General features: G+C 41.0%; 13 protein-coding genes across 24 annotated transcripts; 9 read left to right on the top strand and 4 right to left on the bottom strand.

Moving 5' to 3' along the window:
* Positions 1 to 12,466: 12,466 nt before the first annotated feature.
* Positions 12,467 to 14,947, bottom strand: htr1aa (5-hydroxytryptamine (serotonin) receptor 1A a). The gene has a single exon (XM_054774707.1). The coding sequence runs from the start codon at positions 14,664 to 14,666 to the stop codon at positions 13,431 to 13,433; it is 1,236 nt and encodes a 411-aa protein (XP_054630682.1). The 5' UTR covers positions 14,667 to 14,947; the 3' UTR covers positions 12,467 to 13,430.
* rnf180a (ring finger protein 180a) lies at positions 14,152 to 34,372 on the top strand. 2 transcript variants are annotated; one of them, XM_054774709.1, is made up of 5 exons: positions 14,152 to 14,803; positions 15,907 to 16,601; positions 25,782 to 26,028; positions 28,009 to 28,134; positions 33,553 to 34,372. In XM_054774709.1, the coding sequence occupies exons 2-5, from the start codon at positions 15,981 to 15,983 to the stop codon at positions 33,756 to 33,758; spliced, it is 1,200 nt and encodes a 399-aa protein (XP_054630684.1). In that variant the 5' UTR covers positions 14,152 to 14,803; positions 15,907 to 15,980; the 3' UTR covers positions 33,759 to 34,372. The 2 variants fall into 2 exon arrangements, with proteins under 2 accessions (XP_054630684.1, XP_054630683.1); XM_054774708.1 differs by lacking the exon at positions 14,152 to 14,803 and having other exon boundaries at positions 15,790 to 16,601.
* A 577-nt stretch (positions 34,373 to 34,949) lies between these two features.
* Positions 34,950 to 41,249, top strand: rgs7bpa (regulator of G protein signaling 7 binding protein a). The gene is made up of 6 exons (XM_054773595.1): positions 34,950 to 35,259; positions 36,225 to 36,391; positions 38,603 to 38,733; positions 39,188 to 39,335; positions 40,150 to 40,220; positions 40,333 to 41,249. The coding sequence occupies exons 1-6, from the start codon at positions 35,110 to 35,112 to the stop codon at positions 40,422 to 40,424; spliced, it is 759 nt and encodes a 252-aa protein (XP_054629570.1). The 5' UTR covers positions 34,950 to 35,109; the 3' UTR covers positions 40,425 to 41,249.
* An 8,770-nt stretch (positions 41,250 to 50,019) lies between these two features.
* On the bottom strand, positions 50,020 to 72,979 carry plcxd3 (phosphatidylinositol-specific phospholipase C, X domain containing 3). Its single transcript, XM_054773017.1, has 6 exons — positions 72,758 to 72,979; positions 60,575 to 60,831; positions 58,111 to 58,284; positions 57,861 to 58,036; positions 56,225 to 56,326; positions 50,020 to 53,358 (listed from the first exon to the last, which is right to left on the bottom strand). The coding sequence occupies exons 1-6, from the start codon at positions 72,966 to 72,968 to the stop codon at positions 53,199 to 53,201; spliced, it is 1,080 nt and encodes a 359-aa protein (XP_054628992.1). The 5' UTR covers positions 72,969 to 72,979; the 3' UTR covers positions 50,020 to 53,198.
* A 3,980-nt stretch (positions 72,980 to 76,959) lies between these two features.
* oxct1a (3-oxoacid CoA transferase 1a) lies at positions 76,960 to 133,579 on the bottom strand. Its single transcript, XM_054773015.1, has 17 exons — positions 133,190 to 133,579; positions 132,341 to 132,449; positions 129,557 to 129,647; positions 127,039 to 127,174; positions 126,444 to 126,593; positions 125,063 to 125,169; positions 124,160 to 124,220; positions 106,955 to 107,062; positions 106,735 to 106,846; positions 106,290 to 106,384; positions 105,785 to 105,833; positions 105,500 to 105,572; positions 102,675 to 102,750; positions 88,874 to 88,963; positions 88,148 to 88,228; positions 79,391 to 79,492; positions 76,960 to 77,653 (listed from the first exon to the last, which is right to left on the bottom strand). The coding sequence occupies exons 1-17, from the start codon at positions 133,286 to 133,288 to the stop codon at positions 77,618 to 77,620; spliced, it is 1,575 nt and encodes a 524-aa protein (XP_054628990.1). The 5' UTR covers positions 133,289 to 133,579; the 3' UTR covers positions 76,960 to 77,617.
* Positions 133,580 to 134,761: 1,182 nt separating this feature from the next.
* Positions 134,762 to 137,684, top strand: rimoc1 (rab7a interacting mon1-ccz1 complex subunit 1). 2 transcript variants are annotated; one of them, XM_054772066.1, is made up of 6 exons: positions 134,762 to 134,890; positions 135,389 to 135,498; positions 135,585 to 135,731; positions 135,947 to 136,078; positions 136,525 to 136,639; positions 136,726 to 137,684. In XM_054772066.1, exons 1-6 carry the CDS (start codon positions 134,797 to 134,799, stop codon positions 136,959 to 136,961), a joined length of 834 nt encoding a protein of 277 aa, XP_054628041.1. In that variant the 5' UTR covers positions 134,762 to 134,796; the 3' UTR covers positions 136,962 to 137,684. The 2 variants fall into 2 exon arrangements, with proteins under 2 accessions (XP_054628041.1, XP_054628042.1); XM_054772067.1 differs by having other exon boundaries at positions 135,953 to 136,078.
* A 39-nt stretch (positions 137,685 to 137,723) lies between these two features.
* fbxo4 (F-box protein 4) lies at positions 137,724 to 142,396 on the top strand. Its single transcript, XM_054772062.1, has 7 exons — positions 137,724 to 137,988; positions 138,192 to 138,439; positions 138,510 to 138,730; positions 139,755 to 139,830; positions 139,898 to 140,067; positions 140,148 to 140,341; positions 140,432 to 142,396. The coding sequence occupies exons 1-7, from the start codon at positions 137,845 to 137,847 to the stop codon at positions 140,525 to 140,527; spliced, it is 1,149 nt and encodes a 382-aa protein (XP_054628037.1). The 5' UTR covers positions 137,724 to 137,844; the 3' UTR covers positions 140,528 to 142,396.
* ghra (growth hormone receptor a) lies at positions 140,439 to 188,809 on the top strand. Of its 6 annotated transcripts, none has more exons than XM_054772056.1 (13): positions 140,439 to 140,516; positions 146,997 to 147,085; positions 149,177 to 149,264; positions 149,512 to 149,537; positions 160,318 to 160,439; positions 179,672 to 179,801; positions 179,883 to 180,055; positions 180,231 to 180,409; positions 181,409 to 181,562; positions 181,655 to 181,745; positions 181,846 to 181,915; positions 182,556 to 182,785; positions 185,051 to 188,809. In XM_054772056.1, exons 1-13 carry the CDS (start codon positions 140,514 to 140,516, stop codon positions 185,754 to 185,756), a joined length of 2,061 nt encoding a protein of 686 aa, XP_054628031.1. In that variant the 5' UTR covers positions 140,439 to 140,513; the 3' UTR covers positions 185,757 to 188,809. The 6 variants fall into 6 exon arrangements, with proteins under 6 accessions (XP_054628031.1, XP_054628032.1, XP_054628036.1 ...); XM_054772057.1 differs by having other exon boundaries at positions 185,072 to 188,809; XM_054772061.1 differs by lacking the exons at positions 140,439 to 140,516; positions 146,997 to 147,085; positions 149,177 to 149,264 and adding an exon at positions 149,275 to 149,384.
* Positions 188,810 to 194,596: 5,787 nt separating this feature from the next.
* selenop (selenoprotein P) lies at positions 194,597 to 198,956 on the bottom strand. Of its 2 annotated transcripts, none has more exons than XM_054772064.1 (5): positions 198,802 to 198,956; positions 198,301 to 198,531; positions 196,738 to 196,950; positions 195,305 to 195,422; positions 194,597 to 195,025 (listed from the first exon to the last, which is right to left on the bottom strand). In XM_054772064.1, the coding sequence occupies exons 2-5, from the start codon at positions 198,501 to 198,503 to the stop codon at positions 194,597 to 194,599; spliced, it is 963 nt and encodes a 320-aa protein (XP_054628039.1). In that variant the 5' UTR covers positions 198,504 to 198,531; positions 198,802 to 198,956. The 2 variants fall into 2 exon arrangements, with proteins under 2 accessions (XP_054628039.1, XP_054628040.1); XM_054772065.1 differs by having other exon boundaries at positions 194,768 to 195,025.
* A 2,842-nt stretch (positions 198,957 to 201,798) lies between these two features.
* Positions 201,799 to 205,371, top strand: znf131 (zinc finger protein 131). 3 transcript variants are annotated; one of them, XM_054774851.1, is made up of 9 exons: positions 201,799 to 201,900; positions 202,517 to 202,652; positions 202,728 to 202,829; positions 202,991 to 203,135; positions 203,374 to 203,479; positions 203,548 to 203,733; positions 203,839 to 204,214; positions 204,291 to 204,421; positions 204,853 to 205,371. In XM_054774851.1, exons 2-9 carry the CDS (start codon positions 202,535 to 202,537, stop codon positions 205,363 to 205,365), a joined length of 1,677 nt encoding a protein of 558 aa, XP_054630826.1. In that variant the 5' UTR covers positions 201,799 to 201,900; positions 202,517 to 202,534; the 3' UTR covers positions 205,366 to 205,371. The 3 variants fall into 3 exon arrangements, with proteins under 3 accessions (XP_054630826.1, XP_054630823.1, XP_054630824.1); XM_054774848.1 differs by having other exon boundaries at positions 201,828 to 201,938; XM_054774849.1 differs by lacking the exon at positions 201,799 to 201,900 and adding an exon at positions 202,041 to 202,178.
* A 7,017-nt stretch (positions 205,372 to 212,388) lies between these two features.
* nim1ka (NIM1 serine/threonine protein kinase a) lies at positions 212,389 to 218,086 on the top strand. The gene is made up of 6 exons (XM_054774852.1): positions 212,389 to 212,729; positions 212,932 to 213,291; positions 213,370 to 213,482; positions 215,514 to 215,635; positions 215,747 to 215,893; positions 216,862 to 218,086. The coding sequence occupies exons 2-6, from the start codon at positions 213,002 to 213,004 to the stop codon at positions 217,615 to 217,617; spliced, it is 1,428 nt and encodes a 475-aa protein (XP_054630827.1). The 5' UTR covers positions 212,389 to 212,729; positions 212,932 to 213,001; the 3' UTR covers positions 217,618 to 218,086.
* Positions 218,087 to 218,332: 246 nt separating this feature from the next.
* creb3l3l (cAMP responsive element binding protein 3-like 3 like) lies at positions 218,333 to 227,383 on the top strand. 2 transcript variants are annotated; one of them, XM_054774945.1, is made up of 10 exons: positions 218,333 to 218,476; positions 219,255 to 219,395; positions 219,486 to 219,885; positions 220,413 to 220,534; positions 220,619 to 220,711; positions 222,852 to 222,958; positions 223,224 to 223,292; positions 223,378 to 223,462; positions 223,533 to 223,626; positions 226,148 to 227,383. In XM_054774945.1, exons 2-10 carry the CDS (start codon positions 219,255 to 219,257, stop codon positions 226,558 to 226,560), a joined length of 1,524 nt encoding a protein of 507 aa, XP_054630920.1. In that variant the 5' UTR covers positions 218,333 to 218,476; the 3' UTR covers positions 226,561 to 227,383. The 2 variants fall into 2 exon arrangements, with proteins under 2 accessions (XP_054630920.1, XP_054630921.1); XM_054774946.1 differs by having other exon boundaries at positions 218,369 to 218,495.
* Positions 227,384 to 229,864: 2,481 nt separating this feature from the next.
* gadd45ga (growth arrest and DNA-damage-inducible, gamma a) lies at positions 229,865 to 231,571 on the top strand. The gene is made up of 4 exons (XM_054773335.1): positions 229,865 to 230,032; positions 230,119 to 230,220; positions 230,302 to 230,512; positions 230,799 to 231,571. Exons 1-4 carry the CDS (start codon positions 229,980 to 229,982, stop codon positions 230,910 to 230,912), a joined length of 480 nt encoding a protein of 159 aa, XP_054629310.1. The 5' UTR covers positions 229,865 to 229,979; the 3' UTR covers positions 230,913 to 231,571.
* Positions 231,572 to 288,358: the final 56,787 nt, after the last annotated feature.

Consider the following 288,358-nt stretch of genomic DNA (forward strand, 5'->3'; position numbering starts at 1 on the left):
AAACAGTCAAAATCAATACACACAACTGAAAGTAATTCAGTAAAGTCATTAATAAAACAAATCTGTGGTGGTTTGTAAATGGTGATATAAAGTATGGAAGATTGGTTTATCTCCATTTTGAATGGCACACACTGAAAAGATGCAAAAAAACACCAAATGAAAATTTGTGGGTGAGTATATTCCCCCAGAATATGACAGAAACACCCGTACCCCTCTGGTTTTGTCGCGTTTCAGCCACAAAGCTGAAATGACTCAATTAGGACAGCATTATCTGCGTTTTTGTCAAGCCACGTCTCAGTTAAAAACCTAAAATAAAAATTGTAAAAGGAAATAACATTATTCAACAAAAACAATTTGTTACTTAAAGATCTGACATTGAGTACAGCATGTTTGAGATTAGCTAGAGTTGAAGGGGGCGCTCTGTTCTTGAAAGGGAGCCAGCGGGATAACATTCCCAACCACGTTATGCCACATTTCATCACATCATGTCGTCTTCATGAATAACGAAGATGAGCGTGTCTGTTGTTATTTAAAATATGCTCTTCCACATGTGACCTTCATGTAATCCTCTACGGCTGCGTGCGACACACATGCACAAACTGCCATGCGTCACTACTCACAGCATTGTACACTACCACACACTGTCCTATTTCACCCCCCTCCCTGCTAAATGGTGTGGTCAGAGGATCATAAGATAACCCCTCTAGCTGTTTGCATTGCTCGGATCTAATTGGCCTCCTTTAGAGGCTGCACTCGCACATGATGAAGTGTCAGGCTGCTCTCAGCGTCTGTGACAGAGACTAATGAAGAGTCTTTGCCACGGGGACCGCTGCTCAAGACCATTATAGCATCAGCCTCATCACAGAAATAGACACTTGTACACAAATATACTGTACATTACTATACTACAGGTCAGTACAAAAGCAACTTAAATAAATGTGCAATTACAAAATGTTAAAGGCACACAAAAACACCAAAGTCCCGTAGTTACTTTCCACCTCTGAAAACATCCTGCACAGTACGATACATTCCATTCTATACATCTTATACTGTCTTGCAAACACCCTCATATGTGCAGTATCTATGTAAATATATGCAGCAGGCTAGCTGTGAATAGGACTTTATATATTTATTTCTTTATTTTGCGCTCAAAAGGGGATCAACAAGACACAGTCACACACAGAGGAAGCCAGCATCTTCATCTCCCGCAGCTTAGCCTTGAGCCTGTACTCTCATTATGCACACTCAGGAGTTCTCTCGTTGGTGACCAGTGAAAGTGCATTTTATTATTACTTTCAAACGTTGTCTTCTAATGTTGACAAATTGTGGTGCACTTGTATTCCAACCCCAAATTATTTATTTCTACAACCTGGCCAGTTCGTATCCATATCGAATGAATCAACAATACACTCAGTATTACAACACTGGTTCTGTGGCTGCTGTGTTGTGCAATATACTAATGTTGCAATCTCCCCCGATCCCGATCCCGTTGCAATGCCATGATCGCTCCGTCCTCTTGACAGCTTTCACAGTATATTGAAGTCTGTGATCATTCGTTCATTCAGAATTATTCTTAGACGCTACAATAGACCAATCAAAAGTACTGCCTCTTCAATAATGAAAGGTAAGGAAATATGTTGGACCATTATCCCCTATTAGCTCCCTTCTTAAAATGTTAATGTTTATAGCAATTTTATTTCATTTATCGTGGAGCAGATGGCTCCGCCTTTAAACTGAATTCTCTCCCTCCATAATTCTTCTGCTGGATAAGACGCTACAAATTCATCAGTGCATACTTCCTTGTCAAAGTTCTGCAGGACACACTTTACAACCAATTGTCTTCAAACATGCTATAAATTAAAGCGAGAGTCCCATTGATCCTACTGGTTTTGAATTATTACCAGCACAAGTAAGACACAATACAGTAGCGGCAATCACAGGTAGATCTCAGTATGTTCTCATCACATTTTATTATTGATCTTCTTAATACACTTCTGATCAATACCTTAAGACCAGTTGAAAAATTGCAAGAATTTACATTTTGCACGGTTGGATTTTAAAGAGGTCCTAAATAGAGATTCAAAATGCAAAAACAAGAAAGACAAAAAAAATGTTGAATAAGCAATTTATTGCAAACAACCACTACACTGAAATAGGCTGTTCATCAACTCATCGCAAGTTTAAGGCGGTGTCACACATGGCAACAAACTAAATAGAGAAAACTTTTGAAGAAATTACGAGTGCCAAACTCAAAGCACAAAAATAAAAACAACAGTATTGCAGAGACTCTCTTTCCTGGTCATGTTTGCGCTGTCGCTAGAATTCATAGGGCTTAAACATAACTAGCCTGTAAACCACATGCAAGTTTAACATAATGTAAGTACGTGACTCTAAGGGTTTATTAATATAGTGTACGATGGATTCATCTTGTAATGAAGGCAGGCCTTCGTATTGAAATACATATTAGATGACTTACATTACACAGTACATGGTGTTGTGCTGTTTGCCTCTCATTGAAATGCATTGACGTCACTTTGTGCTGCTGTGCCAGTGTCTTGTTGGCAGCCCGAACAACATGACTGAAGGCAAAGACCATTCAGAGGACACACACACACACACACACACACACACACAGCAGACATAAAAAATGATGTTATGCATTAAGCAACGGCGCCAGGCTTGACCGCTAAAAGCATTGATTTCTAGATTTTAGCTGAAATAAGTGACAGGAAGGAAACGACACATCTAGTTGCCCCTAAAGCCAAAAGCTGAAAAAGTGAACCTATTTACAGGACAACGGGAAAAAAAAGCACTGCAAGAGTTGGCAGCGGATGACAGCAGAGTTCATTTAAAGGCAATAAATCTTCAGTCTTGGCAACACTCTTTGCATGGTGACGAGCGATGGACATGATGAAATAAGCCGAGCGATGTTTCCTCAGCAACATCTTTTTGTCTTTCATCTTCGCAACAACAACAAAAAAAACAAGTTGCCTGAGGCGATAAAAAGTACAAACTGACTTGCTTTGGAGTTCATCATGTTTGAGGAGCATCACTTTGGACTGTCACTGGGGAAAAACACTCACCGAGAAGACCAGAATGCATACAAATATACAATCTATACGCACATGCAACTCCAGGGAATATTTAGATCACGCTCTGTATTATAGTAATACATTCTGACAAACAAATGTACTTAAAAAATAAAACATACATACATCCATCTCCAATGCCGCTTATCCTCACTAGGGTCACGGGGGTACGCTTGAACCTGTCCCAGCTGACTTTGGGCAAGAGGCGGGGTACACCCTGGACTGGTCGCCAGCCAATCACAGGGCACATATAGACAATCATTCACGCTCACATTCATACCTATGGACAATTTAACTTAACATGCATGTTTTTGGAATGTGAGAAAACTGGAGTACCCGGAGAAAACCCACGCACGCACGGGGGGAACATGCGAACTCCACACAGAGATGACTGTGTGGCCAACACTAAACCATCTTTTATATTAGAATAACTTTTATTTCCACTGAAACTTAATTTGTATATTTAGTAAAGAGGCAAAACTTGGAAATAATTCCAGACTGTGAACGTACTGAGCTTGTTGCTCCGTGGAGCATGGTGTAGTATGATGTGGTCTCACTCACACTCTGATTTCCTTATTAGAAAAAAACGATATGATCCGATATCTCATTTTCATGCCATTATCAGCAAGTCCCTAATTTTTAGCGATATCAATTTATAAACAGATTCATCAGTTGAAAGAATAAAACTGAATTTTTTGTATTTTTGGATAAAAAGTTACTGAATCGATTTAAAGTTACTGAATCGTTTCGCATCGTATCGTTCCAAATGAACCAATATTGTCCTCGAATTGTATCGGCAACCACAAATCCTGATACGAATCGAATCATTATTAAAACGAATCGTTACACCCCTATGCCCTACGATTGGCTGGCGACCAGTCCAGGGTGTACCCCGCCTGTCGCCCAAAGTCAGCTGGGATAGGCTCCAGCATACCCCCGCGACCCGAATGAGGAGAAGTGGCATAGAAAATGGATGGATGGGTTACACCTCTAGTATATAGTATAGTAGTTTATTATTATTTTATATATTCTTTTAATATTTCATATTTGATATGTTATTATATATTATGTTGTATATTATGTTTTATATATATACAGTATATATATATATATATATATATATATATATATATTTTATAGTAAGAGGTGGATCATGTTGACTTATAGCTTGCATGCTGAAAAGGTGCATGCACCCTGATATACAGTACATGTACAATGTATACTCATGTTCATCAAGACAGTAAATATATATTTTCTATATTTTTAGAAGGAGGTAGATCTTTGGGACTTGGTCGCTTTAAAAGTAGCTTGCAGGCTGAAAAAGTGTGAGCACCCCTGGGGTAGAGGGAGTGAGAATTGACCCACCAACCTTCCAGTTTCTGGTCGACCTTCTTTATCTGCTGAGCAATTGCTGCCCCCAGTGTTGTAGAGAACTTAACAGAGTTCAGATATAAGTTGTAACAGTGCAGCTGTTATGTGTGGCATTTCTTTGGTTAGTTTATTTCCACTTGTTTTCTATTTTCAGATCTTCTTTGGTGTTGGTGACGAGGAGGAGCCAGGAGACGCACCTGATGGCTTCTTTAGCTCGTCTTTTGTTCTTTCCATTGTGGGTTTGCTTTGTTGTGCAGGCCTCGCACGTCGCACCTTGTAACTTTCGACCCTTGTTTCATAGTTCTTAGTTTGTTTTTTCATTTCGTCTCCTGATGTCATTTCCTCAGCCACCTTGATTAGTGATCAGGCCTTACATCTCGCCTTCATTTGTATTTTGCCCTATTTAGTTTTAAATCCATTTTTCCAAGCCGTGTGCTTCTCCTTTCATTGCTTCCTTCTTGTCTTTGTTTTTTGCCCTGCTTTGGAGTGCATCTTAAGACTGTGCTGCATGCATCTGCCTCGCCTTTTGGGTTCCAATTACTCAATCGTAACACCAACTTTGAGAAGAATTTTAGTGTAAAATAGAGTTTGAACCGAAATTGTAAAATTCCAACTTTTACCAGAATGTTTGGCTGTGAACATTCTCACTCATCCAGGTGATTGTATTATATAAGGCATATCGGGTATTGAATCGATCGCAACTGGACTGTTCCCATTGTCTTAGAAGACGTTTCACCTCTCTTCATCAGTTCATGCTCAATGACTAGGTGGGAAAGAGCAGAAGAACCTGAGGGACGCCCTCAACCCTGTGGTTACCCCAGCTGGTTGTTTGTTAAAAGTGCATCTCGTTCCAGAAAGGAAGATAAGAAAAGAGTAGCAGATGCAATAACATTGTTGTATGAAACATATATTTTTTATTCAAATGTTGCAGATGTTGATTATCACTACAGTGCTGTGAAGTGTAGTCCGTCGGTCAAAACCGAACCGTGATGCTATCATTGCTGAAATAATTGAGTGTCTGGCAAATTGTCCTTGTATAATTGCCTCCACGAGAGTAGTTATGCAGCACAAGACAGGCATATATAGTAGGGAAGCTTTCAATGTGCAGCTCAGTCAAACCCAATCACAATGTCCTCGCCATGCAAACATCTTTCAAAATAACGACATGCTTGTCAAAGTAGTCCCACCAGCTAAATGTCTGATCGGATCTTGTCCCAAACCGCTGTCATTGGTGGGCGTGTCTTAGCCGTTTTAGAGAGCAAAACAGCAGCAGCAGTGTCCTCCAAAGCCCATCGTGACGCCTCTGTTCGTCAATGTAAAGCAAAAATAGTCGTAGGTTTACTCTTCGACACCCAAAAAGCCATTTCAGTGTGCTTAAAACCAGCAATGTAATGTTTGCCATTGAACACATTAAATTATACTTGTCTAACGTGGAAAAGACGTCACATAATTGTTGCATCATCTGCCGGAGTTTTGCAAAAGCTCCATTTTTAAGGACAAAAACTGTCTATGTTTGTGTGTGGACGGGAGGCCAAAACGTATAGAAAAATAAGTCTTTTTAAAAAATCTGTATTTGTGTGGGCATAGCCTGATAAACTCAGAAGGAATTTTAACAAACACAACATAGACAGAGACAAAGGTTGGTCCACCCCAAAGACAGGACACTTATAGCCAATAAAACAATCTGGCGTATGCTGCCCAGTGCAGTGAGGAATACACCCATTATTACATTGGGGAAACCAAGTAGCCACTGAGCAGTCGTATCTCACAACACAGACAGGCTAACTCTTCAGGTCAAGACTGCGCTGTCTACCAGCACCTCAAAGAGACAGAGCACTATTTTAAGGACAAACGTGTACACATTCTGGACAGAGAAGACAGATGGTTTGAAAGAGGAGTGAGGGAAGCCGTCTACGTTAAAGTTGAGAAACCATCTCTGAACAGCGGCGGAGGTCTGCGGCTCCATCTTTTCCCAACACACAACGCCGTCCTTTCATCACTTCCTAGAAGATTCAATCATTTGGCCTCTAACAAACGAACAAGGAACAGCCACCTTGATTTCAGGCATGTCCATGACAATCATTACATCTGAATGGAACGCTAACGAAAGTGATACCACCCTAACGACCATTGTTGGCGAGCAGAGGCCCCACTCCATTGTATCTTAACGACTGTCATTTGACACCACAAAAGAGTGAAATCATTCTTGTCTGGACTTGATTCCTCCTTTAGACACTTTGGATCTTGCAGCACTTTCTCAGACTAGAGCTGTCCTATCTAGTCAGACTAGTGTTTGTCCCACCGAGTCATTGAGCAGAAACTGATGAAGCCTGCTTTGATGACAGGCAAAACGTCTTCTAAGACAATCTGAGCTGAATGTTTGGTGGAAAATATGGCCCAAAACGTCAAAGTATGAATTTACTGTAAGTCTTAAAATTCTGAATTTTCGGGACCAAATACACTCTTGAATTTAGGCAAAATTTCAGAGTTTCGAACTGAAATTGTAAAATTCTGATTTTTACCTGAATCTGTGGGGAACATATGCCCCTGAAGTTCGTGCAAAACTTTGAACCGAAGTTGTAACATTTCAAATTAGACCAATATATTTTGGGGAAAAATGCAACCTTAACCCGTAGAACAGAGTTGTACAAGTTAAAAAAAAATAGGTGCTGAAGTCATGCAAAACTTTTAAAAGTAAAATGTGACCAAGATTTTGGGGAAGAGTTCAAACTACAGTCCTAAAATTCATCATTTCCCCTGAATTTGTGAGGAAAATACATCCCTGGAGAAAAAAATACACATGAGGTTTCTTTCCAAAGAGTTAGACTCCAGTGCCACCATAGGCACGTCGTCACTGGTTATCAAAGTTGAAGTGGTTAACTTTGTTGTTTTTATGTTTTGAATGTTTGCTCTGTGCTGCAAGGAGAAGCGGAGGATGTTGGGCTACGTACGTGCTTGTAAATGCTGATAAAGTAGCGACACCCCTCATCTCTGCTCGCCGGGCTTTGGAATGTTTGGCACGCAGGCAGGCCGCATTAAACATTGTTTATTCTGTTTGTTGTCCTTGAACGCACCGTGCCTGTCCTCTATCACCATTATGAGTGTGCAGAGGCAATGACGCGCCTTCTTTTATGCTAGTAAAAAAACAAAAACAAAACAAGGCACTAACTGAAAACCACCCTGACTGTCATCCCTCCGCATCAGAAGGAGGTCTGGCGCTCTTTGCTCCTCTTAATACCTCCCCCACAGCGTGTCAGGCTTGGACCATGAGACCAAGAATGCTAAAAACACAACAAACGAGAGGCCCTGAAGCAGGAGCAAGTACTACTATTGTACTGACTCGTCCGTCTCATTTTTTACTCTATTAAACATAAAACATGGATTGTGACCACTGGCCTGTCTGTATTAATGCACATAAGTGGCAGAAATTAAATCTTTATCCACAAGAAAATAAAATACGTTTGCAGGCACATGCCAAAGTACCAGATGTGGGGGGAAAACCTCCGGAAAAGGTGCAGTAACAAGAGTTGTGACTTGACAACAATAGAGTTTGTGAGGTGGAATTAATTTAGGACTAAATATATGAGACTTGAATACGGAATTATACATAATACAAACAATAAACAAAAGAAAAACCAGAAAAAATATATAACAGAGATGAGCCACAATATAATAATGCAATGACAAACTAAATATTTTACTGCAATTCATTTATTTTTTGGTTATTATTTAATGTTATCCCACATGGTGGTGTAAGGGTACATGCTTTGGCCTTTCAGGGCAGAGGCTATGGGTCCAATTCCCGGCCAGGGCGTTGCGCCAGTAAGGGCATCCGGTGTCAAAACTAAGCCAAAACCGTTCGTTCGATTAACTTGCTGTGGTGACCCCTGACAGGAAAAAAGAAAAAAAATCAATATACGCTTATCTCCACTGCTTTTTTACTATGTTGTTGTTTTATTTAATTTAAATTAGCTGGGCCTAAGTGGAAGAAGCAGTTCCATGTCTAATATTCTGCCCAAGGCTTAAAATATAGTCATAAAAGTATTAGTATTGCAAATTATAACTTTTATAATGACATCCTTATTATATGCTGGGAGGGGGTCGTGCAAGGCAAATAAAGCCCACTTTATGGAATGTTTGAAATGAATGGCAGGCTCCTACATCAGCCACCTACGCACTTTACATTGAAAAATCCCCCTGTGGATGGGATTAAATGCAGTCCTATATAATAAACCCCCACAGTTAATCTGTTTAATAATAATAATCCTTCACCAAGACCCAAATGCGATGGTCTGAATGGTCTTTCTTTGCGCTGGTAAATGAGAAATACGCCTTACCATGCACGACTACTCTCTGAGGCCATGATCATTTTAGCTACAGGTCACAAGTTTCCGATGAGTTTTCCCCGAGAGCACTCTGGCACTGCTGGTATCAGTGACGCCACACCGTGAATGTCAATGAGGGAAAGAAAGAGAAGCTAAAAACATGACTTTCATCTTCTCGAAACACTAGTCAAACTTATTTTGACCTGTTATTGGCCTGACCATTCATGTCTTGTCTGCAGTTAGGAAAAGACAATTACTGTAGGGGGCGACCTTTTCGAGTGAAAAAGCCTTTTCTTCCTGTTTCTGTAGTACAGGATTTCATTAAATAGGGGGATCAGTTCAAATAGACACCAAGCTTCAATTAACTGAAATATGTGCCGCCCACTTCGCCTCAAATAAACGACCCTGACGTCATGCTTAATATGAAAAAGTATTATTTTACTATACAGTGTTCCCTCGTTTATCGCGGGGGACAGGTTCCCAAAATAGCCCACAATAAGTGAAATTCACAAAGTAGCCAATTTCCTTTTTTTTGTTTAAAGGCTGTAAAACCCCTCATTATACACTTTATACACTTTCCTCAGACAGGCATTAAAATGTTATCATATTTCTCTCTTGTTTAAACACGCTCAGAGAAGTTCAAACCTTCGTTTGAATTTTAATGATCCACCTACAGGTACGACACAAGAAATTATTAAGTCGCTCACGTGTATTTTTCTCCTGTGACTGTGCCTTTTCGCCCTGGCGCCGTTCCACTGTACTGTAGCATTTTTGTATCCTTGTTAAAACATATTGCTGCAGTCCTCCTCCTTCGAACCGAAGATTCATTTACAATCTAGCAAGCGAGCAGGCTAACGGTGACACAGGAGACGCGCAGGGCGGCACGAAGAAGATTGATTGATTGACAATGGTCTACGGCCAGCCAGGACGCAGAAAACAATGGGCGGTGCAGAGGGAAGGGAGACACTCAACTTCCCACAATGCAATTCTTCTTAAAGGGCCAGGCTCGGCCTGTAACAGCGTTCATAGGCTGTAGTAAAAAAAAAAAGAAGCACTAAAAAAATGTGACCCGCGATAGAGCGAGGTAACACTGTATTATGAAATTATATTTATTATATGCTATAATGCAGGGGTCACCAACACAGTGCCCGCGGTCACCAGGTAGCCCCCACGACCACATGAGGTGCCAGCAGGCAAGCTTTTCATTCAGGTTTTCAGTTAATAATGTGAGAACACTAGAAAGAAAAGTATTCTGAAACATAAAATGTGAGTTGTGGATGCCAGCATTTTGTGAATGTTTGGGTAAAACAAGCATATTTGCTTTGTTTGGGTTGAAATAAGGTATGAAAATCATTTCTACAAAAATGAGTAGCTGGTGGCCATTTTCATTTTCTAAAAGTAGCTCTCACAAAATAAAACGTTGGTGACCCCTGCTATAATGTATCTATATATAACTATATTGTATATAAATGAAATAGTAATAAATATTGATCGAAAATGCATTTGTGCTCAGAAACACCATGCCTCTAATAAGTAAATGCCCGGTACTCTCTGCAGTTGAGCAAATAAGCAACCTCAACCATGTTATGAGGAAATACGGGCCCTCTAAATTTTGTGGGTTGTTTTTTTCCCAAACAGAGCAAAACAGATCATATTTGGAGACAGTACATACTTCACACTGAGCAACATTATTTATTTACTTTTCTTTTTTTCCAGACTTTGCGTATTAAGGATTATGTGAGGACTTAAGTATGCAAATTAGTCACAACATTCAGTCTGGCCTGAGATGTGCACACTGTATCTAATCGTGTTTGTGTAGCTAAAGAAGATATGCTGTCACTATGATGCAGCGCAATCTACCGCCACATGAATAAAGATATTGTGTGTGTGTCAATTGGAAGTGGGCATTGTCAAGTATTGGAGTGTTATGTAAGATAGCATTGGTGCCACCAGTGCATCACTCCATGTTTGTATGCCACAGGTGTCGCCTCTACATTGTGATGCTGTCTGGTGTTCCCGACTGTCCCCGCCTCTCTCCACCTCTCTCTGACCCCTGATGCCTTGGCTTTGATAAGTTGCCATGACGACGAGCCAAGGAGCCACCTGTCTTAAGAGGCGTGCAGCTCTCAGTGGGGGCTTCTTCCTCAGACTCGTATTTCCTCCTCCGTTTTCGTGTTAATCTTCTCATCCTCTCTAAGTAGATTTATGCTGAGGATGGCGTGAAAGGTTTGCTGCACATGTTGTGACTTCATGATTGACTTGTGATGCCACACTGGCAGAGCACAACATTAGGAACACCCTAGGAAAACATGCAGCCGTTACAAAGGTAATAATGCTCAGGGTTAATTCACACTGTCACTGAGGTATTCATTTACCGTAGCAGTGTGTTTTTTAATGTGCTTGTAGTTTGCACTGCAGTACGCTGAGAGCTGTTCTTTATCCCACATGTATATTCATACACTATTTTGTCCGACTCATGCTGCTAGATAGTGGAACCAAAATATTAAACATCTGTCAGTATGATGGACTGCAGTTCTACACACCTGCAAAGATAATATGCAGTAGACATTGCAAACCTTCTTAAATGAATTCACAATTTCAATCCCAGAAAAGTATTGCAAATTCAAAATTTTTGTCATTTTTCCCCACATTTTAATCATTCTTGCATTTATTCAAGTATATTTTTTCATTATGCCTGTTCTTACGGTAATTACTTTTAAAAATGTTTTCATTTTTTTATTTTAAAATGTTTGACTATTTTTGTATTTCTGACATACCAGCATATTTTATTTAAGTTGATTTTTCATATATTTGAATTAACTTTTAAACTATTTTTAACTATTATTATTGTAAGTAATTTGAGTAATTTGCCTTTTTTCTATTTTTAAAATAATTATTACATTTCTGTTATATGAATATATGATTACATTATTGTTTTTTTTTATCATTATTATTATTATTATTATTACCCTGCACTAGAATATGTATTTTTTTGTTTCTATTTAAGTTATTGCTTGGCTGTTATTGCTGTACATTAGTGAACTAGAATCATCATCGCTGCATATAAGACTATTTCACCAGTTTATTGTAATTCCCTTTCATTATACATAAGTATAACTTTTACTTTATTATCATTATTTACCTTTAATTTCTGATTGTATGCATGCAGATGAATTTACCAAAGTTCCTTGTCCTATAGGCTACATTTATACCTCTTTGACAGTGTCAAAAATGAGCATTATTGTCTTGTAATGTTTGCCACAGCTCTTGTATTAGCACTCAACAGACTGTGCAGGTGTACCTAATGTTGAGGCATATTTCTGCACGCTCTCCCTCCATCATGATGTAAACAAAAAAACATGCAAATCCCCCCGCATCTTTGTGTGTGTTGCAAACAAGCGCACGCAGCTGAGGCTGTGCTTTGCTTGTGTCCATTTGCAGTTAGGCCTCAGACACACTGATAACCTGATCATGAGCGTGATAAGTTGCTTTCTCTCCCCCTCTTCCCAAGCAATACTGTACAAGATGAATGCCCTGTAATGCACATGAAGATATATGACGTTGACAACCAGCCCTGCATTTCTTCTTCTGCCTCATTCCTCCTTGTTTTTCGAACAAAGAATTAGCTTAAAGACTGACTTGGATTGCTTTTTATTGTTGTTTCAGTGCTACAAAGCTCATGATGTTACCACCCGCCACACACACACACACACACACACACCTTCATGTGTCTCATGACAAAAAAAATGTATGGATTAAGCACACAACGCTGACTGCTGTTGCACACAGGCAACAAACACAGTGGGCACGACACTGGATAAACGATGAGCTGGTACGTTTTTGTTAGCGGCACCAGAGGCCTCATAGACACACAGCACATAGACTGAGCCTGAATTCAAGTCTGTGCATTATTTTGCTCTCCATACAGTCAGTTAACGTGTCCTCTTGTCCTTTTAGGAACTGCAAAATGTGACTCACTATGAAAGCTCAGTGGACACTTTATTAGGCACACCTGCACACTAATGAGATCCAGGGATGTATCAGAACATTTTAATTAAAAAAAACATATAAAATATTGATCTTATTAAATACAGAAAAATATGTATTATTGGGTTTTTTTACATAAACATTTTTTGTTGGTACATTTCATTTTTTACCCATGCACCTCTATAATATACATTATGCTTTTGTTTATTTAATATTGCTTTAAATAATATAACTATGTAGATAATTATACAAATAATACAGTAAAAAATACGACTGGCAAGTATTGTATATAAACATAAATAATATTAAATGGAAAATATATGGTCCAAAGTAAAGCTACTTTGCTTTTCTTGACTTTTAAACATAAAAAAAAACATTTAAATTGTGAAATGAATACACCTGTCAATCAAATGGGAGCCCCTTTGTGCTGCAAGTTCAACTTCACACCTGTAGGGGGAGCTGCGCTACAAAAACATTTTACCTCGTCAATACGCACAATGTGACGCGATGCACAGCAAGCATGATGATAATCATATTTTTCACTTCAGGTTAAACTCATCACAAACTCATTACAATGTTTGTTGATAATGCAACTCTCGATTTGGATCTCGCTAAATGTTGCAGGTGTACCTAATGTTGTGGCTGTGTAATGTCACGTTCACGGCCTGTGGAATTTGCACTTGAGGATCTTCTTGAAAGCATTTTGGAAGTCCTTGTTGAAGTAGGCGTAGATGATGGGGTTGAGCAGGGAGTTGGAGTAGCCCAGCCAGTTGATGACGGCGCCCAGCCACTCGGGCATGTAACAGCTCTCGGCGCAGAAAGGCAGCACCAGGGCCACGATGAAGAAGGGCAGCCAGCAGAAGATGAAGGTGCCCATGATGATGCCCAGCGTCTTCACCGTCTTTCGCTCCCGGGCCAGGGCCAGCTTCCTCTTGGCGCCACAGTTCTTCTCGTTGAGGTTTTCGTGCGAGGACGACTGCGGGGTGTTGGGCAGGGCCAGGTGGCTCTTTGAGCTGCTCACCTCCATCACCTCCAGGGACTCGCCCTCGTCGCCGAACTGCACGGCGCCGTTGACCCACGGCCTCCCCCCGGCCTCTCCGTTGCTCTTTTTGTGGAGCACCGCCGGGGACAAAGTCAAGCACCTGTCAGCTTTTACTTTCTCTTTCTTCACTGTCTTTCGAATCCGGAAGCGAGCCGCCTTGAAGATCCGCCCGTAGAGGACCAGCATGAGGATGAGGGGGATGTAGAACGCCCCAAAGGTGGAGTAGATGGTGTAGCCCGGATCCTGGCTGATGATGCAGGCGTATGGGTCGGCTCGGTCCTCGGCGCTTCTCCATCCCAACATGGGCGGGATGGAGATGGAGAAGCCCACCAGCCAGGTGACGCTAATGAGGAGCGCGGCTCTCCTCGGGGTGCGCTTGTTGACATAGTCTATGGGGTCCGTGATGGCCCAGTAGCGGTCCAAAGCGATGGCACACAGGTGCAGGATGGAGGACGTGCAGCACAACACGTCCAGAGAGATAAACAAGTCGCAGATCCCCTGGCCGAGAGTCCACTTGTTCAAAACCTGGTACAGAGCCGCCATGGGCAGCACCAGCACCGACACCATGAGGTCCGTCACGGCCAGGGATCCGATCAGGTAGTTGGCCACATTCTGGAGGGACCTCTCCAGGGCGATGGCAGCCACCACGCACGCGTTGCCAAATATGGAGCACAGGATGAGGGCCCCCAAGAGCAGGGATGTGACAACCTGGTAGCCCAGCTCCACGTAGGGGAGGGAACCTGCAGAACCGGTGCCGTTGTCAGATCCGAGCCAGTCCGCGACCACCTCCACCGATGGAGGGTAGCCCCTGGTGGCGTTGCTGTGGTTGCCTTTGGCAGTGAGGTAATCCATAGTTGGAGTGCAACTTTCCCGGGGCGGTGCGGGGAGGGCATGCAGCCGGGCCAGGTGAGCAGGGAGACGGGCTATCAGCCCTCAGCCGCTGCCGCCGATGGAGCTCATCGTGTGCGTCTTGACGCGCTCCAGCCGAGGTACGGAGTTACTCTCAGGACGCATGACGCACGCCGTGTGTATGTGTGTGCGCGCGTTTGTGTTTGTTTGTGTGTGTGCGTGAGTGTGCACGCTGTACATGTGTGTAAGTGATCATGTGAGAGTTGACAGTCGTGCGCGATCACTGGTGCTTGGAGTCATCTGAGCTTGGTGACGACGTGGATGATTTTATAGCAGCAGTCTCACACGTCAGACTGCGAGGAGGTCGCTCCCCCACTTTAAGAAGCGCGCCGCACCCCCTTGCTTCCCTTTTTTCACTTCACATCTCCATCGACGTGCGCCTCTCATCTCCAACTCTGTATTTCTTTATAGTGGTTACTTATTTATTGTGGATATATATATATATATTTTAAACAAATGATCTACGCGGGCTAGAATGTAAGGTGAAAATTATTTTAATTGATGGTAGTTTTACAATTAATAATGTAATATTTAAAGGTGACAGAGTGAAATTGGACAATGTTGGATGGAAGTGAAACGGAGTTCATTAGAGGGCAGGCAGTGCAAAAAGGTAGTTTCAGGACCGCGGACAGCGTCAATGGAAGGGAGTAAGGGCAGCTGCTGCCATCTGCTGCTCTCAGACAGTATTGCATCCAATTCCAATTTCAATTTCAATTTCAATCCTACATAATTATTTAAATGTGTTATAGATATTGTTTTTAAAAAACTAGAATTATGTTATAAATATCCAAATACTTTCCATAATATCTTTAAATCCCAAGTCAAAATTAGTTTGTACTAATATTTTGTTTGATTGTTTTCTGTTCCAAAAGCCAAGCACAGTTTGTGCTATCCCGGGAGGAAAAAAAGCTGAATTCATGTGAGAGAATGAGGTGCAGCATCTGGTTTATTCATCTTATTTGGCTGCACCGTGTTTTGACACAAAGGACCATGGCCGGGCCTCACGCTATTGTCATCTATTGTAACCGGGTGGGGTGGGTGGACCATTTCTTTTTTGTTTCACAGTGTGGAATGTCCCAGGGGGCTCACTGGGTGGTTGGAGGGGCGATTGCAGGGTTCACCTCCTGCACACTGGAACAGTCCCTCTATGCTCAATTATCACCTGAAATCATTACATCCACAGGAAGAAGTGGAAGTGAGGATGGAGAGGGAGAGAGGAGGCTAGCTAGCTAGTTGGCCGGGCCTAAAGGTGCAGCCATGAGCTCCCAGGTGGGGGCCAGCGGGGATTTGAAGCTGGTGAGACCCCAACTTTCACAAAGGAAAGTCCACAGAGTCACAAGACCAGATGAGCGTGACGAAGAAAGATATACAAGCGGACAAGAAGAAAGAGGGACACGCATCGGGAAGACCATCAGCATTGTGACTATTGGGAATGCCTCAGGAGAAAGTATGGAGAGTCTGTCCAGCTCTGATGCAGAGGGATCGAACAACGTGCCAAGAGGAAGCTCCACCATCAGTGTGAACCCACAAGCAACCACCTCCATCCAAGCCAGATCCACTCCAGCATCCCCTCAGAGACCTTCATCATCCAGTGCACCTGCAGTGGAGCCACGCAGCTGGCCCAGCAGAGACCCTGATCCATTATGTGTGAGGACAGGACGATCATGTGAGCAGGAAGAGGAGGACGAGGACGAAGAAGAGGAAGAGGAGAAGGAGGGGCCCAGTGGAGTGATTGACATGATAAGCCCACCTTTGACCCCGATTCCGCAGCTGCCGTCAGTTGGAGAGAGGAGGATGAGCAAAAGGGAGAGGAAGAGGATAAAATGTCTGAGGAGGAGGCAGAGGAGGAAGGAGCGATGGCGACAGAGTCAGCTGCAGGTGAAGCACACACGGCACAATGAGACACTTGTATTATCGTTACAGGCCCTCGATATACATTATATAACATATAGCAGATTATGTAGACTGCGTTTTGCTTAAATGTACACTTTTTTTAATCTCTTAACACTGAGCAACTTCCTATTTACGTTTTCGGAAATATGAAATATAGATTCACTTTTTTTATGACTAGATATTCTTTAAAAAAGTCATTTTTTATGATGACTGGATATTCTTCTGTGATTGGCTGGCGACCAGTCCAGGGTGTATCCCGCTTCTCGCCCGAAGTTAGCTGAAATGGGCTCCAGCATACCCCCGCAACCCCAGTGAGGATTAGAAAATGGATGGATGGCTGTATGGATGGATATTCTTCTCTATATTCCATTTCATTTAGGTAAGAATCCCCACATTGGTCATGCCATAAGTACTTAACTGGTAAAAGTACTTAAAATTCATACAAATACAAGGCAGATCTCACAAGGGATTTTTTTCTGTTCTTGCTACTCCCGGATTCTGCATGCAGTGTTTGATGACAACCATATTGTGGGGCGAACATCTTGGACATCTTTAAGGGCAGTCTCAATGCATATACAGTACATATTTAGATGAGATTCTGACAAACTGGAAAACGTATATTTCCGCAGTCTGGGCCCGAACTCCATCGCTATGATGTTCAACCCCCAATGTGGTGGTCATCAAACATTTCATGCAGAATTTGGGAGTGGAAAGAACAACAAATGAATGAATGATAGAGTGACCAACACAACCTCAACGTGGTTGGTTGAGGAGTGGAATGCCATCCCACAGTAGTGTGTGACCAGCATGAGGAAACTGCCTTGGTTCTTCCACATGCTACTAAAGCTCCTTGCCATTAAAAAAATAATAATGGTAAAATTCCCAGTAAAATAAAAATGTCTTTTCATCCTATCCACAAAAAACAACAGCAAAACAAGCTGTTTGACATAGACAGTAAAGATTTTGGTACATTTTAGAGGGGCACACCTCATGCCATAAATGCATGTTTCTTACAAAAACGGCATCTTTTAAAAGAGTAAAGATTTATAATAATAATAATGGATTAGATTTTACATAGTGTTTTCAAGGTACGCAAAGCGCTTCACAGTGAAGTGAACCTATTATTCACTCACTCCTCAGTCACACACCAGTGGTGGTTATCTACATCTGTATCCACAGCAGCCCTTGGGGTAGTCTGACGGAAACATGGCTGCCAATTTGCTCCTACGGCCTCTCCAACCACCACCAAACATTCATTCACATTCATACACCAGTGTGGGCTGCACTGGATTTGTCACATTTTACAAGGGCCCACAAATGTATGGTCCATGGAGGGAAAGGCTTCTTGAGACGTCATCTGTACTTCTGTGAAGTACAGAGGTACAGATGACGTCTCAAGAAGCCTTTCCCTCCATGGACAACTCCTGTACGACTGAGAGCCTACGCAGACGCATGTATGGTCCATGGTACAAAATGTGCAAATGGTCAAGTCTTGTCTACATGCTGTGTGTTGTATATGAGCTTGTTGGGTCAAACGCTCGGGTCGTCCACAGCCTTGTCAGCATGCAGCTCATCTCAATAGACATTGTCAGTGCTGCCTGAAGTGGGCTTGTGTCTGAATTAGCTTGCATGATGAGGCTTGGCTGCAGAGAGCCCTTCACTAGCACTCGGACAAAAGAACAAGTTGTGTTTTGATTGCCTGCCGTACATCTTCTGTTTCTGTCTGACCGCAGAACATTTTATATATATTAGCACATTTACGTGCCCTCATATACTATATATAGTGTATGGACACAAGTATTAGGAATTAATTAATTAATTAATCAACATAAAGACCTTTGTTCACCTTGCATCTTGGGAATTTGGAGGAAGGATCTTTCTGGTTCCACCTCAACAAGGTGTGTTTGTATAATGTTTGGGTTAAAACTATGGCAGCTACGGTTCAGGATGGGAATACACCACCACGACTAGAAACAAACTGCAATGACTTGCTCCGTTCACCTAAAAACCTCCTCCTTTCACAGCCTTTCTCTCTTCAGTTGCGTGTTTGCGTTGCACCTTTTACTGTTCATGTGCAAATGAAGACATTCAGAATGCTGTTTTCTTCTGCAGGAATATAAAATATCAGGTATATAGACTCATTAAACAGGTATTTTTTGTCCTCCATGGTCACCGACACCAGTCCAACAGCATTGAATGTCTTTTTTGGTTGTTTTTCCAGACGAAAAAGGAGGAAAAAAAGATGACATTTGCAGATCGATGGTTGTCATTGGACAGTCTAAATTTGCAGGCTTTCTGGCACAAGCTAAAGAAAAAGCCATCATAATAACAATGATGAATCACAGAAAAAGTGTGTGAACTGAAGTAGATTCACACTGTAATAATAAAAAATTAAAAAAGCAAGAAATAATATCTTTAAAAATGTAACATTGGCCAAAAAATTGTGTTTTGCCATTTGAATGCTGAGAAGTGAGTTTTGGAAGGTTTAGTGAAATTTGGAGTCTATTAGACGTAATAAAATGAGAAAATACAGTAAAAGAGTAAATACTGTATATATTCAAGGCATGTCCAGCTTGGGGGACGTAGGATCTCGTCTCTGCTATCTGCAGATGATGATGAAGCTCTAACCTTCAACATTTACTGGGCCGGTTCGCAGCTGAGTGTGAAGCTTCTGGGATGAAACCCATCTCCAAATCTGAGGCGGAAAAGGGTGGATTGCACCCTTCAGATTGGGAGTGAGGTCTTGCCCCAGCTGGAGGAGTTCAAGTATCTCGGGGTCTTGTTCACGAGTGAGGGAAGGTTGAACCGCGAGATTGACAAGTGAATCGGGGCAGCGTCTTCAGTCACGCAGTCGCTGGTCGAGAGGAGCCAGTTCAGGTGGCTTGGGCATCTAGTCCTCCTGGATGCCTCCCTGGTGAGGTGTTCCGGGAATGCCTAGCCGGAAGGAGGCCCCGGGGCAGACCTTTTATTTCCAAAAACACATATCTCCAGTTTTATGCTGTTTTTTTAATCCAAATCTTTTCTGAAAATATAGGCTTTATTTTAAATAATAAATAAAGATACAACAGCAGCAAAGATACACCTGCACCACCTGAACCATGTTGTAGTCACTATGCATTCTTTACACTGTACTCCTTACTTGCGTATCTTGCTTGCTTGTTGCTGTAACAAGTAAATTTCCCCGCTGTGGGATAAATAAAGTACATACATACATACATACATAACAGGAAATATCTGCTTTTGCCAAAATAAGCTCGTCATACAGAACCAAATCCATTACACATCAAATATAAATTAAAAATATAATAATATAAAAATATTTTAAAATCACTTTCCATGATAATCTACAGTAATTTCTAGGAATTAACATACATAAACCGAGATTAAAGCTAAAACTGCAACAGCGGAATTTCAATATTATGAAAGTATTCCATTCAAAATTGATGTTTTTTTTGTTCAAAGAAGAAGGTAATTAAAGTACTATAGTCCCAAATAAACCAAAAAATATCTAAATTCCCACAGAAAGGGTCCAGTTTTAAATATTTCTATACAGTACCAGCCAAAAGCTTGGACACACTTTGAAATGAGAAGGTGTGCCTTTTTTTGTCCTGCCCAGCCATTGGGGCAAACAGTATTGTTGATCTGGACGTCCTTACATGCTAATCAGATTTGTTCTGCCAGGGAAAAGTGTACTGTTCTCCTAGATTTTATTGTGTATTGTTATGCAAATCTGATGAGGTAGGACCGGAGCAGGAGGGGATAGAGAAGAAGACAGAGGGGGGAGTGTGGGGACAAGAGGGGGGGCAATGCAGAGAGAGACAACAATAAAGGCAACAACAATAACAGAGCAAAAGAAGCAAACAAACAACCACATCAGCAAATGTCTATGACAGCCATAAAGTCCACAATGGAAATAACAAAATAATATCAACAGCCACAGGTGTGTCTTTTAACTGATGCTGTATGTTATAGAGTTCCTGAAAATTCAACAGAACCTGTTCACAACTTGGGAACAACCAGTACAAAACCTCCCCCAGGAAAAACTTCAAACAATATTTCCGTTTGTTTTAAAAAAAAGTGAGCCTTTCGACTACAAAGAGCTGCTTTGAAACTAGACACGACACTTTGCTGACTTCACTGAAACCATTTGACATCGTCGAAACAACAGAGCCCCATTCCAGCAGGTCACGAAGGTTAGAGTAGGTACTTGTAGTTGGAGGTATTTGGCTTTTCCCACAGGAGGATGTTCCACAGCACGTTGCCAAGGATTGCATTGTTGCTGTGTGTTAATGACACACCTTCGCTACTGGGAAGTCCCTTGAGTTCCACGCGGGTGACAGTGTGGTAATTACTCGGGAAGCCCCCCCCCCCCCCCCCCCCCCCCCACCTCCACCCTTCCACACTCCACCCAGGTGTGAGGAGTCAAGAAGCGTCACCTGTAGTTATGTGGCGTATTTCAAGGGGAAGGGGGGGACTGCAGGGGGTAATGTTGTCTGCATCCTCCCAGACGACTTCATCTCTGAGACTCGGAAAATGTGTATGTGGGCTCTTGGGATGGAGGCCTGGGGAGATGAGTGACATGTGATGAGGAATATATCAAAACAAGCAGCGTAGAAAATGAATGAATATTATAGAATACAAAATAAGCCGGGCGTGTATAAAGTCCGGCCTGGGAACTATTTATGACCTGCAAGTCGCTTTTTAGCATATTCTGGACATGAATGAAGCACATATAATAATTTCAACATTAATTACAATACTTTGCTTTGTCACCTGCAGCACAAAGCTGAGATTCTTCACCGATAATTAACTATTTAGCAAAGGGGCGTCCAAACGTCCAGCGAGGACCACATAGTGAAAAATGAAAGGATGCAACCAACACATGTAGACATGCGCACAAGTTACATGTATTTCAAGAAAAAACTGCATTTCAGCTTTGTAATATATGCTACTAAAGTGACATTTTTGCGCATAGTATTACAAGTTTATTATCGTAAAATTGCAACCTTTTTTCTTATTCGATTACAATTTTTTAATCTTAATATTTTGGCTTTATTCTCGTGAAATTACAGCAGTTCTTTCAATTTTCTTCTTGTATTATGAATTTATTCCCATAATATTCTGACTTTCTCCTCGTAATCTTGGAACTCCCCCCCCCCCCCCCAACATTAATTAACATTAATTATTTTTTTGTTTTGTTTGTTTCTCATAATAATGTCTTTTTTTTTGTTACTAAAATTGCATTATTTTTCCTCCTAATATTATGGTTTAGAGTTTATTCTGGTAAAATTGTGACTTTTTTGTCAGTATATGACTTTTTCCTCTTAAAAAGTCTTAAAAAGTATATTAAATAATACTTTTATACAAATATTTCAACTTTCGTCTTGTAAATTTTCTTCTCATAATGTTATGACTTTATTCCTGTAATATTTAAACTTTTTTCCCAAACTAATTTTCCAATAATTTCAACTTCACTTTTTGTTTTGTTGCTTCTCATGTCTTTTAAAAAAAAGATATTTTTTTCTTTAATATTTATCTATGCTACTATAACGACATTATTTTTACAAGTTTTTTCTTGTAAAATTGCGACTTTTTCTTGTTAGAATACAAGTTTTTCCTTTTAATATTTTGACTTTATTCTCATAAGATGACAGCTGTTTTTTTCTATTTGTGCTGTTGCTTTTTTCAAAATACTTTTATACAAATATTTCAACTTTCGTCTCGTAATTTTTTTCATCATAATATTATGACATTATTCCCGTAATATAACATTTTTCCCAACCTAATTTTCGAAAAAATTACAACTTCACTTTTTGTTTTGTTTGTTTCTCATGCCTTTAAAAAAAAACAATGACATTATTTAGTTTATTCTTGTAAAATTGGAACTTTCTTTTGTTAGAATACGACTTTTTCCTCTTAATATTTTGACTTTTTTCTCGTAAAATTGCAGCTGTTTTTTTCTATTTGTGCTATGCATTCTTTTTTAGCATTAGCATTTAGTAAACAAAAGGTGAAGAATGTCATATAAGTGGTCCCCGCAGCCTTCAATTTTTATTTTTTTTTTTTTGCATTTGGCCCTTGGTGATTACATTTGGACCCCCTCCCCCGCCATAAGCAAGAATGGCCTATAAATGTACATTCTACCCAACACTCCCTGGATTGCTGTAGGTGTCTAATACAGTGCAGGATGTGAGAAAACAAAAGCGACAGACGTCTCATTCTGCTGAAATCTCACTTGACCGACACTTTTTCACGCAACACATTATTTCGTGCATGTGGGCGTCAAATAATAGAGACAAAAAGTACATCAACCTCGACACTAGTGGCGATGATGTATCTCTTCAAATCCCATCTGTGCAGTCGTTGATGGGGTTGTGGTGACAAATGTATGCGGGAGAAAAACAAACAGAAGAGGAGAAATGTCAAGTTGTCTTTGCTCAAGATTCGAAGGCGTTTTAAAGCTGCCGTATGGGAAAAATGGGGTTGTATTTTGTTGAGGACTAGGGCTGCCCCTCACAGTTAAGATGCTTCATTTTAAAATGTATTCATGAAATACTTCGCAATACGTCCCTGGAGCCCAATTGGTGCCGCGCATGCACGAGGACTACGTCACTTCCTCCTTTCGCAATTTTTTACGACAGGGCTTCTGCAACGTCACGTGCTGTGGTAGTTATTATTTTTTAAATGTATGAATATAAATGGTCAGTAACCATACTTCATATACGTAAATGTCATATCTGGTTACGTATAACATAAATAAATAGAATAAAATACATACAATGCAGTGATATTTCAATGTAAACAACCATAAGCAGAGTGCAATGATGGGTGAATGTAGAGGGCTCAGCTAGAGTTTTTTTGTTTTCCAAACGGAGAAATGCCATCCATCCAAACAGATCTTGCCAGCAAATGCTTTTGTGTGTCTTTTTTCAGTGGCGAAAAAAAGCATAAAATAATTTATGGAACAAAGAAAAAACGGCTTATAAATTGTCCACTCGCACCGTGGATATGATAAAATTAAAAAAAGATGGATTATGTTGTGATTTCTCAAATTACTATCTATCTTAATAACGTTTTTGGGCGTGGAGGGGCGGGGGAAGTATATTGCTTGCTGCCGTAAAATAGATCGACTGATGGCGTACATTACACATGCCTAACATGTGGCTGCTGAAAAATAGGCGGATAGGATGTAGAACCCGGTTGAACCTTCTGGGTACAAATTGCGTAGTGACAGTGACAAAGACATCAGAAGCTAAACAAGTTAGCATTGCCGCTAGTGCTAATACGTCACGACCATCGTCCTGGCTGACCCGCCTCATTATGGACATGTATTGTTACGTTATGTCTTCAAACAAACATTGTCAAACCTTTCAGCACTGAACACTGAACTCTGGACAGTAGCATCCTTAGCACTGATGCTAATGCCGCAAGACATAGCAGGTGTCCTGCCTGGTCCGCCAACATAATCTCGACAGAATGCCTGATTTTAGTTTTCAACAAAATTTTTACAAGCACCGTACACAACTTTGAACACTAATGTTAGCATTGACACTGATGCTAGCATAACTTGAGAGGTGTCCTGGCTTTTCCTGGCAACATCCATCCATCCATTTTTTGTACCGCTCAAACAACAACCATTCACATCTATGGACAATTTAGGGTCTTCACTTAACCTAGCATGCTAGGCTACTGTGCAGCCCGTATTGTAACACCACGTTTTGGAAAACTGTTGACAATACTGCACAAAACCCTGATCAATAACTAACTGACACTAACTGACAGTTGTCCTGGCTGGTAGTCTGCCATTATGCAAAATTATTGCCAGCAACTGTGAACGGTAACATTGGCACTAACGCTAATGCTACAGCAACATCACAGGTGTCCTGGCTGGTCCACCAGTACATTGATGGTAACACTTTACAATAAGGTACACAACATGACAGTAGTTAATGAGGAACGACCCTACTTAACCCTAACCACTACTCATTAGTTCCTCACAGTTCCTCAGTAACTACTCAACATTTATGTGCATTAGTTCCTCTGTAACTACTCTACTCATTAGTTCCTCATTAGTTCCTCAGTAACTATTCAGCATTTATGTGCCTTAGTTCCTCCATAACTACTCTTCTCATTAGTTCCTCATTAGTTCCTCAGTAACTACTCAGCATTTATGTGCCTTAGTTCCTCCGTAACTACTCTACTCATTAGTTCCTCATTAGTTCCTCCGTAACTACTCTACTCATTAGTTCCTCACAGTTCCTCAGTAACTACTCAACATCTATGTGCCTTAGTTCCTCTGTAACTACTCTACTCATTAGTTCCTCATTAATTCCTCAGTAACTATTCAGCATTTATGTGCCTTAGTTCCTCCATAACTACTCTTCTCATTAGTTCCTCATTAGTTCCTCAGTAACTACTCAGCATTTATGTGCCTTAGTTCCTCCGTAACTACTCTACTCATTAGTTCCTCATTAGTTCCTCCGTAACTACTCTACTCATTAGTTCCTCACAGTTCCTCAGTAACTACTCAACATCTATGTGCCTTAGTTCCTCTGTAACTACTCTACTCATTAGTTCCTCATTAATTCCTCAGTAACTACTCAGCATTTATGTGCCTTAGTTCCTCCATAACTACTCTTCTCATTAGTTCCTCATTAGTTCCTCAGTAACTACTCAGCATTTATGTGCCTTAGTTCCTCTGTAACTACTCTACTCATTAGTTCCTCATTAGTTCCTCAGTAACTCCTCAGCATTTATGTGCCTTAGTTCCTCCGTAACTACTCTACTCATTAGTTCCTCATTAGTTCCTCAGAAACTACTCAGCATTTATGTGCCTTAGTTCCTCCGTAAATACTCTGCTCATTAGTTCCTCATTAGTTCATCAGTAACTACTCAGCATTTATGTGCCTTAGTTCCTCAGTAACTACTCTACTCATTAGTTCCTCATTAGTTCCTCATTAGTTCCTCAGTAACTACTCAGCATTTATGTGCCTTAGTTCCTCAGTAACTACTCTACTCATTAGTTCCTCATTAGTTCCTCAGTAACTACTCAGCATTTACTTGACTTAGTTCCTCCGTAACTACTCTACTCATTAGTTCCCCATTTGCTCTTCATTAGTTCCTCAGTAACTATTCTAAATGTCTAATTGTCTTTCCTTCCCTCAGAATTCCACAGGTAATATTAGCAGCAGCAGCAGCAGCGACGATGATGATGATGACGAAGAAGTGGTCGGCGACAAAGAGCGTTACATCTGCGCCGTGTGTCTGGACGTCTACTTCAGCCCGTACACGTGTCAGCCCTGCGGGCACATCTTCTGTGAGCCTTGCCTGAGGACACTGGCCAAGAACTGTCCTGCCAACACCCCCTGTCCCCTCTGCAGGACCACCATCACGCACGTCTTCTTCCAGAAGGGTGAGTCCATAGTCCATCCATGATGATGGTTGCATGACGTCAAGTGGGGGCAGCAGCAGGCTGGGACAAAGTCCACAGCAGATGAGACAACAATCCTCATTTTGTGCTTTTAATTTTCACCATGACTTCACTGCGCTGAGAGTCAATACAAGAGCTATGTCGAAAAGTACCGAAATGATTCCGTTAATGCAGTTCCACTCCGGTCCAGTAGCCAAAGCGTAAAGGAATTTGCTGGATCTGGTGGATCGTTGACCCCACTTGGCCCCCAACGCAATCAGACCTGTGATGATCCTGAGAGGGTTTGGACGCCAGATGCAGGGGCAGAGAGCTCGTGGAGCAGTTCAAGACTTTTAATAGGGCGGTGTGCAAACAAACGGTCCAAAAAACAGAAAGCGACGGTGGGAAGCAGTTTAAAGAAAGGAAAAAGCTGGCTGGATAGCTGGGAAGCAGCTGGGCTAACCTGGCTAAAAACCTAGAAACTAGCAGTAGCTATCTGAGAGCAGAGTAGGAGTCCACGTGTGGGCAGACGCCAGGAGCCAGCAGCATCCAGCTGCAAGCAGTCAGCCTAAATGGGGGACGAGCAATCAGCCACAGGTGTGCCCAGCTTTCCCGCCTCCAGCCCGCTCCAGGGTATCTGCAAAAGAAAACACAGGCCAGACGAAGGCAGGGACTAGAACAAAACTGACAGAAAGAGAAGGCCACCGATGAATGTGACACAGACCGCTGCTCCAAAAAGTGAAAATAAATTCCTCTGTCCTGGGGACTCAACGTTTCTGAAATACTAAAAAATCATTCGGACACCTTTATCCAGACGCTGTAGGTTCTTCATTGGCCCATGCGCAACCCGTTGACAACATTCAATGGTTTTGCATGAGTCCACTATGGTCTATTCAGCCTATAGACTGTAGTGGACCACAGGGCTGCATGCAAGATGAAAGAATACAGCGGCCATTTCTCTTTTTTGTTTATGAAACCTACAGAATGTAGGTCAAAATATGGCAAGTTATACGTATATACTACTCACAAAACGTTCGGGATATGCACAACTGTTATGTTAGAGAACAGCAAGTTGTGCGTTAAGTTCTGAAACATTGAACATGTTGGACATGTGCATTAGAAATGAGAGAAGCTCCAGTTAAGTTCACCTGTAAAGTGTATACTGTAGTTAGTACATTTTAGATTCATCATGAAATGTATCTGAAATATCCCTAACTTCTTGTGAGTAGTATACACTGTATCTAGAAATATCCATCCATCCATCTTCTTTGCCGCTTATCCTCACTAGGGTGGCGGGGGTGTGCTGGAGCCTTGGACTGGTCGCCGATCAAGAGAAACAATCATTCACACTCGCATTCTATGGATAATTAAGAGTCGCCAATTAACCTAACCTTTTTGTAATGTGGGAGGAAAACGGAGAAAACCCACACATGCACACTCCACACAGAGATTTGAACCCAAATCTTCCAGACCTCCTGACTGTGTGGCCACCGTGCGGCCCCGAGATAGGTAATATTGACCACAATAAGGGCCCCAATATGGTTACATATTGTACAATCCATGCTTAATTTGGAGTATTTCTGCCAGCTAGTTATTAATTTGCCAAACCCACTGCAAACTACTCAATACGTCAACCAAACTGAGCCTTATCTTTGATCTCATTATGTGCAGGTGTACCTAATATTGTGATTGTATGATGTCGCCCGATTTGACCCCATATATGCATAATTGATTCGATGACCCGCACTGGTCTTAGTGGTAAATGTATGCGGAAGAAAGTGAGCCATAAAGTGAAGAGCGGAATGCGGTCATGGCGACAGACAAGGAACTAGATGAGAGCTCTCGCTGGTGATTATGACGATGGTAATTTGCTCCTTGTGTTGATTAGCTGAGCCAAGGTCATGCCGACGCAACAGGATGAGAGTCTCATCGTGCATCGTGTATAAATCCAACCCAATCATCTTTTTGTGTTTTTCCTCACAGAGTTAAACCAAATGGTAAGGACGTTCTTCCCAAAGGAATACCTGTGTCGGAAGCAGAACTTCCAGAAGGCAAGTTGTGCAAGATGGCCTCTTCCAAGCTGCCGGAAGCTCTTCAGAATATTTGGAGGTAAATTGTTCAACTTAAAAATAAATAAATAAATAAATAAAACAGCATTAAAAATAGTAAAGAACAAACCTCCGCAAAGGTTCTCAATAATACTGCAAAACCACAGTAAACAGTCATGTGAAACCCAGCAATGTGAGACTCGGCGGTTAGAGGTGCGCATTTACGATACACTCCTGATCACAACTGTTAAGACCAGTTGAAAAATTGCAAGAATTTACATTTTGCACTGTTGGATCTTAAGGAGGTTCTAAATCAAGCTTCAAAATGCAAAAAGAAGAAATGGGAGTGAGACAACAAAAATTGGTGTAAGCAATTCATTGCAAACAAGCATTAAAGTGAAATAGGCTGTTCATCAGCTGATCCAGTTAAGACCACAGCCTTTAAAAACCAAAATCTGCTAAAATGTGGATTCAATGTCATTTTCTGTCTGGTATCCACACTGTCATGATCTCTTCATGGCAAAGGCAAACAAGCTTTCTCTCAGATTGTTGACAGCATGAGCAAGGCCTCTCGCAGCGTGGCATCGCTGCTGAGTTTTTAACGTGGCAAGACAGTCATTTTAAACTTCTTAAAAGATCCTGAGGGTTTTTGCACAAAAGAGTCAAGGGGTAGACCCAAAAAAAAAGTCACCAGCTGGTGGATCCGATTGGCTGTCCGTCAAGAAACGGGCTGATCCACGGCCCAAATGAAGGTTGTTGCTGGTGCCGAGTGCAGAACAATAACCATCACACAGCATCTGTGAGAGAAGGGTTTTAAGAACAAAAACATCTTCAAAGGACTTGTCTCCTTCAACACCCCAAAGTTGCCCGCTTGGAATTTGCACAAGAGCACCAAACATGGGACATTGAAAGGTGGAAGAAAGTTTTCTTCTCTGATGAGAAAAAATGTAACCTTGACGGTCCTGATGGTTTCCAACGTTACTGGCATGACAAGGACATCCCACCTGAGATGTTTTCCACACGGCACAGTGGAGGGGGCGCCGTCATGATCCGGGGTGCTTTTTCCTTCAATGAAACAATGGAGCTTCAGATTGTGCAGGGGTGTCAAGCGGCAGCTGGGTATGTGGAGGTGTTGCAGGGGGTACCCCTCATGACTGAAGGCCGTCATCTGTGCGGTAATGACTGGCTTTTTCAACAAGACAACACTGCAGTTCACAATGCCCGCCTGACAAAGGACTTCTTCCAGAGGAATAAAGATTCAAGATTCAAGAGAGTTTTATTGTCATGTGCATAGTACAACAGCAGTTATACCATGCAATGAAAATCTTATTCTGTTCATTCTCCCAAGAAAAGAAAGAAAACAAATGAAAGAATAAGAACATAAGAAACATAAACACATAAACATATATACCAATAAATTAAGCAACAACAACAGAAGAGACATTAATACAAGTAAATAATACAAATAAATAAATAAATAAAGTGCTATGAGTGTGTGCGTGTGTTGCGTGCGGCGTGTGCGAGTGCTTCGTTGAGGAGCCTGATGGCCTGTGGGTAAAAGCTGTTTGCCAGCCTTGTGGTCCTGGACTTCAAACTCCTGTAGCGCCTGCCTGACGGTAGGAGTGTGAATAATGAGTGTTGTGGATGTGTGCTGTCCTTGATGAGGTTGTGTGTTCTGCGTAGGACTCTAGATGTATAAATGTCTTGCAGTGAGGGGAGGGCTGCCCCAACAATGTTCTGTGAGGTCTTGATCACCCGCTGGAGTGCCTTCCTATCACGTGTTGTACAGTTACCGTACCAAACAGTGATGGAGGCGGTAAGGACACTTTCGATAGTGCATCTGTAGAAGCAACTCAGGATTGTGGTGGACATGCCAAATTTCCTCAGTCTTCTCAGGAAGTACAGTCTCCTTTGGGACTTCTTCAGAATTTGTTGGGTGTTGTGAGACCAGGTGAGGTCCTCGCTGATGTGTGTGCCAAGGAACTTGAAGGTTTTCACCCTCTCCACCTCAGTCTCATCAATAAACAGGGGTCTATGCGGCTCCTTTTCCCTTGTTCTTGGGTCGATGATCATCTCTTTAGTCTTATCTGTATTGAGAAGGAGATTGTTATCACGACACCAAGCTATGAGGTCCGCCACCTCTCTTCTGTATGATGTTTCAACACCACCAGTGATCAGTCCGATGACTGTAGTGTCATCTGCAAATTTAATGATGCTGGTGTTGTTCTGGGAGGCCACGCAATCGTAGGTGAAGAGCGTGTAGAGGAGTGGACTCAGCACACACCCCTGTGGGGTCCCAGTGCTCACAATTCTTGAGCTGGATGTGCGGTTGTGGACTCTGACTGACTGGGGCCTGCCTGTGAGAAAGTTAAACACCCAGTTACAGAGGGAGGGAGACAGGCCAAGTGTGAGGAGCTTATCTGTGAGTTTGTGGGGGCTGACTGTATTAAAAGCAGAGCTATAGTCTATAAATAGCATTCTGACGTATGTGTCCTGGCCCTGTAGGTGAGAAAGGGCTGTGTGGATGGCAGTGTTGACTGCATCATCCGTGGACCGGTTCTGGCGATATGCAAACTGTAGAGGGTCCACGGTTGCCGCCGGGATGCTCTTTTTGATGTGGGTCATGACTAATCTTTCAAAGCACTTCATAACAATAGGAGTGAGTGCTATAGGGCGATAGTCATTCAAGCAGGTCACGTTGCTCTTCTTGGGTACGGGCACTATGGTGGTGGACTTAAAGCAGGTCGGTACAGATGCTTGTGCAAGCGACAGGTTAAATATGTCAGCAAGCACATAAGCTAGCTCTGATGAGCAAACCCGAAGTGCACGTCCTGAGATGTTGTCTGGCCCTGCTGCTTTTCGTGGGTTTGTTTTGTTTAGAACCCTGCGCACATCAGCTGATGTCAGACAGACAGAAGCTGGAGGGCTACTATTCCACCTCAGACCCTCGGCGCATGTGGGCGGGGCTCCAGCACATCACAGACTATCGACAGCAGAGTAGCGTAGCCACGTCCAGCCAAACCACAGGTAACAGTCTCTATACATGTGCTAATGTAGCCAGTAACAGCAGAAGCATATTCATCCAAGTCAACAGTACAATCTTCCCTCCCCGCTGCAGTTTTAAACACATCCCAGTTTGTGCAGCCAAAGCAGTCCTGAAGTACTTGATCAGTTTCTTCATTCCACACTTTAACTGCTGTACTTACAGGGGGAGCTTTTTTAAGAAGTTGTCTGTATGTTGGATAAAGGAATATAGAGATGTGGTCGGCCTTTCCAAAGTGGGGTCTTGGAACAGCCTTCAAAGCACCTTTCATGTTGCAGTAGACTTGGTCCAGGATGTTATTTTCCCTTGTGGGAAAGCTCACATGCTGGTAATATTTGGGGAGGACAGTCTTGAGGTTACAGTGGTTGAAATCGCCAGATATAATAAATACAGCGTCTGGGTGTTTGGTCTCGTGTTTATCAATGATGTCATGCAGGAGGCCTAGTGCATTAGCAGTGTTAGCTCGTGGTGGGATGTAAACAGCAGTTAAATACACAGCGCTAAACTCACGAGGTAAATAAAAAGGTCTGCATTTCACCATCAGCAGCTCAATGTCCTGCGAGCAGTACTTTTCCATCGTCTGTACGTCTGTGCACCACCGTTTGTTTACGTAAACACAGACGCCGCCACCTCTGTGTTTACCAGACGCTAAAGTCCGATCTCCCCGGTAAGCAGCAAATGATTCCAACTGGATCGCCGAGTCCGGTATATCCTCCGTCAGCCAGGTTTCTGTGAAGGTGAGGACACAGCATTCCCTGATCTCACGTTGAGCTGTAATCCTTGCTCGTAGTTCGTCCATCTTGTTTTCAAGAGAGCGGACGTTGGCTAGCAGCAGGCTTGGTAGCGGTGGCCTCGTCGCTCTAGCTTTTAGCCTAGCATGCAGGCCGGCTCGCTTGCCTCGTTTACGCCTCGGATGCTTTGCTCGCCGGGTATTCAGCTCACCAGGTCCGCAGGCTGCTGCGTTCTCCCGGCGCAGAAGAAAGGCAAAGTCTGAGAGGCTAAATGAAGGTTCATGGTGAACCCTGCCGATGTTCAAAAGTGTCTCTCTGTTGTAATGTACTGCGTGAGTGTGTTGAATGTCCAAAATGAACAATAAAATAGCAAAAAATAGAAAAACACGGGAGAGTGTCACAGAGACGTCTGCCACGGAGGGCGCCATCTTTGATCTGATCTCTCTCTTAATAATAAACTCTCTCTCTTAATAAACTCACTCTTTTGGAGCATCCTGCATGTTCCCCTGATCTAAAGTCAATTGAGAACATTTGGGGATGGATGGCAAGGGAAGTTTACAAAAATGGACATCAGTTCCAGACAGTGGATGCCCTCCGTGAAGCCATCTTCACCACCTGGAGCAACATTCCCACTAGCCTCCTGGAAACACTGGCATCAAACATGCCCAAACCAGTTTTTGAGGTGATTAACAAGAATTGTGCAGTTACTCATTACTGAGTAATTTTTTGAAAATTGTATTTCTATTTTAGGGGAGTTTCCTGTTTTTTTTTAGCTATGCTCTTAAACTTTTGATCATTTGATGAACAGCCAGTTTAACGATTGTTGTAATAAAATGTTTGTTTTGTCTCACTCCCATTTCCTCGTTTTGCTTGAAGCTCTACTTAGAACCTCATTAGAATCCAACAGTGCAAAATGTACATTTTTTCAATGTTTCAACTGAAAGTCTAACATTGTATTATTATTATTATTAAGTTGAAATGTTGATCAGGAGTGTACAGTATGTTAAAGGAAACACTAGTTTTGGAATTTTACCCATCATCCACAATCCTTATGTGAGACATGAACACATATGTCTTTCTCTTTTCTGTGCGTTTTAAAGACATAAAAACAGCTAAAAAAAAAAAAGAAGCAGCTAAGAATCCACGTAATGGGAATCACCCATTCCGCTTATAAAGCCTCCTGAAAAAACCTCCAAAAAGTGCCAAAAATGCTGCATTTACGTAATGGGACCTGCGTATTAACCAAGGTACAGCGACACTGTTATTATTATTATTATTATTATTAACATTGTTACGCAGAAGAACTACGTTACTGGCGTAGTGACACCTCGCCACACCACAACGGCTAGCTACTAGCAGGCTAGCGAATAGCTTCACTACCGGTAATGCTTAAAATGACCAAAATACGGCAAAATACTGTGAGTGTTAAATGTTATCATCAATAGGTGTGTCCCATTACGTGCATTTATTACCTGCCTCTTTTAAGCTGTTTTTATATCTTCAAAGTGCACAGAAAAGAGAAAGATGTCTGTTCATGTCTCATAAGGATTGCGGATATTGGGCTTTTTTTTTTTAAGTGCAGTTTTCCTTTGATCTTTACTGACAAAACGCCATAGTGGCCAAAAGTGAACATGTGAGTGTGAGGATCTTCACAATAGGATCGTGTTGTTTGTCCGTGTATGATACATAAAAGTGTCTCATCCAGGTTTCAGGAGGCCCTCCAGTCCCAGGGCTCGGCATCAGTTGCCCCGCGGAGGAGCCTACCATCTGGACGCTTTGGACTTTGACGACGACACCCAAGGGTGGCACTTTGACATGGACATGGTCATCATATACATCTACTCGGTCAACTGGATTGTTGGCTTCTTCATCTTCTGCATCCTCTGTTACCTCTTTTTCCCCTCTTTTTGACAACATGCTTATGATGATGATGATGACAGAGGGTGGCGAGTGGAGGGTAAACAGCAACAGTGTCAGCCATTAAAGATAGATGGGAACGATACCTCTGTGATCATGAGAACCATCAGTGTAATGAAATAGGACAAAGGGACACCACACGTTAGGCACACCTGCACAATTAAAATATACAATACAAAAGTGGTATCAAAAATTCTGCCTTTGCAAAAACAATAATGCTGTTAATTAAAAAAAAATACTTGTGGATTATGAGAAATGTCCTGCCTGGTCCATCACTATAGCAGCATGTTATTATTGTCAACTTTTTTCTTTTTTTTTTTATAAATATGATTATGTGTAAAAAAAAATAGATATTTTAAAATGGGATTTAATAATTTTAATATTTGTATTTATATAATTTATATATTTATCTGATTTTAATGCTTTTATTATTATGATAATTTACTGCATTTTTTAAATCATTATTATTCACTTATTATTGATTGCAGTGGTGTAAAACTGCACTGTATTACACTGAGAGCCGTTTCTAATATTTACAGCGTGCAGGGGTACCTAAGGATGTGTCCATCGCATGAAGAGACTATAGATAAACTTGCCATTAAACACATTTAAAGCAGTGATGAATTTGCATATTCCTGTGTATCATTGTGGTTTAAGCACATGCTTCATTGTAGTATTCCAGCCATTTGGGGTGTGCACATGTTGTCCTGCAGCAAAGTGCTCCTCCAAGGTTACAAGAGCAGGTGGAACCGAACCGACACCCAAAGGAGGAGGTAGAGAAAGGTGTGGGAGGGGTAGGGGGAGTTGTGAATGAATGTGCATATTTGCTCCCAAAGACATGCATGCAAGATAAAGTGTGAAAAAAATAGTGAGGCGGTGACGTTTGCAACCTTCTTCTTGCGTGTGGAAGCACAGCAGATGGTCATCAGCCGCCTAGCTGGTGCTTGGTGGAAAGCACACAAGACATGGATGCATTGTGCGGGATGCTGAGGCTGCGTGAGGAGGAGAAAGGAGGACGCTGCACCGAGCTGCAGGAGTGAAGGTGACTTGATGCGGAGAAGAGGCGTGCATCCTCTTCCTCCTCCTGCTGCTGCTGCGACTGCCGCTGTTCATCTTTTCTCATCTAGGAGCACATCTGGCCCCACTCTGGGGAGGTGGAGGGAGGGTGGACGTGGGGGGGAGACAGCCACAAAGCCATAAGCGAGGTTCGGGTCCGGGTGAGTCGAGGGGAGGACGGTGTGAAGTGGAGTTGTGTGAGGAGAGGAGGAAGGTGGTGGTGCCGGTGGAGGGGGGAGCAAGAGCCATCCTTCTCTATTAGGACTGTTCTGTTAGTGTGTGTGTATGCATGAGTTCTGCATCGAATGGGCGCAAAAACCGCCCCAAATCGGCCGGGAACATCTTCCAGATCGGTAAGCCTCTCTACCGAGACCCCCAGCGGAGGGAGAGCACGGAGAGTAGCCGCAGAGCCCAGCGCGCCGTGGCCGACTGCAGGATGGTAGGTGGCTGATATATACATCCGTGCCGTGCACGATGCTCCTCTGTGCATGCACATATGACGACAGGATCATATCTTCATGCCAGAGTGTATATGTGATGTGCATCTAGCAGGGCGCTGCAGTGGATATATGCATTTTTGGGATGGTGCATGAATGAGGGACCAGTGCTGACGGACATACAGTATGAGAACCATGTCAACGTCATATATAGGCTGCAGCTGCTCAACGAAAGCAGCTTGTTTGGGCTCTGAGGTGGTGCAAAGTCAACACAGCATGACCCATCAACAGTAATTAAAGCATTCTCTGGCAAGTTCCTTGTTTTTTTTATTAGTCTTGACTTGACTTTTTTGCCATCTGTATGATCAAAAGTATTATATTGTTTTGGCAGCTCTACATTTTATATTATGTGTTGTTTTATTGCACTGGTTGTGTATTTACACACACACACACACACACACACACACCCATATGTATATATTTACATATATACAGTATATATATACACACCCCATGCATTTGTTGTCATCATTATTATCATTCTTACTACAACTATTATTATTATTATTGTATTATATATTTTTAATTTGTTATTGTTATATTAATATTTATGTTATTTATATATCAGTGTGAAGACAGCAAGTCACACTTCTATGGTACAGTTAATTTTTTTAATTGTTACACCTTTTTGGTTATTATCATTACTACTACTACTACTAATAATAATAATAATATAATTATTTGATTTACTTGTTTTCTGTTACTTATACATATTTGTATAAACGAACCAAGTCACAGTATTTTATGTTCACATTTGCTATTCAGAACTGTAATGTACCTTTTTCCCCACATGGTGGAGAGGCTCTAATTGCGCAATCCAGAATATGCTCGAAACAGCAAATCCGTGAAAGGTGAGCCGCGTTAGAGTGAGGGAACACGGTATATGATTTCTATGTCTTACATACAGATCGTCCAAGAGTTCAACACGCTGGTGGCTCTGTATCGTGAGCTGGTCATCTCCATCGGCGAAATCACAGTGGACTGTCCTACCTTACGGGCTGAGATGCTGAGGACTAGAACCAAAGGCTGTGAGATGGCCAGGGCCGCGCACCACAATCTGTCTTTGATATCAGGGTGAGTGCTGAGAGTCATTGTGTATACAGTAGCTGTGTAGATTTAAAACCACAAAGTATGTACAGGATGTGGTGGCTGGAATTGTTATATACTTGAAGGGATGAGCTTAAAACATCAGTAAGAAATAATAGCTTTTTGCTCTTGGGCTCCACCCTGCGACAGAGAAGCTATTGTCTTTATTACAAGCCAGTGCGGCATCAACGTGGTTTTGAAGCTGTTAGTTCAATGCACATTTTTGTTACGATTACGCTGGAATTTGGACCCAAAAACACAGGCAGTGAAGGCAGGTGGTTTAAGAAAATTCCATTTAAAAAAAAAAGGGAACTAAGTGTGCACTAACAGGAAGTGGAAAGTATCAACATAAAGCACCTGTGACAGAAGGTCACTGGGAAACGAACAAAGTGCAACAAAAATAATAGAAAAGTACCAACAAAGCATAAATGGCTACACCACAAGGCACTCAGGAGATTGAAGGCAAAGAGAAAAAGCAGAAAAACTAATCACAAGCTGGAAAGGCATGACCTTGAGGACATGCCGGACACTGGTGAACATGGGAAACAATCTGGTGTGGAGCAAATCCCGTGAACGCATGGCTTAAGAGTGGCGTAAATTGCTGATGAGAGGCAGGTGGAGATGGATGGAGGAGGCACCACCAGGACTGGTGGAGAGTGGCTTGAGGCCGAAGACGTGGAATACCAGATTGACCTTGAGAGAAGGAGGCAACTGGATCTTGTCAGCAGTGGGGTTGATGATGGCGTCGATCCTGTTGGGCCCACAAACCTTGGCGCTTGCTTTCTGGAAACACCAGCAAGACCTAAGTCACGGAATGACAGCCGTACCTCTTGGCTGGATTGGTAATCCGGAGCAGGAATCCTATGGTGATCCGTCAGCTGGCGTTTACAGTCAGTAGTCTGGGACAGGGCAGCACAAGTGTCCCGACAAACACGATGGGCCCATCGGAAGTGGAGATGGATGGAAGAGACAGATAGGTCTGACTCTTGGGAGAAAAAGAAAGGAGATTGGAAATCATAGGCAATCTTGAAAGCGGATGTACCGGTGGCCGAGCAGACGAGGGTGTTGTGGGTGTACTCAACACCCACAACGCTTTACAAGGGGCTCTTCACACTCTTCACACTTGCAAAATGAACTGCAGACCCCTGTCAGACACCAACAGGATCCCATGTCTGACCAATAGCTGGGCTGTCTCCAGGGAAGAAGGGAGCTTGGACAGGGCAATGAATTGGGCCATGTCTGGTAAGAACCATCGTATTTCCCTGGGAACGAGGGAGACCAGTGGCGAAGTCCAGCGCAGTGTGGGACCATGGCCAGGGCAGGATGGATAGAGGCTGCAGCAGACCATCAGGAAGGCGATGGGATGACAGCGACAAATTCCTTGATATCAGAGTTCATAGAGGGCCACCAGAATCTTTGGGAAATGACAAACTGGGTCCGGCTAGTACCCTGATAGCAGGTGATCTTTTACTCGTGGCCTCACCGCAACACCTCTGTCCTCAGTTCCGCAAGAACAAGCAGCTTACCAGGAGGATCAGACACTTGAAGTCTCTTTTGTTGTGTCTGGGAAGCGTTGTTAGAGCTAGTGTGCTCACAGGATGTTCGTGAACTTGAAGGAGTGGGAACAGACCCATGAGGGAATCTGCTGGAAGGTGAGCTGGAGCACCGCAGTAGAGGCAAAGAAAAAGTCTTTTCCGCTGAGGTGTGACAACCTCCTCCAAGCTGCATAGGAACCTCAGCTGAGACGAGGGGTGGAGAAGCAGGTGCAACAAATCAATGCCAGGTGTTGAGGATATCACCTCCGGCTGCCTGGGCATGATGTTTCGGCTGAAGTTGGAGGTCAGGCGTCCAGGTTGAGTACATTTGGACATGAAAAGTAGCTGTAAAATCTACAAAATGTTTATGAAAAATGTCCACTATGTGTTTTCAGCTCAGTTATGGTTCGCTTTAAATGTAATCATGTGTGCTGCTGCAGCAGAATGTCACAATAGCTAGTGATGAGGCAACTGCAGGTAAATAAAACATACTCTGATGGACATTTTATGTTCACGCATGCAGGATTCTCTGTAATTATGTATGTTTCAAGTAAAATGGAGGAGGCGACTCTATCACTCCGCTGCTTAGTTGTCGTATTTATTATTGCGTCATGTTTGCTGACTGAAGATATGCTCGATTATGATGCATTTTTTTGTGCTTCAGGCCAGAGGACGGTGAGATCCACCCTGAGATCTGCAGGCTTTTCATCCAGCTGCAGTGCTGCCTGGAAATGTACATCACTGAGATGCTCAAATCTTTCTGCTTGCTGGGCTCCCTGCAGCTCCACAGGAAAGGTTGGCCCATTAAATACACACAGACAATTCTGATTCATGGTTGAGCCATCGACAGTCAGGGAAAAAACGATTAGACCACCCTTGTTTCTTCAGTTTCTGGTTCATTTTAATGCCTGATACAACTAAAGGTATCTTTGTTTGGACAAATATAACAATGACAACAAAAATAGCTCATAAGAGTTAAATATTTTGGCAGTACAATGTTATAGCTATTCATTTAACAACTTAAGTGATTTGGTTTTTTATCAAGAAAACCATGGAAGTTGCTAGATGTCAGTTCTTAAATTCAACTCTTATAAGCTATATTTGTTATCACCATTATATTTGTCCAAACAAATGTACCTTTAGTTGTACCAGGCATTACAATGGAGCAATAAACTGAACAAACAAGGGTCTAATCATTTGTTCCATGACTGTATTTCTCTGTGGCGCCCCCTACTGGATGTTGCTCCAGGTAAAGACATCTGCAGCCCCTCCACAGTGCAGGACAGGAAGGCTGAGGAGAGCTCAGACATCCCCATCCTGGAGGACACCTCTTCCTCGCCCACTGACTGTCCTCAACTCTCTTGGCTGGTGGCCACAGACATAGAAAACATAGAAAAGCAAGTAAAACACTTTCTACACTTGGGTGAACACTGTTATTTTGTGTTGTCAATACGAACAGATGACAAAGTGGTGAACTCCAATGACAATAAATATAAATGTATGCACTTGATGTTAATAACTGAATATATACTGTATTGGCAAGGGCTGTTAGATTGCATTATAATAATTGTGATAGTATACAGTAATATATTCATTAAATTGTAACAATTCTACACAAATCATTTAAATTTCAGGTTCTTATCCTTTTCTTGGTAAAGCGGAGGATGTTATTGTGAATAAGATATTATTCTAAAGAATGATCACAATTTTAATTACACGTGCAAGAAAAAAAAATGTCCCCAAAAGTTCTAAAATATTTGTAATCTTTTCACTTTTTATTATGACGGATTGCACGAAAAGATGCCTGTTATATCGTAAGGGTGTCTTTATCCCGTAGCACCTGAGGACCTGAACTAAAGAAAGACAAGGGTTAAAACAAAAGACTAAATTAGGTAGGAAAATGCAAAGCATAAGAGGCTAAAAAATTTGGATATTTGGATGAAAAAATTGTTTTTTGAAAATATTTTACAATATAATATCTGAATCTATAATATAACATTCCGTTCCAAATATTTCAGTTCAGTTTTAAAAATCACATTTTGTGTTTCTATGACATGACTGGAAATGTGCACTGATTATTATTATTATGAATATCTTAAGTTATTTTTATATTTTTTTTATATGACTTTACTGACTTGATGGTGTGGATACACAATATCAACATCAAACGCACAAGCCAGAGCTTATTTGTATTGTATGAATGTGTTGCAGGGACATGCGGGACATGAAGAACCTTCTCAGTAAACTCAGGGAGACAATGCCTTTACCACTGAAGAACCAAGGTAACTCGTCTCAATTCATGAAACTTTCAAAACATTTTCCAGCTATATGCTGGATCAAGAACAATGTCAAAATATATCATTGTTACTGTACTTCCTCCGTTGTTGTGCTTAGACGACAGCAGTTTGCTCAACCTGTCTCCCTACCCGCTGGTCCGACAGAGGAAGAGACGCTTCTTTGGCCTCTGTTGCTTGGTAACCAGCTGAGGCCCCGCCCTCTTGGCATCAACAAAACATTGCCCACAGTCCTCCATCATGTGTGTCTCCCACCACTCTATACTACAGTACTGCCATTTTTAAACAAAACAAAAAAGAAGGCTTTTTTTTGTAATACAAGGAAGACCTCACATTCCAGGATAAACTTGACCTGGCAACAGATTCTCACATTTATTGGGGGTAAAAAAGGTGTCCAGTGTTTCATGTAAAAGAGAAAATGTTTGGAAAAGACTGTATTCCCTTTTGCAAAACAAAAGAAAGAAGAGTGTAATTGTCTGTTTTGTCAGAATATGTGAAGTAAAAGCCACCTGAATGTGAAAGGATGGCAAAGACTAGGAAGTCATTTATAATGTGTAGTCCACCAGTCTGTTCCCCCCCCCCCGCCCGTAGTCTTCCATTAAAGATAAACCTGTACCCAACTTTAACTTTCCAGCTTTCAAAGTGCAATACACTGTATGATACAGTGGAGAACTCGTTTGCACACACTATACAAATATACAACTTTAGACTTGTGTAATTACACCTATTGTGTCTGCCCTATGAATTGTTAGGTTGTTGGTCGGTGCCCAGTATGGCGCCTTCTTGTGGATGATGCTTGTTATTAGGGTTTAGGGCCAGGTGAATTTAGATCATTTTGCATTCTTAATAAAACTTTTGTTATTGAAATTATTGGACGAGTGAGGGTTTTTTTATGTCATGCAGTACCGTCAAAATCCACTAGGAGGAGACACGTCGTCACTAAAGATGTTGTCGTTTGGGCACGTGGCTTTGCTACATTACGGTTTATGATGATAAAGTGATGCAACTCATGGCAAAACTGATCTGTCGAATTTATTCTGTTTCTAGAAGGTTGAAATAGACAATATGGATGGATAATATTTAATTTTGCTATCCTTTATGTAAAAAAAAAAGCAAAAGGGTCAAGAGGCTTTTTTTTGTTTGTTTGTTTTGCATATTTTAGGAGCGGCCATACAGTCATGAGATGGAATATGTGGGTTTGTCTCCATTTGGGGGTCTTTGTGTGGAATTTGCATGTTCTCCACGTGCGTGGGTTTTCTCCAGGTACTCCTGTTACCTCCCACATTCCAAAAACATGCATGTTGGGTTGACTGGTCACTCTAAATTGTCCACAGGTATGAATGCGAGTGTGAATGGTTGTTTGTCTATACGTGCCCTGTGACTGGCTGGAGACCCCGCCTCTTGCCAAAAGTCTGCTGGGATAGGCTCCAGCATACCCCAAGCGGCATAGAAAATGCATGGATGGGTATTTTAGGAGCTTCATTTAAAAGATAACCCTAATTCTGACCCTGACACTAGCTCTGATCTTAACTTTAGTGCCAAACTGATTGCCAACCCTAACCTAATTGAAAACCTGGGCTTAAAGTAAACTGAAACCCTAGTTCAAACCCTAATCCAAGGCCTAAAATCAACCCTATTCTAAACCTAAATGATTGCCCCTCATATCCTCCCAGACCTAACTGCTTTAAAATTATGGCAAAATATCACATTTTTACCCAGTCAGACATATTTTTGGAGTGTGCGTACACTAATATTCATGTATTTTCTATGTATTCTGTATTTGTTAACGGACATTTCCTTTAACAATGCTGGGGGCGGGTTTTGATGCACAATTAACATGCGCACTTCCTGTTTGACCCTCGGCCCACACCGTAGTTTGAGGAAACGCAGGAGTGGATGTGGAGCCACAAGCGAGAACAAATATTGAGCAGACTTGGACAAAGACAAGGGTATTTTGAATAGTAAGTTTAACTTGAAGGACCTGGCAGATGGGTCCCACAACAAGACCAAAGTTATTTGTATCTACTGTCGCTATGAGTTGAGTTGTCACGGAGTACATCGATTTGCCAGAGACAAGCGATAAGGTACTGTAACACTGCCGGTGTTAATACAGTGTAATACAGTGGGCCGCATGGTGGCCTAGTGGTTAGCATGTTGGCCACACAGTCAGGAGATCGGGAAGATCTGGGTTTGAATCGCCTTTGGGCATCCCTGTTTGGAGCTTGCATGTTCTCCCCGTGCGTTCGTAGGTTTTCTCCGGGTAGCTATTCCGGTTTCCTCCCACATTCCAAAAACATGCACGTTAGGTTATTTGACGACTCTAAATTGTCCATAGGTATGAATATGAGAGTGAATGGTTGATTGTCTATATGTGCCCCACTATGAGCTGCTAGTTCTCGGCAGGCATAGCAGACGACCGCTATTTGGGGGCTTGTGTCAATGTGACCATGACTGAAGATGAGAATGGGTCTAAATAGCATTAGCAGCGCTTGCATTAGCAGCATGCTAGCAAGTCACCAGGAAAGATTTTCAACACATCAGCAATATGAACATTAAAGCAATGTAATTGATCTTATTTACTATGTGTTGTGTAAAACTATGACAGAAACAACCTCAAATTAAAAGCATCAAATGAATACAGACCCACCATCCACCAGTACAAACCTGGAGTTTGTTTTTCAGAGCACAAATATGCACATTAACCCAGAAAAAATACAGTATAGTGGGAGATAGTTAGATGGTGTGTTCAAGGACCATCGAACAAAGTGGGACAAGTTTACGCTCACATTAAACATGCAAAAACTGTGGTATTTCTACCTGTATATTATTTTATGATATAATACTATAATATAATATAATAATGACCCATATTTCCCTTTACATGGATTTAAAACCACAAAATGAAAACAATAATAGACACAAATTACAATGACTGCTTAGAATTTTTTCACCTGCTTACTTATTAGACATACAACATCAATACAACATATACAATTACCACAGCAGTACTGTTAAACATGACAATAAAATATCACATGAAAAAGGAAGAATCCAAATGCAAATATGCACAAATGGAGGAAAACATGGTCAACAAACTGCCGTAGGTTAAAAAAAAATTAAATATTATTGCCCATTCTCCTTGCGTCTCTGGCAAAAGTCACAAGTGAATGTGCGTGCACTGGCTAGTTTCAGTTACGTCAACAACCGCTTTGTGAGTCACCCAGTCCGAGGAGCGTTCACATAAACGTACAAGCATCTTGTAGCAATTACCATATTATCACACATGCAAGGTTAAGAGGTGCATCCCAAGACCTTTTGTTCATAAAGTGTCCCTTCATTGGTGCCAAGGTGTGATTTACCGTAGCAAACACTGGAGGGCAACAGAGACGTAGCAAAAATTCCCTCTTTATGGAAGATATTGCCTGAAAGGGCATTGCTGGAAATCCATCCATCCAATCATCCATTTCCCGCTTGTCCTAACTAGGGTCGGGGGAGGTATGCTGGAGCCTATCCCAGCTGACTTTTGATGAGAGGCGGGGTACACCCTCTACTGGTCGCCAGCCAATCGCAGGGCCATTCACACTCACATTCATACCTATGGACAATTTAAAGTCGCCAATTAACCGAACATGCATGTGTTTGGAATGTGGGAGGATACCGGAGTACCCGGAGAAAACCCACGCATGCAAGGGGAGAACTAACTCCGCATAGAGATGCATTGCTGGAAATGAGTTTTAATAATAAAACATTGTGATTTCCCTTCAATTAGAGGGAGAAACACCACTGTCAGCTTAATGTGCCTCTGTCCTTGTAGTATGTCTTCCATCCCAATGCTGCTGTCATTGCGGTGGACTCATGCAATTCACAGCCATTACAAGCTGTCAGCTCAAGAGCCAAAGAGCCAGAGGGCAGCTTAGGTTTTTTTTTCCATAAATAAACAATTTGCTATACCTGCAGATTGAGGATGTAAAAATAATCAATTTAGAAGAGGCTGCAAATGGAAGCAGGGATGGGTTTTTTTAAATAGGGCAGCAATGTGGAGGGGGAGAAATAAATTTTTCCGCTGATAGTGCTGGCATATAATAGAGCCAATTAGGACACAGCAGCTCATATGAACACAGTCACAGCCACTCAGAGTGGGGGAAATTGAACATCCTTCACGGTGAGCATCTTGTCGGAGAGACATTGTGGAGCCACGCACAACTTGTCATCCATGATGATGAGGGAGCAAGGACTTTTCCATCTTACCATATTTCCATCTATTTATACATACTGCAGTGTTGCTATTGTGAACAGGTATCACTGTGCAGAGTCCAAATCCAAATCAAAGGCAGTAATAAAATATGCAGACACTTCATGGGGCACTTCATTAGGTACCTCTGCATGGTGTAATGACATACAACAATTCCGCCTTCACAAAGGTAACGGTGCTCAGTTTTGACTGGCAGGGTTTGATAGTAATTCATCCATGTGTCAGATTGTAAACACCAGGGGGCAGAAGACATCCGAATTGCTATGATATGCACACTTTACAATAAGGTAAACAAAATTACAGTAGTTAATGAGGAATCGCTACCTAACCCTAAACACTACTCATTAGTTACTCATTAGTTCTTCATTAGTTCCTCAGTTACTACTCTAAATTGATGTGCCTTAGTTCCTCAGTAACTACTCTACTCATTAGTTCCTGATTAGTTCTTCATTAGTTCCTCAGTAACTAGTGTAAATTTATGTGCCTTAGTCATTACTTCCTCATTAGTTCTTCATTAGTTCCTCAGTAACTACTCCAAATTTATGTGCCTTAGTTCCTCAGGAGCTACTCTACTCATTAGTTCCTCATTGGTTCTTCATTAGTTCCTCAGTAACTAGTGTAAATGTATGTGCTTTAGTCATTAGTTCCTCATTAGGTCTTCATTATTTCCTCAGTAACTACTGTAAATTGATGTGCCTCAGTCATTAGTTCTCATTAGTTCTTCATTAGTTCCTCAATAACCACTCTAAATGTATGTGCCTTAGTTCCTCAGTAACTACTCTACTCATTAATTCCTCATTAGTTCTATATTAGTTCCTCAGTAACTAGTGTAAATGTATGTCCCTTACAGTAGTGATTAGTTACTCATTAGTTCCTCAGTAATTACTCTACTTATTAGTTTGCCATTAGTTCTTCATTAGTTCCTCGGTAACTAGTGTAAATGTATGTGCCTTAGTCAATAGTTCCTCAGTAACTAGTGTAAATTGATGTGCTTTAGTCATTAGTTCCTCATTCGTTCTTCATTAGTTCCTCAGTAACTACTATATTTTTGTGTACCCGATGATGTACTAAACATTTTTTCAATGCTTCATTTTGAAACAAACAAACAAAAAATACTGTGGTTGCAGTCTGTGTAGAAGTGTAGCCTAAGGAGAGGTATTCATTTTTAAGATAATGCTTTATGATTATTATAATGATTATTATTATTAGTTGTAGTAGAAGTATTTTTTTAATTATTTTTTTTATTTTAGTACTTATTATGGGGATTTTTGAATACCTATATATTACATGTCATTTCTATAAATGAATTACTATATCTAACTTATTAGGTACATGATTATTTTGTTTTTATTCTGAATTATTATATACAATACAATAAATTTGAATATTATGGAAAAGTTCATTTGTTTCAGTTTTTTCAATTCAAAAAAGGATCTCTTCATTAATTAGGTAGATTGTAAATTATACAATTGATATAATAAAAGATTTGCTACTAAGAGGGAAATATTTGTATTAATTTTAAATAAATGTTTAAAAGAAATTATTAATTCCTTTACCATTTTGATGCTTACTGCATCAAGTCAAAAATGTTAATATTGTCTTAAAGTTCAATATTAAAGTACAGATGTCACACTCTTAACGGGAAACTAACTGCAAAGACTTCCTGATCTTAAATGGTCTCTTAGTCTCAACGGAACCCCAAAGTCTCCTTTGCACAATATGCAAATTTATGGAGATGCGCCTTTTTTATCTTCCCCAAATAGCCAAACAAATAAGTTAAAATATTCTAACTAAGGCCGCACGGTGGCCTAGTGGTTAGCATGTTGGCCACTCAGTCAGGAGATCGGGAAGATCTGGGTTTGAATCTCTGTTGGGAATCTCTGTGTTCAGACTTGGAGTTTGCATGTGCGTGCGTGCGTGGGTTTTCTCCGGGTTTCCTCCCACATTCCAAAAACATGCATGTTAGGTTAATTGGTGACTCTAAATTGTCCATAAGAATGAATGTGAGTGTGAATGGTTGTTTGTCTATATGTGCCCTGCGGTTGGCTGGCGACCCGTCCAGGGTGTACCCCGCCTCTCGCACAAAGTCAGCTGGGATAGGCTCCAGCATACCCGCAACCCTAGTGAGGATAAGCGGCATAGAAGATGGATGGATGGATTCTAAGTAACTCTTAGTTGTACACTAGTACAAACTACAACCAGAATTACTGCTAAATCAATAATGTATTATCTTTGTGTTGGACGCAGGTAAAGATGGAGGGCGTCATTATGTGTATCATCCTATCATCGGCAGTCATCTGTCAGTGAGTCCATTACTGTACAGCAGCAACAAAGCCAAGTCTCATCACCTCAGGCCACAATAACAGTTGGCTCAGACAACAGGCCACCAGACCGTGCCCTCCATTAGTGCCGCCACATGATGGTCACATGTCCTCGTTTGACTGCCATCTGTGCCCCAAAGTTGGGTGTGCCAGCGAGCAGGCTTCAACTGTATTCGTCCTTTGTTGATTCAATAAAAGAGATGAGTCAGCTTGTGAAGCTTGTGAAAGGTCAAGTGCTTACAAATTATCCAAAGAGTATTCGAAGCTCACAGTCCTTCCCTAATATTTCCTTTTCGATGACCTAAAATGATGTAGTCTCAAACACATCATGGTTTGAATATAATGTCACTGCATGGCACTGAACTACAATACAATAGTTACAGTACACTCACAATCGGAATTTTAATAATAACTAATAATAACAAATTTTGTCAAATAATTTAAAAAAATACAATTTGTTAAAATTAAACTGTATTACTATTTTGTGTGTCAATGACAAATAATCAAGTTAATTTAATCAAATTCCGACTTTGAATTAAACTGAGTTATTGTTATTACTATTTTAAAAATATTTGTACTATTTATTTATTATTATATTATTATGGTAGTATAACATTTGTTATTTATAACATTACATTTTATATTTATGATATATTTCAATCTATTTATTATTCTATTGACATTTCTATTTTTTTGTGCATCATACAGAGATTGTCTCTGATTCATTTGGGTCATTTTCTATGCCTGCCTATCCTCACTATGCTGGAGCCTATCCCAGCTGACTTCAGGGGAGAGGCGGGGTACACCCTGGACTGGTCGCCAGCCAATCACAGGGCACATATAGACAAACAACCATTCACACTCACATTCATACCTATGGACAATTTAGAGTCACCAATTAACCTAACATGCATGTTTTTTGGAATGTGGGAGGAAACCGGAGTACCCGGAGAAAACCCACACACGCACGGGGAGAACATGAAAACTCCACACAGAAACGAAGATTCGAACCCAGATCTTCCAAATCTCCTGACTGTGTGGCCAACATGCTAACCATTCGGCTACTGTGCGGCCGCCAATCGATTCAATGTCTTGAAAATCATGCGGAGAGGTGTTTCTAATATTTTGGTGAGGATTGCATTTCTCCAAATTCACCATATGCAGATTTCATGTGTGAGCCAGCATAAGAATCCTTCCCATTCCCACCATGACCCCCATGGCTGCAATAATTCCAACTTAATCCTGGTTAATTTAGGCATTAAACGTCTACCCGGAGCTCCGATTGAAGTTTAATGGCGCCTCCCTGCTGTAATATTGCACCTTTGTGTTCTGTAATTGATACTCGTAATGAGATGTATCCTTCTGTCTGCTACAATAATGCAAGCGTCGATCAACAAAGGTCTCCAGTCATTTTAATTAACCCAAAGAGATGCGGTGTATCACTAAATGTTTCTTTCCTGTTTTGCTTTGTTCCAGCGTCCTGGCCACGGCCACACACCAGTACAGCGTCAACAATGTGGAGGAGATATTAAGAATTGTTAATTTAGTAAAAGTTGGATCAGTCTGTGAGCTTTTTCCACTTTAACTATGAGCCAGTCCTCATTGGGTTCTTGATTTCCCGTAAATGCTAAGCCGCAAAGAGGATGGGACGTTATTGGACACAAGCAATGATTAGAGAGAAACTCATAACATAACAAGTTCATTCATTAATCTTTAGTGATGCTTTTGGAGGGCATGAGAAAGTGGAATAGAAATTGTATCTTTCTTTGACCACGTGGTCATTCATTAACAAGTACTGTTAACACAGCAGCAACAAAACCAATGTTGTAATAGCAATAAGGCGCAAACCGCTCAGCCAGCCTTAATATGGCTGATGGGTTCATTGTAAAAACAGTATGGCAAGTGGAAGAAGAATTTCACACCAACAGTTAAGTAGAGGAATCAACATTTTGAAGCGTGTGCAGAGGTAGATAAAGCTGCTGCTGCCACCTTGTGGAGTTATTTAAAAAAAAAAACATCAGGAGGTTGCGTACAGCCACAGCTGTTAATGCCAGTGTTTTCTGACCTGGCGCTAATTAGAAACGCAAACGGTTATTTGCTTTTGTAGAACATGCACGCGGCGATGATAAGAGAAACTGTGGTTAATTGATTATCCATCCATCCATCCATTTTTCGCTCATCCGAGGTTGGGTTGCGGGCGCAAGTCCAAACTTCCCTCTCCCCGGCTACTTCGTCCAGCTCCTCCCAGCTGATTTCGAGGCGGACCCAGGACACATTGGAGAGACGAATACATTCATTAGACTGTATGCCTTCCCCGAGGCCTCCTACCGGTTGGACGTACCCTGAACACCTCCCCAGGAAGGCGTCCGGGAGGCATCCTGACCAGATACCCGAGCCGCCTCATCTGGCCCCTTTCAATGCGGAGGAGCAGCGGTTGTGCCCCCGCATGACTGCGCTTCTCACCTTATCCCTAAGGGAGAGCCCAGCCACCCTACGGAGAAAACTCATTTTGACCGCTTGTACCCGCGATCTTGTCCTTTAGGCCACCACCCAAAGCTCATGACCATAGGTGAGGGCAGGAACGTAGATCGAGCTCCAGCTCATGTTCCATCCTGTCCTCACTCATGAACACCCCGAGGAATCGGATGGCATCCATGACCCAGAGATGGCACTCCGCCCTTTTCTGGGCAGACTTGGACTTGGTTAATTGACTATAGTGTTAATTGGAGTATTTACTGTAGATTCCCATTGAATGTTCTTAACAGATAACACTGCAGTCTAGCAGTGTGCACAGCAGAGTGAAGCCTGACTGCCACCTGCAGCTTCAGTCTTGTTTGTTTACATTTTGACCTCACCGTGTACTGTAAGCAGGAAAGCAAGCAGAGCCAATCCAGATCCACATCATGTCGGTTTACACAAGTGTGATCAACACCTGGCTGCTCAGTGGCACATTACATAGTGAATTATGAAACACAGTCTGAGCAAGGTCACCCCGTGTGCCGCCGCCCACCCGCTCCATTCTCATCACCGTGGTAACCGGATTTTTTTTTTTTTGGGATGCTACTCAGCACGGAGCAGGAATCCAAGCCAAAAAGCTGTGACTGTCTACCCCAGATTAAGAAGCCGCTTGTCACTTGATTAGTATTGAATACCTTGAAATGACTCTCATGATGCAAGCCAGACACAAGACGTGAAGTGAGGGAAAGACACCACATGGCGTTGGAGGCTTTATTTATCTGCCACTTTTAGTTTTACAACAGCAAATGGACTCTTTTTGTTGGATTTTTGCTTGTTTTTGTACACCAGAAGATAAAGGCAATGACAACAGCTTTGACCAGGGGATACAATAATGACCTCACAACACAATTTGAACGCCCTTTTCAAGTCATTGGCTCACCATTGACTGCAATGGGGAGGATCCAGTGCAAGAAAATAATAAAACGGGTGCACAAACGATGTGCATCCAAGTGGTGTTTTAAAAAAAAAACTCATGCACATCACTACCAAGTTTGTATTAAAAAAAGAACTGAGTCATAATATTTAAGAAAGTGTCATGAGCCTTCGCCGTAAATTCAATACTTTACAATTTCTTGGCAATATATTATTTGCAATTACAGTATGTACAAACGCAGCACAATAGAAAACATACAGAAAGCACACAGGGGGCCGAAAAGAGTTGATTTTCCAAACAAAAAACCTTTAAGGCTGTGTTCACGCTTGTGATTCCGTACAAACATGGAAAAAAGATCATTAGTAAACACTTTGGTGCGGTTTACTTTGCGTTCACACTGGTTCTTCTGTCATGGGTCCAAAGACTGTGCAGCAATGAACATATGCATAAAGTAAGCACTTGATTGGGCAGCTTTTGTGACATATATCTGAGATATTCCAAACCAAAATGTTGTCTACACGGTTGAATACGGTGGTGATTTTTATATTCTGCTATATTTGCCATCTTAGAGTTCATGAAAAGCTTCTAAAATATACTTTTAAAGCCTGACAGCCTGGCATCTGTAGCAGAGCAAAGGACACTGAGGCGGCTCCTTCCATCATGGACAACCAGCATCATCTCCCAACAGAGGAGCAGTTTCAGTGGCCGATTACTATCACTGTCCTGCTACACCGAAAGACTGAGCAGATGTATTATTTTTGTATTGTGCATTATTGTACTACAAATTTGACATGATCTGTTCCATATTTATTTGTTTATTTATTCTTATTCTATTTTCTTATTTTGTTGTCTCTCATATCTTGCCTTGGTTGTTTTATTTTATTTTGTGATTAAGTTCATGATGACATTTTTGCAGAGCTGCTGGAAATGTGAATTTCTCTTGGAGCTAAATAAAGTATCTCTGTATCTATAGAGCGTTTAAAATGCTCCCAACGCATTTCCTCTTATGCATTTGTCATTTCTGCCTGCTTTTTTCGGTCATTTTGTCATTTGTAACGTTCACATTTGAGCCGAAGCGAACCGAACCGCACCAGAGTTCACTAACAAGGACCAAGACCGCTTGAGAGATGGGTGTCACACTTGAATTTACTGATCTATCTTGCAAGAGGTGGAATGAAAGGATAGTGGATCAGGAACTGAAATTCCAAGACATTTCAAGACATCTGATAAAGACACCAATGTTCTACTGCTAGGGCTTATCTAAACAGTTACTGCGCTATTTTGCTAAAGTTGAAGCAGAGCTGCAAAATAACAAACATCCTCAACCCCTGATTTTGGCAGTCCTCTGGCCTCTGACTTGAAACAAAGACCACCTCCAAGGTATGCGTTAGAAGAAACACAACAAAACACTGACGGTGACTCATGTACACTGCGCTTACAGCAGTAAATACAGACGTACAAGGAGGGGGGGCAAGTACTGAGAGGATAAACAGACAGTGGATGGACTCTTGTGAGCAGTATTTTTAAACATCACGACTCAGCACCCACCATGAATTCACATGGAGACACTTTTTCCTCCACAAACCTTTGCAGCAATACCGTTTTAATAAAAAAATTACAAGTAAAATAAACAGTGAAATCTTCTAAGGTGATGTTCCACGTTATAAATGGTATGAAGCATGTTTAATCTAAATATATATTTTTAAATAATAAATGTATGACAAATACATTAACAAAATAAAAAAAAAAAATCTGTCAAATCTTTGAATGATTAATTTTGATGATTAATGCTTAATCATTTATATTTGACATACAATACGTATTAATAATATTTTAATGGTTGAAAATCACTAATCTAATCATTTCATTAGAAATAAATAAGAAAATAACAGGAATTTTGCTGTTGAATGTATTTTTTTCTATATACTCTTAGTACTACTCTTAAAGCACATAAATTCATGAAAAATAAATAACAGTGATATGTTATTGTTCAAGTGACTATTTTGGAGGTTTTTGAACATATTCTCAGTGGTACGAGGGGTTTTTAATCGATCAATAAATAATAAAATGAAAATGCATTTATTAAAACGACATACAAAATAAAAACTGGGAAATCTTTTTGCTTAATTGACTATTTTGGAGTTTCCACGTACTCTCAAAGATATGGAGGAAGGTTTAATCAATAAATAAACAATACAAGTTTTAAAAAAATGTAAAAAAAAAATAAATAAATACAAATCAATACAAAATAAATTAAACTATTGTTTTGTTTTTTTCTATATTCTCTCAGTTGTAGGAGGGGTTTGAACAATAAATATAATTTTTTTTTTATCCTAAAATTTCAACTGAATAAGAAATTAACTGAAATCTTACTGGTTAAATGACTTTTTGGCCCGTATACTCTCAATGGTATGGATGGTAAAACACATAATAAAAGCAAAATAAAAATGTAGAAGATACACGTATGCAAGTGGGCCTGAATGTGTTGAATGAATGTGTTGTGAAAAACTGCGAAACAGCTGCATTTTATTCGAACGTACGTATGCCTGCTGACGATGGCCTACATAGAAATGATTACACAGAGATCGGCATCATGTCACACAGTACACGTTAGCAGAAATGCACACACTGTGCGTGGTGATGAACCCAAAAGCTTGACATTTGTATGGCAAAAGCAGTCATTTTTACAGCGCGGAAGGTAAAGGAAATGTACAACTCACTTGAAAAGGGGAGGGGCTTGTTGAACCCCAAATTAGGAGGCAGACATCGTCATCCACATAGCATTCTGACTAACTCATCCTCGCATCGTTGCCCTCTCTCACCGTGTGGTGGATCACTCCACTAGAGCCCTAAATAAAGTGAAAGGAGCAGCGCATCTCCTCCTTTCAAACAAATGGCAAGGAGAAAAGAGGTGGAGCACAAAGCCACCCCCCACCACCACCAACAGCAGCAGAGGATGGAGGGGCGACAGTGCTCCCCGACGGCCCCCAAGCGGACAGCTCTCAGGTGGCGTCGTCGTCATCTTCGTCGTCCAGGTGGTAGTTGAGGGTGATGACGGCGCTGATGAACTCTCCCAGCTCCACAAAGTCTGCAGTGATGATGTTGATGCCGCTCTCACCGGGTCTCTGGGACCGGATCCACTGCATCATTCCTGGCAAAGCTCTGCAAAATAAATGGACAATTCTGTTGGGACCAGTTTTATCCAAGAGGAGACTGAGGGCAGCTAGAAATAGTCAATAATACATGGTACAGAACTGATTTTTTATTTAATCAATGATCACACGTTTTAATTAAAGTTATACATTTATTTAATGTATTTATTTTTATTCAAATAATAACTTGTAATATTACGAAAATAAAGTCGTAAATGTACGTGAAAAAACTAGTAACTTTATGTTACAGGCTTTGCCTGAGACAGCTATGAAAAGGGGACCTTATGTTACCTTTGGCCTTGGGCATGTGGAGGGGGCGGGGTAAGGAGGGCGGAAGTGTGAGCGCCGCATGTGGGAGAAGGGCTTGACATGCTCATCTGTTTGTGCTCAACTGCTCTGTTGTGCTGCCACGTTATAAATACAAGCTTGCCTTTTCTTGTAAATTTACGACTTTATTCTCATAATATTACGACTTTATTCTAGTAATATTACGGCTTTATTCTCATAATATTACGACTTTATTCTCATAATATTACGACTTTATTCTCATAAATTTACGACTTTATTCTCAGAATATTATGCCTTTAGTCTCGTAAATTTGATTTATTCTCATAATATTACGACTTTATTCTCATAATATTATGACTTTATTCTCGGAAATTTACAACTTTATTCTCATAATATTACGACTTTATTCTCGTAAATTTACAACTTTATTCTCATAATATTACGCCTTTATTCTCGTAAATTTGAGACTTTATTCTCATAATATTACGACTTTATTCTCATAATATTACGACTTTATTCTTTGAAAATTTACGACTTTATTCTCATAATATTATGACTTTATTCTCGGAAATTTACAACTTTATTCTCATAATATTACGACTTTATTCTCGTAAATTTACAACTTTATTCTCATAATATTACGCCTTTATTCTCGTAAATTTGAGACTTTATTCTCATAATATTACGACTTTATTCTCATAATATTACGACTTTATTCTTTGAAAATTTACGACTTTATTCTCATAATATTATGACTTTATTCTCGGAAATTTACAACTTTATTCTCATAATATTACGACTTTATTCTCGTAAATTTACAACTTTATTCTCATAATATTACGCCTTTATTCTCGTAAATTTGAGACTTTATTCTCATAATATTACGACTTTATTCTCATAATATTACGACTTTATTCTTTGAAAATTTACGACTTTATTCTCATAATATTACGCCTTTATTCTCATAAATTTATGACTTTATTCTCATAATATTACAACTTTATTCTCGTAAATTTGAGAATTTATTCTCATAATATTATGACTATTCTCATAATATTACGACTTTATTCTCATAATATTACGACTTTATTCTCGTAAATTTACAACTTTATTCTCAGAATATTATGCCTTTATTCTCGTAAATTTGAGACTTTATTCTCATAATATTACGACTTTATTCTCCGGAATTTTTTCTCATAAATATACAACTTGATTCTTGTACATAAATTTACAACTTTATTCTCGTAATATTACAAGTTTTTTCCTCATTAATGTACAACTTGACTCTTATAAATTCACGACTTTATTCTCAAAATCTCAGATTATTATTTTTTTTTCCCCTCAATGTGGCCCTAATACTCCGTCGGCCTAATACGCCGTCATAGAAATTAGTGAAAAGCAACACAAAAAAGGTAGAATGAGGTCAGTGTTAAAACGCCTGAGGAAAGACAGCGGCAGGCCTGTTTGATGATTACATGAGTCAGTGCTGCTGTTTGTGCTTGTATGACTGTATAACCTTCAAAATAGCTGATTCCTTTGGTGAAAAGTTGTCAAAACACGCACCTCCACTGTATTGCCTGTGCTATTATTTTTTAAGTGGCGCTGTTATTAAACCCCAACGTTTTACCCCATAAGTCAGACTGACTTGAAATTTCTCACACTCGCAAAACGTCTTTGCAGGGGTATAAGCAGGACTTAGCAACCAATTGCCCATAAGTCTTTGACCATTTGTCTAATATCTATCTGTATTACTGGTATGTTTATGATGTTTGGCGCAATACTGTTCCACTACAGTCCTATAGGTGGTCGTAATGTGTATTATATGTTTGCTAACTACCTGACTCACAAAACCAAACCAGTGTTTCCCAACCTTTTTTGTCTTGTGTACCCCCAGAGACTTTTTGTCATACCAGGAGTACCCCATCACTAACACACTCGTAACTACTATGATTTTGCCGCAGCTGTGCCACAGGTAATTGTCTCCACGGGGAAACTAGTTGTAGCGCACACGTTCCATTTTATTGTCTTAATGTGAAATGACTGAGAATATTTACTTATCAACTTGGAAATTAAATGTTTCCACATAACCCCTGCAATTTGCTCGTGTACCACTAGGGGAACGCGTACCCCTGGTTGGGAATCCCTGCACTAAACAACAAACCTGGGCATTTTCATAGACTCCCACCTTCCATATACCTGACTCATGTGCATTCACAGAAAAAGGAACAAAAGTCAAATAAAAAAAAAATACGGTTCACTCTTATCTGATCCGCATGAAAATTTAATGTGTTCTTCCTTAGCCTATGACCCACCCTTCACAATGTTGATGTTTTATTATTCTTTTGTAATATAATTCTCTTTATACTCTAAGAAATGGCTGCCCAACCGAATGGTTTCAACAGTGGGGTTGAGGGTTCAGTCCTTTGCTCTGCCCAAGCCAACGTCTTAAGAGACTTAGCAAGCAGCTTTGACCACATCACACTATAACCTTCAAAAAAGCTGCTGAATTCAGTCAAAAGCTTACTAGTTTGCATTATTATTGCACTAAGCCTTACTAAAGTCCCCATGTGAACAGGCTATCTACACACCTTTCTGTGATTGTCTCTCGGAGTCCACTCGCCACACCCTTCATCACGGTGCTGGCCTTTGGTGTGAGAACCACCTGGGACACGAAGAAGGTCCCCTTCCTCCTGCAGGACACAAGCATTCCCCATTGATTTTGACCAATACAGTTGTCCCTCGATTATCGCTCCCTCGCTATATCACGTTAGATATATATCGCTATATTTCTTCCTCATCTTCCCACATCCCAAAGACATGCATGCATGTTCATTGGCAACTCTAAATTGTCCATAGGTATGAATGAGAGTGTGAATGGTGAACACGTGCCCTTCGATTGGCTGGCGACCAATGCTAAGCTAGCATGCTAAGAGTGTAGCATAAGAGTTGCACGATGTGGTGTAAACAATGACTAATAGGAGTGTTATACCATGTCTACGGGCCTCTAACAATTAAAAAAAAATTATTTAGAAAGTCATAAACAGGTTTTCTATGTGCTAATTACAAAAATATTTAATTTCTTAACACTGAATCCTCCATCCATTTTCTTCTGCTTAGCCGGGTCTGGATCGCAGGGCCAGCAGTCCAGAGTTCCTGGTCTCCAGCCACCTCTTCCAGTTCCACCGGGAGGACACCAAGGCGTTCCAAGTGCCAGCTGTGAGACATAATCCCTCCAGCGTGTCCTAGGTCTGCCACGGGGCCTTCTCCCGGCTGGGCATGCCCGGAACATTTCACCAGGGAGGCGTCCGGGAGGCATCCGGACTAGATGCCCGAGCCACCTCAACTGGCTCCTCTTGATGTGAAGGAGCAGCGGTTCTACTCTGAGCCCCTCCCGGATGACCGAGCTCCTCACCCTATCTCTTAGGGTGAGTCCAGCCAACCTACGGAGGAAACTCATTTCGCTTGTATCCGCAATGTCGTTCTTTCGGTCACAGCCCAAAGCTCATGACCATAGGTCATTGAATCCTATACCGCCGTTCATTTATCGCCCCCGGGTCTGGAACCAATGTTTGCAAAATACAAGGCAGAAGAGTCTTGAACTTGTTTTGTTCTGCTTGTCTCTATGTATTATTAGTTATTTATTATTATACTGATTACTATATTAATTGTGAAAATAATCTTAATAATAACATCATCATATTGTTACATCACCTTATCATTATTCTATGTATTTAAAAAAAATCACATATGGAATACAGGAAGTGAATAAAGTGTACTGTACAAGATGTGGAACGGATGGGGTGTCGGATTAAATAAGCTTTGCTTCTATCGACTCCTTTTGGACATGTGGAACTGTGAATTGAATTATGTGATTCCGTTGTAACTTGCATGCGTGTTCAGATCAAATGAAACCAAACCAAAACCAAACCAATGAACGCTGTAATCGAGGGGCGGGTGTACTCACGTACTGTACTGGCAAGCACATGAATTCACATTGATTCGCAAATGAATGTCTTGCTTTCAAAAGGGACAGAACATGAAAACGAGTCAGTATTTTTTCCCTCCGAAAAAGACAGGTCGTCTCATATTCGGGGTAATAACACAGTAATACATACAATAATATTTTCTTTGTGATCAATGACAGCGATTGTTTCACATACAAAACCACTAGCGGTGATGCTATCCCGTTGACCAAATAAAAAGACAAATACGGTAGTTGCTAACCTGCGGTCAGTGACAGAGGCCTGGAGAAACTGAACCAGCTTTTCGGGGTCGGTCGTGTTGGCCCAGGGTGAAGGCATCATCTGGCCAGGCCACAGGAAGGGCACCTCCAGGGCCATGGGGTGGTGGTAGAAGACGAGCACCTGGTACTCCTTCTCCCAAAGATACTGCAGACACACCTAAGGGTGGACACAAAATTGTGACGTCTGATTGTTGTTAATCCTAATCTGTGAGTGTGAAGCCTTCACAGTACCTCCTGGGCAAAGACAACCGGGCACAGCTTCTCTCCAAACACGTCCTTCAACATGGCCACCAGTTTCTCATGGTGCAGGTTCTGCACGCCGTAGAAGTGGTTGAAGTCCAGAAAGACCACCTCTCTGGCGTGTGCTGACAGGAAGCTGCTGATCTGCTCAAGACCTTCTCGGACCTCCAGAAAACAAGGTCGGTTGAATTTTTTTAAAACGATAGCTCAACGCTAATTTGGATCAGCACCTAATTGTACACCTTCATAGACACACACCTCACATACTGCAGGCTGAATTTTGTTAGCAAGAGTCAGTCGTTATTCACTGGTAAATTATGAAAAATAAACAAAATTATGCTATTTTGAAGACCTATGAAGTAGTCGAACAGGATTCCTGACCCAATAAAGAATAAGAGGAAATATAGATCTGCACGTTTACACAGATCTGCAAAACTGGATGTTCTTCCTTGGCCCATGCCCTTCTTCTCTACAAAGTTTCATGAAAACCAGTTTAGTCAAACAAATAGACTAGACACAGACATCTGCCAAAAGCCTACGGATGCTAATTTGGATCATCACCAAATCACACTTTAACAGATATCCGCCTCTTGAGTATGTCTGCATTTTGTCATTTAGATTCATACATTATTCAGTGAGAAATGAAGGACAATGTTGGAAAATGGCTCACAAACAGACCCCAATCAATCCTTCATTTGAAGCAGCACAAAACTGAACATGTTCGTTAGGATTCCATGCGGTCATGACTAAGTCATCATGGGAAATGACAAGGTAGTTGTTTACGTAGTTTTTGATATTTTGCTTTATTCACGACTAGGGTTGGGCATCGAGCATCGATGGGAACGGGGACTAACATTCAGATTCTCCTGGAGTCGTTGATTTAAAAAAAAAATAGATTCTCACTTTCAGTGATCGACCAGCCCGCTGACCCAAAAAAATGGCCAAATAACCCCAACGAAGAAGAAGCGGCAGGAAGCATTTGTGTTCATCCAGTTCAACAATGGACAGCGTCCGACGGCGCTGTAAAGTTTGGCTGAAATTCTGCAAAAAAAAATGACCGGTCGGCACAGTACAACATTTGTAACCCCATCATATCAGGCAAAGGAGGGTGCACCACTAACATGATCAAACACCTCCGGATAGACGGTGTACAGAGTGCATGACATGGTTAACATGGTTAAGTTACACTTTGTCTATTCCGCATCATAAGACACTCTCCAACACATAAACAACAGGATATGTGTAATTGTGTAATTTCATGAGGTTTTCAAAAATAAAAGTCATTTGTGAACATGTACTCCTTTGTAAAGAGACTCCAAAACATTTATGTTCAAGTTCAATGGTTTGATACTTATATACTGGCTAAAAATAGCCCGGTGAGAAATTCATAGTAAAGGAATTCATAAGAAGTTTGTATCATAAAAAAAAAAAAATCATGGATCCATTCAGACATTTCATCCAAGAACTTTGCTTAGCGCCCTCGTTTAAACCATGCAAACTTTTATGACCGTACCTCTGAAAATAATCGGAATTGAGAATCGTTAGCAACCAGAATCGGAACCGGAACCATAATCGCTCAGATTCAAACGATGCCCAACCCTATTCAAGACAAAACCTTGGTTAGGGTCATTAATTTGTTCCAGAACGTCCAACTCTAACCGAAACGAGCGCAAACCGAATCAATTTTTCCCATAAGAAATCATTTAAATTCATCCACTCCAGAAAGCCAAAAATGTTAACACAAAAGACATTTTTACAGTTTTGCAATTATAGTTTCAGATGCACAAAACAATTCCAAATGCATATAAATAAATACATAAAAATGGTCAAGCAGGACAGTGCCACAACAGATCATTATGTATTTTTTAGTTAGTACAGAGCAGATTAAAACGCAAAAAATGATTGTTATTTTGCTGTGCTGTGGTCCAGTTGGACACTAATTTGTCATTCAACCAGCCTCGTCGGCATGACCGACTTTTATAAACAATTTTATTACGCATTGTGCTCCGTGAATTCTGCCTAGCAACAATTGACCTCCTAATTGTGACCATAAAGATTGGAAAAAGTATGTTATGTAAGATAAATACTGTAGATGAAGATGACATCACAAGCAATGACTGGAGTTGCTATAAAGATTGACACGTAGACCAAACGACAAATGAACGCTGACTAAAAAAAGCAGCCAATGACTGAATCAGGGAGGATGTGCGTGAAAACTTCGTAAGAAACCCAAATGTCACTGAAGAGCGAATGAATACATGCTGGGATGGAGGGAAGGTGGGATGGACGGACGGACTTGTGCAATGACTGACATGTAGACCACCTAATGACTGAATGAACAGTGACTGCAAAAGCGGCCTATGACAGTGCGGGAAGCTGGGACGGAATAGGACACACAAGTCCCAGGAAAGCACAAGAACACGTGCACAATGGGATAGCCAAGTTATCGACTTACGGTGGCACTGAAGAGTCCGTGGGCAAAGTAGAGCTCGTTGTCAGGGTCTCGGGGTTTAGTGGAAATGCGCAGGTCGAAGAAGCGGATGCCGGCCTCCAGTTGGCTGTTGAAGTTCATGGTTTGCGTGGCTAACCACTTCCTCATCAACTTCTTGGCCACCGTGCCGAAAACCGACACAAAGTTCTGCACTGTCTCCGGCTGCTCGGGGCCCACGGGAGACGCCTCGTCAATGTAGAAGCTGAAGGAGTCATGGGAACCTGAAGGGAGGAACGCAGTATTGATATTTGTTGTACAGTATTTGTGTGGTCTGGATGAAAGGAGATGGGTCAGTGCGGTACCAGGGAAGCAGCCCCCTCACCATGGCAACAACTTTCTGAATAACAGCAGCGGGGTTGATAAGTCATAAACTTTGACAACGTGAAAGTGTTTTGAAAGCGCCATCATCACTACATGACGCTTCTCAGTTAAGAGTCTGCTTTTTGTCTGCTTTCTATGTGCTTCTTTCTATGTACGCCTCTAGAATGCCTTTAAAGTCCAACACACATAGGCTAGAACTAATTAACAACCAATATGTTTATTCATTTTTTAACATGATCAAAAACAGAATATACAGCAAAAAAAAAAAAAGCTGACAAAGAAATACAGCAAATACTATTTTAGCAAAAAATAAGAAAACAACAAATGTAAATTCATATACAGGTATAATAAGAATAATAAAATTAAATACATTTTATATATATTTAGTAAAGTTTATTTATTTATAGTGTATACAATAAAACATACATTTCTTTTAAATCCTTGTGATCCAAAAAAACGTTTTGAGGTAAACCCCCTTTTAATGTTTATGTTTAAAACCATAAAACCATCACTGATTGCAAAGGTGATGTTTAAGCAACATTTGAACATTCCTAACGTGTTATGCAAGCGGAGAACTGAGTGAACCACTGTATAATAAAACTAAAATAAAGTAAAACTACTCACAAGGAGGTCTTTGTAGAGTGATACTGTCCCCTAGTGGTGTGTTTTTGCTATTGCTGGACTTGATAAGTGTGTGTAAGTGTAAGTGTAAGTGTAAGGCAGCGTAAGTGCAGTAATTTTCTGCTCTATGGTTATTATCACACGTTTCCCCTTTGTCATCACCGGTAGGCTCACTAGTGATATTTTGGTGGGTGCTTACCCAAAAAAAGGCCACTCCAAAAGTAAAAATAAATAAATAAACGGGAGAGATATACGATAATTGGGCGTCCTTATCTGACCCACTGTGCGTTTGTATGCGTCATGTTACACAAAGCAGACAAATACTTTTATCATGCGCCTGTTTATCATTTCTATAATCAATTTCTCATTGTCTGTTCTGTCTCTCAGTTGAAAGCACGCACACGCAGTCACAGTCCAGCCACCACTGCGTCCATTCGTGCCATGGCAAAGCTTTCGAAGTTGTCCAACACGAAGAGACAAAGCACTGTTGATAGGCGAAGCAGGTCGGCACCGCCGGGGTCACAGCGGGGAAGGGAGCGTGACCTCGGCCAGCTGCAACAGCTGCAGCTAAAGTTACCGCCAGGAAGGATTTATCTTCACTCTCTTAAAGCTGACGATAAAAAAGCATACAAAACTGAAAGGTGGTCCTTCTGGAGTTCATACCACATAAACTACACGATGAGTTATAATGGACAAAATGTATTATTTATTAAATACACGTCCATGTAGCCCGGAAAATAGTTGAATTCATCGGACGAGAGCAGCCTTTCTCAGTTCGCCTGAAGGAAGGCGCCTCATTCTCTGGAAGTTTCAGGCGTTGTCTAATCAGTAAAATATGGTTTTGTCTAAATGAAGGTGATTCTATGGTTCCATTTTTCAGATCATAAAGTCAGTAGCAGGGGTGCAGACAGGAATTCTGGGTCCCATGAAAAAAAAAAAAATCACATTGTTCCCACCCCCATTAATTAATTACTAATTTGATTAAAAATTACCAATTTTTTGGGCCCCTTGGCAGCCAAGGGACCTTGGAATTGTCCTGACTTTCCCCTTTATACGGCACCCCTGGCCAATACCACTCATCATAAAATTAATCCATGTGGTCGGTATCGGCCGATTTCAGTCCTGGATGATCAGTATCGGTATCGGCAGCCAAAAACCCTGATCAGACCATCCCTAACTGCAAGTAATGATTATTTTCTGAGTCGATTAATCTGAAGCTTGCTGTTTCGATTAATCAAGTAATTGGTTAGACCCGAGACCAAGGGTGGCCAAAGTGCAGCCCGGGGGCCATTTACGGCCTTTGGCACATTCTAAAAATATGATGAAATAAGAGATAAATATGAGAATAAAAGAAAAATAAACAAAACAAGGCGTAATATGAGAAACAAAAACAAAATAAGTTGCAATTTTTAGGAAATTAGGTTTGGTAAAAGTAATAATATTACAATAATAAAGTCTAAATATTGAAAAGCCACATATTATAAAAAAAAAAAAACAATATGCAAGAAGAAAGTTACAATATTCAATTAAAAAAGGAAACGTTTGCAAAAAAGTGTAATGTAATGAGAAAATTAATAAAACCCTTTGTCACCAATGACAAAGCTGAGATGCAGGCTGTTTTTTTTTTTTTTTTTTAAATGTCTTTGCATGTCTATACGGGTTTGTTTAAAAAATGTATACGTGTTACGTGCATTTTTAGATTTTTTCTGTATGATGTCCTCGGTGGAAAAAGTTTGGACACCCCTGCCCAAGATGGACCAAATCAGTAAGTAAAAAAAAAAATCACCAACAGTTTGTGGTTTGGTCCACAACACATCAGAAAAGAGGCAAAAATGTTGATCACTGTTTTCCAAAGTCAAGGCTGATGTGTGTGAATGTCTTGTTTTGCCGAAAACACACAAATAATAGGTCTGCTTTCATGGATGACTAAGGACATTTCACAATGGACAGGCTGAAATCTGAGGATATTTTGATTTTTTTACTTAAAAAAATGATTCATAAAATCCAAAAATAGTTGCTTATTAATCATATTATCAATTATCCATCCATCCATCCATTTTCTATACCGCTTAATCCTCATTAGGGTCGCGGGGGCATGCTGGAGCCTATCCCAGCTGACTTCGGGCGACAGGCGGGGTACACTCTGGACTGGTCGCCAGCCAATTACAGCATATTATCAATTAATCATCGATTAATTGAATTGTTGCAGCTCTAGTTTTCTGTATAAATTGTAATTAGTTTCCTATTTAGTTCAGCAGGATTCAGCTGCTGCTAGTCGTCGATTCAAAGCTTATGTGTTGTTTTTTTCCCGTGGACTTGAATCTTCGCTTAGTTTCATCTTGTGCTCAGCTGTGGTTGTGTGCTCGACGCACCCCAGTAAGCACGTTTCCTGTTACCTGGATTTATTCCCCTTTTGTGCGCATTCCTGTGACCAGCTGGTGAGTCTTTGTGTTTAGCCTTAGCGTTCCCTCCGAGCTCCTTTACTTGTTTTCTATCTTCTTTTTTGTGTCGTGCCGCTAAGAGCAAGCCTACCGTTTGTTGAAATAAAGACTTTCTTGGCCGCACCAGCCACACATGTTGTATGTCCACACATCCCGGGATAACAAACACTTCACAAAACCATTGCTAAAAGTAGCATCATTCACCCTTTGTTGCACATGGATGCAATATTAATTGTTAGGAAGGTAAGCGCATCCTAAGATTGTAATAAATGCTGAATCCCCCCGTAGGCAAACAAATAAAGCTGCATTACAAATGAAGCAGTACGCCATCAAGCCTGCGCATTATTCCATCATGTAGAAAACCAGCAAACCCTCAGTGGGATATCAGGCCTGGAGGTTCTCACTCGACATTCTGCCAAATCTGCAGAGCATCCACAACAAGATGAGAAGAAAACTGAGCAGAGAGAAGCAAACCGCTGTGATAACCGCTTGTGTCGTTAAATACCTCTTGAGAATGTGCCAGAAGTTAGAAAATATTTCACTTCACAAACACGTCAGGCAGACAATGAATGTGTGCCCTCACAAATCTCTAAGCAGAAGCCAGATGTTCCAGGTGCTTTAAACACAACGTCTTCTGCAACATCCAAAATGTAGATGAAGACTCAAAATGGTGAGGAGAAAATAGACCTCTCTATTTTTTGAAATATTTTTTTTTTTATCACACGTAAGATTTAGGATGGAATTTAAGAGATGAAGAAATGAGAAGATGGGGAAAAAAATGAAAGCAATGAGAAAAAATAACTAGTGGATATGAGAAGATGAGGACATGGGAGTGAATCTGAGGAGATATGAGTAGCTGAGGATATGAAAGTGTGAGAGAAAATGACTGGAGGAAGATGAGGCAACGAGATGAGAGGGGAGGTGATGAGGTGAGGATTTAAGTGGAGGTGGTGGAGGGAAAAGAGGATTTGAGGAGATGAGATGAACAGTGGATGAGGAAATAAGGAGAGAAGAAATGAGATACAAGGCGGAAGACGAGGCGAGAAGGTGGAAGGAACTGATGAGAAAATGAAGAGAGGATTTGAGGGGATAAGGGGAGAAATTAAGGACGGCATGATAGAAAGACAGTGGATGAGGAGGTGAGGAGATGGAGGAGGAAATGAGGATTTAAGGAGATAGGAGGACTTGTGTAAAAGAGATGGTGAGAGGAAATGACAAGAGGATGTGAGGAGTTGAGGAGAGGATACAAGATGATGAGAGGAGGAAGCAAGGCGAGGAGGGAAGATTAGGAAAGGATGCAGGAGAAGGAGGAGATTAAGAGACTGAATAAGAAAAGGGGGAGAAGAAATGAGAAGAAGGGAGAACATGAGAGAACATTGGGAGTTTAATTGAGATGACGAGGAGATAAGATGAGAGGAGGAATCAAGGAAGGGGATAATTTAAGGAAAACTGCACTTTTTTAAAATGTTATTTTACTCATCATCACCAATCCTTACGTGAGACATGAATACACACATCTTTCTCTTTTCTGGGTGTTGCAAAGATACAAAAACAGATAAAAACAGACAGGTCATTACTGCACTTAGTGGGACACACTTCTGCCTCCTGTATGGGCCGCTATTACAACCCCTCCAACAAGCTTTCATGGTTTTATTTACATGGTCCTCATATAGGGAAGCATTGTGAGTGCGACGCTGACACGCTACGGTGAAGCTAGTCGCTAGCTGGATAGTAGCTAGTAGCCAGTGAGGTGTGGCAGAGTATCAATACGCCAGCAACGTCGTTCCATCAGCGTAACAATGTTAATAATGATCATAACAACAATGCAGCTGTATATGCACGTCCCATTATATGTAATCGGAACGTTGTTGGCGCTTTTTGGAGTTTTTGCTGAAGGCTTTATAGGCGAAATAAGTGTTTCCCATTACCGGCATTCTCAGCAGGGTCTTTTTATCTGTTTTTATATCTCTAGAACGGCCAGAAAAGAAAAAGACATGTGTGTTCATGTCTCACACAAGGATTGTGGATGATGGGCAAAATTCCAATAAAAAGTGCAGTTTTCCTTTAAGCCGATGACAACAAATAGAGGAATCAGCAGGAAACATAAGGAGACGATATGCAGAATAAATAAAAAAAAATGTTAGGAAATGAGAGGAGGAAATGAGATATGGGGATGGATGAAGTGAAGGACGGGAGGAGGTGAAGAGTGGAGTTGGATAGATGAAATGAGGGAGGGGTTGATAAGCGGAAAGGAGGGGATGAGCGGAGATAAGACAAAACAGACTAAGGAGATGAGGAGTGGGAAGGAGTTAAGATGAGGAGACAAAGACAGAAGATGAGGAGAGGAAATGAGACGAGGGGATGAATCAAGGAAAGAGTTGAGGAGAAATTAGTAAGAAGATGAGGGGGAAAAAAGCATTGCTTCATCGACACTGAAGCACATAAATCCATTATGTGGACATGTATTCCACCCAAATCTCCATATGCACTTTTATCCCGCTCCCGGCCTAAAAATAGCTTTGGATGTGCACACTGCTACCTGGCTGGACCGTCCTTCCTCTCTTTGACTCAAGCTATGCTCCTTCTTTGCCCACCCAAACCACATACAGTACGCTTCCCATTTATTGGACTTTTAGAATCAAGACAAATGTCCTCCTGCAGGGAAACTCAATTAGCCGCCAACACTGCGGACCAGGCAGCCTGTGGAGAAAATCCATACAGAATCATTTCTACCATACAGCTTGTAAGACATCTGGATGCAGGATTTGATGAGAAATGTTACACGGACGCATTCAAAATATCCGGTAATGCTTTTTTGCTTTGGATTTGACATCCAAGAATTTATTCCCCCTTCCCAAATATCTCACTGGCACACTGACATCATAGCAACCATCATCGTCCTTGTTTGGGGATTAAGTGGCAACGGAATGATCCAGGGATTTAAGTCTCCTTTTTCTAAAGCAAGCTGGGCACACACAAGATGCCCATTCTGCTTCTGTGGATTTGATTTGATCGCCTCTGATATTTCAACTTAATACACTTGCTTTGCTGCTTTCCCCCCTTGTCCAACATACTGTTCACTTGTTAGAGCCTTGTTGCAAAGCTCACATTTTTATTGCAGTATTTTTAAGATGGAGTCATCAAATACGAAGCAAGTTACAGTGGAAGCCCCGTGGGCTCAAATTTCAGGCAAAATACAAGATGCCTCTTTTGGAAAATACCAACTTTGTTTTGTATTTGACATTTAAAAAGGTCCTCTATTATGCAAAACAGATTTTTTTTTTTATTAATGATGCTTTGACAATGTGTCCATAAAGCCCGTTTCAGCACCAAACGGGAGACAAAAAAGAATCTCCCTCACTTGTTTGCTCAACTTTTGAGAGTAGAGGCGCTCAAACACTCGCGTTTGAAGATACTGGTTGTTACTACGTCAAGGAGATGATAGCACCTCCAACCTGCCCAGAGCTGGATGAGCCTCCCCCATGTGTATTGCATGACATGTGGTCGGGGGAGGCAGGTGAGGCAGAATACCAACATAAAATAATTATGAACATTTGTCCATTGAACTGCACTATAAATGTACTTTGATTCCAATTGTTTTTTTAAACATTTTCTTAAGTAAAAATCACTGAATTTGCAGATTTTCTGAGCACATAGGAAACAAACCAAAGGTGAGGCCACCGTGAGTGTGGCTTCTCGGCTTAGTTCTCAAGCCCCGCCTACCGTCTGAGTGTACACCGAGTTGGCTAACGGCGCCAGCATGTCACCAATACTACATTGCAGAAACATTTATTAAACGGCAGGACTTTTCACAGTCAGTGTAATGTCTTTAATGGAAGTGTGGCGTCGTTATTCTTGCTAATTGGACAATAAAACGTATAGAAATGCCATACGAGACGCACCTGCAGTACCTCTGCATCCTGAAGGGGTGCCGTGCGTGAGCTCGAAGGTGCTCGTCAATGACGTTCTTCCGCAGAGGAAGGTCATTTTTTTAAGCAGAAAATCAAATGCATTCAATATATTTATATGCTCTGCTGAATGAATGAATGCATTTTCCAAGATGGAGGATTGTATACCCAAACTCACCAGGAGGTGATCAAGTCATTTACAAGTATCACAACTTTTCCTGGAGAAGGAAAGGCTGCATGTACTTCAAAAGCTCCACTTCACAGAGAATTTTACAAATGTAATTGTAGATATGAACAGATCCGAAAAACTAAAAATTAAGCAAAAAGCATTTCCCTCAATTAGTCCTCTCTCCAAGTGAGTTTACAGCCACGACACAACAACAAACAAAAGCAATGCAGTGTAATTACATTGGCAGAGAAAAGCTTGTTTCACGCCGACATAAGCACAAAAGATGTAAATTCACACAATATCGCACCTCTGTTGGCCACCACAGTCATACAAAAAGCCAGTTTGCAGCAGCAATCATCTTGCAGCTCCAGATAACAGCCCACCATCTCCCCCACCGGGGTGCCTGCGTGGGGTCAAATGGTGACGATACAACGAATGGTTTAATATATAGTAATAAGATCTGGAGTCATGGCAAGCACTTGGCTTTAATTTCCTTTTTACTGTAATAGACAATCCGCAATATGGCTTCAAAATGATTTCGTAAAATGCAAAAAAAAATTGTAACATTATATTATGTACATGGTTTTCAAAGAAGATGAGATGACATAAGAAGGGCACTACTCATTTTGTACAAAATCCCACTAAATTCAAATGAGAATAGGCTGAACATTGCAACATATAGCATAAAAAATGGTTTAATTGCAGTAAACTTGAGTTTAATCTTCAGTTGTTAGACTAAATGAACATTAAGTATATGAAGGGATTATAATTTCTTTAATTTACATTTTAAAAACGTGTCATTTTTTCTGAAAATGTAATATATATATATATATACATATATATATATATATATATATTTTTTTTACCCCAAATTATATTTTTCCTCATTCAAAGCTCTTTCAAGGAGCCTAAAATTGTATTGCTTTTCCAGACAAACTTGTACAATAGCGTAATTATACCAATAAATACTACTACTCATTAGGAGTCTCTCAGGGCTCTGTTTTAGCACCCGTATGTTTTGTTGCAAAATACATTTCCAGCTTTCTATTAATGGAAATGGGCAATATTCTAAGAAAATAAAATAGACTGCACACTGGATTGCATTGTGTTGTATTTACATAATACCTATTTTAAGCAATAGGCAGCTTGAAATGTGTTTTGCAATAAAATAAACTGGCCCTAAACAGAGCCACGGGGAACTCCAAATGAGAAAACAATGGAAAATGTGGCACTTTACTACTGCAGTAATGTATTGTGTGTCCTCCGGTTCTACTGCAATACTTGAATATTAGCTTGTATCATTGATTTAATAGATGCTAAAGAAGTGGAAAATCAAACAGCAACAAAGCATTTGCAGCCAAATCCTTACTAATTGCCATCATAAAGCACGAGGCTTTGAGCACAGTTGTGCAACACTGGCAGCACATGCAAACGGGGGACTGTTTATCTCTTTTGGCAACATCCCCACTCGCGAGCTCACATTGTCGAGTACTCCAAATTGACAAAACACTTGAGTCCGGATCAGTCAGCCTGTGTCGTCTGGGGAAATTTTTTTTCCCCCCGCAAAAAAACAAATAAGAAGTGCGAGGCAGCTGTCGTCAGCTACTGAAGTATGTCTCGTAAGACTCTAAACTCATAAATATAAACATTCTCCCATCTAAGGAGCAATAATGGAACTTTGAGAAGAAGCGATACCGGCATTGTTTGTTTCTGTCCGTCGTAGTTGGTCCCGCCTGAATAAAAAGACAGAGACAATACGTTTTGGTGTGAGAGGAATTAGATGCGCTAAATCCAATTGGAGCACATGGTCGCCGCTAAATAAATTCTCTTTGGATTATGAAATCTTGACAAACAATCTTGCCAACTGTGCACACCAAGAATAGCGTCAGAATGTGTTTATACAGAACTTGGATCCAAAAGAGGGAGGAGGAAGCTAGGATGAGAGCATCTGAGCTGCACCACCACCAGCACCAGCGTGGCAATGAGCTAGTAATGATAGCTAATTAAATGGGACAGAGCATGCTCCCATGCTGCTGCCTTGGCAAGGATCAACTGTGCCACAATACAGCCTGTGATTCAGCAAACGATGACACGGCAGTGCTGCTGTGGAGCTGCTGTCTCCATAATGTTGGACATACTAGTGTGCGAGTACCATGCCTTATTAACTCTCAGAACTTTGTGCATGAATGCCAAGAAAAGTTGTCGTCAAAAAGAAATGTCAATAAAATCAAATAATTGCGGACTATAGGGATTGCAGCATATCACAACAACGCCGGAGTGCAATGCATACAGTATATGGCCTCTGACAGCTGTGAGCTGCATATGGGATGATGCACATGTGTTCCTATTTCTGGAAATAGTCAATATGCTAATACAATACAGTATAACTGGACATTATGTTGTGTTGCGCTTTATTAGCATAAACCTATTTTCAGTAATGGAGAGATGGAACGAGAAATGAAAAGGCACAAACACAGAGCTATCCATCCATCCATTTTCTATACCGCTTCTTCCTCATTAGGATCGCGGGGGCATGCTGGAGCCTATCCCAGCTGACTTCGGGCGACAGGCGGGGTACACCCTGGACTGGTTGCCAGCCAATCGCAGGGCACATATAGACAAACAACAATTCACACTCACATTCATACCTATGGACAATTTAGAGTCGCCAATTAACCTAACATGCATGTTTTTGGAGGAAGTACATGGAGGCATTTGGGAGGAAGCCGGAGTACCGGGAGAAAACCCACACGGGGAGAACATGCAAACTCCACACAGAAATGCCCAGGGGAGAATCGAACCCAGGTCTTCCCGATCTCCAAGCTGTTACTGTGTTGGCCAACGTTCTAAGCACGAGACCACCGTGCGGCCACACAGAGCCATGAGGACTCCAAATGACACAACAAAGGGTAAATATGGCCCTTTGCCACTACAATATGTATACAGTGTGCCATCATCTGTTAATAGAATAGTGCCGCATCAAGTATTGGGAGTAGGGCTGGGAATCTCAGTACCTCACGATACGATACAATTCAATTCAATTCACAATACATCCATGTGATAACACCACTGTTAGTTCAGTGTTGGTGTTTACTTGCCCCTGTAAGTATGTAAGTAACACTGAGCTTGCCCGGACGTTGTGGGCTGCAGTTACACTACTCTTTGATGTCCAGTAGCCGGCGGCAAGATACGATTTGGTGGGCCGCAAATGGCCCGCGGGCCGCGAGTTTGAGACCCCTGCCCTAGACTGTTCCCCAGCCAATTACAGGGCACATACAGTATAGACAAACAACCATTCACATTCATACTTATGGACAATTTAGAGTCTCCAGTCAGCCCAGTGCTTCTCGAACAATGGGGCGGTCCCAGTGAGTGCAGACCTGCCAACATGTATGAATTTGTCGAGGAGAACATGCAAACTCCACACAAAGATGGCCGAACGGAGATTCCAGATCTCCCGACTGTGTGGCCTTTTACTTTTTTGCAACCTTGCCAGCGTTCCGATTGGATGTTTAGTAAGTGCTAACATGTGGTAGCAGTTTGCATAAACTACCACAAATTTAAATGCCCGACTTCCCATTTTCTGAAAGTTTTGCAACGTAATTTTTTTTCCCCCTCACTTTTGCCTCCTAATGATGTAATTGGACAATTAGTAAGCAATTTAGTCAGAAATTGAATAACTCACCCTATTTATAAACATGCAATTATACAAATGTATTTTACACTTTTCCTGTATGTCTGCATGCGACAGTTTGCAAAAATTACTCATATTTCCAGATATCGCCTATTAATTTTGCTTTTTCTAAAAAAAGAAAGTGCTCAACTGTGACTATTTCCTCAGCTAAACTATCCGCTTCAGTGAAAGGAAAGTTTCCCATAATAGTCTCACTGTTTTGCAACGCTATTAAGCCATCTAATTGGAGTTTTACTAATTGCTATGATCTTCCACAATTTCATCTTAATTAATCTTGCTATTATGTGTCATTAAAGTTGGAGGTGCGATCATAGCAATAATAATTTAAATGCAAACTATAAATGCTGGTCAGTACTGTACATCACAGCATATCATAGCCATGCCCTGGTACCATGCACATATGCCCTCTAGTGGACGTGAGCAAAATGACGGGGTGTGACATTGGACGCTTCAGTAGACATGATCACTTTTCCCATTTGCATCTCTTGTAGAAAGTCCAATTTAAACGATCAAAAAGTCATAGCTAAACCATCCCCGACAAAAAAATGTGTTCTTCAAATGAGAGATGACGATTATAACGGCCATCAGAATTTTTTTGGTCTAATTTTGAAACAATTTTTGGCATGCAGCATAAACATTTTCCTACCATGGTTGGTATTAATAGAGAGCAATGTGTGAATTTGCAGTGTGATCATCTCAGAGATTCCAGTGGCCACCACCCCTTTCACAAGTCTATCTTCAACATGGTCCGTAATGCTCATGATAAACCAGCATGCATTTTTAATATAGCTCCAATCACAACTACCACATGGATGGGAGGTTTTGACATACTTGGCACGTTGTGCAACAGGTCCATATGCATTGGACAGATATGAAACAAACTGAATGGACCTGGTCAGTGATGCACACACACGTACACCCGCATACACCCACCTACACACACGCACACACACAGTATGCAAACGGGCAGATGGAGCACATGGAGTTACTCACCGGGGATGGCCAAGTTGGTGAGCGGGATGGTGTGCATGCTCTGTGGCAGACTTGACATCCAGTCGGCGAAGCGCAGGTCACTTCTCCCGTGAGACGAAGCCATGCCGCCGCCACAGCCGTGCACAAAACTCGCTTTTTCCGGGACCTGCCTGCCTGATTGCTTGCTTGCTTGCTGCACACTCCTCCTCCTTCTCCCTCTCTGGACACACATCCTCACACGCTTCACACGCTTTACGCACACGCACCATAAGCAACAGTCGACGCCCCCAACGTCTACTGTGGCATCGCCACATCCCAATAAATTTGCAGCATTTTCACAGAAAGAATTGCAACAGATTAGCCATTAGAGTATTTGTAAATGATGAGACCTCTGCCAAGAACTGAAACATGTGCCTTCTGTAATGAAGAATGTTAAATACAAGCAGATTCAAGGAGAAACATCATCATAAATACAATCCAGTACTACAATACGTACAGTACTCTATATATCCAGTTATTGTCACATTACATACAGCCATTATGGGAATTTATCCATTTGGGATTTACCTGAAACATTCTTTTTCTAAGGTGGAATGATGCTAAATATATCTATGATTTTTAAAAACAATTTCCTTTCATCTGAGTTTGTGTGGTTGTTCTTCCAGTGGTGTGAAAAAGTGTTTGCCCCCTTCCTGAGTTCTTTTTTTTTTTTTTTTTACACATTTGTTACACTTAAATATTTCAGATAATCAAACACATTTAAATATTAGTCAATGACAACACAACTGAACACAAAATGCAGTTTTTAAATGAACCCTTTTATTATTAAAGGAGAAACAAAAAGCCAAACCTACATGGCCCTGTGTGAAAAAGTGATTGTCCCCTTGTTAAAACATAACCGAGATTAATTGAGATCTATCAGTCTGGAAGAGGTTATAAAGCCATCCCTAAAGCTTTGGGACTCCAGCAAACAACAGTGAGAGCTATTATCCACAAATGGTGCAAACATGGAACAGCAGTGAACCTTCCCAGAAGTGGCCGGCTAACCAAAATTACTCCAAGAGTGCAGTGACGATTCATCCAAGAGGTCACAAAGACCCCACAACAACATCCAAAGAACTGCAGGTGTCACTTAAGGTCAGTGTTCATGACTCCACCATAAGAACGACACTGGCGAAAAACGGCCTGCAGAGTTCCAAGACAAAAACCACTGCTGAAGGCTCGTCTCAATTTCTCCAAAAAACATCTTGATGATCCCCAAGACCTTTGGGAAAATACTCTGTGGTCTCACGAAACAAAAGTTGAACTTTTGGTAAGGTGTGTGTCCCATTACATCTGGCGTAAAAGTAATGCCGCATTTCAGAAAAAGAGCATCATATTAACAGTAAAATATGGTGGTGGTAGTGTGATGGTCTGGGGCTGTTTTGCTACTTCAGGACATGGAAGACTTGCTGTGATAAATGGAACCATGATTTCTGCAGCCTACTGTAAGGGTGGCCCAGCCAATTATTAGGTTAGGGGGCAATCACTTTTTCCACACACGGCCATGTAGGTTTGGATAGTTTTTCTCCCTTAATAATAAAAACTGCATGTTTTGTTCAGCTGTGTTGTCATTGACTAAAAACCACTTAAGTGTTTAATGATCTGAAAGATTTAAATAAGACATAAGACTTTTCCAGGTTGTGTAAATCTACAATTCCCCTTCTTAGAGCTTCACTGAGTTCCTTGTACATTCCCGTTCTGTGTATTGGGAGATCCAATGAGTCCTGTCAATCAAACTATTTCATGGTGCCAAAGAGAAACTATCAGCTGCAGTCAATCATGATCAATAATGAGAAGTCGATTTGGCCTTGTCAGGTGTTACTGTAGGATTTAGGTGACTGTATATACAGGTGCATCTAAATAAATTTGAATATTGTCCAAAAGTTTTTGATTTCAGGAGTTCAAGTCAGACTAAGAGAGCAATTAAAGGCTCATTCCAGTGCAAACCAATAGTTCATAACACTGAACTTTTTCGCATTTTATGAGATACTGAATTTGGGATTTGTATTAGCTATAAGACATAATCATCCAAACTACTAACTACATTCTTCAAATGTCACTGTGTGTAGTGAAATATAGGATTTTTTTTTTTTTTAATTGCACTGAAACAAATTAACTTCTGATTATAGTTACTTACTTATAATTAAAGCTATTCCAATTCATTGAGATGCAGCTATATACAGTATATATTGGAACCTGTATGCATATTTCCAACTCCAAAGATCCAAAGCAAATTGTGCACCGAATTCCTGCTTGCTTTTTTGTTTTTTTTAATCATTAAAGATGTACATTATGTTGTGTTATCATTCTATCCTATTCAAATAAATCTGTAAAGGCCCAAAATAAACAAGACCCTGACGCCCATGATGAGTGTATGCAAAGATCTGACTGGATGCGTATGTGAAATGTACCCCTGAAGGACAATAACGGTGTGTTCTTCAGTCAAGTGACTTATGCGATACAATTAAATGCTACATTTTAATATGAGTACAAAAAACAAATTGAGTAAACATGCTTCATTTATGGCCAACTAAATTTCACAAGTGTTTGGACAGCAGAGCCATGTTTTGATCACAAGTCTGTTTCTCTGACTCCCAATTTATACTTGGCTGTTGTGTATCTCAATGTACTAGCCATTTTCTACTGAACAGTCAGAACAGAGAGGGATCCATCACTCTCCTATCATTCTAATTTGTGGTTCTATGGTTGTTATCACAATTTCTCTCATTGCCATCATTGGTACCAATGATGCGGCAGAAGGTTGTATGCTGAGTACATTTCTTCCGTTCTCTTCACGAGTAAAAAGCAATCTCGTTGTTGTCTTTCTTCTTTCTCATTGTGCTTTGAATGTTTTAGGATGTTTGAACCTGACAGTACCATTCTTTTGTGAAGACAAACAAAAACCATCAATATAAGCCACAGAAAAAGCAAAACAATGGTTAAAGTATCGGTTGCCTTTAGAGGCCTGTTTTACCCCAGAATGTTGGTCAAGATCTGATTAAGGTAATCCCTCGTTTGTCGTGGTTAATTGATTTCATACTCAACCGTGATAAATCCTTTTCTGCAAAGTCCTAATTTATAAAATATTTTCATAGTTAGAGCCCAGAAAACCTGTTTATGACCTTCTAAATTCAGTTAACATTATTAGAGCCATCCAGACATCAAATAACACCCCTACAGTCACATTTACACTTGTATTAACCAATATAGTGGACATAATCAGAGAAAATAAGCCATTTCAGACATAAAAGCTCTTGCTCGTGTGTGTGTCAATAAACGCGTTACGGACGTGTGGAGGACAGGAAGTGACGTCGGGGGGCTCTGAGTTGAGTTTTCGCTTGGAGTGGATTATGGCCACAACATGTTGCCATATGATGATGACTATGTTATTATTATTGTGCCTATGTAAAAAAGCCTGTTGTTCCGGCGATCAAGTCTGGTGCTTGTGTGCCTCACCGAACAGTACAGTAACATTACTGACACCTAGTGACCAGTGTAGAATACTACATATCATTTACAACATCTTTGAATGCATCTTCTGAATACCTTATATTTGGATTTTACTTCATTTAACCAGTTTTATGCTTGAAAATACTTAATTTAGGCAAAATATAGATAAAATTTGCTTAAATATGCATTTTTTTTTTTTTTTACTAATAATGGGCCGTATTCAACCACGAAGCAGCCGTAATAGAGTGATGCCGCAAAATTTGAACTACAATGTGGTAAGGGACGACTGTAAATGACAGCCTGGGTGTTTCACTTTAAAAGTTATGGTTTGGGTTTAAGACCCAGGAGGACAGGAGCACATGCAAATGATTTCTTTGTTGAGCCATGCCGATTGTTTTGACAAAGTTGCCTTCAAAACTTTACAAAAACGTAAAGAAAAAATGCCTTCCCCTTTTTACTATGCTCTTACTATTGTATGCAAGCACCTTAAATATGTTCCTCAAAGTACCGGCTCCTCTGCTTTCCAATACTGTTGAATAACTGGGTTACAATATGCAGGCTTTAAGGGGGTTCCAGTTGACTCATGAAAGGGGGGCGTGCTGGATTAACATCAACTGCCAGTCGCCAGGGGCCCTGTCACTTTGCTCCATATTTCCCACTTGATGATCTAACCCGGTTGATCTTCTTCAACCGAAAAAAGGAAAAAAAAAAAAAAAAAAACGCCTGCGGGCAGAATTCTTACAGTTACATAACAGCCCTCAGGTGGTGATGCTCTCTACTGGAGTGAAGAAATCACATCCAGAATGTCAACATGAGCCACCACCGTCCATTTATAGTAAGGCTCCAACCTGCAGCACTTCAGGTACTAATTGGTAAAATAAACACATTCACATCTTAAAAACCACCAAAAAACAAGTTATTCCCCAAAGCAAGCAGGGTTTTATTGCTTGTAGAAAAGCAGAGGCAGAGCGGATTCAAAGCAAAAATTAAGGCTCATTTATCTCATTTATTTGGCCTACATTTCCACTTTTGTACAATTTGAAACCTGACAGACTACTAATGCTACATTGACATTTCACTGTGTGTCAGATGAGGACTCACCTGAGGTAGAGCACATCTGTTTGCGACTCTTAAATAACTCGTTCATTGGTATATAGTTCTCTCAACTTTTAGTACAGTCACTGCATCATGAGCACTATTACAGGTGCATTTCAAACGACATGAAAATCATCATCTCTGCCTCCGAAAGCACCCTCAGAAGGATTTCTGAATTACAACTGTTTGATGACTAATCCTTCTCCCTGCTTGAGTCATTGCTTAATAAAAAGCGCTTTGACCTGTCGGTAGGCTATTAAGATCACCAGGCGTAACACACTGAAAGATCCACTTTTAGATTTGCTGCATGGGCCTCAGGTTGGGGGACACCTAGAAGAGATTAAAAATGGTTAGTCAAGTGAGCAACATGATTAAAAGGTCTCCTATTACGCAAAGTTGACTTTTTAAATGATGTTTTAACAGTAATGTGTGTCCCTGGAGAAACTTATGAGCAGAAATGGGAGAAAAATCAATCATCTGACTTTTGAGAGAAGATGCACTTGGTCACTTTTGAAGTTCGTGAAAGGAAAAAAACTCTTCCTTGTGAACGAGATACCACCTCTGACAAGCCCCTAGGCACCTTCATTTCCGGTGTATAAATCACTACTTTTTTATCACGCTTTGAACCGTGTGGCGTGATCGGGCTAATTTATGGCTAAAAGAACGACAGCTCCCATGATGCTTAGAGTTCGGGAAGTAGTGAATTGGATGACTGAAGTGGATGCTAATATCAGGTTCTGAAGTCTTATGCAGCAATCGTGTTTTGATCTGACAAATCTTAAGTAAGTTTGATCAAGTGTAGAATTGCTACAGCTTCTGTTCGGACTGCTTGGTCCGAGGCAGATGTTGAACTCCGATGAAAAAAAGCGCCTCAAGTATCATCATTGCTAACGAGTGATGCTGGGAACATCAAGTAGTAGGATTGCAAGGTTTATAGTGTGTCATTCTTTAAAGTGTGTCAAAAAATCCACTATCACCAGCAGGTTTTGAAAGGCTGGACTACTGTGTGTTGAAGAGGATAGCTCAAGCTAAAGGGTTAATTTGCCTCAAGATGTGAGTGACAGAAAGCAAGAACTAAAGAGAGACTGAAAGTGTGTGACGAAGGACTTATGAGGCTGTTCAATTCTGACACTGAAGAAGACGACCTTAGTAGATTTAGTTCCCAGGAGGAGGATAAAGATGGCAATTAATGACTTTTCTGGTAGGCTACTGCTTAACTAGTCGTATTACATCTGTGTAGGCTCTCGTCAGCGAACTAAGTTCGGAGGAGGAGCGAAACGTCCGACACCTTCTTCACAGAAGTACAGATGACGTCTCAAGAAGCCTTTCCCTCGATAGTCGTATTACACACACTTTTCGTCTCTGTTTAAAAAAAGTATTTACTTAATAAAAATAAAAAAAAATATTTGTGTCACATCTTCCTGTGTACTAAATATCCCATGTTACAAAGTGGACACCTGCGGCTTATAGAGCGGTGCGGCCTATAGATGTACAGTCTTTTTTCTCTTTAAATTCAGTGGGTGCAGCTCATATACCGGTCCAGAAATTATGATATATGAGCCCTCCCAATGTATGTGCCCACCACTTAATGAAGGACAGCTTTGTAAAAACATAATTTATAAAATCAGGCTTCACTACACACCTTAAAATAAATTTGTTACCTATCTGTCAGTCAGCTATAGGCAAGGGAGTTGCAAGTGTGATCATTTAGTCTTTCTTCAGAAAGTAGGCTAACCTAGTGTCATGTTGGTGTTAAAATGTAAGCGTAAAGTTATCACTGTAGCTCACATAGCTATGCTAGTGTTGTGTCCTTCTGTCCCACTCCTTAATGTTAAGTTGTTTTATGTCATATATTGCATCTATTATCTTGGACAAGTTACAGTGTATATGTAAAAAGTGGTTAAAATGCACAATAATGCTTCTTGGAGACACACAAACAAACACAAACACAGCTCCTTAACATTAAAGCTACAGACACACAAAATAAAAGGCACATTTATTGCAGTGGTTGGAAAATAATAATATGAGACCTTTAAAAACAATTCATTAAAAAGTCACAATACTCACCTCAAAATCTGCACCGGTACACCCCTTGATGTCGTCTGGAGTGAGGCCCTCCCACACTTCTATCAGGGTAAGACCTTTTGTCTTATGCACATCAAACACGGCCTGAGTGAGGAGAAGCAGGCGTTAAGGAGAAGAGAAGAAAAATAATGTGGGCGGGTGATAAGATGGGAAAAAAAAAAAAAAAATACTGAGTATTTTGCTTAATAGATGTACTTGATGCAGAATGGGTCACAGACAAGGATGCCTAGGCCCTCAATTATCAAGGTGACCTGCAAGCTCTTCAAAAAGAAATCAATCCCAAGAGGAAGCAGACTAACAATGCAAGGTCAGCCATGGTGAAAAAGGATGGCTTCTCTCTCTGTGTGTGTGTGTGTGTGTGTGTGTGTGTCACAACTATCTATCCTGTCTATGCAAACTCCACACAGGGATGTCCGAATGGAGATTCAAACCCTTGATCTCCTGACTGTGAGGTCAACATGCTGACCACTATGCCCCTGTGCAGCCTGTGTGTAACAGAGTATTTGAGCAATTAACAGGAACATAAAATGGACATTAACTAAATTATGACAAGGAGACAAGGTGTTAGCAAAGTAGCTGTGAAGAAACACTCATTATTGTCTTAAATAATTTATGAACGGAATAAACAAACTGAAAAGAGCAGCATGAGGCTGAATCCCTGGTGGTGTAGTGGTTCACGTTTCTGCTTTCTTGGTAGTGCATGGGTTCAATTCGGGGCCAGGGTTACGTCAGGAAGAGCATTCAGCTTAAAAACTAAGCCACAGTCATAATGGCGAAGGGTGTCGATTAAAATTGGGCATTATTATCTGCATAAAAGGCAGGGTTTTTGTAATAGATCTTATTAAGATTGTGTTCCGGGGAGTGTAAACCTGATTATTTCTTTGACCAATCTGATTAAATCTGATTACTTCTTTGAGCGGGGCCTGTAATTTACGGAACATCCAAAGCTGGATGCCCCAGAGAAGAAACAATAGAAGTTACAGTAAGTGAAGTAAGCAGACTTGCTTGTTATCAAAGCTAAAGTACATAGTTTTGTTGTTTTCACCTTTCACCGTGGTTAAACTTCTTTTTACACTACAACTGTTTGGAATGTTAAACTGTTACTTAAAATACTACCTAAACTGTTCATAAATGTGTTATGCTGGAGACAGTGGCACCGGATTATTTCTATTTGCATTATTTCCTATGGGAAGGTAACCCCAATCCATTTTGTCCATGCTGAATGCTGAAAGCTATTTAATGGAACGTCAAAGCAAGCACCTTACTTTTTGGCAAAAGGACTTTTTGATCCAAGTTTGTTTAGGAATTTGATGTATTCTATGTCCTTTGTCATTATGTTATGTACAGGAGCATATAGATTAGATATGGGTGATGTGTTTACGTGTGGGTCTCCAGAATGGTTTCCATAGAGTACCATTTTTTAAAATGTGAAGCAGGCATCAGAAGTCTTCTGAGGAGGAGCAACATCTTGAAAAAAAAATACAGAAAACATGTGTTTCAAACTAACTTCAGTTCTATTTGTTAGGAATGGAATATTTTCCACCCTGTTTTGGATAAGGACTGCAACATATTTGCGCTTGTTCATAACAGAGCGATAACACTCAATCACAAAACCTTTCACTTGGAACAAATACACCACAGCTCTTTTTAATTATCTCTCAATTACACACACACACACACACGTCTACAAAAGACTGGTGGAAACCAGATCAGACCAATACACCAACAAACAGTTAACAGGAAGTTTCCTGATCACTGGACCCGCCTCCACAGAAGGCTTATGAGAAAGAGGAACTCGGTTTCACTTTAGAGGCCGCTCGTAACCCGCTGGACCTTGGCTGGGTGGCTGACCGTTATCTCCAGCTCTGGCATTGCTTTTGCTTGTATTCACCCCACATAGATTAAATTATTAAACTGATTTGACTCATATGCTCAGATACTATTTCACAGTTGGAAGAATTAAAAAACACGGCCGGTTCCCACCCCGTTAAAAGGGCCCGACCGAACATATTCACAGGCAAAATCAATTGCTTTTTACTTCCCACGGTGAGCGAGTAAACAGCCGAGTGTGGGCAAAACTAGGCACAAAATATGATACAGAATCTGCTTTTCGGGGAAGAAGGGAAGGGCCCGACCGTATATGGTCCAGCTCATGTATTTAAAATTAAATGACAAAGAAATTTCCCAGTATAACACCAAGAATATTTCAAATGCACCAAAAAAGCCTTGCAAAATGTCCACAGCTTCTAAATCACATTTAGCATGAAGGATGTATTGTGCAGGGCCTTCATAATAAACTTGACTGTCGCATCTGAGAAGACAAAGTGAACCCGGTCCTGTTCCTTCTCCCAGCAGGGACTGACAGGCCAAGGCCCTCATCCACACAGCGCCTGTCACCGATCAGCTCATTAGATCGACAAGCGGGCACGTGCACACATGCACACACGAGGCAGCAGGCTGACATCTCACTCCAAAATAGCAAGACAGATGGAACGTCACGGGGAACGAGAGGATACGCAGAAAACAAGCACTGATCTCTTAATGTGACACAAAATCATTATTTAGCAAAGAATCAATCATGCATGACAGAAGGATCAAAAGTTACTTAAGTCTTTAAGCGTTAGAATATGATAGAATATGAAACTATTCTTGTCTCTCCAATGTTTACTTGGTTTACTTGGTGCTTAGAGCTTATTTTGTTTATTTTGCTTATTTTGTTTACAAGAAAAGTAATGACCATAAATAATAGGGGTGTTTTTCTTTTTTATAATCTTACTTTGGACTATCGGTCAACGTCATTTATAATACAGTACTATTGATTCCCACCTTCAAGCTTTTTAAGCAGTAGATTTGAAGAAAATCAAAACTCACCGTAGTACCAAGACATAATATGAATTTGATTGCTGGAGTGCTAATTGCTGCCATTGCTGGAAAAGCCACAGGTAATCATTTCGTCTTAACAGTTGAATAATTCATTCTGTACATTTGGATTTGGATTTTGCTTCTTTCCCCAAACACCCAAGACATTACAACACAGGGATTTTGTCTGTGCGTCATTGCAGAAGCACATCAGGGTCAGAAGAAGTGATTAAGTTCATGTTTCATCTTGTCAGTGGCTTCAAATGGCAACAACACAGTCTGTGTAGCATATCCAATAAATCAACCACAGCGAGCAGTAAACACGAAAGGCAACAGGTTATTGGCTCTCATTTTAAGACGGCACCTTTACACAGTGTGACCCAGCGTTAACAAGGGCCCATTTCACGAGCAAGGAGATAACCATTACAAGGCTCATTAAAGGCATCGTTTGCCATCGTGTTAGTCGCCTTTCATTTCCTACAGCTGATAGCATTCAGGCTGTTTCCTCTGGTGATTACCTCCCAAAATGTGACGCAATATTATTGACTAGACTTACTCATAAAGATGGCTGCTCTATGTCTAAACAAGAACGCTACTGAGTTTATGACAAGCTAGCTGAGGCAAAAAGCCAACACCAAGTACACCATGCGCCGTCGTTCAACCACTCCAAAAAGGTCCAGGAATTATTGCCCGATACGATCTCTAACCTTCCGGGTAATATTGTTCAATTTCAAAACAAGAAATGGAAATCTACCAATTAACGTCAAAATACGAGGTCCAAATACAGATTCTCTAAAAAAATAACAATAATAATAAATCCCTGTCTGCCATCTTGCGGGCACAGTTAAATTTGACAATTTCCAGGGATTATTGTACTATCATATGTCATTACAGGAACTACATGGAATTAGGTGACGTTGGGCCATGCTTCTTGTCACTTCAAGTGTTTAGCCAATGGCCGGGCATTACTGATATCCATGCTGGTGCAAGAACCACAAAGATTGTGTATGAACTCCAACTATAACAACAAACAGCATACAAATACAAAATGTCATACATTCGTGCCAAGTATAAACCTGTACTTTACCAAATATCCACAGTTCGTCAGACTGACGTCAGCCGAGAGCTGAACGTGAGGGGGTGAAAAAAATGTTCTCCTCACATTGCTGCCAAAAAAGAAGTACTCAGCATTCAAGAGCCAAACAAGCTGACAATCATGTGTCAGTAATTTTGAAAAGCGCTCACTCTCACTCTTGCCTGTCCTCACTATAAAGATCTGCCTTTTTTTATTTTTTTTTTTTAAATAGGGACAGAAAAATACAACAAAATTCGGAGAGGGAAAAAAAGGGAGGGAAAAATATTACTTGAAAAACAGTTTAGGTAAATGAAGTGAATAATTATACAGTCAAAATTCAAATGCCCCTGAGATCGCAAAATTTAAAAAAATAGGAGGACAAAAAAGTGACAAAAACTGTAAAAACAGCAAACACAACTAATTGCGAGGTAGGAAAGTGGTGCACACGTCTCTGTCCTGGCTGCTCAGTACAATGTGGCTAGAGCAACGTTAAGTAAAAAAAATAATACAGGAAGATGAACGATGTATCAGAAAGTTTGGTGCATTTCGTCATTATGTGAGCAGACTCACCAAAACATGATCTCAAACTGTCAATCGTGCTCAAAGTTAAGGATGAGTACACAGTTCAGTAGTGAATTCTTCTTACACTTTCATGACAATTGATGTTAAAATGGTACTTAAAACATTGTTGGTACAGTTTCATGCGACTCTGAAACTGATGAAATACATTTCTTCCATTTCTTCTCCTACAGGGGAAAACCAGCATCCTAGGAAAGATTGCATAAAAACTTCAGAGAATTTGAAAGGAACGTCTGAGGTGTGGTTCCAGAGGCCGAGAAAGCAGCAGGAGATGAAATAAGAAAGGTAGCGAGGAGACAGCACCGTGCTGAGAGGGGCAGGAGAAAGTGATTTAACCTTTATGGGCAAGAAAACTGCTCGCTGGCTACACATCACACGGGACTGGAAAAGATGAGGATTCACAAACTGCAGCAACTCTGAGCTCTTAAGCCATCTTATAGTTTCATTTCCTTAATAATTATTGTTATATTATAGCATTGCTGCTGTTCCCATAACCTGGCTTGCCTTCTGGTTACAAAGACAACGCCGTATTATACAGGATCAGGCTTCTTCCGTAATTGGGAGGAATGAGTACAAAATGTGGACTGGGTCCACAATCCTTTAGCTCTCGTTACTGTATAAGAAAAACAAATTTATCCTCAGACTAAGATGCTGCAGACTTACACAAGGAGCATCAACTGTAAAATGGCCACAAATGTAACTGCACAAAGTAAAATTCAGATTGGGAAGTACATTAGAAGCTTGTGAAACTTCTGTGAATTTCCCCAAAGTAGGATTTATTTATTATAAATGGAATAGTTTCGTAGTTATGGCATAGAAAACCTGTTTACGATCTTCTTAATATGGTTTTTAACCTTATTAGAGCCCTCTAGACATGAAATAACACCCATATAGTCACCTTTACACTGGTATTACCCAATATAGTAGATATAACCAGAGAAAATAAAGACAAACAGTCAAGACAAACAAAACGCATGCTTGTGTATGTTGCAGTAAATGTGTTCAGTGTGGAGGACAGGAAGTGATGTTGGGGTCCAGAGTTGACTTTTAGCTTGTCGTGGGTTACGCCCGCAACAGAGCCAGTGTTATTATGATTATTATGCTATTTTTATTGTGACTGTTGTGAGATAATTTAAGCCTGCAATAAAAGCCTATCGCCAAGTCTGGTGCTCGTCTCACCGAACAATTACTGACACCTTGTGATCAATGTGGATATACGACATTCACAATTTGAATATGTCTTCTTAATGGCTGATATTTGTATTTTAGTTCATTTTGGTTAATTTATGCTTTATTTTTATGCTTAATTCAGGCAAAAAATACAATATGCTTAAGTATGCATGTTCTTTTTACTAATAATAGGCCGTATTCAACCACGAAACAGTATGATTTATTAATTAATATATGTTTGACTGCGATGTTGCGAGGGACGAATGTATCTTTTTAACATTTTTGATCAGGACCAGTATCAAACTACAAGTGTGAACACAGCCTAAATAGGACAAGCATATGCAAGCAGGTGTCTTTTTGTTGAAGTCATTTAGCAGGAGGCCTTAATGCAGGGAGGGTGGCCTGCCGACAAATGACATTATAGGACAAGCCAAGCCCGAGGGTGAAAATGAAAACACAAACAAAATCAATATAATAAACCAGCCTCCAAAGAGAGATAATTAGTGCTGATTGAATCCAAGTCATTTCCGTCCAGCCCTGTTGCACCATAGCCATCATTAAGGTGCCACAAGACTGTTTTATTGTGGGTGTCATTTGACATGTCTGCATCAGTCATAAGTTGCTTATTACACCCAATGGAAAATGGAATTATGCTACAATTACACTGAACTGATAAAGCCTTGATTGCATTTCTAATCGTATTTACTATACAGTATATGCAATGTGTCCTGAATTTGTGGTAAATTGTACAAAAAAATGTAGCACCATTGATAGTACGCAATGGGACACAGGACACAATGAATGAGACTACTTGATGGAGGACAACTGTACCAGACAACCTTATATCGAGCTCTGATCATAACATTGTACAGACAAGCAATGCATGATGAAGGTTCTGACTTGCAAACAGCACTTATATACTTTCCTTAGAACAGGTGTAAGTCAACTTGACAGCCTGCTATTTGTGGCATGGGTAAACAAACATGTGCAAGACTTCACCAATATACTGTATCAAGGCATGTCTGTTCAACTTGAGAGCTGTAGTTTTACTCAGATTTCAGTCTGCAGACAGCATTCTGTGTATAGCTTTGCCTGTTACACAGAAATTCATGATATCAGCCATGTGATGGTAAAACATGGCTGACATGTCACTTTTCAACAAATTGCAGTTCATTACGGTTAGTATTAGGGGTGTATTGGTAATCTGATTTTTCGGTACAGTTCAGAGGTGAATCAAGATCTAATTATACGGTACACATCAAGTATAATCACGCGTCTGTCTTCCATTGTTGAGGTCTTTGGTTTGGGAACACTTTGCCGAAGAAATACAAGTGGAAAAGACGAAGGTTGTGCACCAGTATTGTTCGACAGACATCTGAAACGGGGCTACAAGCTGTGACTATTAATGCTGCACTTTAGGCCAATAGGGAACAACAACAGAAGAGACATTAATACAAATAAATACAAATTAATAAATAAATAAGTAAATAAATAAAAGTGCTATGAGTGTGTGCGTGTGTTGCGTGCGGCGTGTGTGAGTGCTTCGTTGAGAAGCCTGATGGCCTGTGGGTAAAAGCTGTTTGCCAGCCTTGTGGTCCTGGACTTCAAACTCCTGTAGCGTCTGCCTGACGGTAGGAGTGTGAATAATGAGTGTTGTGGATGTGTGCTGTCCTTGATGAGGTTGTGTGTTCTTTGTAGGACTCTAGTTTTATAAATGTCTTGCAGTGAGTGGAGGGCTGCCCCAACAATGTTCTGTGAGGTCTTGATCACCCGCTGGAGTGCCTTCCTATCACGTGTTGTACAGTTACCGTACCAAACAGTGACGGAGGCGGTAAGGACACTTTCGATGTGCATCTGTAGAAGCAACTCAGGATTGTGGTGGACATGCCAAATTTCCTCAGTCTTCTCAGGAAGTACAGTCTCCTTTGGGACTTCTTCATAATTTGTTGAGTGTTGTGAGACCAGGTGAGGTCCTCGTTGATGTGTGTGCCAAGGAACTTGAAGGTTTTCACCCTCTCCACCTCAGTCTCATCAATAAACAGGGGTCTATGCGGCTCCTTTTCCCTTGTTCTTGGGTCAATGATCATCTCTTTAGTCTTATCTGTATTGAGAAGGAGATTGTTATAACGACACCAAGCTATGAGGTCCGCCACCTCTCTTCTGTATGATGTTTCAACACCACCAGTGATCAGGCCGATGACTGTAGTGTCATCCGCAAATTTAATGATGTTGGTGTTGTTCTGGGAGGCCACGCAATCGTAGGTGAAGAGCGTGTAGAGAAGCGGACTCAGCACACACCCCTGTGGGGTCCCAGTGCTCACAATTCTTGAGCTGGATGTGCGATTGTGGACTCTGACTGACTGGGGCCTGCCTGTTAGAAAGTTAAACACCCAGTTACACAGGGAGGGTGACAGGCCGAGTGTGAGGAGCTTATTTGTGAGTTTGTGGGGGCTGACTGTATTAAAAGCAGAGCTATAGTCTATAAATAGCATTCTGACATATGTGTCCTGGCCCTGTAGGTGAGAAAGGGCTGTGTGGATGGCAGTGTTGACTGCATCACCCGTGGACCAGTTCTGGCGATATGCAAACTGTAGAGGGTCCACAGTTGCCGCCAGGATGCTCTTTTTGACGTGGGTCATGACTATTCTTTCAAAGCACTTCATGACAATAGGAGTGAGTGCTATAGGGCGATAGTCATTCAAGCAGGTCACGTTGCTCTTCTTGGGTACGGGCACTATGGTGGTGGACTTAATTTCCAAAAAATAAAATAATAATCAACTATTACTGTTGAACTTGTCTGCATTGTTGCACTTTCCTAATAAGAAACATTGCAAACTGTTATTTCACATTTATTTACAATTGTATTAACTGGAGAATTACCTGCTCGCAATTTAAAGTGTATTATGTTTCATTTTAAAAAACATTGAAGCCGTTTGCACAAAAGCTAATCAGTTTTAGGTTTTGCATTTTGCCCTAACCGATTATGGCTATAGAAAATGGTGCTTTTCTTTTGCCATCAGTTCGCTATGCAGAAGTAAACAAACATATAAACACACCTTTTCTGTGATGATCCGATCCACACACTGCTTCCCCGTCAGAGGGAGGAGGCACTTGTCCAATATCTTGTGTTTACCCCCCTAAAAGAAGGAATTGCATGTTTATAAACCAGACTGAGCATGGGGTTAGCAAACAAATGTATCCATTAAGGATCAAAGTGCAACAATAATTTCATGGATGCAGTTTTCATTGTAAAATGTGAAGCTATGCAGCCAGGAGATATTTTATTCCCTGGGTAGCCAAAGCACATATCTGAACGTCAATCTGAGTTTACCCGCTATTCATCTTTAATCATCAGACGCTGTCTCAGAAGCACATGTCACGCAACCCACACACCCTGCATCATGAATGACATCACGATTGAGGGCCGTGAATTCACGTTCACCTGCTGCACCATCTGGACCTTAGCTGGGCGCCAGACAGACTGCGACTAGCACAGTTCAGCATGCTTGCTCAGGATGTTACGCTGCCCTTGCATCACGATGACTTGGAAGTCAAAGTCAAAGTGGAGAACACCACTCCGACTAATCGGCTCTTCCCAACTTCCAACACTTGACTCCAATTGTAGTATTTAAATCATCTGAATGAGCAGCAAACACGACCTTTCTGCTTAACAGCCATTAAGCAAACCATTAAGAGAATTACCATTACTCAGTCAGAACACACATTCATTAGCGCACTGCTCAAAGTTAAATAGCATCCTGAATTCGTAAAGAAACACAAACCTTAGCTGAGTGCTCCATGGTGACCACCACCTTGGTTCCAGCACTGGCCACCAAATCCATGGCTCCACCCATTCCCTTCACCATCTTGCCCTGCAATTAGAACATACAGTAAATACAGATGATAGTTGTGTTTATTTACAAGGCACATGTGATTGTGATGAATGAACTGCAGCTCCCCATTGCCAGCATCATTCATGCAGCCCATGATGCTACCACCACCATGCTTGAATGTAGGCAGAACATAATTATCTACTATGTAGACAAGAATGCCTAAGTCATTTCCAGTGGATAGTGAATCTATACTGCTATAGATGCTGTACAGTGACTACTCTAAAGTATATCAAACTTTCATGTCTTCAGTATTGTCCTTTGAGAAGATGTACTGTAATAAATTGGTAGCTAAAATGTGAAGCGATACTGTATAATATGTTCCCATAGCTCAACATTAGTAAGTAGCGAGTCAAATATTATTTATCTCCAAGTAGTTGGGTGTCCATGGTGATAAATGTTGCAAAACTATATACACTACAACTTTTAATACGACCCTTGTTGAAATGTACTTCCAATGGAGAAATAAATGTTGCACTACGCCCTAATGTTATCTTAACTGGGGAAGCTGCATAGCTGTTAAGACGTTTTTGCTGTTTTAAATGGCATTTGTCTCCAATGTTAAATTACATTTTTGTGCTCGTCGGACAGAAACGTCAGCTGAGGGCACTTCAAAGCCTGAGAAAATGAAAGCCAAGTTATCTGCACGAATAAGACACCTTTGAATGTTAGTAAATTAAAATAGGATGGTGCCAAACTCTGATGAATGGTTGAAACTAGGCATAGACCAGTTACCGGTTTCAAGGTACCGTATATCACGGCATGAAAAAGTCAGTTTCAAAAGCACAAAAATTTAGCGTCATACCGTTTCTACGATATGAGAGAAAGTCGTGGTCCAGTGCGGCCATTACGTGGAAATACTTCACATCCTGTGTTATTCCTCGCAGTCTGAACTGGGCTTCGACGTGTTAAAACCACAGGCGTGTGCTGTGTTGCCACACGTCGGGCATAGATAGCACAGGCACTGTTAAATGCCTCGTTAGCACTGGGTGCCGCCAGTACGGCTGCGCTGTTGTGGGCCAACATATTGCTCACATCGAGGGTCACCAAATGTGGAGATGTGAATGAGAAGGAGACAGTAGTGGAGACGAAGTGGTATAAAGCGTTTACTCTCCACTGAAACAAGCAACAACCACTTAACGTCTTACAGTAGTTCCTAACAACAATCACATGACCCAGAAACGGAAGTTTGTGGAAAAGTGTGACCTGCCACTGACTGCATTTATTTGTATTTTGCTTTGTTTTTTTTACTGAGAAAATATCTACTGTGTTGTGACTTGAGTTGCAGGATTACACACCGCAGACTGCACTGAGAACTGCATTTTATTTATTTAGGAAATAATTCAGGGATTTTCTGTTATTTATTTTAAATACACATGCTCCACTTTCATCATGTTGTATTACATGGTTTAAAAATGAATGTTCTGACTTGACTTTTCTCTTTTCAATAACGATCTCTCAAAATAACACATTTTTGAGCTGTAATTATAATACCATGAAACCGTCTAACTGATATTTTTGCCCAAGGTTATCATACCGTCAGAATCGTATACCAGCCCATGCCAAGTTGAAACTGTTACCATGCAATAACAACAGCGATAATAATATTTACCTAATAAAAATAAGGATAGGTATTTAAATAATAATCATATTTATTCAAATAATAACAATAAGTATTATTAACAATGTACAATAAGCTGCTTGCACACCCTAAAAATACTTTGTTTTGGAGCTTTTTGGGAAGGAGTCTGTCAGCGTGGAACATCTTGACATATTTGCCCACTCTTCTTTGCAAAAGAGCTTCAAATTTTACACTTTACTGGAGGTTTTGGAATGGCCCAGCCACAGACCAGATTTCTATCTAAATGAAAATGTTTGGAGTGACCTGAAGGGTGGCTGTGCACAAGAGACACCCTTCTGACACACGTCTGACACACTGAGAGCCCTTTTGCAGGGGAATATTGCCAAGTCAACATGTTGATAGACAGCTTACTCTCATTAAAGCATAAATTGCTTCAACCAAATATTAGAACAGATGGAGGAACAACAGTATTTGCAGTGTGTCAACATCACTGCCATCTTAGCACCTGGAAGACAAGTACGAGTATATGAAGTTGGGGAGAGGAAAAGATATGCATTTCTCTTCCTATTTCAGGAGTAAAAGATCTAAAAAAGGTGCATTTCTAGGGCTTTGTGCATCTTTCATATAAATCTGTATGGCTCCCTTGTTACTCAAGTATCAAATTATACAAAAAAATGATCAGAGAGGATATACATAAAATAAAACTTCATCAACACAACTGTCAGTATAAAAAAATGACTTCAAGTGTCTCAGTGTTTCTCAGTGAGAGAAAGCTTCCAAAAAAAAAAAAAAAAGAGAAGCCTGACATGAAGATATGGCCACAGGGTGACGGCTGAGTAACTGAATTAAAATCCCATTTGCTCATCAATCATGTGAAGAGGTTGCTTTGCTTCGCTCGCTGCTTGATAACCAGAGGATATATATGCCAAGTGTTGTGCATCATAAGGATACAGACTGCCTCCAGGGAGGCCAGCTGGGTGGGAAAGATATCAACCCAAAGCAGTGGGAGGGTGGCGAGAGAAGCGCGGGGCTAATTTTGATTTAATTTAATATACTGTCACGCATTATGTCAGGGACCGAAAACAACGCTCTAATGAGCTCCCCAAAATCTGTTTAATTAATGAACAGCATCCTATTTTGACATTTTATCTTGTAAAGCAATCCACCCCACCAGCTTTACTCAACTTTGAACCGTGGCTTTTATTTAACAGGCAGCCTCTTTTAACATGATACTGCAGCAGGAAACAGTGTCCTTTTTCACACGATCGATGGTAATGCAATTTCTGACATTCAAAGAGCTGGCTGATGTGTACGCAGGCCCCTCAGGATGACCACGTCTGACCTGATGGTAGCGAGTCTGACTTGTGATGATGAAGACACCTGCAAGCGCACACTCTTCACAGTGACCTGGGCTGCTCTGAATCTGCCTGTGTATGTGCTTATGAACAAATGTGGTGCTTAAGTGTGTCTACCATTGTCAATAACCTGCATTACAGGGAAGACTGGCACTTGCCTGCCTCTGATCTGCAGGCTTTGATTCGAGATCATCATAATCTGCACATACAGTATGTGTCAGGGGTCTATCTTTTGTTAAAGGCCTCCTACTATGCAAAAGTGACTGCCCCTAGAGCTTGTTTATGTGCGCCAATCTATCATCTACTTGTTCTCTCCACTTTTGAGAAAAGAGTCGCTCTCAAATATTCGCTTTTGAAATTGTGGCATTTCAAGACATCTTGAAGGAAAAAACACTTTCCACATAGGCATGATACTGCCTTTGACCCGCCTCTAGATAGATGCCCACCACTTAATAAAAAAGCGGGCTTCGCTACACATCTTGAAATAAAGCCTGGAGCTGTGCCATGACTTGGAGTGGCAAGTTTAATAATTCTGTTTTTGTTCAGCAAATAGGCTAATGTAGCATGATGTTACTGTTAAACTGTAGCTCACATAACGCTGCCAGTGTTGTTAACGTTTGTGTCTGTACGTCGTCGCATGGGATGTATGGCATCTATTATGTTGGATAAGTGCAGAGTTACAGAGTACAGTCACTCGCCACATTGCGGCTCGAATTTTGCGGCTTCACTCTGTTTTTTTCCCCAAAAATTAATTAATAAATCATTCTGTTTCGTGGTTGAATACAGCCTATCATTAGTCAAGAAATAAGCATATTGATGCAAATGTTGTATATTATCTGCCTAAATTAAGCATTGAGCAAAATGGCTAAATGAACTAAAATACAAATACAAGGAAGCCACATTAAAGATGTGAATGTAGTATTCTACATTGGTCACTATGCGTCAGTAATTGTTCGGTGAGACAAGCACCACACTTGAGTGCCGCAACAAGCTTTTATTGCAGGTTTAAATGATCTCACAGCAGGCAAAACAATAATAATAATAATAACATAATAATCATAATAGAATAACAACAACACAGGTTACTGTTGTGGTCGTAATTCAGCTAAAATTCAACTCTGAAAGCCCAACGTCACTTCTTGTTCGCACGTTCAGTAGACATTTATTGCAACACACACAAGCACGAGTCTTATTTATATCTTAAATGATTTATTTTCTCTGATTATATCTACTATATTGGGACCTTGAAAGATGCTTGATAAGGTTTACACGTTTGTTGAAGTCTGTTATATTGTTATTTCTATTTCATATGTATATTTGATAAATTTGTTATTTTATAAATGTAACAGTGCTGGCTGTAAGCTGTTATTTATTAAAGTTGGTTGTTGTTTTGCAATAAATGTCAGAGTTTGTAAAAATGTGTGCCTTTTATTTAAAAAAAGGTGTTCTGAGGTAGGCTATATAACATGGGTAGATATGTATGAACCTTACTTAATGGTACGTAACATTTATTTTCTGAGTGAAAAGTGTGGATTTGAATGTGTGGCTTAACTGTGGTACTGACATGCTTTTGCTTTGATGGCCGGACTATCTTAAAGAGGAAATGTTACGCTGAGTTTTCCTGTGTGATGGGGGGGGGAATTTTTTTTATTTAAATTTTTTTATTTAGATAAACCTAAATATATATACAGCAAATGTGGCATCACTTTCAAGTAATGAATGAAATAGTACCACAACAGGCTGCTGCAAAACAGACAGGAAATAAAGAAATAAAAGTATACATAATTCCCCCCCCTCAAAAAAAGAAGAAAAGAAATGGAAAAGGAAATAATAAACTACTGTAGGTGTTTCCTACAAGATTCAGATCATTAACTGGGTGAGATAGCGCCATGGCTTGTTTTGTCGGAGCTGAACAAAAAAGAAAGCTACATTGTGAAATACGTTTTGCTGACCTTTTCAAACCACTCATACAAAATAATAATGTGGCGCTCACACAGGTCCAAACGACGCTCAGGTCGTTTGTGTGTATGCTGAGACACTTGAAAAATTAAAGGGAACATGAGCTATCGATGTTTCAGTATCGATCTGCACATCACGACTCATTGTGGAGAACGCGTGGAGAGGTGCATGTGATGCGGCTTTCAGGTTGAAGGCGATCGATCTAGCGGCTTTTGCTCGGGTCTGCCGGTGGATCTGCGTAGAGCGGTGTCGGGAGGCCCACTGTCACCAGCAGGTTTCTGGGGGGAGGACTGCTGCGTGCTGGGGAGGACAGCACGGGCTCGGGGACTGATTTGCGTTGAGGCGGGGGTGGCGTTGGTGGCGAGTGACAACAAAAGAGGGAGACAGAGTGGGAGAGAGACTTGTGGCGTGTGTGGCGAGGGAATTGTGGGGCTGTTAGGGTCCGAAAGTGACGAGGACGACTTTAGTGGTTTCAGTTCCCAGGAGGACATGGACAACAATGAATGACTTTTGTGGTAGGCTACTGTTTAACCAGCCGTGTTATACGCACTGTTCAGCTCCGTTTGGAAAAACGCATTTATTTAATTAAAAGTTTAAAAAAAGCTTTCTGTATAACATATTTCTGTGAACTAAATATCTCATGTTACGACGTGGACACCTGCGGCGTATAGACAGGTGCACCTACAGTATATTTACTGGATGTACAAATCTGTTTTTCCCTCTTTAAATTTAGCAGCGGCTTATATACCGGTGCACTCTGTAGGATAATATTGTTGTATGAACTTGTTTAACTTGCTGAGTCAGTAAACCCTTATTACAAGTAGATTATAGAAATACTGTTTTATTAATTTGTTAACTGAATGGATGAACATTTATTTAAGTAGGTTATAGACACGCATAAAGATAAAGTGCATTCACATAATCAGCAGTCAGATATGGTCACGGAATGGGGCAACTGGGCCAAAGATAGGATGTACTATGCTGGGAGTGCATGTGCTATCTTGTGCAGAAAAAGGTGCTTATGAGAGTTGTACCACATCAGCTAAAATGCAATTCTCAGCTGTCATCATCACACACACACACACACACACACACACATCACCGAAGAATGCAAAGGATAAGATATCTTGACGTGGTCTGGGAAAACGCCTATAAAAAGCTAGGAGTCCATCACTCGTGGCGGACTCTCTCTTCTTCTGGTTAGAAAGCCGCAGGAGGACATTAGGAGAGACATATTCCCCTTCGGATATCCAAAGAATGTCAAACTATTCTGTCCGACTTATTTTCAATACATTCTGTAAACCTTGAGTCTTATCCCTTCTCATAATTAGAGATTAAAGAACACGTAAGGGGAGGTAAAATTTATTAAACAGAGTGGTCCTTGAGACCTCTATTAGGTTGCAGAGAATAAAATTTCACTTCCAACAGTTCTATAGTGCTGAAATTATGGCACTTAAAGCCTTAACGAAATAACCTTCCATTTCTGACCAAAGCTTTTCCACAACCTTTGGAGCCCCAAAAATGTTCTAGTCACAGCCATTGCTGTTTAATTAACCTTTAAACATAAACGACTATTGTACAGATAATGAGATCTTCTCCATTCTCTGCATGAAATGTGATTCTCCTGTGATTGCATCAAGTGTAATAACCCTGAGTGTATGATATTGTTATTCATGCAGCTTCATCCAAAGGAAAAACTAGTGTTTCATATACTAATGGCTTACTTTCTTCCATTTCAAATGAATCCTTGCTAAAGGCAGTTATGCTTGTGCTAGTTACAGTAAATAGGCGTGGGGAGAAAATGTTAGCTGTGGCATAATGGCTTTTTGAGTGAGACGTAAGATGTGGGACCGCAGGAGGCTGGATCTGTGGTGCGGAACCCTGATGACACAAGACTTCTGATGGTGAAGTACTGGGATGGCGGCCATCGTGGCATGAGACCGGGGTCAGTCGCCGCTCAACTGGCAAGGCTTTTCTCAGAAGACACTGCTAATGCTTTTCCTTTTAAGAATTTTTGAAGATGAGTCATAGAACGCTAATGGCTGCAAGAGGTCTTCAATTTATCAATACAATATGGGTTAAAGAGGCTCATTTTGAAGCCATGATACAAATGACTTCAGCAGGACATAAGCCAATATAGAACCTTTTTTTTTGTTGTTTTGTTTTGTTTTTGTACCTACAAAAACAGTACCTACAAAACGCATTTATGTTCCATCACTTCGTTTTACTTTTCCATTTGCTTCTGACCTTTTGGAACGAATTACCATATGTTCCAGACTATAAGTTGCACTTTTTTTTCCCAGTTTGGCTGGTCCTGCGACTTACGTATCAAAATATACATATACATACACACACATATTATATATATATATATATATATATATATATATATCCAGACAACCAAAAATGCTCACGCAAAACACATTTTATAGACAATGATTATAGTTTTACATGCAGAAACTCATACAAACATAATTACAAACAACAAACGAATGGGCAACTGAACATTTAACATCACTTTTACCTAGCTTTGCAAAGAGGGAGGGGGAGGAGCCCAAGGTCCTACAATGCGTTGCACGATAACGTGCGAGTATCACAAAATTTGGCCTTGTGCGTGTGATCCAAGATGGTGGCGTAAACAAACCACACCCATTTTTAACGGCATCCAAGCGGGCGAGCACAAGGCAAAATCAGAACCAAACTTGTACCCTTGGGTACAAACCATGATTACTGGCAGAGGTTGCAAAAATGGTGGTAAAACCACAGACTTAAAACATTTCCAATTATAGGTTTTATTGCATCTGGAATGAATGAATGATTTCATATAGGGAAAAAAATGTCAACCATTCCGATGTACAACCCTCTTGGAAGTGTGCAATTATTGAGGCTGCTACAAATCACAGTTTTTACCTGTGGCTTTGTATGCATTTTGAATGGCTCTCTTAATGATGTGTGCTTTGTTTCATGTGGATGAGAGTAGAATTAACCACGGTCCATCCTGAAGCCAAATTGCTGTTTACACAGGCCAGACTGTCTCCTCATCAAAAGCCATTACATCACTCATTGGAGGCAAGAATCATTGGAAGTACAGCAACTGGGCCAAACGCAAAGCTTATCAATACTCGCGCTGGTTTACATTGGATCTTCAGTCGTTCCACCGTTTTCGTGTCTGTTTTTACTCAATCCAGCATGCAAATGCACAGATTTTGGTGGAACCAAACATCTGTAATTCACACTTACAGTTACTGCCGAGTAAAAAAAAAAACAAAAAAAGAAAATCAAGCAGCAGTGGTGTACAAGGCCCTGTACTTAGACGTAAGAGCCGTTACAGTTCCCCTCCCAAACATTCCCCACTTTTCACTAGTCATTAGTCGTCTGGGTAACCAAGGCGCGCAGCAGTCTGTCGCTATGTGATTAAATGGCGAGCCTTTTGTGTCAGACAGCGGTGATTGCCAGAGATGATGACGTGAGAGAGAACAGTCGCTACTGGCCAAGTAGGAACTGTTGGATTGTGAAGCGGGTCATTTTGTGTTATTTCTCCGCCAATATGTACAAGCTAACAAAACACGGATTTGTTGCATTGTCATGGCAATGCAAATATGCATAATAACCTCCATCTTGAGGGAAAAAAATATAATTGCTGTTTAAGGTTCCCATGATGCTTTACTCATGCTTTACTGTATTTTGGAATGTAATGGAACCTCTAAATTTGAAGATCTGGATTTGGGAAACAGTTTTGATTTTAACAGGTTTTTGCCACAATGAGGTTCAAATTTCACGGCTCCACTACGGTACTGCGGTACTGCAGTTTTTCAAATATAATTGAATGTATAAATGATGGTGATGGCGCATATTGTGCATATTTTGGAAGCGTTTTCAAGCATAAAAATGGCTAAATTAACTATAATACAAATGTAAGCCATTAACAAGACGATTTACATTGTGAATGTAGTATTCTACGTTGGTCACTGGGTATCAGTAAATGTTAGGTGAGACAAGTGGAACAACAAGCTTTTATTGCCAATTTAAATGATCTCACACCAGGCACAATCCTAATAACATAATATTAATAATCATCTCAATCATCATCATCATAACAATCGACATTAAACTGCATCCGGACCAGAGAGGAGATGGGTACTGCTGGGCCTACAACCCCAAGATATGCTATGAAAATGCAACCACCAAACAACCCCATACCGGCTTGGCCGTTGCCCGGAACAAGGGCCGCTCTTTCCGTTTCTCACCAGGAGGGAAATAAAAAGTTGGCTACTGGCAAAACAACACATCTACGAGGCAGAAAGGAAGTTGCGATAGCGACTTGGAATGTAAGGACATTGAGTCAAGTGGGCAAGATCAATTAACTATGTCACGAAATGGAGAACTACAAGTCGAAGGTTCTGGGAATATGTGACGCAAGATGGATGAATACTGGAGAATTTATGACAAGAGGATGACCTGGAAAGTATAGTGGAAAAGTTCAACAGCATCATGACTGAAACAGCAGAGGAAGTCCTGGGAAAGCAACGTAAAGCAAAGAAACCATGGGTGACAAGTGAAATCTTAGAGATGTGTGACAAACTAAGAACTTTAAAAAAAAAAAGGTAACATCAAGAGTTAGAAAGGATTACGCAAAGATAAATGGTGACATCAGGAAAGAAATGAACGCAACTAAACAAGCATGAATTGGTAAACAATGTCAGGATATTGAGAGAAATGTGCAAAGGAATAACACCAAGAAAGTGTTCCAAAAGATCTCTCAAAGGATCAGAAAAACATTGCAACCCTGACTGAAGACAAGGCAATACATCAACGTTGGACAGAATACTGTTGTGATTTATACAACGTCTCAGGCAACCCATCTGCTTTGGAAAAAAAAAAAAAAAGAGTCTTTTACTTATGATGAACAAGAGTACCCTATCTTGGCAGAAGTAGAGATGGCAATCAAGGAACTGAAGAGTGGGAAGTCATCTGGAATGGACAACATCCCGGCCGAACTCTTAGAAAGAGGGGGTAACGGCACCATCTAAATGCGTCACAAGATATGCACGATATGCAACATCATTTGAAACCTGGATCCTGGAAGACACCAACAGAAGATAACGGCTTCTGAAATGAGATGTTACCGAAATCTTATGGGCATCGCATACAAAGACCAAATTCGAAACGAGGACATCAGAAATTTTATAACACATCAGATTAGACTGTGATGATCTCTTAACCAGCATAAAGAAAAACGAAAACTCAAATGGTATGGGCACAAGATCAGACTTATGAAAACCATACTGCAAGGAAATGTCAAAAGAAAGAGGAAGAGCGGTTGGCCAAGAAAGAGATGGGTAGACAACATCGAAGAATGGACCGGGATGACGGAGTCTCAGCAAATGGCACACAACCGCCAAGAGTGGAAGAAATTGGTGGACCATTGCAAGAGTGGCACCTTTGCAAGAGTGGCATTCCCTACGACACCGTAAGGAGTTGTGGGAAAAGAAGAATCATCATCATAATAATAACAGACTAATGTTGCGGCTGTAACCCACGAAAGCTAAAACTCAACTGTGAACCCCCGACGTCACTTCCAAAACACATTTACTGCTACACACACGAGCATGTTGGGTAATGTGTTATTTAATGTCTAGAAGGCTTTGATGTTAAAAACGGTATTGAGAAGATCGTAAACAGGTTGTTTACACCATAGATATAAAAACATCCCATTTATAAAAAGGAATTCTACTTTGCGGAAATTCACTTATCATGGTCACGTCTGGAACCAATTAACCGCAATAAACGAGGGATTACTGCATTGCCTGATGTGCCAGTCGTCTCTGGATAGATAACTTTATTAAACTCCAAGATACGTTAACGGGTTCAGCATATAAAGATAGGTAGAATGAAGGCATGCTTTCAAAAAGGTGAGGTTGCGTCACAGATATTCCACACATTTCACTTATGAATAATTATATGTACAATCTAAAAGGCAAGCCAGCAAATTGATGAGTGCCCTTTAAGGTAAAGCAAATACAACGGTGCTACCTGCTACCAGCCAAAGACACACTACACAAGTTAGGTATTATCTATTAACTACCTGGTGTAACTACCTAGTGTAACTGTTATGGGGTTTAGGGGCAGACCGTATTGGTTGATTTGCCAGGTGGGAGGATTGATGTGATATGGCTTATCACCAGAGCCATATTACAAAAAGTTCATCTGGAACCATACCTGGGCTGCATGTGAGTGAGGTTAATGTAGTCAAAACTTACAATTAGTTTCATTAAAACAGGTTAAAGGGGAAACCATCCTAAATGACCGTTTGATCAACTATTATGTCAATATTCGCCATACATGTCAAGCAATAAGTAAATACAAACGACAGCATGTCAAAAATGTTGTCATTCAAAGGTAAAAACCCAGCAGGTGCTAGTCAAGTGCAGCGGGGGGCGTGAATATTTTTATTCTGTTTGAACTGTTGGGTGCCGAACCCCCACATTTAAGGAGAGCTTGATCATGCTCCAAGAGCTCACTGGTAAAACAAGCAGAGCAAATCCTTTACTCTACTACAGCCACTTTCTCTCAAGCCATTGTTGATCCAGATGTTTCAGCATGAGTGGAGATGTAAAAGCATTTCAAAGCCCTGAACTGGAAAACGTGCATCTGCATTTGCATATTGAGAGCATTCAAAATCTAAATCACACAGAGAGCGCTGCATCCCCAACTCCTACGTTAAAACATTTCCAATTTCACGCTAAGCGCCCATCTTTAGATAGTGAGTCATTTTCATTATCGCAGAATGTGGGGATTGTAATTTGCTTCATCCACCCTTTCAAAAGAGGGGATAATGAGGATTGAGGCGTACTGTAGGTGAGGACGGTGGTGTGCAAGTCCGCTGTCTAACGGCAGTATGGCCAAACAAGGTAACCATTGAGTAAAACCTATATTGCAAAATCAAGTACTACTCTGCTATATAAGAATGACCATAAAAAAACAACCTGATCTACCACAGTTAGTGGAAAACACATTGCTGTTTGTCTATCTCTTGGCCAATCTTTTACAATAACGCACCGCCTAAAGCAACATGCACACTTTTCAGTCAAGCAGAAAACCGCAATGTGTCTGGGGGGAGTTTGTGTCAAGCCCCCACCCCCATAGGCTTTTTATGGGTTCTTGACCTTGGCAATCACTGAGGAGGGCTGCAGCTACTGTGGCCCAGAGTCCAGTTGACCTGATCAAACATCTTGCTCAAATCTCAACCCCACTCATTACACTGTAAGCACCACTGTAAGTCCATCCCCAGAGAAGAACACTCAGCCATGTTCTAGTGGGAGTAAGCAACATCTACAGGCATGTCGGCTAGCTTGCATTTGTATGGCAAGAAATCCTAACAGATTGAATTGGCCAATAAAAACAGAGTTTACTGTTAAATGTGAAATCTTGAGGAAAATGAAATAATGCGAATGAAATGATGTCATCGTGACGAGAAGGAACGTTTGTGTGGGGAAGTATTTTATCGACGGACCACTCAATCGTGGTGGGATCGCATCACAATCACCAACCCTCTCCCGAACTGAACATATCAAAATGGTGGCAAAAAAACTTGTAAAGTCACTTGGAGCATAAATGGAAGCTAGCGGGATTAGCTTGGTTCAACAGAGAATACATACATAAACACACAACACACTGCCGGCCTTCAAAATAAGTGTTTGATGCATCTCGTCGAATTGTGTAAACAAAATAAATGTGTTTTAAAAATATCTTCCATTAATAACGCGATTGGAATTACATCAGTGAATAAATCTTCCTTAACCACAAGCATGGGCATTACAGTGTGTTGAAAATTTTGCAATGTGTGCAGAGGTTGACATCCCATTAGAAAAGTTAGCCAGGCTGCATGAACCAATGATGTATTGCATTAATGAATGTAAGGATTTGCATTTAATTAATGGACATTTTATTCATTAACCCAAATAGCAAACACACTCTATGATGGTAAAATAAGTGTCAAAGGTAAAAAAAAAATGAAATTCAAAAAAATTAAAAATGGAAAAAACTGAATTTGGCAAAAAATAAAAAAGATTTTATGATGCCCTACAGATGTTAGCTAACGAAGAACTGCTTTCTGTTCTGCAGGTGCATAGATGAAATTCATCCTCAAATAGGTCTATCTTGTTGGAAGAGAACTAGATCAAAACTCTTGAGTACGGTACAGGTAAGTTCTGGTTGTTCTCCATGTCACCCAGTGTATCATACATGAAGTGACCGATATGTAGACTGCCCAAGCACCAAGGAAATATCAGTTAATCTGTCTCAACCAGGTGTTCCCATTGGACGCTATCTGGGTCGTCCATCCATCAAGTGCCCTTGTAGAGGAGCACCTACGAATCGGATCATTTTAAGGAAAGTGCACTGTGCAGTCTTAATTGGCTGAATGTTTGACACAAAGTCTTCCCTTCGGTACACAAGAATTTTCCCCAGGGACTTGGTACCACAGAAGTCAAGTGTACATTTAAGGTCACATGTAAATGTCCCGGTCTCCCAAACATATGGCATTACTGGGATTACTCTAAAGACATGAACAGTCCTCCTTGGATTTACTGTAAATACCTGAACACCAAATACTCCTACGGTTCAGGGACTACTTCACTACCAATCCCAGACAGACTTCATGAGCAGTCTCAGTTTGGTACACATTTTATTGCATTTCCAAATGTGTAGGGCCTGCTTGGAATTGTCCTAACTTTTCCTCACTATTCAGCGCGACTGCCTATTGTTAAGGACAGTGCATCATGAAAAACAAACTTACCGGGATCATCCAGTTGGCTAGGTCTCCATACTTTGACACCTGCATGGCCCCCAGCATTGTCAGGTTGATGTGACCGCTGAAGCAAGACAACAGAAGACAGCTGTCAACGTCTGAATCGGAGCACTTGAATAATATCTCTCTATTACTGTCATCTGATGAAATCCAGATTTTTTCATATTCTTTTACGCATAAAAATGGTTGCGGTATGTACTCACTTTAGTGAGACAGTACAGTACATGCAGACACACTACCGGTCAAAAGTTTCAGAACACTCCAATTTGTCTGGAGGACAAACCTACATTTTTAAGTGTTAAGGTTAAGGTGTTGCATTGTTAATTCCCTTTTTTCTTGCCATTTTTGCAGCAACAAAATTACTTTCTCCAGTACAATGCTGTTCAACTGATGTTCACAAGGGTATAGTACACAGTGTTTTCCGAACACTGTTTTTATGCAGACCGAGGAAGTAGTAAGTACTCCAGAACTTGGAACACCTGTAGGAATTATTTGCACCAACGGCCAAGGCTTGATCAACCTCCATTTCTGCAGAACAGCTTTAAATTGTTGACCCATTTTGTGTTGCCCGAAACAGGCCTTTTTGTATAATTCTGAGATACACATTTATATTTTTCAGTTTTGGGTAACCTTACCTTTTTTTTTTTTTTTTTTTTTTTTTTTTTTTTTTTTACCTCTGGCACTTCACCACTTACCTCTCTACCATTTCAAGCTATTCAAGAATGACTTGAATTTCAATAAATAACTGGAAAAAATGGGGTGTTGTAAAACTTTTGACCGGTAGTGTTTGCCCATTAAGGTCATTTTCAATATACAGTATTCTTTATTGTGTATCTTTAGTGTTAGTGTATCTTTAGGTTTAGTGTATTTACCTACATCTCTTAAGAAACACTTACCTAGAGTGTGTTCCATCTGCTGGAATTTTTGCACGTGATCAGTTCGCACAAATGCATGCATAGTTTACTAAACAAACACCACCAAAGGCTCCCTTTATCGTCCACAAGCTGCAGTCATCCTTCATGTGTGTTTTACGTTTGAAAAGTGCTTGTCGTAAATTTTCGTTTACATTTTACATTGCATGTAGTTCACCGCCGCTTTCATTGAGGACATTGGGGAACTATTGATAGAGACCTATAGCGGTGATTTTTGTTGGTAAATGAAAGACTTGGTCTCACACACACACACACACACACACATACATCTCTGTCAGTGTAAACAAGGAAGTGAGGATGTGGGTGGGCGATGCAGGGATTACAGGGATACATTTGATTGATTAGACCAGGGGTCTGCAACCCTTTTCAACTCCTTCATCCTTCTGCTGTGGCTCCAGCTGGTTTATGGTTCTGTGTAGTGACAACTTTGTGTTATCTGACACTGTCATGAGCCTTTCCAAGTTGCCCACCAAAGTGCTAGAGGCAGTGTTTTCTGATAAGTCAACTCGGTGAGAAACCATGATGCCTAAAGCAACTAAAGCTACACGGAGAGTGGTACTGGAACTGGAACTAATCAGTGTGTAACAACGCTTTTATTGCAAATTTTGATCCAAAATCGGTGGAGAAGGCTTAAGAAACCTGACTAATTGCCCAGCGACGTCAGGTGTGGCTCGCCACTCCACCAGGAGGTACAGGAAAACAGAAAAGGAACGTGACAATACACTATATACAGTATGTAGCATTACCTTCAATTTAGTGGTCAAATAGGCTCTGTGGCTCCAAGTGGGTTTTAATTTGGTAGAAATTGGCCCAAATGACTCTTTTGATGCTAAAGTTTGCCGATTCCTGGGTTAGACAGTTTAAGTACATGCTTGAGCGCTCCTCAGGGACAAACTTGACTGGCAAAAATGGCAATGATTGGCTAAAATGTGTAGGGAACTTGCGAGGATTGGAGGAGATTGCAAGGGATTGCTTGAATTTGCATGAATTTGCATGAATCGGTGTGATCGAAACATCGCAAAATTCTGGAGGGTTTGACAAACTTGTCTACAGGTAAACCTTCCATTGCTTTATGCACTGATAAAGTACCCACTGAGATCTTGAAAAGGTCACAATGTTTATTTTACAGCCCCTTTGTTAGACAATATTGTCACTGTGTCATTTGGACAATAAAAGTAAGTTATCTTTTAGTGACTCCTTTTAGTCAAGCCCCATAAGTCATGCACACAGGCATAGGCTATGGTTCAATGTGTGGTCGTTGCCAGTGTGACTGGACAGTGCTATTTATGAGCATTATTGGATTTCCAATGGGTGGACACATACAACTGATGCGAGAGCAGGTGGGCAATCTCACACAGCTGGCAAATCAATAAGACACCAAGGACTTGGAGAATATTGGCAAGGCTGATGTGTGGTTGTCTATGTTACAAAAGCTATCTGTAATATACCGAGTTAGTAAACTAATGGCTGTGTCCTATGGTTAAATTGTGTCTACATCCAAACTAACGTTATGAAAAAATATATTGCATTGACTGAAATGTGCTGTATTATCATATATATGAGCATATGAGGCTTAAATGCCTTGAGGTTTTTTATTTTAAAAATTCTCACAGGATTTTTTTGTTTTCAGAATTGCGTGGGGGGCTGCATCAAATGCATTTGAGGGACTAACAGCATTAGGCCTGTGGGCCACAGGTTTCCCAACCCTGGTGTACAACAGGCATACAGTCATACATTGAGCAGATTGTGTTCAACTTGCAAAGTTCCACTGCACTTTTAAATTGAGGAGAATTTGGCATTATCAGCAAGTACAACTAAGCAGTCGGTCAAGCTCGCACATGTCACACATCTGATTTTCACTAACTACTTTCAAAGTCTTACCCTCGGATCATAGCAAATGACTCATCGCTGGAGAAATAGGCAGCTCCAGGGAGCACCGTGACAGTCTCCTTGCCTGCAGAACATCAAAAATAAAAGGATTATTTAATAATGTAATGGACTAAATATATGACTACTTAGCATTGCAATGAATCACGCATTAATGTTAACATTCAAGAAGTGTTCATGTTCATGTTCATGATCATTTGACTGTTGCTTTAATGAATCATTGTGTTTAAGGCTTTGACTGCATTAAATTCAACACTGGTACATATCGATTAGTCTCACCGGCATTAATCAGGTCTGCATCTACTTCAGCGTCAGTGGGGTATGGGCCCTGAGAAGATAAGACCAAGAAACTGGGATGTGCACACACGCATACAGGACAGCTGGACACAATGAAAATCCTCTGATGACAAGGTGAGACTTTGATTTTCAGGGAGGGGGGGGGAGACTGCCTCGCTTGTTCAAAAACAACAAACTGGCACTCGTAATTAAAAGAAATTTTGACAAATCAGGCACCGACACGAACGCCTACACTCTCCTGTCAACACAAGTTGATTAGAGAGTCATTCCATCGCAGCACCAGCAGCATTATTTTCCTGAGACTCAGACAGAAAATAATAGAAAATAAATAGAAAAATGAGGAAAATGAGTCTAGCCTCCACTACAAGTTACATATCAAATTGATCTGAAATGAAGGCCCCTCATGGCTATTATTCCTGCTCCCTGCAGAGAGCTGCAGTAAATTCCATTTTAAAAGCTTGAAACACGAGATTCTTAGGCATCTTACCAGTCCTAAAATGCCATTTTCGCTTTGCAGATGCACGGTGATGTCTGGTTTGATGAAATTGCTGGCCAACATGGGGATGCCAATACCGAGGTTAGCTGGTCAGCGTTTCGTCAAGGATGAGATCTGGAATCTTGCATTGAAAAATAATTTGAAGATGATAACAAGGGAAAATTCTATTCCCACAAAATTGGAAGCATAGAACGGGTAAAATGGCCAATAAATATGTAGGGCGGAAAGGTGGGGGCGGGGGATGGACTAAGAGTCCTCATTCAATACCCTGATTGACTAATCCATTAACATTTATGGTGTCCATACAATGTAGTTGTGCTACAGATAGTTAATTAATTATACAAAGGCTTCCTTTCAATTCAATTAAACTGGAGTGACACCAACCATGCTGGCATACAAAATTAGTGCATTGCTTGACAACTTGGGAAAAGGATACCATACATCCCATCCTCAAACTCCAGAGCTGCACGGCGAATTATCCTTTCCCGGACAATATCAGAATCCTTCTTTGGTTTGGGCTTCTCTTGGGTTTTCTTTACTGTGCGTTTCTGGAAACAGTCAAAGGGGTCATATTAAACCCTGGAAGGCAAAGTCTTATATTTACTTGTTTTTTGGTTTTCTGGTAAATAAAGTAGTATCGTTCAAATCCTTGGTACCTCAATTCTCTTTTCATAGCTGCCTCCCTGGACAACCCTGTGAACGTAAATGCTGGGGATGTGGATGTCCTCTGCAGCAAAAGTCCCAACGTCCACCACCTCTTCTACCTGGAAAAAGTCACAAATGTCGAAGAGTTCAGTGCATAAGGGTATTTTTACACCGAAAGAAAGGATAATAGTGTACATCTGGTTGTGATATGTTTTGCGTACTTTCCATTAAATTCCCCTTTGTCTGTTGACCAGTGACTGCTGCAATGTGTCTAGCTCAACCCTTTTAGTATCAAACACCGGTTGGTTCATTAACAGAGGAGGGATGAATTGTCCAAGGACCTTGCACACTGGTGGGAAATTTAACTTCTCCGGATTATGTATTTTGGTACCTTTTGAAAATGGAAAGAGTGTAGTAATATATGCAAAACAACTTCAGTCATTAATCAAAAAATATATTTTTACATGACTGTTAGTGATGTTTGTGGCGCCCCGTGTAGTTTGTGTGTGCTCAAAATGCTTTGAAAGACATTGTTCAGTCCAATTTGTCTTATTTGAGAATATACTGTTAAAAATAAGCATCACATGACTTGTACTTGTATTCATCAAAGAGTATGGCAATTCTTATTCTGATTATGATGCTAAAAATGCAAGTTTTTCAAACCTCTGTTATAAATATGATGCAAAATTGACTTGTGATGCTGATGTGATGTGACGAAGAGACTGAAATGAGAGAAGACCACTGGTATGTACCAACTATTGTTGTGCCTAAGTTACAACTATGCTTAGTCTTGAGTCGGAATTTGATCCTATTTCTTGTTGATTCAAGGTTATTAACCTAACAAGCTCCTCTAAATAGTTGAAGTGTGAAATAAACTGGAGAAAATCTACTGGAGTTGAGTTGATAAAGCGTCCGACGATTTTCTCTGCCTTTTCAAGCGCAGACTGGCTCAAGTCCAAAAGAACCTGACAGACATGCTAGCATACATATAATACAGATGTCTTTAACGTTTTCTAATCATGAGACAAATATTCAATGACTTATGAGCAATTAGTTGCTAAGTCCCACCAAATTTTGTGTTGATTCAGGTGAACACTTGAATCGGGCATTGAATCGATCGCAACTGGGCTGTTTGGGTTGTCTTTGAAGATGTTCTGCTTTTTATCCAAGCAGGCTTCATCAGTTTGACAGAGCTGTACTACCTGGTCAGACGAGCGTTTGTCCACCTAGTCATTGAGCATGAACTGATGCAGCCTGCTCAGATGATAAGCGAAACATCTTCTATGGCAGCCTGAATAGTCCAGCTGTGATCGATTCAAAGCCTTGAGAATACAATGACCTGAATGAATGACAATATTCACAGGCCTGTTCGGGTAAACACCCTAAAGTTAGAGTGAGTGTTCTGCAGAGTGCATTGAGATATGAGAAACTAAAAGTCAAGCTGACTTATGAGGCATGTTTTGACAAATTTTCACCCTTTTGTGTGGAGCGGTAGAAGTTTAGGAGTAGAAGAGTTAGCTTACACAAAGCAATACATACAATAATATGAACGCAATAGCCCATGGGGTGTAATGTAGAGCTTTGCAGTGGAAATTAGTCTTACATGTCACTAAAGAGCTTAGCAAATATAAAATGATGCTACAGTTTGTGTTTCTCCAGGGAAACGACCAATATTTTGTCAGAGAAGGCATTGGAGAATGCCACTATTATCTAACAACTCTAGTGTACAAACTGCACCTGAAGCAGGTTTGCTTGACTGGAAAACTGAAAAGGATCAAACACCGAAGACCCACACAATTGCACCACATCACACACACGCACACGCACAAACACACACAGTTGATGGAGACCCCAAGTGGCAGAAGTGAGTTCAAGAAGGTCTTTTCCCAGAAAGGGACACTGATTTGAGTGGAGTTGGGTCAAGGCGATACAAGTCCAGACACGAATGCACCTGCTCCTTTCTCCTTTGGTAATTTTGTTTGAGATGGAGCCTCAGCACGTACGGCCACTTACGGGGGGGCGACTCTTACTAATAATATATAGGTTTAAATAAGCGTACACCCCGGTTAGTGTGTTTTTCAGTATACATCAAAAATGTATGCCAAAAGTTTGCTTCAGGTCACTTACATTTTCTGGTTAGTTGGGGTCTTGTCTTATTAATACACTGTGTGAGTCCAAATGTGTTCTGAATGTATTTTTAACCACAAGTCATCTCTGTGACCTGTCTGTGATGTCATCAGCGGATGACTACTTTTTTGTGAACTAACACGGTCACACCGCAAGACTCTGCTTATTGCTTTGATCACGGCTGCAAAATAACCCACAATAAAGCCAAAGAAAGATGCAAGTGCCAGCATCTTGATAAAGGTGAGAAACAACTGAAATCACGAGTTCAGGATAAAAGTGACGTTAAACGTTTTATTTATCTCTTCAGTCTTTTACATGCATTTCAAATTGTTTTTTGCATGTAAAACTAGAATAACGTCCATCCATCCATCTTCTATGCAGCGTATCCTCATTAGGGTCGCGGGTATGCTGGAGCCTATCCCAGCTGACTTCAGGCGAGAGGCGGCATACACCCTAGACTGGTAGCCAGCCAATCGTAGGTCACATATAGACAAACAACCATTCACGCTCACATTCATACCTATGGACAATTTAGAGTCGCCAATTAACCTAACAAGCATGTTTTTGGAATGTGGGAGGAAACCGGAGTACCCGGAGAAAACCCACACACGCACGGGGAGAACATGCAAACTCCACACTGAGATGTCCAACGGAGATTCAAACCCAGATCTTCACATCTTCCTGATCTCCTGACTGTGCGGTCACTAGAAAAATGTGTTTTGTGTTAATATTTTTGGGTGTCTGCAACAAATTCATTGAATTAACATTATTCTTATGGGAAACATGCTTTGGTTAGAGTACATTTCAGTTCGTGTCGGATATTCTGGGACAGATTTAATGGCACTAACCAAGGTTCCCCTGCATAAGTAGGAGAAAAGGCGTTGGATGTGCTGTCTTTCTGCTTTGTTGTCTCCCTCTGTGTGTACACACGTGTGCATGAACAAATCACATGGGAGCAAAAGGGGACCTAACCATGACATCATTCTTACCCACCCATCTACTCCCCAATGTAACCTACTTATTCCATTTACATGAGGGGCAAGCAGCCATTCAGCGCAAATTGAATTTAATCCCTCCTTATCTCCACTTCCTCCCTCAACACTCGGCACTGACTGAGAAGAGTCAACAGCAAAGAGCGGATCTTGCCGTTGTCATGGATACACAGGCTTTGGTCGGCGGGTAAGGGAGGGCCCCGTTCAGTCAGGACCATCAAGTCTTTTTCACGTTTCTTTTGATCGGGATACGGTAAATCCAATGCTCGGCCGTGCAAGATGAGATTGGTGGCGGCAGAGAAGTGATAGCGCAGTCCCACACATCCTCCCACGTCTTTCTCTGGAGCTCCGATCCGTCTTTTGTGAGAATTTGCATAGACGCCTTCATCAAGCGAGACTGAGCTCATCACATTTAAAGACTTTAAAATAGGGCAGAGAGGACCAAGGGAGACAATATGGTGACAGTTGAGTCAACATGGTATCACTTGGTCTGTCTTTAACTAAACCACATGTACTTGGCTCCAGCTTCAATTAGCCAAGTCGCAGCACAATAACAAGCTCATACAATTTAAATAAGCGTGTACATAAAAAATAAATAAATAAATAAATAAATAAATCCCCCTTTCATCTGTGAGGTGTGTTCCAGCTGGAACGGTGCGCTCAGATGTAGTTCAGACAGCAGCATCAACACACGTAGAATGGTAAAAGCATTTAGAAAAAAAACAATGAATGATAAAACACACACACAAACAAATGAGCAGGTGTGTGGAGACAGCAAGCAAAAAAAAAGGACGTTCACATTGATATTCCTGTATCTCTGTAACAATTTTCACATCAATGAAAGCAGAATGAGGCATGAAGAGCGTTGACAGGACGATGGGAATCAAAGTGTCCTCCGGAGACGCAACAAGCATTTCTAGAGATTGTGTTTTTTTTTTTTGTCTTTGTCAGTGAGCCTGAGTGGTACAACAGATTCCAAGAATTTACTATTAAGAGTCATGTTTGTAATTTCGTCCTCTGTGACAGGTGAACCACGGTCATTAGACACCATTTGGTGAACCAATACAGGACAAGATAAAAAGTTGTTTTTTTTCCAAACACATTTCACCATAAATAAGCACTCATTGTATATGCAAACATAATGAGGGTGATAAGTGTCATTGGGTTTTACAGGATAAGTAGCAGCCCATTTGTGTTTACCCATGCGAATGTTGCTGTCACAGGGTTCTCCCGCTAGACCCTCAGAGCAGTGAGGAAAAACAATGGCGGAGTCAAAAAAATAACTTTGAGGGTGTTTATTGTGCTCTCCAGTTAAGGCAGGGAGTGAAAAAAAGTGTACAAGAATGTGGACAAAAGTGCAAAAATAGTAAGGAAAAAATATTTACAAAAAATATATACAAAAATATTTACAGCCACTTAATACTACCCTCTTGAAGTCTACTGCCACACTGTTCCAACCTGCTTTGCTGCCAACTCTCCAACCTACTCCCCCCCGAAGTGGTTGGCAAAAGCCTCCTTATATACACCAAGCCCCTCCCACCAGGCAAGGAAGAAAACTCATTTGGAAAAGTTACACAAAACAAATGGGTATATGTTTACAACCACAATTTGCAAAAATGTAAAGAAAATATATCCAAACAAACATCACTGTTACAAAACCAGTAAAACTTTATTTTGCCATTATATAAACAAATTAGAAAAATCCACCCGCTGGCGGAAGTGACGTCATGCAAGTGCCGTCCCTAAGAATGTCTTATAAGACGTCTGATGAAATGTGCCGAGTGTGCCACTCGAACACGCTAAGGTAAGTTTGAAGGCTTTTTTTTTGTTGGAACCAGAAATGGATGCTGTGGATGTAATGCGAGACGGGCTGGAACACCGAGTGCGCAACCTCGGTGTGCTGCTGCGTCGATAAACTGTATGCGGGAACCGGAGCGGAGGTGTATGCATGTACAGTATGTGATGCCATGTGAGTGTGTGTCACTCGCCGCCGATGACAGAATATTTCACAAGACCTCAGTTCAGTCAGTATCAAACTATATAAACAGGAAGTTACGTGAATTACTCCAATCTATTTATTTAACCACGGAGGCTCCTCTAGCCGGTGGGTGTGTGGTCTAAAAAGCAGACAATCACCTGGGTCTCTAATTAGCACCGGGTCAAAAAACACTGGCATTAACAGCTGTGGCTGTAGGCAATGTCCTGGTGGTGATTTTTATTTATTTATTTATTTGTTGTACAGTCTCGTTTATCGTGGTTAATTTGTTCCAGACCTGACTGCAATAAGTGAATTTCCGCAAAGTAGGATTCAATATTAATAAATAAATATTTTTGTAGAGCATAGAAAACCTGTTAATGACTTCATAAATACAATTTTTACCATTATTACAGCCCTGTACACATGAAATAACACCCCTATAGTCATCTTCACACTCTTACTATTCTTTGTTTATACCACATTGCGCAACCCTAATCACTTAAAGGACAGGAGACATGGCTGCCGCTCATAGCATATAGCAAGCTACCGAGCGAACTAGTTAGCTTCCAATTGATTTGTTATAAACTTAAGAAAGGGTGTCAAACAAAGTGTGGAAGAAGGACAATGTAAGAAGCCAAAAACTTACCACTTCCACACAGCACGAGAACTTTTTTTCCCCCATTCTATCATGTTGGACATGCATTACTGACTCCATGCAGCGTAATCTAAGGTAATGTCTCATCAATGTAACATAGTGACGCCCAGTGACCAGAATACTACTTTTCTTTTATTAAATATATTTTTTTTACTAATAATAGAATATAGTCAACCACGAAATAGTGCTAACTACATTTTTGAGAAACTCGATAGAGCGAGGGACGACTGTAGTACTGTTAAGCCAGCCCCATTTGACTGTGCAAACATTGCACCACGTTGTCCGTCCTTTTGAGTTTGAAATAATCCCAAACTTTTGACAGCTTCTGTCATTTCCTTTGGGCCCTTTCCCCCTCGTTGCTGTTTTCATTTGAGCCACCCCTGTCCTTTCTCCACAAAACATGGCACTCACGCCACTCTCATGTGCGCTCAATTGCAGCAGATGTGCGAAAACTATTTCCGTGTATTTTAAGTTCCAGTCACTCTGGATTGTATCTATTTTTATTAGTTACACTCATTAGTTACTCATTAGTTACACTCATTAAATGAACCATCGAAGCACAGAATAGTAATCAAACCTTTTTTCTCATCAAATTCATCAATTTCATCGGTGAATAGTTGCAGCTCTACACCAGACATACTGTATACTTTCACAAACGTGAATGAAGTGGTGATGTCAGAGGTCGTGCTGAAACTTCACTCAAGTGAGAAGGAATCGTCACATCCACAAAGCTGTTCTATCTTGACTTCCAGACCGTGATGCTGACACCAGGTGTCTGCAGCCACCTCTCGTGACTGCATGACGTGCACATGCACGCACGGGTCTGCACTAAAATAACGTTTGGTATTTACTTTTTGGTCACGCGTATTTATGCACCACTTACGCATGTGTTTTAACTGCAGTGGTGGGTAATCACAATACATTTCTTGCGTTATGTCTTCCATTATGAATCGTATTGGCCCGGTTTATGAAGCCAGTGACGAGCCCTGCTGAGTTGCAACATGTAGTGGGAGTCAGAGATGGTGTGGCTGCAGGGGACATCGGGATGGGGTGGGGGGACTGCGACTCTACACTCTCATTATTTCGTGTATTTATAGCCTCCCCCATCTTTCCTCCGAGTGTGCCTGTGTATGTGTGTGTGTGTTTGTGCGCAGGCAATTGGCAACGGCTCTGCTGTCACTTTTGGAGGGTCTCCCGGCTGTCACCTCCTGCATACAATATCTATCAACACGAGCAACTTGTTTCCTCTCAGTGGAGGCTGTATGGTATTGCAAGACATTAAAAGGTCCCCTATTGTACAAAATGTATTTTTTAGCAATGTTCTAATAGTAGTATGTCTCCATAAAGCCTGGTTATGAGCACCAGACTTGAGAAAAATCTATCATATACCTCAGTTTTTGTTCCAGTTTCCGAGAAAGGAAGTGCTTTTGAACTTCCAGGTTTTCATGATGTCATGAAGGGAAAAACGTCTTTCCTCGTGTGTATACACGAATCAATTCATGAAGAACCGCTTTACAAAAAAAGCAGGCTTCGCTACACATCTTAGAATAAAGCCTGGAGCTCTGCAGAACAATCCAACTTCACACACGATAGCTATATGTTTGATCATTTTGTTTTTCTTCAGTGAATAGGCTAAGCTAGCATGATGTTGCTGCTAAAATGTGAGCAATGTAAGCACTGTAGCTCACACAGCTATGTTAGTGTTGCTAAAATTTGAGCCCTCCTGTCCCACTCCTTAATGTTATCCAGTATGTATATGGCATCTATTACGTTGGACAAGTGCAGTGTTACAGTGAATATGTAAAAAGTGGATGAAGTGCACAATAGTGCTTCTAGAAGACCTACACTTTGTCAGTGACAGCTGTGGACAAACAGCTCATTCGCATTAAAGCTACAGACACACAAAACACGTGTTCCCAGTCGGGCTTACTAAAAACATTTTTAAAAAGGAAAACTGCACTTTTTTTGGGAATTTTGCACATCATCCAAAATCCCCATGTGAAACATGATCACACGTCTTTCCCTTTTCTGTGCATTCTGAAGAGAGAAAGCGAGTTAGCATGTGGGAGCAATGCACATAACGGGACTCACCTATTTCGACTATAAAACCCTAAATAAATAAATAAATAAGCCAACAATGTTTCATTTACATAACTGACCTGTATATTAAGCAAGCTACAGCGATATTGTTATTTTAGCAGCTAACACAAAGAAGCATATTTTTCTGGCGTAGCAACACAACGCCTCGCTAGTCTCATCGCCACTCTCAACGCCTCAGGCCACTACCGAGAGGTAACACTAACTACTGGAGCTGCTGCTGTGCTGTTTGTGAGTTTGGAAAAGTCAACGCTAGGTTAGAAACCATGCCTCACACGTGTACTGTAGAAGGTTGTGGCAATAAGCCCAAAAGTTGGTCAAAACTATGAGGTTCCACACGCTACCAATTAAACATAGGGACAAAATGAAACAGTGAATACTGGCACTCAACTAAGACCCGACAACATCGCTACGAAGACTGGACAAGATGCTCGTTTGCTCTCAGCGTGTTTTACCTAGGAACTAATTCACCAGCTCAACGGGGAGCACAAGTCTTGTGCTGAAAAATACAGCCATTCCATCCGTCGGCATCCCAATGAGAGCGGACACTGGAAGTGATTGTTTTCATTACAGTTATTTTGTCCATGAAACGTTTTGCACTAGTGCTGCATGATAACGCTATGAGAATGCCTGTGTTCACCATAGTTGGATCTGCCTAGCACCCAGCAACATTATTCTCTGCCTGGGGGAAGGGGACATCTAAGCTGATAACCTGTAGCTCATCCTTCGTATAGTCAGGCTCAAAAAGATAAGGTCCTGGATCCTCATTTGTCGTTGGCGGCGGCTCTCACAATGTCTGCCATGATTAGTAATAGCAAACAGACACACTCTATGTTGCTGTTGTTGACTGAAGTAGCGTTCGTTAGTTCCGATCTAGGAAAGAAGTTCTGGTAATGTTTAAAATGATCAAAATACGGCAAAATACTATAAGCATGTTATCATGAATGTACCTGTTGATTCATTATCACAGCATGCATATAAAACTATAAAATGTTGTTAGAGGGTTTTTTTTTGCATTGTTAGCTCCCTCATGCTGAAGTATTTACATGTTATCATGAATGTACCTGTCAGAGGTTTTTTTTTTTAAAGAGGGCTTTATAGTCGAAATAGGTGTGTCCCATTACGTGCATCGTTAGCTCCCTCATGCGCCAAGCTAACTCGCTCTTTCTTTAGAAAGCGCAGAAAAGGGAAAGAAACATGTGATCCTGTTTCACATAAGGATTGTGGATTATGGGCAAAATTTAAAAAAACTGCTGTTTTCCTTAATAAATAGGTAGTCTAGTGGTTAGCATGTTGGCCAACACAGTAACAGTCTGGCGATCGGGAAGACCTGGTTTCGATTCTCCCTTGGGCATTTCTGTGTGGAGTTTGCATGTTCTTCCCTTGTGTGGGACTCCGGGTACTCCAGTTTCCTCCCACATCCAAAAACATGCATGTTAGGTTAACTGGCGACTCTAAATTGTCCATAGGTATGTGAGTGTGTGAATGGTTGTTTGTCTATATGTGCCCTGTACCCCGCCTGTCGCCCGAAGTCAGCTGGGATAGGCCCCAGCATGCCCCCACGACCCTAAAGAGGAGAAGCGGTGTAGAAAATGGATGGAGGGATGGATCAACTATTCTGATGACCTGTAAACTTTGAAACTGTGAATGTGAAATACTAATCATTAATATTTACTACTGTAGTTTCAAAGTTTACTATATATATATATATATATTATACTATTACACTATATATTATAGTAAGACGTAGATCATTTTGACATGTAATTTGCATGCTGAAAAAGTGTTTGCACCCCGGATACGCATGCATAATGTAGATAAATACTCATAAATACACAAAAATATATGTTCTCTATGTTTACAGTAGGCGGTAGATCTTTGGACTTTTTAAAAGTAGCTCCCAAACTAATAAGTGTCAGCACCCCTGGTTTACAAAGTAGATGCTTAACAATATTGCAAAGCAATTACACTTCCTGTCCCTCATTCAATATGTGCCATGTGGGAACTCTGCAGTGATGTGCAGTCATGGGAGGCAGGTGAGGCAGAGCCTCACCAGTCATGATGAAAAATGTTTAAAAACGAATGCTGAAAATATAAAACAAAGATTATTTGTCCATTGAACTCTATTCTAAATGTATTTTCTGTCCAAGTCCAATCATTTACCATTTTCTTAAGTAAAAATTGTTGAATTTGTTCATTTCCTGATCCTGAGGCTGCCGCAAGCGTGACTGCCTACCATCAGACTGCACACAGAGTCGGCTCATGGCGCCTGCCAGTTTCTGTTTGTCAGCATGTCACCAGTAATATAATGTTGCAGAAACATTTATTATACACCGTGACTTTCTGCAACCCTTGATCATGTCTTCAACGTAAGTGTGGGTTATTATTCTTGTTAATCAGACAATAAAATACGCAGAAATGTTGTACAGGAGGCACTTGCAGTACCGCTGCATCCTGAAGTGTGGGGCATGCCTGAGCTGTAAAGTGCTTGTCACTGACATCCTTCCAGCGTTTTTTACTTTATTTTTTCAAATGCATTTAATATATTTTTATGCTTTGCGGAATGAATGAATACATTTGACTGTCAAGTTGCAGGGTTACAGTCGTCCCTTGTTTATCGTGGTTAATAGGTTCCAGACCGGGCCGCGGGAAATGAATTTCCATGACGTAGGATCAAATGTTAATGGAATATTTTCATAGTTAGAGCATAGAAAAGCTGTTTATGACTTTCTAAATATTCATATATATTTTACCATTACTAGAGCCCTGTAGACATAAACTAACATCCCTATAGTCACCTTCACACTCCAATTCTTCTTTTACACATATTGCTACTGCGCAGGCTACAGATCACTGCAGGGAAATGAGACTAGTTAGTCTCCAGTTGATTTATTCTAAAGTTAAAAGGGTTTCAATTGGAGTGGGGAAGAATAAGAAGCCAAAATCTTACCACTTCCACACAGAGTAGAATGATCACTTCTTTTCACTCCATCATGTCAGACATGCCATGGCTGACTGCATGCATTGTGACGGTCATGTGATGTGATGTCAAGTCTCAGCAATGTTTTGTGTCATTACTGACGCCTAGTGGCCAGAATACAACATATCACTTGTATCTATCTCTTTAACAATAATTGATTAATTTTTGAAAAACTGCAACAGAGAGAGGGAGCGATATTCAAACAGAAATGTAGTTCGAGACGACTGTACATACCCAAACTCACCAGAAGGTGATCCGACTTTTACAACAAAGTATCAGAACTTTTCCTGGAGAAGGAAAGGGCTGCATGTACTTCACATACAGATAAAAGGTAAGAACACTAAAAAATTTCTGAAACATTTCTTTAACCAAAATGAATTATTCTCTTTTTTTGGTTATCCTCTTAATTATCAACCTGTATTACCATTAAAAAAACTCCAGTCGGTCAGTGCCTCACCAGCGATGAACCTCACCGCACATCACTGACAGATAAAAGAGCAACGGGGGGAACCCACCCTGCTTTGATCTGTTCTCTGGTTGTCCTGCGTCTTACCAAGCACCAGGGCCTTTCAGTGTACCTGTGATAAGAAATAACTGGACCAGCTGGATACCATGGAGCATTCAACAATTGAATGGCAGCCCTTGGTTGCCAGGCAACCACAAAAATAGCTGTTTGTGATCTGTCAGTTTTCAAAGTGCTTTGTTTTATTTTGTGTTGTCTTTTTCTTTCCATCATTGAAAATGGTCATGGATTATAATAATTAACGAACGGTCTCATCAGTAAAGTGGCTTTGGACATTAAAGGGACTATGCAACTGAGTCAAGATGACTGCCGTTCATGTTCATGTACTATACATGTCCATAGTACGTGAACACACACAAGCTGTTACTGTTTCAAGACCCGGAAGACTTGCTGTGATAAATGGAACCAAGAATTCTGCTGTCACCAAAAAAATCCTGAAGGAGAATGTGTTGGTGACCTCAAGCTAAAACCAACTTGGGTTCTGCAGCAGGACAATGATCCAAAACACACCAGCAAGTCCACTTCTGAATGGCTGAAGACTTTGGAGTGGCCTAGTCAAAGTCCTGACCTGAATCCTATTGAGATGCTGTGGTATGACCTTAAAAAGGCGCTACATGCTGGAAAACCCTCCAATGTGGCTGAATTACAACAATTCTGCAAAGATGAGTGGGCCAAAATTCCTCCACAGCGCTGTAAGAGACTCATTGCAAGTTATCGCAAAACGCTTGATTGCAGTTGTTGCTGCTAAGGGTGTCCCAACCAGTTTTAGGTTTAGGGGGCAATCACTTGCACACAGGGCCATGTAGGTTTGGATTTTTTTTCTCCCTTAATGATAAAAAGTTTCATTTAAAAACTGCATTTCGTGTTTAGTTGCATTGTCATTGACTAATATTTAAATAAGATGATCTGAAACATTTAAATTTGACAAACATGCAAAAAAAAAAAAAAGAAATGTGGGTGCCTGTTATTTAAGTGGGGTGTTGCTTACATGCTCGTAGAAGGAAGAGGGTGAGATATTTGAAAACGCCCCCTCGTCCCTTTAAAGAAATGTCTTTCGACTAGTTCAATAGTTTGAATTATGACGGTTAAAATGAATAATGTGACTAATTTCTAATGAATGCAGCTTTTAAAAGAACTTGAATCTAGCACATACATGATTTGGGTCATCTGTGCATGACATGCATACTGAATGAGGGCAGAAAACAGAAGCTAAACAAGCAAAACACCTGCTGTTGGTTTCTTTTGCAGCTTCAACTAGCACGCCATGCCTCTGGTGTCAATATTGTCAGCCAATTTAAAGCTGGGCATGCACTGAATGCTAAAGATACATTTATTTTCAGCCAGACGGTAATTGCCTCACTATCTGACAGGTGCTTCTTAATGGGTATGCATTACGCTCCCTAATCGCTTTATTGTCACAGATTAGCTAGTCGGACACAGATAATGTTCATGTCTTCAAATAAAAAGGAACTATCTGAAACTGGTGAGAACGCTCACTGAATGACGGGGGATTAGACATCGAGACTGGGGATGTATGGTACTCATCCTAAATGTCACCAATACCTTTAGATTGTGGAGGACAAACACTATTGATGTGTTTTAACAGTGCTGTCATGAACATGCAGAGTAGTGATAGGTATTTGGCTAAAGTTTGTTGATTGAATCGCTCTCTGAATGTTGTGATCTCATGTTTGCATGCCTATTAAGCACAAAGAGGAGGGGGAGTTGCATGTCGTTGCATGACAACGGAGGTCTGCATGGATGTAGCTTAACTTCCCATAACCGGCGTCATGTTGTTGTTCTTTAAGAGAGCAAGCTAGAAAGCTAAGGCTCTATTAAATTCTTCCCGGCACCAAACTGGTAGCGACACTTATTTATTTCAGTTGGTTAGGTTTCATAATGAATTGCAAATTACTTTGCATTGTCTCTACTGTATGTTTTGTTGCATTGTTGTTTGAGGACAAAATGGAATTAAAACTACCATAATTGCTCCAATTATCATCTCTATTCACAGTCACCTATAGCCGTCGAGTGAGTGGTCTGTGAGCGCAGGGTCCAGAAACATCGCATTGACAGTTGTGGTTGCAGGGTAGACGACCTCCTGACGTAGTTTTTAATTAACTCCACAAAATGGCAAAAGCTGCATTTGAAGTATCATGAATGGTCAGCATCCAGCAGCTTTATCCGCCTGTGCTTGCGCTTCAAAATGTTGGTTGTGCTACTCAGTTGTTGGTGTGAAAGTCATGCATGTTACACTTGCTGTACTGTTGTTTACAATGAACTCATCTCATCAACGGTGTTAATGCTGGCTGAGCAGTTTTCACCTTACTAGTGTTGGGGATCGTTTACATACTGTTAGGCCACAGCCACAGTGTGGGAATATCTCGGTTTTAAACTGAATGAACACAGTGACCGCATGAACACAGATGACCGACACGGACTGTTTTCTCGACTGGGGAAAAAAAAAAAAAAACGTCAACGCTTACTGAGGCGTTGGGTCGGCAAATATAAACAAATGGCCGCGGCGCTCCGTCGCAGAAGTGGATGCGAGCGTCTTTGTCACATACACAAGAATGGAGAGGCGACAGTGCGCAGGGATACGGCGGGAGACAAAACGCCGATCAATTTGTGAGGTCAGATTTTTTTTGAGTAGCCATTTTTTGATGGAACTCTATTAAACCTTTGAACGCATATTGTTTTGAGAAGTAAAACTCTTTACTTAAATGTCCCAGCAACTAAGCGGAACTGCGTTCCTCGTCGCGGAACTGTGTTCCTCGTCACGCAAATCCGTCCAGAACTGGACTCGCGGGACCAATTGGGGGGGGGAAGTCACTGTTGATGTAGTACACTGCTGGTGGGGGTTTCATACAACTTCATGTCAAAAAATCCAAACTATCCCTTTAATGCCACGTCATCCTTGCTATTTAGACAACAAACACCCCGGCTATACTTTGTATTTACAGTATTACATTACATTACAGAGTATTTACGGTATATACTACAGTTTTGCTGGTATGTAGCTTAGGAGGTTAGCAATTGGAAGGTATTGCATATAAATTATCCACTAATTATTTCTCCTTACTGGAATAAGCCCAGGAATGAAACTGTAATGAATGTCACTGCTAACACATCTGGATCTTGTTCTATTACTAACTGAACAAAGATGTGGTGGCTGTCGCACACAGCTGAAGCACACATTTGTTGCGTTCATCACTGTTGTCCGACCTTGTTATGTCCAGGATGGCAGGTGCAGCCTGCTTGTGGGATTTAAATCTCGCCCACAACATGTCACATCATTCTCCTCTGCGCTCCCTCTGGTCTGATTGATTTAAGTGATGGCTTATCAGCAGTAAATATGCTCAGGCACCATTTCCAAGCGTCACACTTTTTAACCCTGCTAAACTCATCATCTCCACTCCCTAATGCTTTAAGCTGACGATGGGTCAAAGCAGTCGATTCAATATTAAAAAGCTGGCCGACTTAGAGGAGCATTGTCATTCATGTCACTACCGTTGCCTTCACAACTTTCTGCAGGCATTAACACATTTCCCTGGCGCCATCGCTGATGTTGCCGCAACTCCTCTCATTATCACTGTAGCAGAACACTGGTGCCGTTTCTTTTTGGCAACTGGAGCCCTGACTTTCCAAGTATCGCTCATTCTCATCACGGTCATTTCAAATTAATTAGCACCTATGTTAATTACTACTACAGCTACGGAATGACAAAACATTTTTATCGACCGGTACCTCTTTTCTCGACAGTTATAATCGGCGTCAATGGAAGAGAGAGCAATCCCCAATGAGCAATGATGGAAATGGTTTTGTATCATTTAAAAGAGCCGTTGATCTATTTTCAGTTGTGATTTAGGTTTTCTTCAGAAGAGACTCCAAAGGGTGCCTATATGGGAGGTGTGAAGCTGAGACCGCACATACAGCACACACAAAAATAGAGGATGGCTTTCACATTTCTTCACTGTCAAATGCCAGATAAGTGGATAACCAGACGGGGAGATTGAAACAAGATATGACACAGAGCTGAGCGACCTGACACCGCAAGTGAGCCGAGACGGCAGGTCAATCCAGATATTAAAACGTCCAATATCTGAGCATTACAACATGACTCTTGGACTTGGAGACAGTAAAGAAAGAAAGGAGGCTTCTACCCGTGTAGGTGGTTACATGTGATTTTTTTTGCTGGATGGGCCGATGCTTTATTTGGTGTTTGACGTCTGCAAGGGATTTTTCCTCTTTGCCCATGAAAACCGACTCTACACTGTTGTTGATATGGACAAAAATATAATACTAAGGGGTGTGAAGGTACTCCATAATTCCGGTTTGGTATGTATAAACAAAGCGTTGCTCACAAACGAGCACATGAACATGCATAACAGACTCAAAAATACAAAAGCAAGCAGAGAGCGCAGACCTCTACCAAGCGCCATAGTTCACCCCATATTGCGATTTATAACATAAATATTAGTCTTACATTTATTTTATCCATATATTTAAATTTCTAATTTTAAACATTAGCATGATAACACCTAGCATGATGGTGCTAAGTCTTTTTATAAGTGTCTCCCTATCAAAATTGCTAAAAATTATACTATGCTAATGTTGACATGTTGATAATATGATAATGTTAGCATGCTAGCAATGCTAATGTTAGCATGCTAAAACCTAACATGATAATGCTAAGTGTTTATATATGTGTCTACCCATGAAAATAGGTAAAAAATGCTAGTATGCTAATGTTAGCATGCTAGCAATGTTAACATGCTAACACCTAACACAGCATGATGCGCAATGTACCGGGAAGACTAAATGTCACTAATGACTTTGGAACAGTCTGAATCGTTTGAGAAATGCGGAAGTAGCTAGAACTCTTTAGATCAAAAGGCATTTTGCGTTCCGAAAGAAAAAATTGGGGAATTTTTGTAGAGTATAAATATAGGTGTCCTGAACGTTTGATGTTGGAATGGCTTGAATCGGTAGAAAAATGTGGCAGAAGTAGAAGGTAATAATAATTAGTTGAAGGGAAAAGGGTGAATTTTGGGAAAATTTTGAATTTTGGATCACCCCCAAAAATTTAATCAGTTCATTCATATCCCATTTCGGACAATTCCTGAAAATTTTCATCCAAATCCTTTCAGTTTTTTTGTTATTTTGAACACAGACAGACAGACAGACAAATGCCGGCAAAAACACAACCTCCGCGCTGCACTTTGCTCTGCGCTTGGCCAGAGTCCGTAAAGTTGCAAAAACTCGTACAAAAGTTGCAAAAACTTATGCAACTCTGTTATAAAAACAGCACATTTTAGTTCTGTGGCGCAGCGTTTGTCACATAGGAGGGAGAGTGTGAGTGCACCATAAATTTGGATTATGGGTAGCATGATCAATTGATAGCTACATTTTCAGATATTTTAATGGAATGTTCTGAGTTCCTGTTTCCAGGGTGTTGTATTGAGTAAAATCATTCTGCTCAGAGGGGAAAAAAAAGGTTTCGGTGGATGTACATGTGTGCCTTAGCTGAGGTCATCTTATTCTTTAAATAAAAAACAAGCTAAGACTGAATGAACAGTGCCTCTGCTGATTGTAGCCAAGTAGTACACTCCTTTGTGCATCAACTGCTTCGAGACGCGATTCATGGACAATAGGCCACATTTGTAACAATTATTCCACCCCTCCCGAGTGTATACACTGCATACAAAAATTATGTAGTAATAGTTATGGGATCTATTATGAATTGATTTGCCAGAAGGGGCTTCTCTATCACTCTAGAAATATTTACGTTGCACAAAAACGTCACTTGTCTCGTTCACGCTTTGACTTTAATGTGGCATATGAAAAGACAACAAACAGCCTACCTCAACTATGGTGGTTTTGGCTGCCTTGCACATGGGCTGGTTGAAATTTCTGGCTGTTTTCCTACAAGATGACAACAAATAAAAAGCAAACAAATATGAAGTAGAGATAATTTTCAGCCAAATAGATGCATTTAACACATATCACTGCTCGACATTGCACTCTTGCGGTTAAAGGTGGTACTACAGCTACTCGCAACATTACTGTTTGGAGTCATTTGCAATCAGATGGACTAGCATGACCTCACTGAGACTGTACGAAGCAATCAACTTGTGTGGCTGTACAGGTTAAGGCCTAATTGCTAATTCTCCAACGTCTGAAGCTCTCTGCAATTTCATTAAAAGACTATTGTTTAATTGAAAGTCTACGTCATCTCCAACCTTATTTTTGCGGCCCTAACTGGTTCAGCATGTCAACTTTGATTAAAGATCACAGTTACTGCAGGCCTAAATTGAACTGATTCAATTCAGCTGCAGAGACTGCTCTGGTCAAAGTCTAAAGAAATCCAGTTTGCAAAGACATAAGAAATAAATAAATAAATAAGAGCACTCAGAACACAGACCGAAAAGAAAATCAATAAGTAAATGGCTCCTAGGATCTTACAAGGTAAAATGAGGTAAATTTCCATCCAGATTCTGTACTATTATTTTTTGCTAGCTGTAATCCTCCTTGGAAGAGGTAATAAAAGCATGTGTTCTGGCCACACGCCACATGTAGTGTGTGCTCAGTGTTGCCCAAACACAACCGAGGCATAAGCGTCATTCATACTAAGATGCTCCGAGGGAAAGATTTGCTGGCTCTTGACAGGATAAATAGTGGCGCTACCGTTGCTGATGTTGTTCAACTCCGCTGTAATTCTGTGGATGTCAAACAAGCGCACATATAATTCTGTGTCAGTCAGTTACCTGAAAATGACGTTCCCAGCTCTGTCAGCTTTCCATGCCTTGATCAGAGCAAAGTCTCCAGTGATGGCCTTCTCCATGATGTAGTGTCTGCCACTGAACTCCTGCACCTGGATGGAAACACAGCAGTTGCGGATGAATAGACTGTATAGACCTGATCAATTTTATCTGGGAATGTTTTTGTGTGCTTAAAACCATTGCAATGACTTGAACCAACACATCCCATCCATCCATCCATCCATCTTCTATGCTGCTTATCCTCACTAGGGTCGTGTGTATGCTGGAACCTATCCCAGCCGACTTCAGGCGAGAGGCGGGGTACACCCTCGACTGGTCGGATTCACACTCACATTCATACCTATGAACAATTTAGAGTCTCCAATTCACCTAACGTGCATGTTTTTGGAATGTGGGAGGAAACACACGCACGCACGAGGAGAACATGCAAACGCCACACAGAGATGCCCAACGAGATTCAAATCCATGTCTTCCCGATCTCCTGACTGTGTGGCCAAGATGCTAACCACTAGGCCACCGTGCGGCCCACCAACACATCCCAAAAAGCTCAGGTTTGAATAATAAAACCAGGTATACGTAACCCTTAAACAAATGTTGTTACCCTTTTTACAAAGTGGTCCCTCTAATAAAAGTAACAGCCTTTTTATTAAAATTGGGGGTTTTTTTATATTATGCCCTTTTTGGCATAAGAATACCAAATTTTTCCCAGCCTTCCAAAAATTAGGCGCAAACTGAGAAGACATTATTACATTACATTAACAATTACTTTAGAGTTACATAAAATTATTACATCCTTTACTAGGTCGATAATTGGTAACAAGTTTACACACTTCAATCAAGAAACACACAGATTTTACCCGTAGGTCCCAAAAGGTTCCTTCTCATAAAACTGTAATAAAAATGTAACTTATGAATATTGTTTTTGGCCGCACGGTGGCCAAGTGGTTTGCATGTTGGCCACACATTCAGAAGATCTGGAAGATCTTGGTTTGAATCTCCATTGGGCATGGAATCTCTGTGTGGAGTTTGCCTGTTCTCCCCGTGCATGCGTGGGTTTTCTCCGGGTACTCCGGTTTCCTCCCACATTCCAAAAACATTCATGTTAGGTTAATTTGGCGACTGTAAATTGTATGAATGTGAGTGTGAATGTTTGTTTTTCTTTATGTGCCCTGCAATTGGCTGGCGACCAGTCCAGGGTGTACCCCGCCTCTCGCCCAAAGTCAGCTGGGATAGGCTCCAGCATACCTGCGGCCCTAGTGAGGATAAGCGGCATAGAAAAAAGATGGATGGAATATTGCTTTTCAACAACTTCTGACTAAGCAAACACCCAATCGTAGCCTAACAAAGTCTATTTTGCCAATTTTACCTCTCGTTTTTCACTGGCAATGGCGATGCTGCCATCCTTGTTGTACTTGATAGGAGAGCCTCCCTGCTGGATCAGCGTGCCATAGCCGGTAGCGGTGAAAAAGGCGGGAATCCCTGCACCCCCAGCTCGGATTCGCTCTGCTAGGGTGCCCTGTGTGTAAAGTGTGGCACATTAAAAATGAAACAGGAAAAGGTGAGACTTAGCTCACATTACAATATCTCGCAAATGTGATAACAGTACACACCTCACATTTCAACAACTATATTAAATCTAAAAGGGGCAATGCTTAAGATATATCCAAATTACTATACAATAGAAAATACATTTGGATTTAGTCAGTGTGTACAGCTTGTGTAGAGTAGTGTTGGGCATCAATGTATAATCACATCAGTGCCCCCATCTCCAAGTCGCGGGCCGCAAAATGTGACTTGGCGGGCCACGAGTTTGAGACCACTGCTGTAAACCGATTACTCCAATTTTAATTTCTGTAGTATTGTCTCTTTGGAAAGGATAATATGACCAACTGGTGCTGTGTTATCTTGGGTGTATCATTTAATCAAGTGGCATGATGCAACTAGTGTTCAAAAGTACCTACCTGTGGAGTCAGTTCCACCTCCAACTCTCCAGATAGATACTGTCGCTCAAACTCTGCATTTTCCCCGACGTAGGACGAGATCATTCTCTTGATCTGCTTGGTCTGAAGGAGCAGGCCCAGGCCAAAGTTATCCACTCTGATGAAAGAAAAAGAACATATTTAACTTTCAGAACGGTTATAAATCATGTCCATAAACAAATGAAGTCCTTTATAAAGTAAAATATAGTGCAACCCCGGTTTGTGCATTTTTTGTTTTGTCAAAAAAGTATGAAACATTTTGTCTCAGTTTGAGTACAATATGGCATACATCTCGTCGTCCATGTCCCCCAGCTCTGTAACCCGTCTAGGACGTCATCAGCTATAGTTCTTTGCTAACTAACACAGTTACACCACAGGTCTCTACTTTTTTTTTTTTTTTTTTACTGTTCACAGCTGCAAAATAACTCACCATGGAGCCAAAGAAAGTTGAAAGTGCCAGCACTTTGATAAAGAAGGTGAGAAACACTACTGAATTCAAGAAATAACACATAGCAGAATACAAAAGTGGTATGTGGAGCTCTGCTCGTCTGTCACCAGTGGCGGGGCTAAGGGATGGCCAGGGATGGCCGTGGCCACCCCTACAGCTGGGGGACAATTTTGACAAACACGGCTCTGTGGTGCACAACATTAGTTCAGCCTAACCGCCATTTCCGCTTGGACCCATTTCACTGCAGCACACAACTTTTCGTGGTAGAGCAGAAGACAGCTGCCGATTTTGTGGAGGAGCTGTCAATAAAACTGAACTTGCATGAACTGCAAGCGGTAGGTAAGTTTTCCATGATTACTTTGGTCGGTTCCGGTCAAGTTTTCTCACTATGTTGACTTTGACTTAAATTGTGACGCGTGATTCAGCACATAAATCTGTTAACATTGTAAGCTCTCTGTAGCAGCATGAGTGGGCATGTAAACCAAGGAGTCTTGAGTTAAAACAGGAGTGCCGTTAGGCATCCACTTCTGTATTATGCCCTGCACGAGTTTGGCCGCCATGATGGTGGGCAGAATCCAGGAACTATGCATTGAAAATCTGTCCTGGCACACTGCTCAGCTACTAATTCCTTTAATAGACGGTCCAAAAGCAGTGGCAGAGGTACAGAGTTGCCAGTGGTGGCTGTGGCCATTTTGACAAGTCAGGTATCAACTTATTGCCTCCACTGTGAGTAATGGTCTGACCTTGGCCACCCCAATGTCTGTCGCTACTGCCTCATCGCCGTCTTTATCAACAATCAAGTCTTCAATCAAGGCAAAAGTGACGTTAAATGTTGATTTATCCTTTTCATTCATCATTTATATGCATTTCAGATTGTGTTCTGCACGTAAACTATCACTGTAAACCTGTGTAATAGTGTTTTGTGTTAGCATTTTTGGGTGTCTGGAACGGACCAATTGGCAGAGGTTCTGAGAAAGTCAGTGTTTTGCAAGTCTCAAGTCTTTAATTGCATGTCTCGAGTCAAGTCCGAAGTTACAGGCTTGAAATTTATGAGTCCTTACAAGCTATAAGCACTTAACTGTTTTACCAAATAAAATTCCATGACCTCGTAATTTGCAAATGCAAATGAAATTACCCTCAGTAGTATGTTGACACACCCCGGTGTTCATCACTGCCACTCTCCAGAAGTCTGGTGCTCACAGAAATGTAAGCCACACACCCTGGTTGAACGTCAATAGATGCATTCAATGAGGCATATTCTGTGGGAAAATTTGGCGTCTTTATGGAAATGGCATAATAACGATCTTGCTTGTTGAATGCTTTGAATGGGGACATATTTTACTCAACATACTCAATAAAAATCTCAAGTATTTTCAAGTCATCAGACTAAAGTCCGAGTCAGGTCCCGATTCATTGTTGTCAAAGTCCAAGACCAGTTGAAAGTCTTGACAATATCATTCAAATCGAGTCCAAAGTCAGCGAAATTGTGACTCGAGTCTGACTCCAGCCCAGGTCGCATGACTCGAGTCCACACCTCTGTTCATTGGATTTGGAATCATCTGGAATAACACAAAAATAAAATGGTTGCACACCAAGCAAAACCCAAGTCCACAACAGAGGCCTTGCCCTATTTTAGGTATCGTGAAATGAACAACAAATAGCATGATACTTGTTTTGTCTGCATACAGAAGAAAAATGCACAAGTACTACAATGGAATGGATTGCCTCATTCATTTCAATTACATTATCCCAAGCAACACAACAACCATGGATGCATCTTCACCAGTGAGGGGAGTCTCTGTCGCTGGCTTTCTCTTTTTATGACCCTCCTTATCATGCGTCCCAGACAATAATGAGGGCTTTAAATGAAGAAAATATCTTAGTGAAAGCAGCTGACTGGCCACAAAGCACCCGACCTTGTGGAAAGTGCAAACACATTGTGCAGCTGCCAGGACTGACACAATAACACTGCAATTCAAAGTAGAAAAAAAATGCAATATTGCAATATAATGTACATCAGGCATAGGTGCATCAAGGGTCAATATTCCCTACCCAGCATTGTTGCTGACTGCAGTGAGACCCTTCACGCCCGTCTTCAGTAAACTGTTGATGAGATTCTCTGGAATGCCGCATAATCCAAAGCCTGTGTTAAGAGCACAAACAGAAACATTCAGGGTGTACATACCTTTTCCAAGGTCAAATTGAAGCACTTTTACTACCTTACGAAGGATGCAGCTACCAAGAAACACATTGAGATGTTTTCCGGGAGGTCTTTTAATCATTTGGCTTAGTACATGACTTAATATGATGGATTTCTTTCTTGCACAGATATCAAAAGTTTAAGACGAGCTAGGCTGCAATTGCATTGAACGTTTTTGGACACTAGGTGATTTGTATTTGTAACAGACTTTTTTTCGCAGTTGCTCATGGAATCCATAGCTTGTAAGACCTGTCAGTGCTAATGCTAACACAGTTGTGGGTAAAGTACAGCACGCAGGTCACATACGGCTAACACCATATTGACCCGAAAATGTAAAAAGGATGAAAAAAATGGGTTGTCTTATTTTTGGGGCTTTGAGACTTATACATGCAAACCAACAGAAACAGGTGGTGCCAAAACACTTATCCCCAAGTCAGAGCTTTTCTTCCTGTCACTCACATACACACCTGTGACAGAGGTCTTACTAGAATCAAGCAACAGATGGCATCTTAACATCAGCTCTTAGAACGTATCTGCGGCAGACATGTAAAATGACAGCATGGTGGCTTCTGTCGACACACCTCGCAGTGCAACCTCTGACTAAACAGCAATAAACCGGAATTTAACAGCAATAATGCACAATACAACATTAAGCCTCACTAACTAATATAGTATCACCCAAATCACAACACATCCAAGTGTTTACATAAGTGGGGGGGTCTGTGCAGCCAGCGGTAACTTTTACTGGAACAGCACTGGAAAAAGTAAGCAGGGGTGTCCAACCTTCTTCCACCGAGGTCCACATACTGACGAATGAAATGACGCAAGGGCCACTATGATATTTTGTAAACCAACACATGTAGATATCCATCCATGCATGCATTTTCTATGCCGCTTCTCCTTATTAGGGTGACGGGGGTATGCTGGAGCCCATCCCAGCTGACTTCAGGCGACAGGCGGGATACACCCTGGACTGGTAGCCAGCCAATCGCAGGGCACATATAGACAAACAACCATTCACACTCACATTCATACCTATGGACAATTTAGAGTCGCCAATTAACCTAACATGCATGTTTTTGGAAACCGGAGTACCCAGAGAAAACCCACGCACGCGGAGAACATGCAAACTCCACACAGTAATGCGGTCCAGGTCTTCCCGATCTCCTGACTGTGACTGTGTGGCCAACATGCTAACCACTAGACCACCACCGTGCGGCCCCACATGTAGATATGCTATGTTTTATATATTTTTTTTTAAATGCATCTCAAATTTGTGATATAGGTGAAAAAGAAAATTATTAGTATGAACTTTGGTCTTTCTTTGCTCTTTTTTCCCCCATTTGTGCTATTGATTTTTTTTTTCTAAATATTTTGACTTTCTTCTTTAAATAATCTTTGTAAATGTTCTTTTAGTAATATTATACCTTTTACATTTTAACATTTTTTCTTTAATATTTCAACTTTGATACTAAAATGACTTTCATCTTCTTCATATTACAACATTATACTCATTAAATTACAACTCTTTCTCGTTAGACTACAACATTTTTCCCATAATATTTTCATTATATTATTCTTAAATCATTGTGGATTTTTGCTGTTGTTTTTAGGTTTCTTATATTTTTAGAATAAATATAAATAAATAATAAATAAAATAATAAGAATAAATAAAAGATTATCAATCACCACAACATCTATCTTTTCCTAATGGGACTATTTCGCAAGACCTGAGCAGAAGAGAGGCTTGTTTCATGCTGACTTCTCTCTGCATGATCTTCCTTCAACGCAGGACAGGACAATGGAAAATGTTTGTAGTTGTCTCAGCTGACCTGACTATAAATATATGCTGGGGGATTTGTCTAGCGGACACAGTTCATGCTCGCTTTGCAATAAAGAAGTGGTCCAACGAGCCAAGCAAAGTCAAAATACTGGTACCTATGGAGATGTAACATCACCTGAAATAAAGCTAACATATAGATTTTCACCACTGTCAGAGCCAAATGTGACTGTTTATAACAAATAGAGAGAAAACTATTCACTCACTGGGCATAACAGTCACCATGAACTCAGCAAAAAACGGCAGACAGACAGAAAAACTATGCCAAGTGTCAAGGTCAAAGATACTCTGGTGCTCGGAGACGGAGCCATATCTAACAATACATTACAGCAGATGTTTGATAACAATTTTCCATTTCTTTGTCAGAGTGATATAAATTTCTCATACTGCAAAACATGCCACAAAAAATATTGCATGTTATAAAAAGCATTCATTTAATACGACATTTGAAGAACAAACAATTGACGGCGTATGGTGAGTTTTCGAGGCTCACAATGTGATCAGTCAAACGGAAGCTAATGTAGCCAAAATGCTGGACAACACTCACTCGTACAGTATGTGTGTGGCAGAAGTCTAAAGCAAATAACCTGAAAAGTAATTGAATTCATTCAATTCCGACAAGATGAGCAGCCTCTCTCAGCGGTGGAAGACACCGGGTTTCACACACGGATGATCGGAATGTGCAGCATAAAACCCTGATCCGACCATGCCCCATTGCTGTGCATGGTGTGGAAAAAATACTGCTAAATTCTACACTATTCACTTAAACTGGGTTTGTTATTCAAGTGGGATTTACCTCCCACCAATACGGTCGACCCGTCTGGGATGTCTTTGACCGCCTCTGTTGGATCGGAATAGAACTGTGAACTTCTCGGGCCGGAGGTCGAAAAGTAGCAGGTACATGCCTGTGAACAGCAGAACAAGAGGGCAAGTTTTAGAAAAAGAGATGCTGTAAAACTGCATAACAATAGCATGTTTACAAAGTAAATGTGATTACAAAGCTAATATGTTTGCACAGTGTAAAGAGCTGATTTTGTTTACACAATGGAGAAAGAGGTAGATAAAGTGAACAAATCCTGCAACAAACGAGCCTGAACTGCACTCAAACAGCAGGGTGCTTCTATGATTTCGGCTACTTTATTAAGACACATAAGACTGCACCACCTATTCACATTTTGCAACACTGATTGCCGATGTTTTTAAGTCCATATTGTTGATTTCTTCACTCCATTTAAAAAGTTTGCATTAAAAGTCCCCTAAATTGCTTCTATGTATGACATGCCTTAATGTCACTAGTTGATGTAAATAGGATGCAAACGTGGTACAGGCAAACATGACGGAAAACATTATTGGGAGTTAATTTTTTTAAGAGACAGGAGAGGTGAATTATGCAAGAACGTGTGACCTCCAATAGCATAACTTGACTCCCTCAAGCACTACACTATTGTTAATCATCCTAGTCATTACCCAAATGTAACTGTGTGACATTGAATAGTGTGACAAACCCCATGATAAAGTTGGTCAGTATTTACAGAGATAACTTATAATTCAATTGCAAGCAAAATAGTAGTGATTAATAGAAGAATTGTGCAGGAGCTATTCTAACCATATCCTCCATAGCAAATGCATACATGCACATACCGACCTTGCTCAATGGACACTTGTCGAAGTTGAAAGCGGTTCTGCATGGAACGGAGAGGTGTTTTAAAGTGTCCGCTCGACACAAGGCTCTGAAGGCCGTCATGTTTAGAAGCACACACGCCGGACGGTAGGGGACAGGAAAGACGTAAATACAAAAGGCACTCACAGACTTGTGCACTGTGCTGCTAGCATGCGGCTAATGGCTAATGGCTAATAGCTGTAGCTTTAGCTGCTTTCACATTGGCTGGCACATCAATAGGGCTGGGGCTTTGCTGCATTTATGTTATCGTAATGTAGAGGTATCCATTTTTAAACGCTGGGATTCACACATTTGCTGTTTGTAGCTGGTATTACATACATACACTTTCATATGTAATGTTCACTAGTGTTGCTCTGATGTTGCCAGATCATATACACGCATAATCAAACGACGTTGAACTCGATGGCAAAATATTTTCCGATTTTTCTGTCAGGGCCTGAATGCACCCACTCTCATGTCAATACCATTGCACTACATTTGTCACAAAATGTCATTTGTAGTTTGTGGATTTATTTTTTTAGACAACGCACGCACATAAATATATTATATATGTATAGAATTGTGAATGTATAATATATATGCATATACAGTATAATCATACATTCATGATTTATTTTAATTGAATAAATTTAACATTTATTCAGAAATTCCACATAAATGCTTATATAGGCAGCAGTTCAGCCAAAGTGCAGGACAAAAATAACAATTGTGCTCCGGTCATACAGAAATGTAGCATTTTTGCAGTAGGTCCTTACAAACAGCAGAGTAGTGCTCTTTCGTTGTCTAGTGTTTTTGCAGTATGCCAGCAATATCCAAAGTGCGGCTCGTGGTTTGTTTTTTTATTGCCCCGCGGTCCGTTGTAGGAATAAAACAAAAACAAATAATCTGCAAAAATGGGAAAATAGAGGAAAAAGGCACAAAGGAGAAATCGATGAATTGCTGATACTTATGACTATAATAATACCACGAAACGTTGTCTTTAAATGCTGTATATAATAATTTTAAGCCTTTTCACAAAATGTAGCAAACATTTTAGAATCTCAAAGTGGCCTCCCCGCATCCTTTGATTTTTGCAGTAGGTTCTTAAAAACATGTCATATAGTATCGATATGATCTTTGACCAGCATAAACATATCGTGTTTAAATTTATGACTATATTATATCAAATATTATAAGGGTTAACTTTAATTCTAACCTTACACAATTTAAGTGACAGTCCATGTTAAATATGTGAGCAAATGTAGTTTTTAATTGCGACATGTACCAAAGATAGACTCCCCTCTGACAAATACACACCCACACGCACGCTCACGTCCGTGTAAACAAAGAACATACATAGCGTGACGTCACAGGCATGACATAGTCGCGAGCTACATTTCTAGCGGTCGTATTCCGACCTTTACAAATGTTTTTGACAAGGGCTTCATATTCAGGTTCTGTAGTGTTAGGAGATATTATTTAGCCCAGTGTTCAAAATAATTAAAAAATACAAATTAAAAAACAGTGTCGCATTGCCGCATTGGCATTGCTTGGGCACGTGACTCAGCATCACGTGACTACTAGTTTTAGTCATGGCCGACGACTACAGGCGACAAGGCCTTGAGTTGGAGAGACGGATATTCGAGTTAGATGCAAAGTGTTCTGCTCTCAAAGCTGAAAAACAAGGTAACGCCGAACACCTTTCGGAAATAATCCCCCTATTGGTCACCATCGGCGTCGTGCGAGTGCCTGGCAGCCATATTTCGTTTTTAGCTAGCTAGCGTGCTAGCTGTTGTTAGCGTTATCAAGTGCAGCCGTGCAGCCACAACTATTTTCCCATTTAATGTTGTGACATTTAGGAATTCTAACCAACAGACAACGCCGCATTGTATTATAAGGTGGTGTTAGTTGTAAATATAGCAGAAAGCTATGTTAATGTTGACCCCTCGCGATAGTTTGTGAATGTAAACATTCACGGCGTTTTGGCTAGCAACACTCCGGTGACGTTAGCGTAAATGTGACCATTAATGTTTCTGTCAAGTCATTTATGTGCACTCCATCAAAAGTTAGGAATATAATTGACCTCAACGTGTTTGAACTCTTTTTTTAGGACATTGTTTTTTTCACAGCTGTCGGTGACCCACGGTGAAACAATTCAAATTCTAACTTATCCCTTTTCCCTAGATGACGACTATTTACAAAATGCATCTGCGATACTAGATAAGTTGAAAAGCTACTACAGGCAAGGAGGGGAGAGTAGTAGCCTTTCCAAGCTACTGCAGGATTACACACAGGTAATATCTATCGTAAAATTCACATGTGTAGTAGAATAGTAATTAGTAGTGCTGGAAAATAAGTAATAATTGTCTTTGTGTTCTAGGTGATCCTAGATATTACATTTTATGAAGAGAACAAACTGGTGGATCAAGAGTTTCCGGAGGAATGTTCACCGTTTAAAATCCAGCAGCTCCTGCAAGATCTGACCGAGCCGGAAGTGTTGGTGGGGAGACTTGCACCATCTCAAGAGGTGTGGTTCTTGTTTGTTCTAGGTGTAACACGTGGCCTTATCTTTATGCACAGAGTAGCCTCTAAAGAGGTTTGACTCAAAACCAGATGAAAGTGACGTCGTCACTGTGTTCATGAAGCACTAATATGCATGCATAAAATTTTAGAATTAATTCTGTGCATCACCAGCATGCTCTGCTTGTTGATCTCTAACGGTACCGTGCTTTGGTGTATAAGGTGCAGGCTGTGTTGGGCCTGGAGCTGTTAGAATGCCTTTATTGGAGACGTGGCGCACTGCTCTACATGTACTGCCACACCCTTCATCAACGGAAGCAATGGATCAAGAAGAACAAAGAGACATTCCTGAAGGTAACATTTGTGCGTTTAGTGACTAAGTTCCTTAGATAGTATATATAGTGGGGTGTGTATGACCTCGAGACCCTGAATATAAGACCCCCATCTTTTTCAGCTTGTTTTCTAGGAAATAAATACTGTCTTATATTCGAATCGATACATAATAATTTCACCGGACATTGTTTCGGTCAAACTTGCCACAAACTTTCTCACAAATCAATTTATTTCGTCATGTATCAGGTATAAATCAGGTTCCCTAATTATCTTGGGTCCATTTTGAAGTGCTCAGCAGCTTTTGCACATATCAGCACCTTCTGTCTGTGTGTTGCGGTAAAGCTGTCCTCAGCGACACATGGTGAGATCAGTTATAATAGATTAAGTGAGCCGAAACCACTTTGAAGGAATATGGTACTTGGCATGCTTGTCTGTATGCATCATGTGACTCTGAGGTGTTCATTCAGTGTATTCAGGAAGGCGTGCGCTACCTAATGCGGATGCTGCAGGTGAGGAACTCTGTGAAGCTTAATGACGGGGTGGTGCTCCATGACACTGCTACGGCAGGCTTCCTCGCTGAAGGTATGTTGTTTTTGTAATGAAAATATTTTCACATGTTTGTATTTGTATTGATTTGATAGTAATATATCCCTTAACTTGTTTCCAAGGCATTTTCTCAGACACGCACCTGTTGACAATGATGTACATCGGGGAAATGTGCTTTTGGGCTGTCAAGTACGAAGACTACAGCAGCGACATGGTGGATTGTAAAGAAGATCGCCTCCAGTTTAGGGACATTGGCACACAGATACTCAACAAGTACGTGCTTGCCTGTGAGGGCCCTCTGCAGGGACAAGGCTGGAACACAGAGAATGCCAAGGAAATCCTCAGTGTTTTACAGTGAAGCCCACTGCGCTCGTGTCTGGGTCTTCCTCAGACACACATCTAAGATCAGTATTGAGTGTTTTTCCAATCCCCCCCAAATTAAAAAAAAAAAAGGTGCGGTACGATGTAATGAAAGGCTAATAAGAGGAAGCGAGGGGAGAAAAGGTATTTCAGCAAGGGTGTCAAAGCCACCTCACTCTGCGCAATGGGGAAGAAAGGCTGGCAAGTGATGTAAAACTGACAGTGAAGTTTTTTTTTGTTTTACCCATTCTGCTGAAAAAGCAGTTCTCACGATTCCAGACTGTTGACTAGGGCACTTGTTTTGCTCTAAGAATGTGTTATAATAATAACATTAATATAAAAGAAAAAAAGATTCTTAATAAAATACACTTTTTTTACATTTATCAATAACAGCCTAAAATAAAACATTGCACAGTAACATTTTTATTTATTAAGTTGCCATTTTGGTATGCTTTTATTGTTTGACATCTGTTCATACAATATATATATATACACACGTTTTAAATGTGTATAAAATACACACAAGGCAAAGGAAAGTTTTTCAGAAAGTTTGAAGCGTTTGTGCAGTTATTCATGATCCACCACTGTTATTCCCATCATTTATTGCAATTTCCCAAAATGTAATTAACTTTTATTTGTTTAGCTTTTAATAGAGAAAGTGTTTGGATGGAATTTTCTGTTTTTTATGTCCTTGGTGACAATAAAGCCCGTGTTTTAACGAGTTCTGTTTTGAATACCGATCTCGATTGTCAGGGCGCAATATGGTGGCACTACATGACCCATGATGCATCGCTGCTGTCAGCAACGCGGAAATTAGACAAAAAGCGGCACGTCACATTTGTCATACGGCATTATTTCACTACCGCCTTTAATAACAAGTCATGGCAGGAAAGACTAAATTTCTTAGCGAGTCAGTCGTTATTCGAAGCCTCAGACGCTTTCGTGACTTTTATTTTCCTTCCGGTGTGAAAGAAGATCTTTTGGACAGCCGAGAGGAAGGACCGGACTTCCTCGACTGTTTACCGGTGAGTTTTCAGCAAGTGGTCTACAATGTTCATATATGACTGTTTCAAAATTGGCGTTTTTTAAATTATATTTTCTAATTTAAGTTTAATTCGTTTGGTATAGAATTGACTAAATGTATTATACATATCAATATTGTCGACCCTCGTTACCCTGTATGGTTTCCAACATGAACGATCTAGGAATAAATTATTTCATCACAAAGGTGGACGTGCAGTTCCACATCATGACCTTCTTGTCACCTGTGGACATCTGTCGCCTGGGAGCAACCAACCACTACTGGAGGGCCTTGGTTCGAGATCCACTGCTGTGGAGGTTTTTACTCTTCAGGGACATGCACTACTGGTCCTCCATCGATCATTTAACCATGCCCCGACTTGAGGTGCTGGACGCCCCGCTCGTATCCGATGATGCAGAGGAGTCATTGGAATCAAATATTGACTTCATGGCAGAGTTGGTGCTCTTTTTACTTCAAAGTAGACTGAACTTTGGAGACAATCCAGTGACATATGTGTTCCCACAGATATCTGAAAGGCTGCCCCTCATGCAGACAGAAATGGCTTCCTTCACGACCACCTTACGAAGTATTGACGTCCTTCCTGCAGTCTCTGGTGCCTTCAGCAGAACCCCGCTACGCCATGTTTGGTCCTGGCATGGAGCAGCTGGATATCTCTCTGGTCACAAGGCTCATGCACGCCCCTGATGTTCTACCTGTGTCGGGCATCCCAAACCGACAGATCAATGGTGGGGGGACCGTCCTCTTGACATGACGAACTTTGAATAGTTGGTTCTTTTTGTTATTTGGTGGTATCCGCAAGTTGTGGCAATGGTAATTGAACTCTGAACTTGGGGTCCGGCTATTCATCTGTCGATGAGCAAGATTACAGTATCTCGCAAAAGTTGAGTACACCCCTCACATTTCAGTAAGATTTTTATTACAGAATATCATCTCAAAGGACAATACTACACAAATAAAACTTGTATAGCCCTTAGTGTAGTCGGTGTACAACTTGTATAGCAATGTAGATTTACTGTCCACAAAAAATTACTCAAAACGCAGCCATTATTGTCTAAAAATTTGGCAAAACAAGTGAGTACTCTGATATTGCAAGCGTGGTGGCGGTAGCATCACGGTCTGGGTCTGCATGAGTGCTGCTTGCACTGGGGGAGATGCGGTTCAGTGAGGGGAAGCATGAATTCCAACATGTATTGTGCCATTGTGAAGTAGAGCATGATCCCCTGACTTCATGGCAGCTTTCCAACACAACAAGCCCAAACACGCCTCAAAACAAGTGCCATGCTGAGGAAGCAAGTTGTCTTAACATCCACCAGCTTCACCTGTGATGTCATCATGGGGGATTGGAAGAGTGACAACCTATGCAGCTCTGGTGAATTCCATGTTCAAGGGGCTTAAGGCAGTGCTAGATAACAATGGTGCCCACACAAAATATTGAGACTTTGGTGGACACATTCATTGTGAGCTGCACTCGTGTCTCCAGCTATTTAAACGACAGCTGTGTGTAGACTCATACTCTATACTGCTATCCAAGCTGTATACTGACAGTTTTATTTATATATATATATATATATACATATATACTATTGTCCCTTGAGAAGATTTAATACGTGAGAAGTGTACACAAGTTTGTGAGATAGATTACAACTGACTACACGTTGCAGGATGCTGGGGCCACCTGTAGGTGGCTGTCTTTGCCTGTGTAAGTGTCATACCATCCTCCTTGCCCATTAAACCTCTTCTCCATTCTAGGGATCGGCTCAGGGATCAGTTATCTGTTCAACAACCAGCACAAGTTCAACATCCTGACGCTTTACTCGTCAAACAAGTAAGCATACCCTGAAGTCTGTTAGATGCAACAGTTTGATGCTTCTATTAGTTTTGTGTCTGTGCAGAGCTGAGAGGGAACGAGCCAGAGTGCAGAAGCAGTATATGAGCAGCAAACTCTTCACCTTAGGAAGTGATGAGTCGGGTCAGCCAGTCTACAGACCGGCCCCTCAGGTGCAGCAGGTGTGCCAGGTAGTAGATGGGGTCATTTATGTGACCAATGCTGAGCCAGGAAGAGGTGAGACGAGAGTGTTAATTGTAGTCCCTCTTTTCACGCCTTTTCCATCTCTCACACACACACACGTGTATTAAAAATAGGTGAAGGAGAATCTGAAGTAGCTCAGATCCGGGCCGTGCTGAGCTCCACATCCAAACCCCTGCTGGTGCTCTCGTGCATCTCCAGAGAGGAAAGTGAAATAGTCGGCGTGCAAACTGTTGTTGACAGGAACAGGACCTCATGTGTTGATATGGCAAAAAGACTTGGACTTCCCCAGCTGCCTAATCCCTGGATGGTAATCATTAGTACATCTTTCATACATTAAATAATGTAAGGCTCTTATGAATATCACTGCATCCACATGCCATTTTGTGTTTTCAATCAGGTGCAGGATACAGTTGCTGAATCTTTGTCGGGTATTCTGGACGGCATTTCTTGGCTGCTGAGATGCTCTGGAGTCAAAGTTTATGGTAAGTATTGAACTGAAGACTTTAAGCATGAGGGAACAAAGTTTAATAAGGGGTTTATAGCAGTGACTGTAGCCAAATAGGGACCTCAGGACCTGGGTTATGCATTATGGTGACATTATTGTCCACTTGATAAGGCATTGCTATCAATGGCCAGACTGGTCAAAGGCAATGATAGAAGATTAGAAGTATAGATGTTAAGTTAAATTAAAAGCTGCAAGTTCAATTAAAAGCTGCACAGTTTAGTATTTTCAGTGCAGTGCATACATATGCTGCATGATGTAGTGTAACATGTTTTGGTAATGGGGCAATAACTAATTTATTTTATTAATTACGTTAAAATTTTTAGCGTAATTAGCACATGCCTGTCAAGCAACCCCTCTCTGTTATGATGACAGACGGGGGTCACAGCTGGTCATAATCTTAAGACCAGTTGAAAAATTGCTAGAATTTGCATTTTGTACATTTGGATCTTAAGGAGTTTTTAAGGAGAGCTACAGTATGCAAAAGCAAGAAGGGGAGTGAGACAAAAAGCACAAGACAAAAAAAGTAATTTATTTCATGACTCTTTTTAATCATTTAATGATGTTTACATTAATTTAATGGCAGTTTGTTTGGAGATGTCATCCCTGCAATTGCAGAAAACTTGGTGATGCTGTCTAGTTTACAAAGTGAATCATTTGAGTCCATCCAGGCGAGAGAGGTTCTAACAACACGTATGACTTTACTGTTTTTGTAATTATTCTGTACATGCACCATGTCACACATGTTTGTACCGTGCTGTGATTATGTGCTTATGCTACGTAAGCGAGCCCTCTCTCCATCCACAGTTCACATTCATTTTACCACTATGCCTGTCCTGTTAATGTGCCTCATTGATGCTCTTTTGTTCTCGTTACCTGGGTAACCGCAAATACTCTAAAGTACCATCCTGTTCATAAAAATGTTCCCCAGCCCAGGTTTGGAATATATAACGGTGATTGATGTAATTTAGGTGCATTAAGGCTGGCTGGCTTGAGTTTTGTTTTTAGATGAATTTTAAAGGGATGGAGACGGCGACCCTTGCGTGGTGTGTGCGTGTGTGTAAACAATGAAATGGGACTACCTGTTACTAAAGTGTGCATGTGGAGAAATAACGCTTCTTGTTGCTTTATTCCACTGTGAGGCTGGTGGGGTACAGTGGAACGCCCCAAAAGTCCCTTTCTTTTTTTATAATATGCCTCAAAAGTCAAATCAAACTATCATTGCCATGCATGAAAGTTAGCAAATCTCATGAGACCATTCTAAAGCATTACTTGTCAAAATGCTTTTTGTTTTGTTTGAAGGGCACCAGTGATGGCAAAGAGCAAACGTGTGATTACCGCATAAATCAGAAATTGAATTTGTCTTATCGTCATCTTTATACTTGTATTTAGGTAAAAATTGTTCAAATGTTGTTTAAAACTTGGACATTTTTGTTTTTTGGGACGCAAACCACAAAGGGGCACGAGTGACGGCAAAGAGGAAAAGTATGATGATAACCATAGAACCAGAAATGGAATTTACTGTGACATATGAAAGGGTCTGGAAGCTCAATACAGATAATAAATAGCACAAATTAACTTTACCAAACTGATGCTATAGCGTAAATAGCAGGTGACTAAAGAGGGTCAATCATTTTTTTTTATTTTAGTTGCATTATACAGTTGTTTACCTGGCTTTATGCATGGATGACCAGTGGCGACGCTGTATTTTTACTTGAATTTGGTTGTATTTAGTTGCACTATACATTAGTTAACTTAATTTTGCCTGACCCTGTACTTGTATGACAGTTAAATGTTGGTTAAAAATGTGCCTGTAAATTTGTATGATGGTGACGGTTTAAACCTGGAACAGATGAATTCACTTTGCATTTTAACAGCAATGTAGCATGGAGGATGAACGAATGGATGAATGAACAGCAGACCTGCAGCTGCTGCTTGTCTTCTCCAAAACAACAGAGGCCCCAGGGGTATGACGATGATTATGTAATGAAGATGGACTCATGCTTCACCCAGTTTCGGCCACTTCACCCAGACACATACCAGGATGCAGTGTCTTGGAAATAATTGTGTTTCAAATGTAAACCCTGCAGCAGACACCATGACCCTTTATCTAGTCTTCGCCCTAAGGGAGAAAAAATGTGTGTAATGTTGCACAGCCTGTTGACTTACACATACTGCAGTGTGTGTGTCCTGTTGTCCTACCTCAATGCAATGTGTTCTTACAAAAATTTCATTTTTAAATCAAAAAGTTTAGCACTAGACGGGAAATAAAGCAATCAAAATGTGAAGTGTGTTTAAGATAGTAGATATTAGGGACTACATATGTTTTATGCAAAGGACCTCCATTTTCAGGCGCTCAAAAGTATTTGGACAAAGTAACACTCAGAGATCCCTTGTCCAAACACTTCTGGATTTAAAACTAAGTGTTGGCGTTAATATACTGCATTATGTTTTGCTGAAAATCCCGTTTTAACATTGATTGAATCCCAATCATATAACATGCAAAAGAATTATAGTTATAGTGAGGCCAGGCTTTATTTGGATCTTAAAAAAAAAAAAAAAGATCTCCAGTCTTCAATTTTTTCTGAAGTTATGACACATTTTGTCATCGATATGTTTAATTGGTGCTAACCATATTTTTGAAAAGTGATTTAAAAAATACATGCTCATTTGCAGTATCAAAAACGGCTGGAGGATTCCGATTGGGATACATTGTGGTTGTCTAGAACTATGCATTTCTAGTTCAAAAGAATCGGAGCTCATTTCATAACAGAAATGTCACTTTTCAGTGAATTATTTGTTCAGAATTTTACAAAATTATGCTGATGCTTAACAAGTTACATTTGGGAATGTTTGTTTACATCTGCACAATGTCGCATGTCTGAAAAGGAGTAGGAACAAGCAGAGTTTATTTAATCCTACCCCTTCTCCATGTATAGTTTGTCCACTTCCTGTATTTAACATGTTAAATAATAACATAAATAATAGAGATTAAAAGATATATGAATTAATAAATACAGGACAAAAAAAACAAACATTGTTTAATGTATACATTAGTATAGGACATAGACTAAGCAAGAACTTATGAAATACATCTAAAGTCAGTGATGAGCAGTTTGCTGCCACAACTCACTCATCTAGTTAACGTCTCACTTCAGACTGGAACATTTCCAAAGGCCCTAAAAACTGCTGTCATTAAGCCTCTTCTGAAGAAGAGCGGTCTTGATGTCACAGTACTGAACGACTATCGGCCCATAGCAAACCTGCCATTCTTGGGAAAAGTCTTAGAAACGGTTGCATACCAACAACTTACTGACTTTCACCCCTGCCCGTCGCCTCTCCTGCCGGCCACACCAGAGTGGAATAAAGTCCAGCCCCTCTCAAGGGGACTGGTTCCAGAACCCTTCCTGTGCGTCGAGGTGGGTCCGACTGCATCTAGCCGGAACTTCACCTCACGCACCAGCTCAGGCTGCTTCCCCATTAGAGAGGTGACATTCCACGTGCCGAGAGCTGGCTTATGCAGCCGAGGTTCGAACCACCAAGGTTCCCGCCTTTGGCTGCCACCCAGCTCACTCTGCACCCAACCCCATTGGCCCCTCCCACAAGTGGTGAGCTCATGAGGTGATTTTACCCTTCTTTTCTGAAAAGCACTTTGAATTATCTCGTGTATGAATTGTGCTCTATAAATAAACTTGCCCTGCCTTGCTTATATTGGTCAAATACCAATTTGTATAACTTCAGGGGCAACTTTAGATGTTGCACTGCGTTTGAAGATACTTGCTTTGCACCTACTGTTTAAAGTTGCCCATACATTGTGCAATAAGTTTAAGAGATGAAGCAAAACATGAACATAAGTTCATCTGTGTACTCAACTGTATTTAAAAAGAACTCTCTCACTCTTTTCCCAAACATCCTTCTTTCTCAATCCTCCTCCTCACTTCTTCATTGTACACTCCTCTCACTCTTCCGTCTTTTCATCAGATTTAAGTCCCTCATTTGTATTCCGCCATGGCCAGCGACATTAAGCGGGGCCACTGGAGGCGGGGGGGAAAAAACATCATTTGCATGATGCATTCACTGATTATGCTTTAAGCCTCCCACTTAATTGTGTTGTTTTGCACATAGCGGGGCTCTCATGCTGATACTCCCGGTGGTTCTTGCTCACGCCGCGCCATCTCGCCAATTCACTTTAATTTCCTCCACACTTTCATCCATGTCCTTCCCATCCACCCCCTGCTGTAAGACTCATGGTGGGCTACTGAGTTGTAACAGGGGGTCATGGTTCAGGAGGTGTCCAAACGTTTTCCACCAAGGACTAACAGTCAAAGGATACGGGGCACACTTTGATAATGTCATATACTTCATATAATTTTGTAAAAGGGATGAAAGGAAAACCCTGTCATATTAATATTTAACACAGACTTTTCTTTTTACATTGTGCCTTTTTGCTTTATTTTTACCGTTTCTGCTGGGGTATTTTATTTTTACAATGTGCTTCGAGCCAATGGCCACTGGGCTTCAATTTGAACACCCTTGCTCCAGCCAGATAGAGGGTAAGGACTATTTTATACGTAGGAATAGACTTGGTTCTAGTCCCTATCGGGGTAAGCGTTGTCTTACAGTTGGTACCATTCTAAAAATGGCAATGATTTAAGGATATGGGTGTCACGAGACGAGACAAGACGATGTGCAAGATTGGGCCTACGAGACGAGATTTTAACATTACTTTTAAGAAAAATACAATGCAAAATTATATCTGACAATATATTGCAATCTAATTTCTACTACGTTACACGCTTCTGGACTCTGTGTGTATGCTACCGGACCTGCCTCCACCCGCTGAGACAAAGACTTGTATGATTTAAGGGCTCACTCCATTCATGCCGTTGCGCTACAGAGCAAGTGTGCCGAGGTGGTGAAACCGATGCACACAGTCAATGCTCTTCCTGCCTGTCTGGATGCGAGAGGCAAGGAAAACATACACGCATGCGCATGGCAATGTATTGAGGCAGGCAAAATCGAGTTCATTTTCATTTATCGTATTTGTGTCACAGATGCCCCTATCCCATTTTTAAGATCCTTAATTCTCATAAATGTGCAAAAGAGGTTAACCACTGGTTACTGGTGGTGCTCAATGTGTCGTCTTAACTTTAATGACAAAGGTGATTCGTGTTGCATCTTGTTTGTTAACATTCTTAATTTGAAAGTGTAAAAATAAGTAAACCACTGTAAACTCTGGAGTCTTGCTGCTTTGAATGTGAGACTCTCTTTTGGAATAATTGTCATTAAAATAAGGGTGCAAAAATCCATTGGCAAGCAAAAAACAGATTTTACGCTTTGACGCTCGCTGACCTGAGGTCCAGTGAGGTACACTATACAACATCAGTGTGGAAATCTGACGCTTTTGTACAACCTTAGGGGCGATCAACTTCAGAGGTTCTGTGTACTCAAAAGAAAAACACCACCATCTGGTGGGGCACTGCCCCTAAATCAAAGTAGCCACGGTGTTAGATGTTTACTTGTGACGTTTAAAAGTAGGGTAAGTTGGACCAATGACTGCCCCATAAACGATGTTTGTGCGTTTTTTTCCCTGCAGCCATCTCCTCGCTTGGGTCCAATATTGCCAACAGGGCCTTTGACATCGCTGTGAACTGTTGTGTGATGTGAAAGCACCCTAAATGCATTACGGGTGACTTGAAGGAGGATGACACAAAGGCCACTCTCCCATTACGCTGGGAACACAAACAGAGGAGCAAAAAAAACATCTGATGTGGGGAGCTAAAGGTGTTATTTCGGAGAAAAATACAATTTGCTGAAATATGCAGCCTGAAGTGACCCACTCAAATGACAGGATGTCTAAAAAAAAAGACAATATTGCATCACTGTCATAAACATTCTTGTATATTAATGGTGCTGCCCCCCTTCGGCTCCAAACTACACTGTCGTCAACCAAAAAATATAAGAACATTTGCTACCAAAGGTAATGGTAATGGTTTCATTTGATTTTGAACATGCAGGCAGGGTACATTGGAATGCATCAAATGAGTAGGAAAGAGCAAATCTTATTTAATCCTACCCACTTTCTGTTTCACGCCAATTGCTAATACATTTGTTTGTGTTCTTGTATTCAACGTGTGCCATCCATTCATCCATCCTAGGGTCGGGGGTATGCTGGAGCCTATCCCAACTGACTTCGGGCGAAGGGCCTGTCGCCTGAAGTCAGCTAGGATAGGCTCCAGGAGAAGCGGCATAGAAAATGGATGGATGGAATATTATTATTTGTAATTATCTTATTCTATTTATATTCTAATGAGATCCTGTTTTTTTTTTTTACCTTTATCCCATTTTTATCCAGTTTATTTTAAAATCTCTCTGCCATATTTATTTTTTTCAACCATAGTGTTTACTGTTTGTATGTGTTTTATTATTTTTATGTGTTTATAAGTATTTTTACGAGCAGGGGGACCCCCATGTCAGTATCCTGGTGCAGACGGCTCCTGTGATGGTGTTTCCTTACCTGGCTCACTGCTCAGCCACATCAATCTGTGGGTAAGCGTGTGTATGTATGTGGTTGTTTTTAACTCTGTAAAGCACTTTGGGTTGCAGTCCATTTTTATATGATTTTTGAAGGCAGACAGCACATTTAAAATAATTAATGTTTTTATCCTAATATGTATTTTTAGAATTGAAATTGATACAGAGTTGGCATTCATTGAGAAATGAATGTATTTCGATCAATACAGTACATGTAACAATGAATGAATGGCATCAGACCACACAGCAGAGCACTCCTGTCACATAGAGGATCTTTGACAAGTGGAAACATATTGTTTCTGTTTTCATTTATGACTTGAGTTTTTTAATGAAACAAAGCACAATCCAATAGGCACTAGGGTGGTGTTTTGATGGGATGCTATGCTGTGTCCACACAGTGAGGAACTGTGCTGCCTCACGTGTCATGGGCGGGGCCTCCCATGCTAATGCTTGGCTTTTGGGGCGACGGGGAGGGGTCATGGGGGAGTGGTTGTACTTCCATTGACAGCTGAAATTCCGGGCGAGCCTCTCATGGCGTCACTGGTGCTGTGGACCTTCCACGTGAGCGTCAAAAGAAGCCAAACTCGTTACAGTGAATGACAGTCTTTTGAAAAGGGGAACACTGCGCACTACAAATGAATGGTTTCCGTTTGTTTGGATGTGCACGCTTTTCCAGAGGGAAATTATTACATTTTAAACTTACCACGACGGTGCATATTCACATTAACATATCTATCTATATAACCAGCCACTAACTATAGATCTCTCTACACACTATCTGTCTGTCCACTATCTGGGGTTAGTCGTTCTTTCCTCTGCCTTTTCCTGCCAACTCTGCTAGTTCTTTCCCTTAAGAGGTGAGTGGTCGACAGCCCCCCAAAGCCTCAGCATCTCACCTCAACTCGGCACACTTGGCCTCTAAGGCAGGCTCACTCTCGTCCTCCTGTGGAATCGTCAGTTTCCCTGCTGGTCAAACCAGCATAGACCAGCGTATGTTGTGTTTTTGTGCTGGTATGTTAGTGCTGGTGACCAGCACACCAGCATCGGCTGCTGGTATGCTATGCTGGTGGACCGTGCTGGTGTCGGAGCAGGTGTGAATGAGCCTGTAGAATCTTCCACGGGTCAGACCAACTGATGTTCCACTTGACAACTCCTTCCAAAGTTGCCCTGCGACACAGCCTTGATACACAAGGAAAATGTGAAATTTTATGATAAAGTTTGGTTTCAGCTAAAGCCACCAACTGGACACCTAACATCTATTATTGTGATTATTATCATTATTGTCGATTACTGTAATACTACTACTGTATCATACTATCTATGAGTCATTACTTCTTACTTGACTTTTTTATTGTATTACAAAGGAAGATGTGAAAGCAACCCAGCTCCTAGGTAGCATCATCATCTATTATTCCGTTACCATAATAAAAACTAGAAATTGTACTTTGAATTTTGCTCTAAACAAATGTATGTGTCCAGATAACTAGTTAGCTAAAGAGCTTGCTTGCTAGCATCATATATTAATTCAGATCATATCATTATGTACCATTACCATAATACTACTATTGTATCATACTATCTACTAGTCATTATTTTTTTAGTTCAATTTTTTTGTTCCTTATTTCAAAGGATGCAAACTTTTAAACATTTTGTGTCTCGCTAGCAAGCTAGCTCCTAGCTAGCATGATGAGCTATTATTCTTCATTTATTATTGTCTACCATTACTATAATAAAAACAAGTAATTAGTTTTAGTGTGTCACATTACAATGTGTGATATTTTGCACGCGTCCAAATAACTAGTTAGCTCGCTAGCGAACTAGCATGCTACCATTATCTGTTAACAACGTTTAGTAACATTATTTTAACAGCTACCTGGTATTATTATTTATCATATTTCATTAGATGTGCCCTTAATGAATAACTAGATTGTGAACTTCTGATTATCTAGATTATTTTGAATTGCATTTTGTGATATTTGTGAACATTTCAGTGTGGCGTCTTTTGTGACGTCACGAGCGAATTCATTATGTGCTGTTTGTTATAATGCATGTATTTTTTTTTATTTATATAAGTGTGTGTGTTTGTGTTTGTGTTTGTGTGTGCAGCTCTTTAAGAGGCGGATGTGTTTTGGAAGTTGGCTCCTATGGGGAGGAGGTTGGCCGCTCTTGGCGGATGAGGACGCTTCACCGCCATGTGAGTGAGACTGTCACCGTGCACGTATGCGTGTGCGTGCGTACGTGGACTTGGGCTCTCCTAGTACGAGGAGCACACAGGAAGGATACGCAAGATTCCTCTGTAAAGGAAACAAAAAAGGCGAGTGGAAGGAAAATAGGAACTCCTCCTGGACCCAAGAAGTCCGCCGAATGTGTGTGCGTGCGCGTGTGTACGTGCAGATGATCAAGTTGTGTTGCCGTGAAAAAGTCCATCTGTTTCCTTGCAGGTTTCCAGCCTGGGACGTCGTGCAAGGTAAACACGTGTTTATGTTGCTTATGTACGTGTTTCTGTTTCATTTAGCTAGAATGGTCACAGCGACTTTCCTCCAAGTAGTTGTCTCGCTGTGCAGGAAAACTTTGCATTGCGAGCCCGAGGCTGCCTACAAACTCCGTGCAAGCGCACGATTGTTGCTACATTTGAATGACAGCTAGCAACAAAAATGCACGAGAAACTTTGTAAAATTCTCTTCTTTTCGGTGCTCTTTTGCGGACATTGGTTCTAACCAGCAAAAGTGTTATTAGTGGAACATATGATTGAAACAGTGGCAACTGCAGTGATATTGCCCAATATTGCACTTGTTTATGTTTATTTTTTCGAGTTGTCGTGTTATTTATAGAGTGGCGGCAGTTCAAAATTGAAATAGTTAATGGTGTTCATGGCTTTATCAGTTCCAGTGTATCGCTAGGGATGATGTTAAGGTGCAAAACAAACTATGATAACTTAACTAACTGTACAAACTGTAAAAGGCAGCATTTTATCAATCTGTTCTATACTTTACATACAGTAATTCCTTGTTTATCACGGTTAATTGGTTCCACATCCGACCGTGATAAGTGAATTCCCACAAAGTAGGATTCCGTATTTATGAATTGAATATTTTTGTACCTTCCAAATACGCTTTTTAACATTATCAGAGCCCTCTAGACAGGGGAGCTGAGTGGCTGGCGGACAGGAAGTGACATAGTGGGTTCAGACTTGAGTTTCATCTTGGCATGGGTTACGGCCGCAACAGTAGCCCGTGTTTTTATTAGGGATTCTTTAATAGGGATCGTTGAAAAGCCTGTTGTTCTGGTGATCAGTCTGGTGACAGTGACACCTAGTGACCAGTGTAGAATGCTACAAATAATTCACTGTCTTTGAATGCGTCTTCTGAATGCCTTATATATTTGTTTATTTTTCTATTTTTATGCTTTAGTAAGTAACATTTGCTTCAACATGCATATTTGTTGGACTAATAATAGGCATTAGGTATTTTTTTACACTGTCGTCAAGACTGGTCTATGCTGCTGCACGGAGGCCCCACTCTACGCTACGCCGACTCACTCCTCCCCCTCCAAACCCTCCTGCTGGCCAGAATTTGGATCAACATCTGCAATAAAAGTGACTCTTGCAATTATTATCCTCGAACCGTTTCTCTTCAATTGCCATTGCCAAGCTAACAAGCTAAATGTATCGAAGCACAATCCAGGTTTAAGCGAGCGGAGACTGTGGTACGCTTCTCCGCAGGCTGCCAGGTCGTCACGGCCAGCTGTCAGAGAAGACGTTTCTGGAAGCCGCGTCAACACAGTCCATGCTGCTTGCGTGTTGGAATTCCGGTACCGACTTATGATCATATATTGACTCGTGTTCACCTTGCTGCAAGGCCAGAGTGCGACAAGTTGACTGTACATTTTGTGCTTTATTATCAAAAATTTTAGAAATCATTATCATCAATTTAAGGTGAATGAGATGTGATGCGGGAAAAAAAGTATTTCTCTCAGATGTAACAAGCGAGGGAAAAAGGCTCTGTGGACACACAGTACTCTTATAACATCATTGAAAAGTCTGTTTAGCTTAATAGGACACCTTTAAACGTTGTTGTCATCATCACGTGGCACATGAGAGCGGCGGCTTTCGCTCTCGAAAGCTGTGCCAAACACAATTAGGCCAACAAAATAAGACGATTTAGGCGGGAAGAAGATCATTCACATTGTGTTTGTCTTGTTAGCATCTCATTTGTCTCCATTGCCACTGTTTTATTTGCAAAATTAAGCCTGCAGTTGAGACAAAATAGACTACACTGCTACGCTACGCTACATACTTGTGCTTTTACCGATATTGGGGACTGAAAAAAGCCAATATCCGATATAATGGCCGATAACTAATATATCGGCCAGTATATGAAATAAGAGCATTGATATACACAGGATATACACTGCTCAAAAAAATAAAGGGAACACTCAATTCACACTCAGTCAAAACTGCTGCGGCGTTATCCAAACTGTCCACTATTGAAGCAACACAGATTGACAATCAATTTCACATGCTGTTGAGCAAATGGAATAGACAACGGTTGGCGTCTTTTTCCACTTTAATTTTGAGTGGGACTCCAAATCCAGACCTGCATGGGTTAATAAATTTGATTACAGTTGATCATTTTTGTGTAAATTTGTTGTCAGCACATTAAACCATGTAAAGACCAAAATATTTAATAAGAATATTTCATTAATTTAGATCTAGGATGTGATATTTCAATGTTCCCTTTATTTTTTTGAGCAGTATATATTGTATATGCACATACATTCTCATAATACCCAAAATACGATTCAACACAAAGAAGCAGAAGACTATATTAATGATGGACATGGGAGTTAACAGTTGCATATGTCTTTGTTTCACTTTAAAACGCTGTATAATAATCTTATATTAGATAATGGTGCAACTCTCTTGGCTCCATGGGGAGTTATTTAGCAGTCGCACTCAGTAAAAAATGCACTGACAGCGAGTCGGCAACGTATGGCGCGTAATTTGTTTGTGTTTTTTCAATTTCAGGGAATGATAGAGTACAGGACTAGTTTGTTACGTGCGATATTGTACATAAACCGAGACAGTGTATCACAACCGAGGCAACATTTTGGTGAAAATTTTAGACGGAAGTTGAATCATACGAAAACCGGGGGTGTACGAAAACCAAGTTTTGATTTGTTTTAACATTTGTGCACTAATGCTGCCTTCCAAACTGCTGGGGAAGTAGTTAGCATCACACTTGGAGATTCTCAGGTCCAATCAAAAGAAAGCAAATGAAAAACATGGCGGAAGACCTCACTATGGGTGTTGTTTTGAATTAGAGGCAAGTTATCAAAATAACTTAACACAAAGATGATAGAGTGATGGATGTATTTTCACACCGTGCAGAACAAATAATGGTAAATTCTTTAGATCGAGTCTAACCAATAAAAGGAGATTCATTTATGTAATGATTGAAATTTGAACTACACAAGGGGCGCTGCCATTAATATGAACGCGCAAATAGGCACTCCCACTTTGAGTGCTGTTGCAGTACAATTTTCCTAGCTGGAGGTCCAAAATTCCCCAGTTGTCCTGAACGCAGCATTAGTTCTAATGCACTTGAGCGCACACACTAAATAACTCCACTTTGTACAGCGTGAATATGTTGCAAATTAAAATTCCACTCAGGCCAGACAGCTCAATTTGCAATAGCTGGTTTTTGAAATTACAGACCGTGTGAGTCGGTGGCTTAAAAATAAAAAGACAGGTAGCCGTAACAGAGGAATTATTGTGATCATTTTTACTTGAACTTGACAGTTGCGGCTTCAGAATTTGACACCAACTGTTGCAAGTCTGTGCCTGCAAAGCTAAATTTCAGAGGAGTGCACGCTCGCTGCGCTATTGCACTCATTGTCTTGCCCTTGCTCTGATACACACACTTGGTTTTAGAAACTGACACACACTCCAGGGTGCAGTGCAGATGTGTGTGCTGATCTCCTTCCAGCTGAGGCTCCGCTCATACCAGCGTGCTGACTCTGACTTTTCCACTCTTGAAACAGGAGTTGGAAGGAGACATTGGAGCCTCCTTCTATCCAAATGCGACGGCCCGAGCGCGGGTTAAAAATGCTCTTGCTGCGTGGAAGTCTGTGTCCAACACGCATACTGTACTGTGTGCATGCTAAATACAGGTCTAATGCATGTACAGTATGAAGGGAGTGGTAAATACATTGAAAAGGCAGAGCTGCTGGCTGCTTGTCCTCCGGGCTCCGCCTCCTTGGAGCAGGCCTGCCTATGTGGAGCCTTATGTTGGCGTCTGTGGGGCCTGCGTGCAGTTTAGCTGGCTCACACATGGAATCCCATAGAGTTATAGTTAGAGACACACATCTTAATAAAATAATGAACCGAACGGATTGGACTACACCCTTTATTAACCCTGAATTTTACATTTTGGACATCAGTACTTTTCCGACTTTGTGGGAGCAGTCCAAGGATGGACCTCTTCTGCGTACAATGGAAGATCCATGTTTTGAAAGGTTTATTAACGTTTTGAAATGCATGACAAAGTGGAAAGGAAACCGTAGCTCTATGACCACAGTCATTTATTAACAAGTATATTGCACAACACTGCAAGAACAGAACCGATGTTGTAATTGTGGTAAGGAGCAAACGGCTTCGCCCGCATTAATACTGCTGATGAGTTTATTGTGAACAACTGTGTAGCAAGTCTAACAGGCATATTCTAAGTGTCACACCAACGGCTGAATAGCAAAACCAATGTTTTAAAGCGCATGCAGAGGTAAATACTGTAAAGCTGCTGGATGCTGACCACTCGTGATAAATCAATTCCTCAGTCCTCGATTCGGATTAAAGTGTAACTCAACACATTTATAAGTGATAGTGTTTGTGTGGCTGCCCCCACAAATTGAAGCTGACAGTGTGTCACCACCGTCGGCTCACTAGAATATGGCAGTTTTGTTCTGCGCGTGTAAATTACTCCTTAGTTGTGGAATTATGTTGATGAATAGCTCGAACCCACTCAAAAGCAAACTGTTATTTCATCTTATTACTTGCATAGTTTGAGTGCAAAATTGATAGGTTGTCGCTTCAGGATGATGCATATTTGCCTTGAAGTAAAAACAGGAAATGACTTGACTTGAACAAGAACATCAATCTGAACTGGCTTGCAACATTTTTGCGCTTGTTTCACTTTAACTTTGCATTTTATTATTTGATTATTTATTGTCCTATGATGCAAAATTGAATTTGTAATGGTGTTCTAAGTCAGGGGTGTCCAAACATTTTCCAGCGAGGGCCACATACTGAAAAATGAAAGGATGCAAGGGCCACTTTGATACTTTGTAAACCAACACATGTGTATATGCTAAGAAGCTACAGTATATGTAGCTCAAGAACAAACTGCCTTTCACCTTTGTAATACAGGTGATATGCTACTAAAAATCAAATTTCCTCCACAATGATACAAGTTTATTCTTGTGAAATTGCGACTTTTGTTCTTCATGTGATTATGTTGTGTTGTGTGCTTAATATTTTGACTTTATCCCCGTAAAATGACAGCTGTTTTTTTTCCCCATTTCTGCTGGGGTTTTTTAAATGTTAAATGTAAATGTTAATTTCAGCTTTCCTCGTGCAAATTTTCTTCTCGTAATTATAACTTTATATCTTTTAAAACAATAATGTATTTTTTCTTTATTTCAACGTTGTTACTAAAATGGTATTTTTCCTCATTTTACAAGTTTATTCTCATAAAATTGCAACTTTTTTTCTCATCAGAAAATTTTTCTCTTAATATTTTGACATAACTCTGGTCAAATTTCTGCGGTTGATTATTTTTGTATTTTTTCCAAATATTTCACCTTTCTTCTCCTGATATTTTGACTTTATTCCCCTGTGCACAACAGCTCTTTGTGGAGAACACACACTGTCCAAGACAGACGTTGACAAACAGCTTATTAGCATTAAAGCTGCAGACGCACAAAACGGTGTGTTCCCAGTAGGACGTACTAAAAGCACTTCTAACTAAATTCTAGATGAGACTCTAGCTCTACCTGCCACTGACTGGCCACCAGTCCAGGTGTACCCCGCCTCTTGCCCACAGCTGGGAAAGGCTCCAGCGTACCCCCGCGACCCTAGTGAGGATAAACAGCATAGAGGATGGATGGATAGACTCTATATCTAGACTGCTAGATTTTGGACAGCACACTTCCAATTGACAAGCTAAAACTCAACTCTGAACCCCTAACATCACTTCCTGTCCGCTCACAACACAGCTCCCCTAGGGAACACATTTATAGTCACACACACGAGCACAAGTCTTATTAATGTCTTAAATAGCTTATTTACTTTTAATATGTCTACTATATTTGGTAATATGAGTGTAACGGTGACTATGGCGGTGTTGTTTCATGTCTAGAGGTCTTTAGTAATGTTAAAAACCACATTTTTAGAAGTAAACAGGTTCTGTGTTCTATGAAAATATTCCATTTATAAATAAGGAATCCTACTTCGCAGAAATTCACTGATCACGGTTGGGTGTGGAAGCAATTAACCGCGATAAACAAGGGATTACTGGCATATGTGACCTTTTTTAAAGTATTTACAGTATTTAATTGAATCCACTAGCAGTCTTGCCATCTTAACTGCAACATTGTTAGACTTCTTCACACGTTAGCGACACCTTCACTGGCACAGTGTGAAGCTGGTGGCTTATCACCTCGTGCATGCACTGTAGAACACAAGTGGGCTAACACTATTGCTAACAACGCTTGTATGGTTGTAGGTGACCACAATGTATCCCACCGGGCGTCCTCCAATTGTTTATTCCATGCAGTGGAAAAGGAGCCTTTCCTGCTAAACCCTTCAATGCAAATATTTTCTCTTCACACTGCTTTTCTGTGCAGAAAGCTCAAAATAAACTCTAGCTTACTTACGTCGCCCTGTGTGAGTGTGTCCACACACAGAGATGATGTGACTTCTTCCCCCCTAACCTTTCTATCGCTACACTGTTACTCCATCTTACCATCCCATTGGTATCCTCCTCCTCCTCATGCCTGCTTATATTTGACAAACACAAATGATTATGAATATTTGTGTGTGTAGCAGAGGTAGTGTAAAGTTGACCATACAGCCCTCTTATATGTGACCATTGCTTGAGCCTCCCTCTTCTACAATTGGTTCACGCCGACTTTTTCAAGAGTCTGGGTTTGTCGCTGGCTGGTTCTTGCACGCAAGAAACACATCCTTGTCGTTTATGCGCTATTGCAACAAAACTTACACGTGAAATGAGCGGGTTAGTCTTTCCCGTTCGTTGAATTAGTTGCAGGATTTCTTTGCATATTGCAGGTCACAGGTTGGGCATAAAGTGAAACCAAATGACATGAAACCTTGTTGAGCTGTGGCACAGAATGAGCTGTGACGAGGATGTGGATAATTTTGTAAATACAAGAATGTCTGTCTCCACTGAGTGCCGTGCTGGTTGTTTTTTCTTCTTCACCATGTCTGACTTGCTTTAATTGCATGATTGCACGGGTTTTCTTTGGTTTATCAGCTTGTTTGAGTGGCAGAAGAACCGGCCACTAATTTGTGAATAATTGTGATGAGCTCAAGACAGCTTCTTGGCTTGAATTCTTTCATTGTATGGCTTTGACTTGAGGCCTCTGGAAGCTTTGCCCACTCACTCATACACCAGACACATGCAATGTCTTTTTTTTCTTTTGCATATTTTTCATGCAATACTGTGTAGTAACCATATTAGGGGTGTAACGGTACAGAAGATCCCCGGTATTTGTGGGGGTTACGTTGCGAGAACCCTGGAATGGCAAATGTGGGTAATTGAGACGCCCTTAAAAATGTCTATTTTTGATACCGTAATGAAGCCTGGATTACAGCTGCCACTGTGCACTACTCCATTCTGCTCCTCCCCCTTCCAAACCATTCTGCAGGGTTTATGTTGATGTTCTCTTCTGATTTTGGATCAATGTTTGCAATAAAAGTGCCTGTTGTAGTTATTTATTCAATTCAGCTCTAGAACCCTCCCTGTTTCTCTTCAATTGCCATTGTTTGCTCGCGAAAAAGGAAGCTAGCAAGCTAATAAATGCATAGAAGCACAATCCAGGTTCAAGGTCCATAATAATGTCTCACACACTTATTAAACACATGTTAAGTTATGAAGTGTATAGATACTCACCACAAATGAATGATAGTGGAAGTTTTGAGGCCGAATTATAACAAGTTGCAGAACCCACGTGATCACAACAACAGCGCCTCTAACTACAAAAATATCCCATTTATTAATACTGAATCTTACTTCACGGAAATTCACTTATTGCGGTCGGTTCCGGAACCAATTAACCGCGACAATCGAGGGACGACTGTATCACGAATATGCGGGGATCCACTGTACTTGTTTTCATAATTGGATTTTTACAGAACATTCGGTCCTCACGCGGAACACACTGAGTGAGGAACAGAAAGTGTAATATCGTAATTTGTCTACTCCGTAAAGAAATACATTTCAGGCCAGGACTCATGGCTAGCGATAGTGCCAAAGAGAAGCCTGAGCTTGAAAACTCTCGTCCAACGTCAGTGGCCTGTTTGGGAACACTTTGGCTTCCCGGTGAAATACACCAATGGACAAAGTGGATACAAAGAAAGCAGTGTGCCGTTATTGTTTAGTAGAGATTGGAAACGGGGTTCCAAGCTGTACTAATTAATGCTGCACTTTAGGCAATAAGGACCTTTAATTTCCGAAAAATAAAATAATAATGTATAGTAAAAAGAAGCCTTGTTAACTATCGTACATTATTTTTTTATTTGAAAATTTTAGAGAAATACATGCCAGTGGTTTGCAGTTTTTTTATGTTTAAATTTAAAAATCATTAAAGGTGTTTACACAAAAGCCAAGCAGTTTTGTTTTCCATTTTGTTCCCTTGTACCCGAGGACACACCGAACCGTGATTATGGCATACCGTTACACCCATATCTCTTACTGTCACTTGGTAGAAGAAACTAAATATAAAATAATTACATAAAGTGGACTTTCCCGCATATTTGTGCTCCCAGGTAGTGTTTCTTGCATTTAAGATACTCTGACAAATTAATTGTCAGTGGCACTTGAAGAAATAGAGCCTTCTCATTTTTGGCTTTTTGGCCTCCCAGGAAAAGTTGCGGGGACACACAGCTGTAAATAGCCGTGGCTGCGGACGGAGTTTGGCCTATATTTGGACTTGACTGATTGAACTTCCAAGCAGGCGCTTATTTACTTGGACCATGCAGGGACTGTTGATGACCAGTGAAGCTTAATCTCTTATAATCGGAGGTGAATTTGAATTTGTCTTTGTAAAATAAAGCCTGCAATTATTATAGTCAGATCTTGTAAAATGTACACAAACATTTCATCAAGATACTGGATTACTACTTTTGATGCAGCATGACCACTAAGAGTTTCATTGTCTTCATAGTCATTTTGTGCAGACAACACAGGGTACAGTTTTATTCTGATCATGATCATATTTTGTGTCTTTGGAACAGTGCTTGAGATCTCAATATGGGACAAAACTGGTATCTTGTTGTTTAATTATGACATTCAGAGTTTGGAAGTTTCTTTATTTTGGCATACAATTTGTTTTGTTAGATAACTTTTATGATATGTACGTGTTTGACCTCAATAGTCGTATTGACTTGTAATTTCTTACAACGCTCCACATACTCGACAAAACACCCACTGTACCTTGAGTGTGTTTAGCCAAATTACTGCAAAATTTGCTACACACTTGCAGAGGACTGACAAGCACTTGTGTGTAAAATTTGAAAAACATGGCCGCCAGTAAACAAAACAGGCAGGACTTAGCAACTAATTGTCCATAAGTCATTGAACATTTCTCTAATAATTATGCAACTTTGAGGATATCTCTATTATAGTCATCACTCGTTACATCGCGGTTCAAACACCGTTCCCTCACTCTAGCTCGGTTTTCAAATTTTGTATTTATTAATTAATGATTGCCGTTTTTGTGGTTGAATACAGCCTGTTGTTAGTAAAAAAATATATATATATATTTAAGCAAATTGTACTTATTCTTGACCTAAATTAAGTATTTTTGAGGATAAAAATGGCTAAATGAACTAACTAAATGAACTAAAATACAATATTGGGCAGAAGAAGCATTCTAATTGTGACTAGTACTGTATTCTACATTGGCCACTAGGTGTCAGTAATTGTTCGGCGAGACAGGACCTCGTCACTAAGGTTCCCTAGGGAAGACATTTACTGTGACACTGCTTGAGCAGGAGATTTATTTGTCTTAAATGGCTTATTAACGCTTCTTTTGTCTATTATGTTGGGTAATACGCGTGTAAAGCCATTTAAAGCAATTACGGAAGTACGCTGTCCTTGAAAAAAAGAAGGAACTGCTAAAGTGTGAGTCTGTTATCTTATTGATGTCTAATATGTCTTATTTTGTCGGATGATACAATATCTACTGTATTAGGTAATACAAATGTAAAGGTGTCCACATGGGTGTTATTTCATGTCTTGATGGCTTTAATAATGTTAAAATGCATTTTTAGAAGAGCATAAATACATTTTTTATGCCGTAGCTACAAAAATATTCTATTATTTTAGTAATTCTGCTATTCTATTAATAATGAATCCTACTTCGTATAAATTCACTTATCGCGGTCGGGTCTGGAAACAATTAAGCGCGATAAAGGAGGGATTGCTGTACATGTATGCACGCCTGTCTTCCAAAGCATTTTGACCACAACCCTTAGGGGGTGCCCCAAATGTTACTGTATTTAGAATCTCATGCAGCAGGAGGACACCCAATTGGACACATTGTGAAAAGTGCTTGGATTTTTGGTAAAGTGCCTGATTTTTCTTTTTCTTTTCATTTCACCTCCCTCTGCATTAGAGTATGAACATAATTTAGTTTCACCTTTGCTATTTATTGTGATCGAGTGAAATAATAATTATCTGTAAATGTGTAATTTACCATAGTTGCATGTATTCTATTTATTATTTGCTGCAGCAAGTAAAAGGTTAAAAGTTTGACATGTTTACGCCAAGCAGAAGAAAAATGGCATTGTACAAGAAGAGAGAGGGAGAGGGAGAGGAAAGGGGAAGGCCGAATTGGCTTTTTTTTTTCTTTTTTTCTTCACATGGATATGCCAACATGGAGTTCACTTGATAATTAAATTCATTGCGTCTCTGTCACTCCTTCACTCTTCCTTCTGTTGTTCTCCCCAGCATCATGATGGCGTCCTCGCACTCCTCCAGCCTCATGCTCTTCCTCCTGGCGTACTCCCTGGCCTGGATGTCCTTTCCAGGGTCGGCCTTTGTCGCAGACTGGGACCACATGACTGCATCGGGTAGGTGACGCACCAGTTTTGTTGTGGAGAACTCCTTCGAGGCTTAAACATTGATCACCTACTGATGGACTCAGTAGGTGTTTCATCCAGTTTCTTCTGGATACGAGGCCAAATTATGTAATCAGATCTTGGATAAGCACAATACGTTTATAATTACTTTGTTATTTTCATATTTATATTTATGCTGCACGGTGGCCAAGTGGTTAGCATGCTGGTCTCACAGTCAGGAGATGGAGTGTGTGAATCTCCACATGGACATCTCTGTGTGGAGGTTGCATGTTCTCCCCATGCACTGTAAAAACTGAGGCAGCGTATCGATTGTAGGCACTTAATTAAATACATCCTTTAAAAAAAAATAAAAAATCTAATATATTGATTTAAATTCAACTACTGCGTTGACAACTTTATTATCCTGAGTTGTATTAACTTAATAATGCATGTAATTGCATGAACTCAATATTTTTAATTCATTTAAATACATTTCTGCATTTATCAGTTAACAAAAACAAAAAAAAATCAAGTTGAGGAAACTTGATAAAATAACATGGGTAACTTAATTTTCCACCTTGACCGAATTTCGGAGGTCTCCACCCCCCAGCCACCAAACATTGCCTGGGCAAGTTTGAAGCTGAAGGCAAGCGGATATTTTCAAGTGAGTATCTTTTCATTTGGAAATACATTTTGCAACGTACAGGTACAGTACATGCAGTTAGCATCTTATGACCGATTTATGTTACAACATACAAATAGATTAGTGGTCAGTACTTCCATGAGACCCTGAGTACATTCTGTATACCAGACGAGAAAGCTAATGCTAATCTTTAAGGTTTAGCATTACATATGTCCAGCTAGTTTGTCACAGTACTCATATAAAATAACATTTATTTTGACAATTCATCTAAAGGGCTTTCATTTGTGCTGTAGTGATCATTGTACTGCCAAAATGATGGCTCTAGTGTCATCAATGAGAGGAACTACGGGAGTCACAATCACACAGATTAAGGATGCTTCTTCAGGTATCATAACTTAAACACTTTGGCTCAGCACCATTAACTTAACTTAACTTTTTGTTACATTCTTTTGGCAACTTTTGTTAGATCTTTTATTGTCTTTCTCTAATAGAGTACAGTCGAAGTCCCCCGAGAAGTAGTTGTCTGACGCCTGATTGTCCTTAGGACATTTTTATAGTTCATTGTAAATAACTACAAGAAATGAGTACATACAAAGTGACTGTTTCTACACTAGCTCTACAGTTAGGTGTTCAAGTAGTCATGCTGCTCTTGTATTGGATATAATATGTGACAAAGGCGAGTGCACCCTGGGCATATTTGATTATATCCTTCATGGGACAACACTGAACAAATGACACTTATACAATGTAAAGTAGTGATTGTACATATGACAGTGTAAATTTGCTGTCCCCTCAAAATGAGTCAACACATGTCCGTTTTTGTCAAACTAGCAGGCAGTAAAAGTTTGTACACAATTAATTTAAACTGCACAAATTAGCCTTTTTTTTTTCTACCTGGAGAGGTCATGGCAAAGAATTGCTGCTCTACATAAAGATGTTCTAGGCTGTAAGAAGTTTGCCAACACCTTGAAAATGAGCTGCAAGACGGTGTACAACACCATACAGCGCTTTAAAGGAAAACTGGACTTTTTGGGGAATTTTGCACGTTGTTAGAGGCTTTTTCAGAGGGCTTCATAATCGAAATAGGAACCTCCCATTGCGTGCATTGTTAGCTGGCTCACACTAACTCGTTTTCTCTCGTTGGAGCGCACAGAAAAGGAAAAGAAATATGTGTTCATCTCTCACGTAAGGATTGTGAATGATGCGCAAAATTCCAAAGAAAGTGCAGTTTTCCTTTTAACAGGACAGCTTCCACTCAAAACAAGCCTCGCTGTGGTCGACTTATTTTAAGGAGATAGTAATTTTGCACTGTTATACAAGGTGTGCACTGACTACTTTACATTGTATCACTGCGCTTCCATTGCTGGGTAGGTGTTTCACAGTGTTTACATGCGCGAATGTGACGCAAGACACTGTGAAACACATACACAGCATTGGGCGAGCAGTGATACGACGGGAGAGAAAGTAACGGCAAGCGATTGCGAGGTATGATTTTTTTTTTTGAGGAGGCAATTTTTTGATGCAAGTTTATTACTCTTTTGAACGCATATTGTTTTAAGAAGCCAAACTCTTTACTTACCAACCAACCAACCAACTAACCGGAACTACGTTCCTCATCACCGAAATCCAACCAGATCTCTGCTCACGGGACAAATTGGGGGGGGGGGTAAGTCACTGTTGATGCACTACACTGCTGATGGGGAGGTCAGACAAAAAAATCCGAACCATCCCTTTTAAGGCATTAAATTGATCTTGTCCTGTCTTTGAGTATGAACTGGAAACGTCTCCTAAGACAGTGCAGTTGCGATCCATTCAATGCCCTGAGAAAATGTTACTTTTTTTTTTTTTTTTTTTTTACTGCAGAGCCTAAAATAATCCAGGTTGATGTACCAGAAATGTAGATGAGTAATTGCACACAAATAAACAAAGAATCCCATGCAGGTGAAAAGACGATGACAATGAGTCATTTCCTAAACAGTCGGCACATCAGTCTGTATACACGTGACTTATCAAACATTACCGAGCGTGCTTAAGGCTGATGCTTTATCACGTCTTATGTCAGACGTGAGTTGCAGAATGCTGTGTTTGCGCAGATGTGTGTGGAAAGGTTCACTGTTGAGCGAACGCAGCGTTTTTCCTTAGTTGGACCCGTGATCAATAATAGGACAGCGGAGGGGGGGATGGACGGACAGATGGACGGCTGTTCAAGCCTGCGCTGTCAAAGTCCAGGGACAGCTCCATTCGGGGAGTGCAGCCAGCTAGTCCAGCTGCCAGTGAACCAGCTGAAGTATTTAGGTGAAAGAATGATGGGACGCTAAAGGCAGAAAAAGTCTTGCGGTGATTTGGAAATCGAAGAACAAACGTTGACGGGAGAGCTTGACTTTTTTAGTAGAACGGAAGCCTTTTGACTGATTGATTTTTGTTTAAATGAATTCATGGCTGTTATCCCAGTGTATTTAGGTCTTGAGCTGAGCAAAAGGTTCACAAATCTTGACTTACGTCATTGAGAATGTATCTGTTTATGTCTGCTGCTGTTTTTATGCTTAATACTGGTGAGAACTGAACCGATGGTTGCTTAACATTCTTGAAAATACTTACATTTCAATTTTAACTACATTTTGAAGGTGTGAAAAATGCCGAAAAGGTAAAAGTGTCTTTTAAAAGTTAATCAGTACTTTCCCTACATATATCATCTGTGTTTGCTCAAATCGTGGCCTCCAATTTAAGAGATGCCGTGCCTCAAGTATTTTCCTGGGTGTGTCGTCCATTAGAATAATTAAACTCCACCCCTTAAATAAAAATTTTCCATCACGAGTTGGATTTAATTACCTTTATTGTGACTGCCACCACCACCCTGTGCCTTGATCGACATCATTACCACAACACACTGCCTGCACAGCAGATCTTTACAGCTGAAGTTTTCACCAGAGTTTAAGGATAACAGGCTGTATTGTGTTTGTTATATACATTTTATATAGTGTAGTATACATATAATTGTAATACGCTATTATTTATCATTGGAAAAGTATTTTTATTATGAAATGCATTTGTACAAATAAAAGGCTTACCCATAATAAACACCTGAAAACATCCCTGGTACTCTCTGCAGTTGAATGAATAAATGTACTACATGAGGATATACAGTATGGCTGAACAGTGCTGAAAAAGCTTGAAAAGTGAGGCTTTTTGAGCTGGAAAAGTGGTTGAGTTTGGCCTTGGAGAAGGTTATAAACTTCATTGCTCAGGTTTTTGAAACATTTTGGATTGTTTGTTTTCTTAGTGGAAGACAAAAGACGTGCGTTCAAGAACAAATGATTAGAATAGGGAGTAGAGTCCTTTCCCAAATGCAGAAAATCAATGTCAGTGATGACTACATCGCCATGGAGGTTATGTTGTTTTAACTGTCTGTCTGTCTCTGTTTGTCTGCTGGACTCACAGCAGGATTTCACAAACTCACCAGGGCATTTTTCACGGAATTTGTTGGACATAGAGGGAAAGAGGAGGGAAAAAAACAAAGCTGTTCATTTTAGTGGTTTGGCTGTTCTTTTATTTTCTGCTACCTCTTTTTGGGTTTGTCTCTTTGCATCCAGTTGAAAAATAAATGAGGGTTCAATCCCATTACACTTAAAAGCACCAATTAACAATTGGCAAGACAAAAGTTGTTTTTGATTCTTGGCAAGTGTGTGTGTGTGTGTGTGTGTGTGTGTGTGCGTGTGTGTGTGTGTGTGTATGTGAGGACTTCTCATTCTCAATGATCCACGTAGTATAAGACAGAAGTCTGGTAGATCTCCAAACCATCTCCAAGCAGAGTTCCACAATGCCAGAATAGCCCAAATGGAAAGTGTCCATGTTACCAAAAGAGTTCTGGGCATCTGAACATCATAATGTTTGATTTGAAGTATGCACAAAAGTGGAGAACACAAACATGTTTTTTTTTTTATTCATTGGCTGGACTTCTATTGTCAGAATGCAGCTTTCGGACTTTAAAACTATATCGGGAGCCTGAGAGCACAAAAAGTTCTATACTGTTTAGGCCTGTCACGTAATGATAATATATGGCATAATAATGGGAGTATATTGTTCAAAAGCAGTAAAGTTTTAATTTCTCAAGAGTATTTAACATCATCACAATCACACATCACAATCATAACCAAAATCAATAAAAAAAAAAACAAACCCAGTTTCTGTTAAGACAAAAAACAATTGTCCAAAAGAGGAGCCTTTGACAACGGAAGAAGGTTTTCAAGCTCCGTCTTCTCCTTAGCACTAGCGCTATGACTTCCACTAGCCAAAGGCTGTGCTGCACTGTATTTGTTTACGCAGTAGACATGTGGCTATATACGTAGCAAAGCAGTTACACTTCCTGTCCCTCACTGAAACGGTACACTTCCATACTGTGTGGATTGTTGCATCCGAAAAATCCCATTACAAACATATGTACAGGTTTTACTTGATTGGGCGTTGTTCTTCGGAGGTATGAATTTGTGCACAGGAGTGTACTTTTAAGGCTAAGTCACTGTGTGTGACAGTGAGAGGTTCATGCCTGAAGATGATTTATAGGTGGGCAGAGATTTGCAAGCGTTTGCTCATCAATCAAGAAAGACAATTAACCAAAATGTTAACTCAGTATCGTAATAGCGCAGGTGCAAATGTAAACGGACAGGAAAAACTAAGTAGCTATTGCTGCCTCTTTCTGTGCTAAATGAATGCACACTCAGCCACCTGCAGCAAGTGCTTGACGTGCAAGTCATGTCACACACAACACTTCCTCATCATCCATCAACCACAGTCACAGCGAGGTGCATTCACGAACACCAGACTCCACATTACAGCACAAGCGTGTCGTTACGCTAACATCATTTTCTCTGTTAATATGCAACTCCCGCAGGTAGATTTTAACTAGCGAACACCGTTGTGGCAATGTTAGATTACCATTACAATTGTGTAACAATGATCAATTTCTGCAGAGATGCAGATACAGAGAGACTAACTGGCAAATTGCAAGAGCTTCATCAGCCAAGTTCACTCTCTCAACTGAATATTTTATGGTTAAAGACAGTCTTGTTGAAAGTCTACTGCTTTTCTAGCTAAGAAGGAATATGGCAACCAGAGCCGTTGCTTCTCAAGGGTGTGCTCTAAAATATTTGGGCTCAGGTAGTGATGGGCTTTTAAAAGACTGGCAGACTCTTTCAGTGCTGTGTTTTTCCTTGCCTGGTCTGAACTGTCAAGATAAAATAGTCCTGGCTACTGTGGCTTTACCGAGGCATGCGGAACACATTGTGGTTGTGGATAAATCATTTTCAGCCATGGGCTAAATCAGGGGTGTCCAAACTTGTTCCACCGAGGGCCGCATACTGAAAAATCAGTATCAAGGATGCGGGGGGCCAGTTTTTCATCTTTTAAACCAACCCATGTAGATATGGCAAAATGTTTTTTTATATTTAAAGAAAAAAACTGATTTGTGTTATTGCAGATTATTAATATCAACTTTTTCTCTTTAGATTATATTTTTTTTTGCTCTTTCTTTTTTTTTTTACATATATTTTAACTTTTTTCTCATACATTTTTTTTTCTTATTTCATTCTTTTAATATTTTGACTTTATTGTCATAATATTATAACTTTTACCCAACCATTTTTTTCTGAAATTGCAACCGTAGTTTTTGATTTGTTTCTCATAATATTACAACTTTTTTTAAACATATTTTAGTCCTTTAATATTTCAACTTTATGTTATTTTTCTCTTAATATTCTCACTTTATTTTCCTAATATTTTGTCTTTATTCTTGGAAAATGGCAGATCTTTTAAAAAAAATTTCTCTTTTCGTGGTTAATCAGTATTTTTAGAATGTGCCAAGGGCAAATAAAAACAAAAAACAAAACAAAAAACAGCCATGGGCCAAAAATGGCCCCGTGCCAAACTTTGGACACCCAGGGCTAAACCATGTGTTTGTCAATGGTATATGGGAGTGCCGCTTTCACTGCATATATAATATTAAAAAGAGGCAAATAATATTGAGTAAAAAAAGAATTTATACCTTTTTTGACAGAATTTTTTTTTTATGATTAATGGCCTAATTTTTTGTATTTATAAAATTGTATTTTACTTCTCCATTAGGTGGAGCAACAACTATGAAGATTTTCTTCAATTATTGACCAGGGACATACATTTACTTTACATTTTTTTGTTAAGGTGTTGATTAAAACAATGTGTTCCCTGGTGTATCGCGGGGGATAGGTTCCCAAAATAGCCCGCAATAAGTGAAATTCACGAATTAGCCAACTATATTTTTGTACAATTATTATGTATGTTTTTAGTCTGTAAAACCCCTCACCATACACTTTATACACTTTTCTCAGACAGGCATTAACATTTCATCACATCTCTGTCTTGTTTGAACACACAAGTTCATTTGAATTTTAATGATCAACTTACGAGATTGGACACAAGAAATTAAGTGACGTATTCACTCCTCTGATCGTGGCTTGTCCTGGTGCCGTTAGGCTGTAGTGTTTTTGAATCCTTGTTAAAACATATTCCTCCTACTCGTCCTCCATGAACCGAATATTCATTTACAGTATCCCAGGTGCCCTACAACCGCATAACTCTGCCTTCATTCAGCATGTATGATCGCTAGCAGCTAGGCAGTCCTGCACGAAGGAGATTGATTGACAATGGTCCACAGCCAGTCAGAACGCAGAACACAAAGGGCGGGTTCTACTTTAGCCAATCAGGACTGTTGTGGCTCTATATTTACTGAGATGAAGCGGACACGTCTTCAACTCTCAGATGAGTATACAACACCCTCTTCTGGTAGCAGTAGGAAATACAATAACAGACACATGCAACAGAGCACCAATAGATCACTCTCATACACCTGAAGGACGCAGATCACAATGGGCGTTCATACGTAAAAAAAAAAACGCTCAAAATTTCATTTAAAAATGACCGTAAACCAGCATTTTTTTATGTGTTGTGACACACCTCTTATACTGGATCTCATGAGATTGTGCAGGTGCACCTAATGGTGTGGCTGATGAGTACACGTGTAAAATGGGCGTGGCTCGATGTCATATAATAAACTAGAAAACACCTCGATGTGCACATCTTTCCCCTAAAGTGTTTTAACCTCACCTTTCCTGTACATGTTCCCTAAAATGCAGAACACATATCCTTATCTTCAGTTTGCATTGACTCTTTTGATAAGCTCTCAGACAACAGCTGATAACATTTGGACACATCCACCTCCGTAGCCCCGTCCCCTGGTTTAAGCGTCTGTAAACACAAAGTGGGGACTGATATGGCGAGTAAACAAACGAACAGCTTGTGTCTTTCCCGAGCTTACACCTGTGTCCACCTACTTGCTTAGTACGATTGGCATAATAATACATTCATAGAATTCTGACAGTATATTGACTGATTAGTCATGTCTAATTGGAGTGTGCTGTTTGGCTGCAACCACCTGTTGATCTAGTCTCAGGAAGTTAGAACTAAGGAAGTTCAGCTGCACCTTTTTGCCTGACCCTCCCAACCCCACCCCACATTTATTTTTAGTTGTTCTTTGAGTTTTCTTGCTTAATTGTGTTTTTAGAATGTTCCGCAGGCCATTAAAAAAACGAGCTTTGGGCTGCAAATCACCATCGGGCCGGACACCACTGGCCTAAGTGTTTTGTTGTGGAGCAAGAGGATGTGTGTATGGCCTGTTTATTTCCAAGGTGGTGTTTTTTTTTTGGTTTTTTTTTTAACCCCCACTCCCTCCATGTGTCAGGCCTAATGATTGATGCTGGTGCATGATGCTGTGTTCCACACCACAGAGGTTGGTAACCAGTGGCAACCGGAGACATTCAGTCCGCCCCGGCCAATGCACATGCACTACCACAGACAAGAAGCAGTGGTTGCATGTGTGGACGACTATTGTAGCACAATTTTGCAATATCTTACATTTTGGATCAGGCAATAATTACTTCAAGACATACTCTTATAACAGATGCATTCAGTTATAGAGTTCCCTACTTCTGCTTCAAATGCTGTTTTTTTTTTTTTTTTTTCTAAATTCAGAGTTGTCAAACAATGATTTAGGCAGCTATCGCACTTGTGGTTCGGTACTCTGGTCCAGACCAAAAATTTGCGGTTTGCTTAGCGTTCACACGACTACTTTTGTCCTAGGCTGTGCAGTAAAGAACATATACTGTACATACTGGGTTCCCAGGGGTATGCCAATTGTAATAGGGGGTACAGTACTTGAATAAAAATGAAAAATAATTAGCGCCTACCACTCGCAATTACAAGTGTGCCTGAATGCCTCACTGCGCAAGGAGAACAGAGCAGACAGGAGACACAGCACGAAGTTGGTAATTACTCTGTGTGCATCGTATGAACAAATTAGTAAGTTTGATTATCATTTTGTACATTAAGAGTGTTTAATCTTGAAGATTTCATTTATATTGGTGTTCCAATCCCCACACGATGCAGAGGTGAAAACCTGTCACTGAGTGGGGATTCCCCCCTAAAATGAGGCTTTATTGTTGCAAAATACACGCAAAATACAAAATTTTGACCCGGAATTACTATAAAATGAATTGGCCCATTTATTATGTTCAATATTTCTAAAAGAGATGTAGGATCATTACTTATCTATTTATCAGTGCTCGTGTGAAACTTCATCAAAAGGTAACCATGCTAAATAAACATTACTATAAAATCAATGAATCAATTAATTATCCATCCATCCATTTTCCTCCGTTTATCCGGGTCCGGGTCGCGGGGGCAGCAGTCTCAGCCCAGAGTTCACGGTCCCCGGCCACTTCCTCCAGCTCCACCGGGAGGCCACCAAGGCGTTCCTAGGCCAGCTGTGAGACATAATCACGCCAGCGTGTCCTAGTCTGCCCGGGGGCCTTCTCCCGGCTGGGCATGCCCGGAACACCTCAGCAGGGAGACGTCCGGGAGGCAACCGGACTGTTCAATATTTCAAGTTTTTAAAGATAAAAAGGTGTATGTTTAGTGCACAGGAGTGTACAGTTACAACAATTTTTGTGTGTACTGTATGCGTGGAGAAATAATATGATGGCAATTTCAAATTCTTCCCTGAAAGTAGTCTTATTAAATTACCCCAAAAAGCAGTGGAATTATGCAAAAAGTTACACTTTTGGAGCGCACTAATAAATTATTTTGATATCTTAAAAATTGTAACTACGGGTAATATGTTTACTATTTTGCCAATTAAGACAATAATTGTGTTTTCAGGTGATGGATCGTTTATTAATTTGTTCTTTTACCTGGGAGTGACACTCCTGGGTCGACATTGCATAAGAAGCCGGGAGTCAACGTGATTTATGAAGCTGCAGTGTGCATTAAAAAAAGCTCTCAGGAGGGACTAGGAGTCATACGTTAGTTGGATTTTAAACACGTGCAATTCCCGTGTCAGTGTCCTGCAGCAAGACTTAAATAAAACGTAATGCACGGTATGCAAACAAGAGAGGAGTTTGCACAGTGTTAATGTGACAATAATAGGTCCTATGAATAACGTCTTCTAATCTTAACTGCTTTGCAAATAGTGTTAAAAAACATTTTTATTTGAAAGTATAGCATTTTCAGCACATCACATATACATTTTTTGTGTGTGTATTTATTTGTGTGCATGTGTACAGTCGTCTCTTGTTTATTGCAGTTAATTGGTTCCAGACCCGACCGCGTTAAGTGAATTTCTGCAAAGTAGGGTTCAATATTAAATGGAATATTTTTGTAGTTATAGCGTTGAAAACCTGTTTGATTTTTAACATTATTAGAGCCCTCGAGACATGAAATAACACTCCTATAGTCACCTTTACATTTGTATTACCCAATATAGTAGATATAAGAGAAATTAAGACATATTAGACATAAGTAAGACAAAATAGAAATAAGATAACAGACTTGCACGTTGGCAGTCTCTTGTTTTTTTTCTGGACAGCGTAGTTCCAATTTAAATAAAAATCTGTAACATCTGTAACAAGTGTAAATAGAAGGCAACCACTGTTAATGTGACTTTGTGAAAATAAAAGATGAGTGAAGAGGGTGTAATGCAAGTTGCTTGGTGAATTTTTAACTGTAACATACTCTAAGTGTAAAAATAAGTTAACCCCTAATGTGCTGTAATTGTTCAGACACTCTTATTTGGCCACCTGGCAACAACAACTTAAGAATTGTAAAAAGGAAACTAAAGGTGGCCTGTTGGTGGGCCAGGTAGAATGTTTTGGGCAGGGCACCACCCCAAGGCATTTGCCCTGTTTGCTTCTCCTGACAGTGGGTCCTTGTCAACTGGACAATGACACTTTTGTTGCCCTTGGTGATGTTTCGTCCAGGAGGTGTAAGCTGACTTGCATGCTAAAGGTGGAGTGCATGGCTGTTATTTATATCACCTGTTTACATTGCCTTGTTTGTTTATTTCTGGTTGCAAGGCCACTTGACACGACCTGTTTGCCCTCTTTTCAGTGCCTCTAAAGCGTCATGTTGCATTGCACTTTTTATTCCTATTTGTCACAAATCCTTTCTCTACAGTGCTTACGTTTCTCAGAATTCACTCCAGGGTTTTTTTTTTTTGGGGGGGGGGGGGGGGGGGGGTCTTTACATATTACATTTATATTATATTTATATATATTTTGCGGCTTCACGCTATCACAGTTTTTCAAAAATCTTAATAAATCATCTGTTTCTTAGTATTATTCTTAGTATTATTAGTAAAACAAAAATTGCATACTGAAGAAAGTTTTATGTAGTTTTTACCTCAATTAAGGACTTAAGTATACAAATGGCTAAATGTAGTAAAATACATATATCAGGCATTCAGAAGATTCATTCAAAGACGCTGTGAGTGATATGTAGTATTCTACACTGGTCACTAGGTGTCAGTAATGTTACTGTAATGTTGGGTGTGACACAAACAGCAGAATAAAATATAAAACCCAACTGTGAAGCCCTGACTGTCTGCTCACTGCTCAACTCCCCTAGGGAACACATTGATAGCAACACACACGAGCATGAGTCTTATTTATGTCTTAATAAATGGCTTATTTACTCTTATTATTTCTACTTTATTGGGTAATTGGAGTGTAAAGGTGACTGTAGGGGTGTCATTTCATGTCTAGAAGGCTTGAATGTTTAAAAACTGTATTTAGAAGGTTGTAAACAGGTTTTCTATGCTCTAACTACGAAAATATTCCATTTACAAAGAAGGAATCCTAATTAGATCCATTTGCATTTAGCTCACTAAAATAAATGTCATGTATGAAATATTTACTGTCTTCCTGTCCTTTACTCCTGTCGTCCTATTTGTGCTTTTTTGACGCGCCATTAACCTCATGTCTAACTTTAATCTGCAAATGAGCCGGAAGATAGCGATTTACAGCGCCATCGCCACCGCATGTGTGATCACGGCCCATTTCACAATATGGGGGCTGATGCGACCGTAGTCTGTAGCGAGGGAAGCGTCTCATTTAGGCCTTTCTAAGGTGTGGACCCTTAATGGTTGAAAGGCAAAGTGTAGCTTGACTGGTTGGTTTTCCAGCTCCTCTGTATGAGTGCAACACATGTGGACACATTCAGTGTACAGTAAGATGAGCTTATTCTCTGTATAACATGATGAGCATACTTGGTCAGCATCCAGCAGCTTTATCTACCCCTGCATGCACTTTCAAATGTAACACGCGTTGTAACACAGTTGGTGTACTGTCGTTTACAATGAACCCATCAGCGGTATTAGTGCTGGCTGAGCAATTTGCTCCTTACTACTATTACAACACTGGTTCTGTTGCAGCTGATTGTGCAATATACTTAATAAGTGACCATGTCGTCAAAGAGAGCTACGTTTCAGGTACTATTCTAGGGCGCTATGATTTCCGCATTAATGGAATCGCAACACATTTCTGGCCTTCCAAATAAGAGCTCTATTCACCGCATACTGTCTGTGCAAACAAAATAAGGGTGTCATAAAAATGTCTTACATTAATAACGCAATTGGAATTGCATCAGTGAATACATCTTTCTTAACCATAATCATGGGACATGCTATTAGAACACTTACCCAAGCTACATACTGTACATTTCTGAAAATACTGAGCAAAATTGGCCAATGATGTATTGCATCAATAAATGTAAGGATTTTTGCATTTAAAGGGGACCTGTTATGCTTTTCCTCTTTTCTCACATATAAATGTTGTTAGAGTGTTGTATTCTCATGTTAAACAATGCCACCGTGTCAGATAATGAGGTTTGCACATTTGGAAGTGAGCCCTGAAAGCGGTTTTGGACGGTTCTGCACGCTGTGTTTTACTGAGTTTTTTTTAACACCGAGTTCCATTGACGTCAATGCAACCCGGACTTCCTTAAATGGGCATGCCCAGGGAAACGCTGTAGGCCTGCCCTCCCCCCGCTCTGCTTCGCTCTGTTCTGTTCACCCTGCTCCCAGGAAATGTATGTTTGGGTGTGCCTAAAGAGACAAGCATCAGGCAGAAGTGGTTGGAGAATCTGTCAACGGCATTTCACACAAGACTGTTTTGTGAACATGGGCCCATACGAAGCTGGACTATCCGCCAAACGGTTGCTGAAGTCCGACACCTTTCCATCGTTACTTGGTCGTGTCAAGAGTCAGGAGCGCAAGGTGTAAGTAACAATTTATTAGTGTCCTAACAGTGTTTATGTTGTGTAAGTAATCGGACAAAAGGGGTTGGCCAGATGTGTTGAAGTCCTCAGGAGCGCTTGGGAGTGTGACCAATCACAGCGGAGTGGGCTCGGCGGGCGGCGTATCTGGAGGAGGGCCGGAGGTGGAGCAAATTACACAGACCGTTTGGGCGGGAGGCAGGAAACACTACAGGAAGAGAGAGTCTGGAAGATCTAGAAAGCTTTCTGAGCGAGTTATCGTGTGTAGCTGCTCTATATGAGTCCAGAACTCAAAACAAAGGCCCAAAAATTAGTATAATACAGTAGGTGCCCTTTAATTAACATTTTATTTACTTTATTTACTCACAGAAGTACCCACTCTATGCTGGTACAATAAGTGTAAAAGTTTTTTTTTTTTTTTTTTTTAAAGGAATTTGGGAAAAAATAGGGCGTTACTGTTCCAGTACTTGGTCGGACAAGTCTGAACCATGCGGGTGAGCTCGCTCATTGTAACAGACAGCTATAAATGACAAAAATAAACACACATGCTATTATTAGCATAACTTGTTGTTGTGCCTAAGCTGTGAACGCTGCAGTATTATAGTCCACAGTCTCCACTTTGCAGTACCCACCAGTTTTCTTCAGTCTCCTCAGTCTCCTCTAGGAAAAAAAGTCTGTCTCCTTACCATCGAACAGGAGACCCTCATGCTCCCCCATTGTTTTTTTTTTTTTTTACCATGTTTTGTTCTTTGTTCCAAACCAAGGAAAAGTAGTGCTGAACCAGTATTTAACTTCTTTTTTTTCTTTTTTTTTTTTTACCCTGTCCTGTCCAGCCTTTAAGGCAGACAGAATTGTAGATCTAAATGCCCTCAAGTGCTCAACAGATTTACTCTGCCAGGGAGAAGTGTGATATACACTTCCCCTGCTATACAGAATTTATTTGACTTTGATGCTTGTTAGTATTTAACTTCTAACGTCCAAGCTTCACTTTTTTGTGCTAAATTATTGTGAGAACAGGTTCAACAAGCTAGGAAGTTGGCATGCGATCATGCTGACAAGGCGTCGAGACTGCCTACCCTCCCCCTAGGTGGAGCCGGTTTGAACTTGAACTAAACTCGACATTAAAGCGACAGCGCCTGTAAGAGCTCTGTGAGAATTATTCGTTCAGACTGTAAGAAAAGAAGGGTGGCAGTGTCAGTGTTAGGGATGTTTAGAGAGAGATAAAAGCGCGAGTGTGAGCGTCTCCAGGTGTTGCTGCATGACCTTTCACCTCTGACACCCTTGAGTCATCCAGAGCCATGTTCCCAGAATGCAACAAAAAAAATCACCTTTTTAACTGACATTCTTGCAGAAGTCAACCCTCAAACTGAAGCAGTTAGAGGACATGTGCTTCACGCACAAATAAGCCACATATCACCAGCTAGTTTGTACACAAGAGAGTCCTTGGTTTGCAGCAGCTGGAATTTGTTGCATGGATGGGAGGGAGTGGGAATAGCAAAGCTCTGTGAACCACTTCAGTAAGGAGGTGGGAACCAAACAGGAGGATGGCATAGCGGACAGGAATGTAGTGACTTATGAGATTAACCAGCCATCAAATTAAACCTAGGCGGTAAAATAAAAACACAAGTGTGGATAAATCAGTTGGGATGTTGCAGGTCGATACGTGGTGCAGGACCATACCATCCATCAGATGGCACTGTGGTGGAAAAAAGCAGTGGAGTTACGGCATAGTTTTCATAGTACATTGGAACCTTGGTTAGCGTCATCAATTCTTTCCAGAAAGGCTGACTATAACCAAAACGGATGCTAACCAAATCAATTTTTCCCATAAGAAATATAAATCCAGTTAATCTGTTCCAGAAAGCCAAAAATGTTAACGCACAAAAAAATACACATAAATGATGAATAAAAGGGATAAATACTTGTACCTTCATTGAAGACGTGACCAAAGACACAATGTGGCAGTGAGACACCACATGGACACCGCCTTCCTGTTTTGCAATGAGTTATTTCTGGAATTCGATAGTTTCTCATCTCAATAACACAAAATGGATCCAAAGAAATTTGCAAGTACCAGCATTTTGATAAAAAGGTGAGAAACATTATTGAATTCAAGAAATAACTCATGACAAATCAGGAAGACGGTGTCTGCGTGCTGTCTTGTTGCCACATCTGGTCTTTGGGAACACTCGCATCTTCAGTGAAGGTAAAAATAACCTTAATTGTTCAATTAAGCAGTTCATTGGTTTCAATTATATGCATTTAGAATTGTTTGATGCATGTGAAACTATAATTGTAAAACTATAGAACTTTTTATGTGTTAAAGGGATAGATTTTTTGACATGAAGTTGTATAACTTCGCCATCAGCATTGTAGTCCAATAACAGCGACTAACCCCCCACTTGGTCTCCTAAATCCACTTTTGGTTGGAATTTGCTGATGAAGAACGTGGTTCCGTTTAGTTGCTGGGGCCATTTAAGTAAAGAGTTACTCAAAACAATATGCGTTCAGAAGAGTAATACATTTACCTCCCCAAAAAGTCAGACCTCACAAAAAGCTAGGCATTGTATTTGTCTCCCGCCGTATCCCTGCGTATTGTCACCTGTGCATTCTCACCTGTGCATTCATGTGTATGTGATGAAAACACTCGCGGTAATGCCACTCTTTTTTGGCGACAGAGCGCCGCGGCCATTGTGTTTACGCATGTGTTCCACAGCGGAAGAAGATGCGAGTGTGTTCATCAAACATCATTTTTACTTCCGTAAACACAGAAATGCGTGTGACATCCGCGTTACTTCCCGGATGCTTCGCGTTCACATTGACAAGTCGCATTTCTTTGGTAACATGAACAAGCCCATAAAAACAAACAAACAATACGAATCCGATTGGGCATCATACCCTGCAATGTGAACGTAGCCTATAAAACCTGCTGAGAAACAGCATTAGCTGTTCAGGGTGGATGTCAGAAGAGAAAGAGGTCATGGTGGAAGAAGAGCACGTGGACAAGCCAGACCATGCCCAGAACCAGGACCAGAACTAGAACCTGGACCTTCACATGCACCTGGTCGAGGACAATGACTCGGACAAAGACCAAGGCCAAGACCTAGACCGAGACAAAGACCCGCGCAAAGCAATAGAATTCCAGATGAAATTCGTGCCACTGTCATTGATAATGTGCTGATTCATGGAATGACAATGAAAGAAGCACGACAAAGAGTGACACCCGACCTGAGCAGATACACAGTGGGATCAATTATTCGATGATTTCAAGAGGACAACAGGTAAGAGCAACTACAATATACACATACTTACAGTATAGTAGATTTACTGTACTTTTACAAGTTCTTTTTTTTTTGTAGTTGTAAGGCCGTGTGTTGTGGCAGGAAGACCGCCTCTATTTAACCAACACCAAGAGGCCTTGATTGTCCAAATGGTGGTGCAAAACAGTGCAATAAAACTGTGTGAACTCCAGCAACGGATAATCCAAGACAACAACAATTTCAGAGGAAATCAACAATGCTTAAGAAAAACAGGATCAGCACGAAGCAAGTCTACAGAGTTCCCTTTGAAAGGATTTGGATATGTGCAAGCGAGTATATGAAGTTTGTCTTTACTGTAACAATACAAGCAGTCAGAAATGTTCTGAGAGAATGCTATGAACAATCTAATGCATGATCCTGGTTCACAAGTGTTAGTAAAAGTACAGAACGTGTACATGACTGACTTTTTCTCTCTTTTTTTTGTGTGCGTTTGTTCCAGAGGGTTTTTCAATTGGATTCTGATGATAGGCCACATGAATACATCTATGTGGATGAGGCTGGTTTCCACCTGGCCAGGAGGAGAAGAGGGAAATATCATTGATAACGGGCTATAGTCAACGCCACAGGTTAGCGTGGGGGCAGTGTAACCCCCTGTGCTGCAATAAGTAATCTTGGAGTAGTAATTCACCGTCATGCAGTCCTGGGCGCATACAAAAGTGTGCTCAAATGGGAATAGTTCGAGATGAGCCCTCAACTTATTGTGGTTGTTCTGCAGCAATATTCTCCCTTTCTGAATCCTATTGAGGAATTCTTCTCTACATGGAGGTGGAAGGTTTATGAGCGGCATCTATACATTTGGGAAATCTCTTTCAATCAATGGTCTTGGCATGTGATGATGATTCTGTTGATGCATGTCAGGGCTGGATCAGACACACTAGGTCTTTCTTTCCACATTGCCAGGCCAGAGAAAATATGCATTGTAATGTGCAGTCAGGCACTGCAGTGACCCCCTCTGATTTATTTATAGGATGCATTTATGTTTAAGTTGTCATTTTTGAGGACTTTATCATTTTTTTCATACTCCATGTCAAAAAACAGTGAGAGAAGAGTGTTTTGTATTCAGCAGTGGAGTGTCCTACTTTTGCTTTGTGTGTGGTAATTTTGAAAAGTTCAAATTCTGCTTTGTGAATTGTGTCCTAATAAAGAAAATAGGGTGCAGTGTTGTGGGAAATGGCGTGCTATTTTTCAGGAACTGTCTTATCAGTTGAGAAAAACTGTGATGCCAGATCTTTCTGTCCTTTCTCTGCTGTGTTTTGCAGTAGCGCCCCAAGTTGCCAAGGAATCAACGTAGTTGTTGTAGTCCAATATTGAATTGAATTGAATTAACAGAAACATGGAGACATTTTTTTGTTGTTTTACAGATTAAAAAATGGCTTTTTAAACCGTGTGTTTCAATATGATAATTGTTTTATTGGGTTCTCAAGCACAATATGTTCATGTCAGCTCTCCCTGTCCATACTAGTGAATGAAAAGCAAATATCTCCAAATTTTGCTATTTATTTTTTCCCTTTTTTCTGAAGCGTGAAGAATTTTTTTTTTTTTTTTTTTAATGCAGATGCATGCTCATCACGAGACAGTGATATGCTCAATTTTGTGTGGCGTTTTAAGGCACAAATAAGTAAGCCCATGGAGTTCTACCGAGCAAAAAGTGGACTTAAATGTGGCGTCACCATGAAAAAGAATTTCAGAAATTCTTGTAAACTATACAAGCTAAAATTTAGCTTTGTTAAGAATCACAAAGGATGATGTTGGACAAGTACTGTAGTTTTCCACATTTTTTCCACGTAAAAGACACCGGTTGTGATGGGAAGCATTTTACAAGGACGCTTGCTGGTCTTACGGTATGTCTGTCTGTCTGCACATCCTCATGCTGTTTTATCAACTTTAAGTGGGATTTTAGCAGCATTCGGCTCTTTTAGAGGCTCCTCTTGTGTCGTGCGAAGCATGTTTATGTTCCGGCCAATGTTTGATTCATGCTAGCTGTCACCACCGAGAAGAGAGCGACCACGGGAAAAATCAATGGTGCCTTCCACTTGCTTATTTATGGCTGCACAGCTTGATGAGAAACTGTGCAGTGGTGATGAGTGACCAGCTTGAGGGCTGAGTCAGTGTGTGTGTGCGTGCGTGCGTGTGTAAGTAAATCCTTATAAATTGCCCTATGAGGGAAATATACTGAATATAAGTTTCTGTCTCATCTCTCAGTCTGATGTCTTAGTGTTGAGGTTGACAGGAAAAGAACTTTAAATCTGAGTTTTAATCAATCAAATTTGTATTATTTTAGGTGTATTGCAGCAATGAGTGTCTGAGACAATGTTTTGCTGTAAAAATCTGTATTTCTTATTGCAAAAGTGACTTTTTGTGTTGTACCAAATTCCATAAAAATGGTTGACATGCTACCAAGAAAATAATATTTTTTTTATAAATGAATGTAATATTTTGCTCTAATTTAATTTTTTTGTGTATTTTTTAATTGTAATTTATTTTTCAGAAATGAATTTAATATTTTACCTTTTATGTAAATTTAAAAAAAAATCAAATTCAAATTCAATTTCTGTTTTCTTCGCTGTGAATAACCACCATGATCCAAAATTTAAGTCCCCCCCCCCCACCAAAAAAAGTCCCATTTAATGGGGACTTTTCTTCCTTAGCTCCTGTTGAACCTCACTTCACTGAATGCATATCCCGAGACCAGATGACATTCCGCTGCTGGTGGAGTCCCGGCAGCTTCCACAACCTGTCGGCTCCCGGAGCGCTCCGAGTCTTCTACCTGAAGAGAGAGTGAGCGTTATCACACACAAAAAACACTCTTATCAATCACGCACCCTTTCTGTGACTGACTGTGCTGTTGTTTATTCCCAGCTACCCCACCAAGAAAGAGTGGAAAGAGTGTCCAGAGTATCTCCACTCAAGAAGGGAGTGCTTCTTTGATGGAAACCACACGTCCATCTGGACCACCTACTGCTTGCAACTGCGTAGCCATGACAACACCACCTATTTCAATGGGAACGACTGCTTCACTGTGGAAAACATTGGTTTGTAGCCAGCATGTACTTTGTATGAGAATCCTCTTCAAGTTTGCACTTGCTGCACGGCTGTAAGACCAAGCGTGCATTGGCATATGAGAGATAATACAGAGTACACATGCATAAGTACGTTTACTTGCTTTAATTAGCAAATTCACAAACAAATATTTACTTTTTCTGGCAGTACGTCCTGACCCTCCAGTGTCCCTTAACTGGACCCGCCTGAATGTCAGCCCCTCTGGACTCAGCTATGATGTCATGGTCACGTGGGAGCCGCCCCCCTCCGCAGACGTTGCAGCGGGGTGGATGCGCCTGGCCTACGAGGTCCAGTACAGAGAGAGGAACAGCACCAACTGGGAGGCAGTGAGTCTCCTGTCTCTCCTTTTTTTTTTTTTTTTTTTTTTTTTTTTTTTTTGGAAAAGGCTTTTAAATACCTTCCCCACCTTGTTTGTGTTTTACGGGCACATTCCCCAGCACAAAGTTTGTACACAAGCTCAACATGAATTGTGATGCTAAAAGTGGAAATGCGCTAGGTGAGACCAGGATGTTCCCTTCCCCCAAAGCGGTGTCGCTTTTGTTGCACTGGAAGCACAAGCCCCATGGGAAAACACTGGGGGGAAGCTAAGGAAGGCAGCTGTAGGTCAAAGGTCAGGGGACCTTGTGAAGTCTCAAGGCATTCCTGTCTGGTTTGCTAAACAGAGTTTTTCCAACTGCATCCAAATATGCACCCACTGGTCTCAACATTAGGTACACCTACTGAGATGCAATACAAGAGCTGCACCCACAATTCAGTCTTTCCAAAGTTAATATAAAACAGAAGTGTTGATAAATCAGTTGGGATTTCGCAGATAGGTGGATGCTTAACCATCCAGCAGATGGCACTATGTGTAGTGACTCACATGTAAAATTAATGTGTAGTGACATACAGTGTCCCTCGCTACAGTGCAGTTCAAACACCACACCCTCACTCTATCGTGGTTTTTCAAAAATGTATTAATTAGTAAATGATCGCTTTTTCACCACTGTTTCATCCTGGTTGTGGAACTGTGGAGTAATTTTTTTTATCTTCATGCCAGCTCTCCCTGTCCTTTCTCTGCCGAGGTTCCTAAGGTAACAACATACTAGTGAACGAAAAGCATGAATCACCAAATTTTGTGATTACATTTTTTAAATTACAGTATAATACCACTCTGATGTTGGTAAAGATCAGTTTTGTAATTCTAATTCCCACCACCTATGCAACTGTAGTGGAAAAATTTATCAACTTGGATGTGAACGTTGTATTGGCTCTCATAAGCTTGTGCGGTTGTACCTAATGTTGTGGCTGTTAAGTGCAACAATTGTGTGTCTGTGTTCCTTCAGCTGGAGGTGCATCCTCACACCCAGCAGACAATCTATGGGCTCCACATAGAGAAAGAATACGAGGTGCACATCCGCTGCAGGATGCAAGCTTTCACTAAATTTGGAGACTTCAGTGAGTCCATCTTCATTGAAGTATCCGAGATTCCCAGCCAAGGTAAGACGGCAGTGTGCTGTTGTTGCGCAACATACAGACCTATTTGTGTCCTTGTATCATGTACTGTAATGATGCTGTGCTTTCCTTTACAGATACATTTTCTCTATTCACATTGGTCATAGTTTTAGGGATTGTGGGCACCATCATACTCGTCATGTTGATTGTTGTCTCACAACAGCACAGGTATATACATATTGTCACACACACACACACACACGGCACGCCTACACAATACCAGAAAAAATTGTTAATTATAAATAAAATGGTAACTCTAACTTTGCAGATTAATGATGATTCTGTTGCCTCCGGTTCCAGCACCCAAAATTAAAGGCGTTGATCCCGAGCTATTAAAGGTACATTTACATTACATTTACGGTACAAAGGTATAGTTTTTGTGGTATTTTTCCAAATTTTTATTTATTTCATGTACGTATAGCTATATATTTTAAAAAAAATTGTATTATATTGAACTTTATATAAATATGTAAACACTTGCAGCAGTTTGCTATAAACCTACACTATACACACATCTGTAGTGCAACTGTATATTGTATAAAATATTATAATTCTTAATTTTACATAACTTTTTAGGTCCCCCCCCTTTATCACAACATTAACACAGCTTGTTTCATGTTGCATAACCAATGTTTTTTGTTGTTTTTTTTAACAGTGTATATAACAGTTCTATTGTCATCACTCCATACACCGCCTACAGTCCCTCTCCACAGCTCTCCCTATTCATTGTCTAATGGGTCTACTCTTAGAATAAAGGAGCAATATTAATTGTGACGCTAAAGTGTTTGTGAGTGCAGTTTTTAACACTGACTGACAAAAACACACAAAGAGGCACCATTTGCTCGACAGCCACAATATTAAAGCTATTTGTACATCTCTTACAGTCAGAATGAGCATTGTTATCGTTCTAACGGCAGTATTGTGTATTCATATTGAATCTTAATAGATTGTGCAATATGCAATTCTATTTAAATGCAGAAAGGGAGGCTAGACGAACTGAACTTCATTCTGAGTGGTGGAGGTCTGGTTGGTGGCCCCATGTATTCACCAGATTTCTACCAGGATGAGCCTTGGGTGGAATTCATTGAGGTGGATGTGAAGGATCCCAACACTGGAGAGAAGGAAGACAACCATGCCTCAGATACCGAGCGGCTCCTGGGCTCCTCCCAGCCTGTCAGACACCGAGCCGGCTGCTGCAACGCTGTTAGGTATGTCCTAAGCTAGAATCAAAGAATTACCATAAGTACTGTAATTATAGCCAAGGCATTTACAGTATTTACCTAAGCCACAAAGAGGTTTAAATGGAAGCAGGTGATAATTGGACTGTTATTTCGTAAATTTCAAAACTAATTCTGCAGTGGTGTGAAAAAGTGTTTGCCCCCTTCCTGATTACTTTTTTCTTTGCATGTTTGTCACACTTAAATGTTTCACATCATCAAACTAATTTACATATTAGTCAATGACAACACGACTGAACACACAATGCAGTTTTTAAATTCAACTTTTTTTTATTATTAAGCGCGAAAAAAAAAATCCAAATCTACGTGGTCCTGTGTGGAAAAAGTGGCTGCCCCCCCCATTAAAACATAACTTAACTGAGATTAATTGAGCTCTATATCAGTGTGGGAAAAGGTTGTAGAGCCATTTCTAAAGCTTTGGGACTCCAGCGAACCACAGTGGGCGCCATTATCCATAAATGGCGAAAACATGGAACAGTGGTGAACCTTCCCAAGAGTGGCCGGCCAACCAAAATTACGCCACAAGCGCAGCGATGACTCATCCAAGAGGTCAGAAAAGACCCCACAACAACATCCAAGGAACTGCAGGCGTCACTTTCCTCAGTTAAGGTCAGTGTTCATGACTCCACCATAAGAAAGACACTGGACTAAAACGGCGTGCATGGCAGAGTGCCAAGACAAAAACCGCTGCTGAACAAAAAGAACATTAAGGCTCATCTCAATTTTGCCAGAAAAAGTCTTGATGATCCTCAACACCTTAAATACTCTGTGGTCCGATGAAGCAAAATATGCCGGTGAACAGTCCAACCTGAACAGTCCACTTTCGATTGATTGAATGCTCTGAGAAGATGACACAAAAGTTGAACTTTTTGGACGGTGCGTGTCCCATTACAACTGCCACATTTCAGGAAAAAAAATCATACCAACAGTAAAATATGGTGGTGGTTGTGTGATGGTCTGGGGATGTTTTGCTGCTGTGACTTGCTGTGATAAATGGAACCAAGAATTCTGCTGTCTACCAAAAAATCCTGAAAAATGTCCAGCCATCTGTTTGTGACGTCAAGATGAAACCAACTTGGGTTCTGCAGCAGGACAATGATCCAAAACACACCAGAAAGTCCACCTCTGAATGGCTGAAGAAAAAAACAAAATTAAGACTATTGAGTGGCCTAGTCCAAGTCCTGACCTGAATCCTATTGAGATGCTGTGACATGACCTTAAAAAGGCGCTTCATGCTGGAAAACCCTCCAATGTGGCTGAATTACAACAATTTTGCAAAGATGAGTGGGCCAAAATTCCTACGTGCTCCAGCACTGTAAGAGACTCTGGAAGAGAATTTGTTTGATGATCTGAAATATTTAACTGTGACAAACACGAAAATAAGAAACCAGGAAGGGGGGCTTTTTCAAACCACTGTATATAAAAACTTTAACTTGAATAATAATATTATTTAATAATATGGAGTGCATGTGGCAAATAGAAAGTAAAAGGTACCTCTCTTTGACCACATGGTCATTTATGTATAAAAGTATATTGCACAACGGCAACAGAACCAATGTTGTAATAGTGGTAAGGAGCAAACTGCTCAGCCAGCATTAATACCGCTACAGTGTTCATTGTAACCAACACTACGGCAAGTGTAACGCATGACTTTCATATTAACAGCTGAGTAGGGCAACCAAGATTTTGCAGCGCATGCACAGGTAAATGCAAACCACAGATGATACTTCAAGTGCAGCTCCTGCCATCTTGTGAAGTTACAATATAAATCAGGAGGTTGCCTACAGCCACAGCTGTGACTCGGCACTAATTAGAGACCCCGGTTATTTACCACACACCGTGCCACTATTCGAGACCCTGTAGTTATTCGAGGGCTAACACTCAAATGTCACTTCTTACCAACGTTAAGGTAGTGTGCGTGATTGTTTTTTAACTTCTTTTTACACTTTTGTGGCAATTAAAAATAAGCAAAATGTGACAGGCTAATCTCACAGCAAAGAGTTAGCTTCTCTTCACTTCTTTTTACACTTTTGTGAAAAGTTCTGAATGTTTGTGTTACTAAAACACTGCGTGTACAGTAGATGAAGGTTTTATGATGGCAGCAGCTTGACACAGGAACAGATTATTTCTATTTTCATTCTTTCCTGTGGGAAAAATTGTTTCAGAATATGATAAGCATCCTGGAACAGATTGTTTTAACCTGTCCAATTCTGGATGTCACGCTTAAACATCCAGAAATGATCTTGTCCCCATCAGCTTTCCTGACGATGACGCCGACCAGGCCGGCAGCTACAACCCAAACCAGCCCGACGAAGATGCCGTCATGCTCTTGTCCACGCTGCTGCCGGGCCAACCTGACGACAGCGAAGCCTCCCTCAGTGTTGATTCAGAGGGGGGAGAGAGGCCGGCTGTCCCCTCTCAAAGTGGACGACCTCAGACGTGGGTCAACACAGATTTCTACGCCCAGGTCAGCAACGTCATGCCCTTTGGGGGCGTGGTGCTGTCGCCCGGCCAGCAGCTGCGCATCCAGGAGGGCGGCTCAGCCTCAAACGAAGACACGCGGAAGAAGAAAGATGGCGAGGAGGAGCCTGGGGAGAAGAAGCAAAAGGAGCTTCAGTTTCAGCTGCTGGTGTTGGATCCTGATGCTCAGAGCGACACCCCGCCTTACTGCACCATGCCCTTCGAGGGCTACCAGTCCATCGAGCCTCAACCAGCTGCAGAGTCGCCTTACGTCCCTCCGGAATCCCCCCAGCTCCTTACCCCCGTCGCAGACTACACTGTAGTACAAGAACTTGACAATCAGCACAGTGTTCTGCTCAACCCGTCCCCCGCTCCCCAGTCCACCACCCCATCATGCCTGTCACAGCACCCTCTCAAAGCCCTCCCTGCCATGCCCGTAGGGTACGTCACCCCGGACCTGCAGGGCGTGCTCTCGCCCTGAGGAATTTTTAGCCCAGGATGTGCGGTGATTGCTGCTGGAACCCATCAGCTCGCGGCGAGCCAGGCGGACGTGTTGGTGCGGGTTCGTCTTCAAGCGAAAAAGGGAGTGAGATGAGTTTATAAGTCCACTGTCTTAAATTCTCTTCAATTTTATGCTTCACAACCAAAAACATGTTGTTCTAGAAAAGAAGAGACATTTTTAAAGAAGCAATAAGCATCGCTTTGATGTTTTGCTGAAGTCTTAACCTTGCAGAGAGAAGCACAGTGCCGCCATCATGAGTTTTTTTTTTTCCTGCCACACAAATCAGAGAAGAAGAGTCCGCCATTGTTTATACACAGTATACCTCTTTTAAATCAACGTAACTTGGTTCTATACACTTTGTGGGTCGTACTAGTAATATTCTACCATATCAGAGCAAGAAGCTACCAGTGTTTTTATGAAAATATCGTTGTTGTTTTTTTTGCTGCAAAGCTATATTAAGATTTTTTTATATATATTTACTGTACACCTAAGCACAAAATTATTATATGCTCCCAGACAAATTTTGAGTAAAATTTGAAAAGACTGTAGCATTTGTTAGAGAAATTAAAGTTGCCGTATTATAGTATTCTGACTATTTGTTGGTGAGAGGTGGTATCAGCGTTTTCTTGAAGACGTCATGAACACCTGCAACTTCACCAAATTAAAACTCACTTTTAACTACACATTTGACCATATGAATAATTTTGTGCTTAACTGTGTATCACAAATGAACACACACACATACATTTACATGAGTATAAACTGTGACAAACAAGCTTCTACACATCAAGGTGTCATGGCGCCTTGCGGGATGCTGCTGCGAGGCGTTCAGGAACATTAAGGAAAATGCCAGTTGAACTAGACGAGGTTGACCAAAAGGAAAGCACAACGCAGTTTATGGACGGGAATATTTTATTAGTCCTGTCTTTTACTTTTGTTTCAATGTATTCACATAGTAGCACATGACAAAGGATTCCTTTCTATCCCGTAAACATGTAGCAACAATAGTGCTGCAAGATGGACACACTAACACTAAACTACTCGCTCTTGAACTACACGCTTGTAACCATAGAGTTTTATTGTAATGTTTAGATGCACGTCGGAATAATTCAGGGATGGCGAGTGGAAAGAATGTGAAGGTTTGTAACTAGCTCATTAGCTTATTTTCTAAACGAAATACAACAGTGTTAGCTAGCTGTTGCCATGTTTGTGTCTCTAGCTCGTCATGTCTGTGTATGTATTTTTAACTAATAATAGGTATGTTTATGCTATGCTAATTAGCAAACAGTGTTATAGTGAAATGGTGTGCATACATTACATGGCTCAAAGAACATATGGAGCGTATAAGAAAAGGTAATTTTCCATAAAAGGTTTCCGTTGGTGATGACTTGGAAGCGTTTTCTTTCTTTCACGTTCTTCTTCTACGCTTCAGGTTTACGCTCTTTTATTTAGCTATTAACCCTCAAAGTACCACCGAGGTTTAGGGCCACGCTGAAAAGAAAAAAATAAAGCAACATTATGAGCATAAAACAATCAAGTTACGAGAATAGTACTTGTACTATAGGATAGAACTATTTTGAGGGGGAAAGTATTCAGATTTTTTTTTTTTTAAGTGTAAATCTTCTGACATATTCATTCATTTTATGATTTTGATATTATCTATTCTAATTGATTTTCATTGTTGGAAATTATGACCTTTTTTTTTTCCAAGTAATGATTTTATTTCCTGTAAAGTTATTACTTTATTTCTCTGACTTAAGTCTGACTTAGTCTTTTTCTGAAGACTGAACTGTTTTTCCTAGTTATATTAAATATCACGTCTTTTTTCTTGTACTGCCGTTTTATTCTGCTAAAGTTATGACTTTTACTCTATTTTTGTACGATTACAGTATTTGCTTTCAAAATTATGACGTTTAAAAAAATATTACCACTTTTTTCTTATGCAGGTATTAGTACGTTATTGTCATAGCTTTTCATGTAAAATGATAACTTTCCTTGCAATATTACTTTATTGTCATTAAATGATTCCTTGTAATAATGCAAGTTTATTCTAGTAAAATTTTCACTATTTTGCAAATATTTCTTTCTCATTAATTACTTTTTGCTAGCTTTTTTCCCCAAATAAAATGATTATTTTTGTCTGATAATATTACAAGTTTGCGTTTGTACAATTATTGTTATAAGTAGGTAGTAATACAGTATGACTGCATTCAAGTCACAGTATGACTTTTTTCTTGTGATTTTACGACCTTATTCTCATAAAATCACATACCTTTTTTCTTGTAATAATACGGGTTCATTTTAGTAAACTTTTGACTGTTGTTTCGAATTTCTTTTTACTAGCTTTCCCCCCACCCCTAAATAAATAAAATGATTATTTTTTTGGTAATATTGCAACCTTCACTTGCGATATGACTTTTTTCATGTAATTTTACAACCTTATGCTCATAAAATGACGTGTTTTTTTTTTTTTTGTAATAATACCAGTTTAGTCTTAAGTTTAATCTTTTTTTTTTTTTCATTTCAATGTGGCCTTGGTGCTTCCATTGTGAAAAAAGAAAAAACAACAAATGAACAGTTATTTTTTGCCTTATGAAAATATTGATATTTGGCATATTAAGATGTGACGCATCATTATATTGCCATTCTCTCCAACCCCCTACCTTATAGAGGATCAAAATGCTCTGCCAATTCATAAAGAGCCATAAGACAACGGTATGACGACACACTTGTGCCATGTATCGATATGACCTTGTTATTGCTTCCGCTGTTGCAGAAATATATGATACACTTACCAGACACTTCATTAGGTACACCTGCCGGAGATCCAATACAAGAGCTGTAAAAAAAAAAACTGCTTTTCCAAACATAATACTAATATTTGTATGTATTAATGCAATAAGATGATTACAATTTTGGTTATATTGGATATTTTGAATGCAGGCTTATCTATTGTTGTGCCCAGTAGGTGTATATACTTTACATGTACTTACTGTATGTTGTAATTTATCCCAATACATTGCTGCTCAGTACTTCTCCTGCATTGATTGAAGGTTCACTTAAGGGAGAGCAAGCATTACTGTATTGTGTGTTCGTTAGCATTTGCTGAGCTAATCACGCTACCTTTAATCCTCTGATTGCAGCCCAGGTGTTTATGAACCTAAACCGGGGCGATGATTGGCGAGGCAGTTGTTTTCGGAAAACTCATAATCTAACAACTTCATTTTTAAACTTGGATAATGATTTGGAGTGCATGAGAAAGTGGGAAGGAAAGCATAGCTCCCTTTGACCACATGGCCATCTGGTAACAAGTGTGTTGCTCAATAAACTGCTCAGTCAGCATGAATTCAGCTGCTGAGTAGCGCAACCGACAATTTAAAGCGCATGCAGAGGTGGATCGCATTCACGGTACAACCTAAAATTGTCTATGTATGAATGTGTAGTGGATAGTTATGTGTTACATACAGTACAGCTCAGTGATGAATGAGCAGGGACACAAGGACATGTTTTCTTTATGGAAAAGTCCCTCACATTTGTGCCAAGATTTTTCCGGAAGCTTCTGTGTGAAAATGAAGGAAGGTGATTTCAGAAAAGACACTGTGAATGTGTGCAAACTGGAATAATGTAATCAGTGAGGAGAGAGGATGAGTTTGGATGCGCGGTGCTGTGGGTTTTTTTGTGTTTTTTTAAGTCCTTCAAACTTTCTATGCAGATGTCAGTATGTCAATTTATTTCTTTGCCCGCTCACAATGAGTTCATCAGATGAATTTCAACCTTTCCAAATGTTACAGACACTTTAGAAGAAGCACTTTGAACACGTACAGTACATCAGTTCGACGCAGTATTAGGACCACATTGGAAAATAATAAAAATTGGAGATTTCGAGAATTAAGTTGTAAATGGACGAGAATAAATTCATAAATTTCTGAGAAAATAAAAGTTGTAAATGTACGAGAGAAAAAGTCAGAATATGAGAATAAAGTAATAAATTTACAAAGAAAAAAGTCGTAAATTTACAAGAAAAAAAGTCAGAATATTACGAGACTAAAGTCGTAAATTTACGAGAATGAAGTCGGAATACTACGTGTTATACGTGTCAGAGGGAGAAGGAAGGAAACTTTCCTCTTGCTTCAGGCAAGCTTTTCTTTATAACGTTGCAGCAAAACAGATTAGCATGCGTGGCCCTTCTCGCTTCCGCCTTCCTTACCGCGCCTCCTCCACATGCCAAAGGTCACATAAGTCCCCCCTTTTCATAGCTGTCTCAGGCAATGCCTGTAACAAAGTTACAAGGTTTTTTTTCGTAAATGAACAACTTTATTCTCGTACATTTATCTTTATTATAGAAATCTCAGATTATTTCAATACTGGCTTTGAAAAGGGGGGACTAATGTGACGTTGGCTTTGGGCAAAATTTACGACTTTTTTTTTCTCTGAAATTTACGACTTTTTTTCCTCAGAAATGTACGACTCTGTTCTTGTAAATTTATGACTTTATTCTTGAAATCTCAGATCTTTTTTTTTCAATGTGGCCCTAACACTCGGTCGTACATTTAGTAGGATAGAACTTTGTAGTAGGATTTAGTAGGATTTCATATAAAATGATCACAAGGTGTCGTCACGTTAACTGTGACACCACATACAGTAAATGTACGGTATAGTCGCCTCATTGTGTTATTCCATACATACTTTCTCCTACCCTTCCTGTTTACCTGCTTTTGAGTTACTGTAGGCTATGACTGATACAATACACGGGCGGATTAGGGCCACACTAAAAGAGCAAAAAGTATAGCAAAATTATGAGGGGAAAAAAGAATAAAGTTAAAAACATGACTTAAGTCTCTTGAGTTTTTTTTTCCTGGTGAAATTATTTTGTTGCGTAATATCAAATTACTTTGTTCCTGTAAATAGTACATTTGTGAGTTTTTTTTTTGTCATATTATGGCTCATTTTTTTCCCATGATATCATGACTATTTTCATAAAATGACTTGTCAAAAACAATTTAGTGTTTTGTCTTGTAATAGGCAAGGCAAGTTTATTTATAGAGGACAATTCACACACAAGGTAATTCAACATGCTTTACAGAAAAGAAGGGTAAAATAATATGACTTTACTGTAAAAAAAACAAAAAAAATGTATTGTAACATTTTGACCATTCTCATAAATTACTTTTTTTTCTCTCTAATAAGGGGACTTTATTACCATAAATGTCCTTTTTTTCTTGTAATATTCTAACTATTGTCGTATTTGTTTTCTTTATAATAATAGGATTCTTAAGACTTTATTTTTCCTAAAATTGATATATTTTTTTCTCGTCATATTCTGAATTTGTTTTCATAAAATGACTTGTTTTGTTCTCACAGTATTGTGACTTGATTACTTGTTTCTTCCCCCCTCTACACTCAACAAAAATATAAACACAACACTTTTGTTTTTGCTCCCATTTTGTATGACATGAATTTAAAGATCTACAACTTTTTCCAAACACAAATTATCACCATTTCTCTCAAATACTGTTCACAAATCGGTCTAAATTTGTGATAGCGAGCACGTCCATCCCACCTCACAGGTGTGCCATATCAAGATGCTGATTAGACACCATGATTAGTGCCTGAGACTGCCCACAATATAAAAGGCCACTCTGAAATGTGCACTTTTGTTTTCCCCGGTCAGCCATTGCGGGCGTAACTTGGCTTGTCAAACAGTTTTGCTCCGATCAACCAATCGGAGGACAGAAAATATGCTGATGCCACTGTGGCAGCTGGCTCTGAGAGGCGAATCTGAAATTAAAAAAACAGCCCCCTTTCTAACAGTGTGTATGTGACATGGGCCAGCACTCCTGATTCTGAAGGCCCCGGGCAGATTAATTTGATATGGCAACACACAGAAGCAGAAATCTGATTGGACAAAAAAAATGTAACATACACATACAGTCCTAGAAACAGTGCAGCCAAGGGACGCGTTACTAAATAAAAATAATACAGTATCATGTAACAAATACTAGAATTTATGTTATAAATATAGGTCAGTGCTTCTGATCATGTTTAGGCCAGCACAGAAGGCTTTACTGGCCCTGACTTTAGTAAACCCTACTGGGAGTAGGGTAGCTTTAATGCTAATGAGTTTTGTTTGTCCATGCGTGTCTCCAAAAAGCGCTGTTGTGCACGTAAAAGATAGCACATATCACATACAACAACGCAACATTACGGAGGTGGACAAGAGGACACAAATGTTAGCAACACTAGCATGGCTATGTGAGCTACAGTGCTAATGTAGCGTACAAGGTGTAGGGCGTCTCGACAAGAACTCACAAACTCTTTGGAGAGGACATGCCGGCTCCGTTTATTCAACACAACATGTGCCAACCACCCCGTGAGAACAACAGTAGCCTTTTTAATGACGTCATCCCTGCGCCCCCTTCTCCAGGCATGACTAATCAACTTACGCTAAATCAACCTGTTACATGAACATTACACTCACATTTTAACAGCAACATCATGCTACAGTAAGTTAGCCTATTCACGGAAGAAATACAAAAAGGTTCGTACTTGTAGTTAACTGACCGGGCTTTATTTTAAGATGTGCGGCGAAGCCTTCTTTTGGTGTTCAAAAGCAACCATTTTACACAATATGGGACCTTCAAGTCTTCTACTGGTCTCAAGTCGTCTTGTTATTTGTATTCCACAGAAAGAAACGTACAGTGTGAATGAGTTCACGTGTTTCACTCGGAAATAAAGGAGGTCAAACAAACATGCGGTCTGCAGAAGCATGGGGAAAGCTTATTGGCCAATTAAGACGGAGGCTGTGTCCTGCTGCTCTGTATGAGGTTGATTGAATCACTCACAGCTCTTGGTCTCAGGACATTGTCGGTAATTACCCATAAGTCTCTCTCCGCCTTGTATTGGATCTTCAGGCCAATTACGCCCACACAGGCAGTGCACATTGGCCTAATTTATTACCTCCGCTTGCTTGGTGACCTTTTCTGACATACAGTCTGACAGGCGATTCACACTGAAGGTCATGCACTTTGAGGCTGGAAGAGCATTGTGTGTTGATATCATGACCAAACAGGCTGGAAATGATCCTTTGCTACTTTTGCATGTACAGCACACTACTGTATAACCAACAGTTGGCTTTGCAGTAGACCTGCACCATACTAAGAGCTGTTTTGTACATTTTAAAAATGATATACTGTACAGTACATGGCTGGGAAAATAGTAGAAAGCTTTAGAGTTCTATACTACAAAATAAAAAAAAATATATAAGAAGCATTAAAGGAAAAACGAACACATTTTTGGCGCTTAAAAACTTGTGGGTTTCTTTTATGGGCCTTTGTCGCCATCTGCTGGCAAGGTTTGGTAAAGCTGCGTCATTGTATGCACAAGTGAACACACGCTGCATAAATTTAGAGGGATTTTATTATTATTAAACTTGGCAAAACTAAAAATTTACCAAATTTGTAGGGATTTAAAAAGATGTTTTGTGTAGTTTGGAGAATTGCATTTATTTTTGTAATAGATATATACAACTTTTTTTGTGTGTAAAAGACACACACACATCCTTTATATAGACACATAATAAGGCTACCTTGAAAACTACTTAAAAAAAGACCATTCCCTGATGATGTTATCCATCTATTAACGAGACGGACTTTCAACCGAGGGAATACTCCAGATATGCTCACGCGAGCGCCCGGAATAAAATGCACTATGAAATATTAATAATTAATGTTAGCAGACGTAAATGTCACAGGAGTCCTTGCGTGAGTTAGCAACCCTTTAGTCTTCTTCTATTACAATATTTGCTGGAGGAATAAACTGTATATTAAAAAAAATATTTGGAACGCAATACAAACTGATTATTAATTATTTTTGGCTGTTGTCTTGTCTTGGTCTGGTTATTATTGTTAGTATTTTTATTATTACTGTTATTATTTTAACAATAGTACTATTTTATTTCTGCTAAATTGCGGATTTTCACAATTTGTCAAAACCACTTGAGCCACACAGACACACACACACACCCACACACAATGAAGCAATGAAATTAACTTTTATTTCTTCCACAGTCCACTTCCACATATCATCCAAAACCTTTCCAATACATATCTTTGTGCAAGCATCAGATTTCTGGGTGACCTTTCACCTTCCCACAGAAACCATCATTAAGCACTGAATGTATACCAGCCTGTCCCTCACCCTCAGTGGAGACTTTCCATAAAAATCTTTGTATAAATGTGTGCAATCGTGCAAGTGAATCTCGTATAGAAAGGAAATCCAAGTAGATGCGTGCATGCTGGAAGTGGTTGTTACTAGGAATGTGTTTAAAAAGGTTATTATTGTGCTGTGTTTACATTAGCAAAAGCTTTGTCCCTTTTTGGGCCAGTGCATTCAAGACTATGCCCAACCTCCACTCTAAACTCCTATTTATCTTGCATAATTTGTTGTTTTATATATTTGCTCAAATATTCTGGGATGCCCAATTGTAATTGTTTTCATGAACCTGTCTGCCATTTTCCTTAATGACTGTCTCCCATCCCGCCATGGTGGCTTCGCCCAGACGCCACTAGAGCGTAGTTTCTGCGCCTGGCTTCATAAACCATGGCGGGACCCAAAGGGAAAACGGTCATTTGGGAACATGACAATGACCTCTAACCTTGCAGCTGACATTCAGCTTACAGGTGGCCTCATTCTCAGCTCACAACCCCCGGGGGTCAGGCTCACATCTCCGGCTGAGGTGGTGGCGGCTGTCAGTCAGCGGGAGGCGGGCGTCACTGTCAGGACTCGCTGACGTGATTGCCCTCATCCAGCCTGTGTCACTGTCAGGAGGCGGGCAGCGCCTGCTCGCAGTGTCACAGGCTGAGGGGCTGGTTGGCCACCACCTCTCCGAACAGCCTCCGTCAGTGTCAGCATCAGCTGGCCTGCGAGGAGGCGTCCGGGGTGCCTGTGAGCTGTCAGCTGTGCTTGGCCTTTCACCTGGCCTTTTCGGGCACTCACGGGTGCTGCATCACTGAGGGGCCCTGCGCCTCCTGCAAGTTGAGGTCCTCACTAGCCTGTTGTCCTACATTGTGATGAGCTACGCTCTGGTGATGACCCACACTGGGGTCATGGTTTCCATGGTGATGCCCGTGATGATGATGGTGGCCATGCCCATGATGGTGCCCATGATGATGCCCCATGTCTGTCTCCACTGCTGGTGCAGCAGGCTCTTCTCCTGCATTCACTTGACACTCACTCGGGATCTCAACACTCTGTAAATTTAAAAGAAGAAGTGAGGATGCTATCCCCCCATCCACTTTCTATACTGCTTCTCCTTAGTAGGGTGGTGCATTAGCTGGAGCCAATCCCAGCTGACTTTTGGGGTGAGAGGCGAGGTAATCACCAGGCACATATAAACAAACAGCCATTCACACCCATGGACAATTTACAGTCTTCAATGAGCCGAACATGTATGCTTTTGGGATGTGGGAGGAAGTAACCCACCCGAGCATGGGGGGAGCATGGAAACGCTACACAGGTATGTTCCATACCTCGTATTCACAGGCACCACATGAGCGCTTGCAGTAGGCGTCCTTGATGGCCCCCTCAATGTGGCCCTGGCCAATGATGGAATATGGAAGTGAAATCTGGTGAGTGAGGCGTCCGCATCTGATGGGAAAGATGTCAAGAAGACACGAGTCAAATGAAATGCGGATGCGGTCTTAAATTTGATTGACAAGCCATGTTGTCTGTGTTGAACCAATACACTGTAGGTGCATTTTTTCCGAGATATTCATTTTTAAACATTTTTTGTATTGTGTTCCTTCAATTCCTTGAAGCCTAAAATGGCAACGCTGCACAAAAAGCGTCATCCAGTGGTCTGTCGTTTATCACGGTTAATTTGTTCCAGACCAGATCACGATAAGTCAATCTCCGCGACGTATGATTCAATATTAATACACTAAATATTTTTGTAGTTAGAGCATAGGAAACCTGTTAATGACTTCTAAATACGTTTCTTTTTTACCATTATTAGAGCTCTGTAGACATGAAATAACACCCCTATAGTCATCTTTACACTCGTATTATCCGTTGTTGACAACGCATTGCTCAAGTGTAACGCGCAGGCTACGGGATCACTGCAGGGACACGAGAGACGGTCACGGCTTTAAGTGTAGCATGCTAGCGAGCTAACAAGTTAGCATCCAATTGATTTATTCTAACTTAAGAAAGGGTTTCAAACGGAGTGGGGAAGAAGGACAAAGTAAGAAGCCAAAAACATACCACTTCCACACGGAATGGGAGGAGAACGTTTTTTTTTTCTCTATGTCATGTCAGACATGCCATGGCTGATTCCATGCAGTGTGCAGGGAATGTAATGTAATCTATGACTTATCAATGTAACATTGCTGACACCTAGTGACCAGAATACTACACGTGACTTCTTTCAATATTTTTTGACTAATAATGGGTCATAGTCAACCGCAAAACTGACATAATTAATTCATGTTTGAATGAGGGAGCAATGCAGCAACAAAAAATGTCCTCTTGAAAATGTATTTTTTATTCTACATTTATCTTATTGCTACATTTTCCCATTCAAAGCATGCAGAAAAATTGTTCCTTCATTCATCATTTTACTGTTTTCTGCAAGGGGTCATTGCAACTGAAATGGTAAGATGATGTGCTGCTATTGATGTTGGGCTAATGTGTGTCTCTGTAAAAATGTGTGTGTGTGTTTGTGTGTGCTTCAATTTTAGTTTTTTGGGGGGGGTTAATAAAACTGTGGAGTTATGTAAACATATTGGCCTTTAAAAGGTTAAAAACAAGACAAATATAATTCAGATTTGTATATTAGGTTTAAAAATGGACCAATTCAAAGTGGAAAAAATATGAATATTTTTGAAACAGTTTTTGGGAAGCTGACATTGTTTTGTCACCAGCGACAAATGCATGTTAACTGACTCCTTGCTCTTGTTCTAACCTGTCATAGATGAAAAAGTCATCCTTGGCTCCGTTCAGCAGCTGCCAGATGTCGGGCTGCTGCTCCTCCTGTTTGTAGAGCGCGATGTTCTCTGACAGCCTCTGCTCCAGCATGGGGTGAAGGCTCTGTGCTTGCGCCCCCTGTTGGTTGACGACCATGTAGGTCACATCCCTCAAACCGTCTCTCTCCATCTTCAGGCGCAGGCCATCCATTCTAGAGGGGTGAGTTTTGTTTGGTTTAGTCAGTAGGTTCTCTAAATCTTATACTTAAGTAAGGTGTAAGTTCCAAAGTTGTTTTGTGATGCTGGTTGACTTACGGTACAACTGCTAATTTCAAAACAATTTCTCCCATAGTCAGTAAGCAATGCAAAGGAAATGAATCCGCTACGTGTTCAACCTGTGGCTATCATTCAACCTGTATGGTCTTAACTGTACTGGTCATGTTCTAACTGACATTTGAGCTGTCACAGATGTAAACTAAGCTAAGATAGCCACTTTAAAATAAAACTAAAATACACTAAATCTACTCTCACTACATTACAAGGAGGATACTGTCGCCTAGTGGCGTCTTATAGGTATTGCTTGGATTAAATAACCTCTTTTACTCAAACAGCTGGCAAAATTGCTGCGTCTTTTTGTGTATTGCTGCTTCTGATACGACCTCACCAGGGGGAAATTACCGTCAAGTATGTTCAACATGGCACCTGTTTGGTAAAATTGATGTTTAATTAACTGTATTGCTTATATTGTACCGAGAAGCCATGACGCGTGACCCGTTTAGAACATATGGCAGGGCTGCCCAAACTCTTTCCACCAAGGGAAGCTTTGTATTATAGGTGACAAAGCGGTTTATTAATATGGACTCTTAAAAAAAAATAAAATAGATATTTTTTTAAAATAATAATACATTAAAATTAAATAATAAGATAAAATGTTTTTTAAATATTTCATATTATTCTTGTGAATCTTTTTTCTCATAAAATTACGACTTTATCCCAAAATATTTAGACTATTTTTTTAGACTGTTTTTGTAATATTATAACATTTTTCCCAGCCTAATTGCACATTTATTCTTTGTTTAGTTTGTTTTCCTCATGGTTTGATTTTTGAAAAAATAACATCCTTTTTTTGTTAATAGTTCAACTTTATGCTTCTAAAATATTTATTCTCCTCACAATATTATGAACTTTAGTCTTGCAAAATGACAGCTGTTTTACTGGCAAGATGACCACTTTTATCTGTAATTATTGTAACTTTACTCTCCTAATATTTTGGTGTTATTCTTGTAAAGTTACTGCTCTTTTGTACCATTTTTGCTGTTGTTTTTTTTTTAAGGTTTTCCTGTTTAATTGTATTTTTAGAATGTGCCCAGGGCCATTAAAAAATGGCCCTCGAGGTGCACTGTGGGCACCCCTGTTCTGTGGTTATCGTAACACTTTTTCTCTTTACCATCACTGGTACCCTTCTGTGGACGGTTTGACATTTGAGGCATATTTTTCCACACACTTCAGGAGTTCCACTCTCCATTCATTTCCAAGGCCAACATTTGGACAACGGTACTAACCTGGAGGCCTGCACCAAGCAGAACAATCAGCTAGCCTGCAAGAGGGCCACCACCGTCACCTTGCCCATCGCCGCCCTCATGGGCTCCACCGCCCCGATTCTCCAGTTGGGCGGTGGTTGACAGCGCGGCCCGCCTCCCTCGCTCTCCGCCCCGCCCCCTTGGAGCAGACAGAGAGCGAGGAGAAGGCTGAGGCACGTCCTCATCTCTCCTACGCCTCCTCGCCTGCCCAGTCTGTTTAGGGAGGACAAAATATCCATGTCGTAGCAAATGTAAACTCTTGTTCAACTTAAACTGCATTTAAAGTAAAAATGACAATCTATTTTGTGTTATTTCTATGCAAATAATGAGCACAAATGCACACAAGTATCAAGGAAACAAGAACATTTAGAGATAAACATCCCCTTTTTACTCATTTTCTAAGCTAAAATTGATTATTAAGTAAAGCAAATGATAAACCGTATGCTACTAAAGCTTGTACTGTATTGTTATGTCAAATCTTACCTAAGTTTAAATGCTGCCTCTGCACAGCGTTGAGTTGCAGCAGCTTCTCGAACAAAAACAAGTCTGTCCCGCGGACGCTCCCCCTCCTTTTTATACTCTGGCTGTTTTTGTCAGTCCAAAAGGAGGACAAAGGTCACTTGGAGCTTTTTTTCGCTGATGCCTCAATTTCTCTTTAACTTTATAAACTCACATCCACTTAATTGTCAACCATTTTATAGGTTGTGTTTGTTTATTGGCTTCTAGCTATCTGACAAATGACTTGAGAAGGCAGACTGCTTATCATAGAGGGCTGTAAATAAATAGTACATGCACTTATGTTGAAGTGTATAAGGAATACTTTGATACTTTAATGTTTTATAGGTGCACAGATTGTTAGAAACAAGTTGCGCAACACCATTTTGGAAAGAGAGGGGAACTGGAAAAGAACAGAGGGTGGAACTCTGGTCAGTGGCCAACATACAGCAAAGCCCATGTAAAGACACATTATGCACTCATTTAAGTATTGTTGTATTATGGGGATGCAATTTGATATTGCATGCATGAAAGTGTTGTATTTTAAAGGGTTTTTACAGCATCAGCAGTAAAGAGCGCTTAAAAAAAGTCATAAAAAGGCTCAAAGTCTGACCTGACAAGCAACTTTAACGATGCATAAAAAGGTCATGATGTTCACGGACGATGAAGCGATGGGGTCAAAAGTCAGAGCAGTCTTCTGCATACAAATTGATCGCTGTTTTTCGCTGAAAAAGCAATACAGATGTGATGTGCATTGGTGACACATTTAGGCTACCGAGGGTAAAACTACAGCACCAGTCAAAAGTTTAGACGCGCTTTCTCACGCTGTTGAATGACAAGGTGTGCATGTTGTAAAAATGAATGGTGAAGCATAAATCAGTTACAAACGGTAAGATCCAGCCGTGCAAGACATGAGATCCAGAGCGTCCTGCCAACACTAGATGATTCCAACTCTCAGTGTAACTCATTGACAGCACGCAGGGTGCATGAGCTTTTCACATGTAACACTTGTTTTGTGGGAAAGGCACATTTAAAGAGCTTCAAAGTGATGCATGTTTCAATTAATGACTGTATGATTGAGGGCTGTGTGACTTACAATCGCCTCTCGAGGTACAAAGTGATAGTACAGTATTACCACTATGTTATTCAATGAGTATTATAGACTTACAATTCACAGCTTTTTGTTTTTAAGTATCACTGACAAAAAAATAGTTTTTTTCTGTGCATCATTTGTGTCACCACCACAGAACAGTGCCAGTGATGGCAAAGAGGAAACGTGTAACCATAGACTTGTAAATGACTTCCTGCGGCATAGGAACGGGGTTGCCTCTTCCTGTCTGTCACACATCTTCAAAGTAACTTTCTTTATTTTAGTTTAATTTCTATAGTGATTACCCTTTTTCAAGACTTGTATGACGGTGAATCATCTTAAAATGTTACTTCAAATATCACCTCCATGGTTAAAGTTTGAAAATTGCCCTCAAAATGAAAAAAAACACTCATTAATTCTGAGTATTTGCAAAGTTTAGAACCTTGTAGTAGTTTGCAACAAGAGAACAATAGCTGAACACACGGTGAGAATATTGTTGAAAATTGATGATCTATTAAAAGTTTTTACATTGTGAAAATAGATGTAATTTGCAATGGGGTTGAATAGTTTACAGTGCAACTGTAGAACCTTCATATTAGCGCTCCAGTTGATATTTAATGTAGCATTTTAGGATCATTAATCATCAAAGTGTTACACTTTTCCCATTTGCCATCACTGGTATTTTTCTGTGGTGGAATCACAAAAAGACAAGCCAAAGACAAAGCAAAGACAGACTTGTCCAGTTGATGACAGTTTGAGTCTGGAATGGATACAATTGATTAAGTTGACATTGAACTGTATTGATCATGTTGTACTGTGAAGCCATGTCGCAGTTAGTTCCTTTTTTGAGTCTATGGTTGTCATCAGGGGCGGATCTTTTGAAAAGGGGGGGTGTGCCCGAGGCTGTAAGCCGAGGTGCTGGAAATGGAAATTTTTTTCAAATTAGACCTCATTTCCTGCAATCTGGTGATATCTGAGGCCAATTTTATGTCCCTAATTTCAAGAGTTTGTTGTTATTTTTATCCTTGGAATATATCGTTTAAGCCAAAACATTCTATTTATAAAATTACCGGTACTAGGAGAAACCCATTTTAGCTCAATTTCCTGAAATATTTTCCAATTTGAAGCAGCTGTGAATTCCGAGGATTTGAGTATAATTTTATGTCACTGGGGATCGCTTTTCTGTTTAATTTTCATTGAGAATAGACAACAGTTTTCCTTATAGTCATGATGCCAGAACCTTTATTTTGCACCTCCACCTGAGATGTAAATTATCAGCCTGACAGTGGGTTCAGGAATAGCATGCGTCTCGGTTGTATTCTGGCATATGCGTCCACCACGCGCCCATAATTCAGATGCATGTCAGATGCATGTCCCTATGGACATACATCAGAATCAGGCAAAAAAAATCGTGGGTGCCTCAAAACGGGAGGGTGTACACTCCCCACACCCCCCTCTAAATCCGCACCTGTAATCATAGCACTTTCCCAATGTAGCATGACTGCCTGGTATGCTTGTGCGGACGTTTTCTTTGACTTTTGAGGGTGTTTTTTTTCCATAAAATGCGCCACTCTTGGGACGTTTGACTTTAAATGTACCATTTTGTGTTGTTACATTTGTGTTTCGTCATTTACATTATTTCCTATGCTTACAGTTTTTTTTTTTTTTTAACTGAATGGACGCGAACGATAAAAGCCTGCATTAATTCATGTCTTTACAAATATATTGTCACAATTGTATATTGTTTCGATTGCCACTATCAGAAATGCATTAGTTTGATAGATTCGTATGCTTATTTACGTCATATAATGTGTTGATTTAATACATTTTATATTTGATCAAATTTGTCAGTCCGCTGTCACTAAGCAACGGGCGGAGAGGCGTCCTTTAATTCGCAAAGGATTGTGGGAGTTTGAGGCCTGAGCGTTGAACGACCGCCCTTTCAAAGCGGCGAGACAAGCACAGCCAGCGCTACATACGTCGAAGGAAATATCACGGTAAAACGACCCTCTGAACAACTCTTAACCACTTCCAGGTATGCTATCCGACGCTTTTCGTCGTGTGTTTTGACCCGCGGCGCTTTCAATCAGAAAAGCTGCCCGGGAAAAAGTGTATTTTAATGCGCGGTTTGATGACGTAATGTTGATTGTCAAACACGAAATGGCGAGCATGCTAAGGGGCCCGTTAACGTTATGTGCAGCACTTAGGTGCCCTCCTATGTTTACTTTTAACACGGTGAATAACATCAATGATTGCATAGACATATTTGACGCCGGTAAGTGAAGTTTGGGGAAACCGGGTGTTTTTTTATGTGTCACTTTGGTGCATGCTAACATGGAAGTCAACTAGCAAACAAATATGTCGGATCATAGCTAGTGAGACTTGTAGCCTCAGTCACAATGTGCAAGCTTTTGATGTGTCTATTTTTAATCTATTTAACATCAAGATTCATACTGTACGACCTGTTAACGATGGACCTTCATTTGGATTTCTTCCTCTTTAATTTCCTCACTTCAATATCAGTTGTTCCTGCAGTTTCCATGCAGAAATGACCACACAGCCTTATTTGTGTTTGCTATGCCTCACAAATACACCGTCTTCTGGTCGTTATAGGAAAGAATCAGGTGGATCATGGCGGCTGAAGTAATAGGAGGCAGTGAGTTCCCTGCTCATTACAAAGTCATGATGGACAAACTCAACGAACAGCGGCAGTTGGACCAGTTCACAGACATTACTTTGATTGTAGATGGTAGGTTGGACCATATAGTAAATGTAAATGTGTTGCGCCAGTGAGGTTCCAAACAAGTGTGTTTCCTCTTGGTAGGCCACCAGTTCAGAGCACATAAAGCAGTGTTGGCAGCATGCAGCCAGTTCTTCCACAAATTCTTCCAGGATTTTACCCAGGAGCCTTTGGTGGAGATTGAAGGTACTAGAATTCTGTTAATGAAGTTTATTAATATGAGGTACAGTGTGTGTTAGGGCAGATGCCACTATTTGAGGAAACCCAGTAGTTATAGGGTAGGCAAATCTTGTGTTTGTTTCTTATTGCTGACAGTCTCACCACTCCGGCTTTGTCCGTCACTTCAGGGGTGAGCAACATGGCCTTTCGACAACTGATGGAGTTCACGTACACCGCCACGTTAGTCGTGGCGGGAAAAGAAGAAGCCTACGATGTGTGGAAAGCTGCCGAATACCTCCAGATGCAGGAAGCCATCAAGGCCCTCAGCAACAAGTGAGACTCTTAATTGAAGCCGTCGCTACGTCAATCCTTGACAGGCTTTTGTTTTCACAATTAAATTACCATATGTTGTCCTATTGTGGCCTGAGGCATTTATCTACTTAACTGCAGAGAGTACCAGGCAACATTTTCTTTATGAGGTTTATTGGAGGAAGCCAGTTTTCCTATTATTTCCTAGGCGGTTGTTTATTCAAGTAGACAGCCCCTCATTAATTACATGCTTTTATTTCAGGATCAGTGAGACTTCTGTAACGGAAAAGAGCAACAGTAGAAAAAGAAAGATTACTGAGACATCTTATGTCATCACAGAAACCCTGCCCAAAGCTGAAGGGGAACAGGTTCGTATGTTTGTTGTCAATACAAAGCAGGGCCTTCCTCAAACGTCTTATCTGAATATGTCCAACAGGTGGAGATAGAAATGATTGGGGAAGGTGCCGTTGAGGTGGAGGACTCGGGACTGGAGGAGGTGGTCGATGTGGCAAAGAGCGCTCAGTCAAACGACTCTGCCCTGGCGCTGCTTGCGGACATAACCAGCAAGTACCAGCAGGGGCAGCCTTCACTGCAAGTAATCAAGAAGGGAGACATTGAAGAGGTACATTGATCTTTATTGTGCAGTAGATTGTAGTTACATTAATTACTTGTCTTATCAATGCAACCAAGACTTAGAGTGTGAATGGTTTTGTCTGTGTTTGTGCAGGAAGTCCTCTATCAGGAAGAAACAGTGACAGCTTCTAAAGTGATTGAAAATGTAGAGGTGGTGGAGGTCCAGATTTCCCAAGTGGACAACACGTTCCGCTGTAGCAAGTGTGACCGCAGCTTCAAGCTGTACTACCATCTCAAGCAGCACCTGAAAACGCACCTGGGCATGCTGAAAAAGCAGCACGTGTGCAGCCACTGCGGCAAAGGCTACACGCGGGAGGGCGCTCTGAATCAGCACTTGAGCTCGTTCCATTTTGACGCAGAGGAGCTGGCCCAGCACCAGAAATCCCAAAAGAGAGTGCATGTTTGTGAGTACTGCAAGAAGCACTTCGACCACTTTGGACATTTTAAGGAGCATCTGCGAAAGCATACTGGTGAGACAAGAATGAAGCTGTCTGTGTTTTAGTCTTCTCAAAAACTACAGCTCACCTTTTTATGTCTTTTCTGTAGGTGAAAAGCCATACGAGTGTCCAGACTGCCATGAAAGATTTGCAAGGAACAGCACACTGAAGTGCCATATGGCGGCCTGTCAGAACGGGGCTGGGGCCAAGAAAGGACGCAAGAAACTCTATGAATGCCAGGTAGAATCAGATAGCTCATAAGAGTAAAGAAGGGGGTCGTGTGTTTTGTATATTCGTGTAGTAAACACAACTTAATTTTTTTTGTCAATGTTTTCTTTGTATTTTTTTTGTTCGTTAGCAGCATTACGCAGAAACTACTTGACAGATTTCTACACATTTGAAGTGTGGATTTTATTTATTTGCTCAGGAAAGAATGTATAAATCTTAGTGATTTTAAATGGTCAAATGCAAGCAAACAGGATGTTTTTAATTTATATTAATCTGGTCTAGTAAATAAAACAAACTGTGCTACAGGACTATAACCACATGATGGCAGTAAGTCACCAAAACTACTCTTAATTAAAAATATAACAATGTTTGACTAGTTTCTAGTGTTTTGACAGCTCCGGAGTTGTAGAAAAGTGCCTTTTACTGTTCTCCTCCCTCTCCAGGTGTGCAGCAGCGTATTCAACAGCTGGGACCAATTCAAAGACCATCTAGTGAGCCACACTGGAGATAAGCCCAATCATTGCACAATGTGCGACGTGTGGTTCACTGACTCTAAAGAGCTGAAGGCCCACCTCAAGGACATTCACTCCATCGAGGACAACAAGTCGCCCCAAGAGCTGGTGGTCGCCGACACCACAGGGCTGACCATCGCCACGCAGAACATTGAGGCGACTGAAACAGTGCTGCTGGACGACGGCATCCAGGTGGAACATGTCACAGTGGACCCCATAGAAGTGATGGAGATGGAAGAGGCCACCACGGTTGTGGTGGAGGATGGGGGCGTGGCCGAGATGTGCGAGGAGGACATGGAGAGACTGAAGCAGGCCGGCGTGCAGATCCAGGTGGTGCGCCTATCCTCCAGCGACGTACAACCGCAGATCATCCCTCAGGTGGAAGTAGAGGTGGAGGGCGACGTGATGAACGTGGAGGAAACAATACATGCGGTGGTTGTATGAACCAAGTGCATCAGATGAGATGCACTTTGAGAACCGAAGACTGCATGAAGGATACCAAACATGATCCAAATATTTTTTGTTTTTGTTTATTGTTTTTTTATCAGTCAACACTCTCATTCCCTGAACTCTGATAAATGGACAGAGATGTGTATTTGCCATATAAGGAATATTTATTTTAAGCCTGTAATATCACATACAGTATTTAAGTTGAGCCTTCAGTGATCAAGTACATTTTTCAATCAGTTTTCTATCATTTTTCATTTGGCTCAATGTTGCTTCTCGCATTAAAACTAACACATAACACCTGGTAGTGCTTGGTAGTAGTAATGTTACAGTTTGACCAACCATGAATGCATTTTTGTAGGAAAGATAACAAGAATAAACTGTTTACAGAATAAACTCTCATGTTATTTTCCTTGTTATAAGGAAATCTATATTTTTTGCATTTGTCAAACATTTAATACATTGAAGTGGTGATGCTAATGTTTACCTTATTAACCACTTAAAATGTAGTGTAGCTTTGTGAACAGGAGACAATTTGATTGACCATTGATGTGGAAGCAATGTTTTGCAGGTAAGTAATGCATTATGCAGTATTTGATTAAAATGTGGAGCAAACACAACAAAGCATGATTATAGTGTTTTTTGTTTTTTTTTAAGGTCCAGGTGTGGTTGGTTGACGGTGCTGTAGCTGGTGTGATTCTGTCTCCTCATTGGTTGTAAAGCCCAAAGAAGCAACCCCGAAACGGGAGCTGATTGGCCGATTCGCCTACCACTCAATTTCCCCTTGACAACGCAATCAACCTGGTAGCCTTTGCGGCTGCAGCGTCAATGTCACCGACCGCAGGGAAAGATGTTTCTAGAAGGAATTTTGTCTCTTTCCCCCAACACCTCTTTTAAGGTAAGCACTTATTCGAGAACTACTGCAAACATCTCTGTGTGAGTAAAACATAGTGGTTTTACGGTGAATGGTCGCTTTCCCCAGTTGCCAGCAGCCAATGGACGCAGTTAAATCACGTTAGTGATGTACCTTGACTAGACGACACGTCTATGCTCTCCATTTAGATAAAACCTATATATTTGAAAGTTTATAGTTCTATAGAGGTCTGTTTTTGTTCCTTGCTAGTTTGACTGTTGACTTCAAATTGGCGCAGCATCACCTGACACGCTAATCAAATTAGGGTTTACTGTGATTCAAATACTAGCGTCTTAGCTAGCTGGCTAACAGTTTGTATCCAGCACCTGTTGCTCTCTGGAGGCTGGAGCATCCACTATGACCTTCTTCTTTCTCTTTTATCCTTTTAGAGACCACAGTGGTGGAAATATACCGAGGAAAACACAAACGCTGCTAATTTTATGAAGGTACATTTTTACACGGTCCTATTTGATGATATTACTGTATTGACACTTTTTTTTTTCAATGGCGACTAATGAAACTACCCTTTCAAGTTTACTTTTGGAAGAAATAACTAGTTTTATTTTGTTTAACATGAGTAGAAAGGGTCAATATGTTTGTTAAAGCATAAGAACAGTGGCGGAGCCAGACATTTTTCATTGGACCATTACTCACATTGGGGTGGCAATGAGTTGACACCTGAATTGTCTAGATGAGTGGTCCCCAACTTTTTTTTGACTCACGGCCCGGCTTGTGTTCCCACAAATCTCCCGCGGACGAGGGGGAGTTTGTACTGTAAAGCGATCTAATTTATCTTATTTATTATGTATTGTGTAAAACTAAGACATGAACAACATCAAATTTAAAGCACAAAATGAATTAGGACCCACCATCCACCAGTACAAGCCTGGAGTTTATTACTTTTATTAGATTATTAGTAGATTATTACTTCGCTGTTTGACGTGTGTGGTAAAAGGCAGTGTGCTAGCATGAATTGACTTGAGACAAATATGCACATTAGCACTCAATAAGTCATCGAAATTTACGTTTATGCATTCCCACATAGAATCAATGTTTGAGACCAATTATGATGTGAAAGAAAAACTGTGAAAGTACAGTAAAGTAGTGTGTGTGTTAGCACATGCACGATGGTGCGGTCAGGGACCGTCGAACAAAGTGGGACGGGTCGCCGCATACAACAAACATATAAATTCCAAAACTATGGGATTTGTAACTGTATATTTTTTAAAATAAAATAATGACCCGTATTTCTGAAATTGATATGCGTTTACATAAAATTTGATGTAGTTATTTACAAGTGTTTTTTAACCTGAAAGCTTCCCGCGGTCTGGTTCGGCCCCACCCATGGAGCGGTACTGGGCCACAGCCCAGTGGTTGGGGACCCCTGGTCTACATGGCCAGTGAGGTTGCCGGAGAGTGACCAGGGGCGTCCACAGCCACCACTGCAACCCCGTAGCTCCGCCACTGCTTTTGGACAGTCTGTTAGAGGAATTAGTAGCTGAGCAGTGTGGCGAGGACAGGTTTTCAATGCATAGTTTCTGGATTCTGCTCACCATCATGGCGGCCAAACCCACGCAGGGCATAATATGGAAGTGGATGTCTATTGGCACTCCTATTGTAACTCAAGACTCCTTGGTTTACATGCCCACTTGCTTACAATGTTATCAGATGTATGTGCTGAATAGCGCTTCAGAATTTAAGTCAAAGTGAACATAGTGAGAAAACTTGACCGGAACCGACCAAAGTAATCATGGAAAATGTACCTACCGCTTGCAGTTCATCCAAGTCGCGGTTTTATCGACAGCTCCTCCACAAAATAGGCAGCTCTCTTCTGCTCTCCAACGGAAGATTGTGTGCTGCAGTGAAATGCATCCAAACGGACATGGCATTTAGGCTGAACTAATGTCCTGCACCACACAGCCGCTTTTGTCCAAATTGTCCCACAGCCATGGGGGCGGCCACTGGGGTGGCCGAAGAGTGACTAAGGGCGGCCACGGCCACCCCGTAGCTCTGCCACTGTAGAAGAATAGTCATTATTGACGCAGTTTTCTGTACAATAGATACTGTAGAAATGGGTGCCTATCATATAGGAGTGGCACACCTTTGGGTTTTTTTTGGCAAAATTGTAAAACAGGTTGAAGATCCCTGCTACAGATGGATAGATGTACTTAATCCTGGAAGGGAAATTAATAATATACTGTATACTTTGTGTGTGTGTGTATATTAAATATTACAGCCTCAATTACAAGTATGTGCCATCACAATTTATCATAATAGCTTATCGTGCCTCACTACAGTATTCAATACTTAATTTTTTTGCCACAACGCCGAGAATGCTGTTTTGTTTAGTGAAATGGCAAAAGTAAATTGTGCCATATTAAACAGATTTATATATACAGTACTTAGGTAGAGTTTTCCTGTGAGACGGATACATTAAGCCCTTTTGTAATTGTGTTAATTCCCTACAGAAAATGCCTGAATTAGATCTTGAATACATTTCCATATTTTTTTAAAGCAAAAAATAGCCCCCTTTCGGCAGCCGTTGATGTCCGCCTGAATGAAATGTGATTTTTATGCTTTTGATGGCCAATTAGTCAGAGCACATGGTTTATTGTGCTTGGTGGTGCTGTTTGTTTGATGGCGACCTCTTTGAAATGCATAACATGCTTTTCAATTGACAGAGGGTGTCCAGGATGCATGATCCCGCACTCGCAGGTTCACCTGTAATATGAGGCGTTATGAAACCTGTTGCATACCGCATGTGGTGCATACTAACAAAAGTCATATGACACAACCTTGTACCTGCAGTATATTCCATTATCTGCTTGTTACAAAGGTGTGCAACTCTGACATATTTCCCCTATGGATTCCAGAGGGGGCCGCAGTCTCCATTGTTGCTCGGCTGAGCTCTTAATCCTTGTCAACCTCGCATCTCAATTAACACACCCACCAGCTTTGTCTGGGAGACAGACTCCCGCATGTGCGCACTGCTACTTTTGTGTCTGTATTTACACGAGCGCACTTATTCAGCGTCTGAATGTGTTTTCTTGTCATGCCTGCGGTGAAAATGGCGGAATGGGTGCAAAGCATAGGCGGAAAACAGACAGCGACGGCTCCAATTGAGGCAGTGTAAAGAAGGGGTGGAAAAACAGCAGAGCAAAAGACAAATGATACAAATTGTGTTCTGGATGGAAATAGTGACTTATTTTTGATCCGCAGCTGCGCCGGATGGGCTCTAGTGTTTTCCATTGGTGGAGTGTGTGTGAAGAGGCTGCTGATGCCAGCAGCGTGTTCAGCACCAGAGCGCAAACCCTCCTCCGGGATCCTCAGACAAATCAGCAAATGTCTGGTGAGTAAGGACCCACCAGTTGGCTTTTTCTGAGCTGCTATTGGGGGCCGATGAATGATGGACTGTTAGTGATCATGAGGTGTCATTTTACAGCCGCCTCATCAGAGGTAAAGACAATGTGGAACTTCTAATAAAGTCACGCATGCAAGCCGAGGCAAAATTGTGGACTTTAACCGAAAGACATCCTAACCGAGGTTCCACTGTATCTTATTTGCCTTCTTCAGCTTTAAAGATACGTTCGGTTACTGCAGCAATGCCATTGACAGTCACATGAGAAGTTACACAATACAATGTTGGAAACCTTCCAACAAATTCAAAGTGTTTGCACCCCGTGAAAGTTATCTGGCATAAAGACTAAAACACAGATCACTTTCTGGTCTACAGTACATTCCATTTTTCTTCTTATATTGACACCAATATATAGGATCATATTGTTTCCTTAGGAAAAAAAAGTCTGAAAAAGACAGGTCGTCTTATATTCGCATCTAGAGAGTTTTACATGTAAACCAACAAGTGGTGCCAAACGGCTCCCTCAACTCAAACTCAAGCGAGTTTAAGCTTTTTTTCCTGACACTCACACCCACCAGTGACTTGGGGAGATGAGAATCTTGGGAAAAGTCGTTTTATATTTGGGTCAACAAGGTATACGATGGCGGTACAATCTTTTATGCCACTTTTTTTTCCCCAAATCTTTGGTTGGTTTTCTAAATGGGTAGCCCCGTGCAACACAAACACAAATGATATGAAAACACAGTTGCAGTTTGCGTTTTTTTTTCTTAATGTTCCAGTGGATCATGGTTAATTCTTAATAACAAAATGTTGACAAATGATCTGAGATGCTCGATATTCTCTTTCTAACCAATATTTGATATACCGACCAAAGCTTTACTATCGATATCACCCGATACCAATATCGGTTGTAGCTCTTCAGGTGTCGTGTAATGAATAAACACATTATGCTTCCTTTACTGAGATGCCACTGGAGGCATTTCACAAATAAGCACTGTTAGCGCAAAATAAGACAAATACTACAGTATGCAATACAGGTTCTAGAAAAAGTGCCATGTTTATTTTAAACATTCTGTCTCAATAAAATTAGTAATTAAAAAATTCCGATCAAAAGTCAACCATACAGCAACAAAACAATTTGGAAAGCTCCACATTTCTATGTGGGACAAACATCCAGAGAAGAACAAAGTAAATTACAAAGAATACAACTCTGGACCAGCACAGTCAGTGAAATGACAAACAATGGTTCCAGCTGGATAGTTGTTTTTTTTTAGTACTGCAGGTCACTTTTTATCATTTTGCTGCATAGTACTGAGTATGCAGTGATTCTTACTGAGGTGTGATACTAGATAAGTATTGAAAGAAGATGCCTTACTACCCCCTCCTACAAGCAGCAATTTCATTGCAAACTGCATATTTACAACCTAAAGGTGAAACCTGGAAACGCTCTACTGAGGAGGCCATTCTTGTTATTCATTTATTATTCAATATCTCCAGAAGTAGGCTGATTTTGTTTTTTTTTTTTGGTCTACTTCAACACATTTACAAGTCTTTTAATCCCACTTGCATTTAATGTGTGTTTCTTGAATTCACTAACTGTTTACTACAGATTAAAATGACGAAAATAGAGGGAGGTTGATGAGGTTAGCCAACACACTGTTTTCGTTCTTCCAAGGCTCATTAAATAGAAATGGCAAGCGCAATGGCGTCGTATGCTACAATACTCCAGGGCTGATGGTTTGTGTCTGTGTGTCTTCATCCATCTATCTGCTTACACTGGTATTTAACGTGAGGTTAAATGCAGCCCTTTACTAGTGCAAACACGGCACTGTGTGCTCTCTTTCTTGACACACTCCCTAATGGTCGCCGCCCCAGCCTGACATAAAGGCAAACACGCTCAGTCAGTCTCCATCGCCAAGCAACCTGTTGTTGAGGAGAGGCAAAGCGCAATACAATCTAGGAAAAAACTACTGCTCATCTGCACGCACTGTGTGCAGACCAATATGACATCATCATTGTGAAATGGCATCCTTTTACAATTACACACACAAAAGACTGGTATTCACGCCTGTTTTCCTCTTTGCATGTCCTCGTAGGTTGCCCGAGATCAATGCTGACATATTCAGGACAGCACTTTTTTTTTATTCACAGCCGCCTACTTAACTTAACATGGGCTCATTTTAATGTGGGGATGAATGAGAGAATATCTCTCTTACCTTCTTGTACCGTCTGTCAACACCACTGTTTCCTCCCCATTACCGTCAAATTCAATGTGACTGGCTGCATTGCATTAATCAGGATAGACGCTTATATCAATATATATATGTTGTATACTTATAATGCATTTCCCCCACTTTGCAGGCTGTACAGACTGACGACATTATTGGGGGGGAAAAAGTACTTCCTGGCATCTCCAGGGAAGTTTATTACCATCATGCATGCTGGTGGTTGTGTACAATAGTCACCTAATTATAACTTTAGGCACACCTCACCTCACACAGTTGCAAGGACTGTCTGGTTAGTTGGGGCTTTTGTCTCGGTTGGAAAAGAGTGATGAGGATGCATGTCTTGTTGATTCTGGCTCTCATAGCAACCTCAGCCTGCGCTGGACGTGTGCGCACATGTAAACTGCACGATCTGTGTCCACCCCCCTCCACACACACTAACACCACAAAAGTATGAATTACAAATTGAAATAAGTCAAGCCATCTATGCTAAGATTTATTGCCAATGTCTGCACCCTGACACTATCGTCTGTTCCACCTCCACCGCCCCCCTCCTCCGACCAGCCCAGCCCCTCTAAACCCTCCTCTTCAATCTGTGTTCTATTTAAACCTTGGCCACTCAAATGAGCCCATTTTTAGGCTGCACTGACCTCTTCAGTAGAAAGCTAAGTGTGTACGGCTCTCACTCCCTGCGGCTTCTTCGCTGATGCACTCAACGCTTAGAAATGCGTTGCGTGTTTTTTTTGGTTGATGAAAGATGTGCCTAAACCTGAGAGGAGTTTTTGACCATTGTGGTTGAAAGACATCCATTTGTTTTTATGATGGTCGGCAGAATTCACCCACTAGATGGCTCATGTACCTTAAGGTGAGGCCAATGTCTTTACAAATGTTTGGCTTCCTGTGTGGTATTTTTTAGGGTAATACTGTTGCAGTTGTGTATCCTCGCTATGTAATTATAGTGTTATATTTGTATTATTATACGACAGGAAACATTTGATATTAAAATCACCTTGGATTTACATGAAAGGGTTGTCTTTAAAATTGTGCTGGTCTTTCGTTGTTTGCAGTCTACCCTCGGGAGCAGCCATGAGCTAAGCCCCCCTCCTGTCCTCCTCTCCCCGGGTGTCCCTTCTAAGGATGACCGCCATCTGCCCCTCAGAGAGCAGCCCAGAGGAGGCCGAAGCGGGGGCCGGGGCAACGGGAGCCACAGCAGGAGACAACTCTGTTTCCGGGGTCGACACCGGGGAGTCTAATGAAGATTTCGCAGTCGGTTCTGTCGCCGCCACAGCTGGGGTGGCCCATGGCCAGAGGTACGCACGCTGCAGCACCCAGGACAGCTCCGACATCAACACCGATGATGAAGGGGCCACCGTCCGCCGTCTCACTCCGCTGGAGAGGCTCAACCTGGATATGTGCCAGGATGATAGGTGAAGCGCTAAATAACATTCGGAACATGACCTCACGGCATTTGCTTACATTTTGGTTGTTGTGTGATTTGGTGACAGGGTGGTCCGGGAAATTACAGTGGGCAGAAGGATCAGCTTTTACAAAATTCGAGGAGAGATTGGCTGCGGAAATTTCTCCCATGTCAAACTTGGAATACATGCACTCACCAAAGGTAAGGCATTGCAGGATGTTATTGCAAAATAACAAAGGGATAGAAATAATACGTTCCAGGGTCAAGCTGTTGCCATTAAAGCACCATTAGGAACTTTAAAGGCATGTTTAGTAGAATCAGGTAACCGCTGCTCATAGTAATGTGAAAACGATGAAACTGTTCATTGACGAATAACATCCACAATCCATACATGAAACATGAACACATGTCATTCTCTTTTCTGTGCACTTTTGTAGTAACAGGTGCATTCATGATAACATGTCATATTTTGGTCCTTTAAGCATTAGGCAAGGCGAGTTTATTTGTAGAGCACTACTCGTGCACAAGGTAATTCAAAGTGCTTTACGGAAAAGGATAAAATCACTTCATAAAATTCCATAAAAACATAAAATCATTCTAAAATTGTTATATATAATTCCATAAATCATGCCATAAAACAAACAAAAAAAATATTTATTGTAAATGAAGAGTGCAGATAAAATACTTTCAGTTGTCAAATGCGTTGTTTTTTTCAGCTTGGATGTGAACATTGCCAAAGTTGAGGATTGTCGCACATCTTCTGGAAGACTGTTCCAGATTTCGGCAGCATAAAAACTGAAACGAAGCCTCACCGTGTTTAGTCCTGACTCTGGGCACCAGCAGCAGACCCGTCCCTGACCTTCTCGGAGCACGAGATGGTTTATATGGCTCTAACATGACAGAGATGATACAGTATAATATACTAGCATTAGCAACTTTGTTCCTGGGTGCGTTGATTTCACATAGCAACATAGAAACAAACGGTACACCTTGTGTTGACTTTTCCAAACTCAAAAACAAAAACAGCGGCAGCTCCAATGTGTAGCGTTATTTTTTGGTAGTGGCTTGACGCATTGTGTGCAAGTGTGTAGTGAAGCTAGCCAGCTAGTAGCTAGCCGGCGTGGTGTGGCAAGGTGTCAATACGCCAGTAAAGTAGTTCAATCGGCGTAACAATGTTAATAAGTATCACTGTAGCTTGGTTAATATGCGCGTCACATTATATGTAAATGGGGCGTTCTTGGTGCTTTTTGGAGTTTTTTTCAGAAGGCTTTATGGGTGGAAGAAGTGTTTCCCATTACCTGCATTCTTGGCTGCGTCTTTTTAGCTGTTTTTATATCTATAGAACGCACAGTAAAGGGAAAGACATGTTCATGTCTGACACGGGGATTGTGGATGATGGGCAAAATTAAAAAAAAGAAAAAAAAGTAGTTTTCCTTTTTAATGTGAAAGGGTTTTCTACACAGTCTCACACCTTCATTTTTGACCTTTTTTACTTGTCGCACCTGTAAAAAGTTCACCACTGGTAATACTAAAGCTTAAAAGAAAATAAACGCTCTACCACAACCTATGGTGATGCAAGTGTGTGTATTCCTCTTTTTTTAATTTATTTTTATTTTTTTTACCTCGCATGATTTTTTTGAGTCCTTATTTTGTGTTGCAAAAAAAAAAAAAAGCCACACAAAAGCCAAAGATAAAGCAAAACACACGTGCAGTTTATCCGTTAATGCTTTTATATCATGTCCTGCATACACACGTATTTTCCAAGTTGTGCAACCTTCAGGGACATTCCGTTGTAGAAGTTCTGCTGTCATCCCAAAATAGAACGAGACAAACCTCAGGTCAGCTCAGAGTTGGAACATTAGCAAAGGTGTCCTTTTGCAGAAGTTAAGTCATCAGCAAATGTTGGGATGAGTGATCCTCATGATTGTCTGTCTGCTGACCTTGAAGAGACAAATTGATTGGAGATCTCCACTTTCCTCAGTGATGCGTCATCAACGCTAAAGAGGGGGCCGAGTCTGTTGCTTTTCTTTGCCTTTCGTGTTCTCTCCTGTGTCCATTCTTTTGAGTCTACAGTATCTAGTTATGTGCAAATTGTTTATTTTGTCTTTTAACAATATGAAACCTAATGCCCATTTGAGTCCTCTGCATCAATCACTTAAAAAAAGCAGTTTTGAATTTGATACATGAAATGTATTTCCACTGATGGCTCTTTCGTCTCTCTGCAACAACCAGACAAAGTGGCCATAAAGATCCTGGACAAGACCAAGCTGGATCAAAAGACCCAGCGGCTACTCTCCAGAGAAATCTCCAGCATGGAGAAGCTCCATCACCCCAACATCATACGCCTCTATGAGGTGTGGTGGTGCACACACTCTCGTTCAGAATTAGTGATGCATCAGAACATTGTGCTCATCTGTTGTGCCACCTCTCCCCACCCCCTTCCCCTCCCCCTCCCAAATCCTAAGGTGGTGGAGACGTTGTCACGGTTACACCTAGTGTTGGAGTACGCTGGCGGAGGGGAGCTCTACAGCAAAATAACCACGGAAGGAAAACTTTCCGACACAGACGGGAAAATTGTCTTTGCTCAGATCCTCTCTGCTGTTAAACACATGGTCAGTGTGATTTTTATCTTTTATCTCATACGTTACGTATCCAAAGGCAACCTCCTCCAGTTGCATAATTCACTACGTTGTACCTCGCTAGTTTGTGCTTCAAATTTCGCGGATTCGCTCTATCACAATTTTTCAAAAATGAATGAATAAGTCGTGCTGTTTGGTAGCTGAGTATGGCCTTTTATTAGTAAAAAAAAAATACACATATTTAAGCTAATTTTACATATTTTTGTCCTGAATTAAGCATTTTCAAGCATAAAAATGTCAAAATGAGCTAAAATACAAATAAGGCATTCAGAAGACTCATTCAAAGATGTGACTAGATCTGGTATTCTACACTCGTCACCAGGTGCTTGTAACATTACTGTAATGTTTAGAGAGACACACAAGCACCAGACTTGATGGCCGGAATGACCAGGCTTTTCTTGCAGGTTTGAATTATCTCACAATAGGCACATCCATCCATCCATCTCCTATGCCGCTTTTCCTCATTAGCGTTGTGGGGGTATGCTGGAGCCTATCCCAGCTGACTTCGGGCGACAGGCGGGTTACACCCTGGACTAGTCGCCAGCCAATCACAGGGCACAATAGGCACAATAAACCCTAATAAAAACATGGGCTACTGTTGCCACCATAACCCACGCCAATATTTTTACTTCACTAGAGTGGTTTACCCCTGCCCCACAGTTAAAATGGTACATTCTCAGCAGACTCCTGCAGTGTTAAACGCATCCAGCAGAGGGTGCTGTGGTGTGGGGGAAAAAAGCCATACACATTCAGACAATTGCTGCAAATACAGTAAGTCATATTGCAGATATACAGTATAACAAAGAAAGGAAAGGGGTGTGATATGACCGTGCACATGCTGTGCAGGACAGGTTTTCAGCTTTTTTTTTGATGGACTCTGGATTTGAACTTGATATTTTTGTACGCTGTACTTGATATTGATTGTCCTTGTTCTTCACCAGCATGAAAACAACATCATCCACCGTGACCTGAAGGCAGAAAATGTCTTCTACACCAGCAGTTCTTCCATCAAGGTGGGCGACTTTGGCTTCAGCACCCTGAGCCGCCATGACGAGACCCTCAACACGTTCTGCGGCTCCCCACCGTACGCTGCTCCCGAGCTCTTCCGCGACGAGAACTATGTGGGCGTCTTTGTGGACATCTGGGCGCTAGGAGTGATGGTGTTCTTCATGGTGACCGGCACCATGCCGTTCAGGGCGGACACCGTGGCCAAACTGAAGCGATGCATCCTGGACGGGGCCTACATTCTGCCCTCCTGGCTGCCAGACGCATGCCAGAAGCTGATTCGGGGAATACTCCAACCTTTACCGGCCGACCGCTGCTCTATAGAGCAGATGATGGGCAGCGACTGGCTGCGACATGTGGACTTCCCGCGGCCCATGGAGCCCTTTAAGTTGGACCCGTCCCACCTAGCAGAGAACGATCCATCTGAGCTGGGGGTGGAGGAGAGGGAAGTAACAGCAGCATTGGAGAAGCTTGGAATCACCTCTGAACATATCCTAAACAACCAAGGAAAGGACTGCAGGAGCTCCATCACGGGAGTGTATAGGATCCTGCTGCACGGCGCTCACAAGAGACGCACAGTGGCGAGCACGCCGATGGTCACACAAGCATCTGGACCAAAAACGGCTAAAAAGGAACGTTTAAAGGTGTACCGTAGTCTACAGCACACATCCAAACTCTGCGTGATTCTGTGACTTAACGTTCTACGCTAGATATGGATTTTATATATTGTGTATCTGAGGCAAGATTTGATTTAATTTAAAAGAAGTGTTTTTCTGTCCAGCAGTAGGCTACGTTGAAAATCATGGTACACTAGCTCATGTAGAAGATGAAATCTGCAGTTATTTTCATATCTTACATTTAGTAAGTACAATGAGTCTCTGTGAGAATGCTGCCGGCTGAATTGTCTCATCTTTTGAAAGAGACTGAGGTATGAAAACACGATGCGTGATTTCTTATTAAAACACTTTATATAGCTAAAACTGACTAACTAGCACAAGAGAGTCTAATAATAGAGCCAACGTAGCATTGGCAAGCATCTGAATATACATACTGTATATGTATTGTCTGCATTGATAAGCTTTATTTTTATCATCATCATCACATCTCACCTGATGTCTCTGTGAGATGTTCCTCAGGTTGACCTGTATGGAAAAGCCAATAAATGAGTGAAACCAAAAACGTATTTATTTGAGCATAACAGCTGTTTTGAAAGTGCCTTTTGTGTTGTAAAGTCATGTGATATCAAACACATGTTAATTTTGTTCAAGCGTCGTTTATGACGGGGGGGGACGCACTATTTTAAATTTACTGCAACTGGAAAGTCAAAAAATTCTGATTGCAACCGAAACACAGTGGTACACAACCTCGAACTGCATTTCCCACAAGGCCGTGCGGAAGACGGTTTGTGACGAATCACGCACTACTTCCTGCTTTACGCCATGACGCACTTTTTGCCTCGTTGGAAGGTGATTTCTACCAGTGACTGACAGCGGCGAGTGTGAAGAGGCTATACATCCAAGACGGCGGAATCTAGATACACTCACGCCAAAGGTATTTTTGTCTTGTGGGGGTAAGGAAATCATTTGTCTGTAGTCGTGTAATGTCAGCAGAAAACCATCATCTGACCGTGCTGGTCGAGTTAATGTTAATGCTAATGCTAATGCACAGTTAGCTAATTCCGCTATTCTTACAATAAGCTTGTATTGCATATTTTACCAGTTAAAGTCATAAAACGGTGTTATTATCTTGTTCATGTAGTGCCTTTACTGTCATCACTGTCGTCGACGCAAACTATCGTCCTGCAAATACAAAAGCGCTATTGTTTGGTTTTGCAGGACACCACATACAGCCCACATTGATTGCATTCACATCATTACTAACACAGAAAGGCATTTAGACTTTAAAGCATCCGTCGGTAGTACAATATCTACTGTACATTATGGGTGAATATTGCCCTTTTGTTGACATTGGAGTCCGATCTGATGATAAAGGCGTGTGTGTAGGGGGCGGGGCTCATAACATGAGGTCATGTTGACAGTGTTGCAACATGCAGGCCGTGTTTGTAAACGTGCTAGTCTCCTTTGATTTGGAAAATATAGTCCTTCCATTTTCTATGACGCTTATCCTCATTAGGGTCGCACTGGTATGCTGGTATCCCAGCTAGCTTTTTGAGCGAGAGGCAGCGTACAGCCTGGACTGGTCGCCAGCCGGAAAATATAGTCGTCATAGTGAAATAGCCTAGTCTTTAAAAACATAAAGCAATGTGGTATTTTGGAAGAAGTCCTGCAACATCTCATTGACACTGTCAGACCAATGTTTGACATTACAGATGTCAATCACAGAGGACCTAGCAGACATGGACGGAGCGGAATTGCTTGGGTTGCTGTTTGACAATGGACAGGATGGCTCGCCGGAGCAGCTCTTTCCTTACGGCAATGGGCTCATTGAATCTTGGCTTTCGGAACAGGATGTAAGGCTTCCACTGTGTATTGTGATGTAGCAAAGCAAGTATGTGTTGAATAGGGTTGAATAATGGGTTTGTTTTCCCCCCTGCATTTAGATGCTTACAGGTGTGGACACTGAGGACTTTCTCTCCAGCTTGTTAAAGGACGAGGACAACATGGAGACACTCTGTCCTTCCCATTCTCCACTGGGCAGCGACAGCGGCATCTCCGATGACAGCAGCAGCGGTGGCCGTGTGGGAAACGCCACCCCGGTGGGTTGCCCGAGTCCCGAGGGCAGCGATATCGACATTTCGCACAGTCCCAGCTGCTCCAATTCCAGCACTGTGTGCTCTGAACCCACCCTGGTCGCTGGAGAGCTGCAAGGGGAGAACCCGGAGGCCAAGAGTGTGCAGGCAGATCACAGCTACTCCTTGCTGCAGGGTGGATGCAGGGACCTGGATGTGCTGCAGAGTGTGAGGGCAGACAAGCCAGACATGGATGTCTTCATTGATCTGGGTAAGTATAATCATTCGTCAGGAGCATCACCATAATTCACCAGATGCGTGTGGATGAAAATATCATTTCTACTGTGAGACTTGTAGCGACGGGATTATTTTTTTAAATGGTGACCCTAATTGTGCAAAATCACGGGAAATAAGCGTTTTAATCAAGACAGTACATGATATGCTGCATGCCTCACAAGTAGAAAACATGTATTTAGGTCTCTTAGCAACAGTGCTACGCCTATATAATAGCATTTTGCAGTATTTGAAATGTAATCACAATACAGTAGATTACAGTACACCAAAGACAGCACAGCACCTCCTGTTGTTTCATCAGCGACTCAATTGCGCCCTCTGGTGGTTGCTGCTAAGTAGTGAAGTCCATCAAGGCAGCAACAGTACAGCATAATAGAAATTCCTAATCAGTAAAATGCATACCTCATTTTGTGTCTGTACCCCTAAAAGAAATGGATTCAGCATGAATTTCTACTTGAGTAATGCACAGAAACCAAATCCACTGACTCTTGCTCTCACTGCCAGATGATTTAGTGAGCGATGCCATGGAGGATGACTTTACCGAAGACCTCACTTGTGAGCTGCCTTGTACGTTGGCCATCGAGGACTCAATGCTGGATTCAATGGCGCTCAACAAAACGGAACAGGTTTGTTCATCTGTCATTCATATGCTGGCATCCTTTCCAATCCACACCAACTTTGTATCACAGAGCTGATCTTGACTTTTGCAGTTCCAGTTTAAAGAGATCGTGCTCTCTGAGGAGGAGAAGCGTCTTTTGGCAAAAGAAGGAGCGACGATTCCCACGCACATGCCTCTCACAAAGGTAATCCCCAACTGATAAATACATGGGGTACTTCTGTACCTCAGTTCCTCATAGAGTACTCCACAGAGAGTGGAAGGGTTTGATTGGGGGAGTCCTTACATATTTTTATGATAAATAAGATTTTTTTTAGTACAAGTGTAATGATATTTCCATAATAGAATTTTCTAGTGATGTGCAATAACACTGATTTCGTTTCTGATCCGATACCGAGCCAAATTCAGGCTGGTATCGGCGATACCAATCCGATACCGACACTTCATCTAATGTGTTTGGTAAATTTTCAATAGTAGTGTATTTGATATCGTAGCATAACGAATGCAAGCCATTGCATTCATTTATTACTTAATTTAAGTAAATTCATGATTTATTCATGTGATTTAGTGATTTGCATTATAGCCAATACAGAAAAGACAGGACAAAACATACAAAATATGTGAAAATGGTGCTTTTAAACAATTAATTAAATAAATAAATAAATACAAACATTAAGCAATAAAAACCAATAAAACCATGAAAATAAATGATTAATGATTACAAACTACTTTAAGAATGAAAACTTTATCCACACTTGACACAAGGCTCCGCTTACTATCAACAGACAAACATTACCTCAAAAGTCTGGTGTCAAAATGATCAATATTTAGATTTGAGTATCAATTTTAGTGCATGAAGAAGTGGTATCGGAAGTATCAATATTTCAGCATTGAGCTGCACAACACTAGAACGTACTATTTTGTCATGAAAAAAGGGGCCGTCCAAAGTGTCTTAAAATATATGTAACATTTTTTTGCAAAATTAGACAAATTAATAAAACATAATATAATAAAATGTAAATTGTTTTTAATAATGATAAATAAAAATAATAAAAAATATGAAAGTTGGCCGTTTCGACCGGAATATAAGGTATTTTTTTGTTGGGAAAAGTCTCACAAAAGGCGGGTCATCTTATGTTTGCGGTCTAGAGATTACACATGCAAGCCAGCATGTGGCGCCAAAGGACTTAAAGCTCTTCATCCTGTCACTCACAGAGATGTGCTGGTAAAAAGGGTCTGAGAGGTCGGCCAAGTCAGGAAACAGATGCTAATTTAGAGATAATGGTGATCAGTGTGCAATCTACCAACAGTACCGATAAGCTTTCCGATGACGGGTCTTGGAAAGAAGAGTTGTGTAACATTGGGGTCAGTACGGGATGGGCAAAGCAACGCTTGGTCAGATCTTCAGATTTGCAGATGCCACGTGTGATCTGCAGACGGTGAGCATGCATTCAAACACGAGGCTTTTAGTAACCCTTTTCAAGAAACTACTCAGTTTTGATCTTACTATTTCAAAAGGTTGTAGTATGAAAATGGTTAGCGATAACGGCATACTGTAAATGAGCAAAATCATCAGCGTGACCCAAAGTTTGTGATGGGAGTAAACTCATCTAGTTTGCATATTCTGACATCACCAGGCTCAGAAATGGTCAGATCCCTGCCTCCACGATACCCAACAGGCTCATCAAAATGTCTGATCCGCTTGTGATACTTTTCCTCATCTCTCAAGCAAACCCAGCCATCATCATCATCATTGTTTACAGCGAGATCTTGAACACCACTGCTGCCTCCTCCGCTATTAGTAGTGTGTTATCTGCCACGGGTTCTACCGCGACTTTCGCTATTTCTGCTGTTTTATGTCTCACCTATTTCTCCTAGAAACACATGAGACATATTTTTACACTAAAACTAAAATGAGTCTGAGATGAGAATGTCAAATTTGTCTTCTGAGCTGTAGAAGAGCAAGCTTTGAGCAATAAAATTTTCCTCTGGGGCGTCCCCTCCCGCCACCCCGAACACTATGAAGCAAAGCATCGGCTCCAAAATGTGGTGCTTGTGGACTGTCGTGGCGAGAGGACTCGTTGCCGCCTTCACGCAGGCTTCAAAGTCATCCAACTTGTAAACTTTGTGTAGAAACAAGCCCACTAATGTTGCTCAGATTGACGTTACAGATGTCCGCCACCTCCTGGTGTAAAGAAGTATCTACATGAGGTGTCATATTTGTCTCCATGGCGTGTTTAATTCACCAATGTTGCTTGTTGCAATTTTGCGACTTTGGCTATTATGCAGTCCAGTAATACACAGGCTGTATCCTCTGTGCTTCTCAGGCCGAAGAGAGGACCCTAAAAAGGGTCAGGAGGAAGATTCGCAACAAGCAGTCAGCTCAGGAGAGTCGGAAGAAGAAGAAGGTCTATGTTGACGGCTTGGAAAACAGGTGAGAGCGAAACAGGTGTGTGGCCTTTGACGCACCTAAACAATAAAGACCACTCAGGCGCTTGTTTGTTGTGTGCCAGCTTCCCCCCTTCACCCCCCATTGAAATGCAAAACGCATCACATTAATATCCGGTATCACTCTCACTCACTCACGGGGCTCATCAATACAAATCATGTCTTCCTAATTAGCATGAAAGACGCTTGTTAGCGTTAAAGCGCTAATTAGCGACTTCATTAAGTGACTGAAACCCGTCTGCTTGCTGCAGGGTCGCCGTGTGCACGGCGCACAATGTGGAGCTGCAAAAGAAAGTCCAAATGCTCCAGAAACAGAACATGTAAGAAGTCCCGCTTTCACATTTCATACAGAATAAGACCATAAAAGTTTGTTGACGTGTGTTTTCTCTTGTTTTAACGTCGCAGCTCTTTGATTGAGCAGCTGAGGAAATTGCAGGCTGTGGTGAAGATGTCCACTTTGAAAGCCAGCACAACCAGCACTTGTGTGATGGTGAGACGAGTGACTTCCCTTGGTGCTTCGCCCATCTCCTCACCGCCAATATGCTTCTTCTACCTTCTAGGTGTTCCTGCTTTCCTTCTGCCTCATCGTCTTCCCATCAGTCAACCCGTTTGGCAGCAACTCAGAAAAGAAGGAGCTCTACATGCCCTCCTCCAGTAAGCGCTCTCCCATTAGAGTCACGTTCTAGGTTTATTACCGTCATAAAACCAAGTAAATGATGATTAGAACAGGAAAAAAAACATTAGGAAATGCCACATTGGCCACTTCTGCTTTACAGATGTCGACCAAGGGGTTCTCGAATGGTCTCAATCTTGGACGAACATTTCCAAAGGTTTTTAAGTCGCTACCCACTTTTATTTCAGCCAAATGGCCTATGCCAACTTTTTAGACATTAGTACCCATAATTGAATGAATACCAATAATGCAGAGATTAAAATTAAATATCAAAATTACATGAAATAAGACCACAGAATGGGATATTTCATTAAAACTGTGCAATACAGTTAGCCCTCGCTACACCGTGGTTCAGGTTTTCACAATCAGTCTGCAATGATCACTGTTTCGTGTTTGAATACTGCAAGCAAAACAAATGCATATTTAAGCAAATTGTGCTTAATTCTTGGCCTAAATGGAGCACTTTCAAGCATAAAAATACAAATACAAGGCAGAATAAGCATTCTAATTGTGAATGTAGTGTTCTAAATTGGACACTAGGTGTCAGTAATTGTGTGGTAAGACGAGCCCAGCTCGCCAGAACAGGCGTTGATTGCAGGTTTAAATGGTCTCACGGCAGGCACAATAATAATAACATAACAATAATCATAACACGGGCTGCTGTTGGATCCGTAACCCACCACAAGCTAAAACTCAACTCCGACGTCACCTCCTGTCCTCTACACATCTGTCCACCCACCACTAAGGTCCACTAGGGAACACATTTACTGTGACACACGGTACCCTTATAAAATGTTGTTTGTTTTTTCCCCCCGCACTGAGAGCCACAAGAGGGCATGCTAGGCTTGTGCTCTAGTATACCCCTACCACTCTTGTACCACTGAAAATTGACACTGTAAACATCAACTTATAGACGGAACACAAATGTCCCCCAAAAGAAAGTCATATTCTGCAGATGCCAAGCTGCAAGTAAACTAGTTATGTTATGTTGTTTAGGTTGTAGTTATCTGAATAACTTAATATGTTACGTTAACATACCACCTATTTAGCCTGTTGGTCTCCGTGTTATTGTTATTACTATAACTTGCCTTTCAAGATGAAATGTCTGTGGTTGGTCTCTGATTTTATCAAATAAATTTGCCCCAAAAAATGCAGCTTATAGCCAACTGCGACTTATACATGTAGATGTTTTTTTTCTCCTTCATTGTGCATTTTTGGCTGGTGCGACTTGTACTCCGGAGCAACTTATAGTCCGGAAAATATTTTAATCGAGAGATAGGAAGTCGAAATGGTGATAACAAGTCATGATTAGAAGATAAAAAGTCAAAATTATGAGATAAAAACATTGGAAATTGTGAGATAAAAAGTCATAATTCTGAGATAAAAAGTCAAAAATTTGAAATAGTCTAAATTATGAGATAAAACATTTGAAATGAGATAAAAAGTCTTAATTATGACATACAAAGTCAAAATTATGAAATAGTCAAAATTATGCCCTAAAATATTTTAAAATATGAGAAAAAAGTGAATAGTGAAATTGTCGAAATTATATGATAAAAAATGTGAAATGAGATTTTAAAAAGTCTACATTTTGAAATAGTCAAAATTATGAGATTAAACATTTGAAATAATAAGTGACATAAAAAGTCATAATTATGACATACAAAGTCAAAAATAATGAGATTAAAAAAAATTGAAATTATGAGATAAAAAGTCATAATTATGAGATAAAAAGTAAACATTTTGCAGTAGTCTAAATTATGAGCTAAGACATTTGAAATGAGATTTTAAAAAAAGTCATAATTATGACATCCAAAGTCAAAATTCTGAAATAGTCAAAATTATACTATAAAAAAAATCCAAAATATGAGATAAAAAGTAATAATTATGAGATAAAAGTCTAAATTTTGGAATTGTCGAACTTATGCGATAAAAAATGTGAAATTGTGAGATGGAAAAAGTCTACATTTTGAAATAGTCTAAATTATGAGATACAAACTGCGCAGGTGCTGAGTGCCATGTGAGGAAGTCTCTCATTCTCATAATTTCAACTTTTTCTTTCATACTAATTTTGATTTTTTGGCATAATTATGAGTTTCCTGGCTCATAATTTTAATTTTTTTAATCTCATAATCATTTTTATTCTCATAATTTTGAGTTTTTTCCTCACAATTATGAGTTTCCTGTCTCATAATTTAGACTTTTTATCTCATAATTAGGACTTTTTATCTCTGGACTTGCTGGGTTGTTATCAGACAGCTGCAAGCTACTGCAGTCTTCTGTTTATTTTGATCAAGTTGCAGACTTTTCTGTTTTGTTCTAAACTTATTTTAACAACAGTTACACGGATGACGCGTGTTCCTCTCAAAACTGTTGTCCTTAACGCTTCAATTGATCGGCTTTTGCTCGTTTTGTGGTTTTGCTCAAAGCGCTATACTACTTTATTGTGTTTTTATTATCCTTGAAGATTGATGTTTAATGTCTACTTTTTCTGCCTCTCAGTTATTTCCCGTACGTTGCGCTCGCTGCCGTCAGAAAGCACGGACGCCGTCTCCTACCTGGAAGTCGAGGATGATGAGCCGGACCTCCACTTGCCTCAAGCCGAAGTAGAGAACCGTGACGCCATCTTTGCAGGCGGTAAGAAGAACCACACCCCCGACTACCAACGAGTGGAGCAGCCCGACTCTGAAACGGCCGTCAGTGGCAACTCTTCGGCCGACTTCCCAGCCGCCTCGCCGCAGGCGGCGGAGGTGACGCCGGGGATGGGTGGCGGTGCGGCGGGCTTACAGGAAGGGTCCGTGGATGCTGTAATGGTGGCCGCTGTGACGTATGAGGTGCCGGGCTCCAAGGAGAACTGGATTGACCGGAACCCTCCGTCTGTTATATTACAGCAGCACCGATCTGATGAGATGTAGCTTGTTAGTTAGACCACCAGAGGGAGCCATATTCCAAATCTTATTGGTACCAGAGGAAAGCTACTATTTGTAAAAACAGGAAGGGAAATGCTAACATGCTAACGTCTGATGTACTACTGTTACTTCATTTGCACTCTAATGATCTTTCATTCATAACTTTGACCTTCCTAAACAGTCGGCATGTATTCGTGAAACCTCGCAACAAAGAAAAATAATGACGGCATTATTTTTGAATAAGTCGCCCCTAAAGCTGTTCACTCGTAAATTAGTTGTAATCACGCATCGCTTGATAGAAGAATAGGCTGCTTGATCGATGTGATTATTGATGCACCGTGAAGCCATTGCAGGACATTTGGCCATGTAGACCACGCAGATGATTCGTTAAGTGTTCCTCTTGTAACAAGGGGTTCCATCTGTTCTTTGTGTACAGTCACGTGTAAAGAAATGTACCCTTTACCCTTTGACTTGATTAAGATAAGGACCGTTTTTATGTGTGTATATGTCCCAATTACCTTCTCAGCTTGGATGCTGTTTGTTCTGGCTGCTCAAAAATACGTGGTGCAGTAAACGATACCGAAAATGTAATGACCTGTCCTGTCAGCGAGGCATTTTTAGTATATCTTTTAATGTTACTGTCAATTGTAAAGACATATAAGTCTTATTGCCACTGCTTTTTTATTAGAATCAGTTGAGATTTTAAATGGAAAAAGGCACTGATTCGTGAGGAATGGAATGTAAATAAACTCAGATTGTAGCTTTTTCTGTACACTTCACCTCTTTATGTATAAGATGTGTTGGGACATCTATTATAATAAAGTTTTTATGTATCAAAACAACCTTTTTGCACATTTATTAACCCCTTTAAGGTCCTTAAAGTGATACTTTTTACCCCTACTTCCCAAAATGGTTTGTATTTTTAATAATGTTTTAATGCCCTTTTTTATGAGAAGATATTGTGAGAAGACATCGAACACAATATTTTCCAAAATGATTTGCAAAGTGAATAGGATGAAGTTATTACAAGTCAACAAGTGATAACAACATTGGTTTTCATGCATTCTTGGAGAAAATTAGGCTTTATTAATTGAACACAGGACACTTGGATCTCTTATGAGTGTCCAAAGTGCAGCCCGAGAGCCATTTGGGGCCCACGGCACATTCTAAAAATATATTTTAACATGAAAACTTAAAAAAAAAACCACACAAAAAATCAGCAGTACTTTTATAAGAATAAAGTCAAAATATTAAGATGTAATCTAAGAAGAAAAAATTATTTTGTGAGAATAAAGTAATATTATGAGGAAAAGTAACATCTTTTTATAAATAAATGATGACATAAAGATGACATATTAAAGAAAAAAATAGAAAAAAAAACGGCAGAAATGGAAAAAAACAGCAGTAATTTTACGAGAACAAAGTCAAAATATTAAGAGAAAACGTAGTCTAACAAGAAAAGAAGAATAGAAAAGAATAATCTCATGAGGAAAAATATCATTTTAGTAGCATAGAGGTGAAATATTTTTTTTAATGTGTTATTTTTTAAAAAGGTCATAATAGTACGAGAAACAAAAAAAATTAAGTTTGAATTTTTGGAAAGTTGGTTTGGGGAAAAAGTCATAATATTATGGCAAAAGTCAAAATATTACAAAAAGAAAAGTTAAATTTACTTAAGAGGAGTTTTTTCACCTTATCAGCTTTATCACAAAGCTGAGATGCAGTTCAAGAATGTATTGAAATATATATAATTTCTTACAAAATAAAGGGTCATCCTTTCACTATGTTGCCCTCACTGGAGTAAGTTTGGACAACCCTGAGTTAAGCACACATCTCCATCAACTTATTTACTCACAAGAGCTCCAGTTTTGCTTTGTCATGTCCACTCTGCTGTTCTGCATTAGATTTTAGACATTACCTCAGCTTTTTTTTCTTTTTTACAGGCAGTGAGTCACTAGTGATGACTCAATAATAAGCAACAAGCCTGGACTAGTTTGTGTGGCGGAAAGGTCGTGCTTTGAATAACCAGCAGGGGGCGACAAGAGTCGAGGTACCGCTTGATAATAATAAACAGCTCCACAGAATAACACAATACTATGTTATTAAAGGTCAATCGGATGTAAAATTTAAAAAAAGCAACTTTTTACGGATGAGGTTGTATTATTTGTGATGACGTCGCCTCACTTGTAGATAAAAGCAATATACATAAAATGGCATGTGTACTTTATAAGGACAACACATTAATTATGCTAACTCACATTAGCCTGCAGCACTTGACAGTTTCCAGCAAACAGTTGCGCCCCAGGGCAGTATTAACATTTTAAATGTTGTTAGGGGGAAGTAAGGACTGCTTTGTTTTGTTTTGTTTTAAAAAGCCTCAAATAACAGCCCTCCGTGGACAAACAGACGGCTAATTAAGACAGCAGCAAGCTCAACAAAAGCCTGGCGTGTGCTGGGTGTATTTTTTTCCCTCGTAAACGTGACGTCATATGGAAAGCCAGCGCTATGCGGAAGTAAGTGCGGGTACGCAACTGGTAGGTAAACACATGGCTCGGGCAGGGGGCGGGGGGTGCATACGGATGCAAATACACAGGCACCAAGCTGTTTATTGGAGCTGGAGAGGACGTCTGGACTTCTCGGGAAAGTTTGAATATACTATTAATAGTCTGTAGTGGGAAAGTACAGCGAAAAGTAAGTGCACGGTGTCATGGTGGGGTCGCACCCCTTTTGACCTTTTCCTGAGTTATCCCACGAATTGGTCTCGGGGAGAAGGTTATGTATGGAGACTTGAGAAATGTCGTTTCGTGCACAAGTTATATAACCCCCCCCTTAAGAGGCCAAACGGTAAATAACTACAGGCATTGTGCAACATTCTATAGTACACCGGATTGTGTTGGGATTGAATTACTTAAGAGGATGGCCAACAAAAAAGCTTTCCCTGTAACTACACTGAGAAACAAACAAGTGGACAGTTTGGACTTTCCAAGCTTTCAAAGTTTATTCTAAATGCGATAACACAACACTTTATTGATAAGGCCAAAGCTAATCAGGACATTCTCTGGACACGACAGTGCTGTTTACAAAGGAAAGTAGGTGGGAGGGTGATTTCTTGAAAATTCGTAATCCTTCCACGCGTGGGCTTGTCAACAAACCTTGAGCAGTAAATGCCGGTAGAAGAGGGGAGGGCATAGGGAGGGGGGACTTTTGCTTTCCCCCAAACGGGGCTTCTGTGCACCAATCACGGAGAAGTCTGAGCGGAAAGGGCCGCCCCTTGCCGAGAATCCACGCCGGTGTCGCTATAAAGCCTCCCGCTGCTTGTTCCGAGCTCAGAATAACGCAGGAGACCAACTGGATTATACAAACCTTCATTTTTTGCCTTGTCTTTGTGCCGCCGAAGTGTCACGACCACGCTTGGATTATTAAATATGACTCTTGAAGAGATCCGCGGACAGGAGAGCACAATGGAACACAATGAGAGGTGAGTGTTAGAGGCAATGATCTGGTTTTTAGTTGTATCCTATCATGCAGTTGTCTGATGGATTGTTGTGCTTCTTCACGGAAAAGGGTGCAAAGTGCAGGCATGGCTCTGGAGGAGCTCCTGCTTGCCGCAAAGAAGCAGGACTACCTGACGGTTGGAGTGTACGAGTCTGCAAAAGTCATGAATGTGTAAGTATTCCGACGCCTTTTTGCGCATTTGGATCGCTTTTGTGCACGGATGTTCTAACCCTGTGTTCTCCTATCCCTCAGCGATCCCGACAGCGTGGCTTTTTGCGTGCTCGCCACCGATCACGAACATGCGTGCGACATCGCCCTGCAGATCCACTTCACGCTCATTCAAGCCTTTTGCTTCGATAACGACATCAACGTGGTGCGCGTCAACGACATCGAGAGTCTGGCTGTTCTAGTGGGAGCAGACGAGGGCGACGAGCCCAAGGACGCGCACTGCATTCTGGTCACGGTGAGTCAGTCTGGTCCGCTGACACATCCACTCATGCATGCATGTTTCACACCAAGTCTTCATTATCCATGCAACATTTAAATTGTTCAGTTTTTCAGTTTTTAAGCAAGTAGAGTAATGTTAAAAATTACACAAATATCTTTTAAAAAATGAAAAAAATATTTAAAATTATCATATAAGTGGATAATTTTTTTTTTAACATGTTTTGGTTGATCCAAATGCCTATAGTACTGCAATTTATGTTATGTTGCATCTTTTAATCCATCCTCTTATTCTTCCATTCCAGAGCCCCAGTGCAGCTCCGTGGAAGGACCCCGCTCTGGACAAGCTGAGTCTTTTCTGCGAGCAAAGCCGCAGCGTCTGCGACTGGGTGCCAACCATCACCCTTCCGGAACGCTGAGATGACAGCCTTTTTTGAAGATGCATCACGATGATGATGATGACGATGATGATGATGAGAAGAAGGTCAAGGCTTCAAGTTACAAGGGCCTTTCTGCCTCCCGTTTGTCCGGATTTAAGAGGAACAGCCTTCCAGTCTGTGCGTTCAGGGTCATTGTGGATCTGCCCTGAGGGGGAGAAGGCTAGTAAGGTGGGGGTGTCATTGGTGTGCTGTCAGGACACCGTGAAGGAGTTTGGACACCAGAGATGACGCCACACTTCAACAAGAAAGACGTTGGTGGTGTGTGTGTGTGCGCGGGCGGGCAGGCGGATAGGACTGCATCAGGCTGTGCAGAGGAGGATGTGTGAGAAAGTGCGGAGGCCGGGCTGGATGGAGCTCGTCAGATGGGAATGATGCTGATCCGGAAGTGAGAGTGGCTAAAAATAGACTTCTTTTTCATGTGCAGCCATCTGAGGAGAGAGAGGGGGTGGCTCTCTCAGAGTATCAAAAGACTTGTGGGGGGGGAGAAAGTCCTCATTTGATCTGCAGTTTTAATCACGTTTTCATGGACTGTGATCTTTTGTTACTGTTGATGTAAACTGTGCAAGCAAAGCAATGCAATGTTAATTTGAATTTGCACACATTTGTTCATGTTCTGTGAATAAACATTTGAACTCAAATGACTTCTTGAGTCAGACGTGTTATTTCTCCTTTTGCATTCGCGGCGTCTTGTGCTTGTTCAGTGGGCAAAGGCTCACCAGCAACCAATGCTGGTAATTATTAGTGCTCAAAAAAGACCAATTGAGGTACGGCATCTACTAGAGCAGAGGACGCTAAGTGAGAAAAGGTGGTACAGTGACACTGGGTGTATTGCACTAATGCACACTTTACGCAAAAGTCTGCAAGCAAGCAATGTTAGCTTGTTGATTGTTAGTCTGCAAAAAGACTAATTGAAGCATGGTGTCTATGGCAGTGGAGTAATTATGGTATAGAGTCACATAAAATATTCAAAAGACCGGAATGCAGACCGTGTCGAAAATTTTGCAAGCAAGCAATAACCCAGTGTCGGTTATTATTGGTCCTGCAAAAAGACTAATTGTAGCGTGGCATCTGTTAGAGGAGAGGCCACTTATTGAGAGAATATAGCATACAGTAAATAAGGACATTTTAAAAATAGTACTGCAGACTATGCAAAAGTTCACAAGCAAGGAGTACCATAGTCCTCCAAAAAGACTGAGGTGTGGCATTTATTTGAGCGGAGGAAATATGGTTTGCAGTGACAAAAAGTGTGCGAAAGACTAATGCAGACTGTATCCAAAAGATCACAAACAAGAAATACCATGGTGGCAATAATTATTAATCCTTCAGTTGAGGCGTGGCATTTATTAGAGCTGAGGCCATTACTTGAGCTAATATGATGGATGACAAAGAAGGGTATCCAAAAGACGCTAATGCAGATATTGGGCAAGTAATGACATATTAATAGCTATTCGTCCCGCAAAATTGAGGCAGGGCATGTATTTGAGTAGAGACTTATTTGAGAAAATACGGCGTGAGAGGGTATTCAGAGGGCGGCAATGTGGATGGCATGCGAAAGTTCACCAGCAAGCAATAGTACCATGTTGGGAGTCACTCATTCTGCACAATATTAATTAAGGCATGGCATATACAGTATTAAAGTAGAGACTTATTTGAGGAAATATGGCATGCTAGGATATTCAAAAGATGGCAATGTGGCAGGTATGCAAACATTTGCCAGCAGGCAATAGTAGCATGTTGGTGGTTATTGTTCCTGTACAATATTAAGTAAGGCATGGCGTCTCTTCAAGCAGGTTTTTATTTGGGCAAATACAGCATACTAGTTCATTCAAAATAATTCACAAGCAAATGTGTGTAAGATGTGCAAGTCGTGATTAGTCGTGCACAATATTAATTGGGCCTTGGTGTCGTGAGCAGAGGTTTATTTGAGGAAACAGCATTCATGACTTGGACCGGTTCAACCCAGAAAGTCAGAGGCATCTAGGGTCAGCTTTTGTTCCTTTTCACTTGTCAAGTGATAGTCCAAGAGTTTGGTAAGACTCAGCTTGAAGATTAAGGAAGTTGCATGCTATCGTCTTTCCCCTGAAAAAAGTCAAAAGTCTCCTGCAGATCAAGTGATTGCGTCTGCGTGATGGATCACGGGAGTTAAATACAACATTTCTTGTGACACGCTGCTTTTTCCAGGCACTGACCTTTCAGTGATAACACGGCGGTCTAAAAGTGACTAGTCATGCTATAGTACGCTTTTTTTGCTTGCTTTTTTAGTAGTTTCTGTGCGATTAGGTGCTGTTTACACCTCAACGAATAACTAACTTGCATGACAAGAGTGTCTTTGGAACACTCATTTAAAAAGTGTTGAAAAGTGGAAGCTTCTGTTTATTGTTGCTGTCTAACCGCTAAATGATTGTGAGCATCTGTGAAAACAGCGAACGTGAACACGAACGTGTAGGCGTGTGTGAATACACCCAACAGTAGAAAAAACCAAGTATTTATTAGAGACACGGCATGTATTAGAGATTGGGCCTTTCTTTCTACAATGCATTGTTACGATAGTATTTAACTATGTTATATATTTTGAACATTTTCTTTACAAATACTACTCAATACTGAATATTTGATCAACTATAGACTATACAGGGTATTGTATATGTATTCAGCTAGCTTTTGCACCAGGCAGGATACAAACAGCAAAACTTTGTGAACTCTTGCTTTACAGATGCCATGTCTGCGCTGTGTGTTGTGATAAATCCCAAGTGAGACGTTTATTGTTTCACATGGACAATGCAGCTGGTCATTCATTGGGGCATGGCATCTATAAAAGCAGAGGCCACTATTTAAGGAAATATGGTGCAGTATAAGCTAATAAAGGGTTTTCCAGTCAAGATAATGCAGACTTTATGAAAAAGTGCGCCGGTAAGTAAAGCCACTTATTAATCCTGCAAAAAGACTAATTGAGGCACGGCGTCTATTTTGGTGTCTATCTATTTGAGGACATGTGTATGCTAATGAAAGGCACTCAAAAGACGGGAATGCAGACTATGCAAAATTTCAGTGGCAAGTAATGCCACTGCTTCGTTCTGCAAATAGACTAATTGAGGCACGGCGTCTATTGGAGCAAAGGCCACTACGGTCCATCATAAGCCAATGAAGGGTTTTCCAGTGACGATAATGCAGACTTTATGTAAAAGTTCACCGGCAAGTAAAACCACTTATTAATCCTGCAAATAGACTAATTGAGGCACGGCGTCAATTGGAGCTGAGGCCTCTATTTGAGAAAACGTGGTATATACCCTTGGTTCCCAAAGTGAGGTACGCGTACCCCCGGGGGTACACCGATTGTCATAGGAGGTATGTGACTATAAATGAAAAACAAAAAAGACTCAGACAGAGTATGAAGTTGTGCATGACTCTGTATGCATTATATGAACAAATAAGTCAGTGTGATGGTTAGTTTGTGTATTACGAGTGTTTCATCTTGAAATATTTCATTTATATTGGTGTTCCCCGCACTACGCAGCGGCGAAAGCCTGTCATTATGTGTGTGTGCGTGTGTGTGTGTGTCTGGATGAGGGAGTGGGTATTCCCCCGAAAATGAGGCTTTATCGCTGGTTGTATGTTTTTCTTTTTTACTTCAGATACTCGTTTGTCATGTTTGTTCAACTTTCCCCTTCCATTTGGTTTGAAATTAATATGCAGAATAGCATTCGTGAGAGGACAACAAAGTGAAGCTCAAATTTATAAGGCAGGTGAAATGTCTGAAGGGGTACATTGCCATGTTCCGCAGGACAGGAGCCAGCACTTCCTGTCCTCCGTTCTTACTTTGGCGGGCTGCACTTCCTGCTGCGAAGAAACTGCAGCCGCTTCACCCCAGGTGGTTGCCACGCAGCTGGCAGCGATTAACATTTGTGAGGTTCGAAAGCCCGGCGCCGCCTCGAGTACGGCGGTGGTTCCTTGCTTGTATTCATCTCGCCTGTGCAGTAACCTGGGAAATTCCTTACCCGGTACTACTACCGTTGGTGTTGTTTCGCAGAGCCTTTTCCTCTGTCGCCCGTCGTTGAGTTCCTGTGCAGTTGTGAGTTTCTGCACCTGCTCGTGCACTATTAAAGATTTTTATTTGCACGCCGCTGCCTCGTCTCTGCATACTGGGGGTCAAGCTTCCGACAGCAGCCAGATCGTGACTTACATAACTGTAAAAAGTTTGGGAACCACAGGTAGATGCCAATGAAAGGTACCCAAAAGATGGGATTGCAGACTATGCAAAAGCTCAGCGGCAAGTAATGCCACTTAATTCTCCAAATAGGCTAATTGAGGCATGGCGTCTGCTGGAGCGGAGGCCACTATTTGACAAAATGTGGTACATGCTGATGAAAGGTACTCCAAAATGGATAATGCAGACTTTAAGCAAAAGTAAGTAATGCCATTTATTCCTCCTGCAAATAGACAGTTTGAGGCACGGTGTCTATTAGGGCAGAAGAAACTATTGGAGGAAATACAGTATATGCAAAGGAAAGGTGTTTTTGTATTTAAAAAATGGTAATGCAGACTTTATACGAAATGTAACTTGCAAGTAACGTCCTGTAAATAGACCAATTGAAGTACGCCGTCTATTAGAGCAAACGCATAGTGTTCATTGACTAAGTGATATCGGTAACTACTGACCTAGCATGAGGTCCTTTTTGCACATTTAGGAGCAATTTTTCTCATTTTTACACGGTTGTCGTCATGCAAACGCACTCGGGGAGGCCTTTTTGTGTATGCTTAGCTGAGAGCTTGCGCATCCAAGTGTAAATGTGTGGCTGTATTATCTTTTATAACCCTGTTTGGCTTACGGTTGCGCGCCACTTGACATGCAGGGATGCAGCACTAAGCTCCTCAGTGGCTTGCAAATGTCATGCAACACACAGCAGGTTTGAAAAACTTTTTTGCCTAACACGTGCACATGGGGGGCTTGTGCAATCACCCTGTCACACATTCAGAAGTTTGGAGCTGAGGTTTATAGCGGAATAAGGGTCAGCAAGATGATCGCAGTTAGGTGAGGGAAGTGTGTGCGCTGCGGTCGAGGCTGACAGTAATAAGTGGTCCGCCATCAAAGAGAAAACACACTTCAGAGGAAATCGTCTCTCTCTTCTTGGCAGCAACTCCAGCCAGTCACTTAGTCCCACACGCACATGCACGCACATGCACACACACCTGTATGCGTACACACACAGCAAACGAAGCACTTTCTCCTTACTAAGACTGAGGTCACATTCTAAGAACAAAGAAACTTCCCCCTCACAGGGGGTTACAAAAAAGTGTAGACATGAAAAAGGGACTTTCTATGGACATTTAATGTGGGCTTCAGCAGCTTTTTAGGAAGACTCATACAAATTCCTATAAATGCTGACAAATGTGGCCATTTACCAGCTTGCAAAACAATAAAATTGACCGTAAGAAGTCTTAAAAAAACAACAGAAAATGGTCTGTGCCGGTTAATGCCCATCATTTAAGGCAGCCATTTTTCTGTTATTAACACATTATAATCTGGACTGTTTTGCGGCAAAATTGCTTACGGGATGCCCAATTTCTTTTTTGCTCTTTTGCTTTATTATGTGTTTTCTGTGTTGCATTGTGCTTGACCTGCATTGCTAGTCTTGCAACGAGTGTCCATATTATATATCTTTAATTTTGTTTTTGTTTGTTTGTCTGACTTTGACTTTGTAAACCATTTAATTCTGGTGCAAATCTGGATAAAAATGCAGATGGAGGGACTGATATGCTCTCGGGCAGTTTGAGTCACTTCATGAATATTTCAGTTGTAGTGCAATTTATCTATCATCCAATTAGCAGGATGACTCAGACACTCAAAACAGACCCTCTGTTGTATTTTTATCTCTGTGCTGAAGTCATCATCATCAGGCATGTCCAGTGTGACTGATGCAGTAGTATTCTTTATTTTATGTTCTGCTGCTTTTTACTGCCGTCTTCTGAGGGAGTCATTGTTGCGTGCGTGTGTGTGTGTGTGTGTGTGTGTGTTTTTATGGATTTTTTTTCAAGATGAATGTGTGTTTTGTCGATTGGTGGAAAAATGTCTGATGCTTAGCTCGCTCCTACGTTAGAGTCTACGCACGCCTGATGTTTACCATCTTCTTGGTCACACTTAAGAGAGACAAACAGTCAGAAGACAGGCTTTTTTTTTTTCTTTTCCCAGACTCAGGCAGACGTCTGAAGCTCATCTTGCTCCAGGCGTTGGGACAAAAGCCATGAGAGGAGAAAAGCTGTTGTTGGATCTATACAAACAGCAAGCCTGTTTTTCTTCTCCGCTCGCGCAGCCTAAAGAACATGGAGGCAGCAAAACAGACATGATGTTTTTGGAAGTGCACTTGCATCATGCGTGACGTGTTCCTGCACACAGACGTCCGCCAAGAACCTCCTGTTAACAATAAAAGTCGATCACTGGTGCCTGTTTTTGTGAGCTTCTGCAATCAGCAGTGCACAGTTTGACAATAACGAGGTAGTAGATGGCAATATGGAGAAACAGTATATTAATTATAATGGCTACTATTAGTAGTATTTATTTGGTTTTGTCATTACTAAAACACACACAAAAGGCTGCAGATTTGTTAAAACATGTTGCCTGTGCTATTATTGTTATGACAAATACACCACATGGAAGTGCTGTTATTGTACCCCAGTCGTGGGATTGACATGAAATTTCTCACACAGCTCAACAAAACACGCACTGTGACTTTAGGGTGTTTAGTGGAATCACCCTGAAATTTGGCACACAAACGTAAGCGCATGTGTGTAAAAGATGAGCAAGATAGGTTAACAAACATGGTTGCCATCAAGCAAAATGTTTTTTCAGGGGCCGGGACTTAGCAACAATTGTCTAATGATTATAAAACTTACGATTGATTGTAAAACTTACATTATTTGTGGCACCCATTGAGGGTCCTTTCTAACAAACACCCAAACCCTGACAATGACGATGCCTCAAACTCCAAAGTTTGTGCGAGTTTAGACCAGTTTGTCCCGAAATGATTAGTCAAATTCTAAATTGTAGTGTTGGCAGCTTGTTCCCAAGTGTGCCATTATTCCTGGTTAGGATCTGTTTAACGCTTAATGATCTAGTTGCATCACATTTTAGTTAGGGTGTGCTATTTTATTCAGCTTCTGTGTTGGGAAACCCTAAGATTCCCAGACGTCGGGGCTGGACTGTAAATGCAGCACACTTATGTGGGATGTAGCCATGGTGATACTCCGTCCTTCCCAGAGAAGTCATCACTCTCCTGCGGTTCCTGCGAGCCATTCCCACTTCTGCAGATCGCTTACAGTAACCGCAGTGAGATGAGATTACACGAGCTGGGCTAGCAGGCAGAAACTCCCCCGCCCTCCGTCAACCATCCCCCGCCCTTCCCCTTGCATCGCCCGACCGAGCTCTAACCCGGCAGCCTGCTCTCACATGGCTGGAATGGTAGCATGATCTCAGCTGGGAGCCTTGTGCGGGGCTAGATAGATGGAGGGGTGTTGGGTGTCTCTCATTGTGTCACTCACTGGAGAAGTGAGCTCCGCCCTCAGGAGCAACTTTAAACTGTCTTTATTCATGCAACTTTAGAAAAAAAAGATTCAAGCTGGTTTAGATTCACATGAAATAGAACGTTAATAGGACAAGGAGAACGCTAACATTTGCCACTAACTAGCCACAGTTGCATTCTAAATGATTGCATTTTGAAATTATTCAACTGCTTCCACTGTAAATTGCAAAGTGTATTGCAAAGTGTATAAACTTGCAATAAACCAAAACAACGGTGACTATTAACTGAAGCTGCCAATCTATCTGAAGTGTTTACACTTTGCATATAAAATGTAATGTTCAGTGGCAGGGTTTGAATAATTCAGAGTGCAAGTGTAGCTGCCACGTGGATAGCTGCCGTCGTCACTGCACTTTTTAAAATTGATTTTAACAGCCGATTTACACTACAAAAAGTGGAAATCTAAACTGCATTAATTAGGGAATCAAGGTCATAAATGCTTTTTGAAGTAACATTTATACTGGATCCTGTGATCTATTACATAAAACCAGCAAAACAATCTGTCAACGGGCTAACATAGACAGTGCCTGGTAACAAAAAAGGCCTTTTTAGTCAATAAGCACATTTGACCTTGATTTGAGATAGTTAATGTTTCTTATATATCCACTTAGACCCAATAAACCTAATAAAATGTTTAATTAGTATTTTAAGAACCTTAGAAAGTTCTACTGAGTGATGTCTTAATTTAGTCAGGCATCTTCCTGGCCAGATAAGGGTCCTAACAGGGAAGTTACGTTATAGATGTCAGCATCTCTTCAAAGAAATAAAAGCTCTTGAAGTCGTAAGTACTTGAAAAAAGCCACTATTTTGAGAGAATGTTGCCTTATTGAGCAGTATGTAGCAATAACTTAAGCAATGACATCATTTTTTGTCTGTTAGTTGCTGGAAATATGTTGCTAGCTGAGCTAATGCTAATACTCTGCTATGTGGTAGGTGCTATGTTTGCTTCTCAGATCACTTAAGCTAAGCTAATTTGGTAGCTATTTCTGTTTGGGTTTCACTTACATGTCTAAAATGAATGCATAATGAGAGGGCTAACCCAGGCTAAGCTAGCTATAATAAGATGGTGTTAACATTTATTGTATATTCTACCAATACACATACTGCTTTGGTTAAGGTGACAGATTACTCACTTGAGGAGTGTGTTGTTCATCGTTGTGGTCATAGTGTGAGGTAGGCATACGTATGTTAACGCACACACGGCTGACATTACTACTTAATGTGTTGGCTAAAATATATTCCACCAATACACATATTCCTCAAGCTATTTTTCTCTCTTCTTTGGGTTTCACTTACATGGCCGAAAACCTACACACAGGCTAAACTGGCTACAGTAACATGGTCCTAGCATTTATTGGAAATTCCACTAACACACGTATTTCTCAAGGTGATGGATTACTCACTAGAGTAGTGTGTTGTGTTCATTATTGTGGTTATAGTGTGAGGTAGGCATACACACACGTACGTACCCGCGCACACACACCTGGTATGACCACACCACACTTCAAGGCATGAGGTCACATTACTCTTAGCTCAGAAGCAACGACAGCACTTTGCAGTGTTTTCGCAGAACTTACAATCGGTGCAAAACAGCTGTGAGAGAACCTATGAAGGGAGGGTGACCTGGTTATACACACACACACACACACACACACACACACACACACACACACACACACACACACACACACACACACATGCACTCACCTCACACACTAACACCTGACCTACACTTTGAGATTCAACGTGTACCCTAGAGGGGTATAAAATGACATGGACACATTGCAGGTCATTGCAGATGAGGAAATGATACAAACTGCTGCCAGTATGATGTGATACGTACATTTATGAGAGTTAAATTAGTCATCAGGCAAGTGAAACCAAGTGAAACTTGATTGTTATTCTCCCAAATACACAGCAAACGTGCAGGCCAGTTGACTTGCCATGAGGTATTTCTTGAATTCAGTAGCGTTTCTCACCTCAGTAACCCAAAATGGAGCCAAATAAAGTTGCGAGTGCCAGCATTTGGTCAAGAAGGTGACAAACAATATTGAATTCAAGAAATAACTCATGACAAAACAGGAAGATGGTGTCCGTGTGGTGTCTCGCTGCCACATTGTGTCTTTGGTAACAGTCACGTTTTCAATAAAACTAAAAGTAACCTTAAATGTTTATTTATCCCTGTCATTCGCCACTTCTATGCGTTTTTCCGCATGTAAAACTATAAAAACGTGTTTTGTGTTGACATTTTTGTCAGACAACCGCTGACGACAACAAAGACAGTTAACGGAGCTGAAGTCCGATTGCCATGCTGTTAGCAAGCTAAGGATACTAACAAGGACGTTCGTGATAAAAACATTAAGAACACATTTGGACTCACGCAGTGTATTAATAACATGACAAGGCACGCACCGTAGTGTACGCTAACCGGAAAAGGTACGCAAACCGAGGCAAAATTCTGGCTGAGATTTTTGACGATAAGTGAAAAACACACGAACCGAGGTTTCACTGTACTTTAATTTGCGTGAGGGTAGTTCCATGTGTCTGTGCACATGTGGAAGGTGTTTTGCAGGATCTTTGTTTTCATCGTGCTATGTCTCGGGGTTGCATCAGGCTTGTTTATTCACTGGCATCTGGATGGATTCAGTGGCTGACACATGTGACTGTCTGCAATTCTTTGCAAATGAATATGTGTGCGTGTGCATGTGTGCATGTGTCATTGCCGATATACTGTCCCTAAGACAAGATGCATATAAAAGATCACGTGAGCCCGGAAACGTGGCAGCTGATCTTAGGCTTTTGCATTTCTAATTTCCTGCCCCTCCTCTCTGTGATTAGCATGTATTGGAGAGACTATACAGGAAATGAGCTACCCACCACTCTGAGGTGTGTAAACATGTTGCACCCTTGTGCTAATCAACAGTGCAACATGAGGAGTTGCGAGGAGACAAGCTGTTTGGAAGTTTCCAGTCATCCACCACCAACTATTTAATGAATGCATGCTCTTTCCCGTGCATGCATTCCACCCTTTCGTTTGACATTCTATTCATACTTTTGTGTTTAGTGCGCCGACCAGACGGGCCGAGGTGAAGCGGTGCTAAGTGAGTCGCCAAATATGGGGAGTAGCCTGCAACCTCGGCGGGGCTGACACATTACTGGCATAGCTGAGCTTATCCTTCCGCAGGCACATGGACTCTGAGCCATGCCAGGAATCTTCCCGCTCACTACATTCAGTGTGGGACACAAGGTACGAGCCAGGGGGAGGAGACTAACACTGCTGTGTGCTCAACAATAACAAGTTGTTTGCTGGCCTGGCATGCAGACAGTCATTGTGACTTGATTTGATTCAAGGATAAGTGTTTCAAATAAGTAATAGACGCATAAATTCCAGATGCAGTATTGCTAATTATTTGCAGCCCTTGCAGGCTGAAATAGAAGCACTCATTCTTACCTGCTGAAGGCGATGAATTCACTGCACATACACAGTTGTAAATTGTCAACTCTATTCAGGCCCTGGACACAACATTTGGGACATTATTGTGGTTGTACTTGTTCACTGCATCATACAAACATTTGCAAATAATAGCAATCCAAAGCATTTGTAGGGCTCTAAGAAATCTGTTTTATTTTATTTTAAATTCCGTTTTATTGTAAATTTTTTTTAATTCAATATTTTATGTTTTACACTCATTTTGCCAGCATGGAGTGTGTACATTTGTGACAGTTAATAAAATGCCTGTTATTTAAATGCAATTCCAATTGCGTTATTGTAAGATTAACAAGTGGTAAAACACAACATGGTGTAAACACACTCATACAGCTGGGTCGCACACACACAGTGGCGTTAGCATGCTCTGCAAAACTAAGCTAACCTTTCATTCACCATTCGAAAGACAGGAATTTAGACATTTTTTCGCCAACTTTTAGGTCGCTGTTTTGACATGTTGCGTTCGGGAGGGGGCGGGCTAGTGTTTGGGATGAGATTCTGCCACGATTGAGCGGTCCGCGGGGGAAATACTTCCCCACACAAACGTTACTTCTTCTCACGATGACAGCATTTAATTCACATTATGTCAGTTTCGGCGAGATTCCGCGTTTATCAGTAGTTTCCGTTTTTATTGGCTAATTCCGCGATTCCGGGAGTGTAGACCCCATGAGGGCCTACATTTACATTCATAGAGCTTGAGAGTTGAATAGAGCACCGAGCGCTGAGTTGTGCACTGCTTGGCTGCAACCAGAAGAGGCGCTGTTTAGGCCTGTCATGATAATTGATAGACGATAAATAAAAACAAACTTGATAATTTTGCCAGCCTTGATGTATTGACATGTCCGTGAGTGATTCTTTTCCTCCTCTCTGTCTACCAAACAGGCTGGATGACATTTGTGTGTCGAGGGCTACACGGTCGAATACTTTTTTCGTGCCTGCTATGTATAGAACGCGATCTGATGTCCATTTCAGCCCGTATCAATATTTTGTGACATGAAAAAGTTTGTGACAAAGACAATAATAAATAATAAATGAATAAATAATACAACACGGCGGAACTTACGTTTCAGTGATTCTCGAAGTATAACACCTCATTGTGCACCAAGCGCATTCTGCTGCATCCAAAACATGAACTTTGACCACTGCCACAAAACGTTACACCTCATTAAACGTAAACAGCATATTCCACACACAATGTTGCTAAAAGTGAATCAAGGAAGTATATATGCAAATGAGCTGAGTATTGACACACAATGTGAACTTCAGCGTATTTCCGGATTATTCCTCCATTTTTTTTTTCAATATTCAGACAAAAACGAAAGTGACACTGTAATATTTGCTTTTTTGGGGGGGGGGGGTTAATTTATGATGTTTATATTTGTTTACTTTATTTTATTTAAAAGCTCTTGACATTCCAATTACAATGTTAAACACTCTTGAGAAATTAAAGTTGTGTACTTGCATTATTATGCCATATATTATCGTTACATTAATGAAACAGTGGTCTCAAAATAATGTCGACAATATTACAGTACATACATATATTATCATTACATTCATGAAAAAATGGTCTCAAAATAATCTTGACAATAATATCATTTTAATATCGGCAATAATTTGTTGGACAATTATCGTCCAGCAAAATGTGTTATTGTGACATGCCTAGGGCTGTTGATATAGTTGCAACTATTATTACACTCTAAAGAAGGCTAACATAATGTCAGCTATGGGAAGATAAGTTATGTCGCAACTCCTCAGGCTAGCATATTCCTGCTCATTGCTACACAAAAGGTGCTCAGTGATGATAAAGATTCTCGGAACATGCAGGAAGAAGTAACCTGAACCACAATGGAAGATCAGGTCAATGCGGGTTTAGTGGTACACACATCTGACTGTTGGAGTTTCCATACATCATGTATAACTTTGTATTCATGCAGGTATTGCAATCATACCATTCTAATATTTGCAAAGGCAAGATGTATGACACGGCTCTTGTATTTGACATTATTAGTTTTTGCAGGCGTTATATCCAACTTCCAAGTAGTAGAGGTTTTTGCAAAGCGTTTTCCTCGAGTGCGAGTCAAGTTAGAGACGGCTGCAGAGTAAACACGTTACTCCCAGACTGCACTTGACTTCTTTACAGCTCAAACCTCGACAGAGGTTAACTGACTCGCTGGGCAGACAGAGACTGATAGCAAAGGAAAGCGCAGTAAAGTGAAGGAAAAGCCAAAAAAAGCAGGGGGGGAAGGGATGAAGGCCATGTTTGCATGGAGTTTGTCGTCACTCGTGCACAGGTCAGGGCTATGAGGCAGGCCGTGATGCAGCCGGTACTTGTGCACAAACAACCTTGTGTTTTTTACTGACATGCATAGCACTCACCTCAACACACAAAAAGCATGACATAGCCTTGTTGAATGCAGTTAAAGATTACATTGACCACACAGCTTGTTTTCAGGTGTCTTGTATGCTCTGAAAAAAAGAAAACACTTCTTGAACCAGAAGAGGTATTGCGTAACAGATACTCGATCTGGACTGGACTGACTGTCCACCCTGTTGGCAGCGTATCTTATCTCAGCGTGCCTCTACAGCCTCAAATCCAAACAAACAGCCGTTCCAAAAGCACTTAGGAACAACAATTACGACTTCCAAGGAAAAGCGGCACACTTGGAGTGACGCACGGGAACATTTTATTTTTCATGTTGAAGAATGATACCCTGCGCTTTCCCCTGGAGCAGATGATTTGAATATAGACATTTGCATAGAGAGAGATGTGTTTTTCAAGGACTTTGCAAAAGCGGCGAGTGATGCAATTGCCCCTCTTTCTTGCACTGCTTTTTTTCTCTCTCAGCAACACACCATACTTAACCTAGTAACACACTGAGGGGTGCATGGCAACAGTGGTACAAGTTAACCCCCTCCTCCTGCTCCTCTCACATCTTCTTTTCCTTGTCCTGTACATCCACCACCATCATGGCAAATACATTTGGATCCAAATAAGCTTGTATATTTATGTGGCTTTATTGCACTGTGTGTGATGAAAAACAAAAATAAGCTCTTTTTGTTTTGGCCTGTGTTACTTAATCTGCAGCCATGGAAAAAAGCAAGCAGAGGGGAGGGGGCAGCAGTGCGCTCAGGCCCACGCCAGAAGCCAATCAGATTGCAGGATTATGCCTAGGCAGGGATAAACAGGAGCTGTTGCTGTTGGTAACAGAATTGTGATTGGCTAGCTAGCGTGCTTGCTCAATGGGATAGGTGTCTCAACGTAGGGGGCGCTCTCGTGATGTTTTCCATGTGTTTATGTGATGTTATGATCTTTAATAACCTTGTTACCACCCCCCCAATCCTCCCTCCTTTTGTTGTCATCCACAGAGGAAGACTTAATCCCGCCTGAAGTAATGCTTAATACAAGAGCTGTACCTATGAAGTGCTTTCATTTCTAACTGTTGTTACTTAAGTTGCAGGGAAAGTGCGTCGAGGAGCAGGAGTGAAAACACAGTGAGGATGATGATGTGACGCGGGTGCAAAGGTCACTGACACTACTGAACAGTGTATGACGCACCTGTATTGTGTTGAGCATAATATTTTTTTACCTTAGCCCACAAAACAGGACAAAAGTTTAGGTACAAAACACAATCCACTGAGATTCAATACAAGAGCCACATAAGTCTTTAACATAGATAATTTGATTTTTTTTAATGTTGTAATTTTAAAAAATAAAAATAAAGAAAACAAAAATATATTAGTGCTGTTAAAAAGAGCGCAGTAACAGTTTTTTTTTCCATTAATTACATTAATTTTTTTTGCGTAATTAACCCATGCCCATCCCTTTGTGCATTTAAATGTGTTTTTAATATGATTTGATTGTGCAGGTGTAGCTAGTGAAGAGACGGGTGAGTGTACATTAGGACATGACACACTTCCTCAAACCATGTGATGTCCTTAAAGGCACCACAACAACACTGTTCATAATAGCGGCTGGAGTTGTTGGAGCTGGCTGTTTACTTGAGCGTCTGGTGGAACACACCATGCTGCACATGTTGCTTTTGTTTACACTCGGCTCCTTCCTGAAAGGGGCGGTGCTACACACACACGCGCGCGCACGCACACGCGCACACGCGCACACGCGCACACAGGGCAGGCATTCCAGTGTTGCTTTGGATACAGTGCCGCTACGACAGCCAATGAGAGGATGAGGATTATGACATGTGTGTTTGTGAATTAATCAAACAGTGGTATCTGGCTGCGTGTTGTCAGGCGGAGATTTTTAATCAGCTCACTCAGGGAAGAAAAACACACTGTGCAATAATACCGGGATCAAACGAGCATGTGCCGCTAAGCCAATTAAAATATCAACAAGTGTAATCCCCATATGTGTGCATACACCTTCATCACCAATCATTTTTATTTCCTCAACTTTAGGCCAGTGAGAGTCTTGTCTGTGCACATGTGGTAGAAGTAGTCTGGTGTGGTGTTGCCTCGTCCAGATGTTATTGTTATTGTGGCATGAGCTGAAGGCTGCTTGTGACACCTGACTTAGGTTGTTGTTGTTGTTTTACTTAAAATCATTCATAAGAACGCAGCAGCTGCCAATGCTTTCTCTACTGTATGGTTGTTTTGACAGGAGCACAACATCATCCATTGTTCATTTTATTATGCACACCGAGGGTTCTAAAATTCTGGGTGACTTTCCAGTGATATAAATGACCTAAAATGTCCATCTGAATTCCATGAATTTTCATTACTTAGAATTTTATATAATTAGTTAAATTCTGAATGTGTAAATTAAACAATCAGAATTAATTATCATTAATTATCATAATAATTAACAATCAATATTAATTGATAATGGTTATCAAAATTAATCAGCTAAACATCCAGTTAAATTTTTTTGTAAAGTTATCAGACTGTTTGTTGATTTGTGCAGGTGTACCTAATGTCTCGCCTGGCAACTGTATTGTTTAGCAAGAATGTAAAGACCGCAAGGCGTGCACTCTTTGTATTTCTGTGATTTTCATCCACTTTGCATGTGTTTGTGTGTGTAACCTGCTTAACAGGAAGCAGCTGCACCAAGTCAGTTTTACACTATTGTTTCAGTGTGCGCTACTACTACAGTATGGCGTGTGCGCCATTGTTTGAGGCTTGTTCATCATCTCTTTCTATCCTCTTTGCTTTGGGTCTTAAAACAGCTAAACACCAGGAGAGAGTTAATCTAATCAGTAGTTTTTTTTTCCATTCGCTCCACTTGCCCATCGACATCCCTGCTGAGCATGTGAGGGCAATCCCATTTGCTTAATCACTGGAAAACAGGGAGTGACACTTCAACCCTGGCAGACGATACTTTGACACTGTCCTGCAGTGAAGAGCATATTTCTACATTTTGTGACTTGGTAGCTTTTTATCTGAAAGATAAAGAGAAGTATTTTTTTGATTAAAAGAAACTCAAAATCTTCAGAAACTGTACTTGCTTTTCATTGGACATCAACAACTTGCTTGATGTTGTTCTCCAAAGGAACCTTCAGATTGAAACGTAACGGAGCATAGCATAGCATAATATAACTGTTGTATAATTTGAAATTGACAAAAGACAATTATAAAGATTTTGTTTTCCAATTTCAAGTGTCTTGCTGTTTTTTTGTGCTTTTATATGGTTATTAGGGATGTCACGATCCGATCTTCCGCATCGGGATTGGCTGCCGATCCGCTGTATTTTGAAGATGGGAAAATACCACGCCTGCAAGCTACTAGCGTTCTTCCCCCTCAGTCAGTAGTGTCCGACACTCAGAGGAAACGGCACGCAAGTGGACCAAACCGAGCATGCAGAATCGAAATGGCTCAATACATCCATGTGAACCGTCGACCCCCACTAAAGATACAACAATAACTTGAAAAATTGAATCTACACCGTCAGTCAGTCATGTTTATGTGAAGAGACTGACCTCCCAGACACACGCACTGCATTACACATCCACCTCATTGCACACAATATGTCATTTTTATAATATATATCGGTTAATTTCTGTGGCCATAATTATGTTAAAAAGTGTTACTTAAATAGGTCCCTAAAGTCTGTTTTATTTCTTCTCAAATTCCATTTTTTTTTTCCAAATTCCATTTTTTCAATAAAAACGTTTGAAGTCCATTTTTTTTACCTTTTACACTTATTTTACCATAACGGAGTGTGTACTTTTGTGACGGTAAATAAAATGTCCATTAATTAAATGCAGAAATCCTTACAATTATTGATGCAATACATCATTGGTCAATTTTGCCCAGTATTTCAGAAACGGATGTAGCTTGGCTAACTTTTCTAATGAGATCCTTGGCGCACATTGCTACACAATCCTCAACAAAATGTAATGCCCGTGCTTGTGGTTAAGGAAGATGCAGTCACCAATGCAATTCCAATTACCTTATTAATGTAAGATATTTTGTTTGCACAATTTGGTGAACAACAATCTTATTTTGAAGGCTGGTTGTGTACTGAGAATGTCTTTTGACGGTTAAGACGAGCTGGGAACAAGAATAAATGTGCCTTTGTCTTTCTTTCACTCAGAAATGGCATGATGTCAGCAGGCATTGGGAAATGCTCGTTTGCATTAATAAGCGGTAAAACACAACACAATGTAAACACACTCACTAGCATGCTCTGCTAAACTAAGCCAACTCAGCTCGCTCCCATTCACGCTCCGTAAGAGAGGAGTTTTTACGTTTTTTTGCCAACTTTTGCCATTGTTTCAGGTCGCCAGAGGGGGCTGGTTAGTGTTTGTGATATTCCACCATGACTTCCCTACATAAACGTTCCTTCTTCTACCCATGATAGTATTTCTTTCATATTATGTCAATTTTCGCGAGATTCCGAATTTAACAGTAGATTACGTTTTATTGGCCAATTCCCTGATTCCATCCGCGACTCTGTTAACGTGGAAATCATAGGGCCCTACTTAAAAAATTGCCTATACAGCTAAAATAGTTTCCAGGATGGCGACAGTTTGAATCTGGAATGAATTTATTCCATTTCTACTGTTTTTTGTAAGGGGAAATATTGAAATACGAACAAATCAAAAAAAATTTGTTCTACCTTAGATGTTGCTGTAGTAAAATGGTCCATGAAATCTAATAATGGAACTGTGGGGAAACAAAGAAAGGGGTCAGCCAACCACAATGTCCCCCTGCAGATCCTTCCAGTTTACCCAGCAACTACTGCAGCCTAAACACACCGTGTGCAAACTGAAATGAAAAACATCTGAATGTTTGTCATCTCTATGTTTGGATCTTTCCCAGTACAGCAGCTTGTACTGTACACACAGCAAGTGTGGGAGGTCATTTGTGAGTTTAATATGCATAACCCAGAGGCAGCACTCATTGACGTCTGACTCTGAACAAAAAAGGACGACAAAGACGTACTTTGTTGCCTTTGTGGGCGTGTGTGAGCGTAGTTCTTTGGTTGCGTATCTGTGCATGTGTGCGTTGGTTTGTAGGTGTTTACATGCCGTGATGACAGCTTGCTTACTTTCTTGCTTTCTTCCAACTCCCTCTTGCCACCTCCCCACCACCCTATTCCTCCTCCCTGGGAAGGTAGGTGTATGGCATGAGTCTATTTGAAGGGTGTATTTGTGCGTGGTGTATGCTTTCAAACACCGTCATCGTTCTATCATTGTAAAATACAATCTTTTTTGTAGGCAAAGAGTCAGTGAACGCCTCTTCAAACGCACGCATAAACACACATTGGTCCCCCAAGGGCTTGTTTTCTTTTGATGTGGATGTTACTCAGCCATACACAGCACAGCAGGTGTGTGGCGGCCGTCAGGTGTGTGTGAATGTGTCATCGGCCATATGGTCTCTTTTTAGTTGTGAACTACACATCTAACCCACCTCACACGCGCCCACTCGAACCAGCCTCTGCACACATACATGCAGAGAAACACTTTCACCCAAGCAGCTGCACTATTTGGAAAACACACCACCGTGGGCGAATCAAAGCTTTTGTCAGGCAGACACGACACCAATCAGGCGGCTCAGGCTGGAAGCAGCTCGGCCAGTAAGGATTGAGGACAGTGACAGTGAGCCGGAAAGTGAAGCAGTTGGAGATAAGAGCTAAATCAAAACACTGTGATTGGGTGAAATTGTTTTTTTTCCAGGCATGCAAGATTTCAAACTCTTTCTGCCACTTGCTGGAGCAGCTGTGTTAAGGTGCAAAAGGTTCGATCCCCACAGTGTGGCATGGGAATATACAGTAGGTAGTGGTATTGATTAGGTGGTGACTGCCTTTGTATCTGTCCCCCCAACTGTCCTCTGGGTGCATTACACCTGCCACTCATGCTCTTTTTAAACATTTCGTTTGGTTTCTCTTTTTGTGTGTCAGTGCTTTCCCAATATGTATTTTAAGTTGGTTTTGTTTGCTTAGTGTGACCTGCTCTCTTCACCTGAGTCAGCCTTCTCCACCAAGTGTTTACGTCAGCTGTCGCTTGTCAGCTAACCAGTCTCACCAGTCAACGATTTGTTCACTTCTTGTACTGTAGGTTCCTTGTAGTTTGTCGCTGCATGTCAGCTGTTTTTTGAATTTTCAAAGACCAGTGACCGTATTATGAAACTTGACTTTTTATATAACAGCAATGATCATTTGTCCCTTGAGCATGTTAATGAGCACCAAACAAAAGTCTCTACTTTTGAGAGAAGGGGTGCCCAAACGAACGCTTTTGAAGTTTCGGCCTGTCACAATGTCATGAAGGAAAAGCCTTCATTCTCGGTTTATTTTTTGTTAAAGTCCGAAAAAGACGCTGCAGTTGAGTGTAAAACTTGTCATGCCCAAGTTTACGTGGTGGCATACAACTGGGGTAGTTGAATACGACCAAACCCATCGAGCATTTGAAGCAGCGTTACACAGGAAACTCCTGTGAGTAAAATCGGGTTCCAGCACTTACAGTAATTGAGCACATCAAACCTCGCTATTTTATGCCTAGCCACCACTACATTGTGGATAAAACTATACACCAGATCCTTAAAGAAGTAAATGGGTCAGTTTTCCTCATACCTACTGTTGCTAGTTATTGTTCTCTGTTTGAGTATTATCATTTGATCAAGCCTTTTCTAACATTCTACACTACAAAATAAATAATACATTTATGTATGATTGTGCTGATATCGGATTGACGTCGGAATCGGCCGATATTGTAGGTATCAGATCAGAAGTGAACAAGTTGCATCGAGACACCTCTAGTTAGCACTGTAGCTCGCATAGCTACAGTATGTCAGTGTTGCTAATGTTGGTGTCCTCCCACACGCCTTAATAATATGTTGTTCAATCTGATATGGCATGAAATTAAAAGTGCAAAATAGCAGTTCTTGGAGCCACACACACTGTCGGAGACTGAACAAATGGCAAGTTCCCACTAGTGCTTACTAAAAGGTGTTGTAAACAGTCTAAATTCCAGCATCAAGGCTAAGATTAAATTAGTAGGGTATTAAATCTTGTAATATCACCCTAATGTGGTGCAAAAAGTAATAACAGAAGAGACATGCCCATCCCCATGCTTCTTTTGTGTGTTTGTGTGTGGGTTTTTTTTGCAAGCCTCTTTGCGTCCCTGTAAACGTGTCATTGTGACGCTGCCAGGTCACCAATCCTAAACCCTCAGCCTGCACGGACAATAAAGCAGAAAGGCGTGTCATCGCCACACGTGCTGCCAACTGTTGCCGTGGACACAAAGTGAACATAAAAACCACTTTTGAGACTGTGAAGCCCGGCCAAACCACAGACCACTGCCGCCAACTCCCCCACCCCATACTGTGTAAACCACCCCCCGACCACCTCCCTTTGACTGCGGCACACTCCAAAATCATGAGCCTCGCACACGCCCATATCCCGCACCCCATTGTCCTAAATGAATGAGTAGAGGGGCGTGAGTGTATGTGCAAGGAGGGCTTGAGTGCGCGAGGACAGCTGGCTCTGTGGCTCCATCAGTAGCAGCTGCCCCAGCCTCAGGCCCTCGGGGTGGAACCGTGCAGATTAGAGGGCGGCAGGGGTGGGGTGAAGTGTGTGTTTCTACGCGTGTGTGGCTGCCGTGCACTTACAGTAATGCATGAAAGAATGCTAAAGAATCCTTCTTTGTCTGCACCCTCTTGCTTGTTTGCAGCACCACATTTGCTCCTTCCACCAGGACAAGTTCAGTTCTTAAATAAGCAAATAACAAAGGGATGGGGATAGAGACAGCGGGATGGAGACAGTGATAGATATCAAGAGTTGTGGGTCTCCTCTGGGTGCTGAGTCGGGGCCAGCCAGCCATGGTGGTTTAGCGGCAGCTGTTCCTTCTGCCAATGGGATATCTGAGCCAAAAAACAGGACAAGTACTGCAATGAAGACCTGAGGGGTCACTTCTTCTCTCTCCATTGTGCGCACAAAGGCAAAGATAGATTGTGGATTTGTGCCAAAGTGTATAAAAGGGTGGCACACCTCCACTAATTTGTACACATTCACTGGCTAAAACACCTACATAAGAACCAACACCGGCTGCCCTGAGGCCCTGTTCACACGGAAACGTGCCTACGATTTATTTTATTTTATTTTTTTGGTGGGTTGAAAAAAAGTGGCGTCCACACTGTGTTGGATTAGTAAGCTCAGTGCAACACTTGTCTTGCACAAGTTTCCTGAGGTGGCACAGAACCGGGGAAGTTTTCTGCATTTGAAGCAACGTTACATGGGAAACTCCCACGGGACGACAAGAAGTCATTTGCTATAACAGAAAAGATGACCAGCCCCTGTCGGTGGTGAGCAAAGTCAGGTTTAAACGCTTCATTGAGCACACCAAACCTCGCTATATTATTCCTAGCCACCACTACATTGTGGATAAAACTATACCCCAGGTCCTTAAAGAAGTAAATGGGTCAGTTTTTCTCATAAGTACTGTTGCTGATTATTGTATCGGTTTTAGTAATATCACTTGATCAAGCCTTTTCTAACATCCCATGCTACAAAATAAGTAGTAAAAGTATGCATGATTTGTGCTGATATGGGATTGTTATTGGCTGATATTCAAGGCTGCAATGTCAGTGTTGGATAAGAAGTGAAAAACCTGTATCGGGACACCCCTACCACAAATGAAGTGCAATGAAGTGCATGTGCGTGGAAGGATATGACGACTTTTTTTATAAGTGACTTTATAGCCCTGTTTTTATGCATGCTCCAGTTATCAAGACTCCTACTGTTGACACAAACGAGCCATTCTAAGCCGCACAACAACTCACAAACACGGATATATACATATATTTTTTTTACTACCTCTGGGATTAAATAGATCTACGCTCAGTCATAAGCCTGAAACAGTAACTTTGACTTTGCTGTGCATATGCACACATTTGACAAAAAACGTGTGTACAAATGGCCAAGAGGGAAACTGTGGGGCTAATTAAAAGCCTCTTTTGTTGTGCGATGCAGCATTCCCCTGGAAGCAGTGTGAAAGATGCGCAGCGCTGCTGCTGCTGGATACACAGAGTCAAATCAGGTAACACAGATGTATAAACAGCTAAATACGGTAAAAGGATACGTGAGGTGAAAGCTGGAAAAGAGGGAATGACTTTTCTGTGCAAACAAAAACACCAAAGGAAGTGTGGCTTTGAATGAATCTTGTTCCAGCATCTACACTTCTGTCCTCATCTGCCTCCTCCTCCTACTGCTGTAACCCACTGACCCTTTTGCCAAGGCAATGCGTCTGTCTGATCCAGAGTGACAGCTCTATTCAGGTTGTCCTTGTCTCCTGTGACGACCAACAAGAGACACTTAATTGCGTCAGGGGGATACCTCAGTAATTAGATTGACGGTTGACGAAATTGAAGATCTCTTTGTCTTATGCACATGTCATATTAGCTGTTTCCAAAATAAAAATCAAATAACAAACCAATGTCTCTTTGCAAGACGTAACAAGACAAAAGACCTTTATTTGGGAACTCTGCACACGTGCCATGAAATGTAAAAGGTCACACGGCTGCTCTGGGATCCGAGCACAGAGCTCTGGGATCAGACACTGTGATCATACAGTTGATTCATTCATTATTCACTCACTCAGCTGCAAGGCAGATATCTGAGGAGTCGACCAATCAAATGGAACATCAGACACAGTTTTGAAAGACCTACTGCAAAAACACTAGTCTAAGATCCTCTATATACCAGGTGCGCTCTGCAGTTTTGCAGTTAGACCTACTGCAAAAATGCTGGTCAAACATCCCCTTTATGTCACGAGTACGCTGATGTTTTTTTGTAATTGGGTACAAAAAGTCACTCCCAATTTCTGAACTGGACTGACGGGCTAGCCTGACGTCATTCGGAGACCAGATTAGGCCTTTGGGCTGCAAGTTGAATAGTCTTGATTTAGAATTTCCTGTATGTAATACTAACCACTCTCTTAAACTTTTTTTGTTTGTGATTTGAAAAAAAAATATACTGGGCAATGCATTTGGTCAATGACAGGAAACAATTTAGAGTGCCATGCTACTACCGCTACGTTGCCATAATTTACATTTCCTGTTCCGTGGACATGATTACACTTTACCAGAACTGGTATTCTTACAAAAAGCCCCTAAAAAGCAACAATGAGTTGGGCTGGGTGATATGTACCAAAACTCATATCCCGATATATTTCTGCTGAATATCCATATACGATATATATCCGAATATTTTTTCCACAAAGTGAGTTTAGACAAAGTCAAAGTCTGAAGTTGTGTGTAGTTGTTTCATTAAAATACAAAAATGTGTTTCATTAAAATAAGAAAAATAGCCGCTAGAATAAAATAGTCCATTCTCTTTCTGAAATAAATAATACAAACAGTTAAATATAATCATCAATTTTCTTTATAACAAACCTTTAGCTATGCTCAAATCCTCAGCTAATACCAAAAGCACAAAAGAACAACATATGAAATAAAGTGCCCCGTTTAAATGACAGCAGCAACTCAAAAATACTTTACTTTGAACAGTATTATTTCTTTTTAGAAAGCAGAACATTTTTGGAGAGACAAAAAAGTGAATAAAAACATCTTAATTACAAATTACAAACTTGATTCTTAGTCTGTTCATTTAAAATTGTCCATCGCTAAATGAGAATAAAATATTTTATAATATTTTATCTTGGCTTTACTTTCACTTTTATGTGCCCAAATACCAGAAACTCTCCAACGACGCCAGAAAAAGTAGCTAGATTTGCCGCTAGTTGCTTTTGAGAAAATACGTTGCCAAGAGGGTTTCTAATGTCGCCAGATCTAGCACTGAGCACGCAGGGGGGCGGGGCAGCAGCCTTCCTATGGAGCGCTGACATACACAGCGGAGTGCGACAGACCTCCATGTCAAGATACAAGAGAACAGCGCAAATCCAGTCTTTAGCGATATGAACGATATGTTTGCTTTTGACATTGTGCTTAAAAGAAACATCGATATTAAAAAGAAATCCATATATCGCCCAGCCCTAGTAGTGAGTGATTTCTGATTAGAATGTTGGGAACTGATACAATTTTATGAAACAAATACTAGAATTGAAGTGCTTCTGATCAGGGCCAGTATAGAAGGCTTTGCTGGCCCTGATGGCACACCATTGATATGATCAAATAAGGTTTCATAGTGCAACATTTGAACATACATCATTACACTCTATCCACAGCCAATGATCACTGCATTTAGCCTATTTTGACTTAATTCAGCACCAACAGATCATCACCCAATGAAGGTTTGCTACACACAATTAGCAAATTTACTGTTATTATCCTGGCGGCATGGAAATTTGTCCTATTGGTATTATACCCCTGTGACAACATTAGTGAGTCAAATGCAGTAAAAACCTCATGCAAATACATAGTGTTATTTATTTGCCTCCTTTGACCCGTCATCCTGGAGACTCTGAACGGTAACTTTTACCCCGCCTGAACTGTAAACAAAGCATTCACCTTAAAATATAATTACTGATGCTACTTCGGCTGTCACTTTCCTCCCTAAAGGGAGGGTGAGTCCACCCGGGGTGGCTGTGCAAACACACGTTTATTTATCTATAACATCTACACAGACGTACACACACACACAGACACCTGCTGACATCAAATAGAACACACACACTTGGCGCACTGTTGTATTTGCAAACGTGCACATATGGATGCAGAGGCTTTCATGTACACAAGACAATATACTTTCTCAACTGTTTGCACTCAAAACAACACACATGCTTCAATGCTGATAACAATCTGTCGCCCTTGCCATCTTGACACCATCGTACCTGCGTCAACCTGTCCAAACCACGCCACCGCCTATCAGCATCAAGCTAAACTAACTGCAATCGGCCTGATTTAACCAGACATTCAGAGCATGTCCTCATACAATATTTACAGTATGGGTGAGTAATTGCAGATAAAGGGTGGGGGGAGAACCTGTCTTTCTTGTAGGACGCTTTGCCTGGCGCCTTCCATCTCACTGACTGATCCAACTGTCTATGGGGTTGGTATTCATCATAACTACATGGGCGGAGGTGCATTTTTCAACATGCTTTAAGGTTGACCATATGTGCAAAAATATGTAAACAAGCCGTATGTATGAGATCATAGGGCATATGTTGCTGTTATAACAATCTTTTATTTCCGAGCTCCATATTTGGATGTACTCCTTACAAGCATGTTCATGTTCTATTGGTGGCAAGATGTAGTTGACAATCATGATTGTATGCAATTCTTAATCAGTTGCTGGGTAAAGCAAGCAGCCAGGCCACGTGTGCATACAAAGATGCACAGAGTTGACACACCGGCGGGTTAACATTGGCTCCAGACTGTGTGAGCCCCGTCATAAAACTTCTCTGGCAAAGACAAGTGCATGTTTGTTATGTGTGTGTATGACTTTTGGGTGCAAACACTGAGCAGAAGGTTCCAGATGTGCATGCAATTAATGTTTTACAATCAAAACAGGGTTGCGTTTTGTCTCCACTGTGCAAACAAGTGATGAGGCATTATCTCACTTTTTGTGAGTTAGTGTTGGGACTACAGTGGCACCACACAATCTTTTTGAGATATAGATTAAGTTCCCGTTTGTTTGGATTTTTCTATGCAGTGTATCCCTCAAATTTCAGCAACCATTTTCTTCTCAAAGGACAATACTGTAGAAATGAAATATACTTATCCTTAATATACTTATACTTTGGAGTAGTCAGTTTACAGCCTATATAGCAATATCGATTTACTGTCCATGAACTAAAGCCTAAGTCACAATCGGTCGTACGGGCTCCTATGGCCGGTCTACATGAAAAAGGACCGCAAGAAATGTACAAGGGTGCACATGTGATGTGCTGATTTTCGGGCAGTAGACTGGCCGCAGAGGTTCTTTGTCATGTGAAACAAACTCTATGGCCGCTTACGTCTGTACGGCAACCAACACCTTTTCTGGGGTCTGATGAGCGTAGGCATCGGGCGCCTTAACCCGGCGTTCGGTTCATCCCGCAGCGCCAGTTCTGCTTACCAAAAGTGGCCCACTAGGCTGCTCGCATTCCACGCCGCGGCTCCAAGCCAGCGAGTCGGGCTTTTTACCCATTTATTTAGCGTGTGCACCATTGTTATCTAGCACTGCCTTAAACTTCTTGGGCAGGGAAGTCACTAGAACTGCACAGGTTGTTACTGGAATCTTCAGCTCAACTCATCCATGATGACATCATTGGTGGGGCTGTTCAATGTTATACACCTTGTGCCCCACAGGTGCTCAGTTGGATTCAGGTCTGGAGAGATGCTTGGCAACTCAGTCACCTTCACCCCTTCTTGTCTTCTCACCTTGAAGGTGTGTTTGGCCTCGTTGTCATGTCGGAAAACTGCCATACAGCCAAGTTTCCCAAGGGAGTGGATGAAGCTGTGCTTGACTATGTCACAGTACATGTTGGAATCCCCCAGAGCCAGCAGCACTCGTGCAGCCCAGACCATGACGTGAACGCCAGCATACGTGGCTGTACGAGAGACACAATTATCTTCTACCCACTTGTGTTGCCAGCTATTTATACAATAACTATTGTAAAATATATACAACGTTAATTTAGTGTCTTTTTTGAGATGCTGTATTTTTCCCCCGTCGTACAACCTCAGGGGCATTAATCTTTAGAGGATCTATCTAACGCAAATTGATGTATAAATGTTCCACAAATCTTACTTGTGCTTTTATAGCAGTTTAGACAAGGTTCTCTGTAAATATGGAATTATTCAAGTAATGGAATGATGACAAGCTGAATTTGAAGGGTCGATGGAAACCAGATTAATGTGCTGGGTATTAACCACATTATTGGGGTATTGCATCTAAAGGAAGAAGATTGAAGAAATATCAAGTTTGTATTTAACATAGGCGTGTTTTGGGGGTGAAATTTTGTCCAGTTGTGAGGTCAGAAGAGAGGGCGTCCCTGTCTGTGCTAATCAGACAAGCTAAAATCTTACAGCAACTCACCACAAACATGCTACTTTACTCACATCTACCACAAGCCCCAAAAGCCCATATGCGACGGGCCGGTTCTTCTGCTTCTTAGCATTCAACACCGCCTGCCTAACCTCTAAAAGCGAGTACCCTGCAGCCGAACCTGGGTCTGTGGTGTGTTTGTTCTTGCTGTATCCAAGAAGCGCTCGGTATTTCTCAGGTGGGCTTCGCGCTAAGATGTGAAGCCATGGCACACTCTCACACCTAAGTATCAGTATGCTCAACCTGCCCAGGACCCCTTTTGGGGGCCTGGGGGCAAAGCCGAAAGCCTCACACTTGTGTGTGACGTGAGGTTGTCACTGATTCATAGCCCAAGGGGGAGCATTCCAGGGTTGTTTGTCTTTACACAGGTCAGCAACTGAATGCTTCAGGGAAGGGTATTAAAGAGAAGAAAGAAGGTGTGATGTGGAATACCTCTGGGAGATAGTCTAAAGCTATGTGTGTTTGCCAGGAAGGCCTTCATGAGTTCCAGTGAGGCCGCCAGGAGGAGAAGTCTGGAAAGTCCGGGCTGACTCACCACACCGTCACCCTCTCAGAATGCAGCCAGCCAAGCACAGACGAAGAGCGACATAGCAGACACTAGTCAGACAGCGAGGCAGCAGGCACGCTGTCTGAAAAAAACGCAGCTGAGGTGTTATTAGATTCATGTTTTCTGCCTGCTTTCACCTTGCAGCCAGCTGCCCCCACAGCATGCAGGCAACTCCTTCAACCCCCCCCCCCCCCCCCCCCCAACCACCACACTCCTTTGTGAGATATTTGAAGGCTTTTGAAGGCTGAAAGACGGCGAAAAGGGGATCTGAAGATCAGCTCCTTTTGATCATGATCTTGAGAGTTGTGCTCTTTGTTCCACAGATGAGTGAGTTAAAATAACCACCAGTGATCTGGCAGTGGGATACAGTGTTTTGTTCTGAGCGCAACTTTGTCATGGAGTCCTGTTTGGATACAGATTAATTGAGGCAGCTTTGGAGGGCCTTCTCAGAGAATGAAATAAGAGTAATCCTTGATCAAGTGATGCATTTAGTGGAGGATTAATCATATTGGAAGGGAAGATAAGACTAACATCTCTGAATGATCACAGCACAAAGAAAAATAACTATGAAGGCTTTGAATTAAACGTTTACGCTCGGGATGGGCAAGGTGACGTCTTGTCTTGTTTGGACAACAGATTAGTTGAGACTGGAACAAAAGCGCCTCTGCTGGTTGCAACCAAGTAGTGCGATAAAAGACTACAGAACAACAAGCAATTCCACACAACTGACAAGATTAATGAACGATGGGTATACTGTACCCATCCCGAATCAAAATAATGTAGCTGTGAGCTAAAAAACATTTATATGAGAAGAAGTAAAAACAAGATTGATTTTGCTTGAAAAGTTCACGAGGAACTGCAAAAATGACCTGTAATAATATGCATGACAGTGCTAATAGACGCTGATGGCAATGCAAATACTACATGCATTCGCTCCAACAACTTATCCTTGCAGGTGCTATCCAAAAGAGTCTTTTGAATACCCTTCAGCTGCATATGTATTGGCTTAGAATAATGTAAATCATGACCAGGCACAGTGGTCCACCATTGTTCTTTGAGTAATGACATACCTGCACATGCCCAAACTGTAAATGTGCACATGTTCTCCATTTTCACATTTTTGATTCCAACTTAAATGTTTGTTTCGTGTTAAAATTTAGCGTCACAATTTTTTCACCATGTCATTTCTGGTGTATAAGCTGCTACTTTTTTCTTACACTTTGAACCCTGCAGCTTATACAGTTGATGCGGCTAATTCATGCCTAAAAAAACTACAGTCCCCATGGTGCTTAGTGTGCAGATTCAGGAAGTAGTGAATTGGACGAGTGAAATGGATGCTCATATCACCTTTTGAAGTCTTATGCAGCAATCCTGTTTTGATCGGACAAAAATCGTAAGTAAGTGTGATTAAGTGTAGAACTACTACAGCTTCAGTTTGGACTGCTTGGACCGCGGCAAAATTGAACTCTGATGAAAAAAAAAAAGTGTCTCACCTCTCATCATTGGAGCTGACGAGTGGCGCTGTGAACATTGAGTGGTTTATAGTGTGTCTTTTCCTTATAGTGTGTCAAAAAATGGCTAGACTACTGCGTGATGAATAGGACAGCTCAAGCTAAAGGCCGAATTTGCCTCAAGACAAAAGTGACACCGAGACAACACCAACAACGAAAGAGAGAGAGACAGACAAAGTGTGTGACAAAGCAATGATGCTGTTCAATTCTGACGCTGAAGAAGACTACTTTAGTGGTTTTAGTTCCCAGGAGGAGGATAAAGATGGCGATGACCTTTCTGGTAGGCAACTGTTTACTCAGCTGAATTACCCACATTGTTTTGCACTGTTGAACTAGCCGTATTACATGCACTGTTTGGAGAAAAAACATTTCTTTAATCAAAAGTTACAAAAAATCTTTCTGTGTAACATCTTTTTGTGTACTAAATATCCCGTGTTACGACGTGGATACCTGCGGCTTATAGGGTGCAGCCTATATATGCACAGATCTTTTTTCCTCTTTAAATTTAGCGGGTGCGGCTTATATACCGGTGCGCTCTATAGTCCGGAAATTACGGTAACTGCTGTGTTGTCCAAAGGCTTTATTGCGCTGATGCTGTTTTTGCGACAGGAAATGTTTCTTCCTGTCGTATTCTTTGGAATTAGGTGAAAAACTGCTGCTTAATGAACAGGAAGCAATTTGTGAATCTGAGAGAACATACATCATCATGCTTGGATATAGTTTCTCTCAGCACGAGAGAATGTACTTGTTCCTATTTTCACCCTTGTTGCATGAGAAAGAGGGTCTCATATTTACTGCTTAGCATGTTGGCTACAGGAAGGAGACACATTTTTGTGGAGTCTGTGTGACCAAATAGTGACTAGCGGTGGTTTATGTCACCCGTGTCCAGTTGGGACACTTGGTACTAGAAGGTGCTTGTAGTAACTGGTTTTGGCAATTGAAAAGGATCAGTACAGAGTAGAGTCCTGTTTGGACCAAGTAGAAAAGAAATGTCAGTTTTAGTGAATTCTAGAGAGAAAAGCCAATAAATGTGACTGCAACCTTGCCTAAAAGCCTTGGTATTGTTTTTACCTAAAAATGCTGCCAGGAAGCAGAGCATTTTAATGATGTTAGATATTAACAGTGCAATAAGTATCATTCACATCCATGCAGTCTTGTGCATGGGCTTTTCCTTTGGGGAAACTATTGCTAAATCATCTAATGGTTCTCCGTGAGTTCTCCCTGGGGAGTGGTGTTATGCTCTCCCCACAAGCTCTGCAGAGGCTCTGTGGTGATACAGTTTCTTTCTTAGAAGAACTGTGTGTGCTGTGCTTCCCAACTAGGACTCCATGTCTCCCTCCTTCAGTGGAAAAAATAAGTTGTTTTCCCACACTTTTTATTGTTTACGCACACAAGCAAGTCAATACTGCAAGCCTTCTACCTACTATAATCCGAAACATTTGACAAGTGACGAAACATTACACAATTAAGACTTCCCACAAGCAGACAAACTGTGAATCCTGAGCGCAACAATGCCGCTGCTGCATGTCTGACACCTTATGAGGGGTGAAAGAGCGGCCAAGATTCAGCTGCTTTTTTACAGAGCCTGTGTAAAATAATCATAAAGTTAGTACATTTAATGATAAGCAATACTGTGACATGATATTGCTTGCAGCTCCCTGAATCCCCTTTGCTGTGTCTCTGGGGGACATACTGTGCAGCAGCAGTCAGTGGTTAGGTTTCATAAACACAGACACACTTTGGGGGACAGATTTGCTAATTCTATCCCTCCCGGCTTATCCAAGTACACTTGTGAGCAATTACCCGAAAAGGAGTCGAGGGAAGTGTGCATGCACGGATGGATGGCTAAGAATGCTTAAGACCCCTTCAAACCATGGCAGCTGCCCCTCAGAGCATAAAATCGTCCTCTCCACATTGGACAGGTAGCGCCACATGTGTGTGTGGAATTGAAAGCCTGCCAGTGGGGGGGCCTGGTCTCGGGTTACCAGCTGCACGCGACAGCTGCCTGAGCAGGGATCTGGTTTCTGGTGGTTTCTGTACAGTTGCTGATAGATGTGCAGGAAAAAGTTGGAATGGCTAACCCCCAGTAAGGGACAGTTTGACTGTCAGGAACAGGAGGAGCATTATTTAACCTCCATGAACTTCCATGAACTTTCTGCAGAGGGGAATTATGTCATTAATATTGGCTTTTTGTCTGTTTGCTAAACTAAATATACCTGGATTTCAAAACAATTTTTCCCATAGGAATAAATAAATAATGGAATTAATCCATCATAATCACAATCATTAAACCTTTATTAACTGTACAGGCAATGTTTTAGGTAACATAACAGCCATACAAGTGTAAAAAGTAATTATAACAACATAGATTCAAAATTCAAGAGTTTTTTTGTCATATGCATAGTAAAACAGGCAGTTATACTATGCAATGAAATTCTTATTCTGTTCATTCTCCCATGAAAAGAAAGAAAACACAAGAAAGAATAAGAACATAAGAAACATAAATATATATACCAATAAATTAAGCAACAACAACAGAAAAGACATTTATACAGATAAATAAATAAATAAATAAATAAATAAATAAAAAAGTGCTATGAGTTTGTGCGTGTGTTGCGTGCGGCGTGTGTGAGTGCTTCGTTGAGAAGCCTGATGGCCTGTGGGTAAAAGCTGTTTGCCAGCCTTGTGGTCCTGGACTTCAAACTCCTGTAGCGTCTGCCTGACGGTAGGAGTGTGAATAATGAGTGTTGTGGATGTGTGCTGTCCTTGATGAGGTTGTGTGTTCTGCGTAGGACTCTAGTTTTATAAATGTCTTGCAGTGAGGGGAGGGCTGCCCCAACAATGGGCATCATTCATGAAGATCTTCTTAAAAGTCTTCTTAAGAACTGTACTTGGAAACTGCGCCACATTCACGACACGTTCTTAAGTAGGGATAATCGTTCGCACCGGTGTTCTTAGGTTGATGAATGCTAACTGCGATGCCCGTGCATGTGAGCCCTAATTTGCATAGGTCACCGCCTATTATTTCCTATATAAAGTAAAAAATGTGCCGTGCGCAACAGGCAGCTGGAGGTGGAGATGGCAACGCGCAAGGGCAAGACTGAGGAGCAGCTGGACAACAAACGAAAGAAAAACTTTAATTCTACTTAAAAAGAGGTGCTTTTACAAGGAGTGACCGAACACAAGACCACCTTATTTTCACGTGTATCCACCGGTCATCAGGCCATCCAAAAAGAGTCGGCATGGAGCACCATTGCAGGAAACATAAATGCCGTTTCCACGGAGAAACGCACCACCGCAGAGGTTAAAAAGAAGTGGTTTGACTTAAAATAGAGTCCAAAAAAAGATTGGACTGCACCGGAGGGATCTGGAGGAAACGGGAGGTGGGCCATCAATCAGAAACCAAACCATTTTGGAAACTCTAGAAAATATTTACACAATCATGATGGAAAAATAAAGTCAAAATACATAGTTTGTGTGTGACAATTTATTTTTTCTGTGGTTCCATTTGATTAGACGCTGCCTAATTAATACAGCAGCCCCGTGCTCTGGCTCAAGACGTGGCTGGGGGCGCATGTCATTATCTGGGGGTGCTCCGTGCGCAATAGACACACCACGTTTCATTGCGATGTTATTCTGATGATCCTGAACACCTGCAAGAACAGCCTGAAGCAGGACATCAAATATTCGTGGCTTTCAGCAAATAAATCTACATGGTCCCTATACATCCTCTCTCTGCGCAGCGCACGTCCGGCCAGCCTTTTTTTTTTGATGAATTGGGATTTGAATATATATTTATCGATGGAGTATATTTTAGTTGTTTTGATGATAAATAATTGTTGGGATATTTTATTTGCACTACATTTTTTGGGATCAGGTTGCAAAATCCATCATGAGGGCGATTGCGCATTGAAAGTGCAAGCTTTGCTTGTGCGTAAGAGTCCTCCTGAGCGTTCGTAGAATTTGTTCTTAGATCTAAGAACTGTGAGTTAAGAACACATTTCGTGAATGCCAAAAATCTTCGTACGAAGGCTTTAAGAACACATTTGTGCGTAAGAACGTTTCGTGAATGAGGCCCAATGTTCTGTGAGGTCTTGATCACCCGCTGGAGTGCTTTCCTATCACGTGTTGTACAGTTACCGTACCAAACAGTGATGGAGGCGGTAAGGACACTTTCGATGGTGCATCTGTAGAAGCAAGTCAGGATTGTGGTGGACATGCCAAATTTCCTCAGTCTTCTCAGGAAGTACAGTCTCCTTTGGGACTTCTTCATAATTTGTTGGGTGTTGTGAGACCAGGTGAGGTCCTCGCTGATGTGTGTGCCAAGGAACTTGAAGGTTTTCACCCTCTCCACCTCAGTCTCATCAATAAACAGGGGTCTATGCGGCTCCTTTTCCCTTGTTCTTGGGTCAATGATCATCTCTTTAGTCTTATCTGTATTGAGAAGGAGATTGTTATAACGACACCAAGCTATGAGGTCCGCCACCTCTCTTCTGTATGATGTTTCAACACCACCAGTGATCAGGCCGATGACTGTAGTGTCATCCGCAAATTTAATGATGCTGGTGTTGTTCTGGGAGGCCACGCAATTGTAGGTGAAGAGCGTGTAGAGAAGCGGACTCAGCACACACCCCTGTGGGGTCCCAGTGCTCACAATTCTTGAGCTGGATGTGCGATTGTGGACTCTGACTGACTGTGGACTGCCTGTTAGAAAGTTAAACACCCAGTTACAGAGGGAGGGTGACAGGCCGAGTGTGAGGAGCTTATTTGTGAGTTTGTCGGGGCTGACTGTATTAAAAGCAGAGCTATAGTCTATAAATAGCATTCTGACATATGTGTCCTGGCCCTGTAGGTGAGAAAGGGCTGTGTGGATGGCAGTGTTGACTGCATCATCCGTGGACCGGTTCTGGCGATATGCAAACTGTAGAGGGTCCACAGTTGCCGCCGGGAAGCTCTTTTTGATGTGGGTCATGACTATTCTTTCAAAGCACTTCATGACAATAGGAGTGAGTGCTATAGGGCGATAGTCATTCAAGCAGGTCACGTTGCTCTTCTTGGGTACGGGCACTATGGTGGTGGACTTAAAGCAGGTCGGTACAGATGCTTGTGCAAGCGACAGGTTAAATATGTCAGCAAGCACATCAGCTAGCTCTGATGAGCAAACCCGAAGTGCATGTCCTGAGTTGTTGTCTGGGCCTGCTGCTTTTCGTGGGTTTGTTTTGTTCAGAACCCTGCGCACATCAGCTGATGTCACAGCTGAGTCCTGTGTGCTCCCCAAGTCCAGCCACCCTCTCTGCTCATCAGGAGTTTGGGTGTCAACGCGGGCATAGAACTGTATAAAGTATAATATTAGTGCTTTACAACAATCACATGCAAGATTGTTATAAAAACTATGTGTCAACTGAATATACGCAGTGGAAAGTATTTAAAATACGCTTTTGGATAAGACAAGCGGGTTGCATGGTTGCGGGTTGCATCCCCTGTGGTAAAAAAATTAAATAAATAGAATAAGCGTTAAAGGGATAGTTCAGATTTTTTGACATGAAGTTGTATGACATCCCCATCAGCAGTATAGTGCATCAACAATGACTTATCCCCCACTTCGTCCCGTAAGCACAGCTCTGTTTGGATTTCGGGGTACAGTAGTTTCGGTTAGTTGGTGGGTGTGGGGGTAAAGAGTTTGGCTTGTCAAAAAAAATATGCTTTCAAACGAGTAATACATTTGCATCACAAAAATGCCTTCTTGAAAAAATCTGAATTCACGGCGTTACTCTCCCTCCCGTCCTATCACTGCGCGTCCATTGTTGTGTATGTGTTCCACAGCGGATAAAGGCCGCGGCGTCACATCCGTGCATGTGTACACTGTGACGTTAACACTGTTTAAGTTTAATGGAAAAGGTGTAATCTGCTGATACCAAACGTTCTTAACTGTTGCACGAGTGTAAAAAGAAGTTGACCACTGTTAAACATAAAACAGAAAAAGGCTTTGCCTTAATTTTGATAACAAATAGCAACGCTGATGGACGTGAACTGGCTTATTTAATTTCTAGTGTATATTTTCTTATTGTTTCTGAAACAAGGTCACAAAAAGCCAAAGGAAAAAGCATAACACATGCTTCGGTATCTGTGGATATTTTGACGTTTTATACGATATGCCGGCCACTAGGGATGTCCCGATCCACATTTTTTGGCTTCCGATCAGATTTTTTTTACTGGTCCGATCCGATCTGGTACCGATCTCTTTTTTTGTTTGTTTGTTTGTTTTTTTAATAATAATAAGATTTTGTTACAAACGTGAATTTGTGGGATTACACAGCATGACCAACAATATTGTTTGGCTTTTGTAACAAACCTCTGTGAGTCAGGTCCCTAATCCAATCAAATATCCAATAAAAGATACAATTGGACACAATGAGCGTGCAAAATACTTTTAGGGTAGGACTAATCATTTAACATGGTTATAGATGAATTTGTGGTGTGATTTAGGATAAGATTTTTTTTTAACAAACTCTCTTAGAAATCTGTCTTCTCCATACAATTTTTTTTAGAATTCTTTTTTTTTTTTTTTTTTACCTTTTCCCCTCATTTTACCAGCATAGGGTGTGTGTTCTATTTGGGTTAGTGACACAGATGTCACACATGTAATTCCAATCGCGTTATTAATGTAAGATATTTTAATGACACTGTTTACACAATTAGACAATTAGACAAATGTGACAAGGGGCCACACGGTGGTCCAGTGGTTAGCATGTTGGCCAACACAGTCACAGCCTGGAGATCGGGAAGACCTGGGTTCGATTCTCCTTTGGGCATTTCTGTGTGTAGTTTGCATGTTCTCCCCATGTGCATGTGTGGGTTTTCTCCGGGTACTCTGGCTTCCTCCCACATTCCAAAAACATGCATGTTAGGTTAATTGGCGACTCTAAATTGCCCATAGGTATGAATGTGAGTGTGAGTGGTTGTTTGTCTATATGTGCCCTGTGATTGGATGGCGACCAGTCCAGGGTGTACCCCACCTCTCGCACAAAGTCAGCTGGGATAGGCTCCAGCATACCCCCGCTACCCTAATGAGGAGAAGTGGTATAGAAAATGGATGGATGGACAAAGAGCGCTCTTTTTGAAGGCTGCAATGTGTGTGTGTGAGAGAATGGCAATTGACAGTTGATACGTGCTGGGTGCAAGATAAACGTGCCTCCCTTCTTTTTTCACTCAGAAAAATGCACGTCGTCAGACACAACACAGTGAAAATATATTCATCCAGTCTGAGTCGCGCACACAAACACATGCACACACACAGCTGCACTAGCTAAACTAAGCGAACCTTGCTAGCTTCCATTCATGCATTCATGTAACAGAGGAGCTTCCAAGGTTTTTTGCCACCGTTTCGACATGTTTAGTAGTGTTTATAAGGTCCCTATTATCAACCAGCGGTTAGAGCGGCACTTCCAGTGCGAGCTCCCTACACCATGACGCAGCAGTGCGGGCACAGTGAGAGGGAACTACCGCTGTAGCCACGGAGCCGAACATCCAACGTCCAACGTGAAACCTACACCGCGGACATGTCTACATGGTGGTGTTGCGTTTTCTTCTTCTTGCGGGTGGCGCGAGTCGAATGGCAACCAGCTTTGAGGCGCATTATGCACCTACCATGTTGGAGTGTGGCTCAGAGTTACAAATGTGATACGGCAACCGGATCGGCCCGATCTTGTGGCGGAAGCTGGTATTATCTGCTCTTCACAAATGCAGCGGGTCGGCAGCCGATCCCGATCCTGAAGATCGGATCGCATCCCTACCGGCCACACATTTTTGCAGATATTTTTGTATTATTTTATATTTTTCTACAATAGCTTTAGGGCTGTGACAGATTTTTGCTGTGATAACAATCATCCAAGTAGCAAGGCATAAGTGTTGAGTCTGCTATTCCCGTGAACCTACATGACCCCAGTCGTCGCTTTACTGTTTTGGTCCATCCTCGCCTCCCTTTATGTTGTTGTTTTAGTCTGCAGCTGCTGTTGTAAATGAGTAGTGAGAGCTCATCGCTTATTAAGTTTGTCATAGCACGTTTGAAGGTCACCCATGGACAAAACAAATACCAGCGCTGCTTAAGAGATGCAAGCTGTCAGAAAGAATGTATTGAAAATGAGTGTTTTCTTGCATGGTTGTTGTATAACATGCAGTATTTGCTTTATCTGATGTACACAGAGGAGCAGGAATGCAGGTACTGTAGAATAAACAGCTTAATCTCATCTCCACATCAAGAAAGGGGGTCTGTGGTGACTGTGACTGTCCTCCTCCTTGAACAAGGAGGCTCCAAGACGCGTGGAGAAAAGGCTCTTGTGTGGTAGGCAGATAGCAGCTGATACCCAGGGTCGGCAGGGTTCGCGTAAGGATGTCTCAGATGCTCGGTAGCACGGCGAATAGCTGGACCCTTTGTTTTACAGGATTACGAAGCTGTCGAAACAAAAATGAATGAAGTCACGTTGAGTCATTAATCTCCATTGCCTTTTATGACTGTCTTTGGAAGGCTGAGTGTTTGCTTCTCCAGTACAGAGACACATTGATTTTGAACGGATGCGGCTTGCTGATTTATCAAATGGAAACCCAGAGGTAAATGTTATGCTCTGGATGCTCTGCAATTGTAATTGTCCCAACATATGCTTTAGGGTGGATGTTTTGCCTCATTTGACCCGCATGAAAAAATGTTGGCATTGACAAAGCTCTTTATTCTGCTCTATTATAAGCTACTATTATTTTTAGGATCCATATAGTCCAACCAGTCACACTATTGTAAACTATTATGTTTTTGATGATCCATCTTAGATGCTACAAACATAGCTTCTGATGTGCCAGACGGTATACTACCAGGCATTGGCAGATTATAGGTTTCAAGGTATACTACGGTGTGAAAAAGTCACGGTTTCAAAAGCACAAAAATTGTCCGCCATACCGTTCCTGCGGTATGAGAGAAAGTGGAGGTCCAGTGCGGCCACTATGTGGAAATACTTTGTCACGTCCTGTGTTATTCCTCGCAGTTGGTACTGGGCTTCAGTGTGCAGCTGTGTTGCCAATAGTCGGGCAACTTAACCGTCACGGCATAGATAGCACCAAGGTAAGCTACCTCTTTAGAGTCAAGCGGCGCCGGTGTGTCGAGACGTGTGCCCTCTTAAGAGTCCTGTATCCTGTAGTGTGTGGATTTAGTGTGTATTTCACCTGGCTCTGCAGCTATCAAAATAATGTGTAAGCACGTAACACTATTTAAGTACGTTTTCGACATGTTAACGTGAATATCATCACCGAATAAGTCGTAAATGTCATTGTTTAATCGCTTGTAGTGTGAACACGTGTTGACACTACATGTTGCAGCGTAAAACGTATAATAAATGACAAAATAAAGCATTATGAAGTGGAAACGTTGTACTCACGTGAAATACTTTACTTTAAAAGGGATGCACACTTAGAAGACCTACGCCATGTACAACACGTTTCCTTGTCTTATGCATGCGCAGTAGCGCTAAGCAGCAGAACTCCATGCAGTCACACGTGTCGTCTTTACACCGGTACTGCCGCGCTGTTGTCATCGTTGTCGCTCGACATATTACTCACGTCGAGGATCACCAAATGTGGAGATGTGATTCAGAACGAGACAGGAGCCGCGTGGTATAAACAGTTTACTCTCCACTGAACAACAAGAAGCAAACACTTAGCAACAGTCGCTAACAACAATCACATGACCCGAAAATGGAAGTGAAACTTATGTCTTTAAAATAAATAACAAAAAAAAACTATGTTCCACTTTCATCATGTTGTGTTATATTGTTGAAAAAGGAAAAAGGAACCTTTTTTCTCTTCTTTTCAATAAAGATATTTCAAAATAATGCATTTTAGAGCTGTAATTATAATACTGTGAAACTGTGATATTTTTGCCCAATCATACCGGCCCGTGCCTGTATACTACCCTACAGTTATAGCATACTTACATATGTAAATGTTTAATATTGCAAGCTGAAAAGTTGGTAAATTTAGTCTCCAGAAGAATTAAAATAGTTTGCTTACTAATGTATCTTTTCTGAGATGCTGGTTTACCTCAGATTTGTTTGTATTTTGAAACACTTTTTTCCGACTGTTGTAAAAACAATAAATCTCTCTCAATGGAAATAATCTCTTCTGTCACCTGCATTGTCAGGTGAATCCAGTTTGCTCACATAAGAACGTAACCTGTCAGCAGCAGCAGGAGTAGCAGCGTAACTGCAGAGCACATGTGCTGCTGCTGCCAGTACCCGATGTGTTGTTGGACAATGTGATCCAGCATTGTGTAACTTAATGGGAGCATGGGGGGCATATGCTGTTCATCTGTATTTGCACACTGTCTTATATGTAGCCGCATGGAGGAAACGGGAACTGTCACATGGCGTCTGCACTGGGCAACACTGCTGCCATTGTCAGCATCCTCACATGAACTGCAACAGCAATGAAAAGAAGGACACATACAGAGTAGACAGTAGAGTTTAGGAGTGATTTTGCATGGGTTGCCTTTTTCTTATCGTCCAAATTGGCTATCTAATGGGATCCAATGCAAGAGCTGCTGTTTTCTATCGAATAAATTGGTTACCTAAGATGGCTATGTGAGATGGTCAGATAATTAGAAACAGCTCTCAGTATGATGCAGTGCCACCCTATACCACGGTAACTTACAACCACAATGATAAATGTTGTGAAATTAAAGGAAAACTGCACTTTTTGAAAAAAAAATTGCCCATCATCCACAATACTTATGTGAGACTTGAACCCACGTTTCTCTCTTTTCTGTGCGTTCTAAAGATATAAAAACAACAAAAAAAAGACAGCTAAGAATGCATGTAATGGGATGCAACGCTTCCGCCTATAAAGCCTTCTGATAAAACCTTCAAAAACCGGCAACAACACACCATTTACATAATCTCAACTGCATATTAACCAAGCTACCTCTCTGTTATGACAGCTAACGCAGCCGCAATATTGTCCCCACAGTCACACAGAGCCTGACATTCTTTTATAACTTTATTCTGACCTGAACACATCAACAACAGTGCAATTCCAACACCATATATCCATATCCGACTCACAAACACGTCCCTTGTGTCCCCCAACAATGTCTTTATTATGTGTGTATGTGTGGTCTAAATAAACAAAAAGACAAAGAAAAACAGTAAGTGGATATTCTTATCACTCATTAATGTAACTCTTACTACAGAAGTACAATTTGCTGCATTTAAGTATGCTCGGAAATCCCAGAAAATACAGCGTGAATCCAACTTAAATGACCTGGTGTCTTTGAATGCAGCCCATCACGGCTCATAATACTCCAACGTGTTTTAAAGGGATAGCTCAGATTTTTTGACATGAAGTTGTATGACATCCCCATCAGCATTTTAGTCCAATGACAGCGATTTACCCCCCGCTTGCTCTCCTAAGTCCAGTTCTGGTCAGATTTCCGTGATGAATAATTCCACTTAGTTGCTGGGGACAATTAAGTAAAGACTTTGGCTTCTCAAAACGATATGCGTTCAAAAGATTCATCCATTTGCATCACAAAAATGCCTTCTCAAAAAACTCGAACCTCACACAACGCTCGGCGTTATATCTGTCTCCTGCCGTATCCCCGCGCACTGTCGCCTGTACTTAATTGTAATTAATTTGACTGAGTGGATTATTTTGAGTCTGTTTATTGATATTATGCAAGGTGGCTATTATCATGAATAACTGGCGGGAGGAGAGATCACATGAGAATAATTAATATTACACTGTGTGTGTCGAGCCCACCTCTTCCAAATGTGCTGGAATTATATGAATTGGAACCTCGACTGTTGCTGCTGACTCTATTGCCTGGAACATGTGCTGAAAAATCCCCTGCTGATACGCACCTTCATCAGCAGTCTACACAGAGCTGTTTTCATTTCATCCCTCAATACTTGTTCCCTTCAAAAAACACCTTCTGTTTGATCACTTTGGCATGCTTTTGAGTCATAATGAGTCACTGGTTTGATGTAAAAGATACTGCACTTAGACGCTGACAAAATTCCATGGAGCACATGTTTGCACAGCGAAGTCCATTAGGCTGCTTGCAAACCAAGCATGATGTAATACCTTTTCAACTACAGTAAGATCACAGACCTCTACCGAGGCCCAACATTCCTAAATGTGTTTGATGCATGCTAGGGAAAAATCACCAACCAATGACATGCTGGGTGATATTGTTCTAATCCAATTCAGTCCTGTAGGTGGCGGTAATGCGTATCACAAAGTAGGTGCCAACTGCTATGGTGGGTCACTGCCCCATGTGACCCCAATACAATGATAGAAAGTGAAAATATATTGCATTGCACTAATATTTAAGGACGAGTACCCGGTCAGTTTGAGTTTCAATCGTGTTGAGTCGATACCGTATGAGTGACATAAACCACTGCTGGTTGTTCATCATCACTGAAACTTTGGGGGATACGTGACAATGAGACGAAGTCTCCTCTTGGATAGAAATGTTAGTTTTACCAAAAAGTAAATACAGAAATCAAAACACAACCTCTCACCTTGCTTTCTCGAACTTGGTATCCCATAAAGCTTTGCAGTTTTGTGTGTACTTTAACAACTCAATGCAGTCATGAGCTGCCAATTAGTATTTGTTTATTAACACTAGGCCATTAATTTAAGCATAATGCTTTTGAAAAAACACGATAATCAGGCCAGGGCTGTGTGTATCTGAGCATGTGTATGAGACGTTCGATTTGTTTGCTTGTGTGTTGTTTGTCGGAACAGAATATGGGTCAAATAATTTATCTTTGCAAGAAATAGCTCTGCAAAAATCCAGGCCAGCCAACAATTGTCCCTATCCTGTCAAAAGCAGAGAGAAAACACAAACAAACATGCAGCAATCAGGTGACCTTGCTGCTTCCAGGCAGTAATTTTTTTTCTGGAAAATGTCCAGCAATTTTTTTTTTATTTACTGCTTAAAGTCCACATTTACTATATGCCAGGTTTCCACAAGACAATGTGATTTCACTGCTCACAGATATAATATTTCAGTCCAGTTATTCATATATGGCCTTTTCCTTGGGACAGCTGTGGAATCTTTACGGTACATGCAAGTGCATTGCCAGTAATAGTCTGAATCATGCACACTCGCTCATGCTAGCTTGGGAAAAATAGCATAAAGCCTAATTACGGAAATTATTTTGTGAATGGATTTGTTCCAATGGACATGTGCGACAGGTACATGTGATGTTCCAGTGACTCACCAACTGCAGATATACTGTGGCTATTTATGATCAGTGTCTATGAATAAAGCCAGTGTGTTACTTCTGGATATTTCCTGTGATTTTACGCCCCCCTTCATGGAATAAATGTCTGAATTGTAGCTTGCTTTGGCCGTCTTATACAGTATTTCCTACATGTTCATTGGGAGAAATATGTTTTTGTATTAAGTAGGGGGTTGTTCTTTGTTGGAAAATGTATTAGGGCTTCATCCCGGACAACTCTTCAGTGTTCTTTGTTCAGCTCTTTTGCCCCTTCTATGATTTTACAAAGAATTTTCCTTTGAGGAATATCCGCTGAATCAATGTGATGCTATGTTTCTTTGTGGGATAGTTGTTTCAGGGACACAGTTTGCCACAAACCTTAATACACTGTAAAAGCTGAAATCTAATTAAAATAATTGTAATCTTCCAAGGTGGATTTGGCAAAAGGGTAAAGATGCAGACATGTTAGTATTTTCATTAATTTAGCTGCGAAAAATGCTTGAATCCTACTGACGAAATATGCAGGAGGTGCACATTTGCAATGTGGTGCATGATCCTACTTGTTTGGCCTTGGCGGAAATCTGTGTTAATGAGTACCATTCTAGTTAAAACAATGCAAACTTTAACCAACAACCTGCTGTGTTGTATACACTGATACTTTCTGTATCTCCCACTGCAATCCCACCACCGCCCTCACTACACCTCTTCTTGTCCTTTTGCCATGACCACTGCCCACTTCTCAATGCCTCATCTTGCAGTCATGCCACTCAACCACATGCTCATTATGGCAGGACAGCTCAGCCTCCTATGACTATCAATAGCCCGGCAATGTGAATAACATGACTCGCATATGCTGTCATTAGTCTTGTGGTCTCACATGATACGGTGCCTCTGGAGGAGCCACTGGAGGTCCACTGTGTGGCAGAAAATGTACCGATTGTGTTTGCATGGCATTATGAGGATGTGCCATTCTTCTTTATCATCTTCTCTGACAGGCCTTTTGTGGAGTGTGGAGGTTTAGACTTGAAACTCATGAGGGGAGAGAGGACGGCAAGGGGGAGGAGGATGAACAAGAACTGGTAGGATTGTTACAGCCTTGAAAGCAAACTACTCTGTATGTGCGGAATATTAAATCACCATCAAGTGGGATGGCCGGGTTGCTCTTACCCCCCCACTCACAACCAGCGAACAAGGCCTTCTCCACACCCTGCATCCCCTTGGGCAGACAAAGTATTTATTCTATGACGTGCAAAGATCCATTGCTGGACAGCTGAGGCTGGACAAAGTTTATGCTGTTCCTGTGCTAATCAAGGCCTTTAGCAGCTGATTATCTGGGGAGCACAGCCAGCCCCTCTGTGGGACTCTCGCAGGGACTGGGAGTCCAGCGCTGCGAGCATGATACAGTCACACACCAGCCCATGTGTGCTTTGGCTGCTATGCACAAATGCATACATGGGAACATGCAGACAGAAGGCGAGTTGCCTCTGGCTGGTTTCTTTCTAACACATGTGTTTGATGTTCCCTATTGCCCTTTATTGCATCAGCACAGGGTCGTCTTTGTGTGCCTGATATGCTGCTGCTGCAAACTCCCAGCAAAGTCTGGACTTCTGCATGACTGTCTGACCATTGGCCTTAGCTGGGCAACTAAAATTGGGTCATATGCAGAGATTTAGTTGGTTTTACGAACAGGATTTATTACTTCCTTGGTTCATCAGTACAGTATTTATCCTTTTTTAACCTTTTGGGGCCACCTTAGTTCACGCCAAAGTGAGTCAAATTCGGCATGTATCAAGCTATATCGTAGTATCTTGCATCACTTTGTCCATTTATTTACTGAGAAAGAGAAAACAATTACTGCGCTCCCAAATTTGGAGACCTGGCGACTGCTGTGATGTCAAACAGGGACTCGTAAATGTCTGGATAATACAGTATCAAAATACTACAGTATCAATACAGTGTCATCACAATATTTTGCCAACAGTAACAATGTTATCACAATTCAGTGCAATAGCCCATATGTTGGAAACCTGCGATTCATTGCGAAATCTACTGAATAGAACAGAAAAATGAAATAACAAGTACATAGCAAATTTGGAAGAGAAAGAACATACTTCAATGCTCACTTGAAATTAGGGATGCACAATATTTTTTTCTTTACGTGGATACCCATGCCAATAACTTCCTGCTTCTCAAGACCAATACCAAAAACATATGTTTATTCATTATTTTTTACATGTAGATTTGTGCACACCTGGAGGTAAGGTAACAACTCAAAGAAAGTTAGATTTGACAAACTGTACCTGTAGATTTGTCCTAATCAAATCATTACATTACAACTATTAACAAAACATAAAAAAATTGCGGAGAAATAGCAAGGGGTTTACTAGCTGACAAAAGCCGGTATCTTCAGCGATGGTAAAGGGCTGGTCATCCAGCGTCGTCATTTCCATGCTGAAATCTGAGATCGCTTTAGCCTTCGTGTCGTCTCTGGCAAACCTTTTTGTATTTTTTAAACGCTGCAGCGGTAGGAACAAGCCCCGGGCGTTGTCATGATGGCCGTTTGCAGCATGTCACAGAAGCGAGCGCTTGATTTACTCACGCTAACCCACCTACAACCTACATTATGGCCTTTTTTTGAAAAAGTTAGTGGAGCTGTTTTTTAATGTTATTGAATTATCAGGCCAATATGAGGAATTATGTCATACTGATAAAGCCGATCGTGAGACAGTTTAGTTTTACTCTACTGATGATGTAATGTTGCATTAGTAATTAATTGCATTATTGGGCCGATAATTTTTGTGCACCCATACTTGAAATGCAGTTTATCAGACAGCGGTAATATTGATGTATGATGCTGGTATAACAATACTGCACCATGACATGATGATACATAAAAAATGTACAATTGTGCAGTGCACTGCTTAATACATACACGTAAACACATTGCATGGTACTTGCAGATGGCCTCACCACTTAGTTTGTATTGTTTTTTTCCTTTAAAATTACACTTGTCTGAAGACCATAAAACTTTGGCTATAAAAAGAACTTATTAAAGGGACATGTACTGTAAACAGAGCTTTTGGAAACATCAGCACCTACAGTATCTCACAAAAGTGAGCAAACATTTCAGCTCCATGGTGACACCAGTTTGTTGCTCCGCCTGCTGGTTGTCTCTCGTTTTAGTTTTCTCTGTTTGTTTCTGTTTGGTGCTTCCACCTTCTGTTTCTTACTGTTTTGTTTCTGGTTTTAGACAAAGGTACGTCCTGATCTGGGCGGAGCTACCAGACATGCCGCAGGTATCTTTGATTAGTACACCTTTTATTCACGCCTGAGACAGCAGGAAGATGTTGGCTTATTGCCATGCCACACTGCATGCCAGTGTTCTCTTCTCCATGGACTTTTTCCAGCTTGTCTGTTTGTATTACTCAGGTAAACAATCTTTGTCTATGTATTTGATTACCTTCCTGCCAGTCTGGTAGCCTCTCACCCAATCAGTTTGATCTTAAATTGTTCTTTGTTATTTTTTTCTATTTTACGCTGTGCCGTGTTTTGTTCCTCCTTTTATCTGAACTGCAGATTTTGGTTGTTCTTATGAACTGTCATTAAAACATTTTTTGTTTTTATTGCCTGCTTGTCTGTGTTTGGGTGTCACGGTGGTGTGACAACCATTTTGTATTGTATTGTACTTTATTTATCCCACAGCAGGGAAATTCACTTGTTACAGACTTGTTTAATGACGTCGTCATCTCAATCTTCTTGGACATGGAATTCTGCACAGTAATGGAACCCTCTTCCACTCCTCCATGATGGTATCACTGGTGGAGTTGGTGGACGTTAGACACCTTGCGCTCCTCCACCTTCCTTCCATTTGACGATGCCCCACAGGTGCTCAGTTGGGTTCAGGTCTGGAGACATACTTGGCCACTCGTCCACCTTCGCCTTTGGCTTCCTCAGCAAGGCACTTGTCATCTTGGAGGTGTGTTTGGGCTCCTAATCATGTTGGTAAACTGCCATGCGGCCCAGCTTCCAAAAGGAGGGGTGTTATACTCTGCCTCACAATGTCACAGTACATGTTGGAATTCATGTTTCACCTTAGTGAACCGCAGCTCCCCCAGTGCTGGCAGCACTCGTGCAGTCCCAGACCGTGACACTACCACCACCATATTTGACTGTAGGCAAGACACAATTATGCTGCTACTAATTTGAGTTGCCATCTGTTGGGAAAATAATGGCTGTGAGTTGAGTTATTTTCAGTGAACAGTTAAACTATATTGCTATACAAGCTGTACACTGACTACTCTAAAGTTTACTCAAGTACTACAGTATTGTCCATTGAGAAGATATAATAAAATGGTTGCTGAAATGTGAGTGATGTATATTGTATAACAACAGAATCTATGGAAGTGAACTTTTTTTTGTTTCCCTTGTAAATATAAATGGTACACATCAATATTGATATTTGTCACTTCGTCATGAATGAATCCATGTCGGACACGTCGTTCAGCAACAATAGCTGCGGACTATTCGGATTACAACTGGCACGCTTACAAGGAAACACTGCGTAAACACCACACATGTTTTAAACACTTTGACTTAAGCCCCCACCTCCCCCTTGTCCACACTGCTCTGAATAGTCAAGCAATCCCTTAATTAATTCATCCTCGCTGCATGGATGTCAACAACACTTATGTTCGAATACACTACGTCCATGAAAACAACACAAAAACCCCCAGCAATTCATCCAGATGTTTACATATTGAAACAATCTCACAGGATCAGTTCTCTCTAAAATCTGCCCATCGGGTGTTTGTCGTGGCGAGGGCCAGCAACTGACAGCCCCCCTGGGGATTTATGGGAGGTGCTTATGTATAATCTAACAAAAGAGAAGTGTGTGGTGTTAGAATGGCTAAATATGGGTAAGGGGATCTTTTATTTGTGAGCCTCCTCATATCCCCTAATAACTCATGTGTTTTTCTCTTTGTTCCACTCGTTTGATTGTCTGGTGCATCCTTTTCCTCTTTCATCCCTTACATCCCTCTACCAGGAATATGGAAGTCATATAGCGGGATTACCATTGTTGCCATAGGAGGGGGAGCAATAAACATAACCTTATGGAGGTGACTTATGTTGTGAAGGTAAAGACTGTAGTATTGATGTTGTTGCTTCGTTGTTGCTTCACAAAAAGCAATTTAGGCTGTGTTCATACTTGTGGTTTGGTACGCTGGTTCGGACTAAAAATAAAAAAAGATACAACGGAACCTCGGTTTTCAGGTGCCCCGATTTTTGGGGAAAATTATTGGCACAAATATGTCTCAGTTTTTGTACATTGTCTCGGTTATTGTATGGTCAAAGAGTGCGCCAAACAAAGCATCCACGCGGTGTTGACTGAGAATGGATTTGTTTTTTTTTAGAGGACACGATAGGCCAGAAACTCCTTTAATCATCTTTATTGTGTGTGTGTGTGTAGAACGACGCAGAACGATGAACAACTCTGTATCTGTCTCCTTCCTTCCTCCTTTCAAGCACTGATGAGGCGTTCAACAAGCACTGATGAGGCGTTCAACAGCATCGCAAACATGCTGTTTTGAATGATTGATGGCTGTAAAAAAAAAACTTTGATAAAGAAGGTGAGAAACACTATTGAATTGTAGAAAGAAGTCGTCACAAAGTACGAAGCGTCTGTTACAGTAGGATTGTAATGTAACAGTAGGAACCTTTAACACACAGTTTGCGAGGGGAAATGGTTTAACAGAGACACATGACATAGTGAGCTGGTCATGATGGTTGTAGCTGTTGCTGAAGTTTACAGTAAAGTTCAAGTGAGAAAGTATACAGCTGTAAACGTGCACTCTTTAAGGTTAACTTTGTAATGGACTGCTGTAGAATCAAACTGCATCCGTGTGGCTCTTCTGTCTCGCCTCTCCTCCTTCCTACACTGATCTCTGTGTTTATTAGTATTCAGCAAAGTCATGTTAAATGTTCATTTATTCATTCATTCATCATTTATATGGATTCGGTTTTGTTTTCTCCATGCAAAACTATAATTATTCTCTTTAAAATGCATTTTGTGTTCATGTTTTGGAGTGTCTGGAACGGATTAATTGGATTTACATGGTTTCTTATGGGAAAAATTGCTTCTGTTTTTGTATGTTTTGGTTTTTGTCGGACCTTTTGGAACAGGTTAATGACGAAAAAGGAGATGCGACTGTACGTGGTGCGCACTCTGGTGTGGTTCGGTTAGTGTCCACACTGGTATTTTTGTCATTGGCCCAAATGCTGTGCAGTAAAGAACATATGCATAAAGTATGGACTTGCTTTGACATGTTACGTGACACAACTCAAATATTCCAAAGCAAAATGCAGTCTGGTGGGTTGACCACAGCAGCCTAAGGAAAGCTCAGACTTCCCAAAACCCCAGCTACGTCGTCCAGCTCCTCTACGTGGATCCCGAGGCATTCCCAGGACAATTGAGAGACATAGTCTCTCCAATGTGTCCTGGGCCTTACCAAGACCTCCTGCCAGTCGGACGTGCCCTGAACAACTCCTCCGGGAGGAGTCTGTGAGGCATTCGGACCAGATGCCCGAGCCACCTCATCTGGATCCTCTCAACGCGGATGACAGTGCTTCTCATATGCATGTGCATATGTCACGATAGCTGCCCCATCAAGTCCTCACTTTATGCAGCCTTGGATCCAATGACAAAAATACCAGTGTGAAGGCTAAGCAAATATATTTTTTTTACATTTCTGGTCCGGACCAGAGTCCAGTACGCCAAGTGTGAAGGCAGCCTTATGGTGTTAAGATAAAGACAGCGTTATCAGGATTGATGTTGTTTGTTTTTTCCGCTCACACAATGAGCAGTTGCAAGAGTGGATCGCATCTTTACAGAAGAGACGTTATTATAACCCTCGACCTTTCTTTTGTCTCGCTAAATCGCCCAGCTCACAAAGAAGGTTGGCTTCTAATGCCGTCTGAAATACGGCCTTTGTTTTCCAGGTTGTAAGCTCTCGCTCAAGCAAAGAGAAGGAGATAATGAATGTATGGAGATTATCACGGAGATTAAAATAAACACCGCCCTACCCACTGTAAAGTCACACATGTGGCTCTCTTGTGTATGTATTGAAAAGGTCATTTTTTACTGTCTGCAGATGTCTCCTCCCAGGCTTAAAATGGGAATGCGTGTTCAAGTTCACAGAGGTCCAACCTTAGCTGATCTAATGAGCCTGTTTGCTCGGTTTGATGTTCAGCGCCAGGTTTTTTGCCCTGCAGCTGTTGCTGTGCACACAGCATGTAGTGCAGAGAAGGACTTGTGCAGATTCTCCGAGAGTTCTCTCACCTCTCCCCCTCGGGGCCATGTGCACACTAAAATGAATGGAATCAGCGGTATGCGTCCTCAGCATGGAAAGCCCTGCGTCTGCAGTGCATAGGCGTGCATGACATTCCTGCGGAGACGCCTCCCTAATTGAAGGACCTGAGCTTCTTTGGATGAAAATACAACGTATAAATGACCTCCTTCCAATTCAAAATGCTTATGAATGCAGACCAAATAAGTGCTTTAATTAAGGGTCTGTTCATGTGAATATTTATCGTTTTACCACCCAGCTCACTTCAATAGGAGGAATTACAGTGCAAGTTATGATTCCATGTCTTCCATCCAGAGTTTTCGCTTCTAAAGTTGCACAGAATATTCAGAATTTGTGTCAACGTCAGTGTACTTATGGAGACCACCGTTAACTCTGCATGCAATCCTTTGGCTTTTTCCAAAAGAAGGACTCGCCTCAAACATTGGTGTTAAGAGACGAATAAGCTGATTAGCATTAAAAGCAGTAAGACTCTACTGTCATGTTGGCGTTGTCACTTGTTTTAAAGCTAAGCTGATTGATTGTTTTCATGCATTGCTAGTAGGAGTGTGTCCCGATAAAACTTTGATATTTCAGCCTTGAGTATCAGCCAATACCCATATCAGCCCAAATCATCCATACTTTTAGTAATTTTTTAGTAGTGTGGAATGTTACAAAACTTGATCAAGTGACATAACAATTAACAGCACCTGTAGGTATGACAACTCATTTTCTCACGCTTGTTTTGTGTGGTGCGGCTTTGGATGTGTGACGGGGTTGGTCGTGTTAAATTGTGTGCCACAGTGGGGGAATTGTGCGTGGCGAAAAATAGTGCCACACGACCAACATCACTTGTCGTCGTTGCTGCATTGTTAGCACATTAGCACACTCTGTTGTTGAAGATAACGTGGTTTCTACGCGGGCGCTGCTGGATAGAGGTGCTGGAGCTGGAGTCTGGAATTGACAGCTTGGAGTGCTAATATCAAAGATTTTAGATGGATATAATCCGATACTCGTTTTTTGCTGATATGGGACTGCTGTCCGATATCAGTATCGGATTGGGACACCTCCAATTGGTAGCATTTTCATTATCCACACTGGTCTTATGTTACTAGTTACATACAGTGGATTCCAGCTGTTATATTCTTCTATTTTGAAAGTTTGACTTCAGACGAGACCATGACAGGATTAGCGGCTTGTAAAATCGTTGACATTTTTAAGTGGCATTTAATGCCTTCACCTTTGACCCCCTGTTATGTCAAACACGTTCGGATGAGAGAAGTGTTGGATTGTGGAAAGAAAAACATTATTTGACCTTTGACGCAACAACCTACTTGTGTCAAGAATCATTTGAAATGAGTGGCTAAGCCCGAGCATATGACACTTGTGTGGATGCAGTGCATGCTAGAAATGTGCACATAAGCTGACTGCAGTGTAGCCTAAAGGTATTAAAGGACATTTTTATGACAGCATTATACTTGAAGGCCAGCAGCGTGCAGCACATCCATCAATAATGCACGGGCAGCACAAGATGCTCTTACAACTCACTGCAGGTTGCGTTTACGGTAAATCCTCCCCTTCGAATAAATTTTTACTCGGTGCAAAGAATATCCTTTTACGGTAAATCTGCTCAACTATGGCGAGCCGGAACACGAAGGCTCAGAATGTGTGTGTGTGTGTGTGTGTGTGCACAGTAATGAGCTTCACGACAGCTCTCGCCATTGCATCACAGATGAGCGAGCCATGCAGCCTGCAGGGTGTCGTGTTTGAATAACACTGACCAAGCAATTAATCCTGCAACTAACCATCTGATTAAGTAGCTCATTATCTTTATTGGCACGCACCCCCAGAGGATTTACCTTGAGTGAATGTGGGCATATAGACTGATACATTTCATAACAGATGTCTAGGGAATGCCCTGACCACTCAGGTATTTATTTGCTGACAGTCACACAAAATGCTAGCTTTAAATTCTCTTGATAATCAAAAGTATCGGGGCACTTTGTTTCCACACTTTACGGAGGGAAGAAACTATGGGCTGGAATTAACGGCTTGGGATAGAGATACGATGTTTTTGCGATATTTGGCCAGTCATTATCCAGAAATCTAGATATTGTGGAAGAAAATCAGCTATCATACATCATGTTATTGACATACTGTAAGTGCAGAAGGAAAATCTTGTAGGAACACAAATGAAATAATTAAATATAAAAAAAAAATACAGTTTTCTTTCACAGTATTTCCATACTTTAATAGTCTGATTAAACTGTGACAGGTCCAAATCATATTTTAATATTAATATTATGTAAAACGTCAATATTTGGCAGATTCAGCAGCAGAAATAGAATTCTATAATAGCCATCACTATATGTTTTGTGTACATTTAATATTTAAGGGGACCTCGGAATGCATACTTATTTCCTATTTGGTTTCTCCTTGCTTTTAATGATGGATATAAAACTCAAACCATGTTCACAATGTTATCAAAGCATTGTCTTTATATTTTGTGTCAAATTCAGCAGAATTCCTACTTTAATTGCAAATGTACTTGTTTAGCTTTGACCCACGTGCATCAGTCAGACTCAGTGTGGAGAAAACGCACCTGTGCTGTCAATCATCTGTTTAAAACATAGGGTTTATTTTCTATGGTTCAAGATGGTGGTTATCATTAAAACAGCGACACACTCCAAAAAACATCCCCGGCATGCACTAAAACCATTACATAGGCCACTCACTGCTTTGTGCAGTCATACTGGGCCTTCCCCAAACAGTAAAATGCTGACACAGAAAATAACGCACGTGCCGGCTGTGTGAAACTAAGAGCGAGCAAAGCAACGAGCTGTTTTGCAGTAAATGACCCACACAGAACACAAGCCTGAAGGCACACTTGACAAAATGGCTCAATGCTCATTGTAGCAGAAAGTCAAACTCATGTCACTCAAGCGTTTCTTGTTGCCGCTTGCAGGAGGCTTGACCACCGAACAGATTAGCCGTTTTGCATTCAGCCATTTGCATGGACAAACGTGAGTATGTTCCCCCTTTGTTATCTCACTCCAGGGGTTCTGTAGAAGTGACTCCCCCCCCCAGCCCGTCTATCTTCTTTACGCTCACTTCCTGAGTTTATCTGAGCGGGTGTCCTAAGGTTGCTCTTATACTGTTATACTGCGGGTGGGGCTGCTAATGAAAAGGGTGTATATTAGAATGGAATATCATACGTTAATGAGATAATGGTGGATAATCACTCTGCAAACTTGTTAATAAGCGGCTAATTGATGTACATGATGTGTTTACCTCAGTCCTTTGTTATCTGCGCCAGACTCGCACCTGCCGAGCACAAAGCTTGTTAGTTAAATTACAAAAAACCTAATTACATCAGAAACCATTACATTTTCACGCAATCCACATCAAGGTGCAGGCACACAACTATTCTTCATGTCTTAAGCCTCCTTTCTCCCAAGTGGTTTGGTTTGGTTCTGTTGCCATTATAAAATCACTTTAAAATATTAAAAGTTTAAAGTGATAATATACCGTCTTAATCATCATTTCACCTGTAATCAATCATCACACCTTTCTTTTCACCAGTAGTCCTTTATGCCCCTGGCTAGCAAAAGAAAAAGCAAAATGAATGTCCAAAGTTAATGCTTTTGTTTCTTAGTCCTTTTGTTATTATTGCGGGGCTCTAGTATCAACAGGCTAAAATCCTGCAAGATTGGATGAAACTGGATGACATTTAGCGTGTTCAAACTTCAAGGATCATATGTATTAGGTAACGTATGGCATTTTTGTTTATATTTTGAAATAAAAATGGTTTAAATCTGTGTAGTTGTGTAATCTGTGTATAAAATATCTAAAAAATAAAAAAACGGAGGACGTGCGTATACATGTCTTAGTGAAAAAACATAATAATAATATTGCAAAATGTACATTGACTGTGTCCAGAAGGGATCCATGCACTCCCATAACACAGATTCTCAAATCAGTTCATTTGTTGACTTGATTACTTTTGTCTAAACTACTGTGGATCGTGACTGAGAGAGGATTCAAAGCTGCTTGTGTTGCTTTTTTAACGATATTGCCAATGTAGCGGTGCTGTTGCTACGACAGTCATTTGCTCGTGTAAGCTTACTCTTCTACTCCCGAACCGCTGCACACAAAGTATCAAAACATGGACCCCTACTTTGTTGCCTGTGCTGTTATTTTCTGACAAACACACCACACGTTGGCGCTGTTATTAACCCCAAAGTTGGCTCTCTGAAATCAGACTGACTTGAAATTTCTCACACGGCTCTGTGCGCTCTGCAAAAATACCAACTGCAACTTAAGGTTGTTTTGCCGAATCACCGTGAAATTTGGTGCATACGTTAAGGGGACTGACAAGCACGTGCGTAAAATTTGAGCAAAATTGGTTGAAAACTATGGCCGCCTTTAAACAACTCAGGCTGGTCACACTGCAGGTCAGTTCCAATTGTTTTGCTCATATGTGACCTGGATTTGTTTTTGTCATGTCAGTGTGCACAGTGCAATTCTGATTTGTTCAAATGCGACTCAGGCCTTGTTTGTATGTAGATATAAATTTGATATGTATCCGATCTACTGCCGTCTGAACGGTCGGGTCGCATATACAGTCATGGACAAAACGATTAGACCACCCTTGTTCCTTCAGTTTCTTGGTCATTTTAATGCCTGATACAACTAAAGGTACCTTTGTTTGGACAAATATAGCAATGACCAAAAAAATAGCTCACAAGAGACATTTTCTTTTGGTACAATGCTATAGTTATTCATGTAAGAACCGAAGTGATTATGGTTATTACCAAGAAAACCATGGGAGTTGCTAGATATCAGCTCTTAAATTCAACTCTTATGAGCTATATTTGTTATCACCCTTATATTTGTCCAAAAAAATGTACCTTTAGTTGTACCAGGCATTACAATGGATCAATAAACTGAACAAACAAGGGTGGCCTAATCATTTGCTCCATGACTGTATCCGACCTATACGTCATGGAAAGGCATGGTTTGCCGTGCTTACCGAGACTTGGATGAAGATACTCATGGATGTAGGCAAAAGTCATTCTTGTCATCTGAAAATAATTCTTAAAAAGTGTCAGTGAAGCAGCTCACTCCGCCCACTTCATCCGTTTAGCGACATCGTCGCTATATTTGGCGAGTAAGGGTGTGCATATAAGTGTTTCTTGCGTCACGCATTTACTTGGCAATGAAATACAAGCCATCAACAAAGGCGAGGAGCGGGCGTGAGCTCCATCCCCGTAATGCCGTGCAATGCACGTCTGAAAGATGTAAAAACCCCTCCACACATGCAACTCAGCCCCCGGCCAACAGAGCCAAGAAAGTAGAGCTTGGACACAATCCTCTGTCGCCTCTCTGCACCATACCTTCCTGGAAAAATACGAATGGGTGTCCAAAGCGTGGCGCAGGGGCCATTTGCGGAATGTGGCTCATTGCAGAAATAAACGAAAATCCAGCGGAAGTGGAAAATAGAGCAAAAAGTCTAAAATGTTGACACTAATAACTAATAAAAACACAAAGATTTGTCTTGAAATGTACAGTATCCATCCATTTTCTATGCCGCTTCTCCTCATTAGGGTATATGTATGTATAATAATGGTTTCTTTTTTTAAATTCTAAATATCAAAGGACATCTGGACAGCCCTGATGTGAAAAGACAAGTAGATAAGAGAAAAACAGTGACCAGTATTATGATTATTTGTTATTATTATTATGCAGTCTATTGTTATAACAGTGGTTTATTTGGTCTCAAGAAATGTTGACAATATCATCTTTGAGCATTAATTTGTGGGACAATAAACAACACATGCAGTTTTGTGACGCTGTTAAATACAAAAAGTGTTTGTCCTGTCGTATTTTTTCATTGTACTTTTCTTAAAATGAATGTTAAAATTCGTCTCGTCGCATTTTCGTGTACCCAGTCTCGGGCATCGTCTCATCTCGTCAGTCGGGTGTCTTGTGACACCCCTACTATTCATATGGCATAGCCATTCATTTTGTCACCGGCAGAACTGCAGCCCTGATCAGCATTACCTATCTTAACTGAAAACATGAAAATATGGCTTTTGGTCAACAGGAACCACGACGCCCACAGTTAACGGTCGTACTTCCAGTGGATGTCTGCGCTCTTCCAAGATGTAGTTCACCATATGTCACTGGTGAAAGGTGCTCCTCACGATGGTTGTCAGGACTCCACTGATAACCACGTTGAAGCGAAACATCTGTGGGCTTGTTTTACAACACCAGGACAAAGGCGACCTTCACAGAATTTCCTGGAGAGTAACTCACAAACGTCAGCACATTCAACCCACCGCAACCCCCTCCAGGGCCTGCACACTGCTCCAGCAGGTGGTTATCTCGCTCGTTTTGACCCCACGACCCCTACACTCAGCTGTGGTTGGTCCGAGGGCCTGATGGGACGCCATTAGTCAAGGCCGAGGAGGAAGTGGTACAACCAAATCTCATTTATCAGCCTGGCTATGATGGATACTTGAGAAAAAACACAGTTGGCTGTGAGAAAAGAGAAGTAACCATGAATGGAATTTAAAAGGACAGCACTTATGTTCATTTTGGATGAAAAAAATCTGCATTTTTATTACATTACACCTGGATTGTTGTTATGTGAATGTAATTAAGACCCCCATTAAGGCCCACACTCACACTGCTCCGTGCTCTTCTGCACTTCGATACATTTGCACGCGCCATCGCTGCATAACACAACACTGCCGTAATGGAACTTTTCCGACTGTAGATTATTTTAAGGCGTTCCGTGTATTTCTATTGTCCAAGATGGCAGTTAGCATAAAGAAATAGTTAGGCCCTATTATTTTATAGTAATGCTTCTCAAATAGTGGGATTGGACAAGGGGTCGGGGGATGGGGGATCGTTGCAAGGGGTGGTGGGGGGGACTTCTAGTGTCAGTGTTCTGCTCCCGCTAATGTTTGGTCTGCTTGGTCAGCAGACAGATAACAGGTCCTCAGGAAAGACCCCAGTTGAGTTCCATTTACTTTGAAAAGTGAACATACAGAAATGAAGCATGTCAATTAGGATTTACATGAGACACAAATCATTTCTCTCTGACTTTCAACATACCGGGAAACAAAATGCATTAAAACAAACGCGTCAGCTCTATGCTAATTTACATTGGAAATCCCATATACTCGCTAGCAATTAGCATGAGCAATTGACATCGGCTCCAGCATGCCCCTTGCGGCACTAATGAGGAGA

Source organism: Dunckerocampus dactyliophorus, chromosome 4 (genome assembly GCF_027744805.1).
Source record: "Dunckerocampus dactyliophorus isolate RoL2022-P2 chromosome 4, RoL_Ddac_1.1, whole genome shotgun sequence".
NCBI classification, from domain to species: Eukaryota; Metazoa; Chordata; class Actinopteri; order Syngnathiformes; family Syngnathidae; genus Dunckerocampus; species Dunckerocampus dactyliophorus.

Excerpts from the sequence above, each read along its gene's own strand:
- htr1aa (XM_054774707.1), bottom strand. The coding sequence starts at position 14,666 with ATGGATTACCTCACTGCCAAAGGCAACCACAGCAACGCCACCAGGGGC.
- rnf180a (XM_054774709.1), top strand. The coding sequence starts at position 15,981 with ATGAGCTCCCAGGTGGGGGCCAGCGGGGATTTGAAGCTGGTGAGACCC. Across the intron at positions 16,602-25,781 it reads GGCGACAGAGTCAGCTGCAG|AATTCCACAGGTAATATTAG; the intron begins GTGAAGCACACA and ends TCCTTCCCTCAG. Across the intron at positions 26,029-28,008 it reads GCACGTCTTCTTCCAGAAGG|AGTTAAACCAAATGGTAAGG; the intron begins GTGAGTCCATAG and ends TTTTCCTCACAG.
- rgs7bpa (XM_054773595.1), top strand. The coding sequence starts at position 35,110 with ATGAGTTCTGCATCGAATGGGCGCAAAAACCGCCCCAAATCGGCCGGG. Across the intron at positions 35,260-36,224 it reads CCGTGGCCGACTGCAGGATG|ATCGTCCAAGAGTTCAACAC; the intron begins GTAGGTGGCTGA and ends TCTTACATACAG. Across the intron at positions 36,392-38,602 it reads AATCTGTCTTTGATATCAGG|GCCAGAGGACGGTGAGATCC; the intron begins GTGAGTGCTGAG and ends TTTGTGCTTCAG.
- plcxd3 (XM_054773017.1), bottom strand. The coding sequence starts at position 72,968 with ATGTGTGTCCAGAGAGGGAGAAGGAGGAGGAGTGTGCAGCAAGCAAGC. Across the intron at positions 58,285-60,574 it reads ACGGACTCTTCAGTGCCACC|GTCCGAGAAGGTCTTGAGCA; the intron begins GTAAGTCGATAA and ends TGTTTTCTGGAG. Across the intron at positions 58,037-58,110 it reads CGGTTGTCTTTGCCCAGGAG|GTGTGTCTGCAGTATCTTTG; the intron begins GTACTGTGAAGG and ends GTCCACCCTTAG.
- oxct1a (XM_054773015.1), bottom strand. The coding sequence starts at position 133,288 with ATGACGGCCTTCAGAGCCTTGTGTCGAGCGGACACTTTAAAACACCTC. Across the intron at positions 79,493-88,147 it reads ATCGGATCATCACAGAAAAG|GCCGTGTTTGATGTGCATAA; the intron begins GTGTGTTTATAT and ends CTCCTCACTCAG. Across the intron at positions 77,654-79,390 it reads GTACCGGTGCAGATTTTGAG|GTGTCCCCCAACCTGAGGCC; the intron begins GTGAGTATTGTG and ends AATCTCTTCTAG.
- rimoc1 (XM_054772066.1), top strand. The coding sequence starts at position 134,797 with ATGGCCGACGACTACAGGCGACAAGGCCTTGAGTTGGAGAGACGGATA. Across the intron at positions 136,079-136,524 it reads ACAAAGAGACATTCCTGAAG|TGTATTCAGGAAGGCGTGCG; the intron begins GTAACATTTGTG and ends GTGTTCATTCAG. Across the intron at positions 136,640-136,725 it reads GGCAGGCTTCCTCGCTGAAG|GCATTTTCTCAGACACGCAC; the intron begins GTATGTTGTTTT and ends CTTGTTTCCAAG.
- fbxo4 (XM_054772062.1), top strand. The coding sequence starts at position 137,845 with ATGGCAGGAAAGACTAAATTTCTTAGCGAGTCAGTCGTTATTCGAAGC. Across the intron at positions 139,831-139,897 it reads ACGCTTTACTCGTCAAACAA|AGCTGAGAGGGAACGAGCCA; the intron begins GTAAGCATACCC and ends GTGTCTGTGCAG. Across the intron at positions 140,342-140,431 it reads AGCTGCCTAATCCCTGGATG|GTGCAGGATACAGTTGCTGA; the intron begins GTAATCATTAGT and ends GTTTTCAATCAG.
- ghra (XM_054772056.1), top strand. Across the intron at positions 149,265-149,511 it reads TGAGGACGCTTCACCGCCAT|GTTTCCAGCCTGGGACGTCG; the intron begins GTGAGTGAGACT and ends GTTTCCTTGCAG. Across the intron at positions 181,916-182,555 it reads TTGATCCCGAGCTATTAAAG|AAAGGGAGGCTAGACGAACT; the intron begins GTACATTTACAT and ends ATTTAAATGCAG.
- znf131 (XM_054774851.1), top strand. The coding sequence starts at position 202,535 with ATGGCGGCTGAAGTAATAGGAGGCAGTGAGTTCCCTGCTCATTACAAA. Across the intron at positions 203,480-203,547 it reads CCAAAGCTGAAGGGGAACAG|GTGGAGATAGAAATGATTGG; the intron begins GTTCGTATGTTT and ends TATGTCCAACAG. Across the intron at positions 204,422-204,852 it reads AGAAACTCTATGAATGCCAG|GTGTGCAGCAGCGTATTCAA; the intron begins GTAGAATCAGAT and ends CTCCCTCTCCAG.
- nim1ka (XM_054774852.1), top strand. The coding sequence starts at position 213,002 with ATGACCGCCATCTGCCCCTCAGAGAGCAGCCCAGAGGAGGCCGAAGCG. Across the intron at positions 213,292-213,369 it reads GATATGTGCCAGGATGATAG|GGTGGTCCGGGAAATTACAG; the intron begins GTGAAGCGCTAA and ends ATTTGGTGACAG. Across the intron at positions 215,894-216,861 it reads TCTCTGCTGTTAAACACATG|CATGAAAACAACATCATCCA; the intron begins GTCAGTGTGATT and ends GTTCTTCACCAG.
- creb3l3l (XM_054774945.1), top strand. The coding sequence starts at position 219,255 with ATGTCAATCACAGAGGACCTAGCAGACATGGACGGAGCGGAATTGCTT. Across the intron at positions 223,293-223,377 it reads ATGCTCCAGAAACAGAACAT|CTCTTTGATTGAGCAGCTGA; the intron begins GTAAGAAGTCCC and ends TTAACGTCGCAG. Across the intron at positions 223,627-226,147 it reads GCTCTACATGCCCTCCTCCA|TTATTTCCCGTACGTTGCGC; the intron begins GTAAGCGCTCTC and ends TCTGCCTCTCAG.
- gadd45ga (XM_054773335.1), top strand. The coding sequence starts at position 229,980 with ATGACTCTTGAAGAGATCCGCGGACAGGAGAGCACAATGGAACACAAT. Across the intron at positions 230,221-230,301 it reads TCTGCAAAAGTCATGAATGT|CGATCCCGACAGCGTGGCTT; the intron begins GTAAGTATTCCG and ends CCTATCCCTCAG. Across the intron at positions 230,513-230,798 it reads CGCACTGCATTCTGGTCACG|AGCCCCAGTGCAGCTCCGTG; the intron begins GTGAGTCAGTCT and ends CTTCCATTCCAG.